Source organism: Gasterosteus aculeatus, chromosome 4 (genome assembly GCF_964276395.1).
Source record: "Gasterosteus aculeatus chromosome 4, fGasAcu3.hap1.1, whole genome shotgun sequence".
In the NCBI taxonomy this organism is placed as follows: domain Eukaryota; kingdom Metazoa; phylum Chordata; class Actinopteri; order Perciformes; family Gasterosteidae; genus Gasterosteus; species Gasterosteus aculeatus.
In genome coordinates this window covers 22,422,187-22,658,351 of record NC_135691.1, presented here as the reverse complement: position 1 = coordinate 22,658,351, position 236,165 = coordinate 22,422,187, and the positions used below count along the sequence as shown (strand labels likewise).

Below are 236,165 nucleotides of genomic sequence, written 5' to 3'. Positions count from 1 at the left end.
ACTGTTTACTGAAACTGATTGGCTGGCCCTAAAAAAATCCACCAGCCTCCACTGATCCTATGTCTACCGACCCTGGCGTTCTGAACAAAAGAGTCCTTTTTCAATTTTGTTTATACGTTGTATTGTTAACAATATAGTTAAGAGGTGGAGCTGAAACGATTTCATTTCAAACAGTTAAATGTACACTAACAGCATTAAATGTATTGTACTGACTTGAGTTAATTTAAAAGGCACTTGTTTTCTGACATATACATGGATGTTAGAGGAAATTCAAAGCTTCATTCTTCTGAGGTCACATGCAGCTGGTGTGTTCCTACGTATGTGACATAACCCTGTGCAAATCAAAAAGAAGGAAAAAAGCAGCGGGAGGCTGTGGGAGTTTCAGAGTAATTTTATTGTGAAAACATCAGACAGGATGAACCACAGGTCGTGCTGTTGTAGAATTGACCCCACACACTGTACTGTACACGCTCAATTTTTCATGATCTCACTGAGAGAAAACAGTAAAACAGGAGTGAAACGCAAATTCTGGGAGAGAACAAGAGATGTAAAGAGTTTAGGTATGTTTCTATGGTGATTGTGAGGAAGGAGTACGGGTTGTCTGAGAATAAATAAATAAATTAGTTTCTCCTATTTGAACAACAATCTTGGCCTTCCTCTGCAACGTCCCCTGTAAGGCAGAGTGAGTACAGCCACGCGCACACACTAACACACACACCATCATCTGGCAGCTCCACTAGTTACAGCACATGAGGCAATCTGATACGCAAAATGCTTAAAAATGCTGATGACATGGTATGAAATTCATAAACAGGCGCACGCACACACACACACACACACTACTTTCGAGGCCACAGCACAACATCTACACCATCTGGCGGAACATGAACCCGCTGGGAAACACTCGGGAGATCAGAGGGTGCATGATCTCAGCTCACCGAAGGAGAACGTAAGATGTCAGGGCGGTGCATGGGCGGCAGGGGACACGCTGTTGTGTACAAATTTAACCAAACGTGTGAAAGCAATTAAAGAATTGAACAGCTAGTTGGGATTGACCCCAGCTCCCCTGTATGAACGATAAGCGGCTTTGAAGATGGATGGATGGATGGAAGAACTTTGAGACAATGACTTTAATGTGTTCCAGTGAGCACGTTCTTCACACGCCGGGTATACAAGAAAGAAAGAAAGGTAGGAGGCCCTTGTTTTGAGGTCAGCAGCTAGCTCGCTTTGTGGAAAGATGAGCTGTGCGTTATCGCAGTACGTACGCATAATGGCATGTTTGCGTGACTTGTCATAAGGGAAGAGAAATTTAAGGAGAGTAAACGGAGGTACCTATAAAAAGCTAAACAAAAACACCTCATTTGTATGTGCTGCAGTTCTTCAAATTGAATTTCATGTTGCAAATTTGGTGATAATGCTATCTGGTCCTCCAAAAAGAGGATAATTCCCCTAATAACATTCTGACATGCGAAATAGTTCATTGTAGCTAAATAAAGTTTTGCTCTTGTAAAAAACTTGAAGCTTTTTGGGCAGGGAAGTCATTGGGCAATGACAAAACTAGAACCCAAATCTAAATGCAGTGAAAATATGCGTATAGGCAGAAAGTCTTTGTCCAAATGGTTTTCTAATTATTCTTGAAAACGTATTACAGCAAAGGGAGGGAAATAGCACGCTGAGAAGCCAAACCATCCGTCCTGCTGCCACAGGCTGGAAAAACAATGAATATTCACTGTGTTGCTGTGAATGAAAGGCAGAGAAACAATAGTGCCTCGAAAAACCCAATGTGTGTGTCTGTGTGCAAGGCCACCAGAGCGCTAATTAATCCAGACATGACAGCTTAAAAGCAACAGCAGAATGACTGGCATCATGTCTCCACCATACAAAAACATCCTGCATTGTAAATGTAGGTACATTATGTCGGATGTGGAAATAAGTAGCAGTTCCTGGCTTCATCCCTCTGTGCGGATAATATGAGATACAATTTTACGGTTTTTGGTTGATTTTTTTATTCATATTTTTGGTGCCAAAAATAACCAAGGTAAACACCCCAAACTATACAACATGTTTCTTCTTGTGACACTCATAAGAGAAGTTTGATATTTTGCTCGAAAGACCCCCTCCGCTAGAAAGCCAAGATGGGTATGAGTGTAGCTTCTGGGTTACCTGTCACTGTGAACTCACTAATCCAGTCATAATAACAACTGTGAAGTGCAGACACGGTGTGCAGACTGACTCATTCTTGTTAGCTTTGGACCCCATGTTTACACTGTTCCCGCTAAGCCAAACAGCTGCTGACTATACCTCCATGAATGACAAACACTCCAATCATCTCACTAAGGAAGTAGCTGTCCCAAATTGTCCAGCTAACTCTCCAGTTATATATTCCTGCTATGACACGCTTAACCCTGTGAAAAGGTAATACTATAATAATATAAGCAAAAGAACTCTTCCTGTGTTCCTATCTGCAAATGTGTAGTTCAGTCTGATAATAGACATCGTTCAAAATCAACATAAATATACTCATCGGCTTGACTGTAACAAACAGGCTGAGGGGCAAGAAGCAGGATGAACGCACTGGGAACGTGGCTGAAAGTCCTAGAGGGCCCCTGGGGGCTATTTTAGAGTGTGCTTCTACCACGTGGATGGTAGGGATCACCAACACTGACTTCCGTTTTATATATACAGGCCATGATTGGAGTGAGGCGGGGGAGGAGGGAGGGGAGGCCTCTAACGGCTCGCTTGCAGCCTAACAGGTCCTTTGTGAATCATTCATCTTACAATCTAGAGGCTAAATGAGCCGTCTAAGCTCCATAAGAGAGGAGGGCTCTGCTCACAGCTGCTAAGTAAGATGCTGCGTTGCAATCAACATAAGCAGGAGAGATAGTGCGTAAGCTGATTTGTGTGTGTTATTCTTTGCCCTTCTGAGGGTGGACAGCGCTCGGAGAATACAGCCATTGTCTGCGCAGGAGAACAAGGCCAGGCCTGCAACTTTTCTCCTGTATTAGAGCCAGATGTTTGTGTGGGGGTGAAAAAACAAGGCAGGTCTCTCACCATTGTCCTCTCCCACAGGCCTGTACAGTGATATTACTACAATACCATATCAGTACAGGTTTACAGCTACAATGTGTCTGTATCAAATTATTATCCAAGATTTAGTTATCACTATTAGTTATGCGAACACTTCGCTTGCCAGAGACCTAAAGTCATCACCAAACAAAACTTTAAATTAAACTGAACCTGAAATGTAGGCTACATTTGACTTAAATATCAATTTGTAAGTAAAAACTCAAACTCAACAACATTTTTCAAACTTTTAAACCCTAACCTCCTGCACTGCAGGAGTGTCTACATGACTTTACACTATTTACAACCTACATTGTTAACTTAATTCCATTAAGATTGTATTTTAGTTGTTTATATTGTAATTGTACTACTGCTGCTTCTTTCTAGTGTGTACACACAGCACATACTGTATGTTTGTCCATCCTGGTTGGTTTTTATTGTCTGAATAAAGGGCTCTACAGCGTCGTAGTGCATGTTATGCTCATTTCAAAGCATTCTGAGATATCGGGCCTGTTCTTTATTTGTACATATGTCTGTATTCCCATACAGTGACCCTTGGACTATGCTGGACCCTAAAGGATCTAGCAGACATGGCAATTACCAGCGTTTGTTTGCCAGTTAAGTGCAAAAATGCAGGTTTTAAGACTACATTCTGACAGGAACCCACTAGACAGGGCCTCCAGGTCAGGTAATGAAGGACCCGCTTAAAGGCCCGAATTATGGGAGTTGAAATTGTGCTTTTGTCCGTGTCATACTGACACATATCGGCTTCACCATTAATACAGCCATGTCTATCAGTATCACAGCATAAGTAACCTCTCCACACTGAATCTGGCAAGTGAAATGTTATTAATACCAGCAGGAATATAGGGGAAAACTTTATTAAACTCAGTCTAGCAGACTACATAAGAAAAGATTATTCCTGGTTCAGTCAATCGTAATAAAGACCTTTCCATAAAAAAACCCTCCATCTCTTTGACTTTGAAGCTGGAGTGGTTTAGAATTTACAAAGAGGTAAAAAACTAAATGACTCCGCCCCTCTCTCTCCTTCTCCCCCCTGTATAATACTTACAGCCTGTAATCCAATTCACAGCGTGATGGAGAGCAGTTATTAACCTTGACTTTACTCTGCATGTGACTGTGATGCGGGCAGCAGATTTGTTGATATGTACACTAAGAGCAGCGTCTAGTGCCCGTGTTCGGGTTGGAGAGGTGGGGGTCTCACCTTTACCTTAACAGCAAACCAAGAGCGGAGCTCCGAGGCTCCATTTTGGCACCAAATATTTGAGGACCGGAAATGGAGAAGAGGAACTCGTAAATCTCTGGTGATGTCAGACACAGAAGGACAAAGCCGCGGTCAGAAAACGCACCATGCACCATCAGAAAAGAAACTGTGTATCAGAGGCAAGTTGTGAAGAAAGAGAGCAACATGAAAAACACTGACAACAGTTGAACTTTAAATCATATCCTAAAATGTTCATCAACACAAAAATATTTCTCTTTTTAACCAACAAAGCAAATTAAATAATATTTTGTTATTACTGCTCGCAGCAATGATTTATAAAACAATACAAACCAAAAATAAGCATAGAAACAAAGGATTCTTAATTTACTGAAAGACATGTTTGGTCGTCTGAGCAGGGGCTTTTGTGGGTGTGTCCACTGAGGTCCTGGGTGTGTCCACTGAGGTCCTGGGGGGGGCACAGCAGGGTGGGGCAATGAGATCCCGTGCCTTTAAACCTTCCACAACGACACAGGCTGTTTCTTATCTTTCAGCTCAGACCTTCTGTGACTTGTCACTCCCAGCTTGTGCGGCCAATCGCTGTGAGAACATCTAGTACCTTTCTTAAGACTTCCTGCAGCTCAAAGTGTTAAGGATGCTCGGTGTCAGAGGCAATGATTTATTAAGCACTTCCACACTTCACCGTCGCAGCAAGAGACTCCGTTTTCCTCGGGGGATTCAAGGCGTAACACAAGTGGGCTTGTGCCAACATTACAATTATAGAGACCAGTAACCCTTTGTTTCATTAAACCCGTTGGCTAAATGCCGTACAGTTACGATTACGAACAGTTGAGGTCTCGAGAGTAAAGTCAGAAAACATCCTTTACAGGTTGATGAGCAGGCCTCTAACACACCGCGCTGACAGAGTGACGAGGAAATGAACAGTGTTTTACAATTTGACAGAGTTTCTCTACTGATCAGGAGGGGAGGTGGAGATAAGCTTAGCTCCCACGATGCGTTGGGGTCAGGGCGCGTGCGAGGCCGCTGTTCGCTTTGTAGAATCTGAAGCGGTCTAATTTGTCAGCAGTTTGTTGAAACAAGAAGGGGGATCATCAGGAGAATCGCTCTTTAGCGTCGTTCTCTGGGGATAAGTTCCTGTGTTTTAAAACACCTTGAAGACCTGCTTCGCCCACACTTTTTTTTTTTTTGCATGCATGCATTTGGTTAATTTTGCCCACATCCAACAAGCGCTCTGTGTTGCACGCAGAGTTGATTGGACATCCCCCCTCCCTTTTGCCCAGACAAGCACGCATTACCTTTCTCTCTTTCAGCACCTATTCATATGTCTAATTCAGACCCCGCAGTTACGACGACGGTTTAAAAAAAATCAAGTTTGCCTCCGTAAAAATCCCTCCAGTTCTAGCTGTGTCCTCCATCAGTCCACCCGGAGGTAGCTGGGTGTGGAGTAGTTGAACATCAGGAAGTCCAACTTGTAAAGCTGGTAGAGCTGGATCTGCTGCTGGGTGGTGATATTGCTGAAGAACTGGGCGGTCATGGCATCCGTGGTGCGGGTGGACTTGGCATAGCTCGGGAAGCGCAAGGAGTCGCCAACTCCTACCAGCCGCAACACGTAGTTAGCATCTTCTTCCAGCGTCTCGTACTTGCCCACCAGATCGTAGTGGATGTGACAAGGGTGACAGAGCTGGTAGACGGTCTGCCAGTGCTCATTGAGCGGGCCGTCGCGCTGTGTTGCCGGGTCCACCAGGTACTCTGTGAATTCCTTAAATTTGACATCAGCTCCGTGGAACAAGGCGTCCTGCGTGGCATTCTTGCGGTAGCGGCGGATGATGCGGGTGCCGAAGCGCTTGTGGAAGGACGAGTTGTACTTGAGGGTGAATTTGTTGCGGTATGCGGAGACCAGCCTCTCAAAGGGCTCGCGAACAAAGAGGAACTTGAGGTAGTTCTTGAGGCGGTGGTTGATCTCAGCAATACTGTACTGGTTCAGTGTCTTCAGGTTGGAAGGGATGTGGGCTTCATTGGAAGGGATATCCATTGGGTCGCTGTGAACGACAGTTATAAGAAGATTCAGCAAAAAACAACTTAATTCTATGATATCAACTTCCACTGTAATGTTAGCGGGCTGCAGGGGTGTAACCAATTCCCAGAACAAATGTCCTGTGCATTTTTCATCCTAACTGTCCATCTCAGAGTGGTCCTTTTGGGAGGGGAGTGACTGGTCCCTTGTACTGACCTGTATTTGCCCCGGCCTGTGAGCACCATCATGACGCGTTTCCAGTTGGTACAGGCCACCTTGGGAACGTAGCAGTAGATGAGCTCGTGGTCTTCGTCCACCACGAGGTGTTTGAGGTCTCCGGGTGTCAGGACTCTGCGCTTACGGCTGGACGCACTGTAGACTCGACATGCATCCCCCACCTGATCCCGCCGGGCCTGGTGGAACATGGCTGCTCCGGACAGCTCCGGCTGTTCAGGCATAGACAGAGAAAAAGGGAATGGGAGAGATAAATAATATCTGTCTCTAACATGGAAATGACTGTCAGGTCTTGGCGTAACAAATTTGCCCATTTCAACATAGTGATATAAACATGGATAGTTTCCTAAATATATATAAAACATTTTATAGTATTATATTATAATATAATGGACTTCAAACGTATCTTATGTTACATCAAAGAATATGCTAGAACAATTAACAGGGCGATGAGGTGGTGTGCTGGTTAGCACTGTAGCACAACAGCAAGAAGGTCCTGGGTTTGAAACTACCGAGCGGCTTTTCTGTGTGGAGTCTGCATGTTCTCTACCTGTCTGTGTGGGTTCTCCCCAGCTTCCTGCCACAGTCCAAAGTTATGCTCTGTGGGTTAGATTAATTAACTCTAAATGGTACGTAGGTATTGTGAATATGATTGTATGTCTGTCCACTGATCGACGTGCAACCAATCCCGTTCTAGGGTGTACTTGATGTTAGCTGAAGAAAACAACTACAGACCGGTCTCTCTTCTTCCCTTTTTGTCCAAAACCCTTGAACGTGCTATCTTTAATCAACTCTCCTCTTATCTCCACTGTAACAACCTCCTTGACCCCCACCAGTCAGGTTTCAAGGCAGGCCACTCCACAGAGACTGCTCTCCTTGCTGTCTCAGAGCAACTCCACACTGCTAGAGCCGCCTCTCTCTCCTCTGTCCTCATCCTTCTGGACCACTCTGCTGCATTTGACACGGTCAACCACCAGATCCTTATTTCCTCCCTTCAGGAACATGGTGTCACAGGCTCTGCTCTCTCTCTTCTCTCGTCATACCTCGACGGCCGCACCTACCGGGTAACCTGGCGAGGATCTGTGTCGGAACCTTGTCCTCTTACTACTGGAGTTCCTCAGGGTTCCGTGCTGGGTCCCCTCCTGTTCTCGCTTTACACCAACTCTCTTGGCGCTGTCATTCGCTCGCATGGCTTCTCTTACCACAGCTATGCCGATGACACCCAACTAATTCTCTCCTTCCCTCACTCGGACACCCAGGTGGCGGCTCGGATCTCTGCCTGTCTAACTGACATCTCTCAGTGGATGTCCGCCCACCATCTGAAAATCAACCCCGACAAGACTGAACTACTTCTCTTTCCCGGAAAATATTTGCTTACCCAGGACCTGACAGTCAACTTTGGAAACTCCGGGCTAACGCCCACTTTGACCGCTAAGAACCTCGGCGTCACACTCGACAGCCAACTCTCCCTGACTCCCAACATCACCGCGACAACGCGATCCTGTAGATACACGCTCTACAACATCAGGAGAATACGTCCCCTTCTCACTCAGAAGGCAGCACAGGTACTGATTCAGGCTCTTGTCATCTCCCGCCTGGACTACTGCAACTCCCTCCTGGCTGGTCTCCCTGCCACCGCCATTCGACCTCTGCAGCTCATTCAGAATGCAGCAGCTCGACTGGTCTTCAACCTTCCGAAATTCTCCCACACTACTCCACTCCTCCGCCGCAAACTAAAGACACACCTCTTCAGACTCTACCTCGACTAAAGACTAACAAATTGTAGCACTTAAATTGTACTTGTAACGTCACTCATCTATAGCAAATTGTAAACTGGCTTATTTGAGGAAATTGCACTTTCTTGTTTCTTGTTCTCCTGAGTTTGTACCCTATGGTTGAATGCACTTATTGTACGTCGCTTTGGATAAAAGCGTCCGCTAAATGACATGTAATGTAATGTAATGGATTACCTCCAGCCCCCCTGCAAACCTCTGACAGGATAAGTGGCATAGAACCGACTAACTGGTGAATAGTTAACACATTGTTGCTTAAAAATGGTCAAACTTGTCGGTGGCCATATGCTTTACACATTGGCACTCTGGGTACGCTACTAGTGTAAAGATGTGATTGTTAGAAGGCCCGAACGGCCATGGGGCAAACGTATAAGAGGAGGCTTTGACGAGGTTTCCACACCAAAAACTGCATTTATTTATTTATTAACACGATCACAGCATTGGAAATACGTGTTTGAGAAACAGAAATATTTGCCACAATGTTAAACTATAAAACATGATGATGATGATAGTTTTCAGAGATTGGAGAGTTACTTGCCGTCTCTAATGTCTTTTGTTGTCTCTACACATTTTGTCCACATTTTATAACTTCCTAAACAGTGAATTGAAAATCTCATCGTGCCAAAAAAGCACTCTAAAAATGAATTTATCAGAACTGCAGCAGAAAGAGTGATGAAGAGACAGAGCAAGTATTATTAATACCAACTTTTATTATTATACTCATCTCTTTATTGACTATCTCGCCTACCCGAGTAGCTCTGCAGACTGTGACAGATTTGTTCACGGGTGTGGAGGAAGATAATGATATTGGAGGATATTACAGATATTGAGTGTTCAATATGCGCATTCCAGGCAGTAACCATTCATCTCAGGCATATTTCATATTCACCAAGATGCTTTTGATGAAGTGAACCATGGCAGGAAGAAAAGGAGGAGGCTGAGAAGGAGGAGTCAGGTGCAGGGAGCAGCACATGGGCTTTGCATCTGTGCACCAATGGTTTCTGAACCCTGTTGACTATTTTTTTTTGTCTAAATTGCCCTCTTGGAGAGTTCCCCGGGTTCCTTGTCTGATCTAAATTGATTGTAGTGCTTCTTTACCGCTCCATCCCACTCACAACAAGTGCGGCCTTTCAGTGCTATCCTGGCCAGGGCCCAGCGTTAAACATGAGGACAGCTTCATCATCCACCAATTTTACCCCTTTTCGATCTGAGATATGTCACCCAAATCTATCAATAAATATTTCATTTCATAGACTGCCACTTTGTCAATTAGCTGTTAGAGAGTCGTATGGGGACACAGGTTATAGATTGCTACTCTGTCTTCATTCCCTTGGAAAATCAAAAAGGGGGAATTGGTATAAAGTCAGTTGTCACATTTTGACAATCAAGGCAGATTGATAACTAAAATATATATATATATATATACCCTATATATATATATATATATATATAAGCATTTATATATATAAAAGCATATATATATATATATATATATATATATATATATATAAATGCTTTCAGTTCAAAACACAGTTCAGTCGTGAAACCTTTGCTTTCACTTAATATTACTTTTGTCAACTTTTGACTCAGTCTCAGTTTTTGATTCATTCTGAAGTTTCATCTTCAATTGATGCAACTAATTTCTGATCATTGTGCAAACAAATAAAATATACTTGCACAACAAAATTAATTTAATACCAACAGAAACCTTGTGCAGAAATCTTTCTTGTTTACACAAGATAATGATCTATTTCCACAACTCATCCCTTTATGGGACTAACCTGCATGCACATTATCATCATTTGTGAACACATATTGATCTTTCCCCCAACAGAGGATTGATTTCTCTGAACACCACATCTTCCGAGTCCGAGTTAAATTGCACCCACAACATAACACCTGGTTCCAACAGGTTCTCATATTCTCAAAAATTAGATCGTGGTCACGAAAAACCAATGTTATTTATACACTTGGTAACCTAGGCTGAGTATCGGACCATAGCAACCTAGCAAGCACTATCATCACTATCATCCTTTTGGTTCCCAGATGTACTGTATTTGTATGGTTTTGCTTGCAGCCAATCCCTGCACGTCTTCTTTTATTGTGCACTACCGCAGCAGCTACAACACCACACAAACGGCTTGACCGCCCACACACGGGAAGTGCCGGGTAACAACCAGCTAACCGCGCTCACAGCGCAAACAAAGGTAACGGTGCTGGGGGGAGTGTTGAGCCTGTACGACAAAGTGGGCCCGCCTCTTGGGTCAGGGTGGGGGGCCGTAAACAGCTGTATTAGTGCTGTGCAGTGGGGCAACAATTAACTAGCAAGTAAAACACACCCAAAGTTTATATTCACAGGATTATTGTATCGAGTAGCGAATTAAGTACTCTATTGGTATCGGTATCCCTTTAAGGGGTACCGATTGTAGTATTGCCATTTTTCAAAAACAATACCTAGCCCGATGATAATTTGTGTGAACAAATAAAAAAAGCTACATCTTCCCTCATTGTTATTGGAAAAAAATGTCTACTTTATAACTCATTAGTTCTTAATTAACATATATATATTCTTTTACGTCTAGTTTAACATGTTATACATTTTCAAATTGTTTTCTTTTCTGTTTTTCAAACAGCTGTTTGAAATATTTTGAAAGAAGTGTGAATTGACAAGGCCTGATGGCTCATGAATGTCTTTGCTCCTCCCCCGCTTCTCCTCTCTTTATGTGCTCTCCACTTTTTTCCTATTCAACACACATCAAAGCGCACTAAGGCGTATCTGTGCACGGAGAATAACACCTCTTTATTGATGAAAATCTCTCCTTCTTCCCGCCGCCCAAACATCAAGCTGTGTGATTCACACAAGTGTAGCAGCGAGCATGCGTCCCTCCGTCCCAGAAGAGGACAAATGCTGCAATTACCAAGGGAAAAGGAGACACGGGAGGGAATCTTGTCATCTCCCACTATGTCTCAGTCTTCATATCCTTATCTCCTTTCTTTGTAAGGGATTACTTTCTGGCATTTAATCGCCGCTCCTCCAGCTCATTTGGACGAAAGTGGGAGGATGAGAGGGGAAGATGAGAGAGGAGATAAATCTATACAATCTTAGAAGGAGCCAGGATGGAGATCGCTGACCTCTGGCCATGTCAAGCCGTTCCCACGGGAGAGCAGATACCATTTACGTGCATCATTTCTAGCACAGTAGCTCTTTATATCCTGTGGCTCAGTCTCGGACAAAGACTGAACAGCTTTGATGATATGGTCAATTCAGGCCAGACATTTTCATGTGCAGCTACGCTATATGAAATTAATTTGTAAGACTTACAGCATTATGTAATTTATTGATTTAGACGATGCATCAAAACTGGGTGAATAATCTCACTATAAACGTATTTATTAGTGCTGTGTATGCAAAAAGAAAAGTCTCTGTATTCTTATCTTTTTATTACGGTGGGGAGCCCATCGCGCATTTAGTGCTGCGGAACTGTGTAGATTGTGATTCCTTAATTCAAGTCTTCATTTCCTCGCCATGGATGCGCGATTCTTAGAGGAAGTTGTTTGAAAGTATGATCTGAGCATCAGCACAGACGCGCAGTGGCGGTAACGAACAGCTTCTTACTGATCCTCTGAAGGCTACAAAGAGACAGAGCAGGAGAAATCTAAGAGGAGAAGGAGGGAGTGAAGTGACTACCGTGCTACAGTGGGCAACTCACCCAGCACCCCGCCACCCGAAAGGCCTCGGAAAGTCAGTTTAAAATAATTATTGCCCATTCTAATTTATTACAAATGTATTACAAGATCAACTAACGTCCCTTATGAACTACTGTAATATTTTGTCAAGCAAGTGCAGTCTTTGTTCTTGGCTGGCACGTTTAACATTAGCCAACCACACATGCGCCCAGTTTCCATAAACCAATCACATTGCTGCTGTCAAACTTAAATACTGTTCTCCTCCCTGCTGCTGTCAGTTATAATTTCAGCGTGCATCAGATGCGACCCTCCTCCCCCCAGACACGTCCAACGGACTGAACTCCAAGGGGGGGGGGGTGCCCTATCCAAACGCAGCATCCCGGCCCCTAGATCATGCCACGGCAGACTTAGCACTATTCATGTGTAATAAGAAGAAGGCTTTCCTGATTGAACTTACTGGGAATTTATATTAATAGACAATTTAGTGATGCCACATAAAAGTACCCTGTACATTTTTGAACTCCCCCCCCTCCTCCTTCCTCCTCCTGCCCCCATCCCCACACGCATATAAAACCAGCAAAGGAACAACATGTCTTGCAGCTCTGTGTGGAGGAATGGCTTGGTGTTTTTTACAATGCTGTTTTGTATCTCTATCTAAGTAAAACACGTAAAGACGTGAGTATGTCTTACTCACGTCTACAGCATATAGCACATGAGTGCCTTTTTTTATGAAAAGCTCTGCAAAGGTGTGCAGGCGTGGATAAGGGGGCTACTTTCTAGCAGGTTTACTTGGCCATGGTTGAAATCACATTATGACGCATTATAGACTAGAATCCGGGCTCTTAGTGACCACAATTCATACTGTGATACATCCTGAGAATGTACTTTGAATTACCATACATATGAAAACAACTTTCTGTTGATAATTTATTCCTCAGACCAACTTGGGCAAATATGTTATGAATACCGTCGTGTAAATGAGATGCTAATGTGACGTGATTTGTAGCCGAGGGACCGAGTCTAACTTTGGTTAGAGAATATGCCCGAAACGTTTTTTCATCTCAGAAATAATAATAAGAAAGAAAGAAAAACGCTTCCTATTGCAATCTAAACACCCCATTAGTCAGTACAGCTGTATAGATATTTTCTCAGCTTTATTGAGCAGCCCTGTGTATTTTCTGTGGGGCTATTCTGCAGTTGCTTCTTAAGTATTTACTCTCTGGTGGATTTATGCATCCTGACATCCAAAGCCAATCAGGGGAAAGTAAAGTGCTGATTTTGGTGATGTTAGGGAGGCCCTCCATTAAATCTCCTCAAACCTGATCCATCTTGTCTTTCTGTGCATTAGATTCTCTCTCTGTGTCGCTGTTATATCCTCAAAACAAGGATCACTAGTTTCTCTCTCTCTCTCTCACACTGAGCACTAAAGGAAGTCTGTCTTACTGACCCTATCTACTTACATACTGGCATTCATGGACTGTGGAGGAATAAAGCTGCCTGTGTGCCACAACTGTATTAAACACACACACACACACACACTACACAAAGACACACACAGCATTTTTGTCACCTGAGTCTTCGTATAAGGAACTGACCGTTAATGAGGCGGCCTTTTCTATCGAGGGTCGTAAACTCCCCATATTGTCATTAATGAGGAGTTGGACAGCAGAATGTGGACTTGCAGGGACCACTTGTAGCCTCTGCAGAGCAGAAGAAGCGTTTCTTTCTGCTGTATTTGTCCAAGGAGGCTGCCAAGGACACCTGCTCCATATTCATGTAGCTCCACACATTCATACCTGGAAAATGTAGTGCAACCACAGAACCACCAAGCAGCCCAAGAAGCAGATGTAAAGACTATGTATTCACCAAAGGCACTTCAATGGCACGCAGAAAAAACAGTGAGGAAGCATAAATTAATAGGATTTTTGTATAATAAGACGTCAAATTCAAACAACTTAAAAATGACTCAAAACAATATCAACGTTTCTAATCACAACAGTTTTTTCCTTTCCTTTTCAAATACATTTGTATTTGATCTTCCCATCTGTCACTTGTAGTGTTGTGCAGGGAAGACAAAAGTCATAGACATAGAGCCAATATAGAATATGTTAGAGAGATAATTAAATCAGACCATTTGTCCGTCTGCTAGTCTGCTAGATATCTCCATTTTCCTTATAAAAGATGAGCTATGAATTTACATTTAGCTGGTGCATCAGACTGCTTGAAACCTGAAATTAAGGGCTGCAATCCAGCTCTTTTACCTTTTGACGTCCACAAAAAACGTTTTCAAAAAGCAGCAAAAAGGACCAACATAAATCTATTGTGGGTAACTTCTATCGCTGGAATGAAAACAGTGTGTGTGTTCAGCAGTGTTGGGAAAGTTACTGAAAATGAGTATTTAGTTACAGTTACTAGTTACTTTTACTAGTTACTAGTCTTTTTAAATGTAATGAATATAAATAGTACTGAACAGTCAAACACAATAAACATATTATTTAGACCTATTTATTGTAATCAACAGGGCAACAGGCCTTCAAATCAAGCAATAGTACAAAAGTCCTTTTTAATACTTGACTTAATACAAAATAACTGTTTCAGGCATTTGCCTGAAGGCAACTGACTCGACAGTTGACAGGATGCATCTCATCTTCAACATACCGAGCAATCAATCTATTCAGCTCTGCCCGGTTTATCGGCTGCACTGCAGTCCGTGTAAAGTGGAGCCTTGGCTGTTTGCGTGGAGCGGCGCCTGCACCTCCCGCCGGGCTGCGCTCTTTCGTCATGAGCGACGCGATGCTGTTTACATGCATGTACGGCGACGATTCTGTGACACACAACGTTTGGTGGCCACAACTATTTTGTGCTGACAGGCAGCTATTTACTTACTATTTGCCGGCCCTCCGCTTTGGGTCACAAAAGAGAGTAACGCGGGTAACGAACTCATTTCAATTTCAGTAATTGTAACTGCGTTAAATTATTTAAAAAAAAACTTAAACTCAAAGTAGTGGAATTACTCCCAACACTGATGTTAACAGCTAAAAACACAACATAAATACAAACACCCACAATGATCTGGTTTCAATCTCAGCCCCAATTAATGCTAATGCTAATAATATAATCATTTAGCACATGCCTTGTCACATGTTGGTGTTTCAGTGAAAGTCTAAAATATGGGACCACAGCCAAGATGGGAGTGTGACTATTATTGTACTCTGGGCACTTCACAGCCGCTGTGAAGGCCGGACGCCTCTCCTCACCTTAAGGAGCCCTTAGTGTTAACAGACCATTTCACTGGCAGACGTTAATGGAGCATCTACTGCCCTGTGATGGTCTCTCTGAAAACAGGCATATACTTTGGCAGGAAGCACTGAATCTTCTTTTTTTTAACCCTCCATCCATTTTTCTCCGCTTATCCGGGGTCGGGTCACGGGGGCAGCAGGCCCAGGAGGCTGACCATATTTCCTCATTCTCTGGGATCCTGAGGCGTTCCTCGGACCAATCAAGTGCGAACGCCGGTCGAGGTGATTATTATTCATGTAATATTATTAGTGATGATTATTAATTATGAGTTATTTCCTGTGAATACGGAAGTTTATTTCAGAAAATATGCATGTAACTGGCGGACATTAAGTATTAGTATAATAGGCTTTTGGGGATAATGCATAAAATACAGGAGTTACTTTTTTCAAATATCAAACAAACTGTTGATTTAAGACATGTTGCCTCGGGTCATGGCAATAAATGTGCACTTCAACACCCGCAAAAGAATACATTCAACTGCTATCTTCTGCGCCTGAGTGAGAGGAAATCTCCATACCAGCAGGTGGTGGTAGTCTGTATTCATCTTTTAAAATGGGCAACCACTCTCTCTCACAACACTTAGTTTTATCCCAGATGTACGGGACATTAGTATTGGAATGATCTGATGAGATGAGGATGTGTGTTCCCCCTGGACTTTAGATGTTCACTCACTTTCCTCACTTCCATTTCTCTCTTCTTGTCCACATGTTTGCTTCAGCTGGATAGCCATTTGCAGCCATATCTCTCGTAGGTGCCTCTGTTACTGATTCAATGTGCGAAATTTATCAACCGTTAATCCAAACCATGGCAGCAGTACGTAATGTGCCTTTCTATAGCTACATGCTTGAATATACCATCCGCCTGTAAAGGACATTTGAAAGCGCTTCTATCTCTGCTCACAACTGCACAGCAACAAGAGGCAAATTCATTAAAATGAAGGCAGAAATTGAATTCAGCTGATGCCAAACTGAACTAAATAAATTGCGACCAACACACACAAACACTGCAGTCGACACTTCTGGGTAGATCTACAGGATATATGATACCTGGGTTAGCCTGACTCCAACCCGTCACGCAGTCACATTAAACCTGGACTCCGGGCACGCCGCCATGCACACTTACACTGCTTTTACTTTCATTGTCAAACTCAAAAAGCGGTATCATATCACATTTGTACTTAATACGTGTGTTCTTCATAGCATTGGCGACAAGATAATAAGAAACTGGAAAGTTTCAAAAGCCTCAAAAGGCAGCAAAGGAAAGAATTTGGTAGAATGTTGATGTTGTTTGTTAACCAGAAATAATGTACTGAAGCTTTCTTTCAGTGTTGGTAGCATACAGTGGAGGAATTGCTACCAAAACTATAATTAATTAGTAATATGTAGATCTTATAAATGTTTTGGTTTTATGTGCTGGTCTATTTCCGGAATTAGATATTAATTGTTAGTTATTGGTTGAAAGCTTTCCCAAAGTATTCATATAACTCACTTTGAAGTCTTTGGAGTAGAAGAAAAAGTTGAGAAGCCTTGATCTCGGGTCAAGTTCTTGTCTCAAATTCCAAGTTGGATCAGTTAATTCCCAGGTCCTTCAATGTTGACAATTTGCGACGACCATTGGCCTCCGGCAGCAGCATACAAGTAATACTTTAGACACATTGTGAACTCCCTGCGTCACTAAGACAATTTAAGCAGCTCACTCGTCCCATGTTGGGAGGAGTTTGTGGTGGATGGACGGGTCAAAGAAACACAAACTCTTCTTCTGTGTGTTACCAAAAGTCAACATTGACCGATCGATGATGACCGGTTAACTGACATGAAATAATCAACTCATGTAACTAAAATACATTTTAACACAAACACCAATAGTTTACTTAAATAACCACGTAACTTTGAATTTACAACTGCTACCACAAAAACTGTGTTTTTTAACTGGTAGAGCTACCCAGGCATTAAAAAGGAATGTCAATGGCTCCTGAACAAGCGTCTGTGACATAATGTTTTGCACAGTTCTTCACGTAATACAATTAGTAATGCAAGTTTAACTCCAAACCACAAGTTTAACATTCCAATACCTGGGATACGTGTCTTACTTGGATACTCGTGCTAAAGGACATCTAAGGCAAGCAAATTTTTGTCTTTTTTCGTCTCTTCCGTTACCAGAAGCATTTTCTCATCTGTCGATGTCCAAAGATGTGTGATCGTTTTAAAATGTTGGGGCAACACGTTCTCTCAAAACGGAAAAACACAACCGCACCAATGTGGATAAGAACGATACGAGGGAAATCAGGTTAAACCAACAGCCTTCTTTCTCCGCAAAGGAACTGGGAAAACCCTGAGGGCTCCAGCTGAACTTTCTCCTGCGTTTATGTACTGTTTTTCCCACAATGGAATCATGTGATCACCTAAAGAAAAGAACCGGTTCGATATTGTGACACAATCGCGAGGATCCTAGACATTTTTATTCATCCAGTGTGTATGGGGAGTTCTGTACTACGCGTCTCTTCTCTCAAAAACAGAACATCTCTTAATCCCTTTGTCTCCCTCCTTGCACCTCCTTTTCTTCAGGCATGCTCATCTGCAGCCTCCAGAGAAAATATGAGTGCAGTCACCTCTTCTAAATCCCTTTGTCTTCGAAAACCAGTGATGTATCCAGCTTCCCACCCCCATAGACACGCACATATCTTAAAGCCGTGCCCACAGCCTGTGGATGGACTCTCTGATTGTTTTTTACAGCAGGGCCCTCAATCCGCTGCTGTGGCTTGTTTGCTTTGGGTAAAAGGTGGGACATTTCTTTTAAATTCGTGCCAGCGTCTGCTGTTGTTCCTGCATTATCCGGGCCAGGGTGGGCGGGAGGGTAGGCACAATTTATATATATATATATATATATATATATTATTTATATATTTTTTACATTTCATTGTGACACAGGGGAGGCAGGATCACTGCAGATGGTGAAAGACTGCAGACAGGTATAATCTAGTGGCACAATGACCCACGCAGACACTGGGGGGAGGGGAGGACACAAATTGTCACCAATCCGCTAAAAGTCAGTCAACTAATATACTGGTTTGTCCAACCAACAGTTGGTTGTTCTGCTTTAAAGGCAGCCCAAAGCCATTCACCAAAGCCAATCGGGTGAGGAAATTCTGATTGAAGATCTTGTCATGGTCTGGGCTGTGCTCCTCCCACTAATTGACTGGCACAGCTGTAAGGCATTCACTAACCCAAAGTCCCGGCTTTATATTCTCCAGCCTTCCACTCATTCCTTGCCAGATCGTCAGTTCACAAACCCGGAACTTACTCAAACACGCAGCAATCCTTTCCACGTTGTTAATGTCTTTTTGTCTGCCTTGGCCTCTGGTTCTCTTCCCCTCTGGATTCTCCGCAACCCGCATAGTGGATCAAGCCTGTTCCAGCCTGCCGACCATTCCTCCAGCCAGCTCACAGCACCTTCCGGTTCTTTACAATGTTGAACCTTTTCCGGTGTGTGTTCCGCTCTTGGGTCCAGCACCACGACCAACATGACAGATCCAGTCCTCAAACAAATGTGACAAAAATTACTAAACGAGAATTGGATGTTGTCACTTTAGCTATAGGTTTGTGGGCTGCAGTTTGGCATTTCTACCGTCGCTGGCCCTTTTTTCTGGAACCGGAAATAATGCATTTTCTCGCGGCCATTTATTGAAGCCATCAATCAAGACATTAGATTTTGGATCAGCTGGTCTCTTCTATTCCATAAGCACAATAGAACTATTAAATCTGAAGAATTTATCATAACTTATCATTTATTGATAATAAACAATTATCTTTCTTCATCCAACTTGTGTCTCCTGATTTAAATGAATATCATCCTGTATTGAAGTTGGCTTGAAACTAGAGATTTAGACTATGAATTTACAATGCTTAATGAAGCTAAAGTGGAAATTCAGGAAGACTATCTTTACAGTCCTCTTCATTCATAATCCCTCATTCGCTCTCCCTCCCTTGTCATTTCTTTATCAGCTGATTTTGGGTGTTCACTTTTAATTAACCAAATAGATTCTTAACTGTATCCTTGAGGCAATCCCATTGTTGCTGTCAAACTTCAAACATTTTCTCCCCTGCTGTCAGATGTCATTTCACCACCGTCTTTGGATTGCAAAAACTCCCTTTATCATCCCCACCACCAGTTTCTGGGGGATTAGGCCTTATCTGACCTCAGCATCACTATCCCTCTAATCCTACCTCAGGATGCAGTCCACGACCAAAGACTGTGTCATACAATTTATGATTGTGTAATAAATGATTGTTATATTCTAATGAAGTATCTCCCGATTGAACTGTGGTAATAAATCAAATAAAAAGCACACTTCTCATAGACTTCTATAATAACAAAATGCATGTCTGCATTGACATTGACAAAACTGTGCAGTGTGGCCTTGTAGTGGACACTTGTAGTGCGTGATGACACATGAATTTCAAGAACGTGCTAATTGATTTATTAACCACGTGTAAAGAGAGAAAGGGCAAACAAATTACATCTGACCTCAAAGTGTTTCCTGTGTCAGTGTAACTAATCTTCCATAATTTAAATCCAACCCTTTCTGAAAATGTAAAGCCAAACACTAAATATTATCAACAAAGGCTTTTACTCTTTTTCGGCTCTCTATCTTTGTGGAATCATTAGAAAAAACTTCATTCTTCTCTTACAGTGGCAATCCATCAGTGCTGATGTTAGCTCTGCATCAGCATTTAACTGAGCGCTGGGTTTTGGCTCAGTAATTATAGTGTCTACATACTTCTGGAAGAAAAGAAAAAATTCCATGAGGAGAAAAGATAATTGGTGTGTAAGGAAATGAGTTTCCTTCCCCACCTTTAGATTGTATCCGGCTATGTGTGTGGCCACATCAAATCATTCCTTCTGGAGGTTTTATTGCATTTGGCAAAACATACCTCACTTTGATTTAAATTCTGATTATAGAAACCAGTGGGGGCCCCGACGAAGCAAGGTTCAGTTCAGTTACTGTGATATAGTGCAAACACTCCGTGGAGTAAAATCTGCAAGAAGAGGACCATTATGTATATCCATATGTTATGGGGGTAAGCTTTTCTTTTTTCAACCCTTATGAAGTCTGTTGATCAACAGTGATACAAATAAATATTGAAAAAAAGGAAAATGCTGTGGCAAAAATAGTGAAAGAATGTCCCCACTAGATAGTCTTCAATTTAAATGAATCTATCAAAGCCAGAAAAAACACTCTCTCTCTCTCACACACACGCACACAAACACACACACAGATATGCACACAGCTGTTTTGACAGCTGTGTGCATGTCAGAACCCTGCTAAAGTTTGCTCCAGTTGCAGTAACGAGCCCCTTGTGCACACAGAAACATATCAATGGGACCTTCACATGGGTGAGAACGTGTGGAAAAAGGCTCCACGGAAACGGGGCCTTAGGTGAGTCCACCATCGCAGGGTCCAAGCCTCTCTCTCCGAGGAAGCACTTCAGCCTTTTTACTTCAGCCGTATACCTGTGCAAGGTGCAAGCCGTGGTGATGAATGGCAAATAGAAGAAGAAAAAAGAGACAGAAATGGAGCGGATGTGGATGTGATAAAAGGAAAGAAAAGTGAGCTGGAGATAGCACAAGACGAAGGAGACGGAGCTCAGGGAGTAAAAGGCCAGTCGGAGGTGTGAGGGATGAGACACACCAGGGTTAGTTGCAGACCAAAGACGCGGGCGGGAGGTAAGTGATAGACAGCGAGGAGGACAGTGATGAGAGAACAGAAGAGGAGTAGAAGCTATCCAATCCATCACTATGATGGGATCATATCCAGCAACGTCCTCATGGCTCCCTCTTCTATTCAGCTGCTGCACCACTACTGAAAGAAAGTATTCCACTTCAGCCTCTGCAAGCCTTCAGCCTCTGGAGCTCATTTTCTATGAACAGTCTAAAGGTCTATGAAGCAAGGTTAAATTATCAAGGTAGCTAGCTAACTAGCCAGCCTGTGAATGAGTAAAATGCAACAATGTAATGATTCGCTCATGTCACAGCTTAAAAAGCATGTTGGTAATGCCCCATAAGTGACTTCTTTGTTCAGCTCATTTTCTCTGCATGAAAGCAACCAAACCGTCAGCTATGGTAGATTGCTAAATCTCAACAAGGGACGGGGGTAAAAAGAGGCGGACAGAGATACATACAGAGAGAGCAGTTGTGGGACCGTGTCAGCCTCCTACCTGTGTTGGGTTGTAGAGCTCCTGCAGAGCGTTGCGGGACCCTTTCCTGCAGCAGCCATCCACCACAAAGGGGTTCCTCCGCATGACTGCAGAAGAGAGAGAGTAAACATAACTATTAACTGAGGATCAATCACACCAACCGGCCCTCAAACGGAAAGAAGTTTCTCGACACAGTTGCTAAAAGTAATCAGAAACATTGACTCTCATGCTCATGAATGCTGACTGTAAATATGTAGTCTTCTTGTACAGAAATACAGCCTTGTTACCGCATTGGTGAAACACCTATCTTAACTTAGACTTAATTTGCCACCCACCCCAAGTGGTAACTGCGATCTGGCAATGTTAATGAGATTTGTGAGAGTTTGTGTATCTGATTTGGATCCTTCCGTCTGACACGCTTCCAACTTTCTTTCAGGGTTCTTTGAAAGAGTGAAGCCTAGTAAGTACCCTTTGTTCTAGACATGGACCTCCTGCACCCATCCCGAAGGACGCCACTTTTGAAACTATCACTTTAAACGACACACTGCAGGAAGGAGGTGGCACAAAGCTACAAGGATAAATAATGACAGCATGTGCCAAGGACGACGCTACAGTCCAGCGTTTGTTTGGCTGGATCTCAGCTCACACAACTCGATGCATCAGCTTAGTGGGAGCAGCCAGCACTGCACTGCGCCCGCGCTAACACATTCTCTCCAATTACTATGGATGGAAAAAGCTGTGAAGGATGGCGCAGGATCGACAAGAGACGAAACTGCACCGCTAACGAGAAAGCCAGGGTTTTACTGGCAGTTTATTCCACACGTCATCTGCCTCATGTTAATGGATGAACATGTGTTAGTGCCATCAGGAGAGCTGGTGATGAGGACAACGCACGTTCACATCGGATACATGTGTGTACAGGGCATCGTCTTCATCAGTAGACCTTAACAGTTAGCTTCATATGACGATGTCCAGAATAGGTTATGCTTTGTTTATCTGCGCAAAATCTGTTTTTCTGTCCCTTGCTGTCATACGCACGTCCCGTCTTCATGTTTTAGCTGTGCTAGGGAAGGCGAATATAAGAGGGGTGGGTATAAGAAGTAGATGAGACGACCGACATAAATAGAATATATATAATATCATACTGATTATTACTCGATATAAATATATATATTATACTGAATTTCCTGTCAGGGGGACAAAAATAAGATTATCAGTATTATTAACAGTGTTTTTTATGTTGGAAAAAATCTTAAATATTTAACTGCAAAGTAATTGTTTTGCAAAAAATCAACCTGGGATGTTTGCTGAAATTGATTTAATTACCCTACCTAGAACATTTCCACCAGCCGCCACTGCCATAATTACAGTAATGTCATAATTCCAGTTTCAGTATTTAGTAATTTTGCTCAATGGCCACGTGAAAATGCATGGCATCGGTTAGCTTTAAGCCCTTCAGTAAAACAGTAATGGCCTTTTTTACAGCCCTTCATTTTGTAATATTTTGACAGGCGACAAGTGTGTCGTCTATTAGCTTCTGCAACGGAATGCAATATCTTCTTGAGCCTAAAATTAAAATGTAGACTAAAGCTCTGGTGGCAGCACCACTTTTAAATAATAAATACATTGTTGTACATTAGTCACATTCAAATAATATAAATGACAAATACAATTTTCTAGATATTTCCACATGTGTAGGTATTACTCAGCGCTTATGTTTGCTATAGACACATAGACACAGATACCTATGTTATTTGAAAGAAGGGGTGGATTACTGAAGGTGTCTCCAGGGTTCAGGATCACTGTTGGGCATAGTTATCTACATGTTTCCCGCTTTTTACTGTGTGAAGTGGGAGCAGTACAGTGTTGAAGTTTACATATCCGCTGCGTAAAGCCGATAATATCAGAGCCCAGATTTGGTCATCTGCACACCTGCTCATGGACGGAACTGTACATTTACAAATCTTTTGACTACAAACATGTAATTCCTTCCTGCCAGTACACACTCAATATCCACATAATTAGGATGTTATTTGTGACTGTCAGTATTTTCCTCTACTATATCACAATTATATTCTTTTGCTGCGGCAGTGACCAAATTTCTTTTCAAATATCAAAAGAAGTCTGTCTGCTCTACTCTCATCTCACGTCGGCGGAATATCAAAGCAACGAATGCGTTTCACATTCCTCAGAGGGCTTTTGGATTAGATATTGAAGGATGGAGCGTTCTGATGCTCGCCCTGACCACAGATATACCCAGTATTGTGACCTGTAATCCCTCTATTTGCCCAAACCACGTCCCCCGACGGACCCCTGGGGAGTGAGATGAGCGCTTGTTAGTGTAACGAGCCCCAACAGACAGCCATGACCTTCAAACACCGAGGGAAGGATAGAGAGGGGCGAGGGATGCCTTAACAGACACACACGCAGGCCTCTCTACATGTACAAATAATCATGCGCACACACACACACACGCATATACACAGCGCATGATTGATAACTTTGTGGCTTAAGCTAGTATTTATTAATGGGCTTCACCACTGCGTCCCACTGTGGATGATGAAAACAGGCAATCCCTGCTTTTTCTATGGAGACAGGAGCTGTGAGTGCAATCATGGCCTATCTGCTTTTTATGTTGTTCACACTGAAAAGCACCAACATTTTGCACACCCGTCCACTCCCCTTGAGCTGATTCAGCAGAACAACAGTGATTGCTGATAGTTGTGGACGAGGTAATGAGGGTTTAGTCCTGTGTGTGTGTGTGTCTGTGCCACGTGGCACTGACGGGTCGCAGCGCTGTGGGGATATTTATCTGCTTGCAACATTGAGCATGTTGCTAATGACGGCGGGTGCCAAAATGAATCAGGTTGAACCTCTACGCATCCGATACTTCCAGGCGCCCGTCCTTTGCCATAAGGGACACTGTTCAGTGCAGTGAGAAGAGACGCTACACTATGGACCAAAGCTGGTAGTAAATGACCACTCATTTGTAAAGGTCCTAAAAAAAAGGCATAAAAACTTAACTTTTACTTAACCTTTGGAAACAAGAGGACCCCATATGGGGCCCAAAGAAGCCAGAACCAGTACCATAATATTTATATATTTTTTCAACAGTAACATATAAACTGTTACACATTATAGCACTTACCCCTTTACCCCGACAAACATAAATTGTACAAATAGACAAAGTAGTTCAGAGTTATTATACTTTTTATCATGGTGTGCCATTTTCGAGGCTGAGGCCGAAAAAGTCCAAAAGGTTTTAAGTTATTAGTCCCTATCAACTGTTTAGAAAAAGTGACATAAAGATCATGCATATTCCAATTCTAACTTAAGCATGGAAAAACATGCAGTTTCTCTGATTTGAAATAATGAAGTGCAGTTATTCGACTTTGTCACCAACACTGTAACAACAATAAATTCCGTCATGTTGTTTACAAGTTTACAATTGAACTGCATATGAAACTTGTGATGAAAATACTTAATTGAAAATAATTGTGCTGTGAATTAAATGTCAGCTTACTTTGATTTTCATGTGTTTACTGAAGCAACATGTTTGTGAGCGTCACACGGCTGTGTAGCCAGTTTTCAAGGGACCGAGAAGCTTATTGTGAACCAGTGCCAGCCCTTTATTCTAGATCGCTGCTCAATAAGATTTTCCTCAATAAGAGGATTGGTTTGAAACATTGACCTTTACATATCATACTACATTGTATATTATATATTGTTGTATTTAATTTAACAGTACAATTGTATTGTTTTCCTTGGGGTACTGGGGTGGTGTATTAAAACTAATGCTATGGTATCATTTTCACACCCCGCATCCTTCTCCATGCTGGGTCCGACAGAGGATGAGGGCCAACTGGAGTTCTGCATCTACACCCTCCTCTAAACCTTTGGTTTGCAATCCTCGTCCTTTTGGTTGTTTAGTCCAAACAAATTCTAAGTAGAAAAAATGTTCTGTGTTGGTTTATGTGACCACCCTTGGTGAAAACAGAAAAGCTCATCTTGCTTAATCCTTTTGGCCTCACAAACCCCCCCCCTGCTTGTCCAAAGAGGCCTTATCCCTGTGGTCCGGTCTGCTATGCGTCCAGGTATGGACACAAACACACACATCATACAACAGACAGCCAGCAGAGACGTGGTGAACTGCTTAATCTGTGAGTAATCCTGTCTGCGGCCTGTCTGATGCCGCTGACTAACTGTCTATCAGACACTCCCACAGACACACACACACATACGCACACACACAAGCTGAAGTCACTGGGATCTGGATGAGGAAAAAGAAAACCAGCTCACAGAGCTTGCTGTGTAACCAGTGTACGCTGCCCCCCACCCCCCACACACACACTGTCAACAGGGACATAAAGTTATCCATAGTCCCACACCAACACCTGGCTTATTGGTTAGTGGAAACTGAGCCGTAACCATGGAAACTGCTACCTCCACACAATCGTCTCACCTGCACTGGCAATCAGTTTAGGTCATGGGAAAGCAAAGCCTTTTCATTTCCTGGGTGCTGACAGGTATTGACTGTGGGCCCCTGTGGCACACAAACACACTCATGATGATGTGCTAATGAGGCTGGTGTTGTGGACTCACACAGAATTTTGAAAGCTACCTTCATACTCTTTCTTGAAAGTGGACATTATTGGTGCCACTGCCGACAGAGCACATTCAATAATACAAGACCATGTTCCTTTGGAGAGAAAATGTGATTTAACAGTGATTCCCTTTTACTTCCAGAGAAAGTTACCGAAGCCACTGTAGAAATGAACTGACGACCCGGTTCATAAAATTAATAAAATGCATATAGTGTACACCAGAATACAGCCATGATTCTGAAACTGTGTAATGACAATATTGTAAAACCACTGTAATTCTGCAACTGTAATAGAATAATACCAATGTACAGCTATGATTGTATTTGATGTGGGGCCTGTTGGTCGCAAAGACCAGCGGCTCCTTAGCTGAGATGTTCTTTTTACCACAACACCATCTCTTTTGTTAGATACATTTGATTTTAACATTTCGATCTGCGATGCCCTCTGTCCGTTCGGCGTTTCTTCATTTTTGAACACAACACCACAAATCATCCAAAACATATATATTAAGTGCAAAATAATTTAATGTCTGGTGCCAACAAAGTGGCCATTAAAAGAACTGTACTTTCAGACAGTGGTCCCCAACCACCGGGCCGCAGACCGGTACCGGTCCGTACCACAGAAAGCTTATACATATATTTGTTCTGAAAAATGTTTTATTTCGAAAATTGACCGGATTTTCTCCTAATTATGTGCGCTCGTCCCTCTGACATATTCCCCACGCGGCACCAGGCGTTTTTCTTTTTACCGCGCACGGCCAGCGAACACAGATCGCTACTACTACTACTTACGTTTTTATCTCACCCCGTCCTGTTTCATCTAAAAAATGTTCTCAGTGCCATTTAAAGGCATGACCAGCTCAAAGTACGTTTGGGCAACTCTTCAACCTCCACAATGTAGGTGCGGTATTCCCTTTGTCACTTGTATTGTAAACAGAGCATTAGTCTTCAAACGGCAGTCCAACTGCTTTCCTCTTCGAAAGGAGCTAGCGGCTTTGGTCTGTGATTACACTCAACAGTTCAACTGTTGCATCACTTTCACCTCAACATAATCCTTCAGCTCATTGCAGCAATTCATCTTCGGCTGACGTATCAACCGCTTTCAGTTAAACTGCCCCTTCCAACCCGTTCACTTCAAGTGACATTTCAACTCCTGAAGTGCTTCAGCTTCAACTTTCAGCAAGTGACCAGCAAAGGATGGAACTTTTGAAAACCTTTAGACTTGTTTAGATTGTTTAAAAAGCACAACATATAGGGAGTTTCAATGGTTTGCAGTACAGATGTTCGGTTGGGAACACATAAACGGTTTTCAGAATTTTTTTTCTGTTTTTAAAAATGTCAAAAGAAATTGCTGAAAGCTTTTGATTGACATCTGAGTAATTGAGACATTTAGAGAGCTCTATTTGCCTCTGGACCCTCCTCCTCCTCCCCATCCTCCCCCTTTTCCTTCTACTCTGGCCCAGTAAGTTTCAAGAGAAAATGCTCTGTTTTCTGCTCAAACATCCACACACACTTTTCAGCTTTCACGCTCTTTGCCTTGACGGGTGTACTTGTGCCCTTCGTCTCCTCCTCCTCCTCCTCCTCTCTGTCACCATCATCCCGCTGCAGAAAATGCTCTGAAATGATTTGATCTTGTTGTCTTGTTCCACTTAAAAGTAGGTGTACACATATCATATTTTTGTATTCCATTTATATTGTTTTTTTATCATTAAATTTAGGGCAAAATATGTCTGAGATGTAATCTAATGAGGTTTAAAAGGGCATTTCCCTATTCATCTCAACATTAATGCAAGTTTACCTTTGAGTATGAGTAAAAATGAAGATGTGTTAAGATTTATATTTTAATTAAATCCAACATGTCCCTTTGATAAACGCAGGCTATAACCTAATTCTACACATATTACTCAAAGTGAGACAACACCACTGTAAAAAGTAAATAAAGCAGCCTACGCTGCAGTAAATAGCAATTTAGTAAACCCAGTAATGTCTGTTTTCAGTTAACTCTGTCAGTTGTTGATTCGACTCAGTGGTCGAGCCTTCACCTAATGCATCACCAGCACTGCACTCAGTAAATGAGGCGCTACATTATGTCGTCTTGACGCTTGATTGCACACGAGGCGCCCAATAAACAGCAGGGGCCGCTCCTGCACATGCTCAGAGCGGATTCGCAATCACGCCCAACATCTGCCGCCATCTCGCAGCAAGAGATTATGGACGGCCGCTGGTTGAGGATTAAATTGTCGCTAATCTTACCTTCGCAGCGGGAGAGGGCTGGGATCTACTTCACACTGGGCCCGCCAGGCAACAAACACACACACACACATACACACACACACACACAGACACACACACACACACACACACACACACACACACACACACACACACACACACACACACACACACACTGTTGATTGGGTCTCTACAATGAAACTAACCATTTTCTTTATGGCAGAATGTGTGCATGGTTGTTACTGCCCGACAAAACTGAAGTGCTGTAGCCTAATTGGGATTTAAATGCAAGCGCAGCAGAGAAGTGGAGATACAGGTGATTAGTAATGTTGGCACCACTAACAAAGCGTGTGTGTGTGTGTTTTAAACCAATCACGTCTCCAGTGGTGATCTTCCTGGTTAGGAGCGCTCTTTCTAATCCCCTTAACGGTGATTACTGACATGGCGATTGTACACAAGCAATTACGGGGTCCCTAGTCTTCACCTTAGGCCCAGATTAAAAAATCAGATATTATTCTTACTACGCCTCCTCACTGCTCATCAGTCCGTATCTTTATGATCCAACAGGCTTTGACCAACATCTGTTCGCAACGGGAGGCTAAAAATGTTTAACAAGTAGTCAATGATACACTCTTCTCTTGTCTTGATGTCATCGGCCCCAAAAATCTAAACTTGTCTCCTACACCCATTCTTCCCCTGGTACACTGACCAACTTTGCCACCTCGAAAGACAGAGCAGTCAACTGAAACTTCTTGCCAACAAAACCGGACTCACTGTTCACCTCCATGCCTTCAAACGCCACCAACAATAATACAATGATGTCCTCAACACCACTTGTTCCTCTTACTCCTCCTCATACACACACTACCACCCCCTCTGGCCCTCAAAATGACTCTCCCCTACTTCCAAGTCATTCCCTCTCATGCTTCAGCCCAATCACTGAAATGGATCTCTCCTACGTAGTCTCCAGGGCAAGGATCTCCACCTGTGCCCTTGATCCCCGCAGTCACCCACTCAACCCAACTCAAGAATGGACCTCAAAATATTACTCATCACCTACAAAGCCGTAAACAAATTTGGCCGCCCCTACCTCTCAGACCTCCTCCTCCTATGATTATTTAAATAATTTTTTTTAGTGTCGCTTATCTGCACGTTTTTGTCTGGTTTTGTTCTTGTCTGTCATTGTAAAGCGTCTTTGGCTACAGAGATAAGTATTATTATCATTATTATAGAAGATAAGGACGATGTTCGAAGAGGAACCACCAGCAGAATTCTAAAGCAAATGGAGAGACAAAGCTAATGCTTGGCAGCTTTTAAGATGTCTACATCGCAAAATTGGAAATGAAGAACCCAACTTTTCAAGGAGTAGTTAAACACATCGGGGCTACGCTGGACCATAGAGGGTGGTGGTGGGACATTCACAGTGGGTCAAAAGGAGGCAGAGTGAGGAAGAAGAGACTTGTGGTGCTCAAACATAACGCGTTTCATACATTTACCATGAGGGATCCCGTTACTGGCCATTTCTGTGCAGACACACCACATTAAATAGACACTAAACCACCACAGCCTTGATTCTAAAAAGACGATAATTCAATGCGCCTGTTTGGGGGCTGGGTTGGTTTTAAACACATTTACAGCTTCAACGCGTTTTCCTTTAGATAGCTCAATAATTAATGCCGGTTGAAAAATAATATTCACTTGGTAGTTGACAATATTATTTTACTGCGAGGTAATTGGAAAAACTGCAATAACGTTCCACCTTATTACGACAGAAAGTCTGCGCTCTTCCACATAGAGGCACATGATGTTCTGGGTCAACTGATAATCAAGATGTTTGTGCGTTGATCTTTAGAATCTTGTGGCGCAAAAGACGATTGTCTACATTCGAGATCGACTACCGGCACTTGGGTTTTTCCCAACTAGGCTTGGATTGTGAGGAATGCTTCCTCACAATCCAAGCCTAGTTGGGACAGAAGGAGAGGAAAGCCGAGGACTCCTCCTTTTTTTTTCATTCACTACGTGTGTTGGTTCAGTTACTATGTATAGTTCCTATAGTTGCATATTGATTCATATCAGCCAAGCAAATACCATATTACAGTTCAATTTGGCCTCATAGTTTCCATAACAACGGCAGTCGAAATGTCAGAAATGAAAATTAGAATATAAAAATGTATATTCTTCATATTCATATATTCTTAACTTCCAGCCTCTTTAATCTGGATTCAGCCACTGGGCAGTCAGAGGACACTGTTTAGAAAATATCTTTATTAAGTGCATCAACGTAAAATGCAACAGGGACTACGCTTTTCCAAAATTAAGTCAGCTTAATGTCAAGTAATCAATTACTTTCACATCTGGTTTTCTGCTTTGGTCGTCTTTCCTACTTCACTGGCAATTAAGATTAAGCCATGCATGGTATATTTACGGTTACCTTATCTCCGTGGTTAACATTGAAAGGTAAAACAAAACAAATACGTAGATTCTCCAATATATAAGAATATTGTGTTTCAGGAAAACAGCATCCAGGGGTTTATTTGTAAAACATATTCTGCCTCTGATGTTACCTATTATTATACCAATTAAATTATTCATGCTTTGTGTTTTGGACTTTACAGATGATTAAGTTGGCAGTTTTTGAACTGAACTGAAGAACATTTCTTTATATATACTGTATATATTTATATTTATGGTCGATGGCCATGTTGGTCGATTGAAAAGTAGCTTGCGAGCTGAAAAGGTGTGTGGCTAGATACCACAAGAGATACATGACCTTACATGTATTTGTAATGTGGGTGATCTGACACCTTCTTCACTGCACTCCTGTCCATGACATCACCTCTCAGCTTCCACATCTGTTTAATACCAGTGTCGCAGGATCTCTGAGTCATAGTTGCCCTCTCACCGCCTGACTCAACATTCCCATTAACTAAAAAGGAAAGGAATTCGTAGTCGGAAGCCTCAAGATGGGAACCATTACCACAGACGCTCACTTGACTCTTTGTGGCTCAATCGGGACCCCGTAAACAAGCAGCATGCATGTCTGCCAGGAAACTCTTAGAAAAGACTGACTCAGACTGAAAAATGATGGCTTTCAAATGGAAGATTCTCACACCAGACATAAAATGTTGATCTTATTTTATTAAGATTGGAGATATGTCATTGGTAGATACATCATTCAAAGAGAATGGAGAGAGCCCGAGCTTGCATGGACTTAACAGAGTTCAAGATTTTGGATGGATGGCAGGAAATCCAGAAGCGATGACTGTTTATAATCTAGCCCTCTCCTGGGGGCGCACACACATATAAAATATGACCAGCAGTGAAATGCGGTCAGCCAAGGGCAAATTCAGTCTGAAGGTGGTCAAGCGTAGAAGAGACCCCAGTCACATGAGAGAAGCTGGGTCAACGAGGCAGACGCTGCAAAAAAACACATAACCACGGGAAGCATACACAGCAGAGGTCGGGGGGGGCAGTCATGAGAAAGGGGAGAGACGTCTGCCTGGATACAGATGGCTAGAGCGGACAGATCAGGGTGAACTCACTGGACCTCTCATCTCACAGACACACATGCACACACCATAAAATGTTATATTTTGCATCCTCCCCCTCCCAACGTTCCACCCTGCAGTTAAAAGTGTGAATGAAAGCCCCTCGCAGCTTGATGGCAAGCTGTTAACCGAGGGCCTGTCCCAGGCCAGCTGGAGGACCACTCCCGGCATCATCAAAGTCACGTCAAACACAACAAATTGGTGATCTTATCCCTGGTTCTCTGCCTGCACACCAGGGTCCCATGCATAAAAGATCTAAAATTGAAATGCGCCGCGTGGATGAGAGCTTGTGAGTAATTCATGGGTTTTCTCTATGCCGTGAGCTTCCTTTGATGAAGGGAGAGCAGTAAAGATGACGACATATCAGTGCTGACTGTGCTCACATGACGTCCCCACGATTCCATAAGATACAAAAATTCCAACGGCATCTCTTGGATCCAAATACCGCTTTCCTCACCAGAGAAGCAACCAAGTACAGCAAGGCCAACTCGCCCCAACTGAATCAAAACAAAATCCCTTTCCACATATCGCACAAGAAAGATAAACCTTTTGATTTACTTACCAAGTCGCACCATTTGTGGCCCCCCAACTAATAAGATTACCTAACAATGTAACTCAAAAATGTTACTCAACATGGAAAAGCAATCAGGTAACCAAGTAATGCAACAAAGCGACAACGCGATCACAATGTGACAAGTTAAGGATAAAATCTCTGAAATAAATCTTTACACTGGGGCGTTGTTGTTATCTTTATTATGTTAATACTTCATTTAAATATCTGCTTGCTTGCACATTTTAAAGATTCAATTGTGGGATGAGACTCTAGATTTTTACATATTTAACAGAAAGTCACCTTCAGTCTTCAGCCGTTCCTCACTTATAATATTAATGAATAAATTCTGTACAAACATTCCCGGGACTTTATTTTTTTACCCACCAGCGTCAAGAAAACGTTTGCTGCAAAGCCAGAGGGAATCTGAGATATGCTGCTCATGCATTTACATCATGTTTCCACCTTTGTTTCTCCATAGAGAAGCCTTCCATTTTGAGGACCATCAATCTATAGAGAACAGGCTAAGGATCTGAACCCCAGGGCTCTGGTAATACATGAAAGAAAGAAGGATATTACACAGTCCTTTGGTTTGTTTGTGGGACGATGCCAAGCGAAGACGGATGACTCAGACACAGCCGAGAGAAAGTGTGGACGTGAAGTGATTCTTAATGAGACAACTTATCAATTTCAGATTGAAAATAGGGAGCGAGTGCAGCTCTGCCAGTGGCAATAAGCCCAGAAGAAGACAAAGGATGAAGCTGAGGTGGAGTAAAGCCACGGCCAAGGTTCATAGAGCCAAACTATGCCAAGAAGTGAGGTTGCAGCCCCCGAAGAGGTCTGACACAGCTGACCCTCGCACTGATTCTGATAATCAATGTGTGCTGGCCGTCACAGAGTGAGATTTCTTTCATGATAAACTTCTATGCAATCTTCTTATCACTAGTTTCCCTTTTCTTAAAGGGAACAGAAAAAAGGGAAAAGAATTACTTTTTTTGAGTGCCAGCAAAAAAGGCCAAACCTGTTTCATCCAGATGAGAAGATCGATTCCATCATTTCCGCGTATCATTTGGAAAATGATGTAGACATCCAATGAGTGTTCACAGCAAATGTAATTGATGGAAGTAATAAACTCCTCCGCGTGTCCCATTTTGAGACAGAAAGCTGCGTTTACAGGTGAAAAAGAGGGTTTTTGTTTTCTTTTGCTATGAACTAGGTTTTTTCCTACAGCTGTATGAACCCACAGATGTCAGTGGAAATGCACACCGTGTTGCGAGAGATACGTAAACATTGACAGAATTTATGAGCATATTGTGCAAAACTTTGGAGGGGAGAACAGGAGAGGACATTTTTGAGGATGTGGACAGACACCCTGGCCTGAGACAGAACCTTTGGAGCAGCTACTGCCCTTTGCCTTCACTTGTTTATGTAAGGCGTCCATCACTGCAATGACTACGATCAGAACACAGCAAACAGACTGTGCCTGGAGAAGAGCTTGATCACAGCCTCCCTCAGACCGACCCTCAGTGAAACACAAGCTTCTTACTAAAATATATAAAGAAATAAGAAATAAGGTCTAGAACAACTGATTCAAGGATAATTTTTTCCTCCACTTTTTCTACCATCAACACCCTGACTGGTATGATTTAAATCAAGCCTCTGCTGCAGTGGGGAGCGCATGCAGCACGGTCTACTGGAGACATGCAAACCCAGCTGGTCTGGTGGAGGGTTGTTTCCTTCTGGAGCAGACAGACGCATGAATTAGCATGACGTCATGAATAAAAGAACGCTACTGTGTCAGGTGTGACTAATCACCAGGACCACGTTTCTTCATACGCGGTTGTCTGAGACAACCGAGTGGAATGTAGATGGTGGATGTTTCTGTTAAACTGATCTTGATTGATATATTTACACTATATGCATGTAAGAGCGGAAACTGTAAGTTTCCTGTGAGCAATGGAAGTTTACTTTGAGTAAACACAATGTATGTAACAAGCAGAAAACACGCCATCCTTGACCGGCCCTAAACTTAAACTAATGGAGTTCCTAAAGCGTCACTATTGGGCCAATGACCATCTGTCTTTGACAAGCTAAGTGAGAAAGTAGCAGAAGTGATGCTGGATGCTGACCAGTTAAAACTCTCTTAAAGTGTGATTGCATCAATGTCAGATCAATAAGCTTCTTTTTGAGCTACTCAGCCTCTCAATGTGCGACAAGAATTGATATCCTGATCGGCTGCAGGACAGGCACGTCCTACCTGGAGAAGGGAGACAAAATGAAGAAGATGCGTGACGCTTAAAACCCTCTACTCTTACACGCTTCCTCTGCATTGATTTTGTTATTTCCACTGGGGCCCCGTGCTAAAAATGATTAACTCTCTGTTGCTGCAACGCTTTGGATGAAAGCGCTCCCAGCAGAGGCAGCTCAAGTACACAGACACGATTTATCGTTGAGACACACTGCTGACCGGAATCAGGGCTGCGTTCACAACACAGTGGGGGGGTTGGGGGGGGGGGCGAGTCAGATGCCATCACTGAAGGAGGCGCTGATGATACTGAATCGGTTCACTGGGTCAGATGACAGCACGGGAGGAGCGAGGTCACCGCTTGAACACACATAAACGGATACAGCTGGTACAACAAAACATAGAATGGAGAGAGAAATGACGAGCATTTGGAGTGTTGCGTCTGTTATAAGCAGTCAACACGCAACTAAGAATTATCTTAAGCGATTAGACACACACACACACACACACACACACACACACACACACTGGGTGAACCACTCTCAGTCCTTGATCTAACAGCAGCGAGCTCATCAGCATAAAGACCACAACACTCGCTGCATGAAGCCTTTTAGAACCTCACAAAGCACACTGGTCTGCAACGGCTTAGCACAGGAAAGCGAATCAACACACACACACACACACACACACATTAGAGGTTTACCTTCCTAGTAAGAGCATAATTGATCTCTCTATGGAACAAATCCCCCCTCAAACATACGACAGCACCCAATCCATTCTCCACATTATCTCAATAACATCCTGAGTGTGTGTGTGTGTGTGTGTTTGGGACAGCCAAACATTGATGCCTTGACAGTGTGATTTCTACAGTGTATTACTAAATATTTCTATGTTGTTCTTGTGATATCCCGCTTTAAGATTGGGACCGATATACTACCCTTAAGCATAAAGCCTCCAACCACACACACACATTTAGCAAAGAGACACGCTATTCTGCTACTCCCTGACTTGTTGCTGGTACTTGTTGCCTTCTTTGCAGAATTTGATTGGTGAAGAGCAGATAGGGTTATTGATATCCCCACGGACACAGCTTCTAACACCATTGATGTTCCCATTTCTATTGCGGTAAACATTAATGTGCATCATTTCTAGGCCCTGTTTCTGCCTCCTACCGTGGCCCTGCTGACAACTGCTGCTGCTACTATCATCATCATCATCATCATTATTATTATTCTAAATATTAATCACGTTACTATTACTGTCACCATAAAGCAGCATTACCCTCTCCTAAAGTCTTTGTGCTCTCCCTCCCCACAGGCTTCTGTGGCTGGTGGTTCTATCTGATGGTGGTTGTCCCTGCAATGGTGCTGCCGTGCGCCTGGCTCACTACTTTCATTGGAATAATTTCTGTGAATCATCTTTTACATTGTTCATTCTGTACACATGGCATCCATTGCAGTCTGTCCATCCCGGGAGAGGGATCCTCCTCTGACGGCCTCCCTGAGGCTTCTTCACTTTTTTTTCCCATGGAAGGGTTTTCATTTTTTGTGGAGTTTTTCCTGTGCCAACGTGGGGGTTTCGGGACAGAGGATGTTGCAAACTTGCGATTTTGGGCTAAACAAAATGAAATGAATTGAATTGCAAAGATTTTGATGCTTCTAATTGTTATTTGCGATGCACGTTGTCCATATGGATGGAATACACTCACGGATCCGTTGGACATTTCAATAATGTCATAATGCAATTTTGTATCCACCTTAAAGGTCACATGGCACTTTGAATTCATTTCAACAATGCTGAGAGACACCGATAGACATACATGCACTTTGAAGCAAAACGCCTAATGTACCTATCAGGTAGCAAACAAGAAACAAAGACAGCCTGTTTCATTGGAGATTGGTTACCGCGCAGATTAGCATACTTTGTGTGGAAGTTCAATCGCCCACAGAGGATGGATTCTAATGTCCTATTCATTTTCTGTTGTTTACAATTGATCTACTGAGCAGAAAATGTATTCGGTACATTTCTTCTCCAGAGGGGAAATGAATAACAGTGTAGTATATGGCAGTCCGTCTGTCCCAGTATTGAAGCATGATATCACAGGACCACCTGGAGGGCATTTATTTTTTTCAGTTTTGCAAAAACATCCATCTGGACAACATAATGAACAGATTGGATATTTTCAGTCAAAGGTTGTTGTGACCTCACAAAACAAATCTTGAGTGCTTTTCTGAGGATTAACGTTTTCATTGTAATGGACATTGTAACCTTGCGGGGGTTTTAACTTCTTTTTGGGTGGTGTGGGGGGGTCCTCTCTATACAGCTTTTTATATGTTCACATGTTATATTTAACAGCACTGGACTGAAGCTGTCTGGCCAAATCTGAAAGCTTTTTGATGCAGTAATGTACACCCCACCGTTTTCTGTGCAATGAGATGCAGTCCAGTCTTTCTGTGTCTGTCGGTGTTTTGATGTAAGACCCTGCTGAACATCCCGGAGAGATTACTAAAAAAATCAATAGTTCTGTCACACGTTCAAGGCAAGTGCACACACAGAAACACACACACATGCTCGTTCTACATGTGCAGCAGGCAGACACATTCAAGTTCCAGCAATTTGGCTTTTTTTTGCAGCATGTGTGGTGCCAAAATTCACTCTTTTTAATTTGGACCGTTTTCTTGGCATCACATGATTCGAAGGCCGACATAAGAGCCCCCCCCCCCACACACACACAAATGTCCTCATGTGGGAAAAAAAATCTACTGAAATAGCATGTAAAGATTTTAGGGATACCGTAGTCCCTTCATGACGGCTGAAATCCTCTCCGGTGGAGGTAATTGAAGTGATGCCACAGCGAAAGCGAGGATGTTGGATTTGTTGAGTGGAAGTCTGCTGTTGGGATTGAACTCAACAACTCTTTGAGCTCGCTTAATGTGATACTGCTCGGTCTCGTGCCGTTGATTCAGGTGCACCACAATGTTCTCTTGAACTACATTCATCAGTCACTGCCAGCTTGCTCAGGTTTGATCTGGGGAGCTTATATTTCTACAGCTCACAATGGATTTGAGGATATGCTGCTCTTTGAGTTTTATGATATTCTTGACAGGTATACTATCATGTTCAATTTATTAAGCATTAAGCATATCCAACTTTTAAAGATAGTGTGGCTCACCACCTCATACTCTAACCAGAACTCAACCATCAAACACAATTGTCCCTAAGTCAATCTTGGAGCCCCAATGACCAATATTTCACGGGTGATATAGTCCGGGTATATAGTCCGATCAACTTGACACGCAAGAATAGGACTAATCAATTTACCCATCACAAGCCTTCATTACAGCATTTGGAGTGAACATAAAACCAAATAGAATTACAGTCCTTGTTTTTCAGTCTAAAGCCACAGTGTAAAGTAGAACATGGGCATAACAGACGCACAGACGCCTAAGGATGAATGATTGAAGCTCTCTCGTAGTTGAGATACAGCTCGAACACAGGAGCTAAAATCTCACGGGTGTGCAGACAGAGAGGGGGGGGGTCGGGGAATGGGTCGGTGTAGCAGACGCTGAAGCGTGCTTCTTTTCCACCATTGGCTCAATTAATTGCCTTTCTCTGCTCTCGTGGCAGACAACAGCGTCCTACTGCAAGGAAAAGAGGCTCCCCCCTCAAAAAGAAACTCAATCTTTTCTTTATTGTTTAAATGTAATAGTTTATTATTTTTTGGTTAATGCATTTTTTCAAACTCAAAAGACATTTTTGTTTTATTTGGAAATGTATTAAAATTAGTCGGCAAAGTGAGCATTGTGTCATCAAAACTTTTTATTCTGTTTTAATTTAGTTTTACAAAAGGTTGTTAAATGGACTCTACTTTCTGTATTTCCCTATGGTTTACAGCTTGAGGGGAGGGGGGGTAGTAGTCAGGCAACCGTTCGGGTTGACGGAGGGTACGTATCCACGCAAACTTCGGTGCACAACTGCTGTGCGTGGGAGAACATTTAAAAAGCAAAATACCCATAAATAAGTAGGAGAAACACTTGCGTGTTTACATGGATTCGAATAACTGGCTTAGTCGGACTGAAATCGAATTATCCGTTTCATGTAAACACCTTTGTCCGACTATGTGCGGTCCGACTACGATGCAACTAACACCCCTGGATAACTCGATCCGATCCAGTTGATAGTTCGACTATTGCGGCATGTAACGGTGAATCGGATAAGGAACTGAACTTTGCGTCTTTGCGCATGCTTGAGATCCCGACGGCGTCTTCTCTCCGTTATCAAATCAGCCAATAGCGCCATTCGCATTCGCTGTACTCCTATTAGCATCATGCACACACAGTAGAGGGATGTAGCTCCACCTTGCTCTCCGTTCGCAATCTTTCTCGTAATGTTGTTGTTGTTAGGGTTAGTAGTGAAGAGGAAATTACTGTATCACAACTAGTTGTAATGAAAACAGCGCCACCTATCGTATCGAATATGACATGCTTTCGGCCAATGATTTGATTTATTCACTGCCATGTATATTGGGATAATAGCACCTCCCCCCGGTGTGGCATAGTCCGACTAAGCAAAGATTCCAATTATACCATCATGTAAACACACTGACTGAGTTTCATAGCGCTTCGCTAGTCTTGTGACCACTCAAAGGGCTTTAACACATGTGATCATTCACCCATTGACACCCATTCATACACTAATAACAGGAGCTACCATGCACAATGCCACCAGCCCATCAGTAGCATTCACACAGTCGTCCCAGCTACAGGGGCAACGTCTTGCCCACAGCAACATCGACATGCAGGTTAGAAGGACCTGGGATTGAAACACCCATATCCTCTGAATGGAGGACAACCTTGCTCTCCACTCACTCAGTGTCGCCCACAACTGTCCAACACAAGAAGCAATCCATCTGGATCCCCAGCAGCGCCTAATCAATTGTTCCTTGGCAAATAGCCAAACTATTGCTTGACAATTATTTCAGCAGTTTTGCAAACATACTGCTGACGGATTAACTAATAAAAAACAATTGTGCATGACTTAAGCCTAGTTTATGCTTCTGCTCTTTCAGAGTGACGCAGACACAAGACCCCCTTACGTGTCCCTTGCGTGCCTTTTCACACGTCCTTGCGTGCGTCAACCCAATAAAGTTTATGATAAATAAATAAACAAATAAATAAATAGACTTGACTCTCTAGGTCGTCTTCAACAAAAACTTGTTCTGGAGGTGAATTGCTCTGCAACACACACAAGACTTTTAGAACCATGAATTGAAACGAATGCGTCGACGCAGAAGCATGCGCCAGCCTTTAAGTAATGAAAGATTAATGTGATTAATTAATTAACACTACTGCCGGATTTCAATAATTCCATTCAAGGCGGCACCAGTTGTGTGCTTGTCATAAAGTGTAACACAGTCATTCTAAAAAGTAATGCTACTATCTTAAGTGCTGAAATCAAAGCTGAGTGACTGTATTTTACTGTCCTTTCCTCTTGATGGTGTGCACTAACGTGTAGTTGAGCTGTGACCTTTGGCCTCATAGTCTGTCTTAATGTGGCTCAGTAGACGCATTGATTATGGGATGATAAAAAATGCATGCTGGTTTATACCAAGACAGACTCAGACTTCCACACAACTGCTTCATTCAATCAGAGATAAGCACTTAAAAGCATGCATGCACGCACACACATGCACGCACAAAGCTCTCTATAGCCCAATTGATTCTCAATAGCTAAATGGTTCAGACACCCGATCCCAACACTGTGGTCAGGAGGAACTTTTCAACAAGTCCCAGAGGGTTAGTTAACAGTTTAAGCAGAAATAATCTTTTTCTCTTGCATATGCAGCACTGTCAGATTATTACCTCCGAGGTTGTCAAAATTCTTAGCTTGTTTGCACAGCCGGCACACACTGAGCAGCATTAGCATTTATTTGCCGTCGAGTCGGGTGCCATGAACATGAACAAGTCCAATCCCGGCTCTTCTTTTAGCAATGTCACCCATTGGAGGACTAGAGTTCTGTAGCATTAAGCTTTTTGGGCAGTGGCCACCTTGGTTTTGTGCAAACAGAACTGTGAACACTTTAGTTTGCCAGTCTGAGTTTATTACTGCATCACTGTTGCCTCACAGCAAGAAGGTCCTGGGTTCGATTCCGCCCAGTGGCCTTTCTGTGTGGAGTCTGCATGTTCTCCCCGTGTCTGCGTGGGTTCTCTCCGGGTTCTCCGGCTTCCTCCCACAGTCCAAAGACATGCTCTGGGGATCAGGTTGATTGGGGACTTTAAATTGCCCGTAGATGTGTGAATGTGAGTGTGAACGGTTGTATGTCTCTGTGTAGCCCTGCGATTGGCTGGCGACCAATCCAGGGTGTACCCTGTCTATCGCCCGAAGTTGGCTGGGATGGACTCCAGCCCCCCCGCGACCCTGTGTGCAGGATAAGCGGTTTGACAATGGATGGATGGATGGATGGAAACATCTGATTATTTACCCCGACAAACACGCTTGCAGGCCCCTCAGGTTGGACCTCAGAGCTGCTGTTTATGACCTGCACCCTGTGTGTAAGTGCGTTGTCTCATACAGACCTCCCATGTTGCTCTGAAGTCTGGAGCAAGTCAGAGCAGTCTTCCTTCCGTGTGGGAGGTCTGCGACAATCTCACTGCAGCAGCGCTATGTGTGTCTGAATGTCACTAAATGTCAGTGTCACTGACTCAATTCCTGAGCTTGTACTTGCAAAACCTTTAATTGTGTATAAAAATGTATTGGTTCTCTATAACCTCCACAACCATCTGAACCATGCATCAAACGCCCGTATGATAATAGCTGCCAAAATGCTCAGCCGGGACCATCTAATTAACCATCATATTATGAGTGATGGCTTGAAAAAGCCATTAACTGCAATTATATTTAATGGTTAGTCTTACAAGTGCCAGCCATTATTTTTCAAGATGTGGATTTCTCCTTGTGCCCCAGACACTGTGCAGTTCAGGATCAGGCGGAGGCAGTCTGGCCTTCAAGCAGTGTGTCTGAACTTCGTGACTGATCTCGGCGCGGAGTCACGGCTTTTAAAATGACACTGACTGTACTTATGCAGGGTGACCGCTATTAAACATTGAAAGGACAAACAGTGTCACACCGTTGATCTAACCTCAACAGATTACCGTAAAGCCTAGTTTATGCTTCTGCGTTTTCAGAGCAACGCAAGGACACACAGACGCAAGACCCCCTGGCGTGTCCCTTGCGTGCCTTTTCACACCTCCTTACGTGTGTCGACCCATTTTTCTAGACTAGCGCCAAAAGCGACGCAAGCTTCGCGCAGCCTGCAAGGCTGCGATTGGTCTGATAACTACATCCGTTACGGAGTCTCACATTTCCGTTATCATAGCACAATACCGCCATTATTAAAACGAAGAATGTTTACTAGAGAACGGATCAGATTGAAGAACTTTTGTCGGAAGAAATGCGTAAATATGACCGCTTATACAAGCCGTCATTGGCGGACTATAAGGACGCGCGGATGGCCTCTGATTCATGGAGGGAGATCTCCGTAAACGTCGGTTTGCCGGTCAAGAGGAACAAAGTTGAAGAGGAAAATACGCAGACGCAGAAGCATGCGCAAAGACGCAGACGCAGAAGCACGCGGCAGTGTTAACGTATTGACCAGTGTGAGTTCAATAAATATTAGACCAGCCTAAATGATGGTGCTGTTGGCCAATCGTTAACTAACGAACTGTTGCAGACTATACTCAAATCATGTCATCTTAAAGTAGCTACACGTAAAGAGCAGCTTTTTGAGAAGTATGGCCCATCCTGTGAAAACACTTCTGTGGCTCTGATGTGAGCTTTGTCAAGTTAGAAAGAAATACCATTGATGAGCTTAAGCAAGTAAACATTTGCATGTTTTGCAAGTCATTTATCAATTCAGCCCTCTCCCCGGCCAACAGGAAGGATGGATCCGTCAGTTACAGTGAATGAAACTAATGAGCCTCATATCTAAAGGGAATGTGACGTATGCAGTTGCACTCAAAATGAATCCCCAATTGCAAATTAGGTTTATTGGCAACATTTACAAACTTTCAACTGTATTCAATAAACAACCTGAACAAGGACAATTTAAAAAACTCAACAGACCAGACACTGTCGTACAATGGCGCAATGATGCGCAGTGTCAAAATTGTAAAACTCCCCTGTGGGAGCACAGGTGTTGTCTCAAGCACATGGAAGTAATCAAAGGCCTCATTAGTTGGGACAAGATAGAACACATCAAATACCAGGACTAGCAGGGACGTTTGATTGCATATCAGAAATACGGGTAAGTCAAGAGACTTTTCCATTGAGATCATTGCATTGCGCAAACAAGGGTAATAACACAAATAGATAGCAAAGGTACTGAAAGTTCCTAGAGATACCATTGGAAGCGTAGTAGGCACATTCAAAGTTGAAGGAACACTAGTGTGTCTGGAGGAAAAAGAATGAAGCACACACATGCGAAGCATGGCGGGTTCGGTGATGCTCTGAGGCTGCTCTGTTTCTTCTGCCACTGGAAAGCTGCAGCTTGTGGAGGACAAGATGGATTTAATCAAGAATCAGGAAATCCTAGGACATTACAGTCCACCAAGGCAATCCTTGAAGATTCTATAGTGGCCGTCACAGTCGCCTGAATCTCTGGGACCTGAAGAGGGCGGTTGCAGCACACAAACTGAAGAATATTGAAGAGCTGGGGGCCATTTCCCATGAGGAATGGGCCGAGCTTCCTCAGGAACGCTGTCAGAATCCGGTGGCTATGCATTAGGTCATAATAGCATATGGGTGCTCTAAATGTGCTTGTCATGAAGGGGTTGAATAATTGTTAGACTCCAGTAGTAATTAAAAGTGGCCTTTTGTGTTGAATTAGGAGAAAACACGCGTATTATTAGTTGTGTTGAGCTTCTGAAATTGTTCTTATTTTAGTTCATTGAAAACAGAGGAAAGTTTGTTGAATGTATTTATGTGTAGCTGTATATATAGAACCTGAACCGCCTCTTTTTGTTTTGGTAATTCCATGAACTACAGCAAATGTGCTCCCTGCTCACCAAGCGCTCTTTGTGGAAAGCCTTTCACCTCTGCGTTAGCATGCTGTTGACACAACGCCTGGATCTGCGTCACCAAGTGTGCTACAGTGAGTCTTTCAACGAGAGAGAGAGAGAGAGAGAGAGAAGGCTGAGTCAGCAGAAAAAGTGGGGTGTAAAATAACTGAGGTTTTTCTGAGAGTTTGTGTGTGGGGGGGAGGGGGGGGGGGTCTAAGCCGTACCAGGCTGTGCATCCAACAGTGTTTCTCCCTTTCAGGAGCCGATGTTGCTCCAATGTTACCCGTTGAGGTGAAGGGATGGCTGACAGGCGCTGATGTATATCAGTGTGCTCGTGCTGCCGCTCTCCTTTCTCCGTACGTCATCTGAGGGCCGCTTTAAAGAGTCTCTCCCCGTCACAACTCTTTCATTCATCTTTCTATCTCATTCCTGTGTTTGTGTGGAAGAAGCAACCTGTCTGATGTGCTCCAGACAGAGCTGAGCACCAGGAAGGTAAACCGTTTAAAAATTGAATAGACATGATGAAGGGTAATTTATTTGCAAGTTCCTCAAACAATGAGTTGCATAGCGGCCATTTGTCACATTACTCACAACTGTTCTCAGTGTCAGCCAGGTGTTACAATGTCCATCACACATGGAACTTCAGTGTCAAGACACTGTGGTTCTCTCCTTTAAAGGAAGCTGGTGTAATATGGGACCTTGCTGAACAACTGGGGTTCATCAATCCGCCTGTAAGGACAATCAGATCTTCCTTTTGCTTTTGAACAGGTCGTGCCTGATAAGAAGCGCTATACTCGTCTTAATTTCAAAGTCTTTTGCTGGTGGGTTTTTTTGGGTACCCAAATTCCCTTGAAAGGTTTGTGCCTCACTTAGTGGTTTTCTACACTTCCATAGTTTAATCGCACCACGGGGCAAAGACTCGAGGCCAGATGGAGGGCTGTCGCAAGAGAAAAATTCCACACCGCAAATGGAACAAGCCTTAAAGAGGAGAAACGCTCAAAGGAGTCTGTTTACTGCAGTACAAGAACTGACTAGAACAACATTTCAGGGGCATTTCAATTCAGATGTTGTCCCTCTACGGAGTTTTATGTAATAACATTTACAGATGCGTATTCGGACAGAAAGAATCATGTTAGTTTCCAAACAAGGTTTAATACGAGTGTGTCGGCATTCACATATTTTTTCACACACAACACACTTCTCGAGCAAAAATAATTGGATGCCTTCAGCTGTGGGGGAGGATTAGATGGTGTGGGGAGATGCAGTGATGGTATTGCAACAACTAAGAAAAATGAATGTTTTCCAGTTAAAAGCGGAGAAATGGTGTTTTTTTTCCAAAATACATTTTGTAGCTGCAAAGAGTGGGTCCACTTTTGTTCGGCGGTGGGTGTAGAAATAGATCTCTACCTTGGCTATAACGGATGATGATTGTGGACTGTTGGCAGTTGGTGCTCTAGATAGAGGACAACAGTCTGTCATTGTTGAAAGTTGTCCATTCTATAGTTGACTACACTTGGTCAGCTTGTATTAGAAATTAGAATCATAATCCAGGTAGTTTTATATTTCAGTTTCTTTCCCAATAAAACATTTTCAGCTCTGTGATCCTTTGACATTTCATCGCTCTCCATCATCACCTTTAAAAAAAACACAGCCACCAATAAGTTTGTTTATTTCGTAGTTAATTATGTTAAGTTAGGTTTAGATAACCCAAATACTTGTTTTGTAAAAGAAGAAGAATACAGTATCCTTTATGAATCCCGGGGGGGGGGGAATTCTTTTCTGCATTCAACCCATCCCACACAGTGGGAGCAGTGTGCTGCCGTAAAGGCGCCCGGGGAGCAGTTAGAGGTTAGGTGCCTTGCTCAGGAAAACTTTGACATGGAATATGGAGCATCATCACTGCAGTTGCCAGCACATCCTCTCTATCCATGCGCCACGGTCGCCACAAAAACAGATCAGGGTTGGGTTAAATAATATTGTATTTTGTAGTTATGTACTGTATGTGAATAACGTGGAGTACATAACGTACAGTATGTTTGAGATGTTCAAGAACCTTTTTAAGATACGTAAATGTATCTTGAAATAAGGCAAATAAGCAGGCACCTGGATGGAAGTTTTTTTTTTTTTTTATACTATGCGAATGAATGCATTCAATTTTAAATAAACATATGCATGCTGTTTGATATCAGTCAGAGTAGTGCCGTAATAAACTCAGGCTATGATGAGTAATTACGAGCAAAAAGAAAACCACTTAGTTTGGATGAAGCCTTTGCAATCCCTCAAGTATTTGTTTTTTCCTCATGCCAGGGGTCGTCGTGGCGCAGGGGGTAGAGCAGGTGCACTGGAAACCGCAAAGTTGGTGGTTAAAGTCCCGACTGCCGCCATGTCTCAGGTCAAAGTGTCCCTGAGCAAGACACCTAACCCCTAATTGCTCCCTGGCAAAATGTGAAAAAGCCATGGGTTTAAAGTGTAATGTAAGTCGCTTTGGATAAAGGCGTCTGCTAAATGACCTGTAATGTAATGCTAAACTTTTTCTCACCTGCCAGGTTTATTGGTTTGCAGTGTTTTCCTTGTTTGATTCAGAGGCTGAAAATGAGATGTTCTGCAACAAAGCTAATAAGCAGCTTTTATGAGCTCATTTTTCTCTTGTCTTTCCCACTCTTTATCCCCACTCCCCTTCACCCACTTGTTCTTTCAAAGCCACTTTTGAGGTTGTCCACATTCTAGCCCTTTCTGCGCCACATTCAATCTTTTCTTTCTCATCTCATTCATCAAGCTCCTCTCTCGGGTGTGGCCCGACGATTAAGGGTTTCTGTGGGAGAGCTGAGTCTCAGGGCCAGGTCGGCCCCCTCAGGAGCCTAAGGCTGGGCTCGGGGACTAACTAGAGAGAGTACTTTGGTCCTAGCAATAGAGAGGGAAAACCAAAGCAACAGGGGATACTAAGACAAGACGGAAGGAAGGTTGATTTATATAAAATACCAAAAGGTTTGTACACAGCGTTCAAGCTGAAGAAGACGTTTAATAAAGACGGCGAGGAGAGCACAGCAGAGCGTGTCTTACCTCACCCTCCACAGTGGATCGAGGAGATTTAATGTCTGTGCCTGTCCCATAAGTCAGGACTCTCTGACCAGAGGCTGAAAAAGACCAGTAGATCACACCTACAGCACTGTGTCCAGTCTCCTCTGCACACACACACACATCCAAACCTTTAGCAACACAGCCTCTGTGGTACCAGGAGCACTTTAAGGGGTCCTACATGAGCTCTTTTGAGAAGTACACTACTTGTTTGGCTTGATACATTTATTTTATAAAATGTACCTTATATACACCGTCCAACCTTTATAAATACCACCCGACTGTAGCATTACACATATTTCATATTAGACGAACACTCGGAAAGATTTAGCGACATCAAGCTGCAACCAACAGAGAACAAAGGTGGCCACTCTCGAGCCGGTGTTTGCTTTGACTACTGCAATTCCCTTTTCTCATCACTTAGTGTAGCTGCTCGCTTTCTGGTCATTCAAAACGCTGAAGCCAGATTACTCACCAGGACTAATCGACGGTCGGACATCGCCCGCATACTCTGATCTCTCCACTGGCTCACTGTAGCTTTTAGGATGCACTTTGAAGTTCTCAGCCTCAGCTGCAGAGCACTCCACGGTCAGGCTCCCGCGTATGTAACCGCTCTGCTTCACCCCTGCTCACCTGCTCGCACTGTCAGGTCTGATGCCCTGCGTCTTCTGTCTGTTCCTCACACACACCTTAAGATGATCGTGCCCCTAAACTGTGGAATGCTCTCCCTTCGACTCTAAGCCTGGCAATTTCTGTAAACGTCCTCACTCAGCAGCTCAAAACGCACCTCTTTAGACTGGCTTTTGAGTAAAGCACATGTTCTAGACCGGCATTGTGTATTCTCTTTGTCTGTAATTTATTGACCCTATGATCACACTGTGTTTTTCTTTTTATGTGTTTTTCATGTTGAATTCCTGCCTCGTAAAGCACTGTGTGATCTTGGTCTGTTAAAAACGCTCTAGAAATACATTTTTCTTACTTACCAAACAGTGAAAGTTACCTTTCAGACAGACTTGTGTGTCAAAAATCTAGAGAAAGGGTAGGCTTGGTAAATGGAAATATTAAAATGGGAAAAAGTTTTCATTATCTGCAAGACAAAGAGGGCAATAAAAAAAGCTCTTAATTTGGCAATGAAACCAGCGAGGGTTTTTGAAGTGTCTCGCTGCCGTTGCATCATAAAGAGAGTGCTGCTTTTCTGAAGACAATCACTTATAGATGAAAGGCCGGTGCATTGCGTCCAGTATGAAAAAAAACATGGATGATAACAACAAAGAAAGGTTTATCATTTATGACCTCCATGAACATTAACCTCAAACCCTACGAGCGGTTCCATAAGGTTTACTTTGAATACATTTGAGGTGTTCACATGACTGTGTGTGTAGAATTCCTTGATCGAAGACTGTTTGTAGATCAGGGAGGATTTGGACCATGAATGAATGTTGGATGAAGACAAAGAAAAGAAGTAAAGAGGTGATGACAGATTGGTGGAGAGAAATGATAGAGCCTCTCCTCTCCTCAAATCAGCAGGGAGCAGAGATGAAGTGTGTATGGTGTGTGTGTCTTAGTAACAGACTTACAAAAATAAATGTGCATGCATGTGGTTCAGGGGATTGGTTTCAAATTAGTGCATGTCGGGTGATGCATGAGTGTGTGCAGTTGAAAATAGATTTAAAGTGTAGGTTGGATGTTTTCCATGCGTGGTGAAAATAGACACAAAATGACTATGGATAATGTGTGGGTGTGTCTATTTTGGTGTGTGTATGTGGACCTAAAAGGCTTTGGGCAGCTGAAAATAGTAGAAAAATGTGAAGATGATGTGTGTGTGAGTGTGTGTCTAGGCCATAGTGTTTGTGTGAGTTTGTGGTTCAAAGTAGCCTTAAAGTGTGTGTGCACGCTCCACTAGTGATGGATGGAGTTATTAGTGTGTATTGTATTAATAATGAGTGTGGTATATTAATTATAAAGATAACAAAGGGAGTCAGATTGTTTACTTCCACACTCAGCCAACAGGTAAAAAAAAAGGGTGCTCAATCAGTTGTGTGTGTGTGTAGTAAGGACTCTTCGGGAGCTCTATTCTTTATAATGGGTTTGTCTATCGCAGAGTGCTTCCCTGCGTGTTTTCTGCTTCTCGAGGCCTCTGCTTCCTCGTTAACGAGCCGCCACTTTGCTTTCATCTCCACTGACATTTAGAGGAAATCAATTCCTCCTCACGCAAGCAAATTAAATGAATCTATTAACTTTTGGGCTTTTCTTCCTCATTCCCACTTCCTCTCCGCTCGCACACACAGACACACATACTCAAGACAGATGAGGTGGTGGGTGTGGCCTTTATTAAGTCTGTATTGTACAGTAAGTTGTTTTCAGCAGAGATCTGATAATTATGTTATGAATGACCATTGACCCATCTTACTCCATAATCATCTCCAATTACGATTTAAATTGTTTTGGAAATGAAACACTCTTGATTCACGTAGGTGCTGAAGTTAAGTCCAACTTTGAAATCACCATAATTTGTATTTGGAATGATAATGAATGTATGGAAGCCCAAAAAACAGAAGGGTTAGAAAGTCGAAATTATGACTTAAGAATGTTGAAATTGAGAGATAAAAATGATGACTTAAGATATGCGCATGCGCAGGCTCTTTTGTTGTTCGGTAAACTATCCAAACCCTCTTGGCGACTTTTTGTCAAAAGCGACCAGAGACTTTTATGGTGTCTGACGTGAAAGCACGTATTGTTTTGCGGTTACTGTCCCACAGAAACCTGGCAGCTTGCAGCAGTCCAGCTGCAGTCAGAGCACAGAGGAGACACACGTCTGGACGCGCAAAGGCACCGCTGATTTTGCAGCATCTTTCCTCGTTGAGGAGTTGGCAACACTGGTTCAACCAAGAGAACTCTCTTTTAAAACGTTACTAATCACTAGATATATTTTATATATTATAACGTATTTTATTCCCCAATAACTTTGATTCATCTGGGACTCGGAAATACCGAAGATAATTTAGCCTTAGAATTTATACGCTAAACGCGGACCACTGTACGCCAGACGTCCCTGTCCTCCCTTCAGTCATAATAACAAATGGGCTTCCATATGAAAGACATCATTAAATAAAAAAATAATTCATGTCATCCTTCTCTCCCTGGTGTTGCTAACCTGTTTAATGTATTCTCCCTGAGTAGGTGCACCTCGATAACCTCTAAATCCTCGCTTGGTCTCACACTCCTGGCAAATATGCTAATTTAATGCATGCAATGGAAGTGATGCATGCTGGATGTAAAAGAGAGGCAGAAAGAAAACTGGCCTTCATATCCGCCTCTCAAATAAATGGCCCGAATGGTTAGTTTCAATGTGTTTGAGTGTTTTTATTTGTAACAAATGAGCTTTGCTACCTACGAGGGCCGAATACATAATCACCATTCAGAGGTGAGAAAACCACACCACTAAGCTAAAAAATAGCGAATGCTCATCAGTCTCTATTGACTGCATGTAAATGAAAATAATGTCATCCCACATTTCACTGGAATGCAGCAGCCCTGATTCCTCAGCATCAGCCAAAGCAGATGAGCAACTTTAACACAGCCGTCGCCCAACAATATTTCCCCGTCACTTCCTTGACGCCACACTTTCTGGAGGAAGTCTCGCCGCCACGTCCGTCTGTCTTTCTGTCCCTGTCTCTCTCTCAGAGCACTCTGATACCGCAGATGCTGCCTGCTCTTGTAACTTTGTACTGCTTAATTATAGTGTGTGTGTGTGTGTGTGTTTATTTTTTTCAAGGACTGGAAGGAGTCCTCCTAAAATAGACTGGAGCGGTGAATTATGGCCCTGGTTTCCGAAGCCTTAGTGACTGAGCATAATTCAGTGAGCTGCTGGACGGGGAGAGATGCAGATACAAGGCAGAGTCTCTGTTATCTGTCAGCCAGATCTACAGCTGACCACGGTCGTGACTTGGCAGGAGGATGTGTGTGTGTGTGGGAGATGTTATAATGGGAGAGATAAGGGCCAAGAGAGTATACACCATTCATTCTCAAATGCTGATATGTATACATATATTTTAATGGCATGGGATTTTTCTTGTGATCTAACAAAACTAAGATGATTTACTAAGATCAACAGTGCGTTTGGCCGTGTGTTGTACTGCACTGTGCCACCTTCGATTCCAGCTTGGTTCACAAGATCGTGTACTTTTGTCATGTAAATTAAGTGTGGTTTTCAATCAGCTTAAGAACGATCGAAGGAATCACAAGTGACATGCTGGTGATTTTAGCATGGCCACTGGTAAAATAAGCGCTGGTTAAATGCACATTAGGCTGTATTGACGCTGTACAATAGGAAAATGTGGAGGAAGTGATGAGTTGGCATCAACCCTTGTATGGTGTTCGGGTCTCTGGGACCCGTTTTCATTTTTCATCAAAACAAAAATAATATGATTCATTATTTTTTGAAAGCCAGACTTATTGGCCTTGGCTCATTTTTTGCAAAAACTTTCATCGACTGCACACCGTAACCCCCCCCCTACACATTTATATTACATACAGGGTGTACTGGTCCACTGGACCCGAGCTAATAAAAGTGTGGAAATTGTACCTTCAGTCTGTCCTCAAGGGATGAGAGTTGTCCTGGACATGGCTCGGCGACTCATGTGGACATTATGTACTACAATGCCACATAAGGAGGGGTGGACAACATGGACAAGCTGGTGTCTGCCTATAGCTGCAAGAGGAGGACCCTACGCTGGCCACTGGTGATTTTCTTTGGACATCTCGGCGTACAACGCCTTTTGTCATCTGCATGGCATTGAACCCAGAGTGGAACAGAGGGAAGCTCCAGAGGACACGCCTCTTTCTCGAGGAACTTGGAAAGACACTGGTGAAACCACAAATCCCGAGAAGACAGCATGTTCCGAGAACCTCAGCCTCTGCAGCCACCGTGAGGAGGATTCAGGAGGACAATACTGGTGCCCCATCCACCCAACCTACAGAACCATGAACAACTTTGTTTCATTTGTAAATTTGTTGAATTTTGTCCACTCATATCTTGATTTATAAATGATTTTCTTGATTTTATCCCCCCAAAAAACGAGTACTTACTTTAATTTGTAAATGTTAACCATATTTGCTGTCTATAGTGCTTCTAATTGTGATGAAGAAAACATCTATATAGTATTTTAACATAAAATTGTCCGCCAGTCTGAATCTGAATATCTTGCTAACTTTACCGAACTATGGAGGAGCCTGCGCATATATTGTATATCACATATCACATTCACTACAACCTCATTATTATTTTTGTTTCAAAAAGTCGATCCGTATTGAAAGTTGGCAAGATATTCACAGATCTCAGACTTTTTTATCCCGGTATTTTACAAATACGGACCAGTCTGAGAGCTGGACGCATTGCTCTTAATGTGCCGGTAATGATGATAAATGATGGTTGTAGCTGGTTGTCATCTACGGTCCACTACGGTTACCGAAGGGGGGCGTTTGTTTTTTGACAACGTTTTATCTCATAATTTCGACTTTTTATTCCCTTACATTAGTGTGGAAATGGGCTTCTATAGTTGTGTGAATGCATCACTCCAGCCAATCCAAAGACGGGGTTTATAACCAATCAGATGTAGATACCATGGTGACTGGCTCAGCCCCCTTACTGTCAAAAAGAGAGAGCAGAGACTAACCTCGCGAGCGAAGAAGTTCACGTCTCGAGACGGAGATTTGTTCGCGGATGTTTGATTTACGCGCGCGCATCAACCTAATTTGCGCTCTCGAATTTTGATAGTGATTTGCCGCCATAATAGAGAGGTTTTGCGCAAATATCACTATAACATAATCATAAAACCAGGCAGACTGAATGTCGCGGCAACACTTCCAAATACACACAAATCTTCATGACCCATATTTGTGTGTGTGTGTTTTCAGTTGATTATATTGCCAACATCAAGTGGAAACCTCAGGATTCCAAATTCATATTCTCTGTATTTAAACTCTAATTAAAGGGCCACCGTTTTCTCTATGGGCGGAGAAAATGATACGCGCTCTCGTTAATGAAACCCTTTCAAACTCCATTGGATGAACTCAAAAATGCATCATGGTCGGGAAGTAAACAGGACTGCTGTAGTCACTGAAAAGCTGGTTCTCCCCTGACAGCGATGGTAAATACAGAGGTTACTATAGCCATAGATTATTCTTCATCTCATTGAATTTTCAACTTGTTAAAAACCCTTTGCATTGAAATTGAGGGGGAAAAATAGACACAACAAAGCTCTCCCAGACACCTCTTCTTTGGTGGATCCCAGCCAACCAGGAGGTTGCTCTGCTCCCATTGCAGCCCTCCCTCCCTCCCTATTGCCATAGCAACCCCCTCCAGCCGGCAAAGCCAGCTGGGTGTGGGAGGAAGGTGTAAAAGCTCTGGGCGTTTCGCTTCGTTTCCCTCCCTTCATCTTTCTTTGTTTCTCTTTTTACCTCCCCTTCCTCCATCCTTTCCCTGCCTCTGTCAGCGGCTAACGGACGCCTAGCTGGTCCTCGTAGATATCGCCTCATCAGAGGTGATTCATGAAGCACACAAACGGATTCTTCCAAGCATGCAGAAGCAGAGAACAGATGGGCCTTCTCGGGCAGAGAGTGACGGATTACTTTGAGGTTCTACTGAGCCGTCTGTTGAAAGCACCGTGGGCTACAGGGGCCGCTGGGGTTGAGGAAAACGACTCAAATGAGGAGAGGAATCAAGAGAGGAGAGGAGTTCAGAAAGGAGAGGAAAAAACTCAAGACAGGGGAGGAATTAGGAGAAACAAGTTAAGACAGCAACAGAAGAATCAAGAGAGGAAACAAGGAGAGAGGAAGCAAGAGAGAAGAGGCAAGGAGATAAGGGGAGAGGAATCAATGGAGACAATGGGAAAATAGGAAGGAAAGATATTTGCATCAAAGTTGAGCAGAGAATTCCATTCCACACGAGTTGAACCCAAACTCATATCAGTTTTGAACAATTGGCATCAATGAGTCATCACTCAGACCTTTCACTAGGAAAGGAATGTTCCACTGACATCTTTCGTATCACATCCCTGTCTTTGCCCCCAAGGTAGCTCTAATAAGGTTTACGTTGCTTGTTCATAGGATGGCAACTGTATTCAGACTGGATTTTCTGTTGAAACGGATTTGTGGGAAAAGGGAAGCATTAAAAACAACATGTTGAACTGTGTGAATGCTGGGATATAACAGGATTTATTTTCCTTATTTGGCCCCCATGTGGGGAGTTTTAAAAATGAGATTCACACACAAGGGGAGATGGGACGAGAGTAGTTAGAGAATTACTTCAGGGAAGTAATTTCACTTCTTTCCAAAATGAGGAATTAAGTTAGTGAGACCAGAGTTCCTTAACCAAGAACGCACGGACTCTTATAGGTTAATTCTTCACACGGGCAGTTCAATACCAGTATGTCTCATACACCCTAAAACCGTAAATTAACGGGATTTTACTGGCAGCTAGGACGCCAGGAATTTACCGTTATTATACGGTATAATACCGTAAATGTTTTTTACACTATGTTACCGTAAAATGGATTACTGTATGTTACCGTAAACTTGAACGAATTTTACTGTGAATTAACGGTAGTGTACTGGCAGTCGACGCTACTAACTTACTGTTTTATTTACAGTGCCCTACCGTAATTTACGGTATGTTGTCATATATTGGATTACAGTTTCGTACCATACAATTACTGTTTTTGTGTTATAAATACCAGAATGTTACCGTTTACTTATAACCGTATATTTTTGCAATTAATTCCCCACAAATTAAAGAAAGACAACCAAACTCATTTCGGTCATAGCGGTTGGAGTTTATTAAATGCCTTTAAGACAAAAATGTTCGGCATTTCAGAAAAAAAAAATGAGTAAAATATCATTCATTAGTAAAATATTAAAATTACAAAGTTGAGGATGACAACAAGATGTAAGGAAGGAGAATGTTAACCATGCTATGCAAATAACACTTACCAACGTTACTTGGGGAGACAAGGCAATGAGAAACTTCTCCGATGTTGAACTGCACAGGTGTTCTGGATGAACTGAGATTACGCGTCTGATGTCACGTTCAGGAGCAGTCGGTCACGATTAACACTCAAATGACTTTTAGGCAATGAACACTTTGAATAATACAAATATTTATAATCTTTACATTCCAGCTACTGAAATGACAGTGAAGGCGGCGCATGGGATAGGGAGGGTGTGCTGTGCAGCACAAGGTTGGCGGTTTGAATCCTGGCTGCTACCTGTGCCAAGTTGATGTGTCCCTAAGCAAGACACCTAACCCCCAAATACTCCAAATAAAATTATGTCAAACCATGGGCGTTTTGGATAAAAGTGACAGCCGCATGTATAGTAATGTCCTGTAAGTCAAAGTCATCATCATATCTCATGAGATACTATCTCATTATGATGACCTGTTTTTCAGTGGCTGACATGGGCTTTCATACATTAACCTACAAAAGATGTAGATGGATTGTGATTCACTGCACTTGTATGTTTAGTTCCACAACTTCATAAAATATATGTAACATGCAGAATTGCGGTAGTCTGCTATTATAAATTGACAGCTTTAACTATTTATTCATGACATTGGCCGTTCATTTACAAGCAAGGGATGGAAATTTAACTGTATATTACAGTTATTATGACATACTGTAACATACCGTTAGAAATGCAGCGTAAATTTACAGCAATTTGTTACAGTGTTTGTTCAGAGATCTGAAATGAAAAGATACATAATGATCATCATCAGAACCATAGCACAACCGGAAGCAACAGGGTTCAAGGAAAGTGTGGTTCAGATTCTCAGAACGTCCAGCACTAATTCCAGCTCAACGCTGGTCAATTCAAGCGCAGTTTACGTAAATGAACTTCCTCTGAATTTTGCATCCCAGATGCCATCACATGATTCCCATTCCCTCCCCTGTTGTCATACCTTTCCTTCCCCCTTGTCCTCTGTTTTTATCCTTGTATTCATGTTCCTCTAATGTCATGTTCAGACATGGTTTAGCCTGGAGTGACCCAGCATGGAAACTGAACCACAGACAGTTCTGGGTGGTTTGGAGCATGGGTGGAACCAGATGTTGTGAGGGGGTCAATGGCCACGCTTCCCTTTCAACAAAGGCAAACTAACTATTTTTACATTGACAACAGAGTGCTGCAGGAGGAAACATTTGTTTATGGGCAATAGTTTGCATGGGACTTTGCATGGGACTGGTTCCATTGAAAAAAAGCGTATGGGGTCATTCCTTTAGATTTTCGATTACTGCAAATAATAAACTACATACATACATACAATCATTTAGGCTGCTTTCACTGAAAATCAAGGATATCCACCAAAAATCAAATGTACTTGATGCTCGAAGGGGGATCCAGGGATGTCTGCAAAATAATTTTCTGTTAATTATAATATAGCTTTGTACCGTTGAGAAGTACTAACTATAGATTTTCAACAAAACCAAAAATGAATCCCCCCCAACGGTTGGGTCAATATAAATACGTATATGGTTGCAACACATATTTCATGAATGGTTTTGTTCACTCACTCTACTGGAAATATTGCTATCAAGGTTTTGTGAAGTAATAAGGCATAATTATGTTACATTACATTACATGTCATTTAGCTGACGCTTTTATCCAAAGCGACTTACAATAAGTGCATTCAACCATAAGGGTACAAACAAGAAAGTGCAATTTCCTCAAATAAGCCAATTTACAATTTGCTATAGATAAGAGCCGTTATAAGTACAATTTAAGTGCTACAATTTCTTAGTCTTTTGTCGAGGTGGAGTCGGAAGAGGTGTGTCTTTAGTTTGCGGTTACGGTGATATGTAAGTTAAAAAAATGTTTCCCAATTAGATGATTTGGCAATAGGTTCATAAATTGGACGTAGAAGCTCCTACTGAGAGTCTGCTGTAGACTTTATTTCAAATGTATGGATTTATTATCCTTGCTGTTGTTCAGTTTTGCTTGAAAAGAATACCATCAATAAATAATGACCATGTGTACATTAGTGGTATTACAATAATACAGACTAATTGTTGTCTGTCACAAGATGTTAGGATGACAAGCTTGGGAATACAATGGTTCGAATGGTTTTTAAGAGTACAAACGGTAGTAAGCATTATGCTCATTCGTAGTTGTGATAAAGAGACTTTTTATAAAAAAGTCTCTTTAATAAAAAAATTATATAAATTGGTAAATTAATATTGGAGAGAAAGAAGCACAACCAAAGTTATCCGGGTCCCCAAACTTATAGCACTTAGCACTATTGGCTGCTAAAAGCTAACAACCATCTAAGACACCACACTAATAATGGAGCTTGTTCAGAATCCGACTCATGGTTGGCGATGGGTCAGTGGCACAAATCAGTTTTTTACTTTATGAGTAAGTTATTTTTCAGGATTTTTAAGGTTTCTCCTAATTTCTCTGTAAGAAACTGATAGATGCCTTTGGACAGATATTTTAAGTATTTGGTGTAGGCAGAAATCATGTCGAACAGCAAACGTTTCCACCTTTGTCTTGAACTGTAGACTCTTCTTTTGACATTTGATAGTGATCAGTTGATCACTGACTTCCTGTCTGACAAGCAGCACGTGAAACTGGCCGATCATGTCTCAGCATCTCGGCCCATCGGCATCGGTTCCCCCCAAGGCTGCATTCTTTCCCCTCTGCTCTTCTCCCTGTACACCACACCTCTATTCACTAGTCCGTCAAGGTCCTGAATTTGCAGATAACGCAGAATTCATCTCTGGTAGTTTTTCACCATAGAAACACATACATACATACTTATCTGTTTATATTATTTCATTTGTCTTGTATATTTGTATCTTATTTTTACTTCATCTTATTTTATTCTATTTCATGCTTATATTGAACGAATCGTCAAGAAGAAGTTCTCTATGTACAACCTATGTGGCAATAAATTGCTTTTGATTCTGATATCAGACAGGATTGAAGATTGGGCAGATCGCCAAAAATCTAATTAAATCCTGAGGGAATAAGCTAACTTCACGAGAGAATAGGCTCATTTGTGAAGCGAGCTTGCCCTGTAAAACCGCTCCACAGCTCTGGCTTCAAGGTTTACTAAGGCCATTGTGTGCGTGTGTGCATGTGTAAGCACACTTCTTGCTGAGTCAGTAATGAGGAAAGGTTTGCTTGCTCTGCTCTGCCAACATGTCCGCCCTGACCCCTTTTTTGGAGGGACATGAGAGGAGTCTTTGAGTCTCCAGACCAGCTGAGCGGGCTCGGCACTGCCACGGCGCACCGCACCATTAGGATGCAGTGAGGTCGATGGCAGCATATGGCAGCTCAGCGGGCCAAACCAGCCACGCTGGCAGAATAACCCAAGGCTGGAAAGAAAACTCCCTGGACACCACCAAGCCCAGATGGACGGATTATGGCAGAGAGAGATAAGTGAAGGGGATGGAGAAGGAGGCAATATGGGAAACGCTGGGGGGCTATGAGTGATTGGGGCAAATGGGGTTTGCATAAGAAATCAGGTAAAACTGCACATAATGGTTTAATCTTCACATATTTAAATTGTCATGTCAGTCATTTTAAAGAAAAGTAATTTTACTTTCTACAACAGAAGATGCAGGGTAAACTTGAAACTGCCATCATCAATTACGAGCGGCAAAAAAAAACATGCAGCTTGTTTCATGCATACCTTATATTGAAAAAGTAACATTCAGCAAAAAAATAATGAATTAATCAATTATTATATAATGAATAAGTCAAGAACACAAATCGGTAGAAGCCGAGGCAACCTGCCTTTTTTGGCCAACTCCAAAAAAAACTTTAAGTGTAAAATTGGAGGTGTTCCCATTGAGAGGGAAGCCAGGACTAAACTCTGATGGATTACTCTTAATGCCAGAAATGGAGAAAACCCATGCTCTCTTACTGAAGTGGAGCATGATGGGACACATTTAAAGATAAGCAGGTAACTTAACTGCAGCACTTAGTCACAAAATCCCTCCTTGAAAAGCCAGAATGCCAATGAGCAATGACATTTGGCAGTGTTTAAAAAGGAACCAACGGTTGGATTATTCTTTTCGTTAGTAAAAGGATTGGATTGATATGCAGGGAGATGGTGGAGGAAGAGAGGGGAGGCGGAGGAGGATTGGAAAGTACTTCCCAGTTGTTCAAGTGTCTCAGTTGCTGGTTTGGAGCAGACAAGTTTAAATGTTCCACCAGTGGTTTAATGAGACACATGGCTCAGCCATCCCTCCTCCACCTAATTAAAGGCATGATTCACTTCTCTTACGCATGCAGTCTACAGTGCATTTGGCCCACACACACACACACAGACACACACACACACACACACACACACACACACACACAAACATACTACACACTGTTTTGAGGTGACTTGCCTTTCACTTTCCCTAAAGTCCTTGAACAATGCATGGACATAAGATAAGAATTCCAGTCACAAACACACAACGTCACTGCCTTATCCTCGTCACATTTAGGATGTCGTATGTGTACAGACTGTAAAGCCCTCTAAGGCAAATTTGTAATTTGTGATTTTGAGCTATACAAAATAAAATTCATTTCAATTCATTTAATTTTGGCCAAACTGTATGCCTACGTAGACATCTTAAACAAACACACACTCACAAACACCTCTCCTGGCTCCTTGAACTCCAGAGGTAAACACTGGCTGTGAGATCTGGTCTGAAAGCCGCTCTGTCACTGCCTAAAAATGCCGTGCTCCGCTGCTGTTCATGCCCACATGCGGCCAACGCACCCGCGGCAGACTGCCCGGAGGCTAAAACCTAACGACCAAATCAATATTTATCTACAGCGGCAGTGCGATTACATCTCCGCTCTGGGCCTGCCGACGTTGTGACAGTGACCACAGTTACCATTCCAGTCCCATTATACACCTATCAGCATCTATCAGCATACCAGTACTCAAAGCACACAGATGGGTATCAGAGAAGGGGCTGCAAGTTCCAAAGTTAGCCAGATATAAAATGTATAACAACTCTTCCTCTGATTTACTTAAAGTAAGTAAGTAAACCCAATTTATTTATAGAGTGCTTTTCACGAACCAAGATCACAAAGTGCATTACCGGCAGGAATCCTACATAAAGAGGAATACAAATATGACCGTAGGGCCAATAAATAACAAACACCAGAGATGATGCATAATGTAAAACAGTGTACAATTAAGTTTAAAAGCATGAATAGGACATGGCTTTTACAAAAACACCAGTCTGAAAGGGTCAGTTTTGAGCTGATGCGTGAATACAATCTGCAAGGCGTAGGGGTGCGGGCAGAGCATTCCACAGATTGGGAGCCACTGCGTCAAAAGCTCCATCATCTCCGGTCTTCAGGTGTATATGAGGAACAGACAGAAGACGCAGGGCATTAGACCTGACAGTGCGAGCGGGTGAGCAGGGGTGAAGCGGTGATCAGTTACATCCGCAGGAGCCTGACCGTGGAGTGCTCTGCAGCTGAGGCTGAGAACTTCGAAGTGTATCCTAAAAGCCGCAGGGAGCCAGTGGAGAGATCAGAGTAGGGCGATGTCAGACCTTGAATTAGTCCTGGTAAGCAGCAAACGGTTAACAGGTTTTTAATGAGCAGCTACACTAAGTGATGAAAAAAGCAAATTACAGTGGTCAATCCGTGACAAGATGAATGCATGATCATCTCAAGTTCATCAGTTGATACCACAGATCTCAGTTTACTGATATTTCTAATATGTAGGACTGATTTAGACATGATTTAGGCAGCTGCTTAATATGGGAGTCAAATGACATGGATTGAAGAAAGTTACGTAGGTTGCAGTGGACCAATGCTCTGCTTAATCGTATGGACAAACTCTTCAGGTGCAATGACTCGGACCTCTGTCTCAGTGTTGTGCAGTTGTAAGCCGTTTTCTGCTGTCCAGTCATTGATTGCATTAACACAGTCCAAGAGCCTAGTTACCGTGGAAACCTCACTTTGGCTGAGAAGAGGGGTATATCATCAGCATACAAATGACCTAGCCCTGTGGCACACCACAAAACAATAGAGAAGTATTAGACACAAACTCGCCCACAGCAAGGTGACTTCTGTCAGCAAGGGACAAGGTAAGCCACTCTAATGCTATGCCTGATATGCCCATCCAATCCCGTAGCCTCCTGATCACGATGGTGTGGTCTACAGCGTAAAAGTCACCTACATCAGAAGACATGACAATGTCATTCGAGACCCTCAGGAGAGCGGTTTCACTAAAATGTTTTTTTTCAAAACCCACACTGGAACTTTTCATATATATTTACCCCAGAGAGTGAAAAAATGTACGTTTAATTTCGGCTTTTATTTAAGGCGCCTCAGACGGCCGACGTTGCTGGTTTCCTCTTTGTACATAAATTAATTAATAGATTTTATTATGCTTTTACTGTGATTTATTGGTGAGTTGGTTGGTTAGTGAGTTGTATCCCAAGGATTGCCTAATCCTTAATGCATATGGTTCTGTTGGATAAAGGAAATGGCAAGATGGGGGAAATGGGAATGTGGCACGTGGGTGGACGGCTAAATTGGATATTTTTTTACCCTTTTTATTAAATTGTACACATTCAAACAATGACAGTTTATTTGTCCGGTTTTCACACAGAATGAATGAAGATATCTAAATAAGATTTCAGCCTTTTCTCCAAACCATTATCCGCTTCTCATCACAACATATCTGCTTCTTCTATTTGGACATTGCATGTTGTCATCTGCAAGAATGTCATTTTTGCATGAACTGCAACAAGTCAATATTAATCAGTGGAACATTCCAGAACTTCCCACCATCCATTGAAAAGAACACCAAACAGTAAATCTCAAGACGTTTGAGGGTCACGACTCTTTATTACGAGACTGCTGGTTGGAGAAATCCATAAAAAGAACATTTGTGACGCTGTCTCTCAAACTGACGGCTTTAAAGGAAAAAAACGGAAAGCCCTGCATCCACTTTAGGACACTATTTCTGACAGAAATAGACCAGACCAGATGTCAGTGTGGAACATGGGAGTCTGACAGTTGGTTGCCATGTCTCAGTTTATTGTTGTACATGGTTTCACCTGCCAGCACACACACATATACACTTGCAGCTTTAAACCCACATAATCATAGTAACAACTGACAGTGGACATATAATATGTGTGATGTATATGAACCAGATAACGACTTCTAGGTAGCACCTACTCTTTGAGAATCATTCAGACACCCGTCTGAGCATGAATGGCTGAAAACAGCTCGATTAAGCCTGAGACACATTTTACGACTGCTTAGCGGGCAGATGTTGAGGTGAAGACGAGCAAATTTAGCATCAATAACGTGCCCGTCTCTGATTCATGGCAAAGTAAAACAGTCCTTGGGGATTCAGCAGCTACAAGCCATAAAACATCTGGGATACCGTCATCTGTTAAATACAGACGTCTACACCACACCGCACCTTCTCAGCTATTTGTGACTCGACGCGAGTACACAAACTGCACAAGCGCGGTTTTAAGCAACAGTTTGAAGTTGTTTCATCGCCAGCATCAGACTTATATATAGTATAACCTCAGATGATGAGGACATCAGGAGTGTCACACACCTGTTTTCTAGATAGGAGTGTCAACAAAGTTTTCCCATGTGCAACTCATGTGTCTGCAGTCAGAGATTGGAGAAGTGTGTGTGTGTGTGTGTTTCATGTGTGTAGAATCCCCTTTGGGCAGGGAGACCTCGCTGACGGACAAATAAAGTTATCAGGGATACAAAAGCTACACACGCAAACACACACATACACTTGCTCTCTCTGAAGGCCAGACAGGGTCTACTTCCTGTTTCCTCTCTGGAAAAGCCTACTCGTTGTTTTGAGCTATCTCTACACACAAGCACAAAAGTGTCCTCACCAGACGACAAAGAGGCGGAAGTCTTCTGTTCTTACTACTTTCACAAAGTCTCAATGGAAATCCCTCAACAACAAAAATATGAAAAAAAATGAGTGTGTATGTGTCCTTTGTAGCAGCCCTTTCATCGGCTCTCTAATGAGGTCCAGACGCTGAAGCAGATGGTCATCGACTCAGTCTAGTAAACGAGGAGTCCTCAGCGTCGGCTTCTGGCTGCTGCCTGACCCAAACCAATATTAAACCCAAAACTCCATTCGGTGAAAGGAGTTCAGATCCTCAAGGACATTGCTGCTGAACAGACCAAAAAAATGACTTAGTTAAAAAGATGTGACATCTTGTGGTATATACTGTAGATGAATCAGTTTCCTATAAAAGTGTCCAATAACGCCTTGTAGGTTCTCATTTTAAGGATTGAAGCCCATTTCCAACTTTCCGATTACGAGGCCACATGTTTGAGGTCCCCGACCCCGTTGACTCAGCAGTCTCTCTCGACAGTACAGCATCAGTTACAGCCACAGACCAGCGAAGGTGAGGAATTTAGAGTTTCCCTTTGAAAATTTCAGGCAAGAATTTGAAAATATTTCCTAAGACTTTGCCATTGCTTGCTTAAAAAAGGGTAGATTTGTTACATATCTCCCTTTTCCCACACACAACGATACACAGAAGAGTAAAGAAAATAAGAATAGAGTTTTAGGATCTCTCCTGCTTCTCAGGTCCGTTTGCATGTCAGAGGCAGAAGGCCTTGTGACTTTGAGGTGCGAAAGCAGGCAAAAGAATCACACTGTGTTAGAGCGGGTGAACAGAAGCTGCAAACTCAGCATCCACACACACACTCAAAAATATCCTAGACAAGACAAGAGGAAAAGTAACAAATGAAGATTTTTGCTGCGCTGATCACGGAGACTCGAACTGATGAGGCAGACCTGATCTGTAGGGCAACAGGAGCTGAATTCAGAGAGGGCACCGGCTCACGGCTCTCAGAGTGCCGGCTAAACTAAACGAGTCGACCCGTTTGGCTCAATTTTAACAAGGGGGCCTGACCTCCATTTGGCAGAGGTGACTGACATTTCACTTACGTTTGGATTTGTGTCCCCTGCTATGTGTACCGCACGGCAGGGTTTTGTCTTTACAATCTTGATGTGAAAAAGCTCAGGCAGGCAGACAGACAGTACTGCCGTCAAGGAGCTGCTTCTATGACCTGAGGGATATTATATAGTGAGTTTATGACGCCACCAGTGGTTTTGTCAGATTAGTTTGCCCCTTTTTTCCAACACTGGATCTTTCCTTTCAATTTAGAACAGAACAGAACTTCTCTGCTCCGAAAATGTCATACCATGAAAAAAGTGTAATGACTACTTTGTCTATCTGGACCTTTTTTTGTCAGGATAAAGTGAGTGTGAGTGTTCCGATGTGTAAAAATCAGTTTATATGTTTTTAGTGAAATCAATAAAATCAACCCACAAAATTAAACATATTTTGTGAATCGCTTGAAATTAAACAGCCCTGAGTCCTTTAAAACATGGAGACACCATGCCAAACACACATGTACGTGAAAGCCCAGTGCACATTGATGCTACTACTACTACTACTACTACTACTCCTCTAGAGGAGCCTTTTGTCCAGGCCTCACCGCTACATGAGTCAGAATCTGGATTTTTGTCTGCCTCTGGTTGGTCGATTCACTGCCACTTTTTTGATTCCTCTGATCTTATTGGATCCAACTAGCAGCTGAGGGACATTTATCATAAATATGCTGGATGCTTTGTGGGTTTTTTTGCTGTGGTTTAGGAAGGTTTGTCTGAGAGAAATAATACTTCAGCGTTCGAAATAAAATTAATAATAATAATACTTCGGCGCTTCGTTTTTTTCTTCGTTAGTTTCTATCTTTGCTGAGGAAATGTACATGCGCACATTTTCTGGACTAATTTGCACATCATATTTTATAAATTGTTGGAGCTGTGTTTGGAGTATTTTCAAACGCTAGTTTCAAAGTGGATGTTGTAGCCAAGTCTCTAATGTTCATTTGTTCGTGATGAGTAGATAATATTCCTGTTGGAACTTGGTTCTGACTCGGTCTGGCACCAACGACGGGGATATCAGGCACAACACATTGAACTGACCAATCCGTTGTATGTGGTTTGGCCCCAAATCAACAGTCTCTGGTCGATAGCTCTGTGCTGATGCATTAAAGTACAGCATTTTCCCTTAACTGTATCCATGGAGATAGCTTTGGTTTCATAAAGACGTATTACCTCCACCCCAATACAAATAGTGTCTAGACTCTAGAGAAAACAATAATATCAGTCAACAACAGTTCTGTTTTTTGAAAGTCACGTGGTATAATAATGCTTCTAACACAAGCAACAGGGTCCATCGTGGGTGGGGCGCGAGTGTCAAAATAACTCTGGACATCCCGAGCGGCCACCAGAGTGATGGCACTATTCACCAGTATTCCTTTACCCCACAGCGACAAATAGCTTAACTGGACTCTGAGCATGAGATTTACTGTTTTCATTGCTGCTGTGCTTTCTGTCTGCGTTCCCTGTGGTTGGCATTACACTCCAAATTAAATTGAATTTGGCTATCTCTCAAACTGCTGTTGAACACAGCGCTGCAGGCTACCGTCCCTCCCGCTCGGTTCCTTCAGCTTCCACAACAGATGGAGCTGCAAGTCGGTCGCAGTAGATGCAGAGAAGGCATTTTTTCTATTTGGAACATACTGCCAAGTCTCTGAGCCAAACTTGCTGTGTGTGTGTTAGTTTAGGCCACAGTGTGATAGGACTGTGCCCCCCACCCCCTCCCCTGTCTCTTTTACAAGAGGTCATGACCTTGCTGCTGCTGGGAGAAAGGTGAAAGTTTACACTCGGAGGCAAGACGGGTTTCCCAGGCCTGCTAAACATGCCTGAAGCTGGGAGACGCTGCCTGGGACGTCATCAGATGGACAACAAAGGTGCTGCCATGTGTGTGCGTGTGTGTGTGTGGGGGGGGGGGGGGGGTGGAGTGTGGGGGTGAAATGGTGAACAAAATGAGCGATAAAGGGGTCCATATCAGAAATCATTTTTAGGATTAGATGTACAGGAAGTCGACAACACGTACACGCCGCTCACTAGTATCCGTCTCACCTGTGTAATCACACAGAACTACACACTGTGGCATTAAAACTTATATCCCAGCTCCTGCACAAACACCCAGTTTTACTCTTCTCCTCTTCAATCAGAGCGTCCTGGATGCAGCACCCTGTCATCACCACAGCCGAATAAAACATCCACTTTGTGACCCGTCTGTGTGTGTGTGTGTGTGTGTGTGTGTGTGTGTGTGTGTGTGTGTGTGTGTGTGTGTGTGTGAGACAGAAGCTGATGCAATGCCTGTGGAGATTGGCACAACTCTGGGAGCAGGATCCAGAGGAGCTTGGGGTTTAAAGGAGTCTTGGTTTAGTTCCTTAACAATTAAATCCCTGCCTGGAAGCTCATTTAATGACATACAGCAGAGAGGTCTCACTGTGTGAATGCTTTTCAGATTATTTAACTGTCTGGGACTCTCAAAGATACTCAATAACACACACACACACACACACACACACACACACACACACACACACACACACACACACACACACACACACACACACACACACACACACACGGAGGAGTAGAACCACTCCATTTTTCTTTCCTCACAGTAAAATAAAATAGGGTTCTTATTAATCTTGTGTGTATGGTAACATCTTTGATATGGAAATGAATCAGCAGATGCTCCTGTTTAAAATGTAAAAAAAAGCTTTGAATGGGTGAATGATGACATGTAGTGAAATTGCGCTTTGAGTGGTTGGAACAAGATATAAGAGCAGTCCATTTAGCATTTACCATCGGTTAAGAGGAGTCAGCCGTCAAACAATGCCATCAACAGAGAACTAGGTTGGTCTAAAATGTTGAATCTTTAGTCACAAAGCATAGAAAACATCACGATGATGGATAAAGTAGTGTGTCAGATTAGTTGTGAACAGACAGCTAGACATACACATACGCGCGCGTGACCGAACACATGATCCACTCAGCCTTCGCCTGGGGGAGATAGTCATTTGGGGGAACTGGCCCTTTAACTCTTCTGTTCTGTTTTAAGAAACAATGAATATGTTCTCTTGCGTAGTTATTATGACCATATCTATCAAATGTTTTAGCTCTCCCTATTAGAAAATGTATTGTGACTTTTTTAATTTAACGTAAATTGCTTATGTTTTGGAACTGCAACAATGGATGTCTCTGTCTGTTGAACCAGGTCTTTTATTAGACATCTAAAAAGCCTGCATGGCAAAGTGACCAGCATGCTTGCTTCCCTATATTGGGGTTATAATGGTCAAATGTCATGCACAGATTTAACCAAAGGTCAAATGGTTGACCTGTCTATTTCTATTTTCATTACACACGGCAGTGGGGTCTGGAATTAAAGCCAATTATCAAGAAATCCAGACTGTGTCCAACTATTGATCTGTTTAGCTGCTGACGTGCAGAAGATCTCATTAGACGTGTAATCTAATGATATCCTCATATATAGTGGGCAGAGTGCAGGCTATTTCACTCTTAATATGTTCCCTGATGAGGTTGGTTTCCTTTGTGGGAATAAGACAAATTGTCACACTGGTGACTCACTCAGAAGAAACACTCCTGATCACAGATCTCTTTGAGGAGGACACGGCTCTCTGCTGTTTGCTATGCTTCATTGCTTGTACATGAAGACTTCCTTTTGTTTCCCATGCGCACCCACAGACCGAAACTAAGGAATACGATTTTCACATCTATATGGTGCAACCTGCAAGGATCAGCGTTGCAGACTAATAAAGCAGATAAAGCATGACACAGACTGCCTCTATTCAGCCGCTGGAATTATTCTATTTCTGCTGATGGAAAGCGAATAGCAGGAATGAGTAGTTTTCCTTCTGTGCAGCGTACAGTAAACCTGTTGTACTGTCAGCATCACCGAGTCGACACCGCGCACTCCACCCTGCCGCGTCAGAACGCAGGGCTCTCTGCTTTTGGCGCACCAGGCACGCTGCTGTATCCCACATCCAGACCCACTCCGATCAGTTCAGTTAATATAATGGGTAAGAAAACTCTCCCCGCGGAACCCCCACCGGCATGGAGAGGACTTCTTTGTGGCGTGATGAATCATTAAACACGTCTCCAGGCGCGCACCGATTAGAGAGGACATTGGTCCTTAAGTTCTCCCCAGAGACGGTTCGTTTCCAGATTATGGACACCCAATTGATTTTCCCTCCTCAAGATGGGGAACAATCTATAAAACGCCCCACGCAGATTTTACCCACGGACCGATTCCCATCGCCGAACCACGTTTCCGGAGACAAAACAAATCTCCATGAATGCCACGCTCGCCTCCGCCGCGGAGAGAGAACTGCCCAACAAAAGCGCAACAAGACGATCGGGTCGGGATCAATGGTGCCTCATCGGCGGCGTGTCGTGCTCGGGCCGGATGATGGACGCGCTCACACGTGCGTCGTGTATGCGTTCCCTCCGTTAGTGTACAGCGCGGACAGATCCATATGTCAACATGCCATCTCATACATCACACACACACGCACAGTGAGAGAGGCGAGAGGAGGGAGGTCCTACCTGGTTGGAACATACTTTGGAAATAAAAGATGACCAGAATAAAGGATCCCAAACAAGTGGCGAATAGCATCCGGCATATCCGGCTCATCCTCAGCAGTTCGCTCAGAGTCTGTTTCATGGCGGGGCGCTGCTCGCTTTGTGCGGGGGGCTGAAGGGCCGGGAGGGTCTGTCGGAGGCTCCGGGGCTCTCTGGCTGCTGGTACTGATGAGGATTGTCCGCCGGTCGATTGAACTGAACGCATACAACGCGGAGCGTACCACTGCGCCGCCGGGGGGGGTGGGGCACGAGGAAATGAGCGCGTCCAGATGTGCTCTTCAGCGTCAAATGAATTAAGCCTGTTGATGACCGTATACAGTAGCTCTTCTTTTTTTTTAGAACAAATAGAATAGAACGTTTTACACATATTATAGAATAGGTCGCACGTCACGGACCGCGGGTTTACCCAGTAGAGTAAAAGTAAAACAGGTGAAGTACCTCAAACATGTACTTCAGTACAGTAGCTACTTGTAGTAACTTTCCACCACCTCTTGAATATTTCATCTTATGCTGCTTTAAGCCTTCCACTTCACTACATTCCTAACGGAGTATTTTCATTCATTCAGACACATCCAGGACGATAGACAATGACGCGACAAGAGACACACGGCTTAAATACACTAGGGAGGTGCAGGTGATTGGACACAGGTGGAAACGATCAGACAATCACAGGGGATGACAGGACAAGGCAGGAAGTGAAGTTACCCAGGGACACGAGTGGCAGAAAACTACAAAATAAGACAGGGCGTGAACCACACTGTGCCATAGTGTTATTAGTTACTGTTTGCTGTGTAAAAGAATTTGAGTTTGACAACGTTATAAAATAGGATGCCTTACAGAATGACACCCCACTTTTTAAAATGCATCGCTCATAAAGAGATACAAACCAAGCGGGAAGAGATTAAAAATGACGATAAAGAGATCTGAACAACGTAAAAAGACTCAAGGAGACACCGAGCTGCTACAAAGAGACTCACTAATGGCCATGAAGAGACATAAAACCTCTACACAGAGAAACTTAACAACTATGAAGGGATTAAAAATGACAACAAAAATACCAAGACTTGAGGGTTACACAAAACCACTAAAATTAGACCTAAAGGAGCCCAGGAAATATATAAAGGGATGTGTGCAAACAAAGAAGGGGGCCCGGGGGGATCTCGTAATCCACCCATGGTAGGACAAGTACTATTTAGAGTAGTGTAGCAGTGCTGGAACTGGATCTGTTGGTGATAGCAAACAGTTGCAGTATTGCAATAAAAACAATGGTATCATTTAGCTGTAATGTAGTAGAAGTGTTGTTGGTGGTACTCACAGTACAAGATATAATAATATATACAATAATATCAGTGGTACCAATAGCAGCAGCAGTAACAGAGGAAATATTAGTTGCAGATGTGCAGTAAAACTACAGCAACCTGTTGGTTCAACACGCATATGCGAGCTCCTGATTTCTCCATCTTGCTGCATCATTGAGCCGGCCTGCGTACAGCTGCAGGGACATCTGGTGGCGGATGTTAGCCTAACGTGTGCCGGCTTGAAGTAAGTGCCTGTTGTGTAGCTGTGGTTTTGGAGTTTTACCAACTCTTGAGAAAAATGTCTGTCTCTTTACCAGAAAATGTTCTACCATTACTGTGGGGGAAGGCGTCCATCAGTTTGCTTCTGATGATTCGGGCAAACACATCAGAAATATGGTTGTCTTAAAAAGATGAACTAGAAGTTACTAGCTATCCCATTTTATTAACATAAACACATCTAAAAAGGAAAAATCATCCCAATCATTTTACTTTTTTTGTAAATTTCTCTGAAGCAATTAAAAAAATTACGTATACGATAAAAACTATGAATAGACAAAAGAAAAATTCAATGTTTTTTTTCCTATACAGACCTTAAATGATGATTGCTGGGTAAAATGTATAATAATGTTGTCAAATGTCAAGCCCGTTTTTTATCACGTAACAATAATAAGTTGTGGCGCAAAATCTATCAAGACTAGCAAAATGAGCGATCTGCAAGCCGAGAGGTCAGTCGCACCTTTCATACGCAATAGTTCTAGTAAGAAAAGAGACCTTATAAGAGATCTATATATATCTATATAGAGACCTTTATAATTAGTAACTAATGAGCAGGGGACCCGTCCTAATTACAATGCTTTTTTGAATAGCGCCTTTTGTTTGTTTGCAGCAAAATCAATCGGAACTCAATCGTCTACTCATCAGCTGGCTGATGGATCTGGGATTTACTTTTGAACACCATCTCCAAAGCCCTGACACTACCAGGATCGGTGACTTCTATCTAACACTCCACTAAGTGCCTTATAATCAAATTTAGAAAATGAAAAGTATGAACCTTTTAATGTGCTCTGAGGTCGGCCGTTACAGAGATGGACTGTGGAGTTTATTAAATATTGTCCATGAATTATTCAGACGGGCAGCATTTGGAGCAGGAACTCATTTGAATCTGCTGCTCTGGCATCGACCCCAGACAGCAGAGCTTTTCCCAAGGACTCAACATGGTAATACCTGAAAACCTTCTTTCAAAAAAAGAGTGACGTCAAGAAAGGCCTTTTGGCTCCATATCATTGCGGGGACAGAGGCGTGGCTCAAATAGCCATTGCAGCACCGCTGCAGTCAGAAATATTGATTCTGGGTAGTAAGGTCTACTTGGTTCAATAGGGTGGTGTTTAAACTCTGCCCCGAATCCTCAATGTATGTGTGAGTGCCACTTGAGTCCCTGGTACTCCGTTCTCAAATGAGAGCCCAAATCTGAGGGACCAAGGTCCCGTCTGTCTTAGTGTAGCGCTGACTACTAAGTCATGGCTCCATACAATCTCGTTAACTCTGAGCCTTGTTCCAGATGGGGCTTTGCTAGGGGGATTTTGGGCCCCAGGGTCATTCCCAACCATGTGTTCCAAGGGCCTACATGTGTGAGTCAGAATCATTGTTATGTCAGCTGGAAGTCCCAAATTCTAGTCGGTTCTAGGCCAAGTCTCCTGACTGACTGACTCAAACTGAATTCAAGAAATGCCCCAACACATTTAAACCCACAAAAACAAAAGAGCCCATACTGAAGGCTAGATTTGATGGCTGCAGTATGATCTGCACACAGGGACTGAAGTGAGAACAGTAGAAATTAGCACAGTTACTATGAGCTTGGCAGAGTTGCGATTTTAAATGCAGTCATCTCGAGGGGCACCGACTCACTTGTTGGAAGAGCTAAAGAATATAACAAAAGGATGGCTGGCGTAATGTGGTGTCAACTAATCTACAATTGAAGGTAGTATGATCAAATATCTCCAGAGGGAAGAGAAAATAATCTCATTTCTCTATAGCTAATGTTCTGTGTATCACATTTATCAAAGTGTGTGGGGGCCTTAATGAATTTGGACATAACTATAACTACACAGTTGCCTCATTATATGATAAGAATCGGATATGATTACATAAAGATACCTTATTTTATGCAGTACTAGCGTACATCTCGAAATTTCTCAGTTCTTCTCCTCTCTTTGAATGCAGAAATGTCAAACTGAATGAATCACTTTCTAAGGCATCAACGGCGTCACCCTTGCTGTGTCAGTGTGCAGTGTCCTTTTTCATTTAACACAAACGACACAACGTGTTGCAGGGGAGTGACTCGTTGGCGTTGGTGCATCGCTATCGGACACTTTCCCTGCAAGATGTTGAGAATAACTTGATAATAACTCTTTCCAATGGTCCTGTTTGGTTTTGTAGGTCAGAGGTGTCAAATTAATTTGAGGTAAGGGGGCACATACTGCCCACTGATCTCCTGTGGGTAAAACTAGTACAATCCTCGGTGGGGGTCAGGCCAACGGGAGGGGGCGACGAGGGAAGGGGGGTCTGACACCTATGATGTATGTCATTACAGAGGCCGAAGTAGTAAATTGAGACTTTTCACGGTGTGGGCCGAAAAAACAAAACCATACGCTGAGAGATGCTGGAAGAGCTGAAGGGAACTGTAGAGTAGGCGAAAATGATCACCACAATATTTCACTTTACACATAGTTATTTGATTCAATGTTAATATTCAAATATTGAAAATTGCAGAATTAATAAATATTAAAAAAGGTCGGGAATGTGACAGATGACTTTCGTATAGCAAGATTTTTATTCCTGCAAGGAAGTTCCCACTGCGGTGCCCACTAGTAGCTGTGATTCGTTTTCATGTTGGATCCTCTTTGTTCCAGTATGTCAACGTGAGACCGACCACATGTCAACACAACAGCAGACACACTGCTGTAATCGCATTGTGAACAAAAAGCAATATCAGCTCTGATCAATTCCCTCGTTTTGCTCTCATCTACTGGTTGTGTCCAACATATGACAATAAAACAATAAAAAATATCGTCCCCATACACTTAAATGTGTAAAGTCTACTTAGAGGACCTCAGGCCTCTCTTACATAGAGACACGGGGCTGAATCTGATTGGATAAAAGCTCTGTTTAAAACAAGCTGCACTGGAAGCAGAGCAACAGAGGAAGACAGGAGCTGTGCAATGAGAAAATAAGATAATGAAAAAAACAGTTGTAATACACGTAGCAGTATATTAAAAAAGTGATTGATAAAATATGTATAACTTTGTGATTCTGGGGGAGCTGAGAAGGCTTAGATAAAGTAAACCCCAGTGTGTGTGTGTGTGTGTGTGTGTGTGTGTGTGTGTGTGTGTGTGTGTGTGTGTGTGTGTGTGTGTGTGTGTGTGTGTGTGTGTGTGTGTGCATGCTAATGAAGGCTACATCTGTCAGGCTTTGATACACACACTGTTCTTTCATGGGATTTGTTCACAGTAAGAAAAATGTAGAATATTGTATGTTATGTTATCCTCAAGTAGCTTTATTCTATTGCACAACATCACATATATAGTGTAACATTTTATTTGATTGGTATTCATAGAAGTTACACTAAATATGAGTTACTAACTCAGTAGTTCAGGTTGAAAGACTGGATGGATTTTTGTGTTTTAGGTGAGATTTTATCTTAGTTGTGTTGCTGCTTTTCGTTGCCACTGTTTTTTAAACAAAGTTAATATACCGGCTCCTTTGCGTTATTGGCTTCCTCTGTTGAGAAAGTGTTGAGGTTGTCTTTGCGACCAGTAGATCCTGTGGATCCTGGACGAGAGGCACGGATCGGATCACATTGAATCGGCACAAAAGAAAAAAGAGAGGAAATACTGCTTTTTTTTTGCTGCTGGGAGTAATTCCTGATCTTTGCTGATTATACTGGCAGATTTAGGTCCCTTTGTTTGATTAAAGCAGCTGCTCTACAAGGATCCAAAATATTGTTTGCCAACCACCCCCAAAATAAGTTAAACTGCTCTATTTTCCTCTCTCTATTTTCTATCAGAAAAACACAGTGTGTATATCACATAAACACATTGTGATAATTTTCAGAAGTATTACCACAAAATGTACCGTGTAAAAATAAACATTGTACAGAAAAAGGACTTCTGTGACTTGTTTTGTTAAACATTGACTTATTGGATTTATACACACAATTGTTTGGTATGTATGTTATATTTTTAGCATTAACATTATAATAGTCGAGTAAAGTACCATCAAAATTGTACTTTAGTACAGTATTGGAGTTTATTTCTGTCCCGGTGTGTGGGGGGATTAGGGGATGTAGGGCCATAATCCCTACAACAGTTGCCACTCATGAAACAACGTCCTGCTTGCAGGCCGCAGCACGCTCCACCTAACACAGACACAAGAAGCACTGCATAACAAAGGGACATGTCCGGCTTTTTAGTGTGACTGATCTCTGTCTCTACCTTGCTTAGTGATAGAGGAAGTCCACTCCACTAACGATCACATGGTTTTCTATCCTCCGTGCCCTCTTCTGTTGGTACCTGGGCAGCAGGTCACAGGGCAGGCTGCAAAAGGTCACAGGTCAGGCCGGCAGGACGACATCACGCAGTCAGGGGCCGTGGGTGAGTGTGAGGTTGGGAGAGGAGATCCGGGAGAGAGGGATGGTGATTTTAGCGATTGTGATTGCGGTCTGCTTATACTCTCACACGCGGGCTTTAACGTGGACTGTAATGTGCTGGCTGACCTGGTAAGGCATTGTTCTCTATCTCCGGTTACGCCCAGGTAATGAGGCCTGTCTCCTGACACGATGACAGTGTCTCTGCAGTCAGACGCCTCTTCCTCTCCTTCAGGTGCGAGGACGAGCACCACAACAAATCTGCTCTCTAAAAATACAAAACCAATCAAGAAATGTATGTTTTGCAATCGCCTAGCAGAGGCAGAGGGAGAGAAACGAGTGAATGAGAGCGTCGGAGGAGAAAGAGGCTAATGAAGTATTGAAACGGGTTAAGTTTTGTTCTTGTCAACAGTCCGGCTCCTGCTCCTTCATAGAACCCCCCCCATGGATTATCTGCATCACCATCAAGCCCATTAATATGGTAATCATGTGAGCTTCATTGTCCAGATTAGCGGTAATTATGAGGTGGAGTTGGTGGGGGTCCTCTTCCACTGAGGGAGGCTGGATGGATGCGGAGGAACTCATCACCAGAGAAGCTGTGAGCCGGACGGCCCAACAAAGACGCAGCTCATCTGTGTGACAACAACAAGGGACCCGTTCACATGTCCTCACGCTGACACGGTCATAGAGAAATACAAATTACCAAGTGGTCGTTAACTTTAACATGTGCAAAGGCACATTTTTAAATAAAATTATGATTAATGAGAAGAGAGGCTTTTTGGAACTATACTAAACTATTGATACATTTGTGTAAAGTATTTCTAAAAAAGGTAATATATATAGAGATAGTTTTCTCTTTTTCTATTAAACTTCTTTGTTTATTATTATTTTGTTATCATTTTACTTTATTTGTTTTTTGGACTGTTCATAATCATATTGTTAGCTTCGCTCATTATTGCTGTCGTTCTCTGAACACTAGGGCTGCAATAACCGTTTACTTTATATTATGTACTCTTTTTGGGAGAAATCCATACATTGTTTTGTCAGAAAAATGTCAGAAAATTGAGAAAACGGGCAAACATTGTTTCCTTAAGATCAAAGACACGTTCAAATGTCTTGTTTTGTCTGACATGGGGCCTTAACCCAAGCGTTTCATTCACCTTCCTATAAAACAACTATTAGCACCTATTACTTGAAAAGCTGGAATAGTGATTGATAGTTAATATTATAGTTGATTGATATACGGATGGAGGCTGCAGTCAATCACTTGTAAGTGTGTTCTCCTCTGCGGACTGCTGTTGTTTTGAGCCGTGTGTGCGATGCATGTCTGTCCGTGTTGCATTGTGGCTGATCAGCGTAAGTATGCTTATTGAAGATGAGCACCGGGCACCATCTTCATCCACAGATTCCAATGCGTTACTTACACAGCTCCCTCTGGTTAAACAGGTTTCTGAAGAATAAGAGGGTGAATGTTAGAACGTGTATGATCCGTTTTCTCAAAAAAACTGACGTCATTGAGTAAATTACTCATAAATAGACTTTCAGCGGATATTTTATTGTTCCATGAGGCACTTCAGAAGGTATAAGAGGTGCATTCCTGTACAGCCAAGAATGTAGGAATTATGTGAAATCAATAGATGGACCTAAAAACTAGGATCTGTTCGTAAATAATTAGCACTTTCTAAATGTACACATCCTTTTGTTTTGAAGTGTACTGACTATGTATTTGGCTTTCCATTTCCTTGACTGCAAAACTATTTTCCCAGTCACAAATAAACTTGTTTCTGCTGCTGAATTCACTTTAAACCTCTTAGGTAGGAGTTTGCAAGGTGTCCTTGAACGCAGCACGGCTCCCTAGCGGCGAGCAGCGGTAGTGCGGCCGTGGTTACGCGCTGGGACTGGTCCTTTCGCAGCCATTTTCTGTCCAACCAAACAGCCGTCTCAGGAAGGTAACCAACCAGGGCTTCATTGCAGGTTTGTGCCTGGCTCCGGCCAATGATTGCTAACCGATTTCTCGTTAGCTCGAATGGAAATGTCCGTCTCCGTCGGATTTTTTATTTGTTGTCTGAGTGAATGAGAGCTGCTCATCAGGAAGTATCCAGCGGGGAACCTTAATAAACGACTATTTGATTTTTGGGCCCGGCCACGTCCCGCTCAGATCTGTACGACAAAGAACAGGCCAACAGGCGCGAGTTGCAGTGAACGTACATTGCAAACGTATTCAAGGGGCGCTATGTACCCGACTAGGTTAACTACACCAGGTAGAGAGCCTTCTTCATTGTGCTCACCTCAAACCAGTTAGCGTTACCAGTCTTAAGAGGAGGGAACTGGCTAGCTAGCTAGTTTAATTCGCCTGGTATTAGCAAACGTTAGCTAAATATGTCAACGCGCGGCAGACACCGGCTAGTTAGCACACGAAAGCTAAACACAGACCTGGATACGTTAGCGTGTTGCTTACGTAAACGAACCCTTGCGTGCTACATCTGTGCCCTCGCACGGTTTCCCCCTGTAAGCGATGGAAACGACGGTGACGTGAGCTGACCCGAGGACCCGGTGTCGTGCAAATTGTATTTTCCAATTCACTCACGCGAGCCGGCAAACGCATTTCATCATGTTACGATTGCGCGTAACGCGAAGGAGGAGAGGCGGAGCTCCAGCAACCTTCGGTCAACATCTAAGAATACATCTGGCCTTAAAAAGAAGCGGTTACACGTCAAACGGTATCCGGAGCCTTTAAAACGGAAAGGTACGACGTTAACGTGAATGTAACATCTGGCGTTGTTCCAGACAAGAGTTTCTCAATGTGCGATCATGTGCGATGGTTCACTCCGAGACAAAGCAAAGCGCGCCATGGGGGGATTTTCATTCATGCCTTTCACGATTCGTTCGATATATAAGAATCATTGTCTGTTTCATATCAATCAATTAACTTTGAGCAAACGTACAGATAAAAGCAGGGCAAGTCTCGTGCTCTTTCTGTGCCTGAATTAACCACAGACCTAAAAACCAATGAAAGATTGAGATACATACAAAGTGATTGTTGGAATATGACAAAGAAAATACTCACATTTGAGATGCTGAACACAAATAGACACTAAGCTACAGAGAAAACCTTTAATAAAACAGCATGGAATTTTATTCCAAAGGAGGCCATCTGCTCCTTGGTGACTTTGCGTCGGAAACAACGTAAATCACACTTTTGAGTTTGTTGGTGTGAAGTTAATGATGTGGTCATAGCTCCAGATGTGACCTTTGTGTTTGTGCCACAGATGGACGGAGACAGCTCGACCACCGACGCCTCCCAGCTGGGCATCAGCGGAGAGTTTGTGGCATCCGGTCAATACGTCTTCCAGTCCCAAGACGGTGAGGAGCCGGCCCAGAGTGTGGCCCGCCGGAGAGCTGGGGTCACGGGCCGCTCATTCTAACCCCCGTGTCGTGTTTGTTCGCCCCAGATGACGGAGAGGAGAATCTGAATGACCACGACGATGGCGGCATCAAGGAGAACTTCAGGGAGCAGGACATCTATCTCCCCATTGCCAACGTGGCTCGCATCATGAAGAACGCTGTTCCTCAAACTGGAAAGGTGTGTGTGTGTGTGTGTGTGTGTGTGTGTGTGTGTGTGTGGGGCAGGGACAATCACAGATTCTTGTAAAAGAATGAGTTATAAGTGCATCACAGCCCAGTTGATGAGCCTTTTTAAAAGACCATGCTAGACAATAATTGGCTTCCAAACGCATTGTGATGCCCTGACTAACAGCTGGTGATAATGGCTGTAAAAATGCTTGATCTAAAATAACAACATTGTTAGACCTTTAATTTTTGCCTACAAGAAAAACTACCCGCGGGGTCTTTAAGGTGAACGCTAACTATCCTTCTCTAGCTGATAAATATGAAAACATCACTATCTCAAATGAGCAGCAACGGCAGTGTAAAAGAACCTAGAATGAAGACAGGGCGGTATGGCCGAGATCGCTTGTTAGCGTGTTAGTTGTTGTGGCTGCTAGTGTTGCCACCAGAGGCAATACCAGCGGCTCGACAAACTTTGCCATAAATTGTTTCTACTTTACGTTGGAATTTTCCAACCCTAACATCTCAAGTTGTGTTGTTGTTGTGCTGCATCTCTGTTCTCTCGTTGTTCCTCCTGCATCGCTCTTTACTGCTTTAATGTAAAGCTGTTGTGTTGTGGTGTTTTACCCCGCTAGTTTTGGAGTGTTAGATGTTGTTATAAAGTCATAACCACGACTCGTAGACGTAGGACGAGTAGCTCCTGGTGATGAGCGGTGAACATTTTGCTGCCTGCCGAAGAGCAACAAGTCTGTTTTCTGTAGAAATGAGGCAAACAGCTAATGTTAGCACTTCTCTGAACACAGCTTGCCTCCTTGAGCTCAATATGCATTTAACAGTCCTGATCAGGCTCAACGTGGTCCGTCCGTGTAGCTCTTCAGGCGCCTGAAGTGGTTCTGTTTCCACTGAGACTCAGACCTAAGTCAGGTGTCTGTGATTAAAGACCACAACTGGGCAACTTGAAAACGTATTCCATCTCCCATTCAAGCGGGAGATTTACTTTCAAAGGTTTAGTTTGTTTCGGCGACAGGGAAGCACTCTGTTCAAGCCCCAGACGCTGCAGGGGAACTGACCGTATTACTAACAAATGGCCTGATGCTGCTTCCTGAGTGACAGAAGTTGGTCCTCAGTTTTTTTTTTAACTCTGTTCCCGTTTCCCACAGATTGCCAAAGATGCCAAGGAGTGCGTGCAGGAGTGCGTGAGCGAGTTTATCAGCTTCATCACGTCGGAGGCGAGCGAGCGCTGCCACCAGGAGAAGAGGAAGACCATCAACGGGGAGGACATCCTGTTCGCCATGTCCACGCTGGGCTTCGACATGTACGTGGAGCCCCTGAAACTCTACCTGCAAAAGTTCAGAGAGGTAAGACACAAAGAGAAGAAGCAGGCCCGGGTGCACTGCGATGGGCCCACCAGTGACCTTATGTTGTCATCTGGTCAAGAGTGAACATTTTCAGTTCAGAATCACGGTAGTGATCCCAGCTAGTGACCGGAGAGCAGGATCGGCAATACAAGCAGCAGAAGTGAGCCTCTCAGTTGAGCGGCTCAGCTCTTGCTCAGCAATAGGGGAGAGGACTTCACACAGAAGTGTTCCAGTCACATCCAACTGGTAAGCGGCCCTGGGGGTCGACCCAGGACAGGCTGGAGGAACTATATATGTGGTCTTGGACCGTCTCCGGGTCTCCAGGTTGCTAAAGAGAGGGACGTCTCTATTTTAGCCCGCTGCCAGGCAAGCATTGGATGAAGCTGTTATTCTCTTTCCCTATTGAGCCGTTAGCTCTGATGCTCTCTCGTTTGTGTTGTGGTTCATGGCTCAGGTTATCTACTCCCCATTGTGACCGAATCACTACCATCAATCACATTGTTCCATAGTAGGATTAAACATGCTCATAGTGTAGTATAGTTTTGCAATGCTCAGAATGCCACCCGGTGTTGTTTTGAAACCAAATCCCATGAGAAAATGATTACATAATGAGAATTTTTTCACCAAATAAATAACTAATAATGCAAATCTAAACAAGCGCAACTGTTCCATCTACACCAATGGTTCTCATCTGGTCTGGCTCCGGGACATCACCCCTTTAATGACGAGCCGCGACCCAAATCGAGGAACATTCTCAACTTCTCAAATTATTTAATGAAAATATGGTGCAGTTTGAACCTGAGGTAGTATGGAGACAGAATGCGTATGCCAACACAAAAACATGTTTAATGAAAAAACAAAACAGCCAGCTGCTAATTCTAATTTGTATTTTCCCAGGCAAAGGCCCGCGACCCATTAAAAACGGGTTCGCGACCCACCAGTTGAGAATCACTGATCTACACATTTTTTCCCTTCCCATTGTAACTAAAAGCAGCCCAGCTGCTACAGACAAAGCGGCAAGCAGATGGGTTGCCAGATGTGTTAGACGCGTCAACAAGAACATGGGTGATGTCACTCCTTGTGTTGAACTGTTGAATCAGTTTGATTATCACACACCGTTTGTAATTTCCTCTACTGAAGATGTATTTTTTCATTAGCGCCGCAGCCTGACAATGGAATCGGCTCATTTATTAGTCAACCCAACGCTCTCGTTTGGTTCCAGATGGCGCTGTGCTCACATCTGTAATGTCTTCTGCTTCTCCTGTGGTTGTTCCAGGCCATGAAGGGGGAGAAGGGGATTCCAGGAGTGCCGGGGGGAGACGGCCTGGGAGACGAGCTCACGGAAGATAACTTCAGTAAGTTTATACAGCTTGTCCTCACGTTGGACTTTGTTTAATCTCCTGACATGAATTTATTTCCTCACGTTATTACATTGTGGTAAATGATAATAGCATTGTAAGCGGCGATGGAGGTGTCGGGCTCCACTCATAGCCCCCATGTTGTTATATACTAGGCATTAAGTAAGAGCTTGTTGGTTTGTTAGTATTTGGCGTGATCTCACATTCATTCAATACAGTCAGTCAATAATAAATAAACAAAAATGAAACGGAATATATTTAAATCAATTTTAAATTAGCTTTTTTTTGTCTTCAAAGTGTATTCAATTTAAATTGAATATATAATTAGTGTTTTTAATACTTCTTCAACGACCAATCCCATTTCACAATGCCACTCTGTATTCAGATTAAGAATCACGCTGGTACCTGCATCAAAGGGCAAAACAGATAAACTATATAGAGACCTTATCAATAATCCGAGTGCGTTCTGTTCTCCGTGTCCTGAAGTCCCGTCTCTTTAACGTACACCTTTCTGCCCCCATCAGCCAACCCACTGCCAGCTGGGATCATCACAGCGGATGGTCAGCAGCAGAACGTCATGGTGTACACCACCTCATATCAACAGGTACAGCCACACACAACCAGACCAGATGGTACATTTTTGGGGGGTAATCTGCTCCAGTGCCCACCTAAACGTTTGCGTCTGTGTTGCAGATCCCCACCGTGCAGCAGATCCAGTTTTCATGACAAGGCCTTACCCCTAAACACATGGCCCGATGACCTCTGATCCCGCCACGGGGCAATGGTCATCAGAGGGACAGGGCGGGAAGGAGGGGGGGTTGCAGAAACCCCCATGTACAGAGAAATCACTTCCTGTTTAGTAGAAAGTGTAGTTCCTAGTTGTGAGGTACCAAATGTTTTGGAGTGCATCCAAACCATCTTGGAAGAATCAAGGCTTTATTTTAAAGGCTAGTCTTATTAGTGGTCGAATAGGTTGTTATTTTTCTGTGCGTGTGTTGATGTGTTTGCTTTTATGCATTTCTTTCTTTTGGGGTGGGGGGGTAGTAATGGGAAGTGTTGTACTGGATGTTTATTTTGGAACACAATCTGTTTTGGACGGAGAGCAGGCCCGTTACTGTCTCTTTTGTAAGTTAACACAATGTACCATGTGCTTTAATGCTATGTAAATCCTTTGAATAAAAATTCAACAGTGATGTTTTAAATGTCCCATTTACACTCCCTGGCCACTTTATTAGATCCACCATATAATTTCTCATTCTCACTTCTACAAGAGCAGAGGAGTTGTCCCCTACTGGTCAGGACAGTGAATTGTAGGTAAGTAAATTTGAACTTGTCTTCACTCCCAGAACAGGAAGTGTGACTAACTGGCTGACAAATACAGCAAAACCACTCTAAATCAACACTGCAGATCTTTATATGGGCGTGACGTTAGAAATCCTAACGGGCTGCAGCTCACTTCTTTATTGGCTGGTGAGTGATTGGATTCTGCTCTGGGACATCAGCTTATCTGATTTATGGGAAAATAGTTTTGCATTGTTCTTATTGTAGTCAGTCAGTCTTGATGAGCTAAATACCTTGATGTACACGTAATTCAAATGTAAAATGCCAAAATTTCCTGTGGGTGCCCCCACCTTGGAGGCCCCCGAGCTAGAAATAGTTTCCGTCGGGCCCACGCCCATGCTGCTCATTTCCTCCTATAGAAGCCCTCAGGCTTTTTCTTCGGGAAGCTTCCTTTCCTCCTCCTGGCTGTTTCCTGAGACGCGACACCCCCCTGACTCTACGAATAAACAGCACACTCCAGTGTCCCACGTCCATCGGCGGGGACAGGCGCTCAGACACACACTCTCCCATCAGACTGGAAGCACATCGATCTTCCGTCTGAGGAGGTGCTCCCAAACAAAGGCGAGCACGCATCGCAGCCTCCTCCCTTTCCCTTTCCTCCCTGTCTACGGTTCTACCCATTTGTCTGTTCATTGTCCCCCCCCCTCCATCCAGCCCTCCCTTTGTTGGCTTTAAGACACTATAAATAACAGCACATCTCGTAAGACTGAAACCTAACGTCACACTGTGAAAGCGTTTACGTTCGACGCCAAAAACACGGACAGGCCGTGGTGGGGTCCTTTCAATCACAAGGTCGCCCCGACCAGGCGTGTGCTGCCTGGTCGGCCACTTCATCAACGCCTCAGCTGCTTGGGCCAAGTGGTGCAACGCCAGGCCACCTGCTCAACGGGGACAATGTGCGTCTATAAAATGCAAGGAGAACTCGACGCACGTGAAGACCAAAGCAAGGCGGGGGTTTTGCAGAGTTTTTCGCTGGGCTTTTTGTCTACTGCTCTAGAGCAAGTAAGTAAGTAAGAAGATCTGGAATCATTTTTCAGATATACCGTATGGTGAGAGGGCCGGTGTCTGTATTTGAGCCTTATGCTTCACGTGAAAGCGGATTAACTGTTTTATTTAGCAAGAGCAACGGAGAGAGATATGACCCTGATCGGACATGTTGAAGGGAGCAGGTTCCTCTCACAAAAGGATCCAAAGCTTTGACATCAATTCACCTGTTCAAAAGAAAGCGTCACTGACGTTTGCCAGAGAAAAGGGTACGTTGGAGATGACCTCGGAGAGATTTCTTCTCCCAAAAACAGAGGCGTATTTGTCGGGTGAGCATCTGCGGTGGATCTCTCCGACAGTTCGCGGTGTCAGTCAGAGATGTAGCCACATAGCAGCACCTCCAGATAAGTCAGTGCTCGCCGGGTCCTTTCCCTGGCAGATAATGGTGTCTGTCTGTCTGCCCGACCCCCTGCTGTCGCCGACTGCTCCGACGTTCCAATATCTTCCTCTCTTTGCGTCTGGAGAATGTTCCTCCAGGTCACACACACACACACACACACACACACACACACCCACACACACACCATCCACCCACCCACTCCTTTCCCTCCCGTCACCTCCTTCTTCCCTTTTAACCTTTGACCCTCGTCTTCACCGTACATCGCGGCGCATGTGGGCCGAAGGAAGGAGGGAGGCAACAACAAAGCTTTGACAGTCAAAGCAGAGGAAAGAGCAGCAAGCTTTCCCCAAATGTCTTTCAGAAACACACACTCACACATGCGCACACATACTGTACTCCAGATGCAGTTCCACTTGGTACCAGGCTTCTGATAACAAGGTGTGGAGTGTTCTGCGTCCTATCGTTACTCTCATGTAGGGCCTCTCCTCCCACACCCACGTGCTGTGGAGATCAGTACACCCTTCTTCCGATGACGGATTTGAAATTCTCACTTCAGCCGTTGGCCTGTTAGACATCGCACAGAGCGGCAGGGAGAGAAACGGGGGCAAAGCGCTCTTGTGTTCACACAACAAGGTAGACAGACTATGTTTACACGGCCATGGTGGATTGGAACCTGTCTGCATGTCCAGGCCCAAAAGAGGCAGGTCTAAGAGAGCAGTTGAGCCAATTACTGATTTTTTTTAAAAACGACAAAAAAGAGTGACAGTTAATTTCAGCTTTTCTGAAATAGACTCAGCCTGGCCCCAGGCTGGGCTCGTCTGGCGAGGCGCCGTTTGAACAAAATGGCAATGGCACTAGCAGTAAGCTTCCACGAAGACCCAACCAGAACTCTGTAAAATCTCTCCTCCAAGGCCCGTTTGAGAGAATAACTAGCTGGATGCTTACGCCTTATTTTGCTTTCCACGCTCGCTTTTCAAATCAACCGGGACGGAATCCAGCATGAACAGATACGTGAGTAAGAGACGTGAAGCACTTGTCGTTCCACTTCAGCCAACTCTGGTTTGGTGGAAATAAACCCTTAAATTGGCGCCTTAGGTGTATAAATATTAGGAGGAGTGAGATGTGGGTCAGGCTCAGAGAAGCAGTGAAAGGAACTCTCAACCCAGAATATTTTGGCACTTAATGGATAAAAGGTTTGTTTTGACCAAACTGGATCTGGTGAGTGAGTAACCATGACGGGTTTGTTTAAGGGGCTTATCTGTTTGTACCGTGTAACTCACTTTATTCAGTAATCAATTGATTGATTTGGTCAATGTAGTTCTGTGTATTTAGTCCTTTACAATGCAGTATATCCCTCTTCAATCATCATGTAAGTCACATAATAGTCCGTGGCTTTCGGTGGCAATAATACACATGTGATCTGTAGAAATGCTCACTGGGATCCGTCAAGTCTTAACAAGGAGACGAGAAAACGTTCACTCATGTTCCAGACCGTCAACCACAGTAACTCTGCTCAGAGCTGATAAAAAGAAAAGCACTAAATAATCAGGGGGGATTAGAATCTTATCTCTGTGTGATTGGTACCACGTCTCAAGGGAATTTCAGAGAGCTGAGATGCTCTGGGAGAGAAGCTGCAAGGAGCCCCGAGGTGGGAGGTTTGAGCCGGGAGGGGAACCACATGGGGGAGAGATGTGTGAGGGGAATGCCATGTGGAGGAGTGTGTGTGTGTGTGTGTGTGTGTGTGTCGGGGTTCTTGCAGCGCAAAGAGGTGCTGAGGAGGTTACTGGTGAGGAGTTGGGGGGGTACAAGAAAGAATGCACTCCACATTCTTGTAACAAGAATGTGGAGACAAGAATTTGTCTACAACAAAATTCTAATCTAGATACATAAAAAAAATAAAAATAAATGTTCAGTTACATTTTTGAACTCAACTCATTTCGCCAGTTAAAAGAGAGAGATTAAAAGGTTAAAAGAGATTGTTTTTTCTTTTCACAGTGACTACTCTATACGGGGGTCAGGCTGATACCTAATCAATTAGACAATCATCTTTTAGTCGTTTGACTGATTTATTAACTGCATTAAAAACGTTTTCACTTGGAAACTATTTTTCAGTTTGTATTTTGCAGTCTATTTTTTTTCCCAGCAGGTATACTGTAGGTTCTGGTGTCGGTGGCGCATGGAGTAGAGAGGGTGCACCGGGAGCGGCAAGGTTGGCGGTTCTCCATGCCTCATGTCAAAGTGACACCCGACCCCTAACTGCTCCCCGGGTTATAAAACCATAGGTTACTTTGGATGAAAGAATCAGCTAAATGACATGTGATCTAGGCGTTAGCCTTCAGAAGTCAAACGCCAGACACAAAGTTGATGTGATCAGCAGTTCGTGAGGGGCATGAAGTCCACATCAAAGTAGAAAAAGAGCATACTCCCTAAGAACAATGACAAAGAAACAAATACCCACATCCAGGAAGCTCTGGGACACATCCACCCCCCCCCCCCCCTCCACCTCCTCCTCCTCCACACACACAACACTCCCTGTCTGTCATTATCGCACTGATCTTGGACTTAACTGGCCTGATGAGGTGAGTCGTCCAGGCCACACAGAAGGAATGGAGGGTGAAATCTAGAGCCACTATGACGTCCCTCCTACGGGCCGCAGGCATGTTGATCAGTGTAAATGCAAACCAGGCGACTTCAGTTCTGCGTTCATAAAATGATGAACAGAAATAAAGGCGTGTGGTAAGTGAGGGCACTAATACCGTTACCTCTACATGTATTCAGCATTTTGCTTAATGTAATGCCCTCCTAATTGTCATCACGCGGGGGCTCGCTAACATGTAGTGGATTCAAACACTAGTCTGGGTTAGGCTGAGGGCAGGATCACGGTTTTGCAGTCAATATGTTTGCTTATTATGAATTATTATATCCAAGTTAGTCAGCGTTAAGAAGTTGACATTTGGTTTCAATCGGTACACAAACATCAATCTCCTGTGTGAAGGTCCTGTGTTTGTTCACGCTGTTCTTACACACTGCTTTTAGCAGAAGAAAGTAATAAACTAATATACTTATAGCTTATAGTGGATCAAAATAAGCGCTAGCAGTCCCCCGGCTCACATGTCCGCGTATTTAACTGCCAGTTTATTCCTATTTATTTACCATTTAAAGTTATACCGTGTCGGTCATAGACATTAATATTATACTGTGACTATGCAACAGAACCAACATACTTAAACATTATGAGGTCAAGTACGTGTGTTTGTACCTGTATATTAGCTTATATTACTATATTAACAAACTTAACAAACGTTAGTAAAATAATAATCATATTATTTGCGAATATTACAGCCTGTGTCAAAACACTTCATTCTTTTGGATATCTTTGCTCATATAAAACATTTAAATGTTTCTTTGATTATATATATTTTTTAAAAGAAGGGATATCATTTTAGAAAAAGGACGTGAACATCAATAATAATAATAAATTAGAGCAACTAGTTCTCATCCCCTGTGCCATGCGTTAGCTCTTCCACGTGCTCTCCACATTGTTTCTGTGTTTGTGCTTTATACAGCTGTAATTCTTACATAACCCACGTAAGCCCTTTGGATGTAATCCCCACCATTGCTTGAGCCCGGAGAGGCAGCTAACGGGGCTAACGGGGCTAACAGCGCTAACAGCGTTAACGGCGCTGTGTATTTTAACCTGCGGGAACCGGAGCCTGTGCTTCCATCAACAGGCCTGTGGTCTACCTGCTTATACTGTGAATGCTGTGTGGGAATTTTGGTCATTTACTTATTTATTAAGTAACTCGTGTATGCCACTTCCTTCCACACTAAACCAAACCACAATATTTTGTGGTTCTGTTTGTACGTTAATGCACGTAAAACATAGACTGAACTTTGCGTTACATCAATCTACAACTGGACAGATGGAGGGTACGTAGATCTGTTTGACGCATCCCATCCCCCCTGTCCTCCTCCCTACGCCGACCTTGTGGCTCCTTACAGTTTAAGTGACCTGACGTCCGTACAGCGTCATGATGAACACATAGCATTGAATTATAGGGATTTGACTAAAGGATGCATTCATTATCAGCGATAGATTTTGGGAGGATCACAGGAATGAGGTTGTGGTATCGAATGTAATGAGCAAACAAGTCTGTTGGTCAGAAATCTCCCACTCCGCCATGCAACACAAAAATACATCACACAATCCATGCACAACAATCCCAATCCACGTGTACACACACAGTTCACAGCGAGAACCTTTGGGGTATGTTTTTGGAGATCTACTAATGTCTCTAAAGCTAGTTATTAACGACTCCTAACATTTCCAGTGGCAGGAAACACCAAAGAAAACCTCCACACCCCTGATTGTATCTTTATTTATTTCCCAGACCTCCCATCAGCATTAACTGGAGCTTGCATGACGTCCCCAAGCTCTCACTGCCAGTCAGATGATTACAAAGTCTCCTCTAAAAAAATGTTTCAAATGTTTGTTGTTGTTGGTGCATTTAGCATTCAGAGTCCGTTTGAGATTCAGTCCACCTCTCAGTCAATGGAGATCTGGAGCGAAATGAAAGGAGGCAAGCAGAAGAGCCCTGAAAAGCCATTCCTGGGACATTTGTGAATATCCGTTGTCATGGCTACAAGCGACTGAGTCAACTCTGTGGTTCCTGCGGCGCAGCAATCTGAAGGAACGTCCGGACTTTAATCCAAAAGCCAAAAGTAACACACAGTGCCAGCTGGACCAATGTGCCCATTTCTGAAGTAAATTAAACTGTCATTGTGGGTTAATGGAGAAGGAATACATTGTTATTCAGCATTTCATCGATGCCAGCAATAGAAGAGGGACGACTTGGAATACTTCTGCTAACGTATCCGTTTCTCATGCAGTTGAATAAGGAACACTTCTTTGACGCCGACCTGTATTTTTGTTGTCCAATAAAAAATAATAATATATATATTTTTTAAAGAGAGAGGCCTCAAGCTGACATGTGAGAACAGTATTCACCCACACTAAAACAGCTGGACCACAGCTACATCTTTTCTTCCTCGTCCTTGTGATATTACTTTATGTCATGATAGTTCCACTTGATGAGCCTGTGACGGCCCACAGGAAGTAAACACCATCATTAGAGGGTGTCCTCCTCCTGGAAATGTGACCACTCAGACCCCCCGCACCCACCCCCCGCGGGAGGCTTTGAAGTTCATTTGGCGTAGTGGCCAAATGGAGGAAGCCAAACTTACAGATCCTTCATTTGATACTTTTGGGCCCAAAACTACTTTCCCCCTTAGAATTACTTGGGAATTACATTTAATGAATTTTCCCTTTCAAACTATTTAATCACCCTTATTTAAATCATCAGAACAAATGCACTTATTTCCTAATCCAGTGGGATGTGAGGTTAAAGGAAACGCTGGTGCGTCCTCTCTATGGGCCCATAGATGTGAAACAAAAGTTATTTTTACGTCGGAAAACAAACTTTTTGGGGCCTTCACGCGCCACTTTGAACAACTTTTAAAACAATTTCTATTTTCTTCTTGCATCCATGTTCTGCACTCATCTGCCCTCCTGCAATCTTGTGTTTGGAGCAACGCATCCTCCATGTCAGCATAAATAGGGCCGCTGTGTATGCACACTTTGTATGGCTGAGGCTTTATTTTGTGTTTTACATTGTGACAGAAGTCCAACCTCAGGCTTTTAGGGCAGAAGCTCAGGCAGCAGCCGCGTGTTGCCCTGTAACCTGTGGGGAAGGAGTTCAGGCGGAGACACGCTGACTCTGTGAATCTCAACAGGCCTTACCGAGATCAAACAACATTCGTGCCGATGGTGACTTGCTTCACCCCCCTGTCCTTGAGTCATGGACCGTTTTAGAAAATGAATCAAAACCAAGGGGGGGGGAAGCATTGTCTCGCGGCTTCCTTTGTTATTCAAAAATGTCCCGGCAGCGGCGAGTCCTGGGCTCTGGGATTGGACCGGACTGGCTCTGCCCCTGGTTCCTCATGATAAGGGTAGGCAGGGGCCGGGCTCCGGGGCCGCTGCCTCCTGCTAACAGCAGAACACTTTGGCTGAGCACAGCACAGCATCAAGGCACGGTGGGAGACAAGGCAGAGACAGAGAGAGAGAGGGAAAGAGGGACACTGAGCTACAACACTACAGCCAAGGAGACCGCGGAAACACTCCCCCCCCCCCAAATCCTCAAAGTGCACAGCGAGGAAAGAAAGAAAGAAGCAGTGGAGACAAACAAAAGCATTCTTGGCTTTCAGTTTAAGAGAAGAAGAAGAAGCAGAGAGGGGAAAAAAAGTGAATAATAAGTTGGGCGAGCTTGTTAACGTGACAGAGAGTGAAGGAGAAAGGCGTGACAGGACAGACTCAAGCTCATCATCCCTGTTCGCCTCCAGATACGAAGGAACCGGTGGTTTTGCGCTGCATGAAGGATAAGAAGCAGGACGAAACAGGATGAGAGCGACTCAGAGGATCACATCGTTGCTGCTGTCAGTCAGTGAGTACCATCGGACTTAAATCTACAGCTGGGATTGATGGTTCTGTGACTGCTACAATGCTGGAACGTGATTTTTCTCTGTGATAGTAAAGTGCGTTACGAGTGAAAGCAGTTGAAGTGGCAGCATGATTTAAAAACTGCAAAAAGATGCGGAGGGTTTAAAACAAGTCAACAGGGAGCACTGAATGAATGAATGAGAAAAAGTATAATAAATTACTGCGGAATCACTCCTCTGTGTGTAAAAGGTATCCTCATCTAATCAAGGAACTAATAAAAATACCTCATACTATCTTTGAATGATATTTGCCGACTATTTGAGCTAAAAAAAAATTCTAGACGTCTTTCATACACAATGAGTGTAAAAGGCACCTCTCTGATGTAGTAGAAGTATTAAGATATTAAGCAGAACATGGAAATAGTATAAGTATAAAATTAAGGATTATAGCATCTTTAAAGTGTTTTACGACACAACTACCCAAATCATTTTGATTTGTCTTTATTAACTCCACAGCCGGATTGAATTGCCTAAGATCCTTTATTGTAGTATACAGGGCTATATTTTACTACCCTATAAACAACATTATTATTTTTTTATTATTTTTTTTTACATGTAGCCTTTTTCATACCATAGATGAAATTGTGTATGAAAATTTAGACGTCGACATGAAGCATATACCACATAAAAGATACACGTTAGTACATGTTACTTCATATCAAATGAGGGGAACACGACGAGCGGCGTCACACGCTGGACAGCCTCGACCCCTCGGTTTGTGGACACGTTCTGTCTCAGAAGCAAAGAACACATAATCCTATTGGTGTAACACTGAAACACTGCCAAACTTGCTGCTAACCAGGGTTGTTGCCAATAACACGCCTTTCTGCACAAATTGAGTGAATTGAGTGAAATCGTCTGAACAGCAAACCCCTTACTTCCCCCCTCCGCTGCGCTGCTGTCGCTCTGTTCGGGAAGCAGACTATTGCTGGACCGTATGGAATCTGAAGAAAAGTAGTAATTAGGAGTCTAAAACATCTGCCCCTCCATCTCCCACCATTCCACCGCTAAGGGCTCCCATCGAAGCCCCCTCCCTCCTTCCACCACACACACAATCAAAAGAAGTCCTCAAATAGCTGTGGACACAAGGAGCCTGAATAATGAAGCGCACCCCTGACCTCCCTCCCTGGCTGGGAGGCCTGGAAAGTGTTTTTCTTTAATTATGGACCTGCTTCTCCCGCCAATACAGTAGGTGGGTTCACATGGGAGGCCATTGTTTTATTTATATATTTTCTTATGTGTGAAGGCTCAAAAACACAATCTATCAGCACTTTTTTCAACAAAAAAAAAAAAGGCCTGCCATGTTTTTTCTTTACATGTTAACGTGCATCTGGATCTGTGTGTTTAACGGCCTGTTATCACAAGAAGTGCTTCAAATACTAGACACACAAAGTTGTTCACAATGTTTTAGGAGAAGAGCAGCTTTGTAATTGACCTTTGGCTGAGTTGTGTTCCCCGTCAGAGCTTCCTTACCATGGAGCTCTCACTGTACCGAACAAATTCGTTCAATAAGTAGCGGACAAACCTTTCTGTGTTCGAGGAAAATGTCCAGACTGACAACAGTTAAAAAATATAAAGATAGAAGCTAAAGCTACAGATTGCAGTTTTAAAGTGAACCATCACGTCACCTGTTGACTAAAGCAGAAGGCAACGAGATTAAATAATACCGTTTTCTTTAAATGATCCTCTTTCAGTTACAATGACGTTACAAACAAGAGCCGTATGTGATTACATTCAGAATACCTACACTAGCTAACTTTATGTATTAAATAAGTACATGAAGAATGTTCATCTTCATGTAATGTTCAAGAACTGCATGTGTGATAGATCATAGGTCATTTAACAAATACTGTGACTCCATAACGTGGTAGCGTTAATGTACCGTACAGAGTAGTGTCATCCTCGTCAGTTTACCATCCCTGAGCGGGAGTCAATTAATTAATAACCTAAAAATGGTACTCATATAAAAAACTAAAGCTGATGAAGAGCTGATGAGGCAGCAAGTAGAGTACAATTAAGAAATGAACAAATGAAACCAAACGCCCTAAACAAAATCCCGAAACCAGGATCATTCCGTGATGTTTTTTCCCCAAGCACACAATCACTAGTAAAAGGGCGGACTCACAAATAAATGCATCCTTTAGAACGCCACAAAGCCGCTGAGGTGACTCCAGAAGCCCCCATCTTTGAATGTCCTAATTAGGGCCCTCAATGTGCTCGACTCCTTCTTGGCTGCGTGCAGTCACTTCCTGAAGTTTGTCGCGTTGACTACAAGACTTCAGGAAGTTTCTGACCCTGCCAAGACAAAGTCCTGCACATATTTGGCTTGTGTTTTCCTGAACAGATATGAGATTGCTATCAATCTTCTCATAACTCCGACGATGTTTCAAAACTTGTTTGTTACCCTAAAGTTCTGGGGACAAAGTTGTTCAAAATGGGTCATCGCAATGACAATTATTGAACTAACGCTTCTCACACATAGAATGGGCATGTATTTCCACTTCTGTCTCCTCATAAACACCAGCTTTTATGTGAAAATGACATTTCGCTTTCCCAATTGAAGCCTCTGAAGCTCCAAGAATGTTCTTGCTAACTGCAGCCACTTGAATCTGAAAGTAAAAAATACATGGCGGGTGTCCGATGAAGTATCTAGATCCTGGACTAGACTAGACTAGGAAGAAGGCAGCATTGTGAACTATCAGTCCTCTGCAGGACTTCCTAACCCCTCTGCAGAGCGTCTTTCTCATGCGTTGGTGGGTTCATGACTTCTTCATTTCCTACAAGATGACGAACGGGCAGCCGTCTGCACACCAGTGGCCCGGAGAGACGCTGCCCGCTACTCGTCCGGTGTCTGCGCTGGCTGGCGCACATGGAAGAGAGAGAACAGTAGATGGCAATAAACATTCTCAACGTCGCAGTTTCCAATGAGGTCGCGGTGTACGGTGACGTCCTTGAGCCAGACTGTCCCACTCAGCCACCGGGACCCACTCTTCAGGACCCCAGGCTTCATTTAATAACATTAAACACTATGTGCAGATACATTATTTGGTATAAATAAGGATGAGGAGTTATTATTAGTGGTGCAAAGGATTCAAAAAGTTAGGGTCGAATGGTAATATTGGTCAGAGTCACAGACTGGATCACAGATCGGATCAGCACAAAGAACAACATGTTTTTATTACTTTTGCCACTTCTTTTTGCCGATAATTGATGATTGATGTTGTCGTTATAGCAGCTGGTTTATAAGGTTCCAGAACATTACATTTTTTTGCCAACATCCCAAATACCATTTCAACTGCTCTGAAGTCATCCCATTTATTCATTTATGGACTTCATTCATTTATTCAAACAAATTTTGTTATCACTATATCTGTTAATATATCGGTCTGCTTACTATTTGACCAAATGTGAAGTACCACTCATATTTACTTTCGTCGCACAGTTTTTAACCAGTGCCCTGCTAAATTTGACCATGCCAATTTTTTTCTGCAGCTAATGATCTAATATTAGATGTCAACTTGTTCCTGAATGCCCCATTAAATCCGTTCCTGCTCGCAAAAAATATATATCTCGAACAAATGTACTGTATTTTGTAACGGATAAGCTATCTTGAGGAAAATGTTTACTCTCTGCTAATAAATCTTCGCAGCGTACTGCGATTTGTTTTTAAAAATGGATGGCAATACTAAGGATTTGTAGTTTGCACCGCTCTTCATCATTTAAAGTAGAAATGTTGTCATAACGATGGACAGCTTTGCAAAGACTAACACCTGCAAAGTTATTTTCATTAGGCAGTCATTGTTTTGACTTGACACTAAAGGACACTCACAGTCCTGGCCTCCCCAGAGGACTCCCAAAGGTCCTCAGCAGCCTTTTTTTAGGAACCGTGTGGGTACGGATCAGGATCCAGATGCACTGGGTCCTACTTTAGAGGCCAGGCGTGAATGGCATGTGGAAGTTTCCTTCTTGGAGGAATCTCTGCTCTCTGTAAAGCTGAGCATTTCATCACTGTCAGAGGCCACAGATAAAGAGCCGCTCGCCTTCACCTCTATTCCAACCTCGCACTCCCTCCCTCTACCCAGCATGCCGCGCTGCACACCCAGGTGTCCATTAATCAGGCTCGCGGCTGGTACCGTGGCGGACCTTCGCTCACCCTCCTCCTCTCCGTCAAGAAGCCTCCTCATTCCTCTCCTCCCTTCATCTGTTCCTCTGTACTTTCTCAGCACTCTTTTTCATCCGCCTCATCCCTTTGCGTCAACTCCCCTCACTTCTCAGGTTTTAGGAAAACACAAAACGGCTGCTGCATTGGCAAAGTGTGTTTGTGTGTGTGTGTGTGTGTGTGTGTTTGAAAGGAAACATGCCTTCACGCTGAGCATCTCATATTGGATTGTTCATCAAAAAGCAAATTCCATTTTAATTTATCTTTCATGTTATCCAGCCTTGCAGTTCAGGACCTTTTTCCACTGCTCTTATCTCAAAGGCATGTTGTAATTTTCCAACACTAACCGTGTATGTGAAAGTGTCAACAAGTAAATTAATACATAAATACGTAAAAGTCAAATGTCGATGACCCCTCGATGTAAAACTTAAAATCAAAATAACAAAATTAATAAAATCTATTTAGTCTATTTAGCTCATTGTTTTTTTATGTTTTAAATTCAATTTAAATTTCAAAAAAGTGTTACAGTCAACAGACATGAATTAGACACTGTGAAAGCCACACGTCGTCATGTCTCTATTTCATGTGTAAAAAAACATGCGATGAACGCATGGATTAGATGGAATTATTCATCAATTACTGTTCATCGTTTACATCATTTATCTGTATGGATTCAATTCAATTCATTTTATTTTGTATAGCCCAAAATCAGAAAATTACAAATTAGCCTCAGAGGGCTTTAGAGTCTGTACACATGTGACATCCTCCGTCCCGAAACCCACCATCGGCACAGGAAAAACTCCCCCAAAAATATGGCACTTATTCATATATAACTGTATGTGTTGTTAGAGCCTACCGTCCTGAGGGGTGTGTGTCCATGTGCGTGTCATTGGGGGGGTTCACAAAGTGCTAACATTGAACTTTTACCACAGGCTCACCCCACAGTTCGTATAAACACACACACCAGTCTGGTCTCCGAGGACAGGGAGTGTGTTGTTTATGGATACTGTGTGCAGGGGTGCCAGTGTGTGTGTGTGTGTGTGTGTGGTCAGTCATTTCCATTTACTGCGTCTTGAAACCCCCCTCTTCACGTTCTCCCCCTCCCCTCCCTTTGGCTCGTCTCTCCTTTATTCCCACTGAGTGTTTTTACATTCACACTCCTCACCTCGCTTCACGGGGCGCACAATGTAAAGCGAGGACCCCTCCCTTCCCCCATCCCAGCCTCACACAGAGCTCAATGGGACGATGAAAAAAAGCTTGAAAATGTCCCGGCTGCAGCGGGTGGGGGTGGGAGAAGTCCGTTCTTGCATGGCCGCACGTGGGGCCAGTAGGGGCCTTTGTGTGCGCCGTCACCAAGCTAACGGGGCAGCTTTGTCCCGCCGCAGCTTTAGAGCGACAGCTACATTTATTTATATACTCTCGTCCATTTGTTCATGTTCACGTGCACATAAATCCAAGAGTGGCTACACACAAGATTATGCAATCCTATGATAATTATCTGTCCATCCCATGTGTTTTTAAGATGTGGCATCTCAATATTTTTGGTTTATACTAAATTGACATTTGCATTTAGGGTGTCACTTTGCTAGTGTTAAAAAATAAATATTGACATAATGTTAATACATATTTAATTGCTGTAATCAACTGTCAAAGAAAAATGATTGAAAGATGGGTTGGACCGTATCATTGCCTTTAAACTCTTTTCTCTACTCAATTTCATTTACAGATTTAATAAAATGGCAAATTATTTTAAGCCACAAAAATTGTGTAGTGACAAATCTGATCTGGTGTCAGCTCCATTGTGCGTACAACACACAATAGTATACGTAGCACATACAGTATACGTAGCACATACAGTATGTCTCAATATATATCCTGTGTAATACATGTTTTTATTCCTTTTAAATATCATTGCAAATATTATTACTTCTTATACCCCTCACATTTCTACTGCTGTTTTTTCTCATTTAATTAACTTTTTAATTTATCTCTCTTCATTCAACTCTTTTTGCAATTCAATTTCTTAGTGGTGTCAGTGTTCCTTTTTATTCATATAGTCTGTATTATTCAATTGTTTTGTGTTATATTAGTATTAGTAATACTGGATCAATCTCTGGCACAAGCATAGCACTTAATCTAGATTGGCCTCCACCCCATCCAGCACCACCCAGAACACGCAGCACATCCCCTCCACTGGTGTTGACCTCACTGACCACGGATAGGAATATTATTTGCTTAGACACAGAGCTATAAAACAGTCTCTTCAGTCACTCTGTGTCTTCAGTCTTTTCACCTCCATGTTGCGGCATTTGTGGGACCTTGTTCCAGCATGGGGGGCATTTATTTACAACATGGCAGACAGGGGAAGGGAGGACAATATCGGCAGTCTCCAGCGTATGGCCACACTGTCAGCCCGGTCTCACCCACAGTGGGACCCCTATAAGGGCAGGGAGACGGAGAACCCCCTCTGACCTCCTCTGGACTTCCACTTAGTCTCAGGGAATCCAGGATCAACACTGGAAAGCTCTGCGGCTTCTCTACTTGTCTGACTTTAAAGCTTATTGCTTATTACGGAGTTGATTATCTACTATTAACTTGATTTAGTTTGTAATGATCATTTCTAAGGTTGAATGCTGCAGAACAACTTCCCTTAGGCACCAACGCTGTTGTGTATCCAAACAAAAGTGAGAACAATAGAAACAACTGGCACAAGACCAGAGACGGTCCCTCAAGCCGACACTTGTTACAGATGATCAAAATAAGTGCTTCCTCTCACTGAAGTGAGCCAAGAAGTATGAGGAAGAGCCAGGGAAAGCACGACGGGTCCATTCCCACACGATCACACAGGTCACACCGTGCCACAAACTACAGGTGTAGCGAAGCAGGAATGAGTTACACACACTGTGACAGTTGGGGTCATAGGGGTCACGCAGGTCACAGGCACCAGGGCCAGAAGACGACGTTCACAAAGCATGGATAGAAAGCAGACCACTTCTTTTTCGACTCTGGGGGAATGGGAAGAGTAATGCTTGCTTTCAAAGTAAGTAATGACTACTTAAGTATCTTCTACTAGATCAGTGGTCCTCAAACTGTGGGGTGCAACCCTCTGGTGGGGCGTGGAGGTATTACAGGTGGGGCGCGAGGGGCTGGGGGAAAAGATTTTTTTTAATTAAAAAAAAATTATTTTATTTTATTTTTATTATTATTTTATTTATAATCCCTTATTAATCCCACATGGGGAGTCTTTAGTGCCAAATATTTTTCACAAGTTGAACTTTTGCTATTATCCTGAAAAGATATTCAGTACAAAACATGCTAATTACACATTACAATAAGCTATTTTTGACAAATATTAGTCATGTTTTTGCACAACTTTACTTACATTGCTCCAACAAAGTGATTGCACATTATTTATTTATTTTTTGTCTGATGGAGCAATCTGGTTTACATGAAAGTGACTTAAATTTTATTTTGTTTATTATTAATAATAGCACACATGTCTTTATTTCAATAAAAATTCATCATGGACTATTTTATAAAAAAATTTGGGGGCGGTGGGACCCGAACACTTTTCTCCCTCCACGTTCTTCCAATATACATTACGCTGGATGTCACAGGGACCGGACGAAATACCGCAAATAAGTGTTCGGTAGAGAACAGATTGGGCGAGGGATTTATGTTTTCTTTTCCTTTGTTTTTTAGAGGGGACTATGACGTCAATGAGTTATGCCCATCCCACTTGCTGCCGATTGGCTTTTGTGTAGAGAATTAACAAACGTGCATTAATCCAATCATGCTCTCAGAAAAATATGTTGCCTTTACTTTAACCTCATAAATCTTATACCACATCAAACCATACACGTACATTCAGAGGCTTTATGTGGCCTCATATCCCGTGATGTCAATGCCGATGTGAGGGTTTCGGGGCAGGGGATGTCGTATGTGTACAGACTGTAAAGCCCTCTGAGGCAAATTTGTAATTTGCGATTTTGGGCTATACAAAATAAAATGAATTGAATTGAATTGATGTGATTTGATTAGACGGCGGTGTCTTTCATTTTGTTGATTACTGTCTAAAAGCAACATATGAGTAAGAAAAGCATAAAAAAGAGGACAACCTTTCAGCTTCAGTTCATTGGGTTTGCTCATGAGTTGGCCTTTTGAAAGAAAAGCCAAATAACTATTATAGTATTATTTTTATATTTGTTCGTAATACTTAAAGCAGTATGGTCATTTGTTGCTCTTGGAAGTGAAATATGTTGGGTCCCTTGTTCCATTTAAGTTATCCTATTGCTATATATAATTAAATGCCTCCATAAATACTTTACAAATGTAAACAAAAATACATACAACATAACGGAATGCTCATTTAATTTTTGAGTCAAAGGTGTTTCCGGTCGCAGTTTCTATCAAGTTTGTGAACTAAAAAAAAAGGAAACAAAAATGAAAAACATAATGTTTAAATCTTTTTATTGCTGCGTACTGCCACTGCGTCATTTCACAGATTGGTCATTTAAAAAGACTGTCTAGGGCAGTTTTTTTCTGCTTTTTAAACTTTTAACATTTTAACATAACACACACTAATAAAAAAAAGAAAAGAGTGATGTTATCCTCATTGTGAGTCATTAAAGTAAACCTTCTTAGACGAAACAAGAAGGGAGTGTGTGTGTGCGTTTCCACAGGCTGCGTGTTGAGGAATGAGTGGGCGATGTAAAAACAGCCTTTGGCACTGGTAGCAGCGGCTGTCGCCCGCTAAGAAATGGCTGTATCACCGATAGCTCAGGGTCAGCGGGGGTCGCTCTAAAACAAGACGCCACACCTGGGGGAGGGAGAGCTCGAGATGAGAAACAGCAGGCTGGAATGACACCATGAACAACTGAATGCTGCAACATCTCACCAGATTAAGTACAGTTAGTATACTTGGCAAATCAATGTTTCTGATTCTGAAAAATATTTAAAGCCTCTTGAAAATGTTTTTCCCCATACGGGAAAAATGAAAGGCGCTCATCGCTATCCTACTTTACTCCATGACACCTTGAAGGGTATCCACTAGCAGCTGCCTGCACTTCAGAGTCAGCGGTCGGCCTTTTCTATGGAGACAGAAGTTTGGCCAATCCAGTTCGCTGCGTCACCAATGGAACTGGAGATTTTTCAACATGACAAATCAATGATTTGTTGATAACAAATCAACCATGTACCACTCATCTGTTGTATATCTGTAGCAGACGTATGTTTTGCAGTGTAGAACATTTTCTTCCCAATGATTACACTCAAAAATCCAGCAAGCAGGTGCAGGTACACGTTGATTTTTATTATCAGTGGCGGCCTTCATGTCAACATTTATGTCCTTTATAAAGTGACTGTTAATTAGGTCAAATATATGTGATTTGCAATAAATAAGAGAGTTTCTACATGATGTCCATGTCCCTCAGGATGTCTACGTGTGACCTCCTGTGTCACCGCACATATCCAGTGAGTGTGTGTGTATTACTTACTCTGTGTGCAGGTCAGAAAGTGCGGGGGGGGGTGGGGCGCGGGGCCATTGTTTTCTGGCCCTGGAGCCAGGCGAGGATTGATCTCGGGGCCCCCCGGGCGGGGCCGTGGTTGAGGGTGTGTTACTTCCAAGTGTATTGTGTGCCGCATCCTGTCCTGCTTGCTATAAATAGAGCGACAGAAGAAGAAGGAGCGCTGTGGCCGAAGCTTACAGTTGTTCAGAAACAGGCCTCAAAGGGCTCCGCCAGAAAACAAAACAAAAGCTGCTCCAATCTGTGTTCTTTACAAATCCTAATTGGTATTTTACAGACCAAGTCAGTGGAGAACCAAACAGAGAAAAAAACATCATACTGGTTTTCCCCATGTGGACAGAAACATTTGACTGTTCTCAGGTCTGCTGGATGTGTCAATAGTCAACATGTTCATAACTGCTTTATGAGGCACGTTATTTAGCTTAATGCGCCGTCCCTGAGTCACCACAATATCGGTCTACAGGTTTAGGCAAACCTTCTTTCATTTGGCAGCTGGCTGTACATAATAACCATGTTTCTGTCACTCCTCAGGCTTCCTATTATTCAGCGTCAGCCTTTCCAATGTGGACAAACAGACGACTGAGACGGCATCTATAAAGCCAAGTAATGAGACCACAACGTCCACTCTGAACACTACAGAACAGAACGCCTCCACTGGACATAAAACGGCCAATGTAATAAACAACATGACCTCCCCTCTTACTGCGAGGGAAAATATCACATCGACTGCCCCATCGACCACCAACCCAGCTACAACAGCTACAACAACCATATCAGCACCAATAACCACATCAGCACCAACAACCAAAACAGCACCAACAACCAAAACAGCACCAACAACCGCAACAGCTAAAACAGACACAACCACAACAGCTAAAACAGACACAACCACAACAGCTACAACAGACACAACCACAACAGCTACAACAGCACCAACAACCACACCAGCTGCCAACAGCGCTGTGTCAACTGGAAGCCCCAACGTCGTCGAAACACCGGCAACCTCCGTACCCGTAACAACATCCGGGACACAAGCGAACAGCTCCCACGTGGGGACAACCGAGAACAGGTCCTCGACGGAGGCCCCTATGGCGGTGCAACAATCAGTGACCCACACCACCATCCCCACCCAGACGAGCCAGGAGGGCAACGCAGGTTAGTGCCTCTGATGCCCACCAGAAAACGGCCCACCTCCTCAGCCGAAGCTCTTGACTTAAGTCTAATCTTGTAAATAAATGAAAAAATGAAATAGACAGATTGACTTCAATCAATCCATCAATTTATTTGATCTCGTGGTCGAGACAAAAGATCATTTGAGATTATTTTTTCAGTTCTTCCTCGAGATGACACTAAGGTGACAAAAAGCCATTAAGCTGCTGAAAAGTGAATCATTCCTTTGATAACTATAAACTTAACAAAATAAAAATAAAACCAGGACCGTTACGCCAATGAGTCTGTTGACTTAAAAATGCTTGAAAGTTTGTAACCCACATATTTAATTGATTTGAATCAATTATTCTCCTGAATCAAGTAAGGTTAGTGCTATTCCTCCAGCAAGTCCACACTTAGTTTCCTTTGTGCACTTTGTCTATATTTGTCCACTTTGTTATTAGGCTTCTTTAAAATATAACTCCATTCACTAAAACTCTCATCGATGACGTATGATGGATGAGATGTGAATGGAAAACTTGAAAGTTGTTGGTCCTTCCTTGTGCCAGATAAATAACAATCATTTGATCCCACCTCAGGGCCTCGCCATCAGGGAACAGGGTTTTTATAGTGTCTCATTGTGTGGTTGAAGGTGCCGTGAAAACAACTGTGACAAGGGCCACAGGGGCCACTGGGACTAGGGCCACAGGGGAGACAGGGGCCACAGAGGCCACTGGGACGAGGGCTACAGGGGAGACAGGGGCCCCAGAGGCCACTGGGACGAGGGCCACAGGGGAGACAGGGGCCACAGGGGCCACAGGGACGACAGCTGACAACACAGTGACCACCCGCAACCCCTCCACCCTGACCAAGGTGGTGTCTCATACCCCAGAGCCTTCTGTTGCCAAAGCTGGAACCACCTCCCCACAGCCCCCCACCGCTGTAACCAAAATAACCAGCAGCCGCTCCGCAGGGGCAATGACGTTTACGGTAAGACACACATTACGGACGCTGTATCAACATATTTCAGAAAGCTTTCTCCTCATGCACTGTGTTCTTATTCTTCTCTTTTGCAGTATTCTCTAAACAACGGGCACGAGGTAAGATAGGCTTTATTTTAAATCCATTGACTCAAACAATGCATGTGAGAACAAACCTCGGGTCCCTGCATATGGTCCTGTCCATGGGAAGCACGGCACCACCCTCAGCAGCCCTTTCTCCGTCATGCAACATCCTGCAGGAAGAACAAGAACACAAACCATGTTTATTTACACTCTACACTGGGTCTGTTAGCGCTTTAACCCACTATAACCAGTCCACTCAGTGTCTCTGTCCCACTATAACCAGTCCACTCAGTGTCTCTGTCCCACTATAACCAGTCCACTCAGTGTCTCTGTCCCACTATAACCAGTCCACTCAGTGTCTCTGTCCCACTATAACCAGTCCACTCAGTGTCTCTGTCCCACTATAACCAGTCCACTCAGTGTCTCTGTCCCACTATAACCAGTCCACTCAGTGTCTCGGTCCCACTATAACCGGCCCACTCGGTGCCTCTGTCCCACTGTAACCGGTCCAAACAATTTAATAAACCTGACGGATCTGAAAATATTGACCTTTTTTTTTGCCTCCAAAACATGATTTAATGTCATAATGTACATGAAACATGCAGATGTTTGCTCCGAGCACAATAAATAACAGATGAAGTGAGTTCTATTGTTTTTATCCACTTTTAACTTTAATATTTGGTCGGTCCACCTATTGCAGCAATTACAGCAGCACATCTCTCTGGCATAGTGTCAATATATTTCCTGAGAACTTCCACACTAATGTTATCCCATGCCTTCTGCCAAAGGCTTTCCTTTGAATGTACAATAGATCTGTCCAGTTTATTTTCCAACTCGCCCCAAATGTGCTCGATGGGGTCCGGACTTTGAGGGGGCCAGTCCATCTTTTTCAATGTTCCAGCAGATTCATTCTGTCGCAGGTCATTCAGGCAATAGTTTGTGAATGTTTCATTTTCCTCTTGGAAAATAAATCCAGACCCAATAAGACAACTTCCAGACATACTTTCTTATCCATGATGTCACCAATTTTCCCTAAGTCACCTGTACCTGAAATATATATACATATACAGCCCGTAAACCCACTCACGCTCTCTTCTTGACCTCCAGCAGAGGAATGACAGAGTAGCAACTTCTTCCGACTCATCCCCTTTCTTCTGTTGCACTCTTAAAAATAGTGCAAACTAAAGGTAAAATGTTTTCTCCCAGTACATTTAACAAAACTGTTAGTAGGTCCACATCAAATATTACATCAAATAATTAAAATGATAAAGAAAATATTTCCTAAAAATAATGATAATAATAATAATATTTCCAGTGGAGTAATCAGTAATGTAAAAGCATTATGAGGTGGAAGAGCAGCGTCTTTAAACATTGCAGATGGTAATAGAAACCCTTGAGGGCGCGGCTCTGGGTGGATCCATCAACAGGAAACAGTGAAGCTCACTATAAAAAAAAGGATTCCAATCACTGGGTGGAAAAAGTGTCTTCAGTGGGAACCCTTCCTGCCTTTCACTAGTTTCCTTTGTTCCCACACCTCTTACCCAGGCTCACCCTCGCTATGCGACGGCCTAAGCAGCTTGGCCGTTCCACATCACACCAGAAATACCCCTCACATCACAGCATGGGAAGATATGACATCAGCTGTAACCTTTGACCTTCCACTGCAAACTGACTGCACGTTAGAGCTCGATGTCGGCTCTGCTCACTCATCCATAGGAAAATAAAGCCATGGGATGGATTTCGCTTGCGAGAAGATGCTAACAGAAATGTGTTTTTTTACCTTCAGAAAGAGGAGGAGAAAGAGGTAGAGAAACATCTGGCGGAGGTGTGCAGGCAGCTGATGGTCAATCTACAAGATGGCAACTGCACCCTGACAGGGCTGAACCACAACGGCAAAATACAGTTTGACGGTGTGGAGATCAACGGCAAAGGTGAAGCTCCAACCCCCCCCCTTTTGGAAAAGTCACATTTATCAGGTTAAGTTTAAGGTAAATGTTCCAATTGCTAACAAAACACCTGAATGCAACTCACAGTAAAAACCAGCCTCGCATCCCAGTACTATGAAGAAATCACCAAGGTAAGAGCTCCCATGAAGACGGCATATCATCATACGCCACGACTTACACAACCACAGAGGCCGTCCTCTCATTGAGTTCTCTGCTTAAAGAAACCAACAGATAGCAAAACCCTGATCGCCATCCTGGCCTCCAGCGGAGCGCTGCTGATCATGATCGTCATCCTCGCCGTTTGTGCCTCCCACCACCGCAGGCCGTACAATGAGAACCAGGTAGGTGCAGCGCCTCCATTCATACAAAGCATCCTGCAAGGGCACACGTTGGTGTGGACGGGTGGTGTTCCCTCTGCACCAGCCGTCCACATGAAGGCTTTTTTCTCTATGCTAGTGTAACATCATGAGTAGAGACAAAACAGCAGTACTCAAAAGTACACACATGCCTGGACAAACTTCCCCCTTGATTTAGCAGATTTATAAATAAAAATATGTTCCTGTTAATCTGTACCATGTGTATGTATGGACTTGGATTTAAAGGGATTTATTAAACTTATTTTCTAACTTGGACCCTTTTTTCAATGCGTTTGTGTCTTCCTTATGGAGTCCACTATAAAAGCTGCAATGTTATTCCTAAAGGTCAATGTACGTCTGTAAAGTGTCCGGGCAACTTTACAAAAAGGACCTTGCAGTGACAGTAAACCTTTCTCTCAAGGAGAGGTCTCGCTCTGAAACGTTACAGCGCATCCACACGGTAGAAACCAAATAAAAATACTCTGCCATGAGGTTGAGAAAACAAACTCTAGGAACCAGCACTCTGGTTTTCAAAGTCACACACCCATTTCCATCGGCATCTTCCTGCAACAACATTCATGATGTTATCAGACTGTTGTAACAATCTCAGCCTGTCAGTGGGGAAAACAAGCACTGCCTTTCTTGTGCTGGAGCATTTTTACTAAATCCTGGACCAATCAAAAAAGTGGTGACCCTCATTTGTTGTCATTTTTCAGACACGAAGGACATGTGAAAGTAGTGAAAATAGGAAATGAGTTACCCTCAACATAAAGTAAGCAGTATCAAACACACAGCTTAGAAACGTTGTCCCTTTAACCCCTGCAGCAGCACCTAACGGAGGAGCTGCACACAGTAGAGAATGGTTACCACGACAACCCCACGCTGGAGGTGATGGAGGTGCAGCCAGAGATGCAGGAGAAGAAGATGACGCTGAATGGAGAGTTCAACGACAGCTGGATCGTCCCCATAGACAACCTGCTGAAGGAGGACGTGGCGGGCGAGGAGGACACACACCTGTAGAGACGAGTGGGGGAAGGAGAGGAGGTGACAAGGAGTTGATTTGTACACTAGCACCTGTAAATAAGTATAAGTAAGTTGTTTTCTGCAAGCGAGGAAGAGCCAGTTGACGTTGTGGACTGTTCAGTAACAAAGACAATGTCCACAAAGACGCATCTTTAGGTTGATAGAAACGAAGTGAAAGCTTTTTAAATCACAATGTATGGAGGTGTACGGAATGCCTGAGTGGACAAATCAGAAGTAGGTTTGCTTTTGTGCTTCGTCTCGATGCAACAGTTTGTCACAGAATACAAACGATGGAAAAGGCGTCCAGCTTTCTTTCTAAAAATAGGACTTGTGCGCTCATCTGATGTAACCATGACAAGTTATCTTAAAAATACACATCACGCCTAGTTATACTTCAAACACATTCAAAATAAAATTGAATTATTATTCATCTTGTTTTTAAGGGGCTTCCACGGAAACTGACAAGTTTATTTTGTTATTAAACCAGGGCACATCGCTGAGATTCGGCTCAGTTTGAATAACTGCCTTCCTTTAAAAAGGTTAATATATTTGTGTACCTATATACAAGTGAATCATCACCGTGGGCACTCCAATCATCTGATTGTTTTTTTGTTTTCGTCTAGTTTCACTTTTATTATAGCTGTGATGTCACCAAAGTATGTTACTAGTATTTGTTATGTATTTATGTACTGTTTGCTGCAGAAGGCAAACAACAGGGGTCTGACACACTGGAAGCTGCGTTCATGTTCTTCTACCTGCTCACATTTGAAAATAAAATGTTTTTTTCCACTTTGGTCCCTCGGTTGTGTTTTCTGTACTGATCCAATACTCGTGTCCACTAGGGGGCAGAAACAGCACGGACACGGGAATTAGGAAAACCTGAACAAAATACAATCTTTATTCCTTATATACATTACATACAATACTACAGGACTTTCTACACATTCTCTGCATCCACAATACCGCTCACTGATCTGAGAGTACCGGCCTTAAAACTTCCCACGCACGAGTCAACAGAAGGGCAAGATGGTAACAAAACAAGAAAAGAAATCATCAAAATAACAATCCATCGATCACACATCAGTAAAATAGCAAAAAACAAAAGTAGTATTTGGCGTTGTGTTTTTACTTTTTTTTTAACAAAAGGTGCTTTCAATTAGTCTTTTTAAACACTTTCCTTCTGGCACAAAATGAGAAACAAAGACTTCGGCAAGCATGGTGATTTTTCGAAAAAAAAATCAAATAATATTTCATCAAAAACAGGGATTGTTGTTTAGACTTTCCTTCTCTTCCGTGACGTAAAGTGATACTCAAGCAGCTCCTCTACCTCGGTTCTACTTTCCTCCACTGATGACTTTAATGTCAGAAAATAACTTCTCAAGTCCGGTGGGAAAACACTCCGGCGGGATCGAGAAATGCCGAGAGTGCATCTGCAGAGCAACCAAAAGCCACAGGAAACCGACGCACGGTGTAAATAAACGCCTCCTGTATTCAAAAGCAGGACACATCAAGCGTGCAGATGAGGCCTCTTGGATTCACTCATGAAGTGCATCCAACACAAGATCATCAACACATTCCATTCCAAGCTCGTGGAACACACACACAGGTTCTCTTTTTGCTAACAGTAATTATAAAGTAGTAGTTCGGGTAGTGTTGAAAAATGTGCTTTCTTGCTGAGGACCAGGCTGGAAGATCAACACCAAACAGAGCTAGCTTAGCTTAGCATCGAGAGCGGAAATAGCTAGCCTGGGTTGGTCCAGATGTAACAATATCCACATCCAGAGCTCCCCAATGAACACGTTGGTGTAGCACAGCTAGCGGTGGCCTCACATTCAGTGTGCAGACGTGAGTGGTGTCAATCCCCTCAGATAAATCTCAGCTATCTTTGGAAAATGGTCAGCAGTCATTTTGGCGCTAAAGCCTCGACAGCTTCCTCTGCCTTCCATGGTTTTAGTCCACTTTTCTACTTTTAAGTCATTTTTAAAAATAAAAAAAAGACTTGGAATTGGCTAATTAGAGGCTGGCAGCACCAAAATAAACTGAAAGCAAAAGCAGCGAACAGCAAAGAACCACAGTTAAAGAGACAGTTGAGCCCCAAATCTAAATATTTTATCTTACCTGTAGTGCTCAATGGATTTGTAAATTTTCTTTTAACAAAACACACCCCACCTCCAGCAGTAACAGACTTCAGCTTGGAAACTCAAAACATCCCCCCTCTTTCCACCCGCTCTTCCATAAATAATAAAAGCTGTTACAAACGGGAAAGCACACCTTTTTTCTTTTTCGTTTGGACTTTTTCTTTGTCAGTGATGCTACAACCGACATCTGACACAATGTGTGAACAATGATCGCGTTGGAATGGCTCTGCTTAAAGGGACAGTGCAGGTGTTTAAAAGGGGGTTTGTATAAGGTGCTTCTCCATAGTGGATTACTGAAGCGGTTCCCTCAACCGTGTTCAAAGACTCCTTTGACGATAATGAAAACGTGTCTGTCAATGGCTTGAAAAGAGTATTGATATAACGGATGTTTGTTTCGCCAAATCAATCTACTGTAGGAATCGTACTATAAGCACACTTCAAAACATCAAAACTATCCCTGTAACGCGGCTGGAAGATCTGAGGCCCACTCACCTCTTGAAGAAGGAAAACCTCACTAATCATCATTATTTCATCACACTGAAGGAACATCGTGTCAAGACACTAACACACAAGCAGCCCCCTCTCTAACCGTCATGTGGAATACTGGTACCAGCACTCCATTCACTCTCTCTTATAAATATAATGAGCAATTAAAGCCAGAAGGTTGGACTCTTAAATTAAGAGCAAAAAAGGAAGAACATGACCCACCACGGAATTGGTTCAACCCCCCCGCGAAAACAAAAACTTCAATAACAAAAACAATCCCTGTATGTATATTTACATATTCTGTACACCATTTAGAATTAAGTTGATTAACTATTGGGGGGGAAAAAGCCACTTTTACAACCCAAACCAATATATAAAGGTATATTTAGATATATATTAAGCTTCATCTCATAGAATAGTTCCTCTATTGTTACTACAACACTATTCAATTGTTTTGGCCTCCACCATCATGAATACAGCTGAACAAGTTGCAAAGAAGCAATCCAACCAAAATGAAAGTGTACATTAGGATTTAGCAGGCGATAATTAAATATTAACAAAAGAACAGCACCATTTTTAAACTGAACTTTCGCAACAATTTGCCAGAACAATGTCACATGTTTTACACGTGGAGGGAGGGAGGCCTGTGGGAGGGTGTGGGGGGGCATTGCATGGATACAAACACAAATCTAAAGCCGAAAAAAAGGAGGTCGGAAACAAATGTGTGCATGTCATTTTTCCACAGAAAAATAAATCCAAGTGAAGATGAAAAAAACACAAGTCATGTTTAAAGAGGTTTCCAGAAACTTCCATCAGCAAGAAAACAAATAGATTCCTTGGGAAAAGGGAAAAGAGTTCCCCCTCACATCCCAATACCACCATGCTGTGAACGCGTCTGTGTGTGTGTGATTAGTTGTGTCCGACGCAGCAGCAGAAAGTCTGTTGATGGAGTTCCAGATGTCAGCGTAATCAGATGAGTTGAGGAGTAGAAAAATAACTCTCTAACTGTCTGCTCCATCCCTACCGGGCGCCAATGGATGGGTGGGGGGGTCAGACAAAGGTGAGGGGCTAAAGCGTGATGAGGTCAACCAGGTTTCCTTTGGGTGGAGTCATGCTGTCTGGGAAGAAGTTGACAAGTGTGTCGAAGAGCTGCGTCCGCTGAGCGTACGTCTGGTCCACGTCGGAGAACCCTGAAGAAAAAACATCTGGTTTCAGAGGGAGCAGGATGCTGCAGGAGGCCACGGAACAGATGGAGGGCTTTCATCGGGTTCGTGGCGGGGGGGCTAGGGTCACGCTGTGTTCATGCATACACCAATCGCATCTTCCCCACCGATTTAAACACAATGCAGTAAACAGTAAATGGACTCACCGATGCATTAGCAGGGCCGACCTTTAGCTTTTAACAGGCACGACAAGAACACGGCTGGATGGTTAAATGCACGGCTCTGCTTTTTTGTTGCAGTTTATAGTTTGAATGTGAATCAAGGCATTTAGTTTGTTCTTTTCGTTCATGTTTTTATTTCACTCTGTTTATACGACCCATGTGTTTCTGATTAAACAGTGTGGACTAATACAACTAATATAGTGAATAAATGCAGTGAAGCTGTAGTGCGCAACCCGCCCTCCTTACCCAGAGGGATGAAGTCAGAGCTGGACTTGAAGAGAGCCGAGGGCAGCAGCTGGAACTGAAGCAGGACAGTAAACATGAGGCGGTGTAGTGGAAAAACAACCCCCCCGCCCCCATCAGATGGCACTGCTGCTTCTTCAACAGGTCTCTAAGCACACTGAGCACACGGATGAGAGCTCTACATTTACGTTTCCTTCAGGTTCATTTTCTCTCACATTTGAGCTTCTGGCCCCCACTCCATGAACAAAACAAACCCTACGCTAAAGACCACTAACTCTAACCCAGTACCTCTTTGGTCTCTTCGGGGTCAGCGTGGTCCACCGTCAGTGACAGGTCGTTCTGCAGGTATTTGAGTGCGCTCAGTGGCTCTGACTGGGCCTTCTCTTCGAACCTGGTCAATGAAAACACACAGACAGTGAACACCACATGACCTCAGTAGGGCTGCAGCTACCACCCGGAAACACTAGATGGCAGGAGAGAAGAGATCTGTATTAAAGGAGCATGTGAAAGGTGTGATGCTTCTACTGGGATCATCCTAATGGTGTCTTTAATATCACGAAACATTCACTACTCTCTAGTAGTCTTCACTGAAAACAAGCAGATGATGCTGGAACTAGAAGTCATTCGAACTCTTTGAAATGTATATTTTCCACTGGTTATTCTGCCTTATTGTGAAGCATTTAGCGTCTTCAAAAATGTTATTTCTCTCCACTCTGCAGAGCATTAACTAATAGGACAAAGGTTCATAAAAGTAGAGGGCTAGCGCACAGTGAATAGGCCTATTTTAGGCCATTACAGTTCTAATTCATATTACGTCAAACAACTCAACTACAAAACAGACAGTCCATCATTAGTTTAAGAAGGTCAGTCATCCAGAAAATAATAATAATAATAATAATAAATAATTTCAAGAACTTTGAATCGATCCTCGTGCAGTTTTTAAAACCATCAAACGCTGATAAACTGGCTCTCGTGAGGACCCCCCAGGACATGAAGACCACGAGTTACCTCTGCTGCAGAGAACAAATTCCAGCTTCAGAAAGCTCAGATTAGCATTTTTTTGTTTACAACATAGTTCCATTTGTCTTCCTACATAGTTTTGATTACTTCAATATCAATCTACAATGTAGAAAAAATACAAATAAAGAAAAACAATGAGTATGAAACATTTGACTGGTACTAACACACACACACACATTCCGGTTTTACAGCCCCAACGGGAGGTCTCCGTAGAAAGGCTTGAATGACAGAGGGATGGTGACTCATCATTTGATGGCAACTGGCCAGAGCTGGAAACGCCCCATGTGTTAACATAACATCAGTATTGACTCTCGTGAAACAGAATATCAAACCATCAAAGACAGCCCATGTGATGAGGTAGTTGTGGCTGCTAAAATACAAAGAAGGGCTGGACCTGACCTGTATTTCCTGATGAGGTATTTGCAGTGGCGCAGCAGGTACTCCTTGGAGGGCCGACACAGTTTAAGGGACCAGAAGTCGTCCAGGCGCATCTTGGGAGAACATGACTTCCCCGGGTTTCCCCCAAACAAGTAATGCACCTGAACACACACAGGAAATACACACCAGTTATAAAGCACAACGGGTGCTACGCGATGTGTATGATGCTACCAATCAGGCTTTAGACTAATCGCACGTTACGCAATGTTTTTCACTGATGAAACTATTACAAAGTCTGTTTTGTTTTGTTGCTAAAATGTGGTGGTGTCAAACAATTTTTAAGTCCGCTGGAAAGCAGTTTGGATGTTTGAAGAACTTACTCAAAACCAGATTTTATGTGCAGTGGTTCTGAATTTAAAGGCAGTGATGGGTCATATTTGAAAGTCTAGTTTTTTTGTTTTAGTTTTTAAAGTTAAAATTATTTTTTGAAAAAAAAAAATATATATATATATATATTTTATTATTATTATTATTATAATCCACACATCTGGATATAGCTGCCAGCTTGCAGTAAACAAGTTCAAATTCACAAATTTATTTTTGGGGTGAACTGTCCCTTTATGATTCCCAATGTGAAAACAAGCCTTGTTGTGTGAGAAGATTAAACGTGACTCCACCTCCTCGCATTGTTCTGTCAGTGCAACAAAAGGGTCCTTTTCACCCTCTGACCGGTTCGGGGGGGGTATTTTTTAGCTCCTGTAACATTTGTCTCTCCAGCAGCTCACGATGATACGTCTTAATCTGATGCTTTGTGATCCAAAAGCTTTGAGACTGACTCCTGAGATTGAGTGTGACAGCGTCCCCAATGAGAGCGCTGTGTGCGTTTGCTACCTTGTGCATCTCATCGTAAACCAGCTGGTGTGCAAAGCGAGGACACGGCTCCTCCTCCTGCAGAGCCTTGCTTGGGTTTTCTTTCACTGTTTGGTCGTTCTTGTACACGCACGACCTGAGCAGACACAAACACGTGCGCACATACACAAATAAAGCAAGTTTACATAGTGACGTAAAGACTGAACACTTCCTGAAGCATTCGAGGAAAAGCTGCTCAACAAATAGTTTGTTACGCACGCACACAGATGCACGCACACAGCCGTTGTAGAGAGAAACAAGCGCACGACATTTACTTTTTTCACCAGACATTGAGCACAAGAACAGCTACTTAAATCAATGTAATGTAACAACCTGTTCTTTTCGTGCACACGCACGCTGAAGATCTCAGCTACAAAGAGATGCGTGTGAGTAAGTGTGTGTGTCTTTCATTGACTCTCCTACCAGTTGTTGCGGGCGATGTCGTAGATCCAGAAGGAGTTTCGGACGTTCTCCTCGCGCTTGTCCTTGTCTTTGCTGAGGCCCGACAGCACGTGGATCTCGTTGAGCTCGGGGTCGATGGTGGCTCTCTGAGTGAAGCCCGTCATCGGCACTGTGGCGACAACAACGGCAACCATGAATGGACACGGAGTTCAGCTCGGAGGAACAAAGAAACGTACTTGTCGGGGGGTATAGTAGTGGGACGAGTTTGATGAGCACCATTAATAATACAACTTTGTTCTCCCCTTAACAAGTCAAGCTCAAGGAAGGAAAGAAGGCTACTCTGTAACACAGCAACACGATGCCATGGCAACGGGCTGCGGCAGAGAGGCTGATCGGCATGCAAATTCAACCCAATGGGTGCAGGGATTCATTTCCTGTGTGGGTCAACGCCTGAGAGCATTCTAGGAACTGAGAGCCGAAATCTATGTGTTAGGCGAAAATTAAATTTGTTCTGTTATTGTCCGTCATCTTATTGCGATGATTCATATATAGTCAGTGTTTCCCCGCCCATTATATCGAGGGGGGGTGGGGCGCACGTATACACATGTATACACACGCATGTATAAATATATATTATACACACACCAATTAATTTCTCCAAAATGGGTGAATTGGTGTGTTTATAAACCACACATAATCTAACCGGAGTCAGTCAACAATCTACATCTGTACAAACCAAACACTGGAGCTAGTCCAGTCTCATCTTATGTCCATTAAATATGTCACAAAGCTGGGTTCAACACATTCAAATTTAAAGGCTGTGTGCAAATACAGACCAAGCGGTTTGGTGGCAGATATCCAACCAGTTTTATACTCTTTGTAGAGCAGGAGAAGAAGACGACACAGAACTGAGCCAAGTCAGGCCTGTTGTTTCCGTACAGGCAACAGAATAGAGTTCAAATGTCATTGCGGGGAAACACGGCACAAATTGAACTCAAGAAGGGGAGATGATCTAAATGAGCTTAATCTGAGCACAGCTCCCAGCTCAGGCTGCGGGTCGGCATGTCCAGAGAGACGTGGCAAGTTGCTGTCGCCAAGCCACTGCACACGTCAACATCAGAGAATCATTATGACCCCGAAAGGGGAAGCGAGAACAGTTTGTGCTTCCTTCCTGCCAAGACACATTCTGTTCTTTCTTGCTCCGTTTCACCCTTGTACACATTGGTATTGGTCAATATCTCTCTTCCCCCCCCCCCCCTCTGGCTGCTCCAGGACAAGGAGGTGAGCGTCGGCAAACAGAGGATCTGAGGTGGCGCCCACATCTCAGTCCGTTGTTCTGTCGGGGGAAGTGTCTGACACACACACAGGAATGTAAACGCAAGATGGTATTTATAAAACCTTGAATAGGACCGAATAATACTTGAGCAACAATGAGCATGTCGGGAGTTCCTGAGAATCGATTTGGACGGGACCAAACATGCAGGACTGTCGATACCAAAGTTCTGCACCTCTGAGAAGTTCATTTGGATTTGGTGTTTCTGCAGCACTTCAGCACTGCGTTAACGTGCCCAGCCGTAGTATATACATACATGTACATACAGACAGTGCCCTCCAGAATTATTGGCACCCTTCAGTAAAAATTATCAATTCAAAATATTCACAAAAATCAAACCTTTAACTGTGACGGCCATGTCAGAAGCTTTGTTTTGTGGTCCGTGAACCACAGATTGTGTGGATTTCAAGGTGTGCTATGGAGCGTTATCCTCCTCGTCCAACAACAGCCCATTTTAAGCCTCCTGGAGGGGCTTTAAGGTTTTCATTAATTATCGGCTGATATTTGATTATTAACAAGATGTCCAGGGCCTTTGGCAGAAAAACAGCCCGACAACATCAAAGATCCACCACCATACTTCACATTGGGTATCAGGTGCTTCTCTGTATGACTATCTTTCTTTCTACGCCAAACCCAAGTTTGATGTTTTTTGCCCAAAAGATATTCACAGATTCAGACTTCATTTCACCAATATCGTTCTGCGGATCTTTTACATAAGATTGTATTTATAAAGTCTCACTAAATACAAACAGTGTGTTACCCATGCCCGAGTCCTTCTTGGTGCCATCAGATATGATCTCTACGTGGTCTCCGTCCACATCGTAGCTGAAAAAATCATTGAGGTATGTCTTTGACCTCTGACCTCCAAACACATACAAGCAGCGGTTTCTCTGTGGGAAGCAGAAGGGACACAACAGAGAATTACCATGCATGCTAATTGTGTCTTAGTTTAGTTGAGCAGTAATGGAAATGAGCCTCACGGTGTGGAAGAGCATGCAGTGGCCAATCCGGGACTGGACGTCCTCTGGCCCGGCGTTGCACGAGTCTTCCCGTAGGAGGCTCCACGTTCCAGCGTGACAGTGGTAGGCGTACAGGCCGCTGAACTGAGGCTCTGATGTCCGACTGTCCTCCACGCTGCCATTACACGTCAGGATGCGACCCCCAAACGTGTAGATCATGTGCTTCTCCGAGTCCATGCACATCTGTGGGGGACAGGAGCCGGAGGGCACAGGATGTGTGAGTTAAGCAATCGACTTACAAGCTCATCACGGAATACATTTTACAAAGTCTGTCTTGAAGAAAAACATTATATGTTTATATCACTGAGTTGAGTTCCTTTCAAACATGTTCTTTCCAGACTTTGTTAGCGCATCACAATGAGATCTTAGCGTAGTAAAGTTCAAAGTCTATTTTACGCTGTTTAATACGGAAGTGACCTGCATTCAACACAGAGCGTCCAATGAGTGCGTCTTGCTGCTCTACATTACAGGTCATTTAGCTGACACTTTTATCCAAAGCGACTTACATTGCATTTTTAACCCATGGCTTTTTACATTTTTGCGCGGAGAGCAATTAGGAGTTAGGTGTCTTGCTGAGGGACACTTCGACATGGAGCAGCCGGGGCTCGAACCGCCAACCTTGCAGTTCCCAGCGCATCCTCTCTACCCCTGCGCCGTGTCGACCCTGATAAACCACTGAAGGACCATTGGATTGGATGAGTACATTAAATATAAGAGCCTGGGCAGGTACAAGCAGCTACCTGGTGGTCAAACACCAGCTTTGGTCCCCCGTCAGCGGAGGTGTCCTCGCTGAGTAGCGTCCAGGTGTTGGCGTCGATGTCGTAGCGGTAGAAGTCGCTCTTCAGGGACTTGCTGTTCCTGACGCTGGAGTCCAGGTACCGGCCCAGAGTGTAGATCTGACGCCGCTGAGAGTCAATGCACATCTTGTGGCAGGAGCGGGCACTGGGACCGCTCTGATTGGGCACAAACAAAGCTCAATAACCACAGTGTTTCCCACAGATATAGACTAATTTGTGGCGTTGCGCCACAGATTCAACACTAGGGTTGTCAACGAATATTCTATATTCGAATATATATTTGGTAGTAGTTGTTAAAAACAACTATTCGAATGTGAAAATTAATATTCGAATGAAACTGCGGTGCGACTGTCTGCTTTGCGCGGGGGCGCCTGACTACTGACTATATTGCATGAATAAAATAGACCACATAGGCTACAACAACAGCTTCATGCACTGGTTTGGTTATTTGCCGTTTCATGCCAAGGATCAGTTCCCTGTTTACAGCGCAGCTCGCTCGGAGCGTTCAATGTCGGTACTTTAAAACTTTCAGTTTCAATCACTAAATTAAGAGACCTTACATTGCTTGGACAAAACTCTTGATCAGCACTCAGCATTTGTTTATTGTTGCAGAGAGCGTGGCGGTGCGTGCGAGAGAGCGAGAGATCTGCGGACTTGGCCATTAGTTAATTTACTTATTTTTGTGCAGGTAATATGTTAAATATGTTTAAACTTAAATAAATTACCTATACAAGTAGTTATGTCCCGTTGTATTCATTTGTCCAGTTATTGACGTGCCTAATGCGCAACCAGATATTCAAATATGTGTTTTTTTAAAGCGAATATTCGAACGTCATTGTTGAGCAGTTTTTCAGCCCTATTCAACACCGGCCACCACACATTGCGTTTGGTGTATTTGTTTAACACTATTTAAATCATGCAGCGTATTCGTTCAGCTGCATTTCCTTTCCCTGCTCTCCCTTCGTCTCGGTCACTCACGCGTCTCACATACACAAACACACACGCCCCGCAAAATCCGTTGCTCTGACAGAAGTTGCAGACTTTGCGCATGTAGGCTGTAACAACAAGTAGTACAGGGTGTGAAATGTGTATTGTGCATACTGTGAATTGTGTATAGTTCTATCTAGCGATGTGTGTTTTAGTGCGACGTCTGTCGCACTCCACCCCTGCCCCCACCAACCCCCGGTTAGCAGCCTCCACACATTGACGTTGGATCTGTGTGAAACACTGAACCCACTCACCTCTTTCTCTGTGTCTCTGGAGATGCAGGACCACTGGTTCTCCTGAACACTGTAAGCCCAGAAGTCAGCCAGGTCCTGCGTGCCGTCCCAGCCCCCAAACAGGTAAACGGTTTCTGTGGGAATAAAGTGAGCGGACAGACATTAGAACTCTTCTGGATTTGCTTTGGAAAGCTGCGCCTGCAGCCAGCTGAACTCCAGCAGACTTTTGGTTTGGTTGAGAAAAGATTTGTTAAATTATTCTTACATACAGAATTCAGAGAATCATAATCCTGACTCTTTGGTTCAACTTTAAAAATCTTTTTTATTTAACACTTTTAGTCAGTCTATTAGTAGTATATTTTAAAAGTATCATATGTTTGCTTTGATGCTTAAATGAATTCACGGAGGTGCAAACGTTCATTGCTGAAAAGGGAAGGGGTGAACTAGATTTATAACTAAACACAAACCAAGAGCATCATTGCAAACCGGAACACATCACAATGTTCATTTTATGACAAATATCTTGTTTCAATAACAATCCAGTCTATCGGCTCGGGTCATTCATTTTTTTTGTTGGTGACCTCTGGTTCCAAATCTAACTTCCCTACATATTAACATTGTTAAATGTTCTACTTTTATTAAATTCCTGTATTTGGGTACCACTCTGAGTAAAGGCAGAAGAGGATGTAGTGTAGAAGCAACCATCAACATACTTTGATGTATTAGGGGTTTACAACTCATGTCTGCTGCTTTAATAAGCGAGCAGGTCTGTGCAGTGAAAACAGTGTTTGGGTCAAACAAAGGACGCTGGTGCTCAGGCTCTCGGGAGTCTGTGTGCGTGAAGTTTGTGATCGTATCACAAACCTGTTTAGGAGGAAATGAACATGGGCCAGAAAATAAGTCACTGACTATCAATAATAGAGCGAATTGAGACAGCATTCTACATTAGATCATAATCTATCATTATCAACTCAATACAGGGGGATTATTACTAACGCTTGAGATCAGGATCAGGACTAAAAGTGACGGGACCATAAAAGTTATGTTCTGTCTTACAGCCACATCTAACTAGCTCAACGAGTCAAATGGAAGACATTTACTCCGAGTCAAAGCTCTGGATGTAATAATATTTTGTTATTGGAAGCACTCTGGATTCCCTCTGTGATTGAAATCTTTGAGATTGCTCAGGATCCATATGAGGTCCAGAGCAGATGTGAAAGGATTGGGACGAGACTGGTGATAGAGATATCCATCAAAATGTACAAGAAAAGGATTCCTGCCAGTTGAGAAAAAAGGGATGAGGAGAAAAAAATGTGGTGACAAAGAAAACCATTTAGGATCCTCTGCATCAACTTCTACTATCAACTAATGCTCCCAAAGCACAGAGGCCAGTGTGTGCAGACGCGCGCGCGCGCACACACACACACACACACACACACACACACACACACACACACACACACACACACACACACACACACACACACACACACACACACACACACACACACACACACACACACACACACACACACACACACACACACACACACACACACACAAAGCAGGCTTTTGTTTTTCAGATGGCCTGCGGGGAAGTTTGCCACTGAAAACGTCAATACAGAAAGAAAAAGAACAATGTGGCTGTGTGTGTGCCTGCCAAAACAAGTTGTGATTTATATTCTCTTTGAAGAGAAATGCCCTCAGGCCCGTCTTTTTTGGAGGAGACGGATCTCAAGGTGGATGGGGCAGGGAGGGAGGGAGGGTGGGATAATTTCATTAGGCTTCAATGGAGTCTGAGTAGAAGGATATGAGTCATAGCCTCGGCTAAACACTGGCTCCATGGGTCTCACCGGTCTGGACGTCAATCACCATTTGATGACCTCCCCTCATTCCAGGCCTGTTGTCGTCCCCGTCACCTGAGAAGCAGAGAGGGGGGAGGAGACAAAGAGTGGTGGGTGAGTGTGGAAGACGTAACGGTGACGTGGTGGAAAGTGAGAGAGGTGGTTTGTGGGGAATGGGGCGATGGGAGGAGCAGAGGGAAGCATGGCTTTAGCATCATGGCAACAAAGCTTTTACAGTCCATTGAATGTTTCATCGACAAATGGGTAATATTTCCCACTTCTCACTGTTTATGTCGTCTCGGTTGACTTCTTGGGCGCTTGTGCCTTTGTTGCATTTTGGGATGATCTGACTCCACCGGGGCTTATACTCCTGCTGGCTGATATACTGGTTAAATAAACCGTCTAGTGAGGAGAGAAGAGCCAACATGGCAAAATATCACTATTCCCATATGCAGAAATAAAAAAAGGATTAAAATGGTACCATTGCAAATTCTAAATAGAGATTAAGTCATTTTTCTAGCGGGGCGAGCACCATACCTCTCACAGCTTTGTCTATGAGCTCCTCGCATACGTCGAAGTCTCCTTGCAGCACCAGCCGGTCGTGCAGGTGGGTGAGCATCGGGTGCTCCAGCGCTATCCGGGTCTTCTTTTGCAACGACTCAAAGGCCTCTGTGTAGTTATGTTGTCGGAAGTGCTTGAGGCAAAGGCGGATGGCTTCCTGTTCTCTGTACTGTGAGGGAACAATGGAGGAAAAAGATGAAGGCAGATTAATGGAACAGCTACACAGAGAGGCTGAAATCTCTGCACTATCGACAGATGTTAGCCACGACGTGTCTGGAGCTGTTCATTTAAACTTATTAACACAAAAATGCCTGGTTCTAAAAGCTTATTTAGTTGATTTAGTTTGATTTCAGTACAGCCTAAAGTACAGCCTCTCGTACTTTATTGCTTAAATAATAAACGTCTCGTTTGGCGGTTCCGGGGTGTGCCAACGTCTTCAGACAAAGTGAGAAACTCTTACATCGCCTTGACCCTCCCTCGACCACATAAAAAGTTACACACGATTCCCTACATCGTGTCCCAGGCTTAGAAGGCACAAGAACAAATAACAGTGGTACCAACACCCAGCCCCACTAAAGTTCTGAGATATGAAGCTGTTCATTAGGTGTGGCCCTGTTATGCATGAAAAAGCATGACATTTAATGGCCATACGAACATAAGATTGGCTGACTTTAAAAAGGGAATGAAATTCAGATTGTAGGACGACAAGTTGTAAACTCTTAATGTGTTAGTGAGTCTGTGGCTTTTGATCAAATTCCCTAGTTTGGTCGTAACTAAGCTAAAAAGTTAGCAATTTTAATGTTTTCCCACTGGTTTGTTGAAAGAAACAAGAACATCTGTGTTAAAGCGAAGGACACTACAGGTTTTCCTGCCAGCTGATTAATCCATCATGCTACAGAATCAGGCCAGCTGGATCTGTTGTAGTCCTTTTACTCCGGCCACTTGCCTTGCTGTACCAGTTGAGGCAGGGCTGCACCACATCGGGATCTTCGATACCGTGCAGCTCAATATACCAGATGCTGAAATTAAAACTAGGACCCCAAGACATCAGAGGCACTGCAACACAGAGAAAAAGATGGAGAGAGATGAATAAAGTGTAAGGAGACAGACACGTTTGCTACGTATCGTTTTATAACAGTGCATCTTGTAGAAGGAAGATATAGTACTTTTTTACCCAAAATTTCACCACTTTCACTTCCACGTTGTGCTACATCCCAGCTAATGTCCACGTCTTTGCATCAAAACAAAACTTATATGGTTCTTATTTACCTGAAGCAAAATATATATATTACATCTATTACAACTTTTTTTTTCTCCCACTGGTGGTTGGCTGACTGCTGACAGCACTCGTTTTGATATTTAGCAGAGCGCGCATTTGAAACGTCAATATTGCTGACGATCATGCTCATTTAATTATGGCAGCCAACATTGATTAAAATGTTATTAATTGCCCTCTCATAGCATTTCCCTTTTAAAACGGCTCCAGATCATTTGTAAGGAACATACATTTTTGGGATGAGCAGCAGAGCTGAGTATGTGGCTTGCACCCATGAAAGATTTGCCAAACCTTCTCTGCCATTGATTCTTGTTTAGTGTTGTTTGGCGGATTGGATAATTGAAGACTGAAGGAACAAAGCATATTGGCAATTTATAAATTGAACAATATATTGATTCAATAAGCAGCGGCCTCAGTGGAGTATGAAAGAACCATACACAGCTGTAAACAGCCCGACTCCTCCTCATGTTGTTCACACACTGCAGAGGGATGGCATCCCATTCTGCAAAAAGCATTTGTGGTAGTGGTGGTCACTCTGGGATTGCCAGTAGTTGCATAATCTCATTTTGATATCTCTTTATTGAGATTATATTGCTGACAGTCCATCTTCTCCACACTTTGACCCTATGACCCATCTGCTGTAGGCAGAATCTGGACCGGTGGCTGAACACAACGTTCATCCACATGTTCAGGTTCCAGGGCACGTGTTGCCGACAGCAAACGGGCCTGACGGTGAAGGGCCGCATCATGGCAGCCTGATAGCAGAGACAATTTGGCACATTTGTCATGGCTGCAACCCACTTACTAAGCACGGCTGCTCATCCCAGAAATGCATGTTCCTTACAAATGTGGCACCATCTAAAAGGGAAATAAACTGGCTTTCCAATTGTATAAGATTTATTGACACAAAGCATTGTTACAAGGAAATTATTAACCAAACACAAGTTTCCTTCCTTAGTTTTATGCTCATATTTTGGAAATTATATTAGATATTTGCACCACAAGCGCCATGAACAATATGGGGCCACAGTTGTGTATACAACGTATAGTTCCACAACGACACTTAAAATCTACTTGTGTCTACATGACTTAATTGTGACCCCAATGGAAAGTGGTTCAATCTCACTACACTGTTAAACCTGACTATGACAATGCTTAGGAGTCAGTTTGAGACAAGTAGACATTAGTGCAAAATCAAGTCACTACAACCATGATGGTTGCATGACCAGCACCATGGACAGCACCACACATTGATCAACATGACCCAGACATTAGCTGATGCATTATCAGCACCATGGACAGCTCCTTCTGCTCCTGAAAGCCAAAAACTAGGACAACAGCAACATGCAGCTCAATTTCATTCTGCGCTTTCGTAACTACAATCCCATGCGGGCCAAAATGGCTTTATGATTTGACTACCTGAAGCTGGAAGACAATTCAAACACCGTGACATATAAGAAAAAAATAATTGAATCTGTGGCGCACCGCCACAAATTAGTCTATGTGTGGGAAACACTGCAAGGCGTATTTACCTTCAAAACGTCCAGAGCCCCCCGTGCAGAGTAATATTGAGTCTCATGTACAAACCACTGACACATGACAAACGACACAGCTCTCACCTATTTTGACAAATCTGCAGGGAAACATCTGCTCATCAATCTTGTGCTTTAAGGTAAACGTTTCCTTGTTGTAGTCATTCTTAAGGCCACTGGAATAGAGAGAAAGAAAAAGGTTAAAAAAGCAGAGATGAGGCAGCTGTTTAACAAATTGCATTATAGTACAGGTAGATGAAATCCAGCGTTCTGATTGGTGTGTGAGTGACTCACGGGGTGTGCAGTATTCAGCGAATGTACATTACCTGTTCACATTGACCCGAGCATTCCGTATCACTGCGCACTCAAAATAACAGTTTGATTTTGCGCGACCGTTAGGGCTGTCACGATATCAAATTTTTGTTGTGCGATTATTGCACCAACATTTATTGCGATATGCGATATCATTGCAATTTTCAGACCATTTTATGCCACGGACAACATATAGATAATAATAGGTTTAGTTGAGATTTTAGCTTAGTTAGCTTCGTTGGGTTCACTGCTTCTCTTCACCTGTCTGGGTCCGCTCTGTGTCTGTGTGCACTGCTAAGCCCCGCCCCCCACAAAGAAAAGGGACAGAGGGAGCGCGATCAACTTAAATGTTGGTGCCGTTCATTTAGATGTAAAATGGATATCGCAGCGCCAAAAATGATTGCACGCGATTTCAGAGAGTGTGCGATGTCATTTTATCGCATATTGCGACAGGCCTAGCGACCGTTGTCATTTCAGTTTTTAGCTCAGTGCCGATCGCCGAATTAAGACCGGAAGCAGTGCAAATGATCGGTTCTGGGCAATGCGAGCATTCGCCACCGGACAATTAAAGTGGATGTCATGAGCGATGTGAATGTATGAGATGGTGCGAGATCTTGTAAGGAGATCCAATGCTGCTTACATGCACGTACGGGAACTATTTTTTTCTACGCTACTCAAATGCGATACACAACGTTTAGGCAAATACTAGTTTGTGTTGAAGGGCAGCAATTTACTTACTATTTATAATGTCGCTGGTAGCGGTATTATAAATGCAATAAAGGTGCTTGAGGCAGTACTTTATCTTTAATAATGTAACTGTTGCATTATTAGACGATAAAGCCTCTCGTAACTTATTGCTTAAATATTGGTTGAGATGCCGACTGCATCCATATGCCGGTACAGTTGGGATAGTTGTCTAAATATGGCTGGTAAATGTGCGCTTGTTCTTTCTCTGAAATATGGGGCTTTCAAGTGAATTTCAACAAAAGTGAAACAGAGCAGTCTAACACTGCCCACAAGCTTCAAACGATTCTCTCAAAAGAGAAGAAAAGACTACAAATGGCATACTAATGTGACACTGAAACAATCACAAACAAAAAAACCTTGGACTGGCTTAATCTCTCACCTGGACAAAAGCTCTGTCATGTTTTCTTCACTCATCCCACCAAACACTTTAAACTTCTTGAGGTTGCATACGTGAGTCTTCTCATACTTTCCAAAGGTGATGCTCTGAACAATTGCCGGCCTTTCCAATTTCAAGATTAGAAACTGAAAAGAGAAGCAGACAGGAATCAGGAAATAGAAGGCAAAGAGCAGAGTTATAAATCCATTAGTGTTCCTAATTCCTTCCGGCAGGCCGGATGCTGTGAACAGATTTGCTCATTAACTTATCATAATAATGACTGCAGCAGGGTCGATTTAGTCCGTCAGGTTATTGGAGTTACACACATTCTATGAGCTGCATCCACAAGTCACTGGTGCTGTAACAAGACAGAACACCTACTGACACGTCACTAGCGGCCATTAGGCCTGAGCCAGTGGCGAGCGAACAGGTCGGAACATGGATAAAAAATCCCACTTGAAAGCAGGCGTTAGACCCCCCCCCCTCCACCCTCATGAACTACACTGACAGCCTGTGAAACCAAGAGACAGATGTTTGAATTCTACTGTGAGGCATTGAGTCAACAAGCATTAGTACATCCTGATCCTACCGATATGACTTGTATGTTCAACTCATAACAGTTCGGCACATAGATATTCAATGTGAACATATAATAAAGAGGAAAACAAATGAACAGTAATCTACAAATTCCAAAATGAATACATAGGAATATTTATGTTTAAAAAAGTGGTGTTAAGTTAACACTTGTACGTTCCTATCCCTTTCTGTTACTTAAATCAAATTATGTAGTATTTATTGCATATCAACATCAATACCTTTTACTGCGGTTGATGGAGGAACCAAAGTGAGCAAACATTGGGTGTTTCCCCTCTGAACAATTAAATATATGAGTCTTATTTTTTTATCTTGCCTGGAATGTACTGTGAATGAACCGTTTGGTAGGAGATACATTTAAACTTGTTAGTTCCTGCCTCAGCATTGTGCCAAAAAAGTAGTGTAATAAGTGCATCCATTAATCATGATGGTAGAGATAGTTTGAAAGAAGTGGTATTGTGACAAAAAAATAAAATGGCAAAATATATCTCAGCATATAAAAATGTCTCAATGAATATTGATTTGTTGAAGCTTTATTCAACTAAGCAGTTCAGTTTTCATACCAATATTTATTTTTGGTTCCGCATTTGTTTTTTGAGAGTGTCTTGGACATAGTTAACCTTTGTTTTGTGTTGATTTATATCTTCTAGGTCAGCGGTTTCCAAACTCAAGAATGCCGCGGCCCACTTTGAAATCTGAAAATCTTTCAATGCACCAACCAAACCTTTGGGTGGGCCGCAAAAAAACGATAATGTATGTTTTGAATACCATTATCTACTGAGCTCATGTGCCGTGTTTTCCGCACAATAAGGCGCATAAGATACTGCAGTCTATCAGCGCAAATCACTGTCAAAATTCGAGAGCGCAAATCAGGTTGATGCGCGCGTAAATCAAACATCCGCCAGCAAAAGTCCGTCCCGTCTCTTGCGAAACGTGAATCTCTGTTCGCGATCGAAGGAGTTTTCTACGCGCTCAGTGTTTTTCTTTGACAGTAAGGGGGCGGAGCCAGTCACCATGGTATCTACATCTGATTGGTTACAAACCCCGTCTTTGGATTGGCTGGAGTGATGCATTCACACAACTATAGAAGCCCACTTCGGCACTAAAGAAAGGGGATAGAAAGTCGAAATTATGAGATAAAACGTTGTCAAAACACAAACGACACCTTTATGTAACCGTAGTGGACCGTAGATGACAACCAGCTACAACCATCATTTACCATCATTACCGGCACATTAAGAGCAATGCGTCCAGCTCTCAGACCGGCTGGTGATTTGCCGCCGTAGCAGTCAAACGTTTGGCGTCGGGGCGGGTGGATGGGGGGGTGGAAACGGTACTTCCAGGGTCCGATCGCTGCGAGGTGCGCCCACTCCCGCCGCCCCCTTCGCCATCCACGCCTTAAATCTTCGGCTCCTTTTAGAATAACTTATTTTACCCGTTAAGATGGTTCAGCTACTGTAGAGAAAAGGGCGCCGTCTCTCGCTCTTTAATCTCATGAAGTGCTCCGCAAGAACGACAGCTTTGTTTCTCCGACGCGCCCTGAAACAAGCTCCATATCTCACGCGCTTCAGCGCTGCTCAGCATTTTGCCGTCGTAGACGAGCTTTGGCATGTTTGGCAGAGCGCCTTGAGCGCTGTGTACAACCAGTATGGATCAACCAATTAACCAATCTGTTCGTTTAAATTGTTTGTGCTTCATCAATTAATGTTTCACATAACTAACGTGCCGCATCATACATATTTTTATATTAATTTCAAACTTTTCAAAATTGAAAATTAAAAACTTTCTATTTATTGTAAATGACCTCTCGCGGCCCATCTGCAGTACCTTCGTGGCCCACACTTGGGAATCGCTGCTCTAGGTATAACAGACTAATTTTTAATCAATGATAATCAAGATACACGATGACAAAAAACTTGCTGCATGTCTCCTCAGATTTTATATTCTCAGTCAGACTATATTTTCCGATAACCCCTTTCTCCTGAGCCCCGTTTCGTCACCATTTACGGTCTCAGACTTCATGTTAAGTCAGACGTCATGTTCCCCCAGGCCCTTATGTTCTCTGAGCTATATGTTCCCTTAGGCTTTATGTCCCGACAGCCCCCATGTTCCGAGTCTTTATGCTCTCAAACTGTATGTTCCCACAGCACCTACGCTCCCTGAGCCTAGGTGTTCACTCAGACTTTATGTTCCCTCAGCCCCTAAGATGCATCGGAATTTGTTGACTTTATTTTTTTTAAGACATGTCTCATCGTTGTTGTTGCAAGTTTAACTGGCATCCTAACAATTCAGTAAAATTCCACCCATGTCTAAGGTCGACTAGCGGGCACTTTTTTTCTGTCAATCAAATGAAAGACTTATTATCAGAGAGGCTAAATGTGCTGGTAAAGAAACCGGAGAGGTGTGGGAACAAACTGAATTGATGATCATATTTCATACACGTACGGTATGAACAAAAAAAACACAACAAGCCTCCCAGAAATCCAGTTAAGGTACAGGCAGACTGACAACTCCACTGTGAGGTCCACAGTGAGGTCAAGGGAAGGGACAGTTTGCTGAGGCAGCATTGGGCCTACCTGTGGAGGGTAGTTGCTTTCAGAAGACCACCTGGAAGACTGATCATTGGGTTTGTCCACCAAGATATTCCTAAAAAAAAACACCCGCAAAGAAACCATAGAGTTAATTTGGAGCATAACGGCAGCACTAAACTGGAGACAGTGGACCGTGTTTATCCTAAGCCAGGATCCAGTAATCAGAATTCACTATGGGAGCAGAATTGACGTGTGTATGTGTATATGGGCATGAAAGATTGTGTCTGTACACTAGTAGCTCGAACAGCAAATGAACCATGTAGCCATACCAACTTTGCTTATTCAGGCCAGCTAGATTGTGCTAGCAGATCAACGAAGTCCATTCAATTGATGTACGTCGGTGTTAGTTGGTACAGTAGGGTTAATTTAAGCTAGCAGCCAGTTGTTAGTAGGTATCAGCTACAGCTAACTCAACGTGTGCCTGTACGAGTGCTGAACTAGCCGAATGCTCTGAAACTATGCGTGACTTCACTCACGTGACTTCAACTTAGAAGCGGTGCTGTTCACGCCATTCCAACCATCTGTTTTCCAACACATATTCCAAGTAGCCGGTGGATAAGGCCGTTAGCTATTGCTGCTAAAAGCGGACCCCTTTGGTTAACGAACAGCAGCTAAGTTAGTTACTTTGGCTCCGGAATAAAAATGTAGTTAGCTGACGGGGACGCTCGTTTCTTACAAATGTGGGTGCCGGACAGACATGCTGAATCAAACTCTGATAATGCGGTTGTCATTTGACGGGTTATTATCTCGGGATTGTAACAAATTGAACAACTGGCAGTTCAAAGCAATGGACTTTGATGATGAAACACAGGCTTTTCTCAAGAGAAGAAAATTATATCTCGCGCACTGTTATTTAACAGAGCAGTGCGCAAGATACGGATTGCTTTCTGTTGAATAATCTAAACGACTTGCAAGTGACTACACGTACCCGAAGAGAGATCTTATTGTCGTCCCCTCAAACACACAATCATTCAGAAAGTACCACTGATGCTTTGAAAAATAAGCACCACCATCACCATAGGGCGACAACGTATCAACACCCAACGCCCCTACCGCCACTAACAAGGCTAACGCTAGTTAGCTGGCGCGGGTCGCAGAGGAGCTAGCTAGGCCAGTCGGGCCGGTTGGGACAAACGTTGGTGCATTGAAGCGATAAAACATCCCTTGTGTCTACAAAATCTAATGCATAGGGCGGACCACCTAATTTGTGCATTACTCACTCGGGTAAATATGTAGAGGAGTAAGAGCTCCATTTAAAAATGCTGAAAGTGAGGACTCCGCTATCAGGAACGACAGCCATCTTGTTGCACAAAATAACAAGTAGCGGGAGGCCAGCGGGGAAGGAGCGGTAACGGCCCTTAAAGAGACAGTACAACGTGTTCGCTTCTGTCTGACCGAGGAAGAGGACAGTAACGCCATATTCCCCATATTCGTGATGATAACACATCAGCTATCATATATATTTTTGACTTTATATATTATAGTTTAAGAAGTCGGTTCCCAAATAATTCAATAATAATAAAACAAACTACTCAGCCTCATCCAATTTCTTTCATATTTGAAAAACAAAACAGTAATCACCAGATTTCTAGAATCATCAATAGAAATCACTGTATCGTTGTGGCCAGATCGTTGTATGAAAAAAAATGCTTTGAGAAAGTAAACGCTGGATGCTTGACACACAATCTTCAAGACACAGCCTCAAATTCATGTAAAGAAGCAGTGCAGCTTTAAAGCTTGTGTCATGTCAGCTTATAGCCTATCAACTGGATAGGAAACCAAATTGCCAAACAGTGACTCTGGGTTTTTAAGGGCCCTGTTGAACTACCTTTATGCACAGCCTGGTTGGTAATACGGTTCACTTATAACTGGAAAGAATTTATTGATAAAATATCCACAGCAATATTTTTTTAAGTAATCTGAAGAAGAGACGACTTACTGTAATACGACTTCCCAACATATATGTTAATTAATAAATGTTTTGTACTAGCCATCATTGGCCTATAGATCTGTTTAACTTTGCAGTTGTTCCTTTCTGAAACAATGACAGCACAACTGTCTTTTAAAAGCTGCTCTCTGGGTGATCTCAATGTTTCACCACATCATCAGTCACTGAAGCTCCCAGTGTGGATGAGTCATCTGATGAATAATGTGAATGCCACTTTTTCCCAGTCAACTGGAACATTTTATTAGCAGCATTTCCTCTTCCTTGTCCTCCACTCAGAGAGACGATAAACACACAGTATTTTTTAATTCCTTGCATTAAATTTCATCACACATTATTTCATATTAGGTGTCCAATACGGACGGCACGTCGTATTGTTTGGCTATTCTAATTGTGAGCTAAACTAATAAACGACCCAGCTTTCTAGGTCAATATTCCGTTTTTTGTAACCACTCCACCTCTTTAGAATGTAATTTGCATATTTATTACAACTTTTAAATGAACTCCTTGTTTATTGATACAATATGAAAGAAGAGTCAACATGCACAATAGACTAATGACAAAGACAATGATTAACAATGTTAATATCAGTACAATGTAAAAATGTACAATGTACACAGACACCTGACCAGGCCGTAAGTCATATGCTGCTTCCTGTTGGTTAGCAGTATGGAGCAGCCGCCTGCAGCTTGAATTTGTTTCATATCAGCCTTCCAGAGGCGCACAATGCCCCCTGGTTAACATCGTAAAATTACTTGTTGGGCTTAGGCAACAAAAGACCTTAGTTGAGGTTGTATGTGTCAGCCCTACCATTGACATGGCAACCTATCCAAGGTGTGCCCCGTCTCCTGCCCGATGTTGGCTGGGATTGATTCCAGCCCCCCCGCGGCCTTGTAAGAGGATAAGCGGTATAAAAGATGACTAATGACTGACCACATAACAACTGTGGTATGTAACATACCATAACGACCAATCCCATCGTTTCAGAGACGTCCAGTTAGCGATCAGGGCTCAAACGCAGACTTGTTACTCTTTACACAAAAAATGCTTAATTTAAAGAAAGAAAACGAAACAGATTGCTTGGGAGCAACAAGGACAAGAACCAGGGGGAAAACCTCTGTGCACCCTGGTGAGGGTCACAGGGAAAAATACAAGAGATCACAGCAGAAAGATGTAGCTGGTAACACGGCCTCCGTAGCCAGATTCACCAACATTCATTAACAAACCCATAAGAAGACCAGGGACACACATGGTTTAAATACAGTGGGAAGGTGCAGGTTATTGGCCACAGGAGGAAACAATCAGAGGCACGACAGACAATCACACTCACAGGGGAAAAACAAATGCTACGCTCTATTTCTAGAGCATGTGGCCATATTACACATTGCAGGACTTTAACCCTACATGCCATCATTCATCCATTCACACCGATTTACACACTGATAACAGGAGCTGTCATACACAGAGCCACCTGCCCATCAGGACCTAACATTCACACACCATCACATCTAAGGGAGCAATTTGGGGTTTAGGTGTCTTGCCAAGGACTCATCGACATGCCGACGAGCAAACTAACTGGGTTCTAACTACCGACCCTCTGATTGAAGGACAACCTGGTTCTCCCCTGAGGCACAATTGCCCCCGCTATTAATATTGTTTTCTAGTGTGTGCAAAGTTTACAAATGCTCAAAGGGCCCCTATCGTAATTTGCTTTAGTCCTACCCGATACCTCTGGTATGTTTTATTAAGTATCACTCATGGCTGTTTTCCAAAGAAGTAGTACATTTTTTTTAAATCAATGGGCACTGTTCATATAAGGCTGAATGTAATCTGCATGTATTTTAGTCCTTCTGGAGGAGAAGGTTTCCCATCAAGAGCAAATGGTCGACAAGAAAGAATTTGAATGATTAAAAATATTGAAATATGCTGATCACAAATGAGTGACTTTATACTTTACTGCCTGATGCGTCTGTCTGACCGTCTCTGTCATGAGATCATCTGTTTCCCCACAAGGTTAGTCACCCTATGATGAGGTCACACGGCATGAGCTCACTATGAAAGAAAGAAATCAGCCTCAGCGTCCACCAACACCATTTTCATGGTTGATCAACATGATTACATTCACCGACAGCTATCAATATTGATTACATTACATTTCATTTAGCTGACGCGTTTATCCAAAGCGACTTACAATAAGTGCATTTCAACCATAAGAACAAAAAAACACAAAAGAACAAGAAACAAGACAATTTCGTCAAATAAGCCAATCTACAACATGCTATAGAGCCATTATAAGTAATGTATAAGTGCTACAACTTGTTAGTCTTTTTAGTCAAGGTAGAGTCTGAAGATGTGTGTCTTTAGTTTGCGGCGGAAGATGTTATATCATCATCATCATCATCATCATCAACACATAAAATGCCGGTTATCCTCATCCTCTTCCTCATCCCCAAACCACCACTAGCATCAAAACAAGTATGTTCATCACAGCATTATTATATTATAGTCCATAATAACCGTCCTCATCTCATTAAGAACACTTTCCATATGAACCCACTAAAACCAGTCTGCAAGGTCCACGGCCCGTTGCTTTACTTTTATGAGCGGCGTGGCGTCTTATTTCCGCGGGACGCGCATAGATCGTCGTGAGCGCGCAAAGCGCTGTCACGTGGGAGGTCCCTTTAAGTTTCCACTGACAGAGGCCTGAGCGTGTCACATCAACACGATACAATGAAACGGCAGGACCGCACAGGCAGACCTCTGATGGAGACGCGGCCCAAATGTGCGCAGCCTTGTGCCGACAGCCAGGAGCCCGACGCGGCGCGGAACACTTGGGCCGAGCCGAACGGAACCGATCCAGGCCGGGCCGGACCGAGCCGGACTCGCCGCGCCTCATCGGAGGGGACCTGACCAGCGGTTGCACGAGCCGGCTATGACACGCACTTTAAAAGGGGAGGAAAATGTCCCCTGTCAGTGCGCCGGTGTCGCCCGGGTCCCGGAGCAGATGAGGAGCAGTCTTTCAGCGTGAGTGAAGTTATTTCCAATAGCTCGTGCTGATGTTCTGATTGGCTTCGCGTTGCTTCTGCAGGTGCGTTTGGGTTGCGCGTGCGATGGTTTGATGAATTACGGTATTAGGACCTCTCCCGCAGCGTTTGCAAAATAAGTGTGTTTAGAGAGAGGAACGCGCACCATTGCCGCAGGGGAGATTCCTCACGATCTTGCGCCATGTGCGTACTCTCTCGGACCGTGTGTGCGCCAGTGTCCGCATTCCAGGTGGTGTTGCGCACATAGAAATTGAAGTTGAAGTAAACAGTAAGGCCTCGCTCCGGTGTTTTGAGGTCCGGCAGGAAACATCAATCCCCTAAACAGATGACACGTGACGTTGTTTATGACTTGGTATGACATTGGCAGAAAGTTTACAATGAATAAATGTATCATGAGTCCTTATGTAAATGAATGGCAAGTGATGGCGCAAAGTGGGACGAAACGTTTGAATACTACATAAGAACACGATTCACGAGTGGGACGCTGTCAAACAGCCAATGATCCTGCGGGAAATTTGGAAACGTCGTGAGGTGCCAACGGAGCTTCAATATTTTATAATTGCAGGACTAGCGAAGAAACCCCCTTGCGTGCTTCTTGGCCTAATTTGTGCAAGCAAATGTGGCAAGCGTGAGGTCGGGGAAGACTGCCCCGATCGTTGTATTTTAAATAAGGGAAAAAAGAAAACCAGCAACGCCACCCCGGGAGGTAACCCAGGGAAAAAAAAGAACAAAAATCTATGAATAAAGTAAATTTCTAAATTTAAGCAAAAGGACAACACACGTGTTTCCAAAAGAAATATACAAAGTTTATTTCAACCACAATAAAAACAATTAAAATCTGTCAAAAAGGTTAACGTGTTTTTCCCAGGGCTGGGGCCTTCGTGGGGGTGAAGGTATAAACTTAAAATGGGAGCAGACAATCCACTCTTTAACACTCCAAAACACACACAAGGGTAAAGCAAAAAGGGAGTGAATAAGACACTACACACGAGGGGACACCTTCACCAAAAAGGGTTCACTAGTGAGGAATCACAAAGAGGGAAACAGTCAAATGAGACCAACAATATATTAAAAAACAAGAATTTACAGGTTCAAAAGACAAATCCAAAAAGAATATCAAATGATACAGGATAAACTCAAGAAAACTAATCAATTCAATGATCACAATAATAACAAAAATAATCCAGGAAAGTCTCCCTTGACATCAATCCACATAGATCAACAAAGGGCAGCAAAAGAGTTCGTTTTAACCCTTTTTTAAAAGTAGGTTTGTTCTATCCCCGTAAAAAGGAGCAGCAGTCCAAAAGCAGTACGGTTCGGGGTAGCCGGATGCCGAGCCCTCAGCGTGACATCGCTCCGGCACCGAAAGGGAAACTACCCGACGCGCGCCGTCCAACCCGCCAGCGCCTGCACATAAACTCACATTATTAATGGTACACGGATGGGCACATTGGCGTGCAATTAATGGTTACATACCTGCGCTATGGAACACAATTTTGCGCCACACCAAAGAGTGCAGAGCGTCTGCAAAAACCTGCAGCCAGGCAACCTGGAAGCAGAAAGTTCGCACCCGCCGCCAGAGAGAGAGAGAGAGAGAGAGAGAGAGAGAGAGAGAGAGAGAGAGAGAGAGAGAGAGAGAGAGAGAGAGAGAGGGAGAGCGCAGATCTACCGATCCCTTCTTATAGGGCAGATAATTAAAGGGACAAGACCGCGAATGCAGCAAGAGCCGTCGTCCTGCTACACAAACATGCGCGCGTGCACCCACCGGCACACTGGTCAACATTTCTGCTGATTCATAGGGCGGTCACATCTTTGCGCATATGGCACAGAAAGTTCAGACAGCCTCTGAATTTGGCCGCAGTTTTGGCACAAGCAGGGACAGGGGAATAACCATCTTCTCGAGATGCTTCCCCTACATTTTCATGCTTCCTATTGGTCTGAGACTCGGTGTAAAAGCCTGGCAGGTCAAAATGTGGATGAGCAGCAGGCACCAGTTGGACAGGAAATGCATTAGAGAGTTTCGTCACAACGTCGTTCAACTGGGTATTTGTATACAGCATGACACGGATGCAGTGGTAACATTGTTTTTTACCAATGGACCATATGAAACGATTTAGCATTCCATAGAGAGGCACTGAAGCCGAGACAAGTGGAGTTGGCCAATTAATTGGTTGTCTAGAGGTTAGGCTTTTAAAATGCCTGAAATTGTTGTTGTCCAGTGAGTCTACCTTCACCCAGTAGACCACTCTTCCTGTTCTGTTCTAAATACAAACTTATTTTAATCGTATGTCAGGTACGACACGTAACAAACATACTTATTCTATGTTATTCTATAACTTTTATAACCAATTAAAAAAAAATTAGGATTGTATTTTTGCATTCGACAAGCAGACACTTAAATCTGTCTTGTGAACACAGAATTTTATTTGGAGAAGATTCAATATGAAATAGGCATGACGTCCCCAACACCTCCAAAACATGACATCAGAGAGATTCCTAGAGCGCCCTCATATGAAGCGAGAGAGCACGGACCAGTTGTAGGTTAAACGCTGAATTGGGAGTTAAAATGTGCTATAGAAAGAAGATTAATTATTATTACTTCAAATTGCTGAACTGCTGAGTTGGCTTATAAAGCTGTCCTCCAGCACTCGCATGATAAGGACATTCTCAATAATCCTGCAGCCTTAGCCGATAACAAGCATTAATCCTGCTTTATTTGGCCTTATTACCAGAGCAACAAATCCATCGGCCTTTTGAAGTCAACCTTTCGGACCTTTAAGTGGTTATCATGACCTGTTTCTTACTTGTTCCTGGAGGTCTTTGTGGGTGCATGCATGTGCTTTCTGAAGACAGACTTCCCCCATCTGCTGTGTGTGACGTCTGTTGGACGGTTGTGCCATTTCCCCAACAAATTGATCTGTTAAACTCAAATACAAATTAGCATGTGCCTTTTTTCCCTTGCCTGCTTTGCGTAAATAGGCAGCGTCTTTTTTTCCTCAATTTATGCAGCTCCTTCCACGCTGTCTGTCTCCCCTCTTGCAAGCTAATCTAAAAAAAATCATCCATTTTATTTAATTTCATTATTATTTTCTTTGGAGTGCATTTGCTGAAAGAAGTATAACATTTTTTTTGTTGTCTCTTAATCATTTCCCTCGACGTGATCTTAGCTCATAAATCCAGCTGTGAAAGTTGTTTACCGCTGGGTGTGTGTGGTCGTAATTAGCAGCTCCCATGTGACTGTATGGTGTATTTGTGCGGTTGCGCTGAAGCTCGTATATGCGAGAACATGCCTGTGAGCTGGGGTGTGCTTGTGTTGACATGACAGCCGACCAAGGAGAGGAAGTGACGTGGAACGCAGAGGAGGGGCGAGAGCTGCAGACGTCGCACAGTGCTGCAGAGAGGGGGGCACAGGAAAACCACAGACGGATAAAAAAGCGTCAGACAGGAACAAAGAAACCTAATGGCTGATCGCTTTCCGCCGCCGACTGCAGGATCGTCACCCTGCCTCCGCCCTGCCGGATCTTCCGAAAAACAAACAGGCAGTAAAAATGAGTCAGTGTCCGCGTAGGCTGGGCGAGTGCGCATTTGATTATGAAACGTGTTTACCCTCCGCTCACTATAAAACTAGTGACACAGGCTTTTGTTTGTGCAGAGCTCTGCCTGTTCATTCTCTGGGCCAGCCTCCCCAGTTGCTACAGTCATCATCTCGCTGGCTGGCTGCCCTCTCAGACCGGAGCAGACTCAAGCTTTCCCGTTAATAAGTCTGTCGTAACAGCTCGGGTAATGGACACTGCTCAAATATTTCCTCAGCTAACACGGGGCTTCCTTGGGGAATGGGAAGGGCCCTGGGTGGATGGTTCTCAAAGCAGCTCTCGAAAGGCCCAATGAGCCATCCGACAGAATGTATTATTCAGCATGAATGTGCTGCCTAAATGCATCTGCCCGTTGAGGGTGTGGGACAAATTGCCTTCCAAAAACGTCTGACCTTGGCCTGTCGCGCTACAGTGAAGAGTAACATTAGGAGTCAGAAATGAAAAGTTCAGGGGAGCAAATTTGTCCAAAAAGTGTCTCTCTTTAGATATCCTGTGTCGAGGGTTGCCAAAAAACACAATTCATTTTGTGTTGTAAGATTGTATGCACTGTGTACTGACCATAGACTCCGCCCCTACAGCGTCCTGGGTGCGTCTGGGATGGAGGGGAAACATCAGCGGGGTTCACGTACTGGAGAAAAAAACGTTTAGGTGGTTGGGTGTTGGTGGGGCACAGCTGCTCTGCTGTAGGAACATCATGTCTGGCTTTAACAACGATTTTCTGGCAACAGCCCACCGTCCATATGCCTGCTGGTTATGGTGATTAAACTACAAGATATGGAAGAAAAAGTACTATAAACACGGAAATACAGAGTCTGAGAAGAAAAAAGCTTAACCGGAGGGGGGGGGGGGGGGGGGGACTGCAAGCACTTGTTTGTTTTCACTTCACACACACCAACTCCTTCCTTGTTTGCTTTGCTCGGCTTTCGGAACGAGATGTTCACATTGCAGGGCATGACCGGCAGCTCTGCCACGAGGAGGTGTTCACAGTAGGAGAACTTAGAGAGCTGAAAAGGACTGATTGGGGGGGGGACTCAATGGGCTTTGCAGAAGTAACATTTCTAAATTATTTAGATTGAGGCAAAAGTCGGGGAAATATATTAATAGGTTTGAGAATAGTTTGAAATCATAACCTACTTATTATGTAGGATATTCCAGAGAAACAGTTGAAGTTGAGTTTCAGTGTTGTTTTTCACTCAATATTACTAAGAAATCGAGAGCGCTGAATTGTGGTTTACGTCGAGTTTCACTGTGTATTTAGCGGCTGCTTTTCTGAGGCAGCACCGTATTAAGCTGTCAGCGATGGGCGATGAGCTGCCCTCCACACGCACTCTGCCAGCGAAGGACAGCTCACAGGGGCAAAGAGTTTGCAACATGCTGTCACGGTGTGGTTCACGTCCTGTATTATTTTGTAGTTTTCTGCCACTCGTGTCCCCGGGTAACTTCACTTCCTTCCATGTCCTGTCATCCCCTGTGATTGTCTGATTGTTTCCACCTGTGTCCAATCACCTGCAGCTCCCTAGTGTATTTAAGCCGTGTGTCTCTTGTGTCACTTGTCGCGTCATTGTCTATCGTCCTGGATGGTCCTCGTTCCTGCCTGCCTTTTTGCCCCTGGTACCTGTATGTGTTTTTGCCCGTTGGCCTTTTGCTTTGTTGCCTTTTCGACTATTAAAGTCTTTTTTCTTTAAGCTCTGCATTCGAGTCCTGCCTCCCACGCATCCCATGACACATGCTTATGTTTATTACAAAATAGCTTCTTAAACCAACTCCGCTTTTGAAAAACTGTAATGAGCACATTTAAAACAAATGATGTATTTATACTCTTAAAGTTACTATGAGGAGATTTTAACCGGACATGAAACCGACTGAATTTATTACAGATGCCTCTGTTCGAAGTACATAATCAAACCAGACCGTCAGTGGATTGCTTCCTGATTCCACATCTGCCCCAGAACATCTAATTGGTTCCATGCCCGACAGGATGAGCTACGCTGTGCCCAGGTGCTCCAAAGGTCCCTGTTAGATCCTAAAACAAATGAGTGGTCAGGCAATGGATCTTTCATGTGGTACGTGATGCAGCAACATTTCTTTGAGGTTTCTCATGGCAGTGACCGAACAATCACAAAACAATGCAGGGGTTGCTCATCGAAACACTACCGCTTTTGTCTCAAGGGGCTGCTAAAACTCAAATGGCGGAAGTGTTACGTGGAGTTAAAATGGACCCAAGAGCTGACACTGAGTCAGCCGGGTAGAGGAAGGAATGGGTTTTTAATTGGAAAGGATCAGTAGGAGAAAGTGAGTCAGGCGGTGGCTGGATGGGGAAGGGGCTGGTAAGACGGCGTGAGTGGCGGCGGCTGGGCTGCGACGTAGACAAAAAAAATACAGAGCACAAGAAAATACTCAATGAGAGACATAGATCGGCCGACTACCGATGAGCTAACGAAACAATCTGATGAGTGGGAAGAAGGCTGGTGTATTTGAAGTGTTTGAGGTTGATGGTCTGCTGCTGTTAAACTTGTTTAACTCTTACCAGGTAAGCAGCATGGTTACTTTTTTTTGCGCTACTATGGTGATCAAATGTTCCAGATCGGAAATCAGCTGTGACCCCATATGCGCGTCTTTACACGTAGCTGTAACATGGTATAAACCTTTCATTTATTTCTTTTTTTAGTTCGTCAAACTTGAAATAGACACTGCCGTTTCACCTGAGTCAGTGCTGACTTTATGCCTCTAAAAGCATATCACTGATAAACTAGATGGACCCAAGGATGGACACTCGATAGCTAAAGAGACTTTTGGGTGACAGCTTAGTGGATATTAAGACCTAAGAGGAAAGATGGAGAGGAAACCAGAACTTTTGACAGCTGACTATCTTGGGTGAGGAAATGTATTTTTAAGTAAAGGTGCAGAGTGCTACAGTTCAGCTAAATAGGCCAAAAACCCAGCAGAGTGTAAAATGAACCAACGCTGCTTTGCAAGCCATTCTCTAGTATCCTGTTCAGTCGCAGATGGGAAGAGAGACATGCAGAGAGAGAGCTTAGTGTGTGTCATTTATCCCATTCTGTTCGATGTCCGTGCATGACACCCAAAACCACTCGTGGAAAAAAGTGCTCGTTTTCATCTGTACAGCGGTCACGTCAACCTTGTTCGCCTTCTCCTTTAACACTGTTACCGGTGCTGTAGGTCAGCAAAAGTCTTAGAATTCCTTGATGCTGAGCGCCGCCGTCCGGCTATTATCTGAAGTCACCGGGGCAACAGGAAGTTTATCCCGGTTCTCAGGGTCACGGATCCCTCATGGCAACCAAAACTCTGACCAGCCTCTTGTTGTCTGTTTACCGCTTGCCGTGCTCTTATTCTATTCTTCCTCTCTCCCACCCATCACCCTGCAACCACACCATAGTGAATTACATGTACGTCCGTTTCTTTGGTCTGTCTTTGTCCAGAACAGGAAAGGGGCTGGAGTGAGGAAGACTTTCTCCACGGCACCAATGTGGAGGAGTGATGTAGACATGCGTATCCTTAGCAAAAGCCACTGTCAATCACAGTAAGCCAAGGCCTAAAGCAGACCCTGCTTTACCTTCTATTTGACTCTAAAGGGGCCATCATTTACTGAATGGGAATCAGACAGTATTAAAGGTCAGTCGAGTGAATGCCAGTTATAAGACACTCACTGGCTTTACCTGGTAGAACCGGAGTTTGCCGATTGGTTCGCAGTTCACTGGGCAGGAGGAAGGAGCAAGCGTAGGCAGGGATAATAAGGATCTCACTGGGTTTCCTGTGACATCGCAAGAACAACCCACGGAAGGCTTTCATTTCTCCAGCCTGTGGTTATAAGCCTGGTTCCTGGAGTTATTTACATTTTACCATCATCTACACATAAACACTGAGGTGTGTTCGCCCCCCCCCCGTCCACGGCGTCCAGCTTCACGCGTCGATGCTGCGGCTCTCGTGTTCTTCACTGGCTACTGCATCAGAGGGACTGGCCTAGATTGTTGAGAGTGGCCCTGGAACACTTACCGTTTATAGCCTCCCCGCGTGCCTCTCCCTGATGTAACAGCCGAGCACGACTTTCCTACAAGTACAAAGTACCGCTGCCCTTTGCCAGGTGCAGAAAAATAGAAATGAGACAGGGCTGCTGCTCTTACAGGTCAGACCAGGTTTTTTTACATCGTTATGGATATTATTAGAGTGTTGCTGTTTTCAACTTGTGTGAGTGTGTGTGTCATCATGAAGAATTGTGGTCCATGTACTGTGACACTTCCGCATTTTACGTCCCCTGTTTATATGCACGCAGTCTTTTTAAAATCAATTTCCGTCTTCATTAATAATTGGACAATAGGCATGTCCTGTAGCGGATAAATGTGGATCAGTGTATATGTGTACACTGTGAAGCCCTCTGAGGCAAATTTGTCATTTCTGATTTTGGGCTATACAAAATAAAAGGAATTGAATTGCAATAGAATGTGTCAATTATTAGGAAAAAACATAGAATAATTGAATTACATACTGTGTTTTTCAGTTGTCCTGCTCATGTCGAATCAAACGGGTTTAACACCTCGCTGCAGTAGCTCCAGTATCTGTTTTGAGAGAGCTAAAAAGGAACAAAAAGATTTTCCAGAGAGGAGCATATTTTAATGAAGAAATAAATTATGAAATAATTTTAGTAAAAGTGTGGCTTTCACTGGTTCAAAGAACACTGCTGGTAGTTCGCACCATCAGTCTATTTGACGTTTAAGCTGTATTTGTACTTGTTGGGAGGCGTTTCTCTGTTCCGCCGAAGATTGTTTCTATACTCTGCAACATCACTGAACAACTGCTACGTCTTCCATCTAGCAGACCATGTGACTTAAATATGAAATGATCTGTTTAATATCATCCGCTGTATAGTTTTAAACAATGACTTTCATATTTACATCAGGGTTTAACTTTACTGTACAGTCATGCATGATTAGCAAGCTTTTCCTAAACTACTGTTGGTTCTGTGGTATCATCTCTTCAAATCCGATGCCCGCAATGCACCAGAGGGGCATCAACTGACGCGCGGCAAATAAGACGTGTTGGTTATCACTGTTGAGGATGAACCCATACATTAAAGCTGCTCGCAGGGGAAAAAACGGACGACGAGGGAGAAAATGCTCGGTAGGTAGTGGTGATTGTTATCTGTGGGTTTAGCATGACGAGCGACGTCAATACACGCTAAATACATTGTTAACGTAAAAGTGGCGCTTTAAAGGATCCTTCTGAAAAGAAATGTTTGTTTGCTCCACCTGAGGGCAGGTCTGCTTTTATGTATGTACGTAGCAGACAGATTTAGCCGAGAATGATCTCCTCAAACCAGTGATAAGCATGCATCATGCAGCCTGTGGGTTTTTAGAAGGTGCTCACTTTGCAAACCACACAAAACATATCCTATCATTGATTTAGTGCTTCTTCGTTTCACCTCTCTCTCTCTCTCTCTCTCTCCCTCTCTGGCCCTGCCCCCCCGTTCCCACAGCAACGCATGGATATTGGTTACATAACAGCGGTGCTCGTGGCGTGTGTGTGTCACTGTGCCCTTGGGCTTGGGAAATCAAACACAGAAAAAAAGCATGCCACACAGGTCTTGTCGTCCTTCCGGCTCATGCGAGTGCAGTATTGATAGTGTCAACACTGATTGCACCCGCAGCATTATTACACCTCGCTGCGTGTGTGTGTCCGTGTGTTAATTTAGTTACTTTTTCGTTTGATTTCCACTAGATGGGAACGGTGTGCAAGTAACAGAAACAAAACAAAACAAAACACACAAAACAGTTGTGTGTTCGTCACAGGTCATGAGATCAAATGAGACCTTTAGAGGACTGATGCATGATGGGAAGAGTACGGGCCCTATTTAACTCTTTCCTCTCCTACACTGCACACGTGCGTGTGTTTCATTCAGTACGTGACCTGGCTGTCTTTGCAGGTGTGAATGTTGATTAGCGCGTGTTTAAATAAGTGAGGAGGATGGGTCAGATGAACCACACGGACACACGCACACGCACACGGAGTCAGAGTGAGATCACCTCTAATGGCATTAGGCAGGCCCTCGGCAGGCGAGGCCAAGCTGCTGTTGATTTCAATTAGAGCTGAGTCAAGGAGCGAGCCAACGCAGCTCGCTTGCCCTGGCGACCTCATTACATATGCATGAGGGACAGAACAACAAACACTCACTTAAGAAGGTTAAGATGCGTCATTCCATACCAGATGTTCAGTCTGTGTTTGTGTTTGTGTCTTTAACACCTGGAAAGGATAAGAAGAAGACTTCTTCTTTTTTGCTTTGGCTGGTGAAGTGCTTACTTGTGAAATCCGGATCATGAAATACACAGAAAAATTCTAAGAGTTAATTTTCCGGTGTTAGGCAAAAGTGTTGAAGTGCAGAGTTGAAATCGCACTGCAATGGTACGAAAGAGCTGGAGTACCCAGTGTCAAGATCAGATTCATTTGCGACACAAATGAACTCTTTGATAGGTTTGAAATGTAACTGCACAGTGTCACACTTCTTGGTATTTGGCTCAACTCTATGTACTGTGGCGCATGGAGTAGAGATGGTGAGCTGGGAACCACAAGGTTGGAGTTTCAAACCCTGGCTGCTACATGTCCCGCGTCAAAGTGTCCCTAGGCAAGACACCTCACCCCTCATTGCTCCCCAGGCTAAGATGTAGAAACCATGGGTTAAAAATGCAATGTAAGTCGCTTTGGATAAACGTGTCAGCTATGACATGACGTGTAATGTATTTAACACTGGGCAGATTGATTTTTGACACTTATTCAGAGTTAACTTGTTAACACTTCGTTAAGAGGTTGATTTAACACTGACAAGATTGGACAATATAAATACCAGCTTAGAGTTAAAATTGAATCTCACAAGTCAATTTAACTCTCTGAAATTTGCTGTGTATATATTAAGTAGGTGACAAAAGGAAATTGTCATATAGCAATTCAGTGGATGTTGTTGCCAAAAGACATGCACTTAGGTATGGACCTGAATTTCTTTCTTTCTGAAATTTTTTTTTTAGGCGGATAACCGGTTTATTAGGCAATTGTTACGCCTGCATATTAAAGCCATTATAAATAACAGAATAGTCATAATAAAGAAATTCACAACATTACACTTTTTTTGGGAGCAGGAAGCTTGATGTCTCAGATTCTGGCTCAGAATAACTTTCAAATAATAACTTGCAAAAGTAGTTAATGAATCGATGCAGTTGTTTTTGGCGTGACACCTTTTTGTCCAAGGTGAGTCTGAGAGCTATTTGTACTTGTTTCACTTCCTTATTGTAGAGGGTTAGATGTGGACATGACTTGTGAGCTGTATCAAGCTGAGTCATGGGCAGACAGCACAAATTGTGATGCTTCAATCCCCATCCTCCAGATTTGCCCCTACGATTGGCTCTCTGGATCCGCCTTCAGTCCTCCTGGCAGCCTCTGATTGGCCTGGATTTACAGGTTTCTCTTAACAACTCAGTCTAAGAGAGGCAAAAGCACTGCCTCTTAAGGTATGTTTCCACAGCAACTGCACAGGGCGGTGGGGGGGAGGTGTCAGGCGCCGCTGGAACGCATAGGAGCCGTTTCCTAATAAACTGGGTTTTATTGTCTCTGTCCGCTTTCTCCAGTGTGAAATGCAAACATGCCTAGAGAGAGGAAGCATGTTTGAGGGGACGAAGGGTTTATAACCACTCTCCCTTTGTCCACACGTGTTGCATACGCTCTCCTGGAGCTTTATGAGAGCTGCTCTGTCCTTGGCCCCTCCATCCTCAGACATTGTATGCATGCTAAGTGACAGTAAATGTGCTAAGTGCACATTTTTGTACAAGTTGACTATGAGAACAAAGTGTCAATCAAAGGTGGGTTTATGTTTTTTAAATTGCTGAGTTGTTGAGTTGTTGGCCCCTAGGGGAGGAAATAAGTTTTGAACACAACACTGACTCATAATCAGCTCTTCTATTTTGAGGTGGAAAACATATTTCAGCAGTTACGAAGCAACATTAGCATTCATATGGAGTTGTTTTGGTCCATCTCAGGAATGTAAGTCCAATATGTTCTCTCTAACTCCTGAGGGAAACATCTGGCTCTTAAAGTGCTAAATGCTTCAGTGTGACCAGTAGCTAGTCATTAGTGTCATTTTGTTTTGTGGACAGGGGGTTACCAATAAGTTAAAGCATTTATACAAACAATAACATTGCAAACACACCTGCAAACGTTTATTCAGTAAAAGCTTGAATAGATTATTCAACAGATTATTCAATAGATTATTCAAGATAATGATTAGGATATTATTGTCTCAGAATGGTGTCTGGAAGTCTGTTGAACATTAATTGTTGTATAGCCTAAGCTCATGTTAGCTATTTGAGATTAATTTTTGTGAATTTGAGTTCCCTCTCGTTACACAGTGTAAATGTCCAGAGCTTTTATTGTGAAAGGTAAGAACAATAGGGTGATAAGCAGAGCTTGACATTAACATTATTGGCTACCAGCCACTGTTGCCATTTGATTAAAGTTAACTACAGTTTGCTACAATTTAGAACTAGATTTACATTCCTCTCCAATTGAAATTACCACTGTAAACACCCATATCAAGACAACATAAAATGTAATAATGTACAATCACCAAACCTTCACCTCAAGTGTGTAAAACATATGCAATTGATTAAGACAAAAAGAGTAGCTCATTGCATATAATTGGTGCAGGGGAGAAAGCTCCTCTCATTCACGACTTCACCGAGGACATTACTGAAGCACTTTGTCTTTCTCTATTTAGCTGCAATGCGTTTGACATGGCCAACGAAATTTTCTTTTTTTTAATGTTTCCACTGTGAAACTGCTTTTTATAACTACTAAAGAGACCCCCTTAACCTTTTCACTCCCTACGATATGTGCAATACATTATTGTCTTGGCTGGATCATAAACCATCCATTCTCGACTGGACCTCCACTTTTTGTTCAACAGTCTTTTATTTTTCTTAGACCCCTCTTCATTTTTGGTTTCATGACCAGTTTTTCTCGTGTCTGCCCCTCTAGTTTTTCTAGTCCTGCTATGTGCCGCCGTGTTCTTCCTCAAGTTGTATCAAAAGCCTCCATCTGTGTGTTTGCGCGTCTATGCTTAGTAACGAACGTACGGTGGCCGAGAGGGGAAAACGATACGGGCACGATACATTGTTAGCAGGACAACTTGGTTGCCGTTGCCTTCTCAAGGTGGGTCGTGTGAACTGGTTGAAATGTGCGTCTCACGGTCAATACGTGAGGCTGAAGAACCCTGCAATGAGTTTACTATTTTAAATGTGCTTTGAGAAGACTCCTGAAACGGACTGTCTCATCCAGTCGAGGAAACTCACTAAGGAAGTGCACACTCACAGTCGCCGAAGTGTAAAAAAAGTTGTTGTGGTCCGTAGTCGGTACCCAAGAACACCGCTGCCACCAACGTATTCAACGTTTGTGGATGATGCACTGCTAAAGTTGCTAGTAGGAGCGACCGCTCAACCCAGCCAAATTCTACCTGCATTTGGCAGGTGGGTGGGTGCTAATGTCAAGCCCTGGTTGTAAGTAATCAAAGTTTGAAAAGAAGTAATACATTGACCAAAAAACACAATAAAAAAAATAAATTACGCAAGTTACAGAGAGTACACAGGGTCAAGAAGGTACAGAGGTTACACAGGGTACAGGGGGGGTTACAGAGGGTAGAGAGAGGGTTACAGGGGGGGTTACAGAGGGGGTCACAGAGGGTACAGAGGGTATAGAGGGTACAAAAGGTATACAGGGTAGACAGGGTTACAGAGTTACAGAGGTTACGGAGGCTACAGAAGGTGGGCGGGTGGGTACACAGGGTACAGATGGTGGGCGGGCTGTCACGGTTTGGGTTTATTCCCTGTTTTATTTTGTAGTTTTCTGCCTCTTGTGTCCCTTGGTTAGCTTCACTTGCTACCTTTTCCTGGCATCCCCTGTGATTGTCTGCCGTGTCCCTGGTTGTTTCCACCCGTTTCCAATCACCTGCACGTTCCCAGTGTATTTAAGCCATGTGTGTCTCTTGTCGCATCATTGAATGTTCTTCTTGAATGGCTTTCCTGAAGAGTCTGTCTGCGAGTTCCGGCCTATCTGCGCTTTGCCCCTTGGTGTTTTTATTTTTGATTACTGTATTAAAGTAGTTTTGGTTAAACAAGTGCAAGTGAGTCCTGCTTCCGGCAACCCCACCTCATCCGGTGACAGCCTTGTGATACGGGTGGGTACAGAGGTTACAGAGGTTACAGAGGGGACAGAAGATACAGAGTCCACAGGGTTAAAAGAGGGTACAGCGGGTGAGAGCTGGGGATAATTCTCTATGGGTACTTTTGTTTTTAGCCCAAATAGTATGAATATTGAAAACCATCTATTATACCCTCTAAAACTTAAGGCTGACGTAAGACTTAAATTTCTTGTGGGTGTCAGGTGATTGACGGGAAATGGAGCGGAACGCAATGCATCACTGATATGAAGACACTGGAGAACAGAAAGTTGCCCGAGGGACCATCGTGTGTGTGTGTGTGTGTGTGTGTGTATTTTGGAAATTCTTTTTGCCCACGCGATCCAGTAAGCCTCTCATTTAAGTTATTTCCTCATTTTGCTCTATAGTCACTCGGCCAGTAATCCCCTGGAGGGTTTTACACATCGGGTGGGAAACCCCCCCACGAAAATGCCAAATACTCACCTGAGACTATAATATGTCCAGAGATTTTATTGTAAAGGGGTTAGAACGGAAGCAGTCTGGTCAGCCCTTCCTTTGACAAGGTTAAAACGACATTCAGTGCCTCACGCTGCTTTTTAAATATAGGCGAAACTAAGCCCATCCCGCACAACGTGACCGGTTAATACCTTTAAAAGTACAATACATTTTCAGCAAGTAATATCTGGTGCAAACGTATTCATGATAAAAAAAATGGCTTGAATAAATTACACTGACAAAAGAATTGCGTGGGTAGTTATTGTTTGTTAATGTTTTAAATGTTTTACATGGTCAGAATGTGTACATCTCAAGAAGGTAAAAGGGAGGAAGACAATATAATGGAACAGCAATAAGGAAATGAATGAAGGAATGAGAACGCATCAATCATGCAGGGTATAGTTTATATATTTATATTATTTATGAGACAAGCTGTCTATGAGAGGCGGCTGGGGAAACATATGACCAAGGCAACATTGGACCTTGGGAGAGCACACATGTAGAGCTAACCTTCATCATGTTAGAACGCTAATACAGTACCTGGGGTGCTGAAAATAGCACCCCAGGCATATTCCTCTAATGTGAATACATTGTGCGTGTGTGTTTGCATTTGATTGTATATAACTTCACTACATTCAAATAGGTTCAGGAGCTGGACCTTAATTTCTTTTTTACATATTTAAGACAAACTATAAATTGCTTTTTCATTTCTTTGCCAAACTTTGTGATTTATGTCCTGCCAGGCTACATTAATGTATTGCAGTCTGCTTGAAACCTCATTAGGGTATGCACCTGCTGGCAGCTGGGTTTTGTGGTACTGAGTGATTGAGGACCAAATATCATTGTGGAATAAGATATGGCATCCTCCTGTCATTCATCATTATTGAACTATTAAAAAGGCACTAGATTCAAGATTCTGAGCATATCTTAAGCCTGCACCCGGCTCTTAAACATGGCAACAGCTGAGCCGGTGGCTTGCAGCTAACATTGCGGGAAAAGTGTAGACAAAGCAAGCCGGTGTGGCACGGTCACATGCATTAAAAGGCAGAACGTGATCAAAATTGGAAGCCCGGCTGGGGAATCTCTGGAGGAATTCAGCCGAACAACTCGTTCTGGTAGATTTATTTGGTAGATCACAGGTATCAGCGCTGCGTTTGCAAAGGCAGGAGCAGTTCTGGCAGCACGCTGGCCGGAAGAACAACTAAACTAACATCAGGAAGAACATTACGTTTTGTACTTGTTGTTAGATATAGAAGAAAATATCTCTGTTGGCCCTAAACTGGCGTTGAGGAGGAGCAGGTCCTCTCGCCGTAATACAAGATCCAATCACACGCAATGTGGTCTCCTAACATAAATGTGAACATAACAAACAAAGCGTGAGTGTCGTATGATAATTGGTGTGTCTCTAACTCTCATCCTTATCAGACCTGTGATTGCCTGGCTGCACTCCTCAAGACAGTGACTCCCTAAATGAGCACTACGAAAGAGCTTTTGATTATCAGTACGTGGCATGTTCGCCCATGGGACACACACACTGAGGGAGTAGCCACTATCCATCAGGGCTAAGGAAGCATTCAAACCTGTTTACAAACCCGCTCTGAGCCACAGGATGGACCCATACTCAAGATGTCACATGCAAAAGATGAGAGGAAACAACAGCACGTATGACCAAAGCCGTTGGCACAGAAAGGATGCCAAGTGAGGCCGGCTGCCTGTTTTCCCGCTTCAGTGTAATTTGTTGAGTCCTGCAGTCCTCATTGGCTCACACAGTTGGCACAAGTTAATGTTTCTTTTAAGAATAGATGGGTTTCACCACTGAAGCGCTCAGTGACCTGCCTGTTTTGCTGTAGTGACAGCAGATTGCACCATCAGGAGCAACAAGTTGGTCAACGTAATGGATCCGCCCCAGCCTCTGCCTATTGGTTCTCCTCCGGCCCCCTAAAGGCAGTGTGAGCAAGATCAGATCTGCTCGTCTTTTTTTCTTGCAGTGTGGTTTTGGAGGCTGCTCTCAGTTGTTGCTCATAGAAGAAAAAGCTATAACTGCGTTTGGCGACTTGTCCTTCACCTCAAGTTGCGATAGTGCTGTGAGTTCACTCGTCTTCTTTTTAATCACAGACTTGTTTGACACTTTGTGAGGTTGGAATGACGTCAATCAGCCGGAGCTGCGCAGGTAATTGTATTTCCCCTCTTCTCTGGTCTCTCCATCTACCTGTTCATTTCTAAATACACATATCAACGAGCGGGGGTCAAACCCTGACCTCCGATCCATTCTCTTCTATTGCCTCGTTGCTGTGACTCATCCAGCCAGCCAGATGAACGCCGCGCATCAAAGGAACACACAGTCGCACACACACACACACACACACATGGACGTCAGCAACGTTGGCTTATTTGGAAGTCTTTGTCCGCGTGTTTTGTGAGTGGGATTGCCACCTGTGAGTCATGTTCCTCTTTTGATATATTACCACACAAGCACAGTGTGTGATGTCAAAAAGCAGCACGGAGAAGAGATTCAAAAGAACAAACGACTCAAAGTGCACACGTGTATTTGGAGCAAGCATCCTCCCAGATGGCTTTCCTGAAGAGTCACTGCTGTGCGTGTATACTGTACATGTGTCCTTTAATGATCTCAAGAACTAAACTGATTAGTCCAAGGTGCAATATTCTGTTTTAATTTGTAATTTACCTAAAAGAAATGAATTTGACTTACTAGCAAAACTTTCCTACCGAGTAGCTGAATTTACCAAGGATTGTCAAATTTATGAGAAGCATTTCAGCTGTAGAGGTTAAAAGAACACATTGAAGGTGTTGCGGTTGCCATAACTATGTTGCTTTCCTATGCTCTTTTAGCTAGTAAGGGCATTCTTTCAGTAATGAGAGTAGAAGAGCATGATGTTATAAACTTTGCATGGCTTTTGTGCCCGTTTCTATATTCTATAGGTACAAGTGTTTCTAAGTCTTGAGCTGACATGAGCCCTCTAAGTCGTGCTACATTTTTGAGGTGGTAGTAGGCCGATTTTGTTACTGATTTGATGTGACTCTCCAAGTGTAAATCTAAATCCATAATAACCCCCAGATTTCTGGCTTTATTTGATGTTTTCAGGGACAGAGAGTGAAGGTGTTGGGTTACTTTAAACCTTTCTTTTTTAGCACCAAATACAATGATCTCAGTTTTGTCTTCGACAGCGCTACATAGATTTGGGTGTCATCAGCGTAGCAATGGTGGTCAATTTTATTTTTTTGCATGATTTGTCCTAGTGGGAGCATGTAGATGTTGAATAAAGTCGGCCCTGAGATCCAACCTTGGGGGACTCCACACGTTACGTCGGTTGTTTCTGATACGAAGTCACCAATGGAAACAAAATAGTTCCTGTCTTGTAGATATGACCTGAACCAGCTTAAGACTGTGCCTGAGAGCCCCACCCAGTTTTCCAACCTGTCCAAAAGTATTGAGTGGTCGACAGTATCAAATGCAGCACTGAGGTCTAATAGCATTATTATTTTGTTTTTGAGTCTGTGTTAAGACGGATGTCATTTACAACTTTAATAAGGGCCGTCTCTGTGCTATGAAGAGGTCGAAATCCTGACTGGAAATTGTCGTGACAGCCAGTTGAAGCCAGGGAGTGATTAAGTTGTTGTAGGACAACTTTCTCAATTATTTTACTTATGAAAGGTAGATTTGAAATTGGTCTGTAGTTGTTGATAATAGAGGCATCTAGGCTCCGCTTTTTTAGGAGAGGTTTAATAACTGCAGTTTTGAAAGCTTTTGGGAAATGGCCTGTCTGAATAGAGTTATTAACTATTTGCAATACGTCTGTTGCCAGACGGGGTTGGGGTTGGTTCTGCAGGATCAAGAGAGTTTGGAGTAGTTTAGCGCCTCACCTTGTGAGTTACATTCACAAGCAATCCGCCGTGAGAGAACTACTCTAATGTTGGGGTTTATCTATTGTGTTATGACTTCAACTTTCGATGTGCTGTTAAATCAACAGCCCACACAGGGGTTTTCACCAGGGACTTGTAAAGTCATACAGTACACCAACATGTATTCATTCAGTTGCCACAGAATACACATGAAAATACCCAGAGACTCACCCCATGAAAGCATCGGAACTTGTTGAGATAAAACAGAGAGCGACCGTTTATAAGAACCAGAGAGATAGCCAGAGTTTAGTCAAATTTATTTTATTTTAATGGAGATATTACTGCATTTTTGGCCAAGCAAAATGAATTAAAGCTGGTTTGGCTTTGTCTTAGTTGAAGGGGGCGGGAGGGTTGTGTATCAATCAGACAACCAGCAGTTTGAGCCCAAGCTTGGGTAGTCGATTTACACGTGAGACACGGGTGTGAATGGGTTAATTGCTCCTGATTGGCAGGTATCACCCAGCACGCCTAGTGTGTGTGTGTGTGTGTGTGTGTGTGAGAGAGTGAGTGATTGTGTGTGTGTAGGGCAGTCAGAGGTGCGGGACGATGCCAGGAAACACATTCTTTGGCAGAAAACAAGCACTCAGGAACAAAATGTACGGTACTCTGGATGCGGCAAAACCAGCGCCCTGATACTAAGCAGCACACACACACACACACACAAGCATGTGAGGTAGTTAGCAGAGAACAAGCTTTGTCATCGTGTTGCGGTTACGTCATGAAGGAAACCATGGTTCCTTATTTGGCATTGGTGGTGACTGACAGCTCATCCAACTAATAAGATGGTGACTTTGCCCTCCTTGCTTCGGCCTTGTTATCCCTGCCGTTGCTACACTGCACTTATGCGCTGGAGTCACAAGAGCCAATGAGATGCTCTCTCTCTCTCTCTCTCTCTGTCCGCTGTGGACCTCGTCTGTCAAACCCGGCAGATAAATGCCCCTTGAGTCCAAGGGCAACTGGAACAACGCGAGCACTGTGTCTCTCTGGGTGCAGGGCCCTGTGTTCTCCCTGCTGGCCTGGCAGTCCCGTCACTGTCTGTCAATCAAACTCTGCAGGGCCGGTCCCCCGAGTGTGGGCACATGGCATGGACACATGGTCAATACGCAACTGAGTGGTTTACACGGGTTAGATACTCAGACTCAAAGCTCTTTTGACTCTTCACAGTCACATGGGACTCCAAATTACATACGTCCCCCATAGTACTACTATGTAACAATGTTGATTTTGGTATTTAGTGTTATTGATAAATTGGCTGAAATAACTGCCTTCTATCCAGTATAATAGAACTTTATGGCAAAGAAAACATTGAAAGCAATGTCCCTTTCCAGAAATTGAATGACAGAACAATATTTCTTTTTTTCCAATAAAGTACACCCACTAACATTTTTACCTTGTTTGTTTGTTTTTATATTTGGGTCAAAGATGCTCAGCGACAGAAGAATGTTGCCTGCGGATAAGTTAGGTCCCCAGCTTGTTACGGTTGTACTGCTCTGACTGGTGTGGGAATGTTCCCATTATACAGGAGCTCAACCAGCAGTACCTGTGATTCCCCTTCCCCTGCTGCTTAGAGTGCACTGCTTGGGGGAAACGCCTACAAAACACTCCTAGCGCCTTGGAGATCTTCCCACAAAGAACTCCCCAAACCAGCAGTTTTGTGGCCATAAAAAAGGCTGATTTGCCTGTCAAAGGCCTCTAGTGACCGTTAGAAAGAACTGCACTTTGTATGTAGGGAAAATGGAAGATTATTCACAGAATATTCTTACTTTTAGTGCAGTACAATTACCAGAGGTGGTAGTCTGTTAGTATACTGGTTTAGTGTTGCTAATATGAAGTGCTTTTAATAGAAAGAGAACACAGTATAATCCTTCTGTTTGGTCCACAAGGGGGCAACATGGCAGCTAAAGAGAATTGAATCGATTGCCATGTTTGCTGCGTGTGCAGGGCATTAACCAGGTGTGCTTTGTTTACTATCTATCGACCTTAAACTAAAACTCACTTCCTGATTTAAGCCAGCTTGTGCTCTTAGTACATCAGTGTCCCCGCCAGGTGGACACAGCCAGCAACGGGCCTGATGCCATTCCATTATCCTGATTCACATCATCTAATGAAACTTGCTTCTATAGCTTAGAGCCCTTCAGTCATACAAATATTGGTCAAGATTCATACCATTAATATTTTTGGAGAGATTTATTTCCGTTGAAATAATGTTTTAAAGTAAATCTCCCAGTGAACAGTCAACATTGAGAAAACATAGAGAGTGTATTTTAAAAATGTTGTATCTTAGTGTTTCTATATTAAATGTCCCATATCAGGTAAAGAACAGTAAAGTTAGTCAGTTGCATTAATATCAGGTGTTTCTTTTAACTTAGTTCTGTTTATTTAGATTTATTACAGAACCTTTTTGAAACCATTTGCCAAGGGGTGGCAATGGAAAAAGTTTCACTTACAATTTATTTGTATTCCTTAGCCTCCTACTTTTCAAAAAAGACCAGAAATATGTTTCTGAATCATTATGGTTAAGACACTTCATGCGTTTATTTTCCTCAGGGATAAGGCTATTACGCTTTGAAAGAATGCTGATATGTGAGCTTGGTGCATCCTTTGCAGCTGAAGTTCAGCATTAACAGCATCGTCCCGGTCTGGGGAAGGCTTTACCTAATCTCATTCCCGTCTCTAGGAAAACAACTACAGCACCAGGTCCTTTGCTCTCTCTCTCTCTCTCACACACACACACACACTCAGTCTTCATGTAAATGCCTGAGGCTTCACATTTACAAGCCGGATTGGTATGAATCACTGCTAGTAAAAGGTACAAGTATTTACGTGGGTGTGTAATTGTGTGTGCGTGTGCATTCAATATTTCTTTGTGCTTCCCCTCTGTGGATTAATCTGTTTACCTTGCTTTGGTACGAAAAGAATGTGTGTGTGGGCGAACAGCGTGATGCTACCTGTTGTGAAAGGCTTTGTGTGTGTGAGGTTGTGTGTGTGCGTGCATGTGGATTCGTACCTCCGGCCCTTCCTCAACGTGTCGCTCCACTTTGCCGTGAACTTTAGCCCCAAACCACATTGTGCTCCATCTGGGTGTGTGGATGTGTGAGGGAGGTAATTGAATTGCATCCAACAATATAGCAATTTAGAGTTATACATTAAAACTTTTGCGCCGCCTAAATTATCAATGTTTTATTTATTTTTATCAGCAAAAGCATAACTACTAAGTAAATAAGTAAAACAGGGAGTCAACACATTCGTTCATTCATTGATGCCGAAAACCTGAACAGCTGTTCACCGCATCTTTACACCCAGAGAGCTGACAGTTGTGGGCCGCTGCAGTGTTGATCCTGCTCTATTTTGTTGTAGTGAATGTGCGTAGGTGTGTGTGTGTGTGTAAACAGGCGCCTTATTCTGTCAGAAGGGATCTCTGCAGGCGGGCGGGCCTCGCTCTCTTTCTCTCTCTCTTTCTCTCTCTCACACACACACACACACACACACACACACACACACACACACACACACAGTCTTAAAGGCTTCTTCCTGGCTGCATGTGTGTCGTTCTCTCGACTATATGGAACATGCGGCCTCTAATTGGAGACCCAGCTCCTGTTTTCTCCTGCGTCCCTTCCTGAGCAGCTGTATTTATGTTTGCTGCCGTGACCCAGATACCTCCAGCACACCCCCCAGATGGATTGCTGTGGCTGGTTGAGAGGACAATTTGTCCCCCATAAGAACGGATAGCTTGTCACCTGCTGGCCCTAGCTATAGTATCATTTGAATAAAATCTAAATAAAAGCAGCTCAGGTTTCTCATTTCTCTTTTTTCTCTGTCTTGGTTACCAAAAGAGGCAGAAGACTGTCAGAGAAAACAACCAGAGTTCAGCCGTCGGCAATGTAAACAGACATGACCTGTGAGCGCCGGGAGGGGGTCAAAGTCACGAGAGCCAATCTCTCTTCAGTATGGTGACACCCAGCAGTCTGACCGCGAGCCCTCACGCTGAGGCCATGTCAAGTGCGACCGCTTTCCCACACTGCCTCGTGTGTGCAGAGTGGAGGTGGTGTGCGTCGGGGCGAGGGGCACTCGGACAGAAACGCTCTTTGCCACTGGCGTCGCCATGGAGACGAGAGGGATCCTCTTATTGACCCCCCCACCTCACTGGCTGCTTGCATTTCCCTGCTGTTTGCCATTGAGGCTGTCGCAGGGGGAACTGCTTATTTGATGGATAGGTGTGTGGTCCAGGCCTGGGTTGTTGGTTTGATTCCTGGACACTGTCAAATTGTGTGAAAAAAACAAACAAAAAAAACTCTCGCTTCCTGTTTTCCTTCCAACGTTGCTGTGGCTTTCTGGGAAAACTTAAAATACACAGTTTGGTGCAAAGTGTGTGAGTGCATTAACGCACAAGTGGGTCGTGGAGATGCAGAGACACACACACACACACACACACACACACACACACACACACACACAGCAGAGCAGATCCAGAGTCCGCTCCCACGGGGGTGTGCACTTCGCCCTCGTTCGCACTCATTTTCAGACTTGTTTCACCGAGACACACCCACTTTGTTTTGTAGGACACACACACACACAGAGAAGAAAAAGAGAGAGAGCAGCGTGGAACTCTGTCCCTGACAGGACACACAGCGAGAGTCAGGAAACACAACTTTCTCAGTTGGACGATGGCATAAGACAGGACAAAGTAAAATGGAAAACACTTGCTGAGGCCAAATTCTGGAGAATTAGTGAGGACTTGACTCGCAAATCTTCATGAGGGAAAAGCTGGGAGGAGTGGAACAGAAAATGTAAGTAAAGTGTATTCTTTTTGTATGGGTTTCTATACCGCAGATCACACTCAGTTGGGCTTTTGGCTTGTTCATAGGCAGGTGGTACGAGTGCCTCATGTCTGCAGCACGCAGCCCTCGCCTGGGTTTGTTTACCTCGCCGCGTGCTTTTCCCACAGGAATAGTCTCAATAGCGTTCTGGCGGACCAGGTAGACAGCACAGGAAGAGGCTGCCAGGCAGACGAAGGTTGAGAGGAAAGTGTGACAGGAATGAAACGGATACACTGGTGTATCTGTAGAAAATGTTTTCAGAATACTGGGGTGTCTACTTTCTCTCAAACCTCTTGTTTTTTCTCCAGGCTTAATATTCTAAATCCCCCATGTGCGGTACTATGGTTATGTGCACACTTCCAACTTAAGTTCAGCATCGATTTACACAATTGAATATTAGAGCTGTACTAATCAATACATACATATATATATATATATTTTTTTTTTTAACTTTCTACAGTTTGTCAAATGACTGTAGTGTGAAAGTGGTCACTCTGAGTTATGTTTCCCCCCAAAAAGTATTGCTGCATTAATATAAACATGGCCATATTGCTCTTTTTTCCTAATTAACAAAATGACAAAAGCCTGTATTTAATTGATGAAATAAAAAGTTATTGGCTGTAACAAAAGGAGTCCTTCCCAATAACACTCAGGACCGGGACATTTTTGGGCATTTACCTTTGGGCATTGGGTGTGTAGCCCACACACGCCTGTGTCATTAAACCTAGTGAAGGAGGGGCCGACTGCTTTTGGAGGCGACAGATCGATGTTTATTTTGTTAGAACTTGTTCAACTGGGTGGAAGCATATAGTCTATTTTATAAGTAGATGTAGTTAGCAATGCCAATGTCAATGTCAACCATTGGTTTTTGAACTGCCGATTAAAAGCTTTCAGTTTCCCGTTAATCTTAAAAGTTATCATGAATCCAGCTTACACCCAGTTTCATAAAACAAACCCTGCTTTATGGACTGTTTTGCTCTAAATAGACAATAATTTACTAAATGAACATAATGCTCTATTGAAAAAGACATGAAACTAGATATTGAGACCATAAACTCGTGTTTACAATGTTTACTGAGGGAATACATCAAAAGAGAAGTGTCTCATAGACTTTGCTACTGTGTCACTGGGAAAGTCCAGGACCGGGGACAGAAGGACTCAAACGCACATTCCAACGAAACTACTTCATTAATACAGAAATAAAAAATGCCACCAGATGAGTTGACTTCTGCATTGACTTCACATTTCACACCCGGAGCTGTCACACCAAAAGCAAAGCAAATGGTTGCAAACAACGCCTATTTTCAAAGGCCGCCACAAATGACTCTGAGATGGAACGCCTGTAGTCGGTGTCTAACCGAGAGACATCCTGTCAGTGATACGAGCCAACAGGTCATCGATGGCTGCTGGTTAGCCTGAAGTAGGCAGTCATCCAGACACACTACCTGGAGAAGTTGGTGAAATTGGTGAAAACGACAGCATTTGCAGAAATGGTGCTTCTTTGCACTATGGATAGAGGAAATGAGCCAAAAAGATAAGCCACTGCCCCTTTCAGGTAGGAATTCATTAAGAGTGAAAAGTTTGCGACTTATCTTTATAATACAATCTAAACAGTAAAGTGTGGTTCTCTTTTTTTAAAGAAGTAGCACGGAGAACCTTTTGGGAGGTTTTGCATTCACAAAACGAAGTGCAAAGACACAAGATTGGAACAAACAGGTTGGCAGAAACCTTCCGGAATTTTTTTAATTTCCGGAATGTTTGAATGTTTAAAATCAAGTTCAGTGCAGTTTTATCCTTCCATGCATTGCATATGTATGTACACTTGATTGTGTCTTATTTGCCGGACAGTCAACAAGTGAATTTCCACTCTACATTGATCACTGATGCATTCATCTAATTGCCAAACCCTAACTCCTCTCCACTTACCTGCTTAGCCTGTCCAAGGCAAGCTCAGAACATGTTTTCACCAAACTCGCCTAACATTTGATGCCGGACCAGTAATTGGCATCAAAAGAAGCGCCCTCAGGCTGAATCCAGAGTCGGGAATGAAGCCTCACTGGCGTCATTTCCTGCCAAGGCGTGCGCTGGCAGCATCCTGTGTACAGCACTTTGTTGGTGTTGGAAGCAGCGACGGAGAGGCTGTGTCACGCTGAGGGTGTAACTATGGGCCGTGGTTGCCGTTGACATGCCGCAAGAGGGCTTTCCGACTGTGTCGCTAACAGGGGAAGCACAACAGCCTACGAGGAGCAGAAGCTGTGTCCTCGTGCTACTGTCTGTGTGTGTGGTCATAGTAGGGGGTTTGGGTCAAGACGTTACTGGTGAGGTTGTAGAAGAAACATCATTGGGAAACAAACGGTTTGGACAACATCAACAAAATCAATCAATAGTAGATGTGCTTATCCTTGCTTAGGTTTTCTGAAGGTCCACTTGTTCTTGTTTACAGGCTGTTAAAGAGAGGGCTGTATGAACAGGGTATTTTCTGTTTACTCCCGCCATGCAGGACAAAGAAAAGACGGAGAGGTTTGGTTACCCGATGCGGTACACTCCTCAAGTTGAAAAATCAAGTCATGCTGTTTTTATACACTATTTATTTATGTATTTATTTCACTGCTGCACTTCAACTGTGATCCTCGTGGAGAAAGCGATAGAGAGAAAATGGGACCAATGGTTAAGGGTTTGGCTTGCCGCTGCCGTGATCAGTACTGGAAGCTGGTTTCACTGGAGGTGGCTTGTGGCCGACAATTTTGGGAAATTTCACATAAAAACAGAAAACCGGCGATAAATTATATGTAATCGTTTTTTCAAGCGGACGGAATGTGTTTTTCACTTCTGAACGTGTCCCAACATTTCTTCAATTGTTGGAATACTGCTCCTATTTGCCTCATGTTAACTTGTGCTCTAAATTAATTTCCTGGACTGTCTCTGACTGTCTGTGGTTTTGGTTTGTCTCGGCTCTATATTCCTGACAGCAGAGCAATATTCCCCTCATTCATATTTGAAAGCAGATATCTCAGGTGATTCCAAAAGTTCAGTGGCTGTTTGGGGAAGTTAATTATTACTGAATGTGTATGGAATGTACACCCACGCGCCCAATGCACAGGTGTCTTTCCTATGATGTGGAGGCCTTGGAGAAAGAAGTCTCTCTTCTGTCTGATTGGTATCCTTTCCAACCAGGGCTGTCATATTACCAGGTGGCATGATGGGAAGGACAGATTGTGACATGCACGACCATATTGAATTTTGTCAGAAGGCAATGGCTGAGGAATGCTCTCTGCTGCTTGGACATCGATTGTTAGAAGACAGATTGAGTATTGGTGCTTGTGGAGTGTTGTTGGGAAAACGCTGCTAAACTTGGATGGGAACTTCTGAGGATAAACTAAAGAAGATTGACCGTATATATGTTTCCCTCAGGATGCTATGCTGCACTGGGTGTATTTCATTTGAGCAAGTTTCTGATGAATCCCCCAACAGGTTGAAAGAAAGCCTAAGGCTGCCTCCAACTACGGCCATTTTAGTAGTCAAATACTCTGTTGATTATAGAAAAGAGTAATTCGGAGAGTGACAGCACATCATTTGGGCTGTGTTTACCATGAGGATGTGGGACTGATGATGTTCCTGGATCACATTCCTACAGTTTTGGCCAACTCCAGTCGCTAAGATATGATGGTTGCGGGGACATTGCTAAAGAGAAGTCGGAACACATGCAGAAAATAAAGCTAAACAGTGGACCCCTAAATCCGCCTCAACTATGACCTACTGAATTTACCCTAGTTACTTACTTGCATACTTCTTATTAGTTAGCAGTGCAATGAGGAACCATACCAAAGTGTTCTATTTACAAGAAAATTTGAATACAACATGAAGCTTTCCACAGAACTAGCTTCTTGGTCCTTGGTGAATGCAAATGACAACACACGCACAGATCAGAGTCTACTCGTATATCACCATGTAGTGACGCTGAACTGCTGCCAACTGTTTTACTTATTTAACTAGTCTGGTCACTTTGATTTCAATCTTTCACTCGTAAATCCATTTGCATCCACTTTCTAACAAACCCCTCACATGCCCGGGGGGGATATCTGGCTTCAGATGAAACTATTTTTGCGGAGTCATAGCAGCGATGTGTCAGCAGACAGCCGTTTCCAGGAACGCAGCGGCTTTTACTGTAACGGCCCTTCAATGTGGGAAGCTGTCATGGCACAGAGCCAAGAGGGAAGTAGAGTGGAAGTTGAAGATTTAGCTTGCGGTTCCTGCTTTTGCTGACTAACTCTGACTGTGTGTGTGTGTGTGTTTGAGTGTGTGAGTGTGTTCGACCTAAATGCATTCATCGCTGGGCTGCTGAGTTTCCCCGGCAGCAAGGCCAGAGTGTTTGAGTTGAGCGACGAGGTTCTGTGGTGGGTGACGGAGGCGAGAGAAGGGGACGGGCTGATCGAGTAGGCCAAGTGAGTAGGTGCTGTTACTGTCAAGAAAATGACTAAGTCGGTTGCTTTATTGTAAGTGGGGTTTAATCATGACCCTTTTCTCTTTCTCTTGCATGAACTCGGACACACACACACACACACACACACACACACACACACACACACACACACACTCTTAATCAGTTTTTCTTTTTTAACCAAAAGGCTGAAAGCAGAATCCTCGATGTTCTGATATCAGCCTGTTTACCGGCTTGAGGGCCTCAAACTGTTGTCATGGCAACATACACATCCACCTTGCCCCACTTTTATTGTCACCAAACACCACACCAACCATTAAACCATCCATACATCGTCAATTCATCTTTTCATCCATCCATTCATTGATCATCAATCTATCATCCACTTTTCAATCCATTCATCCAACTATCACCGATCCATCGATTCACTTATCATCGTTCCATCTTTCTATTTATCATTAATCTATCCATCCGTCCATCATCCATCATCTACCCGCCTACCATTAATTCATTCATGCAGCTTTTCAATCTTTCATAAATCTCTCTCTGCCCCGCCCCCCGCCCCCTCCACATCCCATCCCCACCCTCCCCCCCTGTTCCACCCCTCAATGCCTGTTTTCCAGTTAACTTTAGTTCCACGAGTGACATGTTGCTATTTTTAGCCCCGCCTCAAATTGGCGTATTAAGATAGTTTATCCGTGTCCAGGGAGGCTGGCCGGCCGCCGCGGAGCTGGGAGTGGGCCGGGCAGCGGCTGTGATCTGTTCCCGGAACTGAGCCCAAACAAAGCCAGATGTCTGAAATTCTCCAGAAGGAAAGATTTTTGTTTTGTCCTCCCTCCTTTCCAGGACGGAAAAAAGGGTGAGGAGAAATACGTCAGCCTTGTTTGCGCTTTGTACAAGGCTTCAGGAAGCCTTGAAGCTCATCCCGTGATGTGGCCGTTCTTTCCAAAGGAATTTTGATGGCATGTGGGCACTGTGGTGTTCAAACTGTAGGATAGACTTCTACTTGGACTGGACTGATGAAATGATACGAGTTCTTCAATATAGCATACTCTAAGATGATCCAGTCTTAGTAAATATTTGATTTAAATATTAATTCAGAAAACATTTAATCTTTGGGTTTGTCAATACAGGCACCTCCTTTATATTACAACTCAATACAAATACATCTATAGTTCTGTCATTTGCAGCTTTTAGAGGAAAGTCTAATGGTTTGTAGAAATGAATACTTCATGCATGAAGGATCATAATGAGTCTAACTGCGTCTTAAGCAGCGAAATGCAATACATTCAGAGCATTTTTTTTATTCAGTCAAACACTTTTGTACTCGTGGGCGTGATGAACCTTTTATCCAATCAAGTCGATCTCTGTCTCACTCCAAACTTGTTAAATACTGACGTTTGGACAGTAATCCTTTTCTTGACATAATGTGGATATCTAACAAATACGTGTAGATAACTATATAACCATTCTACTTACATTACGTAATAAGCATACAAATTTTACGAAACCAACAGCTACTCATTTTAAGCCAAACCATAATGTGTTCATAAACCTTAAACCTAACCAAGTAAAGTAAGAAACTGTAAGCATGCATAAAGTAACTGCAGGTTTCTTGTGAACGTGGAAGTTTATTTTGAAAAGAAACATGTAACCGATCCGTCGATAACGTGTTGATGGCAGAAGATCATTGCCAGGAAGCGAGAAGGAATGTGAAATAAGATGAGATGCTATAATCCTTTATTAGTGAGGACAATAACATTCACCGTGTCACAGAATCAGAGTCACGGATCGAGCCACAATCAGATCAACATAATACTAAATGTTCCATTTTTTGGGAACCCATCATTTATTTAGCCACTGATCCTGCTAATGCTGATCCATATGGCCAGATACAGATCCCTTTGTATTTGGGTTATAGCAGCTGGTCTATTATAATATTTCATCGAGCAGAAATCCTTTTCTCTGAACAGAGCCTGAATGCATCATGTTTTAACTAAACTGAATCTTTGCTACAGTGTCAAGGAGAAAGTCCAGGACCGAGGACAGAAGGACATTCCAACGAAACTACTACATTAATACAGAAATCAAAAATGCCATTAAAGAGACTTCCGCATTGGCTTCACCTTTCACACCCGGAGCTGTCACACCAAAAGCAAAGCGAATGGTTGCAAATAACGCACATTTTCAAAGGCCGCCACAAATGACGCTAATGAACCAAATGAGAAGGAATCAAGCGCAGATTCCAACGACACGTTACTAGCTCTCCTCCAGTCAAGACACTGATTGGTTGTTCCCAATGTAACATTATTATAGCATAAAAGATGTCCTGATCACATTGTACTGAATATTGTTAGATATCAATCGTCAGTGAAACGTTTACACTGTTAAAGGTTTATGTTAAACTGTGTAATGAATCCACGATTCACATATACTGTATGTGCATGTGAGGGGTCTGGTGGTTGAGACCCTTGCTGGCATTTTGTTTGTGTTTGATTCAGATTTCTTTGTGCCTGCGTTAAACGTGTTCCTTCATCGTGCCGTGTGACTCCACTCACAGAATCAGTTTCTGTCACACTTATATCATCTGCGCGGCCTTTTGTTTTCCATGACCGCAGCTTATTGTAAGCGGCTGCGGATTTGAAACCACGCCATAAAACACAGCGTGAGCTGCAGAGTCGACAAAGAACACGGTAAACTGTCCATTCCACAGTTGTTCTGCTTAAGTGTGTCGCTGCCTGTGCAGTATATTTGTCAGCTGTGTGTCAGCTGCATTAAGTGTATGTATGTGTGTGGCCCTGTGAAGCATAGCAGCCTTGCTGACTTAAAAGGTCTTTTTATGCTACTCTATACTATAGTTGAGATTGATACTCTCCCCTGCTGCTGTCAGCATTTTGTATTAGCATACCTCTGCACAGCCAGGCTCATGCCGCCTCCCTCGGGGCTTTTTGCCTGACCGCCGCGTGAACCAGCTCCGCTGACACGCAGCTACGTACGCAGGAAGCCAGGGCTGTACACACCACTACGGCATGAGCCTCTTTTTGGTAATGTCACTAATGACTGAAACAGGTGGTAGGTCTCAGAACCTGACATTTATTTTTAGATCCAGATGAATAACAGAAATAAAATAGGGCCCTTTAGCCAAATGCAATGTGGGATGACAAACAGCGTCCATCATAAATGGTGCCCAGTGACGAGCCGTTACGTTAGCAGGACGACTTTGGACTGTTATGTTTTGGTTTAGTCAGCATTAGGCACTTTGCTTACCGGTCTGAATGCCAAAATGCAGACTAGGAGAAGAGAGGGCCATGATAATAAGGGGTCAAAGCTTTAAACCCAAACCTCATGCATGAGATTCATCTTCAGTCTACCAGAGATGATGCATCGCATCTAGGATGATACTGATCCAATTGGAATGAATTCCGTGCTATTTAAAAGGATGATATGAAGATATGAGATTGGCGGGCATTTCTATTTTCTCTCATCCATATCGTTTGTAACATACCAGAAAGATGTTGAGGGGGATAGACAATAGTTTAAAGCCCTGGTGTGTCACATTTTTTCTGATGTTTTTGTTTTTTATTATTCTGATGGCAGCATGTATTATTGGAAGAGGTAATTACAACAAGTGCACATCATCAACATATGAAGTTGTAATCAGAAATTAATTAGCAGAATCATGCTTTTTTGAACATCCCATAGCTTGTCTTTTGTCTCGCTTTTAGTCTCCACCAACTCCACAGGAAAATATCTATCTTTAACTGCCAAATGCTACACTCACCAGTACAGTAGCTGGTTGTGTGTACCTCCTGTGTGAAATTATCTGCAAACTGTACTGAAAAAACATCAAAATTAATTGATGTTAAATAAACTGGTAGTTAGGGTGTAAGACACTTATGAATACTAATGTATTCAATTAGGCAAGTGCAGCTTTAAGTTTTTAGGGTGTAAAAATGAGACAATCCCAGTAAAAATCTGTGTTTGCTAAAGAAAGCATTGTCAATTTCTGAACCCACCGGCTATTGTCTGATGATAAAAACTGATTTCACACGCCTCTCAAACTCCAACTCCATTGCTACGTCTCACGTTGCTGATTACACACTCTGCGGTTCTTTGGCTCACCGGAACCCCAGAAAAAGACATCGTTAGATGTCAGTTCATTAAGAGATGGTTAGGACTCCAATGGCAAAGCAGTTGCCTGAGAAAAGTGATATAACTGTTTTGTTGTAATTATGCTTTTACTGGTCTGAACCAAGTCATTGGTCATCAAGCAGGACTGCTGGATATTGTATTAATTGGCCCATATGAGGCTTGCATTGCTTCGCTGGGAGTTTATCATATTATAAAAGAGCTGATTGATTCAAAAAGCACAACAGATATTAGCAGGGTTGGATAACAATTTGAGTTTGCAATTTACACACACATACACTGACCTCCCCACATTGCAGACCCCTGTATACCGTGCCTGGTTTCCCAATGATAAGTGGTTGGGTTTGAGCCAACTTTCACTCTCGGATCCATATCATCTTACACCACAGAATGTGGTTGTTCTTTAGACGATATCTGCAGGATGATGTTATTGGGTTAATCGATTTTGGCAGCTAAGTGGCGGCGGTTCTGTGATTCACACATCAAGCATCTACACATGGTGTTGAATTCCACTTCATTTCCTGGAACAGCTACGTATGAACAAGATGGCTCAAGAGGTGGGGGGAAGTTGGGGGATCTCGACGGAAAGGGAGCATCAGTATCAGGTCTGTGGGCCCGAGGTGCCGGATCATGCATGAATCACTTCCTAGCTTACATCATCGTTTCCTTGGATTCAAACTGATTTTATGAAGGCTTATCATACCACTCTTTGCTCTGTTGATTGAACCAGGGGTGTTGTATAAATGTGCTGGAGTCCAGTAGATGGGTGGGGCCCTAAATGGAGCGGGCCCTCCAGAAGTGTGTTGGACAATAAAGGGAACCTGTGCTCAAACCTTCACCAGAATGCAATGATTTCAATTTCCAAAAACTTCCATTTGGAAAAAGCAAAACCATCTCCATCATGTTTTTTTAAACAAATATTATTAAATTAAATGAATGATTTTTTGTGTTATGTCATAATACACAGCGATGCAATAATGATTTCTGTGTAACACGTATGCTGAGGTTTGATAATACTGGGCACCGTGCACACTAGTGTGCATTAGGGGCTTTCTGTAACTTCCATGCACCACTGGATCGATCTGCATACTGTTCTTGTGAAAAGGCTGTTACGCAACCCGGCATGACGCTCCCTTCATTACACAACAAACTAATGTCCATGTTGGATATATTTACACGTGGACAACACGTATCTCTTCATAATCTCCAAACGCTTCAAACACCAAAGTGAACAAGCAGTTGTGTTGTTTTCCAGTGACAGCGTGACTAATGCTTGCTGCCAAATTGCGTGAAGATCCTGAGCATGTCTTGGATTTATGCTGCGGCTCCGTCTCCCACACTCACCCCCCCATCCACCGTCCTGGCCAACTGCCGTGCGCCTCAAGCCGTGATTTACTTTATTCAGAACAAAAATCATACTCGTTAAGAAAGGAGCCGACAATCAGCGCAGCGGACTATTGCACCATGACTCTGCAAAACCGGGACCAAAGGTCCAAAAAGGGAGATCTTGCATAAACTTCATCATCTTCATCTTACGCCATTTTTACCTCTCTCCTTCCAGACACGGCGGCAGCGTGGACGGATGGAGAGGCGCAAAGGATGACATCACTGTCACCCGTGGGAGCCAGGCGGCTACCATTCAGGCCAGGAGTGTGTGTCACTTCCTGGGAGAGAATAGAACAGGAAGCCAGAGTGAGAGCCGACAACAAGCGCTCGCCTCACCTCGACAAGGGAGCCTTTCTCCCATCAGAGCAAAAAGGAGTTTCTGTATGTGTGTGTGTGTGTGTGTGTGTTTGTGTGTACATTTGTACAGCTATCTTTATGGGAACAACTTGCGTTGTTAGACCCTGAGACTCTTTCCATATTTGGAAAGTGGGAACCTGTGGGACCAACCGTTAAAGAAGTATTTCCCCCCACAAAGCAAGAATGTATGTATGTGTTTGTGCGTGTGCCTGTGTGCACTTAATAAGAGCGAGAAAGAGGGAAAATGATGAGAAAAAGAGACTAAAGTGTGAATGTGGGCAATCGAGCAATAGTCAGCCTGTGTATGGAGAGAGGGAGAGAGGTGAAACTTAACCTCATCATAATTCACTGTAATTCTCTGGTTCAACATTGCACGTAACCACAAGGCAACCTTTCTAATATCATTTTGGGGGGGTAGGGAAATAAAAATAACAGGAATATGAGAGTGTCACATATGACATTGAGACTTTTACACTGTATGGTGTTGCTGTGTTGGATTGCAAGTAGCGATTACGGGTGATCTCGACCTCTGACCTCCCTAAACTAAGGGCTGACAAGAGGAAAGTCCCCAACAGCCCCATCCAGTTAGCCACATCACCATAGTAACCATTTTCAAGCGGTTAGCTTGGGCTTCCAGATGTAATGTGGCCCTCTGGTGGCAGTTAGCAGAATAGCACGATTCAGGCAGTATGTGACAGCATGGCCAAACGTTGTGAGGTGGATTTAAGAAAATGTCAGTGTGGGCGGGCACGAGTGTCTCATCTTCCCCCTGTCAACTGCCTCCACCCTGCTACCCCCACCCTCGAGCTCATCAGCTGTTATGGCTCATCTTACACCCTTCAAACACCTGTAGAAGCCACAGGGACAAAGTGGCGTTTACATGTGTAGTCTTGTTGTCATGACGGCGGCCGGTTACATAAGTACTGTGCGCTGGTTCCCACAGAACAAATAGTGCAGGGAGGTCTTTGTGCTGTAACACGAGACACAGAACACACACACACACACACGCACACACACACACCCTGACACCGTTTGCACATTTCTCCAGCTGGATGTGCTCGTATGTCACGGAGGACTCGGAGCAGTGTGATCAGCCACGTGAGCCGTTGACGTCTGGCCCAGCCATCCGGGTTCTACAGTGACCGAGTAAGCCTTACGCCTCCGTGGTTGCATGTAGGTACTTGTGTAATTGCTTGAACTAGTAAAAGAAACACGGATGTGAATGAATTTCAAATTGAGGCCCACACATTTTGTTTAGTATTTTCAGTAGGTGCTGTCACTACCGTGACTGAGAGTCACCAGGTAACACAGCTGTTACTTAAACCAAAACCATCCTCTGCCTTTGGATGCAAACTGCTAGCATCTTGAGTGCTTGTGTTTGTAGCTCCAACACATGTCATGGTGGTCGGTATGACCACAAAGAATCCATTAACACCTTGTATACTTGTGGCATTTTTTAGCTGGCTAGAATTGAGAAGCCTGAAGTTGGATGGAACTAGATTTCACACAGAGGTATACACTTCTGTGTAAAAATCTTGCTGTGAGGCGACAGTGCTAACCACCACGCCACCGTGCCGCCCTGAAATCGTTCTAGTTCTAATTGTTTTAGATAAATAGAATAAATCCTATTTCACGTATACATTTACTCACAATGGTTGTTACATAATTCTTCTGTCGTCTTCCCTGCAGGATCAGTGGCCGGGAGAATGACAACAAAGTCAGCTCCCATCATTATGCTCACCCATCATTATATATTTGCATATGTTTGCGTTGTCTAAGTGAGACCGAGCATCAGTGTGGAGCTGACAGCACCAGCGCTCGACTGTCGTGTCAGCCTTGGTTTGCTGTGATGTTCTGATTGAATTTCTCTCTGTTGCTTGGGGCAAAGTTTCAACCACCAGCTGTCCTTGTTGCCGTGCTGCCATGACAACCGCATTCATGTTTGAGACATATTTCCTGCGCTGTCCCGTCTGACTGCACGGCTCATGTGTTGACAGAGGATGGACTGCAGGGAGGATATGGGGCTGTGGGGCTTTATGAAGAATGGCTTTTCATGGGGTCCCTGTTGTTGTGGTTGCACTTTTTTCGGTATGTGGTTGTGTTTTTTATTTTACTTAATACACACGTTATCTGGCATCATTGTTCATATTATTAATATTATCTAGCAAGATGTGTTCGGTAGAGGGCAGCTCTTTGAACAAAGCTAACTCTTCGTCTAGACACCAAAAGTCTTTGAGAAACACACTCCATTCTAACTGAAAAACAAGCGTTGATGTATGCAGGCAATCAGACAGAAGTCATTATAGAAGATACCATCTGGCCAAGTACCCATCCTCCTTTGTTGTGACGAGCTGCAGCATTGTGTGTGCTGGTAGTTCAGTGAGCTGTTAGTGAGTAGCAGAAAATGATGTATATTTTATTAAAGTGTGGATTCCTTCATGACATCTGTAGTAAAGTTATGGACCCTTAGTAGGCTTTTTTTTCCTTAAGGAGCTACGATGCATTTAAAATACCTTTTTGAAAACAGATGGAGCTGTTAACTCGGACTCATTTCACCGTTGCAGCTGTGACATCAAAAAAACATCTTCCCCTAGAAGCTGGTTTCATATGGTGGTTTAGATGTGTGTTCCCATTGTCTAGCACCATTTGAAATCAGTGTTCTTGAGGACAGGAGGACAGCTCCGGCAGTGAGTGAGCCTCTGGAGGACATGTACGACACTGTCCTCTCCCCTCCTCCTCTTTCTCCTCTAAAAGATAACTGATTTCTATTGGTGCATAGAGCCCGCTGCAGCCTTCTAGCACCATTTGAAATCGGTTATGAAACTGTGGATCAATGCATCTGTGAGTCTTCGGAAAAGTGCAGGACGAGCAGAAGAAAGTAACCGCGGCTTTTTGTCTCTGGATTCAAACAGGAAGAGATCCATCAGGAGTTTGAAGGACACTCACGGATGTTGTCTGTAACATCTGCCATTTATGGATAACAACTTGATCTTAGCTCTAGTAAATCTTGCTTGTGTCTTTTATAAATATATATTACATAATGTGAGTTACTGGTGTCATTTTCACTGCCAGAAACAAGTCAATGTTCCTGCAGTTCACACTAACCACGACTAGAGGCTGATAGCAGTTATAGAAGATGCCTTTGTGGTTATTGAGTTGGTACAATGTAAGAAAATTCACAATAAAGCACATTTCACCTAACAATAATTCAAGATGTTTTTAAATTCCTGTAACTAATTAAATGTTTTACATCAAAAAAGATGACTGAATCACGAGCGATAGCAGACCGAGAGGAGGAGAGTGAACAAGACCACAAAGGCCTTTTATTAGAATAAGCGCCCAGGGAAGAGACTGCAGGGGAGGAATTATCTGAACATGAATCTTTGTATGTTGTCGATCTATGAATCGCTATGGGCGTTGTTTACCGTGACGTCCAAAAAGATACAGTCATAAGCAGTGCCGAAGTCCCAAAGTCACATGTGATCAGTGTGATCAAGATGCAGCCTGGGAGACGCTGATTAAGTTATTGTGTTGTGGTGTGCATGGACAACCTAATTAATGCTGTTTCTTTTAAATTGCATTCTAATTACTCCAAACGGAGACGCTTGTGTCGTTTGCCCTGTAGCTGAACTGCCCTGGCCCCGCCCACTTAGGGTCATCGTCTAGCACGAGCGACTCTGTTCTTCTCTCATTGGTCAATTTGCGGATTTCCGCCATATTCAAAAATAGTGTCGAGCCCCTGCTATTAGTAGTCGTAGAATAGATTTGTTGTTATTATCCTGGCTGCCTATTTCTCCCTGGTCTCTGACATTTGAAATGGCCTCAGAGGAAACAAAAAGACAACCGAGCACCGGCAACCCGGAGAGGAAGAGTTCCGCAGATGAAGAAGGGTCTTCGCTCCGGGACAGCGGGACTCTGAGACGGTGAGTCCGTCTCTTCCCTTCGGACTATAAAGCCCGATAGAAGCGCTCGCTAATTGGAGACATTCATACCTCAGGTTAACATTAAGGTCACTTTGCAAACTTGTGTCTTGGAGCGAAATCTGCCAAATAAATAACGTCAACGTCACATGGCGATTCAGCAGGTTTTTAACGGCATCATATCGCCGCCGGGTGGCAGCATCGGGCCTTGCTGCTGCTTATTGAGCCCAGCTCTCTGTCACACATATAGGAATTTGACTTGGTGCAATATAAGAATAAAATAATTAAGATAAAGTAAGATAAGATAAAAATATACAATTAATAATATAAAAATAACTATGTTAAAACACATATGTATGTCCATAGTGTCTTTTTTGCAGGTTTGGATCCTTATCATAATATTTTAAATATTTATTCAGATGTGGTAATTTTTACTCCAGCTGATATGATCATTTTTAAAGTCTATTCAAAGTTGTATTTGCAAAACGTGGTTCTACTCTAAAAAAACACATAGAGAATAATTTATTCAGAAAAATGCTTTATTAGAGGGTATTTTTTGAAAATGGTAATCAACAACACTCATGTGACCTCCTTATGTGCATATATAGTTAGTGTATATGAGTCTATATTTTTAGACCGATGTCTTTACGAAGACCCCATTGGGTAGTTTTGCTAAAATATTGATTGGATCACAGCGATCAATAAGTCTTTGAACGATCACATCGCCATGTCAGTATTGGTTTAAGACGGACTTTGAACCTATTCTACCCGTCCCCAAAAACAAACTAACCGCAACAAAGGTTCCTTATGAGCGTAAACCTTCCACAAGCAGTCCCCAAAACAGTGAGCCGTCGTGCCTCCTGTGTGCCGCGTCTCTCTGTGGTTAGAGGAGGTCTCATTCTGCAACCACACTGCACACTTCTCATTGTTCTCCGGTGTTCTCCTTGTTTACTTTGTGGGCATGAATGTGACTGGCTCTTGAATAGCGCCCCAGATCTCATTTGTTTCAATGCAGTTTATCTGATGCGATTTCAGACTTGTGCCTGACATCCAATAAGGTTTTTTGGATTGCGAACCCCTGCAAGAGTTCCCACTGGAGTCTTTTCAAAGGCTTTCCATGTTGTGTGCCAAAATGACCAAGCCCTGCTGCCAACCGGCTCTGTAGACCAACATGGAAAACCGTCACCCGCTATTTGACCTCCATAACAAGGTTTATGGAGGGAAAACATTATGAATGTTGCCTGAGAGAAAATATGGGTTTGATTTTGACAAGTGAGACTGGCATTAAATACTAGACGGATGGTGGAATTCAGCCGTCAGAAAAAAAGTTTCAAAACTCGTGAACTCAGCATTGTACGTTCACTGTCTATTTAAAGCACGTCTGAAACAGCACATTGGGTGGGAGGACAGAGGGCGATGGGATCGTTCTCTTGGGGGCTGTGGCTCAAAAATGCTGCATTCGAGTTGTCAACAAAAAAAAACCTCCGAACAACTATTCCTTGAGCTCTGTGGAAAACGTCACAGCGTCAAGGAAAGATGGTCAGGAGAATTCATGAGAATTTAGGAAAAGACACCCGCTGTGTTCAGGGAGTCCGACCCCACTCTCACTAAGCTACGTACTTACAATGCAAGAGGAGACGCATGTTAGTGAATAGGGGTGGATTTTTCAATTTCTCTCGATTCTCTAGATTTGGTCTTGATTCAGAAAAGTTAATAATCGGAATATTTTTTTTTTTTTAAAAGCCCGTCTCGCGCGAGCAAAAGTCTCTCTTGCGAGATATTTGCTCGCTTTTCTACCTGCTCGCTGTTTTCTTTTTGACAGTAAGGGGGCGGAGCCAGTCACCATGGTCTCTTCACCTGATTGGTTACAAACCGCGTCTTTGGATTGGCTGGAGTGATGCATTCACACAACTATAGAAGCCCATTTACGCATTAATGTAAGGGGATCGAAATTATGAGATAAACGTTGTCAAAAAACAAACGCCCCCCTTCGGTAATCGTAGTGGACCGTAGATGACAACCAGCTACAACCATCATTTACCATCATTACCGGCACATTAAGAGCAATGCGTCCAGCTCTCAGACCGGTCCGTCAGTCTGAATCTAATATCTTGCCAACTTTACCGAACTATGGAGGAGCCTGCGCATATCTTACATCATTATTTCGATTTTCCAAAAAGTCGATCTGTATTGAAAGTTGGCAAGATATTCACAGATTTGGACTTTTTTCCGGTATTTTACAAATATGGACCGGTCTGAGACTAAGAGCAGCTTTTTCTTCATTTAAAAGAAAAATGATTGTTGATAGAAAATCATATTTGTGACAAAGATTTTTTTTTCTCTTATAAAAAATTAGAGAAGGTAATTCATCTGTTGATTTTCTTTTAATTATCAAATAAAGTAGGAAGTGATTCGCAACCTCTCAGTAGCAAACTCAGATTTGAGAAAATTTAGAAAATCGAGATTCATCAATAATCGTTTTATCAGTTTAGAATCAATAATCGGTTTAGAATCGATAATCGGTTTAGAATCGAATCGTTGACCTCTGAATCGGAATCGAATCGTGAGGTGCCAAGAGATTCCCACCCCTATTAGTGACGTCAGTCTGCAGCGGCAAAACAATTTATCGAAAGATGGACTGCAAAGAAGCATCTTAGATGCCTTAGTCCATGTGTTGTTACAGTGGTGAGTCATGCAGACAACATAAACCAACCAGGTTCAAGGTCTAACTTTATTAACAAGGTTGCACTATGAAGGAGTTATGCTAACAGTTACTGTACGTGATCTGATCATCTCATGATCGATAGTTCTCGTGAACGGCCGTGATACGTCACTATTTAAATATTGCCGCCTTTCCTGTCGTGAAGGATGATCCAGTGATTCCTACGCATTGAAGCTCCTTTCCTTTAGAGTAGAGTATTGGAACAGCGCTCATCACAGCGGCCTCTTCTACTACTTACGAGTCAATTCACTCAGTTAGGAACCTTCCTAATGAAATTCGACAATTCAAATCCAGCGTAAAGTTCAATAAAGGCCTCTTCATGTAACAATGAATGCTAGAGGTAGAATGCCTGCTGCAATGTGGACCTTTGGCCACGGGAAGGCCGTGTGTGAGCATTCCTCTGCCTGCCTTCTATAGTATCGGTAGAGGAAAGGCAGCAGCGTGGACAGGGGTCAGCGCTGGGGTGCCTCAGTTTCAGAATAAGCTTTGACAAACAAGGGCAGGGCTTAGTGGGACGCTAATCCACTGACTCATGGGCCTCACTTCCCTCGACACGTAGGAGCAGGTACACGGAGGCAGAAAAGACCGTTGTCCCCTGACTGGTTACTGTGAGGTTACTGCTTTCAGAATAGCTCGTCTTATGAGAAAAGTAGTCTTTTTTTTTTCTCATCTACTTCTCTGAAATCTGATCTTTTTTTGCATTCTCTCTACTGCTGTCCAGTAATTAATAAACCTTGGACAGCCCAGCACGTCTCACGTATTGTTTACCGTCAGTGAAAATAGTGATAAAACTGGACTTCTGGCATTGTTCATCTTATCAGCTTGATAACATTTTGGGACTGCACAATGTAGCACTACATTGTAGAGATTGCAATTTTGCATACGGTTTTCAACTCACAATAACCAGATGCTACATTTTTCTTTGGTGCACAACTATAAACCTTTTAATGTTCCTTAAAAGAAAATGATAATAATGCAGCGCATTGACCCTACTCGACTACTCGACTCATGGACATACCCTACCCTACTAATTTAAAAGTGACGTGTTGAGTGTCCAAAGCTGGCGGTCGAGGATGCTTCCTGTGCAGTTATTTCAGACCGTTCTGAACAACACCTGCAGTGACCTCTGACCCCTGACAAGCCACCCGGACACCCAGGGAGCTTCTCATTCCCCTTCTCTCGTAGTTCTGCAGGAACACGCTGCTTATCTTGAACACCTTACTGTAGCATGGGTGGTCCCAGCAGGAGACCCAGCTGAGTCCATTAGTGCACGTTGACCACTGAGCTCCACAGGACGCGTTTCCCCCCGATTTCTGACTGCGGATCCTTGACTCAAACTAGGACAAACAATTGTTTTCATTGTCTGTTAACCCGACGGTGTAAATGTAAAACCAAAGAAATCCAATTCCCCAGTGCGATGACCTCCATTGTCTTGTTTTATACACCATGTAGAGCAAAAGAGATCCAGTTTATGAAGATGGATGACGAGGGGGGAGGTGGGCTGCAGCTGCCCGTAGTGCTGACTATAGATGGAGAGTCAGCGGGGTCGACGGACCAATGCCAACTGGAGCCGCAGGATCTGGGTTACTGGAATGACTCAAGTGCTGCCTTACGAGCAGCACTTGCCAGACCCCCCCACAAACACACACACACACACACACACACGCACAAAGACCGAACAAGTGTTTCTGAGCAGCTCTGCATTCTCCGGATTGTTGGGTCTTCGTGTGTCCCGCCATCAACGACCCCTCCGAGACATCTGCAACGTCCTCACTGCTCGGACACCATTTATGATCACAACAGAGAGACGATATTTCACCAGAACAAAGCCGCGTGTGAGGTTTTGATTCACCGTTGCGTTATGTCTGCGGAGTGTGACGTGGTTGCGTGATGGTTACCTAACACACACTCCACCATGTCTTAACATTTCATCTTCAGTTTGTTTGTATAAGTCATTTGTGGTGGCTAGCTTTTTTCAACTTAAATAAACCCAGCTATCTGAAATATAGGAAATTCTGCCTACCAGTACACAAACGTTTTATTAACATAAACCACTGCGCCAAAAGACAAACCGTAGTTTCTAACATATAAAATGAAAAAAGATATTCATAAAGTAAACAAAGAGGCAGCTGCTTTTTTCCCCCCATTTTTTTATTTTGTCAGGTTTGTCGGTTTAGTTCAACTCTTCCATTGGTTCCATTAGCTCAATCTGTAACTACATTAAAAACAACAACCGCTGAAAAAAAAAAAATCCCAACGAGATAAATTTCTAGTACGCACAAATATAAATGAATATGAAAAGTACATGCACTTGTAAGTATTGAAAATAAATATAATACATTTTAAGACCCACCATGACTATAAATGCTCTCTAACAGATTAAGTCACCTCTCATTCTCGGTCGATGGTTACCGACTTTCAGAAGCTGCACACTTCCTCTTAGCCTTGTACGGCAGTCTTGAGGCCCACTCAGGTTTCATCAGTGTGAAATGGGGCATCAATAAAAAATGATCTTTGGAACAAGACGGATTCTCAGCACTGTTTTGATGTGGCCGAGCGAGACGCTCGCTTGTGTGATTGTCCTCAGGGGCCCTTGATATGCTCTTGGACATCAGAAGGGATTTACAGTAGGCATAGCAGGTTAGGGTCTTTTTTATGTGGGGGGTTGATTCTGACAATCTCACTGTGGACGTTCCCCAAAAAGGCAAGGCTGGATACTTCGCCAACAAAAAGATCACTTTATCCTGCGTACAAATCTTGAAGATGTGGGGATAAAGACGGTCTCGTCCCTCAAACACAGCTTGACGAGGCCTTTTCTGTAGTAAGCGGCTCGGGGGGGGTCGTGGTGTTCCCCTTCCCAGCCGGAATTTGAAAGATCCTAATCGGAGGACAAGCGGCGAAGCGACGCCATGTTGAGGCTGTGGTAGGTAACGGGGACGGGGGGGGTTGGTGTTTTTTTCTTTTTTTCGGAACATCGCTGCTCCATCGGTCTTATCGCCTGATGAGCACAGCTTCTACTCACTCTTCGTCTGGGACTTTGGGTCAGGGTGGACCCCACTGGGGGCTTTAGGTCTGAGTCACGGTTCTTCACACTAGGGGGTTGTTCTTTTGATGGATTACCTAACACTAACACTCCAGTGATGCACCATGTAGATTGAGCCTTTTTTCTCCACCCCCCCTCACCCTTCTTCATCTGATGGTTCTTCAGGTCACTACGAAGAGGACGCTCCTTTACCTTCCTCACCCCGGGTCCAGAATGGGACTTCAGTCTGGTGAGCACGCCCCGTGTTTCTTTTTTTTGCAAAGCACATCAAACCACCTGCAAGACATTGAGTTTGGCGAGTTTATTACTCAACTATTAACAGATGAGCGACCAGCCAGCTCTACCTCACAGGAAGGAGAGGAAAAAGATGTGCCAGGTGGCCTGAAGCCAAGACCCCAAGATCCAAGCAGCAAGACAAATACCTCCAGGCTTTATTTACTTGATGTTCAATATACAGTACTTGCATGATTAATGCACTCTCACACACATTTACCGTCTGCACATTCCTTCAAACTGCCTTTGGGCTGACTTCTGTCCTTTCGTGTGAACGGCGAGAGAACTGGGGCCTCGCTTCCCATCACAACCACGTGTTTTGGCTTTATGTCTGGCATGTGAGTTTTTCAACGGGGTCTCGGAAACGCCGGCGCTGTTCATTGTCCCGGCGATTAGACGACAGCTCCCCGTCGGCCCACTGCAAGCCAGACTGGAGGATAAACGTCTCATTCCCTTGAACTTCCTCACACTGAGCATTGTGTTCCATGCATACTGTGGAATTCCCCTTGAATGCCAAATGACTAGGGAATACAGGACTTAACTTAGTCTTACCCATTTAGTCACAAGCATGTACTGCAAGGATTTTCTTCTGGTCCTGATCCCAATCGTAGTCCCTGAATGTTGGCTATCTGCCAATAACTCTAAATGTGGTTATACATATACCTAAAATATAAAATAACGGCTTTCTAAAATCTACCGTCATCTTTCACAAGCGACTGGATCCAAATACACAAGGTCCTGATTCAAATTATTTTTCCAGTCAAACACTCAGTTTAATGCTAACAAGCAGCACCATTTGTTTTTGAGAGCACAAACCATCCACAATGTCTACGACATGTTTGGCTCTTCAGTCCGTGTGCTGAAGCTCTCTGTGTTTGTTGGGCAGATCACAAGCTATGGACACTGTGCTTTATCAGCTAGAATTAAATTCGGGAAACTCACGGAAATTTACACATGTAGTAGTAATCTGAATTGGTGAAATATAAACACGTGAAAATTAAAACTTTAAAACACTTTTTCACCACAAAAGCTTATTTTCTGCATTGATCCAAAAGCCAATGGAAGCATCCCGTCGGCTTTTTATCGAGGGTGTGATGACAACTTCCAAAAACACGCTGGCCCTGCAGCTCTCTATGTGCCGGAGGAAAACTCAAAGATGGTCATCAGAACCATTTATGTTAAAAATACAAGGGATTTGTCATGGCGGGTGGAACATGTACCGGAAAATAAGACAAGACAAATTTACACAGTGCATTAAATAGGGCTGAAATATAGATATGAACATATTACATTTACAATGTAATTTACAGAAGAATAGACCATAATATAAAATAAGGAGTGATGGGTCCACTATTTGAAATTCATAGACTTGGCACATGGTCTGTTTATGGTCTATCCATAACCCCATTGAATACTGTGGGTGAGTGGGGAGCACGGTCGTCCTCCAATCAGAGGGTTGTCGGTTCGATCCCAGGCCCAGCTAACCCTCATGTTAGTTACTGATGGGCAGGTGTCACTGTGTATGGTTCTCCTGTTATCAGTGTATGAATGGGTGTGAATGGGTGAATGATGTTATGTAGTGTTAAAGCGCTTTGAATGGCCGGAGGACTAGAAAAGCGCTGTACAAGTACAGTCCATTTACCATTTGGATCAAGGGCAGCTGTAGTTGGAAACACTATCCATCCTTAATCCTTGTTTCACTAAAGGCGGCTTGTAATGGCCTTTATCCTCAATCTTCTCAGCAATCGCCAGCCTGGATTCTTTGATTTTCAAATCCGTGAATGTATAAACTTGGCTCCCGATTTCAGGACAAATTTCTCTTGGGCAGCTCCCTGAGTATATTTCCATCAAATTCCTCGGAAGGGGCCGTGACGTCTGTTCTCATGAGGCTCTCTCGTGGCTGAACTACGCCTTCTCACGTTAGCCAGGGACCCAAGTCTAAGGAAAGGAAAGGAAAGGAAATCCAGCCCCGTGCCATGGAAACAACATCATGACCTTTGAGCCGCTGCCTCTGATGGGCGAGCCTGCGTGCAGTTTTACCGTCAACCCTAAATGAGACGCGCTGATTAGAAGCAGAGAAAGAGCGTGCAGACCATACAGCAAGCAGCGTGACCGAGTGGCAAGGCCTTCCAGTTTTCTTTTTACAGCTGCCTTAAACACAATCCACGGAGAGGAGAAATGGAAGCGGCGTCTGGAGAGCCATGAGGCAGACGGCTCTTTATCTCGTGCCAGCCGGCTGCTTTTGATTCACAAACATGGCGCGCTTAAAGAACCATGTGGACCTCGTTAGCTCACCCTTTCAATTCACCCGCCGTTCCATCTGTCAAGTGTGTGTACATCAAACGGCTTGCAATAAAATAATCCTGGAAGTGTCTTTAGTCCCATTGCCCTTATCTCAACCACCGCCGCATTATGCTGGAAGCTAATGCCAAGCCTTGGAATAAAGTGTAGCCAACTGGTTGGGCTTTGAAGCAGAGGGCTAGGTGTGGGAGGGGGTGCATACAGGCCAACCTTGGAAGCAGGCGAGGCCAGCATTCCCCTGTTGCGTTCGCTCAGACTACATCAGGTGAGGCCTCGAGGGGATTTTCTGTCATGGGCGAGAATGTGAGTCAAGTTTTCAACCCGATGCCAAGGTGGAGCAGATCAGACCAGACTGATGGAATGCAAAGGTAATTAACTGACAGCAAGAGTACGATTCCGTGCTTTTTTTTCACCTTCTTCTCAAGCAACAAGTTCAGGCGGCCGGTGGTGTAAGCCCGGAAAGAGTTGTCCGTCTGATGAAGAGCATTCCAGCCCTTATTCGCTCGGTGTGAGTTTAATGTGGCTGTCGAGTTCGGCTTCTCACCGACATTATCAACAGTGATAATTATTGTGGAAAGGCCTTGCCCATATCCGCGTCAATTCATGTCCAACCAAGGCCAACTTTTTTACCCCTGACTGTCTGCAAAATCCTCAGCATTCTGCAGGGAGGAAGACTTATATCACTGAACCCTTGATAACACATAAGTCTCCCCCAGAGACACCTCATTCATTTCAATGAGATCATTATCGGCAGCACTTTGATGTTTGCACTGCAGCTGCTCCGCGTCCGGGACTCATGCCTCTTAATATCTGATAACGCGTCTATTAGTAACAGGATTTTCCTTTTCTTGCCAGTTTCTTTTTTTATTAGGTCTCCATGATGTGATCCAGGCTTTTGACAAGCATGGCTCAACAATAGTTCAGGGCCGGTCAAACGCCACGTCAGGCTAGTACGCCAACCTTACGTTGTAATGCACCAGTTGGTGACCTTATGCGGGATGGTGGGTACACTTGTTTGAAGATCGGCGGTTCAATACCTGATTCCACGCCAAAATATCCTCAGGCCAGATACTGAACCCCAGAGGGTTGCGCCATCAGTGTGATCAATAAAAGATTGATCGCCACCTACCTATCAAGATCTAATCAAACAATTAATCAATGGGTAAATGTTCAGCGCTTTAAGTGGTCCAAGGCACAAGACCATTTAGCATGTGGTTGGTTTGGTCTCTTTTAAATGGACTCGTCCTTCAACCGTCGTTTACACGTCCCCGAGATAGCGCTGAACAACCTAACTCAGTGTGCCTCCGTCTTTAACAGTCTTGTGGCTCAATTAAATACACTTGTGTTAGCAGAACTGTCACAAAGCCTTTAAATGTTGGACTTACATTTTCCAACTCAAAACAGTCTTTGTTTCCTTTTTTATCTCCCTCCACCTCTTCCTGTCTGCACAGCAAATATTGATCCTGCCTTCCACAAAACTTTGTGAGGTTAAACATTTCTCGGCTACCTCGGCTTCTTATCTAATCCAGGCTTTGGTTCGGAATGAGCCGCTTGTTAGGTCAAAGGATGGATGTGTCTTTGAAGTGTCACGGTAATCTGTGATTTGGTTCGAGGCTCCTTCCTCTGCCTGCTGAACTCTTCCAGCCGGCCGGGATCCGTCTGAAAAGCGCAGAGACGTCTGTGGTACCGGCTCATTACGGCGGCCCTGTTTATGTTGTCCCTGTACATCATCGAGCTGTAATGTAGCACACAAATGTATCTGTCTCCCCAGATGAGTAACACAGCAACAGGGCCGTGGTCGCAACAGCGTCTAAAACCTTTGTGTGTGTGTGTGTGTGTGTGTGTGTGTGTGTGTGTGTGTGTGTGTGTGTGTGTATTGAGGCGATACGGGGGGTGTTTGTTGAGTCACCGTGTTTCCCTTGAACCCGGCCCAGCTTTAGAACACGTCTCTGCTTGCAGCGTGTTATTCCATCCGTGTGCTGCTGGTGAAGGGATTATCCAAAGGTGGCAGAAACAGGACGGCTGATTTTCGTCGTCTTTTCCCCGCCGCGTCTGTTTTTCACTCAGAGATTACGCTTGTGTTTTTAATCTTCATTGTGTAGGACCCGAGCCTAAGGCAATATTTAACTTGGAGTGGAGCGGCCACACTTAGCACGCACACTTCAAGGACAGCTGGCTGCAGACGGTGGATGACCTGCCGATTCGGGGCGCCACCATTCGGGCTTTTCTTAGGCTCAGTGGCTGGTTACATGACCTAGTGCGAGAGGGATTCTTGTCCTACCTACACACAGAAAGACAATAACTAACTAACAATATCTGGGAGATGTATGCTGTACAAAACAACAAGTTCACTTTAGAGTGTGGCACTTCACTCGAATGTCACTGTGTGGCATCCCTAAAGACTGATTTAGAGTTTTACCATGGCTGTGCTGTCCACTGGCAGCTAACGTTAATATCTCTCTTCCTGATTTTAATGAGAAGATATTTTGACATCTTGTCACGGTGCTAAAGTGTGGCTTATTGTGGCATCCCTAATTTTCTTAAATAGTGCATATAGTAGTTGCTTATCAGAGGATAGATTATAATTTTATACAATGTGATCCATTACACCCACATTTGATATCACACTGTCTAGTATTTATCTTGACTGTCTGACGAAACCATGTACGGTGGACATAAAAAGTCAACAACCCCCCCGAAAAAAGATTTTCCTGACATGTTCTGAGCTGCATCTGACAGCAAAAGCCACGGTCTGCAGAGAGCTTCCAAAGCATCAGAGAGATCTCATTGTGGAAAAGTAACAGTCAGAAGGTTAGAAAAGAATTTCCAAGAAGACATTAGATATTCCCTTGAGCCCAGCGAAGGCAGTCATCATCAAGTGGAGAAGATATGGCGCTACAGTGACTTACCAAGAACTGGACCCTCTAAATTGATAAAAAAATAAAACTGTTCAAGGAAGCATCCAAGAGGCCTACAGCAACATTAATGGAGCTGCAGGGATTTCTTTTATGTACTGGCTGTGCACTACATGTGACAACCATCTCCTGCATCCGTCATGGGTTTGGGCATGAGTTGGCAAGACGGAAACCTTTTCTTACCAAGAAAAACAAGGCCTGCTAAATTTGACAAAAACATACTTGATGTCTCCCAAAAGCATGTGGGAAAATGAGTTATGGTAAAACGAAGGTGGAACTTTCTGACCATAATTCCAAAAGGTGTGCTTGGTGTAAAAACCACACTGCCAATAAACACTTTACCCACGGTAACCCAAGTACGGGGGGGCGGGTTCACACCCACAGGCCAATTATTGACCGTGGCAGAATTTCTAGTATAATCTCGGCCCTTGTTGTTAGAATACGGACCTGTTTTGTAGTCTTTGTAGCCATCACAATGAGTGTGAAAAGGGTATGAGTCTCCATGTCCTCAATCCCATAACATCCTTATATATATATATATATATATATATATATATATATATATATATATACGAACACTTCTTTATGTATAGAGATTTAAGCATTATCTGACTGAAAATGTGTTATCCCTGTTGTTATCACATTATTCTCGTCTCAGTTTGAGGCATTATAACAGAACACCAAACAGTGGCAATAAATGTATCGGCCCCTTCCATTTCACATCTTGCTGTTTTAATTCCATTTATATAATGTCACCTCATTCACTCAGGTAGTTGTGAAACTTCTCTGCTGTGATGCTGGATCGCTCAGCTCACCTCTCTGCTGTTAAGGCTAACACAGGTGTGGAGCATGCAGTTCTAAAATGCGTTACACCACCACAAACAAACACGTCATTCATCGTCTGCCCGCCCCGGACCATCACGTGTCCATTTAGTCCCTCCTCGCCTCGCTGGTCAATCAGGTGTTGCGTGTCCATCCAGAAGCACTCTGGCCCTCTGTGCCTAATGGACGAGCAGTAACGGAGCCGCAGGGGTCCCCGAGGCCACCGGCCCATTCTGCTGTTGTCGCCTGCTGAATGAGTGTCCCTGACTGAAAGTCCACATGCAGGTGTTAAAGCATCCTGCAGTTTAATTAACCCCTTCCTGTCCCCAGGGGGACCTCCAGCCGTGTCTATTGTGGCTTTACAATAGTAGCTACTGGGGCAATGAGCATAATTGGCCTGAAGTACAAGCGGGGAACTGGTGGCTGTAAAGTACTTCACTTGCAAAGAAAATTTGTGTATTACTACTTGGAACTCCAAGAATGTTAGTGGCCATAATACCAATCTGATCCTTAGTGCAACTGTAGAAGAGGGGCCTCATTACAGAAAATGATTTTAGTTGTATCTTAACTTTAGTCACAGAGATCTTTCTGTACAGAAATAAGTCAAAGTTGTGTCCTATACAGTCTGAGTTTATCTTCTCATCCTGTGTATTTAGTTGATACATTCGGGTCCCTGTACCAAATGTACCAGTGGGCTTCTGGAGACCAGCCATGATATAAATGGCTCTCGCTTGACACCGGCTAGCAACCATGCCAGAAAAAGACAGATGTTCTAAGTAGCTACGAGGAGTATGATGACCCACCTTAAAGTCAAGAAGACCGCAATTTTGATTGTGATTTGTCATTTATTTAATGTATTGTCATTAAAAGCACCAATGAAACGGTGTGATAAGCCTTTCATGTTTATTGAAACATGTTTTGGTCCTTCTAAAAATCAAGAATGTACTCAAACTGAAATAGATCTTCTTTCTTTTACCCCCTATTTCTAAGTGTTTGCTCCTTGTGTAAGCGTCTCCGGTCATCGGGAATCCTCACCCTGTGGATCATAAGAATGTTTAATACACACAAGAACTTCCAGTGATTCATCTCCACTATTCCCGCTAACATCCAGCCTGTTCATCTCTTCACAGAAGCGGAAACGCCGGGAAAAGGATGACGGTGACGCGGCCAGTCTCTGCAACTTTGACTTTAAGGTAAAAATAACTGCCACATACTTGACTTCATTTCAGGTCCGCTTCTAGAACACAGCAGGGCTTTTCACGCTCTTCACCTGGAGGTTAGATTTGCTTTCAGGAAGACCCGTTTTGTTAGTTTTTTATCTGTATTGTAAGTCATAAGAAAATCTCATTGTGGACGTGATGTGATTATTTTCTCATTTCTCTGGTCTTAGTGTTGTCTGTGAAGCCTACTTTTACACTCACTGAATGAGCTTCTATTTCTTTGTCATTTAGTACAAGTGATTCTTAGTGCTCCTGAAATGCCATCCATGATCAATTAAAATAACCAGTAATAAACGTTTGCAAGGGAGACCGTTATCAAGCAGACTGGGCTTCTTGAAAAGCTATGGGAGTAAAAGGGTTGTATATGTGTGCATCACAATAACATTTAGATTTCTTCGTTTTTTCTTTAACAAAGTTCTCCCACACACTTGTGCTTCTCTTACAATCCGCTCAGCATGGATCCAATCCCCGCTATTGTGGGAAGCACTGAGTAGGACAACCCTCGACTTGAATGACTTTTGGCACGAGATGCGTTTCACTGTCTCCTGCAGAAACCGATGCTCATCAGCAAGCAAACAAACTCAAGTCTACACGTATATTGTACGGCGTAGCGAGTGGCGTCGGGTAGTGTGGTGGGCTCCGGCCTAGTGTGCGCTTAGTTTCGTGGACTACCATTTATTAAATAATCTTGGGCGAATGAAAAAAATAAATTGTTGTTGGGCTGTTTTTAAATGGTGGTGTTGTGCAACAGGCTCTGTGTCATACTAATTATACTAATTATTAATAATTCTCCACAGACAGAACTCGAGCAAAAAGTATCTGCACATGTTGTGCGTCTGTTTAGTGACCTGTACTAATTGACATTCTTTCATCGTTACCAATAGAATACAAACAAAGCAATAGATGGTATCACATTTTACCAGAGCTGGTGTTTGCCGCACCTAAAACAACCCACAATGTAGCATGAATGAGCCACGATGAAATCACGTCTTGGTAAATGATCTGTTTGGCTTCATTGAGCCAAGGTGTGAGAGAGCGCGGAGACCAGAGGGGAGTTTTAAAGGTGTCAAAAACAAAGACTCCAGAGTTGTTGTATTTCAAGGTGAGCTTTTGAACGTTCCAGTCCAGACCAGGGCACGTCAACAACAGTTTGCAGCACCATTTGTGCCAGAGGTCTGCACCAGATTCACTGCAACAGGCTCCAACTACAAGCCAAAGGTTTTTGTTATTCTTTTTAATTCTTCTATTCTTTTTTCATAAACCCAACAAGCGATATTCAGTACTCAGAGCGCTAATATAGCAGCACACTACTTTTGTTATGTAAAGCGAAAGAAATATTAATGTCTCCCTGAGCAAAGAATGTTGTTGTGAGATTGTAATCTAAATGTCTCTTCACTTTGTGTACGGGTTGTTAGGGCCTGTCAGTGCGTGTGAGGGTGCCCCACTTGTTACAACTAAGCCGAGCTGCTAACTAACGCTGTTCCTCCAGGTTTTTTCAAGGGGCGGGCGGGACTGACGGAAACCGACACATTTTCGGAGTGTGCTGTCTGGTTAGACTGTGCTCACCTGTGTGTGTGTGTGTGTGTGTGCGGACGTGTCTGTCGTCAATCATTTATGGCACGTCCATCTTTTTCTGTATTACACAACATTTTCTGACTGAAAGAAGAGGAGTTGCTTCAAAATCTTCCAATGTAGCAGTGTCTCATGTGACTCCGGTTTATTGTGATGGTAACACAAACGACATCTTTGAAAAACCTGTCAGCCATATCTGATCCCTGTAGTACCTGAAGCCTGTCGTCAAAATGACTAATCTTTATCACCAAAAGACTTAGACACCCAGGTTTGTTTTATGCGGAGCATGACGAAGTCTGCTGCCACATCTGGAACCGGCTCTATCGTAACTGAAAGACCAGACCGGATGGGTTAGAAAACACACCTCGTTTGGTGTGTGGGTGTGAAAAATGAGCACCGCGATCACTAGACCAACTGAGGATCATCTTGTCACAGCTAGACAACTTGTAAACACCTTTTCAGCTTCAGGCGCATTTCCCTATTCTACCAGCCGTGCTGGTTATCAGCGCGCTCAAAAGAGCATCCGCTTCACACACAACTGAATTCTCTCTCCTTTGACCTATCTGGGTTTACTGCTCCTATCCTGCCAACGGGCACCAAATCCCCGTGTTTTTATGCAGGCTGTTGTCCTTCGCCCACATAGAAGGGATTTGCAAAGACGTACAGCACGGACCTCTGGAACCAGTTAGATCGGTTTCTCTGACTTAACTAAACAAAGCTCTGAAAGTGTTGTGGAGACTGTTGGGGGGCCACTCCTTGATTCCTATCAGCGTTCTACTCCCACTCTCTTGTATTTTCCAATTACGTGGCTTGCAGCACAGTGAAATCCCTCCAGCCCGTAGCAGACATCCTCCGTTAACCATCTGTTTGCTGGGGTACTGGTGCTCCTTGTCTCCAAACATAGTTTTTAAGTAAACCTGGGTCCTAGAAAGCGACATCTCAGTTTTTTTGTATAGCATCGATTCGCCATGATCAGAGCTGCAAGAACCAATCATTTCCATTGTTGAGCAGTCTGCCGATTAAAAAATAATAAGTGGCGCCAGAAATGGGCTTTTTAGGGGATGTTTTTAGTGGGAAAAAAGATCATCTGACGACTGGGACCATAGTAGTTGAGTGTTTATGCCGGTCGGCCGAGGCTCTGCCGGTGTCACAAGGCGTTGGTGTCTTCACTGCGAGTCTTGGATACCAACGGGTGTTTGGTAGCAACCAGCGCTGCCCTGGGTGTGTGACGGCTGACATAAAGACCCAGTGTGTTGAGTAACCGTAGCATGTCAGTCTGGTTGTCATTGTCACTACAGGCGTTTGTGTCAATAGATCACTGTCTACATCTTCTGTAGCCACGGTGGAGCGCAGGTATTTATAGTTCTGCGCCCTCAGAACAAAAACTCAATGGATTATGAGGAGTTAGGATTTTACAATCCCACCCAACTGGGGGTCTGGTTTAGAAACGAGCATACTCCTAAACCCTGCAGGTTCTCAACTTTGAAAGCTCAGGTTCATCGTTATAGATTCCTTCTTTATAATCTTTGGTGCCTTCATTAAAGCTGACATCGAAAACAATAGAGAAACAGCGCGCTAGATTTTTAATGTCCAACCTGTAAACCCAGCGCTGCCAACTCCTTCCTTCCCAATGGAAGGAAATAGCAGCACTGACTCCCAAAGTTGACAATATGACAGCCCGGCTTTTCAGACCTGAATGATTATCAACGTAAACAATCCGAGCGGCTATTGTTTGTGCTCATGGCCGTGGCTTGCAGTATGCGGTCAGATAGACGGGTGGTTACGCCGTCCAATCCTCACCGTGGAGCCAAATTATGCGGTTGGTCCTGCGACAGCTGTCACAGCATTTGATTTATTGAGTGCCGTCAGCATGAAATGGGATTTTCAACCGATAAACCGGGGGGGGGGGGTCTCAAAAATATATTAAATTTAGCTTGCATGCTTCAAAATACGACCTAAAATCTGCTACTGTTGGAACCTGTGAGGGACTAGTAAACACTGCTCCTCAATAACCCCATGTCAGGAAAACACCTAGAGATGATGATGATGTTGCGCAATCATTTATTTTCACTTTCTTTAACAGTCGTGTCCGTGTTAACTAACACGTAACATTTATTCTCACTCTGCAGTAGCGGAGGGTGCCTGATCAGAGAGGTCAGCTGTTATGTTTTAATGTTTATGTGATAATGTTTTTCTGTTGCTGACCTGCATCAGCAGAGGGCAGCAGCATCTCCGGCATCCTTGCGTCGGTTTAGGTCAGTCAGCACAGTGTTTCTCTGCCTGCTGTGTTTTTCGGCAACTCAGGCCTCGGGGCTCAGTGTGTCCCTGGCACGGCACGGCATATGTTAGACGGCGGTAAAACCGCGTTACTCAGACGAACGCGCACGTGTGTCATTGAGCGTAAATCTAAGGCTGCACGGCAGCTCGGTGTGACGAGGAGAGGGGCCGAGGCTACGAGGGCCGGGCGCGTCGAGCCACGTCGCGTTCAGTTTTTATAGCGCCGAGACCAGACGCACAGCTGCTTCAGCCAGAGGTCTCCCCATGAGTAACAGCAGGGCCTCACACGCCGTCTGTCTACTGAAGGCACGCACAGACTACACACAGACTACACACATTCGCTTTTCAACACCAGGTCCTCTCTGACTCCTCAGTCTGCATAGTTTCCCACTCTGCTGTCTTATCTCGCACCTCAGCCATTCCTTTTTTTTTGTCCTGATCCTAAAGTCACTAGACTTGTGATCTCACTCCGCTTTGTTTTGGTGACGTGACTCCGACTCGCCGTCCTGCTGGCCGCTCAATAACAAAAAGTCCAGACACCTCGATTGGCATTTGTGTTGTTACGCACACACTCACACACACACAGAGCAATGGTATGAAGCCCCTGTCCTGGTTCACACCTGCGTGTTGACCCAAGAGGACACACACACACACACACCAGCCACGCCTTGCAGCACGTCCACATTAGCCACTGTGTCGGAATTAACACCTCCACTCTTTTCTGTGCATTTGTGCAGCAGCTGTATCGGTGTGGAGGGGGACGTGTAGAGTAATGGGCTACAGGTGTGGTCGTCCTTCAGGCATGTGTGCATTTGCCTGTCCGGGTGAATGACCCCCGTGTGCACAAACACACGCACACCAAATGCTTCAAAAGTTTCATTTTGGCCTTAAGAGTTCTTCCCTGTTGTTACTGAAACTGATCGACATGCTGCCCTTTCCCCCACTGCTGCACCACTTAACATATGGGGGAAAACCCCCCTCCTTCCCAATGGTAATCAATAAACAGGTTTCAGTTTAACATTAGTGTCACCCCCGACGAGCCTGCTAACAGCTCCGTCTATCGAGCAGAAACTGCTTTGATACAAGTAATGAGCACTTTGTAGTTCGTTAATTATTGTGTTAAATAGAATTCCGTATTTAGCTTCAAAGCTCTTAGTACCTAATATAAAACCTGGTGGTAGTCGAGACAGTATAGCGACTCTTTGGGTTTTTGGTATTTTCAATTGAATGGCAATGTTTGTTTTTAGTCATATAGCTTATTGTGACCTGCTGCATTTTAACCCAATTCATACAATTATTACCAACAATCTTTCTGCCCTACGTTAATGTCTAGATCAAATAAAGAAGTTCTCGCAGCTTTTTTTTTCCTCTCACAGAAGTACATTTGCACACAAGTAAATATAAATCCTATATGATTGACCTTTTCTACTTGCTTCACTGCAGAGCTGCAGCCCTCTGAGACAAACCAGTATTATTAGATAATCCTCAGTTTCTCTTCCCCTGCCCACGTCGCAGTTGTTTGCGACAACTCTTCTTTGCAGTAAGCTCCACCAAACTTCTCGCTACAGTTTTCTCTTGTGAGTGTCAACAGAGCCTGCGTGCAGCTTCTCCCCACTTCCAAGTAAACCTGGTGCCGCCTTATCTGCAGCCATGAGTGCAGGCTCGCTCCTCCCCTGTGTGTCCCGATCTGTATAAAGCCCTCCCTCACTCAGTGTGCTTCAGACCAAAGTTTAGAAAGAGTGTGTGAGGTGAGCCTTCAGAGCTCATGAGGGGAGAAGAAGGTGCACGTATTTATTCCACTTTTTTTCTTTTCTTTTTACCCACAAAACTCTCGCTTTTGAACAACCTTTCTCTGATTTGGATTACTTGAAGCTGAATCGTGAGGATTAAAAGAGAAAGCGGGGAAAAAGGATATCGTTTTTCTCCGTTGAAAGCTATGGTGGCTTACGATGAACTGGGTAGCTTGGTGCCTATCAAACGGACTCTGCAGGTGATAGACTACCAGAACCAAGCCAACAAAGAGTCAGAGGTGAGATGCAGAAATTGTGGTGGCAAATGTCTCTTTACTTACTTAAGCCCTTCCTGAGGCACCAGGAGCGGGAGTCTTTCCTTTTGTGTCACGTTGTGAATGAATCAGCACCTAACCCTGTTTTTATCACACTGGGTGCACCGTGTTTGTAGAGGCTTTTAATCACACTGTGCCTCGGAGATGAGACTTTGGACTTTTGAAAGTTTGAGATACTGCCTCAACAGGAAATGTTAATCATTGGATCCCACTGCACCTAGGAAGTGTTTGATACCGGACAGACCCCCCGCGGTGTTGTGTATTCGCTCGTCTGTTCTTTAATATGCATCCCAGCACAGCAGGCAGCTTAGCCTGAGATCAGGACAGTGGAGCGGTGTGGGGGTGCTGGGTAAACCTCAGTCAGAAACCCAGTCTAGTCACTCTGCTTTTCAACTGTGACCAGGTTATTTTTTATGCAAATGCAGCCACTGAGCGTTCTTTGAGCTGCAGCAGATACAATTGAAGCGTGTTGAAAGGTGTGCTCTCTCTACTTTGTGAATGTGTGTCGTCCCCCCCGTCCTTCCTCTGAGGCTTGCTGGTTTTCATTCGGAAGAGATTTGAGGGAACATGTGGTTCACCTGACCGTAAACCAACCGCTGAAGCAGAAGTGCCGCCGGGCGATTTGTTCCGTTCCGGCAGAGCTGCAAACCTGAGACGGCCCTTTTTTTTAGCTGAAACACACCGCGCTGACTTGTTGATGACCTCGAGGCCTTTCATTCTGCCTGCTCAACTCAAGCTGTGCTGTAAAAGCCAGGGACACATCTGGGATATGAGCTCAGAGCACACACGAGGTTACATCAAAGGGAGAGCACAGGAAGCACTTTGGGAACCCTGGAAACAAAAAGCTGCTGAAGTTATAGGGTCGGGTCAGGAGTTTGAGGAGCACATGTAGGATACATGTGTATCCAAAGCCGCAGCACAAACCGTCCGTCGGCTTTTCCGAAAAGAGTCCCCGGCTCAAACTGCCAGAAAAAGCAACTTTCCCTGTCCGTCTGCACTTTTTCATTTCACAGCTGATGAACAAAGAGATGGACTAGTGGCCCTTTATGAGGGCTGGTTTCCAAAAGACAGGCAGTGCAAAATGGCCAACACGAATTTCCAATATTGACACAGGAGACCCCTGCTTCTTATCTACTTTTTAAAGTTGTCTGCTGTTATTAAAAGGTGACATTCTAGTTTCGTGAAGTTTGGTCCCTTTGCACATAGAGTGCAATTGAAGCTACAAACAGCTGTTTCCTGGCCCCTGCCACTGGAACTAGACGTTCTTGTGTGTGTTTAGATTCTCTGGTCCAATGCGGAGACCGGGAGCAGACTGCGAGCAGACAGCAGCAGATGGAGTGGATCTGTTCCACAGCTGTGTCCGCAGGGCGGCCAGCCGCAGTGCCTGCTCTGTTTTCCCAGATCTGCTGAGCCAATGCAAAATCCCTTTTAGCCTGAGTCAGGAGAAAAAACACACACACACACACACACACACACACACACACACAGAGCTTTGCTCGATTTCTGAAGTTTAGTCTGAAGTTCGTGCAAACGTTCAGAGATGCTAATTATGAGTCTCAATCTTCTAAAGAGGCTCTGTGGGCTGAAATCATTACCTCACAACCACGTCTTTGATTCTTGAGGCCTGTTGTCCTTGGCGCGGGGCCAAGCAGCTCTCATTTCTCCCAGCCTTGGGGCCGGGTAGGGGGGAGGGTCACCTGGCCCAGGTGTAGCGCTGCTCTCACGCGAGGCCTTCTGGAGAGCCTGTCTCGACTCGCAGCAACTGGCAACCATTGCAATGGCGCACTGTGCAGACAGAGGGAACACCCCCCCACCCTCCCCACACTTGGAAAGGTGTCCCCGAGGAAGGCTGTGAGGAGCTGCTGCAGGAGGCACGTTTGATGGACCACATCATCTGCCAAGTGGGGCTGTTGCGGGTGTCAGGACAGATAGCAGCCGAGGGGGGGTGTACAGGGAGGGATGTTGAACAGCTGAGAGCGGGGTCTCGTGCATTCCTGGCATTCCTCCAAACCCCCTTCCCCTTCCAGATCAGTGCTCAGAAAGGGTCTTTGTGCTCAGCAGGCTGAGCGACTCTTCACATGATGGAGCCAACAGCTGCTGGAGCTTCTTCCTCCTCCGAATCGGTCCGCTGCTCCGCCAGTCTGTCTGTCTGTGGCTCGACCTCGGCTCCGGCTACTCCCATTTCACTCAGTAATGAGGATTTATGACTGAAATTGATGCGGTTTATCACGAGTCACATGGGAGCGTCAGCCGTTAGCTGCTGAGGTCTGTGGAAATCTCACAGTTGCCATTGCCAATCGATTTGCTCTGCGCTGCTGCAAGCACAATGAGAAGTTCTGACTTTTCTTCATCATGGTAAAACTGCCTGACTAATCACTCCTTCCCGTTTTTTTTCCCTTCAGGAACCCAGCACAAAGCGTGTCCGTCCTCTCGGCAGGGTGACGTCGCTAGCCAACCTCATCTCTCCGGTGAAGAATGGGGCCGTCCGGCGCTTCGGCCAAACCATCCAGGTGAGCTCCCGGGACTCACAGAGGGAACTCAGAGCCCACCTCCTTGCTCTTCTTCTTTTTGCACCAAACGACTGAGTTTCCACTTGTCTGATTGCCGGTTCTTCCTCTGTCCTCATCTCCAGGCCTCCTTCCGGGGCGATGGCAAGGCGCCGGGTGTGCCCCAGAAGCCTTGCAGCAAGCCGACGGCCCCCACGCCGCCTAAAAGGAGGAACAGCATGCTGTGGTCGGAGACGCTAGACGTCCACCAGAAGGGCACTTTCTCCACCAAAGAGATCAAGCGGCAGGAGGTGAGAATCCGCATGGAGTCATGAACATCCTTTAGGAACAGAAGTGCATTGGTCGGGACACAGAGGGTCAAAGTGTAGTTGTGGACTCATGAGCGAGCCGAGTTCGAAATCCAGACAGTGGTTGATTTGACCTGTCTACTAGACAGGGTTCACACACCTCTGCAGTATTTGTGTCAGATGGTCGAAATTGGTCTAAAAGCTAATTTCCCCGTCTGCATGAGCTGACATAGACCTGACAAGCCAACAAACCAGCGCTCTCCTGCCATACATACAGACTTGTGGTGCATATGGCAGACATCTTGGCGAACTGCCAGAAGCCATACACTTTTTTTAAAACACTGAGAGCCAGGGGAGAGCGAGAGAGAGACAAAAAGAGCAGCCAGATAGATTTGACACCACTGCAGTTTTATAATTAAGTTGAATTGCCATTGCTTGAAAAAATGTTTTTTCTTTTTTTAAGTATCCGTCTGTGCTTCCCCCTTCCTCAGGCCATATTTGAGCTGTCTCGTGGTGAACAGGACCTGATCGAGGACCTCCAGCTCGCACGCAAGGTTTGTACTTTTCTATCTTAGCGGTCTCTGGAGTACGTATTAAGCAAACAGATTAAATCAAAGTCTGGCAGGCCTTTCACGCAGCCAAGCCAGGAACTATAAAAAGACACTCCTCTTTCTCTTGCACCCTCACAGCCCTCACCCCATCCACTCCCCTCCTCCCCTTCACCTGACGGGATGTTGACGTTTGATGTTTCTCCTCCCCTCTCGTACACAGGCGTACCATGATCCAATGTTGAAGCTCTCCATTATGTCAGAAGAGGAGCTCACTCACATCTTCGGCAACTTGGATGCCTACATCCCTCTGCACGAGGACCTCCTGGCGCAGCTCGCCAAAGCCACGGGGCCAGTTGGGACTGTGGGCCAGATCGGACAGATTGTAATGAACTGGGTAAGTGTCCCGTCCCCGTCCCTCGACTTCTTTGGATTCTGGTAATAGCCGTCTGGGTTTCCAGTGAAAAAAAAAAAAAGCAGCTTAACTAACTCTCGTCTCCCCTGCAGCTTCCTCGGCTCAACGCCTACAAGGACTACTGCAGCAACCAGCTGGCAGCCAAGGCGCTGCTGGACCAGAAGAAGCAGGACCGGCGGGTGCAGGACTTCCTGCAGCGCTGCCTCGAGTCGCCCTTTAGCAGGAAGCTGGACCTGTGGAGCTTCCTGGACATCCCGCGCTCTCGCCTGGTCAAGTATCCACTGCTGCTTAAGGAGATACTGAGACACACTCCACCAGAGCATCCGGATGCGGCCAGCCTGGAGAAAGCGGTGAGTCGAAGGCACATTTTTCTTTAAATGCAGGATGAGGATCTCCGAACGTGGCTGAGCTAAATTTTGTATTCCTTGTGTTCTTCAGATCACCATCATTCAGGGTGTGCTGTCTGACATCGACACGAAGAAGGGCGAGTCCGAGTGCCAGTACTACATCGACAAGCTGGAGTATCTGGACGACAGGCAGAGAGACCCTCTCATCGAGCGTTGCAAGAGCCTGCTGTGTCACGGGGAGCTCCGTAACAAGAGCGGCACGGTGAGCACAACTCACTCAGCTCATTATATCAAGTCTCTCATACCATATAAGGCAGTTACGCTCCTAACCACATGCTTCGCCATCTCCAATCCAACCAGTGATGTAAACATACATTGACGCTCTTTGATAACTTTGGCTGTTTTTGTTGTTTCCCTCCAGAAGCTGCACGTGTTCCTGTTCACCGAGCTGCTGGTCCTGACCCGACCAGTCACCAGGAATGAGCGCCAGTGTTTCCAGGTCTACCGCCAGCCGATCCCAGTGCAGGACCTCGTGTTGGAGGACCTGCAGGACGGAGACGTCAGAATGGGCGGCTCCTTCAGGGGCGCTTTCAGCAACGCAGACAAAGGTGAGGCTTGCGTCTCACTCAAAGACGTTTAGAACTGTTAATGTAAGCATATATATGTTGTCTGCTCTTAAGTGTAGCAGTTTGCTAATTCTGCTTTTCTCTACTTGCCTCCACAGCCAAGAACATTTTCCGCGTGCGCTCTCAAGACCCCAGTCAGGCGCAGTCCCACACACTGCAGGTCAATGACGTCTTCCACAAGCAGCAGTGGGTCAACTGCCTCCGAAGCGCCATTTCCGTCCACCGGCCCGTCAGCGAGCCCTCCACGCCGCCCCCGCCGGCCCAGAATGCCCACGCCAAGCGTCGGCCCTCCTCCGTTTCCGCCATCGTCCACATGGAGGAGGCGGATGAGAACCACCCACAGCCGCCGGCCTCTCAGTCTGCCCCCAGCTCGCCGTGCAACAGCGCGACCCCCAGCCCCACTACAACTTCCCCTTCCTCCCGCTCCTCCTCCTCAACTTTATCGACGACGTCATCCTCGACGTCATCGCCGCTCTCCTCGCCCACATCGCACAAAACCAAAAAGGACAAGAAGTCTCTGTACTCTTTGGGGAAGAGAAAGGAGACTATGGTGTGAGCTGAGGTGGAACGAGAAAAACGGACTCCAGTGTGGACACATTTATTTTTGTACATAAATGTTAAAAACCGTGGGACTTTTATTTATGTGCGTCTGTGCGCTACAGTGTTCTGTGTTACTGTCCTCTTCGGCAGCTATTTACCTCACCCCTCCATCCAAGTGCACCGCACAGAGACAGTATTCTGGAGGGACGTGCACGGCTTCCACAGCTCTGAAAGGGGAAGCGTAATGAGAAGCAAACACACATTTCTCACACCGACCTGTGTGTTTTGAATGTGTTGATTTTCTGAAGATAGAGGTGGTGCATTCAATCCTGTTTACTATTAATTTGATATTTAAGCATTATTTTAGACCTTTTTGGGGGACTAATGTCTTACATTTTTTTATTCAAAAATGTATTGTAGTATTTTTTTAGGTTTCATACAGCAGCACTGTTTTAGCTTTTAGGGGAAGTTATTTAAAAGTATATTTAGCAGGAAAGAAAGGAGGAGAATCCCTCCAAAGGGTGAGGTGTACTACACAGAGCTACAAAGTTCTCTGTAAAAGTCTGTTTTTTGATTAATCAGAATTCAAGTCTTATTTTTATACATTCCTTTAATGACAGACTTTATTTTAATCCACTGCAGGCATTAATTTAAATCCAGGGACAAATGAGACTTCAGTCTCTAAGCATCATTATGGGGTGTATCATCTGATGTCAAAATCAGAGACGGGATGTTTTCTTTTGTTTGGAAACAAAATTTTGAACTGAGCCATGTTGGTTTTTTAAAAGCTGACTTTTTAGAATGAAACGGATCCCTTTTCAGTGTAGCATCTTGCATGGAGCTTTAGCTGTGACACTGCGTGCACCAGTAGAGGCAGCAGGACATATTTACCTGTCTTCGGGGACAGGACAATTAAACATGAAAGACTGGTTGATGGGAATAAGAGAAGTTTGTTGAAGGCTGAAGTGGAAAAGAGAACAGATGGAAAAGATTGAAATAGATTGTCACCGCAATGTGTTTGACTCAATCAACTTCCTGAGGAAGTTAATTGAGTTTTCTTGCAAATAGGTGAAAGGTGGTAAACATCAAGTGAGTATAATTGACAGGAAAAGGTACGTAGGGGAAGGAAGATTAAAAAAAGGTTTATTGTATGTGGGAACATGATGAGAAAAAGAAAGGAGAAGGGAAGAATTGTATGTAATTAAAGAGCAATAAAGATCTGTGTAAGATTTGCAACTGAAATTTGGTTTTCATGTCTTTATGTTGTTTGTTATAACGTGTTTATTCACAAAGTCATACAGTTGGATATCTGAATGCTGAATATGGAGCCATCATACTTTAGATGGTTAGCTTGTCTTAGCATAGAGAAGGGAAGCAGAGAGAAATGACTCGCATTGCTCTTTGCAAAGGTCAAAAGATTCCAGCTGCTCAAAGATCACTGAGCAGCTGGAAAGCTAAATAATGTGCAGTTATTAGCTGGTTTTCCTTCTAGTTGTTCCCCCCTTTTTACAGTCATGTTAAACTAAGCCAACCGCCTGCCAGCTTATTTTTATAGAATGAAGCAGCAAGGGGATATTATATAATCTATCATCAAAATAACTATTCTTTTAGTAGATTTAAAACCGACACAATAGCTGGCACCTCCTTAATAAGGCTACGACGACATTGATTGGAGAAAAAAAGGAGATAGAACCAAGGGACATTTATTTATGATAGTGCTTTACGCTTAACTAAATAGTTGGTTCTATGATCGTTTTGTGAATAACGTTTGCGGTGGAAGAAGTCCAGATTTGTCCAGACTTTCAACTGCGACATCGCTGCCTGGTGCCTGTTCCAACTACGAGAGAAAGTTATTCAGACGCTCCGCGTTTGTTTTTGAACACTTTGTGTTTCAAGAAATCAAAAGTGGAGGACCTGCTTAGTCTATGAGCTTTCGCCACAACGGTGGGCGAAAAGCTCATAAACTAAGCAGCTCAGGTGACGATCACTTGAAAGAAAATGAAGAGAGGCCGCTTCATTTCAGCTTTCACAGAACTTTTAACTGTGAAATATTTCATCTTTGCTGGAGCGAGGACGATTTTCTTTTCCCCTTTTAATTTGTCTGCTTGGCAGCACCGAATAATGGCCTCATGTCTGTCTCCAAACGTTCCCTCATGCTCTCCACACAGTTGCCAATTTACTTTTGATGGAAGGTGTACCAGCATTACAGTTTGGCAAGATGGATGCTGCTGTAGTCTGTGACAAAAGTAGAAAATAAAACAATGTTTTGTTGAAAAGACAACGCTTATTATTGTTGAGACCAGCCAAGGACGTCTATTTGAGAGGGAAACATTCCGTTGGAATTGAACTTTTTACCCCTTTATCCATCAAAAATCATTTTACTCGGCTGGAAATGAGTGCAGGATCAAACCCAGCAGGACGCTCTCGTCTGTGCTACTGAAAGCTGCGGGCTATTGGTCAATGACACACACAGACGTCTGAGCCTCCTGTCAGCGATCTGTCAGCGCCACATCCATCGAGGCTTATCTCCCTCCACCAAAGAACTCCACAAACACAACCCTGACACTCTACAAACTGCCTTCAGCTCCAGCATCTGAGCCGACTGCCCACCATGAGGTGCAACGCAAACAGAACGGACATTGAGCAGTCATTTAGGGTACAAAAGGATTAGGGTGCATCAGTGTTTTCAAAAAGGTTCCAGTTGATGTATGGCTTAGTTTGACAGTTTGAGACACACGGGGACTTGCTTTTTGGCAAAGAATTAGATGAGAATGTGAATACCACAGATTAAACATTTGAGACAAAGCATGTACACGTAGGCCGTCTTTCTGCTTTTGACAGTTTTATGACTGTTCCCAGTGCGCCTTGACTGCTAATTGACTGCTAATAGCTTTTGAGAGCGGAATCGATATTTTCATCTAACTCCCAACAAGTAAGCAACTACTTCTCCAAAAATTATGGAAATATGCACATAGGTTTTCTGCATTGACATGGAAATGTTGGTGTTTACTGATTTACTGTGGACAAAGGCCAGTCTAGCCAGTGAGGGACATTAATGACGAAGTTCTGCATGACCTTCTAGAAAATCCCTGGTATGAAACATTCAGTTTAAAAAAATCCACACCAAAGGCTGATAACACAGTCAGCTCAAGACCAACATCTAACCAGCAAGGCAGCGCTCGGGGGCACTCGGAGACAACAGAAGGTCAAATGGGTTCACAGCACCCCCTCCGTGTTTATGTCAAAATACACTCTGTCCTGCTCATTCCTGACAGACGGGGAACTTGTTCAGTCATCGCTCACACGCTGCCGAAAGGAGCTGTCAGCTCGGTGCGCTTCTCTCAGACAAATCGCTTCACTTTGTCTCGTGGATTTCCTTTCGCCTCAGGAGATGACATGTGACGGTGGGAAAGAAAGAAAAGAAAACCTCAACAACAATTAATGGCTCACTAAAACATTCATGTGTTGAAAAACAAAAACGCAAGAGGGAAAGGATTCCCATCAGGGATGTTTTTCACAAAACACAATTAGGGTGGCGTTATGTTCTGTCTGTTACTACCGAGTTTTAAACCACAGACTGCTAACGCATTTATTCCCTGAGACCACAGATTGCTTGATACAGACACACAAACCAAATCATATCTCATGTTTAACCGGTTCAGAGACATCGATAGAAGCGGCAGATTGTAAAAAGTCTCATGATGAAAAGGCAGGTCTCCCCAGGGAACCATGAGGCCGGCCGGATACTGGCCATGTTGCGCCAGCAGGACCTCACCCCTCCGAAAGCAGTGGATCGAATTCAAAAATGATGGAGTCTTTTGAATTGGAACAATTGTACAAGCCTACGAGAACACGTGCAGACTAGGACACATCGCGAGAAAGGCCCCGAGACTCCTGCTGTTGCTAGTTAATGTGACACGTGGAACCAGGAAGGTTAGGTTTGCCATAAAGCTCAACAACAAACATGAGCTAAACTTGCTAGCTAGTTTAGCTAGCCTTTGTGCGCCGCGGAAACCTGCTTGTGTCCCAGTTAAAGACATGAAACAAATGGGCTTGTGATGTTCAGTAAAATGGTATTCATCCTTCAAGATATAGAGTCCCATGTTCTAGTGAGACTCGGGCTTTTGACCATGTCCTCGTGGAGAGGCTTTGAAGATTTGAAACGGCCTCCGCTCACTATGTCCTCATGGCAGTTTTTCTTGGACGTCTAAACTGCCAAACCTTTCCTGTGTTTTTTATGTTTCGGTTTGTTGGGAGTGAGTAATCGGTTTATATGCTGACATTGGCTACGGTAAAGCGCAGTGGTAAAGCAGCAGTGCTTTGAGGGCGTACGACCTGCCAAGACTGATATAAGACCTATGAAACACGATGGCTATCAGGCACCTTGAGGTGCATTTCTACATATTACTTTGAGTGGGAGCCACATGCCAGTTTCATTTCGGGAGGAATGCCTCCCCTTTGAAGTAGCTTTTCTCGCAGTCACCAAAGCTATCAAACAGGAATCCGCTTCACATATCACGGATCATCGAGTCCAGAATAGCAGACCTGGCATCCTCCTGCTTGCCTCACCAGACTGACTCGTTCCGTCAGGTATGAATGCTCCTTGGCGTTGTTTTAAAATCTGTCACAGGATTATTTGCTCCGCTCCCTTCACCAAGCCTCCAAATGTTTCAAGAATAGATTAGCTCAAGACCACGAGAAACCCGAGAATCGCAGATTATCTCTGGTTGCAACCCAAAAATGGTTTCGCAGTTTTCCATTCCTACATCAGGAGCCGCACATCATTTTCCATGTGGATGCTCCGGAAATTTCCTGGCTCGGGACTTGTGTCAGAACAATTTACATTAGTATTATTTTCATGGCTCCAGTGGGAATTAAAGCAGCGACATTCCCAGGTAATAATTAGGGTTACAAAAGTCAGGCCAATGCCAGCAAGCCAATGTTATTTAGTGAAAGCATGAGAGCTTCATCAGGAAAATGTACCAACAGTGTTGGAAGTTGAAGCTCTCAATGTAGAAACTTGTCCCCTCTATATCAATAGATCATAACTCATTAATGCATTAATATTAGCAGGATACTGCATGTAGTTAGACATGGAGATCATTTAACTTTCTGTGATTATGAATCCGTTTGCAATAGATTGGCTTGTTGGTTGTGGAGTGTACTGAGGTGACCACTGAATGCTCCTTACAGGCCGTCTGAATGCTTTGCTGCTTGGGTTTCTCATCATCTCAAATCCATTTGAGTGATGTCGCCATGTTTCCAGATCTCCGCAATCACTTTAGTAAATACTTTATTAGCGTATTATACAAATGATGCCCAGGACTACAAAAACAGGAGCCAAGTCGTAATAAACTGGATTTATCCTCGGTAATGGTCGGCAGTACAGGAACTGAATAACTTGGATTGACTGGACCTGCCCTTCAAAGGGGAGTTTGGAGTGTTTGAAGTGTTGTTTTCTGAGGTAATTTTCCAAAGTTATTGAATTACATACACTAGATGGAGTTTCTATAATAAAAACAATCTTAAGTTAAGGTGTTATACCTGATATTATTTTCACCCTTTTACCTTGCTGTCAGACCGTTTTCTCTGCTTTGACTCTTAAGCCCCGCTGCGTTGATAAAATCACATATATTACCTCTCATAACACAGAAGTTGCTGGTTTACAGCTGAAGCTGTTTCATTTATATTCTGGCGTAGACAGATGAAACAGCTGACAAACTGGGACGCGAGTGGAGAGGGTGTGCCGGTAATTGCAAGGTTGGCGGTTCGAAACCCTGGCTGCTCCATGTCCCTTGTGGAAGTGTCCCTGAGCAAGACACCTATCGCCTGATTGTTTCCCGAGCATCATGTGTGTGATGGGGTACGCGCAGAGAGGAGTTTCCCCATGGTTATTAATAAAGGATACCATCTTCTTCTACTGCTTGTTTTTGTCCAGCATAAAGGGTTAATCAATACAAACATTTGTTTTCACAGAACACAGCTCATATAGAGTTAGGCAACAAAACTGTTAAGTTAGGTTTAGGTAAAGAACGTAATACCTTGTTTTATAGTTTTATACAACAAAACCACTTAGTTAGGTTTAGGAAAAGATTATGAAATACTTTTTATAGTAAGTTGTTCAGCCAACAAATCTACCGACTTAGTCTTTATGAATAGATTGTTCACCAGGTAAATTAACTATGGAAGTGTCGTTACTGAAGTAATTCATAGTTGACTCATCGTTTCACATGAGAAACTTACAGCTATTTGTTGGCGCGCCCTGTGGTCGTTATACTTCCTGGTGGCCCTGTGGTCGTTATACTTTGATTAGTATTCGTCTTTGTGGGATACTTACAATTAAGGCGTGTTCTTTAGGATTCGCCAAGAAAGTTAAAAAGGAAAATACCATAACTTATCTGTGTATACATGTATGACATATGACCTATTCTTTTGACATGATATATATATATATATATATATGATGTTATTATTAATACACTTTGTGTCAAATGTAAATGTACGGGTTGCATCATCTTGTCAGGAGCTGCCTCTTGAATCACAAAGGCATATTTACACTGTTCAAATCAGCATGAGGACATTATGTAAGGCCTCCGAGAACATGTATGCTTGTTCATATCAGAGCGAGCTTTGTACGTATAAGATAAGGACTGGGAGGACACAGCCTCATAAAGCAGGGATTTGGACAGTGACGGCTCCACCTGTATGCACACACGGCATTTCAGCGCTCAACACTGTTTTGGCAGTTGTTATCTGATTTAACTCTGTGGTGGAAAATCTTTTTATTGAGTCTTTATGAACTTAAATGAAGAATACTGTCAAACAGAACTGTCACAGTGTTTTATTTTGCTGGGTTAAGTTCACTTCCTGCCCTGGTGCTATTTCTGTGTGGCTGGATTCGAATTGTCACATTTGCTTAGGAAGGTTCCTAACTGAGTGAAATGACCCAATAGTGTAAGTGGACGCCGTGATAAGATCTGTTTGAATTCTCTAAGGAAAGGAGCTTCAATGCTTCCCTACTACCCCTTCTGCATAGGAACCACTGGACCATCTTTTCCGAAAGGAAAACAGATAAATCCGTCCCACGGCAATATTTAAATAGTGACGTATCATTCGGCCGTTCACGTAGTAACTGTCAGCATAACTTATTCACAGTGCAACCTTGTTAATAACGTTATACTTTGAACCTGGTGGTTTTATGTAGTCTGCATGACTCAGAATTGTAACAACACATCTAAGATGCGCTTCTTTGCAGTCCATCTTTTAAGAAATTGCACTTTGGCCGCCGCAGACTGACTCACATGCGTCTTCTGTGGCATCATAACTTTCCTAAATACTGCGGTTTTCCTTTCCTAAACCGTAATGAATTCTGCGTTTGGGTCCTACTTCGACCACTCCGCCGTGACACAGAACGTGTCTCTTAAAATGATGAATTGTATTCTTGCACAGAAAAGGCACAGTTGTACAGAGTCACAAGAAGTTTGTGTGCACTCCAGATTAAAATACGTCATGTTCAAGGGTGGGGGCCTGTTTACTGAAACATCCTGAAGGCATAGAACATGTGAACATAAACATACAATAGGTACTTGTTGTCCAACAGTGGAGAAGAAGAGGACCTGTGTATTAGCAGTCAGCTGCATGGATTACAATGCAAGCATATGATAGTCACAAGACACAAAAAGTTACGAAAGTCCCATATTATCAGAATATCAAATACATATTCTACTAAACAAACAGTCAAATACATAGAAGTATGTACGCTCACTCAAAGGGTGAGAGAGTTCAGAGCAAACAAGGACTTTAGTAGAAAGTAGTGCTGGGCAAAGATGAAAAAATGTAACTAATGGCAACTAATTAATGGCATTTCTTTTCTCACCGTGATTAAACCCATTATGTGCAACATTCAATTATGAATTAAAAACTAGTGTATTAGACGCTTTTATTTTAAAGTAATTTCATCAGGACAAGAGTCACTTTCGGAGCAACAGCAGGTTAGCATAGAGTGAAAAAGACTCCTAAATCCAACCAGAGGCTTGACTTGACTTGTTTGAGTCAGTTAACCAATTAAGAAAATAAAGTCCTCTGTCAGAGTGATATCCTCATTCACTGTGTATGCATTACCAGCACAGATCATTGTCATCATCCACTGATTGTCATGACCCCCCCCCCCACTGCACCGTCCCCCTCCTCAGCACATAACAGTGTTCCTGTTGTGGACAAAACAGTGGGGGGAACATTGTTGCTCTGTAATCCCATGTGGCTCTGCTCCCCTCCCACAGTTTGTCTGCCCACATCAGGCTTTTATCTCCTCAGTGGCTGAGGATTAGGATTGTGAAGGCCCGGCACAGAAATGCTGAACGAATAATAACTGTTTGTGTGCAGAACTAAATAGGGCTTTAAAAAAACGAAAGCGGTAAAAGGAAAATCCAATACTATAAAACATACCAAATATGAATTACAGTAAGAAAGCAAGGACATTTTTGAAAAGAGCCTGAGGTTCAGTAGATAAAAGAATCATGTGAAAAAGTTGAATTAAAACAGCTGCGAGTAAGATGAAACCAGTGTTTAATCAAACAGCCGGTCTTCACTGTCCCCCTCCCTCCCTCCTCTACCTCCCATCCGGAGTTAAATGAGGTGACTGGGAGTTACGTAAACCCTGCGATCCATTTCCAGACATCAAAGCATGCTGGTGTCTTTACAGTGGAGCTCTGCGAGGACCCCACAGCAGGCAGAACTGATCCTCCCTGTGTCCTCTCCTCCTCCCGGTTCAGCTTCATCATGTCAGACTTTCAGCCAAGACAGTGTTGCCTTAACGGGGAACTAGTCAGGGCCCAGGGATGTTTTCAGATAGGTCAGAGGGGTCCTTTGTGGGCCGTGCACCAATGATCCGAGTCAATACACAATGTGTTTGCAAGTTCCAGTGAGGAGGGAGGAGATGCAGACCACAGTGTTTAATTGACAGTTTAATTGATTGTACTGACCTGCCTTGAGCAAAACAGAGGTGTGTTCATCAAAAGTTCAGCTTTAACAGAAGTTTGGGATGAGAAAATGCCAAACAATGTTAAAAGTCCTTGTGGGAAATGTGTTTGGATCGTTACCATTATGCTTTCATTTCAAGTTGATAAATGCTGGCTTTTTTTTTATTGTTCCTTCAGGATGTGAAACCAAACTTGGCGAGCACAAGTTCATCTGTAAATAGACTAAGTGCAGTTTGGAACCAACCCAAACATGGCGCTTAAGGCCTATAGGCAACATTTGAATCTTCATTTGACCCCTATAAAATCTCTAAAACGCTTTGCATTTCTTTCTCGAACACACACCCTGAAGGAGCGTGGGAACGCTGCTGCGAGCCGCCAAATACCTGAAAAAGTGCTGAAATACCACCTGTCATCCAACGACTGCTGACGCCTCACTTCACAAACTTGCTGCCACATTTAAAGTCAGTCGGGATCTCTCCTGTCAGCCGAGCATCTGGTAAATCACATCCGCCGGTAGTGATTCACTGGTTGAGGCGTGGATCAACCACGTTGCCACTCTGGTCCTTTTTTCACAAGAAAATGGACAGCATGATTACAACCGAACCTGAACAAAAATATTTGGTTGAACCACATAAAGGTGGATGTTGGAGCATAGACGGCTTAGTCATTGAGTTCTCATGCAAGAATGTTAGATAAGTGCCTCCATCAGTAATCACGCTCTTCTCAGCTTCCCACTGGCCTCAGGAACACACATCTGCTTCTTCTGATGCCATTTGTCTGTGTGTGTGTGGGGGGGGGGACACAACAAAGAAATCAGTCATGTTGGTCAGCAGTTTGCCGCGTTCTTGTGTTATAGATTTGTTTTATTTCTATAGGATGAAGTCGGTGTGATTTCGATCTCAATGCACATATCACATTGTTTAGGTCATGTTGGTTTCTCTCTCTTGACTTGGTCTCAAGCCCATTTGGATTTAAGCCAGCACTTGTTCTGTAAACCGGTTAAACTGCTAAAAGTTAAGTAATTTTAGTACTACTTCTGCGTAGTTCGGTCAGAAGTCAAAGCTACAAGCTGTGAAGGCTCTAAGCTGCCAGTGAACCACGAAGGAGAAGATGTGACGGTTCTCAACCGGGAACAAAACAATTCACCGTGTGAGAGACGGAATCTGTTTCTCTCTGTTATTGGTTTGGGTTAAAACCTTTTTTTGTGTAATTGTGGGAGTATAAGCAGATTTTGTAGTTTCTTTACAGCTTTTCACATATAGAATGCACAGCTATAGAATACGTATTACACCCTTTTTGCAACCCCTCTGTCAGAATGAACCTTTTGGTGACAGATCTACCTCCAGTTTATCTGGGAATGGCGGATCGACATGAACCTCTCGTCAGATAGTAAGTCTTAACACATTGCTGGGGAGCAGCCACATTGGACGTCAGCAAGGTCTCGGCCGACTCCCCGGTGGAGCACCCCCGCGTTATTAGAGCAGTTACACATTGCGCGGTTCCGGATTAGTCACACCATCACACCCTCGCTTATATTTTACACTAGAAATTGTTTGCCTAGACGCAGCAGAAGCAGCGCGCTGCCAACTGAACACGCCTCACGCCAGCGGCGAAGAGCAGAAAGAGATAGATTTACTCATCTCTCTGGTGACGGAGGCCGCACAGAATGAACAAATATTCCCCGGAAAGACGGTGATGTAACTTCTAAAATGATAAGCTACGCCACATCAGAAAAGCCGCAAGCCAACATCTTGGATTTCTAAAAGGCTTTCACGCTTGACTTTTATGTTATGAAACAAGGTATTCTGAAGCCCAGGCAGGTCTGACCACATTAAACCTAAATACATTCGTTGTTTCTTGAAACTTTCTCTACCTACTGTCCCAAGTTCAGCGTTCGGGTGTTATACTCTGGTTATGCAAATATTATCATGGCCAAAATGACTCCATGAATTCAATCCACTTCATTCCAATATTCATTACAATAATCTTTAGACTCAAAATGTCTGAAAAAAGTGCTGTTTTTGACTTTTTGGTTATTTAACTCTTCTGTTTAAATCGCTTCCTCTCTGTGCAAACTCATACAGTTGTACGTCCGCCTAAGCAGGTTTTTTATTAGCTGAAACCATTTGGGCGTCACAATGTTGTTTTGGGCTGAGAGCTTTATTTACCTCAGGTTGCTATGCTACAGAATATTGTTGCACGTAAGATAAGATAAAAGTTTTCTTTATTTGTCTTGCAGAATTCACAAGATTACAGCAACACGTGCAAAGTGCAAACAACCAGATAAAATAAATGAAACAAGAATCCACAGTGACTGTAATGTAATGTAATGTGATACACAGACAGAGTGTTTGTCTTGCACAGGTTTTAGGTGTTTTGTTGTAGGTGCTTTGTGGTCTTACGTGAGTAAGTAGGAATGATTGCACAGTAATTGCGCTGCATGATCAGGAGGATGAAGTACGTTTTGGAAGCAGGGACGTGGGCTCATCTTGTTTTTGTATTTGTCTGGCGGTTCAAGGTTTATTTGGTGGGGATTATCCCGCCCCCCAGGCTCCATGTACGAGTTTAAAGGGCCAGCACAGATACATTCAAGAATTCTAAGAAAAAACAAAGTGAACATTTGACGGTGGCTCTAGATGAAAATGAATTGTTAATCCCCTGAAATCAATCTCCTGAAAGCCATTCTCTTCATCCAACAATTGCTGAATTTAGATTTCACTCCTTATCAAATATATAGATTCATAGTGAGTCCTGTCCTTCATGCAGTAGCAATGTTTGACATACATGTAAATGTGAAATCTTACTTACATTGCTTGTATGTTAATAAATGCCATGTATCTATGTGATATGTCTTTTGTTCATTACTTTGTTTCACCAAATACTGGGTGACAATCCCATCAGCTCAGCGACATTTTATAATGAATGCTAATTATTGCATGTGCATGCTATCACTGTAGACAGTACAAGAAGTAGTCACACATGGTTGGTAGATTGCGGTTTTACTGTACATGCATTGCCATTGTGAGCATGTCAGCATGAAATTCACTGTGCAATTTAGGTAAATAAAACTTTTCCAAAGATCCATTCTGAGCTATGCTGACCTCACAACGAAGTTCAAAGCATGGGCGAGGTGATCTCACCGCCCTCCACACCTGAGACTAGTCTCTCTTGGTGTCAGCCTGCGAGCCTCTTTTTGTGTCCCTGGATATCTCTGGGCAGGCTCGAACAATGTCTCCTTTGTCTCCTGGCAGGCTCACCTATTCCTCCTGCCTCTGTGAAGTGACGGAGCAGGTTACAACGTAAGGAGCAGGCGGAAGCCAAAGCCAATGCCAAAAAGAGATTCGCTTGAAGGAAGTGATGTCCATCATGGTTGATGGATAGAATGGTTGAAAGGCAGGACAAAATAATTGACTTAAAATATGAGCAATCAATGATTAATCTATGGATTCCTGCACACATCCACTCACACTGTGGTGAGTGGTATCATGTTGAGAATCTTTGTGAGCCATTGTGCTTTTCTAATCAGTACAATCACCAAAGCAGCTGTCTGGTTTCACAAAGGTGTTCATTTATCTCCATGGTTACATTAAAAGCTGTAACTTAACCTTTATTGTACTGCTACTACTCTACCAACAGTGATAGCTGAGGTTACAGAAATGATTTACAGCCGATAGAGTCCGAGATAATGTTAAGTAATCAGAGAGATTGTACCAAAGTCTTTAAAATTGATTATGTTGTTTTTTAGTCCAGACTTTGAAACCACTGTTGTTCTCTGTCTCACCTCTGTCAGGTGGTCCGTGTGGGGAAACTGAACCTGTTCTAAATGAGTTTGAGGTCCGTTCTCGCTTGAAAAACACTTCTGAAAGTAGAGAATGAGAACAATGCAACCCCTTAGAACTTGAGAGTGTAAGGAAACGTTTCATCTTCTTAATCATCAAAAGCGTCCGCATGTGACATATGTTCTTTTCTTCATGTGAATCCTTTTAAACTCAAGTCTCAGTCCGACCCAAAGTAAACGCAGACATTATACCCCAGGGGCCCCCATTACGGTTAACTGCACCGGGATCCACGCCACGTTGAACACTGGAATTTTCCCCTTCCTTTCATTTTTGCCCCCAAGTCTTAGCCCTTGTAACCTCCATTGTTCACACGGGAGTTTTAACTTACGCAATTAAACAATGTAAAAATGCTTCATTATACTGCTGTTATAATACTTGTGGTCCATCTCTCATGGGATATTAACACGTGATTACAAAACATTAATGATGACATGACAATAAGAAACAGCGTCTAGCTTTGCTGGTCACAGGTTTTTCTTTCTGAACGTCTCATACAATCCTTAATACCTTTCCAGCTGAAGGTCTAATTTTTCATTGTATATACACATGCACACATACAATACCAGTCAAAGGTCACACCTTCTCCTTGAATTGAATGAGAAAAAGTTTCCAAACTTTCGACTGTTACTGTGCATACAAACACACATGTGGTGGTTTCCACATGGGGAAAAAAATACAATAATTTGCATTACATGTATTTTGGCATCCCCAAAAATAAAATTGGCATAAAATTCTAACAACAGCGATTATCTGAGTTACACAGTGCAGGAAGTCTGGACGTCTCATGTAACTTGGCAAATATCTAACGGAAACATTGAAGAAGAAAAAAAACAAAATGCAGCAAGTTCCTCATTAGTTTAAATGACAACAACCTCTCAAGCACCCAAAACAACCAGCAAGCATCCAGCAGAGGGAGGCTGGGGAGGGGGGGGTTCATAGGAGCCTGGGGGATACTCATAGAACTGTAAAAGGTAATCTGTGATAAAATGATCCTTTTTGTGCATGCATACACAGTGTTGTTTGTCATCGCATGGTCGTTAGATGAAGTCATGGCGGATGGATGTTATTATCTTTAATTATTTAAAAGGTAGTCATTGTTCATTTCCTTCTGCATCTCCAACAGCAAGAGGGGGAAATGGCCAAAATTGCCCTAATTTGAGTATTGTGGCGAGGACTGTGGAAAATGTGTGTTTATTTTGGGAAGGCCACCCTAACCACCTTATATATATATATATATGTATATGTCTTACATATTTCAGTACGTGTACATAGTCCGGCATGTCTTAGTTTTTATGGCTGCTTTCTACACCTCTACAAATATCGAAGGTTAACGATCAGCTATTTGCCAAAATGAATGAAGAAGGATTGTCATATATTTTTTTTGCACTTCATATATCTATATCTATAGACATGATGGTGCTGGGTTGATGGGAACCGTCACCTTATCGTGGTGGAGAGGTTTGTGTGTCCCTATGAACCTGAGGGCTGTGTTGTCGGGAGCCTTGTGCTCCTGGTAGGGTTACCCTTGGCAAAGTGGTCTCAGGCGAGGGGCCAGACTAAGAATGGTTCAAGACCCCCATGAAAAAACGGAAGAGGGAAGGAGTTACCCGGCCCGGAGGAAGCCCGGGGCCCCCATTTGGAGCCAGGCCCAGATGGAGGGCCCGACAGCGAGCGTCTGGTGGCCGGGTTTATCGCGGAGCCCGGCCGGGCACAGCCCGAAGGAGTGACGCGGCAGCCCAACACTCTACTCCCCATGGGCTCACCACCTGTGGAGGAAACCGACAAGGGTGGCAGTGACAGTGGGGGGTCTAGACGGAACAGACCTGGGCGGCAGATGCTGGCTCTGGGGACGTGGAACGTAACCTCTCTGGGGGGGAAGGAGCCGGAGCTTGTGCGGGAGGTGGAGCGTTATCAGTTGGATCTGGTGGGGCTTACCTCTACGCACAGCCTCGGCTCTGGAACCAAACTCCTGGATAGGGGGTGGACTCTATTCTACTCCGGAGTGGCCCATGGTGTGAGGCGCCAGGCGGGTGTGGGGATACTCATAAGTCCCCGGCTGAGTGCTGCTACATTGGAGTTTACCCCAGTGGACAAAAGGGTCGCCTCCCTACGCCTTCGGGTGGTGGGGGGGAAAACTCTGACTGTTGTCTGTGCATATGCACCAAACAGCAGCTCAGAGTATTCGGCCTTTTTGGAGACCCTGAATGGAGTCCTGCATGGGGCTCCTGTAGGGGACTCCATAGTCCTACTGGGAGACTTCAATGCGCACGTGGGCGACGATGGAGATAACTGGAGAGGCGTGATTGGGAGGAATGGCCTCCCTGATCTGAACCCGAGCGGGTGTTTGTTACTGGACTTCTGTGCTAGTCACGGATTGTCCATAACAAACACCATGTTCGAACATAAGGATGTTCATAAGTGTACGTGGTACCAGAGCACCCTAGGCCAAAGATCAATGATCGATTTTGTAATCGTATCGTCTGATCTGAGGCCGCATGTTCTGGACACTCGGGTAAAGAGAGGGGCAGAGCTGTCAACTGATCACCATCTGGTTGTGAGCTGGGTCAGAGGATGGGGGAAGACTCGGGACAGACCCGGTAAACCCAAGCGTGTAGTGAGGGTGAACTGGGAACGTCTGGAGGAGGCCCCGGTCCAAAAGATTTTCAACTCACACCTCCGGCGGAGCTTCTCTCACATTCCTGTGGAGGTAGGGGACATTGAACCAGAGTGGTCTATGTTCAAAACCTCCATTGCTGAAGCCGCGGCGGTGAGTTGTGGCCTCAAGGTCTTAGGTGCATCAAGGGGCGGTAACCCTCGAACTCCGTGGTGGACACCGGTGGTCAGGGAAGCCGTCCGACTGAAGAAGGAGGCCTTCCGGGTTATGATATCCGGTGGGACTCCAGAGGCAGTTGCAGTGTACCGACAGGCTCGAAGGGCAGCAGCCTCTGCCGTGATGGAGGCAAAGCAGCGAGTATGGGAGGAGTTCGGGGTAACTATGGAGAAGGACTTTCGGTCGGCACCAAAGTGTTTTTGGAAGACCCTCCGGCACCTCAGGAGGGGGAAACGGGGAACCATCCAAGCTGTGTACAGTAAGGATGGGACCCTGTTGACCGCGACTGAGGAGGTTATCGGGCGGTGGAAGGAACACTTTGAGGAACTCCTGAACCCAACTACTACGCCCTCTTTGGTGGAGGCGGAGCTGGAGGCGGAGGAGGGATCATCGTCAATTAGCCTGGTGGAAGTCACTGAGGTAGTCAAACAACTCTGCAGTGGCAAAGCCCCGGGGATTGATGAGATCCGTCCAGAGATGCTAAAAGCAATGGGTGTTGGGGGGTTGTCTTGGATGACACGCCTCTTCAACATTGCGTGGAAGTCTGGGACAGTGCCAAAAGAGTGGCAGATCGGGGTGGTGGTACCCCTCTTCAAAAAGGGGGACCAGAGAGTGTGTGCCAATTACAGGGGTATCACACTACTCAGCCTCCCGGGTAAAGTCTACTCTAAGGTGCTGGAAAGGAGGGTTCGGCCGATAGTCGAACCAAGGATTGAAGAGGAACAATGCGGTTTTCGTCCTGGTCGTGGAACAACGGACCAGCTCTTCACTCTTTCCAGGATCATAGAGGGGGCTTGGGAGTATGCTCAACCAGTCTACATGTGTTTTGTGGACTTGGAGAAGGCGTATGACCGGGTCCCCCGAGAGATACTGTGGGAGGTGCTGCGGGAGTACGGGGTAAGGGGGTCCTTGCTTGGGGCCATCCAATCCTTGTACGCCCAAAGCGAGAGCTGTGTTCGGGTGCTCGGCAGTAAGTCGAAGGCGTTTCCGGTGGGGGTTGGCCTTTGCCAGGGCTGCGCCTTGTCACCAATCTTGTTTGTGGTCTTCATGGACAGGATATCGAGGCGTAGTCGGGGGGAGGAGGGTCTACAGTTTGGGGGCTGCGGATCTCATCGCTGCTTTTTGCAGATGATGTGGTCCTGATGGCATCTTCCGTCTGTGACCTCCAACTCTCACTGGAGCGTTTCGCAGTGTGAAGCGGTCGGGATGAGGATTAGCACCTCTAAATCTGAGGCCATGGTTCTCAGCAGGAAACCGATGGATTGCCTACTCCAGGTAGGGAATGTGTCCTTACCCCAAGTGAAGGAGTTCAAGTACCTCGGGGTCTTGTTCACGAGTGAGGGGAAGATGGAGTGTGAGTTTGGCCGGAGAATCGGAGCAGCGGGGGCGGTATTGCACTCGCTTTACCGCACCGTTGTGACGAAAAGAGAGCTGAGCCGAAAGGCAAAGCTCTCGATCTACCGGTCAATCTTCGTTCCTACCCTCACCTATGGTCATGAAGGATGGGTCATGACCGAAAGAACTAGGTCACGGGTACAAGCGGCGGAAATGGGTTTCCTCAGGAGAGTGGCTGGCGTCTCCCTTAGGGATAGGGTGAGAAGCTCAGCCATTCGCGAGGAGCTCGGAGTAGAGCCGCTGCTCCTTTGCGTCGAAAGGAGCCAGTTGAGGTGGTTTGGGCATCTGGTGAGGATGCCCCCTGGGCGCCTCCCTAGGGAGGTGTTTCAGGCACGGCCAGCTGGGAAGAGGCCCCAGGGAAGACCCAGGACTAGGTGGAGAGATTATATCTCTGCACTGGCCTGGGAACGCCTTGGGATCCCCCAGTCAGAGCTGGTAGATGTGGCCCGGGAAAGGGAAGTTTGGGGTCCCCTGCTGGAGCTGTTGCCCCCGCGACCCGACCCCGGATAAGCGGTTGAAGATGGATGGATGGATGGATGGAATGAAGAAGGAGCCGACGTCGGGGAAGCATGAGTGAAACAACGCGTTTTGCTCCCGCTGAAAGATTTTTTCAACTATATTTGTGCTTTAGCTAACTAGTTGTCCTACTTTCCCTCACTTTCAAAGTACCAGAGAACTTGCATGTGACACAGTAGCGCAGGGATGACACATTTTTGTTGGCCAACCAGTAAGTTTGAATAGCACTACCTCCCATTTTCCATTAGATTTCGGATTATTACAGAAAAAAAACTTGCAAACAAACCTGACGTTTTGCTGAACGAGATACTGTTCAAAGATGTTTATATCATTTGGAAGCATAAAGTGCAATAAATTAAAAAAGCTGACGTTAAATAATTAATTTCCATTTTCATAAGGGAATTAATAAAGGACACTTTCTTTCTTCTTCTTCTTCTTCTTCTTAATATCCCTTGAATTAGTGTTACAATTGTCCAAGTTGACATATTTCCAGCTATAAAATGTTCTGACGGTTGAGCTCTTCAGATCACAGTTTGGGTGTCAGATTGTTTTACTGTCACATTCTCTCGCTCTTCCCCTGAAGTACAGATTGCTGCTTTATTCTGTTCCCAGGACCTCAGTTCTCCATTCATGAGCGTTCACTGTGCTCCCCCCCATTCTGAATCAACTGCCATCAATTGATTGATGATTGATTGGTGCACCTGATCTGAACGGTGCTACGTGCCTGTAAACTAATCCTCCGTGGTGTGGATGTGACCGACGTGAGAAAAGCGAAGGGAAAACTCCCTTTGCCCTCCAGCTTTATCCACAGTGACGGGAATCCCCGGTGGTTGGTTCAAAGGTGCAGCAGCTGCCGTCGTACCTGTCAGGAGACATTAGGCCAATAGTTGAGCTGACTCACTGCTGATACGTTGGTGGCAAGTTGAGGATTGTGTCACTCCTGGTGAGCTTGTATCTGAGCCAGCTGGCACAGATCCAATCAGTCCTACAGAGACACAGTGTCCTTATCAGCGCTCCGGATTGTGTCCCACTATCTTCTTTTACACCAGGGGCCCCAAACTCATTTCAGGTGCGGGCCAGATGCAGCCCACTTCGACCGAACGCAGGCGGGGTGGCTGACGGTCCAACTCGCTTTCGCTTGTTGTCCGCAATAAAACGGTAAAAGCAGGTGCTTAGTCGACCATTTCTTTGTATTTGATTATGCGTAACGGCTACATTTGTCGTAAGGTCGGGGCAATTGGAATAACATACATATTGCATATATAATTGTAAGAATAAACAATAAAAATACATATAAAAGTTTATTAAATAAAATGACATTACAATAAACAATATGCAGTGCCTACCTTACACATACATACATTGTTCATTCTGTACACATGGCGTCCATTGTAGTCTGTCCATCCCAGGAGTGGGATCCCTCCTCTGACGTTCTCCCTAAGGTTTCTTCCCTTTTTTCCCTCTTGGAAGGGTTTTTTCATTTTTTGGGGAGTTTTTCCTGTGCCGATGGTGGGTTTCGGGACAGAGGATGTCGTATGTGTACAGACTGTAAAGCCCTCTGAGGCAAATTTGTAATTTGCGATTTCGGGCTATACAAAATAAAATGAATTGAATTGAATTGAATTACCTTGCCTACCCTGACTGCACGTCACTGCCTATGAACAAATGCCTCTTATGCAAGTCTGAATTGGCAACAGTTGGGATTCCACTTAAGGGCATTGTCAAAGGAGTAGTTTCATTTTCGAAAAAGGTTACAGGCAGAGAATCCCGTAAGCAAGAAAAAACAGCCCACCTCCCCTCCCCTCTTTAACTTCCCTGCACCATTACGAGAGATACAAGATATAACATGTTACTTGCACGCTTTTAAGGTACTGTTTTATGAACCAAGCCAGGCAGGAATTCTCCCATTTCCAGTCTTCATGCTAAGCTTCACAACTCAATCATTATCAGCAGAGAAGGGCTAATGAAAGGTCCGAAAAGGTAGAACTAATCTTTTAATTTCTTTCACAAAAAGAGGGCTTTATAATCTGTACATATGCACCATACTCAGTCAGACTCCTACATTGGCACCTTAGGGAGAACGACAGAGGAGGATCCTCTATCACAAGCCATGGGTACTGAATGATCAACGTGATTTACAATACGTTTAATGCACATGACAGAAATTATTCAAATATTGATAGTAGTAAAACTCAACTACTTATAACATCAGTGGTGTGTATAGTATATAACAGTAACAAAACCACAAATATCCTATCATAAAAGTAAAAATGTTGTATTTAAGGACCTCCATTTTGATGCAATCCAACTGAAAATGATAGATAGATAGATGGACAATGCCTTTTCAACTAACTTCGCTGAGACCCGTCGTTTGAGCAGCATCGGTTACTTCCCTCCTGCTCCGGGTTTCTCCAGCTCACACGACACCAGCACAGCTGGGAGAAGCAAGATGTGGGTCAACAGAAGTGTGTCGGAATCAGTCCGTTAACCAGATAAACATTCTTTGGTGTGAAAGATTCTCTCATCTTCCATATGGCAATAAAACTATTGTGTTCTTCTTCAGATGGCCCTGGTGTGAATGCTGCATCAGAAGCAGACGGCGCCCAGACGATACCTGCACGCTCAGTGATGTGGCAACAGAGTCCTGCTTGGCTGATATTTTTACTGTGTTGTTTTCTGGGTACTGTGAGCAGATGATGCTGTGATAACTTTTTCTCAGAATCCAGGAGGTCATCAGCTGCTTGGACATAAACATTGAAATCCCACTAACTCCTCACCCTCCCATCACAATAGAACGTTTTCACCTATGAATTGAAGCTGTAGTTTTCAAGAGATGAGGCAGCACACGGTTCGGAGGGAGACACCTTTATGGTTGTTTTAGTTCTGACAATTCATCAGATGTATAGTCCTTTTTATAATAATATACATTTGAGTTTTAAGATATGATCCTAAAAACATAAATCGGGACAACCAGGACTTATTTAAGCAGATTGTATATATGTTAAATTATCATTTAACAAGTAGGAATATCCTTTTAACCAATATAGTGGTGTGAGCCAGCTTATGTTTTCATGTGAGTTTCAAACACAATATGGAACAAATGACTGAAGTCGCTGTACCATTGTCCTCCGGGTGCCAAACTAACACAAATAGCATTATACCTTCAAAATAAGAGTTCCAACTTTCATAATGTGGAACACGTGATGGCTCAGCCTGAAGCACGTACTAGGAATAAACTTGATAACAACAAATTCCTAATAATGCTCGATCCAAGGGAACTCACACCTTGAGTGCCATTCTTGACACAAGCAGTATGAGCTTAAATGGCCACAGAAGAAGGACGAGTTGTGGTGTTTGGGTTCGACTCACGCAGATGTGAAAGACATGAAGCCATAACAAGACTGACACTCAGAGAAGGAGGGCGAGACATTAGGAGGCCACAACGTTCACATCTCTAGATAAGATAAACCTCGCAGCATGTTTCATAGTGCTCAGAAAAGTAACAGGTCTGTGTTGTATCTGAGCTTCAAGGCAATCACTCCAACATTTGTTGGGATATTTCACAAACAAAGTGAAATCTCAATCTCATGTTTGACTTAAAGGTCAAGCTTTGCTCTAAAGTGTGATAAGAATTAAAAAAAAGGTATTACGTTTATCGGTACATGAGAAATTTAAAACATCAATGTTTTAAAGGTGATAAATAGGGTTGATGAGTGTCTTTAATCAGCAGTTCAAGAAACTTTTCATAACCGTATTGCTTGACATCTACACTTTTAGGACTTTTAGGTCACAAAAGAAAACACAATCGTAAATATCTGATAGAAAAGATGGCACTGCAGTATAGAGATAAAGTGATTTTTTAATTTTCAAACTACACAAAAAACACAATTTTTCTATGACATATTATATCATATAAAAACTTATTTTTATATATATTTAGACCATCAAGTATGGGCATGTTTATGGGATTACTGGTAATCCCTCCTCAGAGGTTAGTTTCTTCTGGTCACACCTACACCTCTGTGCGCCAAATATAAGAGTAACAGTCGTCATCATTTGTGATTTCTCACAGTACATTTATTTGTACGAGTGTTTCAAAGAATAATGCAGAGTTCAGCGCTACTGCTCTTGATCTGAGGAGGCTCCCGCTACACGCCAGTTTTAACGCTTTAGCAGTTTAACACCGCAGCTCCGCAGTCACAAAATCCGCAATACTGACGTCTAAAACGTGCTTCACGGGCCGGCTTAAAAAAAAGTACACTGAACAAAGTGAGATTGGAGTTGAATCGACATTTTATTACCTTAACATTACCTCTGCTGCCGGCCAAACTGAATAATACGGCCCCATAATTAATGCCCCATGTTTTACACACATAACCGTACATAACAATTACATTACCGCCTTAATTAGGCTGTACAACGTTATATCGTTATACTGGGACCAGTGTTCAAGAGTTAGACGGTTTTTGACACCACACGGGTAAAGACTGGCCTGTGTTAAACAAATTCAATTGAACGTTAAGTAACGTTACAGAGCTGCCGTGTCGAGAGCGCCGGCATATTGCAGCAAATGCACGTCGCCGTACTAGCGGGGTTATTCAACTTAGCATTGACAGTTCAAGAATCTCCCCACGTTGAATTTGCATTGACAAGATGTCCGACCATCACACTCGCTTTCAGAGCCGACTCCAGGCTCAGAAATGCGCGCCGTCGTTAAAAAGTTTTCATTCAAAAAAGTGAGGCTCAGCTCATAAATGCTGGTCACCCTGTTATGAAAATACTTATTAGGGCAACGACCGGGAGGAGCTTGCTGGCCTGACACGTTTTTGTTAGTTGTTCATGACAAAGCTCTGTTTTTGATGTGTAGGAATGGTATAACGTTATATCCTTGTACTGGGACCAGTGTTCAGCACAGTTGTGAAAAGACCAAACATGGATCAATCCGAGCAGAGCTGTTTCGGGAATAAAAAACAACAACTTTGTGACGCATGGATTCCGGAAGACAATGTAATGTCGTTTTTTTTAAATCATAAACACGTTCATACTTTAGAGTAGAAACCTGAGATGCAAATATGAACCTTAAATTAGTACTATAAAAAGGCACTTTATATGTCTCCCTTTAAAATGTCCGCTAGAACTTAAACATGTCAGAATCCGACATGACTATATATATATATATATATATATATATATATATCTATATATATATATAGATATATATATGTCATAAAGGGAATCTCACAGCAGTTTCCACTTTGCTCTCCGCATACACACAGTACACAGGTAGTAAAGTACAACAGTTTAAACCTTTAAGATATATATATATATAGATATATATATATATATATCTTATATATGAGATAGTATATATATAGTGGAGGTGCAGTACATGTGATTAAGTGTTCATCAGATAGACGTTCTGTCCGAGACTGAAAGAGTACAGTCATATATTCTAACTTGAAGAATGCTTTTTTTTAGCTCTTCTAGGTGTCCCATTTGCAGCCACAAGTCTACATGAAAGGGGACCAGGACACGGGAGCTAATCCTTGTTTGAATATTTATGTTGATTAGATAATCAATGATTACACATGTCTAAATTCTAGAATAAGATAATGATATCTTGGTTTAAACATGAGGGCTGACCATAAGTCCTTGAGTAAATCTTCTATAACAAATATAAAGTACTTGGTGAATAGTTTTGACATGCAGCTGTTTAGGCTGGTTTGAGTTATTCATTTGATATTAGCTGTTTGTGTAAAACTGGGCTGTGCATTGTGAAAAGATCGGGCTCTGTGTCTGGAGCTCCAGTGCCTTCTAATGGAGAAGCATGTGGTGATTATGTCAAAGCTTTCAAAGCTTTCTGAACCAGCAACGTTCCGGTTTCATTACTTTTATGTCTGTGAGCTGTAAAAGCATTGGCTCTCTGCTTACCTCGACTCTGAGTGTCATGTGTCAGAAAAGCAGTTCACAGGCCTGCAGGTGAGCTCATGTCTCACTCAACTACAGTATGTGTTCATTGTCCGGCTCGTCTCGCCACGGGTTTAGATGATTATTACTGATAATGTGCTTATAGTCAGCTGTAGCAAGAGGTTGAAGACAAAACGAACAATCCACAAGGACCCAGTGAGCAGACATGATAGTCAAAACAAGGGAGCTAGAATCCCACATGCAGGGTCACGAGGGATGTGGGTCGACCCTAAAAACACGTTGCACCACGTGTTGTAAGGAAGTCAGTTGACCTAGTCCTGTGTAGTGAACAGTCAGAGCAGGTCTTCAAAGCGTGCATGGAGGGATTTTTATTGATGGGGGAGAAAAACATGTGAACAAAGAACATTCTATTTCATATTGTCATTTGTTTCTAAAGCTATGCTCTTTACATTTTTTTCTACTTTTATAATAGTCAAAAAAAATGAAGATGTTGTATGATATCTAATTTCTATTTGATCATGTGCAGAGTTCATATGATGATAAGAATTATTTATACAATTTGGGAAAGTGATAGAAAGCTATGGACAGTTTTTTATTCATGGACTTCTTCGCTGTCGGGAAAGCTCGCTTCCATTTCGGAAAAATCTTGAGGTAGTGATTGAAACCGCCAAGACCCTGGGCCTCCCGCAACAGCTGCTGGACGCATTACCCTCCCTCCCTCAGACGAAACAAGGCAGCACAGGAAACCTTGATTACAGCTCTTCCTGTTCGACTGGCCCGGAGGATCAAGGCCCTCGGAGGCGACTCAGGTGTTATTACCTCTGCTTCTCTGAGTAGAGGTCACTTCACCCCCCGCCCCCATTGAAGTGTGCTGCTGAGGTCATACTTACCATATATACGTATATATATATATATATATATATATATATATATATATATATATATATATATATATATATATATATATATATATATATATATATATATATATATATATATGTATATGGCCTTTAAAAAAAAGAAGTGATCTTTTGGAATGAAAACGTTTTGCAGCCATTACATTCCTGGCTTTAGGTAACATTTTCTAACCTGTGTGCACAGACATTTTAAAGTTTACAACTAACCCAGACATGTTTTCTAATAGTCATTATTAAGAGTTGCGTTTAAGTTTAAAATGTGAGTTTCTACATGCTGCCCCTTGTGGCCTGTAAAGTCAACCTTATGTAACTGTTGTGTAACAGCTTTGATTAAATTTGGAGGAGCGTGGTGGGTGGGAAGAGTGTCACACGTCTGGCTTTGTCTCCCTTCACACTGAGTCAGCAGGCCCCTGAGTCTACTGCTCCCCCGGCAGTCCACAGAGGCAGTGGGGCCCCTCTGGGCCGGTTCACTCTTATAGCTGGCGGACCACCAGCCTGGCCAGGTGACAGATGCTCTTGTCTGATTCTTTGTCAGTTTCACGAGGTAATGAAAATGCTTTCCTGTCCGCTATATTGGTGAATTTAGAGGAATACCAACGACAAAAATGAAAGACTGATCACGTACTTATTACTGTGTGCAAGTCAGCTTATATGCAGGGTTGAGCCTGTGTAGCAACACATTATATCATGCGCTCTGGCTGGCTCCTACAGCTTAAAACAGTACGTTTCCGGGCTAATGATTAAACTTTGAATCTTTAGGGCATCATTGTATTCCAAGACAAGCACATTTTGCATCGTCATCTGAACATCTGAACCCTTGAAGTCTTTCCTTTCCTGGCAGCAGGTGATGCTGCAGCAAATGTAATTTTAATAATTTGTTGTTTACATTTCATGATGACACTGGGGAGTCATTCTATGCAAGGTCAAACCACGGAGGAGTGGAAGGTGGAGGGACAGGAGGGAGGGGGCCAGGGTGGAAAAGGGGGCTGTTAATAATGAAAGTATGTTTTCGACATTTCATTCAGACATATGAACTTGTGGTAAAGGGCATAATATGTCACCTGTAATACATATTGGTGGAATAAATCAAGATTAAATGTATATTCTGATGAAGTTTATGCCAGCCTTGCTGGCCCTGATGGCCCTCCACTGATGGACGCACACAGAGGAGATTGAGAAGGAGAGGTTGAATTCCATGGTCCTTGAGTCTTAGATGGTTGGACACTACGTTTCACCACTGATGACAGACAAACAGTTTTTGAACCTTCTCCCTCCAGACAAAAACAGTTCTTCTATCCGGCAGGAGGCTGAGGTCCATTAGGACCAAGACCTCAACAAATGGTTTCTTCCCGTTGGCAGTCGGGCTCACGCGGGTCCCCCACTCACTGACTCTGTCGTCCCATTTTCCTACCCGTCACTGCCCTGCACAACCCTTCATACTCCATATGTAAAAGCACTTTCTGATACACTCACGCTACATGTGTAGAGTATGGTTATCTGTTAGCCTCTGCACTTCATTTATATTTTACATTCTTCTAGATTTTATTGTATATTTATTTGGAAAATAAATATGTTCATATTTTCTGCTCTGTGCTAATCTGTCTTGTTGCTATGCACCACCTGCCACATCAAATTCCTTGTCCAATACACTTTAAGCAATATGTGTTTCTGATTCTGATTCTAAACACCATTACGTGCATATGTTTGAGAGGTCACAAGGTCAAGCAGGAGATCCCCTGCAGCAGTGGGTCTTTTCTCCTTCCTCACCTTCATTTGTCAGCTAGTTTTTGTAACACCGGGAGACTTAAGTGCAACGTCAAATATTAGTTTTACTCGAGATTGAGACCAAACATCCACGGAGAATAGGAAAAGCCTGTGGCTTCGATATCGTCATGCTGTTATTTACCAGTGGCACTGCCCCGCGCGGTGGCTGCGGTTTGGTGACTAACTCTGGCACAGAGAGGAGAGCATACCGTTCTTTGGCCACACGGACTTCAGTGTGCCCGCTAGAGCAGGACATGGGTTCTGTCAGTGAGCTGCAGAATGGAAACACACACGTCCAGGGACATCGTTACTTTCACCAAAGTCTGACTTTTGTTTTGGCTTTCTTCAAAAGAACCTCACATTAGCACATCTTCTCTGTTGTTTGTTTTTTATTTTTATTTGTATTGTATTTTTATTCACCATGTTTGCTGCTACTTTTCATCTAAAAAGCTGATAAAGCTGATAATAAATGTTGCAAACTCTGCATAAAAAGCAGCTGATTGGTAACATGTTAGAGCACAGCAGTTAGGGCACTAAGCTATTCATTCTCCATACAAAACACATAAGGCAGAGATATGAATATTTCAGATGACCTGCATTAATGCAGCTTTCATGTAGTTTTATTTTCTGTAAAAAATAAGGCCAAAATAATCCACCAGAAGCAATAATTCAACTTATTTCTAATGCAAATCAAATTTTTTTCCAATATTGTGTTAATGTTTTTAGATTATAGTGTACAAAAGTTTACTTTATTTTAAGACGGTTTGGTTTAATTGGGATCTCATTCATTAGTCTTTTATGGTACTTTTCTACTTCTTATTTGGCAAAACATTGATAATTATAATTATATGTTTGTCATGGGGGGACAACTGCCAAGGGAGGCCCACATCAATTTCTGACAATTTACAGCAGTTTTCGGCGTTGCCCGCAAATTGCCGCAAACCTGAAATTCCACGACAATTTACAGTGCCACATACTGCCAAAAATCCCACTTTTCATGCAGTGTTGTCGGAAATTAGGGAGATTTCCGGGCATTTACAGGGACGAAAATCTCACTTTTCATGCAGTGTTACGGAAAAAAGAATAGAATTAAAAAATGTAGTGCAACAGTGTTCTCATTGTCCTTCTACTCATAATACAATGACGTCATGTGAAGATATTTTCTAATATGATATTGAGATCATTTTCTCACAATTATTTTGTGTGACTGACTTCATAAGATGGAAATGTTCAGTAGAAGTAGATTGCTGACATAAAATGTGTTTGCAGCTATTTCTCTTGTTTCTCCCTCATAATCACCCCATAAAATATGCGCTGCTGCATTATTTTGGAGGCAGAAATACACCTCTGAATAGAGCGCACGGACGTCATCTGCTGATTATAGCAAAGCGACGTGCCAGCAATGTGTTTAAAAGCAATGTGTTTAAAAAGCAGGTTACATCACCCTCAAAACCCATTAGGAACAATGCAGTCCAAAGGCCAGGGTGCACACACGCCCGTCCACCATCAGTTGACTATGACTTCATTGTTTATAAAGGGACATGTTGTCCTGGGCGTCGCACTGTCACCAGGCAGGATGAGTCGTCCCCCCCCCCCCCCCCCCCCCCCCTTCGCCTGGTATCTGTCTCCTGTCCACCCTCCCATCGTTCCGCTGTCTGCCACTTCACAAACAACCCGCTGCTGTTTTTGTCTTTTCAAAGGTCTGGCTGCTGTTGCTGCAGGTACCCGGCTGGCCTCCGACCTGCACAGGTATGCTGCAATGGGTGCAGGTTTCTAGGAGGCCAGGGTGAAACAAAAGAACAGACTTTGTTGCCTTTGATCAACTGTCGAGACGAAAATAGGAGTGATCTGGTCCGACCGAAGTGTCTGAACCTGAAACTGAGATAACATGACGTTTGCAATCATCCCAACAAAAAGATGATGCCCCATCATCAAGTCTGTTGTTCTTTCATGTGAACTAACAGCCTACATGACTTGAATAAGAAAACAGTTGTATAATCTCATCAGCGGCTCTGATCATAGTGATGCCATCATGGTCTTGGAAACAAAAATAAACATCAGGCCTTTGTTATAGCAGGGGGGGTTGAGTTTAAAAGATGTCTAACAGTTAATAAATCAGAGGCATATTAAGTTGCATTATTGGTTTATATGTAGTATGACATTATCCAATCTCATACCGTTGGATACGCATGAGTGTCTGAGAGTATTCTGCGGTGGTGTGGCCTTTTCTACAATATCTGTACATATTAAAAATGTAACATTGTCATATTTTTCATGTGTAAATCAAATATCTATGTGTATTTCTGTTTGCACATTGTCTTTCCTCAGATTGCCCTATGAAGGACAAATTAAATAAATAATTAAATGACTGTTGACATCAAAACAGCAAATCCGGGAAGAGAACAATCCATCTCATGCGCCCCATAACGTGCTATTATGTGCACTTACAGCTGAATAAGTAACATGTTATCAGGAATACGTCCTGCAGTATGACAACATGTGACTTACCTGAACAAAAAGGGGGCTGTCGTCGCCCCTGAGGGAACCGAATGTGCCGTGCACACGGCTGCCAACCAAATATTTCAGGTCAGGAAGCCGTCAGCAAAATCCGTCCAGCAGGCCCCGGGTCGGAGGTGAGCCGCTTCCCTCCCATTAATCTGTTGCTTTTGAAAGTCTCAACCTTCAATCACAGCTTGTTTTCCCTCTAACTTTGCTTCGACTTCTCTTTTTTGGTTGTTATTTAGTCACTTCAGCAGTTTGTCGTATTACGTGACTTGTGTTGAGTCCTGTTGAAGACTTTTAAAGTGTCCAGTGTGCGTTATGTGCGTGTTCAGCATTTAGAACACCTAAAAACAAGGAGCGAAATGGGGGGAAATCGGTTGTGGACTTGTGGATGTGGGCCTCTAATGTTTCCATGACTTCCTTGTTCACTTGTGTCTGCTTTTAAACAACGATTGAAAACGTTTTTGAACTGGTTTAATGTATACAGCTGGGTTGGAGAGCAAGGCAAGCAGAGGTCACGCTGAAGGATCTTATACAGTGGATTAGTGGAGTGGAGTGTGTGTGTGTTTGATGTGGGATCCGTGTCACTCCTGCTGCCGGGTTACAAGCTGCAGGGAGTCTAAGAAGAGAGCAGCAGCTGCTGCTGTCATCATCGGGAGCTCCTCTGTGTACATACTCTGCATGTGTACATGCTCATGTTTTCATAGTAACCTGATTCACGAGGGCAACATTCCGATCATTAGCTTGTGCTGTAAACACCAGGCTTGTCGCCTACAAAGCAGATTGCTGTGACAAGAAAAAAAAAAGTTCAAAACATGCAATTCAAAAACCTCCAGGTACACAAAGTTAATTTTTCTTCTAATTACCTAATAAATAGGAAAATTACCGAAACATTGTGCTTTAAAGAAAATGAAGCTTTGCTGTGTTCTAAAACCGTGCCTCATTGAGGCATTCAAATGTCAGAATACATCCAGTCACACTGCAGTGAGTGGATTTAAAAAACAAATTCTTCTCTAAAATACCAAAATACCCACCACCCTTTAAGCAAACAGCATAAATATCCTTGTTGTGACTAATTTATTGTTACCGACTGTCCAACAGTTGTATGAAGATTGAATTTGTTGTGTGTTTAGTGACTTTTTCATAGGAAGTACGAGTGCACACACATACCTAGGAGACTTCTACACACACAAAGTTCACCCAGAATAGCAAACATTTGCAATGATGTGCAAAGCCTTGTTGCTCCAGATGACCTCATCCGGACACTGACAGTTTGTGGATTATTGTTGTTGGGGTGGGTCTGCACGACAACATGTGAATAGGTGAAGTCACATGTATCACAGTGTCGCATGTACAGGAAGGGTTTAACTGAGTAAACACTGACAGCAGCAGCCTCAGTGTGTGATTAGTGCCGTGTCATTTGGATCATCCACAGTTGTGTTTGAACAAATGTGCTCTTCCTACAGTGATTGATTTTTGAGCCCTTTTTTCCCAGCGGAGATCAATCCCAATCAGCAGACTCTGTGATCAACACACAGTTGTGATGAAATGTGTCTTGACGGTAGCTCATTAATGGATGAGATACGACTTTGAAAAGTCCAATCTGTCATTGTTTGTCCAGCACCACATCACATGCATTCACTCCTCCAGATTTGACCTGAATAGATATGATAAGAAGCAGAGTGCTTACCAGTTAAAGTGGCACTTGTGTGTCTTTGCTTGTTTCTCGTGGGAAAAATGATTGTAAATGATGTACACACGCATGCACAAAACATCAACACATACATGTCTAATCCTGACTCTTTGTGGTCCCACAGTGGGACAGATGATGTCATTCACCTGCGGTGCCGTGGGGCGACAAAGGCTCTTTTGTGCCTGTGCAAACACGCGCACACACACACACAATAACTTTTCTTCCTGTGTGGCTCACGTGAGCAGAGCAGACTGAATTGTATGCACATGTCTCTCTGAGTTGGGGGGCGAGGGGGTCTTCATTTGTTTGCACTCTCGTCCATCAATCCTGGAGAATACTAAAAGCTGCTGTGTTGTCACAAAGTCACCTCTCACTTTGTAAGTCGAGTTAACGAGACGAATCGGGCCGGGGTCGGGAGGAGGTCGGACAGGTTTGTAAATGAGACATCCGTCTGCCTTTAATCGGCAGAAGCCATTCGGAGGGACTGTAACCTCCAGACAGACGTGGAGTAAGATCACAGTACAGAGAGCTGAGTAAATGTATGTTTCCCTTCCACCTCTTAAGTGCAGTGATGATGAGAAAGTACATTATATGTTTTAAGGCCATGCCGTCTGGCTAAACCGGCTGTCAATTGATCAGCACCAATAAGAACAAAGAACAAAGCTAGTGAACAAAATGGAGCATTTTAGCGACTTAACAGTCAAACAGTTCCTGCAGGAGTTAAAGATGCAAAGTGAAAATATCTTACTTACTGTTAACACTAGGGCAAAAATGAGACAAATCGACCAGACTGGGAACTCGGGGCCAACAGGGTAGATAACTGGAGGCCGTTCCACGCAGAAGCTACTCTCGATCTACTGAACTCTGAACCTCCAACCGAGTCTTATCCAGAAGCCAGTTTGTTGTGTTTAATGCAGTTTGTGTTTCATTTCTGGCTGAATGTATCTGAGATGTTTATGTCGAAACCTTTCTCTGTCTCAATAAACCTAATTTCAATTTGGTCTCTTTCAATCGTATTACTACTACTTAAAAAAAAACTACTTGATAGCATCAGAATTATGCCAATAAATTGATTCTGTTTCATATTTTTCTGTTTCATGTTCCTATATTTCTTCTCTCCTTCTCCGGTTGCTTTCACTTAGGCTCCCTGAACAAACATGTTCCTCATGGAGGACAGGGATTGTAAACTGCCTGTGAACCTAATTCAAGTCTAGAATACAGCATGCGCCTCTTTCTCTCAAGCACATCCAACAAGAAGTAAGAAGAGTAGCAACGGTTGAACTGAGAGATTGCAGTTGTATTCACCCTCTGCAATTTGAACATTCGGTTCACCTGGTGATAAAAAGAGATTAGCAAATATTATAACGCTGGTTGTGTTTTTCCTTGGTCATGTGATTAGTAACCCCGCCCCCGTTGGACCTGCGCCCGCCTTGGAGATGGGTGACCTCATACATCCACCAGTAGTAGAGCCTGCTTTTCTTTTCAGCTGTCAGCAAAACGGGATGCCAACTAAAAAGTTTCACCAAATCTCGATGTGTTGGAAATGGAAAAACAGGAATCCTGAACATGTCCTTTTGTCCATTTTGTATAGCCCAAAATAAAAAACGTCCCCGTCAGCCTTTTTAATCTGTACACGTGCGTCACCCTGAGTCCCGAAACCCTCACATGATCGGTAGTTTGTCTTCCATTATGCTCCAGTCCCTCGAAACTGCATTTCTCCAGAGCGTTTTCGGTGGTGACGTACTAGTTTGTCTGCACTGTGTTTAAGCAAGTGAGCGGCCTGCATATCAGATGTTTAGGTATGTTGGACGAGATAACAGCCTCTCACAGTTCCACCATTTGTGTTTCACCTTGAGAGAAGGAGGAGGTTTCAGTGTTAGAGGGGAAACTGACCTGTTTTCTTATCTCACTGGGCCAAAGGTTAACAGGTTTTAAAGCAGCAGAGCCAACACAGAGCTGAGCTGCCCACAAAGAGTTACACTGCAAAGTGTAATGTGTCCAAGAAAAACAGGTGTGACTTGTGTACTTATTTGGTCCAGAACATGTAAATGTGTGACTTATTGTAGTGCAGCGAAAGCACCTCCTATATCAGGGTCCCCCAGTGTAGTGACTCTGCTTATAGTCAAAAGGCTGGTAGGATAAAGACAAAGAAAGGACACGCTTTCATCGCCCTATTGGGTTCTTTTCTGTTGTCAGACAGTAACAATAACAATCTGAGCTGCTCAATAGGCACTTTTAGTGGTGAGGAGTTACTCTCAATACCCAACCAATTTCAAAAGCTTTTGTCGCTATTGGATATAAAGATAATGTGAAAACAGGATCCAGTTTGGAAAATACCAACGTGTGAGAAGTTAGGATTTAAATTATGATTTTAAATGTTCGTATAATCAGGCCTAAACTGTGTTGAGAACAGCAACAGCACCGTACACGTTTAACGGCTTATACATCTCATTGTTCCCAGGAAGAGACAATGCGGGACACTTTGGCCAGTTGTTGCATCCAAATGCAGCAATTACTCATCTTGAATAATTTCCACAACTGCACTGCATCACAATATTGCTGCAGTTGCTACACGGCAACAACCCGGACACTGAGGCTACCAAACCAGCGCACGCTTTGACTCACCCTGTGAAAGTACATGTTCCACCAGATCTCAGGGTTTTCTCCCTATAAAGTCTGTTCTACCGCATGTTGGGTTCCTTTAGGTACACATTGTCTGGCTATAATTTACTTTGGTCCCAGAAGGTGTTTTGTTTCTGACTGATGTGGAACACCTGCAGTGACATCACTCACTGGGGGTGTGGCCATACAGAAGCCCACACCCAGTATGACACATCCGAAACTTGTGACACCCAGTGTGTTTACATGATGGTATAATTTGAATCTTTGCTTAGTCGGACTATGCTCTCTTTCGGGGGGAGGTGCTATTATCCCAATATACATGGCAGTGAATAAAGCAAATCATTGGCCGAAAGCATGTCATATCCGATACGATAGGTGGCGCTGTTTTCATTACAACTAGTTGTGATACAGCCATTTCCGCTTGACCACTACCCCGCTTCACCACTACCAACAACAACAACAACAACATCAACATTACGCGAAAGATGGCGAACGGAGAGCAAGGTGAAGCTACATCCCTCTACTATTTGTGCATGATGTTAACAGGAGTACAGCGAATGCGAATGGCGCTATTGGCTGATTTCATAACGGAGAGAAGACGCCGTCGGGATCTCAAGCATGCGCAAAGACGCAAAGTCCAAAGTCGAACTATCAACTGGATCGGATCGAGTTATCCAGGTGTGTTAGTCGCATCGTAGTCGGACCGCACATAGTCGGACAAAGGTGTTTACATGAAACGGATAATCCGATTTCAGTCCGACTAAGCCAGTTATTCGAATCCATGTAACCACGCTGACTGGTGATCTTTGTCACAATAATAGTGATCTTGTTTTAAGTTTTTTAAATGTATTGTTTATTTTAATCAAAACGGATAAAGGAGACAAATGTGTGGAGGTGTTAGAAAGAGCGTAGAATGAGACAGACCTGTAGACCAAAGACGGAGTTTGCCTTCCAGAAATCTCCTTTGACCCACGCATACATTCTTCCATATATTTTTGTGAGAGTGAATAAACTCTGTGTTTGTAGCCTGAGGTGTTTAAAGAGCGAGTTTTCAGCAGGGGGTTGTACATACAGTAGCGGACCATTGCTGTGATAAGCCCCTGTCTAAGCATCCAGTTTGTTTTAAGGCACAGGGTTCGCAGCGGGCTGCTATTGATAGAAGCTGAGCGCTCTGGAAATGAAAAGTACACTTGAAGCCTTATGAAGCTGCATTCCAGACTAATCTGCACTTCAAGGCCCTCCAATCTCTCCCCAGGCATGGTGGCAAGAACCAGACATGGAGGGCTGCAGGGTGGGGAAAGACCTCGAGTTAGAGAGTTATTCATTGTCATTCATTGTGGTAATACACAGTACATATTGTTGCTTATATACAGGAATTCATCAGGAGGAAGAATAGCACTTAGCTTGCTTAAAAATGGATTTAATCAGGGAAAGTAGAAATGTTTTCCATTTAATTTGATTAATAAGCAGAGATTCTGTGAAACAAATACCTTCGTATCGTGATCTTAATCCCTTAAATTTATGCCAACTGTCATCTGATTTAAATAGAAACTAAGTATTTACTTTATTGTGTGGAATTAAGTGCACATAAAAAACTGCAACCATTATGAAATCTCTCAGGCTGAACCTAGCTCATTGAATACAACTGAATTTCCCGTTGACACTAATAAACTGTTTCCTTGAAGTTGAAAGTCACTCTTACAAATTGTTCAGTTATTATTTTTACTTTTCGTAAGGCGGAGAGTTCAGGGACCTGTGATTCAGACTTCAGTGCATAGAGCCGCCCTAAAGGCTCTGACACAGGATCTCTGCTTTTATCTCTTTTACTTCATTCTTTCCATCTCAGGTCGGCCTACCAGCGATACTCCCGCTGCTTGTGATGTTGACACGGCGAAGCCGGCCTTTGATTTTCTGTTGAAGTGGGTCAAAAGACAACACACATGCAGAGGGCGGAGAGCAGAGGTGGGGGGGCTGGGTCTGGAGGCGGGCCGAGGAAGGAAGAGACAAGAGGAAAACTGAGGTGTAACAAACCTGTTATCGCTGAAACTTGATCCGCTAACCCCCCTTCTGCCCCTCAACCACTATGGGGCGCTGTTTGTAAAATGTCGCACCTTCTAAAATCCTGCGCAGTTTTGCCACATTTAGCATTATCATATGAACTAAAAAGCACGACGACTTTCACATGTCACTTTTTCAAACATTTAGAGAGAAATTCATGTACATTCATGCAATAACTTTTCCAAGGATAATGTTTGGCAGTAACAAAGTTGTTAAATAATATGAATGTTAAATGTAAATCTCAATGTAAATCTAAATGTTAAATCTAAATGTTAAATGTTAACCGCGAGCATCCGCGCCTGTGCCCCCCCCGCCTTCACCGTTGCGGCCAAATCGTCGGCGATGGTCCGGTCAAGGGGGGGTTGCGCGTTCCGCGCCCGTGAACCCCCTCTCCACTGCGGTCACGCGGACCGCATTTCAAAATGAAATGTGCCTCTATTTAAGGTGTTATGGTAAAAGGGCTTACAGCCTTAAAGGCACTAATCGCCTATTTGTAAAGTGTCATATCCCAATCTTTGAACTGTTTTTCAACCAGATGCCAAAACGATAACACTCTGCTTTCATATTGACCTCCTCTATGCTCATGTACATTTCCATTAAATATTAATGTATAGATTTTGAGAAAAGTAAAAATGTAATCAGTTACCATACCATAACACCTATCCTTGGAAAAGTTATTGATGAATGTACATGCATTTTCTCTCTAAATGTTTGAAAAAGTGACATGTGAATATTGTCGTGTTTTTTTGTTCATATGATAATGCTAAATGTGGCAAAACTGCGCAGGATTTTAGAATGTGCGACATTTTACAAACGGCGCCCCATAAACCACAAAGCTGGGGCCTCTGTTTTCACGGGGGCGCAAACGGACACGTACGAACACGGAACCACCCAAGCTGCAGCAGTGAACCTTGGGGTTCAGTGTGATCCATCGGTAAAGAGATGGCGCTCCTGTAAACACAGCCGGGTCGGTGGAGGGGTGGGGTCTCTCAAATCCTTCAAAGCACTGCAAATGTAAAGAACGGGACTTTAGGTGAAGTCTTGTTCTACAGTCCCAGTGACACAGCAACACAGACCTACACAGAACTAAATTCTGACTTTAGTTTGCCTCCGCGACCCCTGTCACCGACCCCTCTCACCCCGGACACAAGCTCTTCGAGCCCCTTCCCTCTGGCCGGAGGCTGAGGTCCATCAGGACCAAGACCTCTCACCACAGAAACAGTTTTTTCCCGACAGCAGTTGGTCTCATGAACCGAGTCCGAGTCCCCAAATGACCCAAATACTCCATCCACGACACTTTTTGCACAGTGATTTCTCTCACCGTGGAAACATATTGACTTATATACGTGTTTTAACGTACTTATCTGTTTATATTGTTAATTCTTGCTTGTAGTACAGTAGTACAGGTCATATAGCAGACGCTTTTAACCAAAGCGACTAACATTACACTTTACACTTTGTACATTTTTATCTTTTTTTACTTTATCTTATTTTATTCTTACATAGCACCAATTTAACCAGGTCAAATTCCTCTATGTGTGACTTATGTGACAATAAATGCCTTCTGATTCTGATTCTGAACCTTTGCTCGGTGTAATAGTTCACACAGATACAAAAGTTGGTCTGACTGTAAACTTACTACTCAAAATCATCCCGTACTTATCAGCCCCTTAATCTGGTCCGAATGTTTTCAGCCACAAGTCCCTTTCAGTGTCTGACTGGGGCCCTGCATGTGCGCAGAATGCTGACGCCAGAGAAGAGAGACAAATTTGAAAGTATAAGCGCAGAGCTTTAGCGAAAAGCTCTCTCAGCGTTTTGTTTACTAAGCCTCACTAAAAACCTCCCTGACTCCTGCACCTACAGAGCTGTTGTAAAACCTTTACACTCTCCGGGGCCGACACACACACTCTGTTAAAGCGAGTGCTGAGGAAGCTTTTGAGGGGAGAAGGTGGAGGATTTGAGAACAAGGGAAAGGCTATTCTTCAAAGTCACCCGCCACAGGACTCAATTAGCACTTTATCTGAGGTGGGGGCCGATAGGTGCTCCCTCCCTTCCCATGATTCCCGGGTAAAAGCTGCAGTGGGTTGACTGTGCGCAGCACTGGCCTGGGGCTTTCCTTTTCACCCGCTTCTTTTAAACAGATCCCACAACTTAGCCCGTTCTTCTGGAGGCAGCAGACAGCCCCTCTGGTCCGACTGGTGCGTCTCCTCCATCCTCACTCTCTCTTACGTTCTTGATGTCCTGCTACAATCTCCCGGAAGTAAGTCACATTTTGGCTCGCTGATGTAGTGACCCTTTGTCTCTGAAAAGCAGCTCTCTGTAATGTCTCGTTTGATAGATTTAGGTGTGAATTAGCTGTCCAAAGAAGATTTATTCCAGACATGTTTGGCACAGAAACTTGTAACCATAGTTCAATCAGGAGAGACTCGTTCGGAATCAACAATACTATTTTCTGTACAACATCGAAATAGTGCAAAATCTTTGATGATTGGACTTTATCCTCAACCAGGTCGAACCCTACAGTAACAGAATTCCCGCTGGAGTCCAGATGCTGGTGGTGGTGAAGAAGGGAAGTTGCTGCAAACCGATGCTGCCTGTGGAGGAGGACTGAGGGGGGTGGAGGTGCTTGGGGTGGAGGAGGGTTGCAGTACCAGGGGAGAGAACCCCTTAAAAGTTGTGAAAACAAGGATAGGATCCGTTTAGAGACACAGTGTCGCATCTGGTTGGTTGCTTAAACGTAGACGCCCTGGACAATAGACAGCCATAGGAAAGACCTTCACAAGCATTCACCTAATCAGACAGTTTAAGATGGAAGCTGCAACTGGTTTCTATCTCACAGTCTCACCTTGACCTCCTGTGTTTTAGTTTGGCCCACGATAGCATCATCAATCACAAACAAAATACAGAGACACACAGGCCTACAAAAGCACGGAAGCTCATGATAACTAAAGTTGAACTGGAGAGTCTCAGTGTGAGGGGTTCAAAGGCACTATAGGTGACTAATTACCAGAAGATAAGGTTCCATCCAGCACTCGGTGGATTAATTTGTGTTGGTATCAAACAATCCAGAAGCCCGTGCCATGTTTACACATTCGGACCGGGCTCCTTGAGCAGTGTGTTGCTCTCCTGTCTGTGCTGAGCCTCTCCAGATCCTGATCCTCTTTGGTGTTTTGCCCTCACCGTGTCTCTCCTCTGCCTGTCGTGTGTTTGGCATCTCTAATCTGGACTAAGAATCAGCGCCGTACATTGTGCGTTGGTCGTGTTCGTGTCTCTAATGTGTCCTCCTCGCGGCAGAAGTCGTTATTTTATTGGTGACCTCGGCACCCCCTAAACTCCGACCCTGCCAACTGCACACATGGACTCATGAACATGAAACACACGTGGCCTTTGTTCATTCGTCAGGGATTACAAGCTCCCATTTGTCTGTGTGTGTGTGTGTGTGTGTGTGTGTGTGTGGGGTGCGGGTTTTCTAGGCACCGGTGCCTCCATTTAGCCTGCAGGGTTGCATTACAGGTTGTTGTCCCACATCTAACCTTCCCACCTACTGCCTTGACATCACCTCACAGTGGCTGCCATGATTCACAGGGGTGTAATGGTGGGTAATTACCTCTGATTGAGCCTCAACACGAAACAGTCACACCTGCCAAGCAAGACCGGTAGAAAAAAGCAGGAAGCGCTACCATTAAAGTAAAAGTCCATGGAGCCTATGCACTTCAGTTTAATTGGTAGGGCAGCTCCGGTGTACGCACTTTAATACTTTCTCAATCAGCGGCATGTTTTTTGTGTTTTAAAAGTTGGTCCTTGGTCTGTTTGTAGATGGTGCAGTTTTTACAAGTGCCATGAACTTGAACTCTCAAACCCATTTCCCTTTTGTCTTTTTGAATTACTGCATATATTTGCCTGGAGAGTGTTTAGGAATTAGTCCTAAAACACAGAAATTAGTTCGCATTTTAACACATGCTAACAGTTGATAGCCAACCCTTTGTGGGTTTGTTGAAACAGACAAAGATATTGAAGAATGTGCACAATATTCCTTTACCCCAAAACAGGAGAGAAAGCAGACTTCAAATGTGATGTTTGACATTGTGATCATCGTATTCAAAAATCCCCCATCTTTTCACCTGTATGTAATCCTTAGGAAGCAGCCTGATCAGTGTGTGTGTGTGTGTGTGTGTTCGTTTTTTCTGGATCTCTCCGTGCCAGTTGTGTAATGAGCTGGCAGACAGAAAGCACAGCTCTATCTGATAAGCTGCATTACTCCATACCTTCTCCTAGTCTCCCCCTCGCGTGCTACTTGCAACTACTCGCACAAAATCCTGCCTTTGTGAGCAGAGTAAGCAGGTGAGCCAGAGGTACAGTTTGTCTGTCGTTAGCTGATTGTGACCTGCCAAAATACCTGGGCCCTGGGCAACAATGGCGTCCTTCATAGGGCCTGCAGAGCGGAGGGGCAGCTGCACCACATGAAGCTGGGAAGCTATAAACTACAGCATTATTAGACCTTTCAGGGGCTGAATTCAGCAGACAGTTTCTCAGAGGTTTGACTTATGTTGCTGTTATGTATGAATTGTCTGATATTCGTAATCGCTTATAAATATTTCACCCAAAAATGATATATTCCATGCTCAAATAAAACTTGAAAACTATCTGCATTCAAGGTCACCTTAATTGTTTCTACCGTTCCTTTTGACAAAAACGCACAGACTAAATCAGCAGGTGAATCTGCTCGGCGGTAACGTGTTACGTGAAAAGCGCATGAGAGGACGGGGAATGGAGATTGATTTGTGGCGGCCAATTAATACACTTACAATTTGTTTTTTTTACAGCGTGGGTCCTTGAGTCAGTTGAGATTTTCTAAGCACATCGGTTCCTTTTAACCACATACAACCAAAAACCCCTTTGCGTGTGTGAAGGCAGCACACGTACGTCCTTAAAGAAGAAGAATACTAGCCTTTAGCAACATTTTGTTTTGACTTTTATCCCCACATGTCACTCTCTTATTTCTATCCGGCTTCTCTTTGTTCTTAACTTCAAAACCCCAAACATTACATGTCAAACTTGTGGTGAGTTTGGGTCTATGACTCAAATGAATAACTTTTTGGCCACTCCAAAGAACCCCCGAATACATTTATGAGAAACTGAAGGAATGAACAGCATCCAGTGTGTTAGATACATTCCTTCTTCAGCCTGACCGGAGATCCAACCTTCATCAACCCAGTCTGGTCTCCTGTGTTCACTTTAAACACTCGTGGCTCGGAGAAATTAATGTCTAAAAAACCCTTTCCAAACCCAAGTCAGTTGGCTCCAACAATCACTCTACTCCTCGTCCTCTCCACCGTCCCCCCTCAGGTCCTCAGTTAGTGCGGCCTGGCACTTTGACGAGATGGGGCTCGTGCAACACTGAACAATGGCTGGCGTCCGACGCACTCTGGCAGAATGCGGAGCTCTAATCACGGGATGGAGTAATCCCGACAGGCTTTTTTTTTTTTTACCTTAAAAACCTGATTGTAAAAGCCACTGAATCTACTCGTGTGCCAGCATGTGGATGTGTGTTTGACGTAGTCCCACAGGGGTTCTCTAAAGGTGCGGTTAGTAGTCGGCATGGCTCGGTGGTCCAATGCAACCGCGTTTTCTCCGAGCCGGGAGTGGAGGGCAGAATGCCAACGTTCAGCCTGCGCAAACAACGTGCTCCTTTAAACGCATTACCAGGCACCGTCTGTCGTCTCCACACATACTCTCATTTACACTGAGCCAACTATTCCAGTTGTAAAATCCATGCATTGGGATTGGGGGGGTCCAGCAAACTAGAACCTAAACGGGGTCTCGTCTGGGTGCATCACATCCTCCGGGGTCGCCAAACAGCAAGGACAACAAGGACTTTTAAAATACTTTGTTTTCTCAAAGGAGCTTGGGCTAGATGGCAGAATGTGTTTTGATTTAGAAGTGAGTAGAATAGGATTTAGAAAACCTTTCACCTTGCGTTTTCTGTTCATTGACGTCTTTTTTAGTGTTTTTTAATGTGCTCACCCTTTGGTTACACTTCTGGTTGGCACAAAACACAACATGGCAACGTCTAAATTGTCAAATTCAAGGCACTTTAAAATAAAACAAACCTGCCTTCTATTTTCATTCAAACACACCTACAAGGTACGAGAGAATTAGACTCAATGGTTTCCTCCTTTATGGACGATGCATTAAATAAAAATGATGTTCCCATACAACAAAACTGCATCCTCAATTACTTTACAAAGGAGACGGTTCAGTTTGGAAACAAAACAAATTGGTTTGTTATAGTAAAATATCACAGTTTTGGTTCAAGGGAAATACATCTGTAAAGTTAATAATTATTACGCCTTAAGACAAGTGGTCTTCTGGGTGGAAGTCAAGCATTTTTTGGACAGTATGTCCTGCTTGAAAATTTAAAAATAAAGATAGAAATCTTAGTCATGATACAAATCTATACAAAAAGATCTGGTTGTTCTCCCTTTAGCATAAAGAGACACTGTTATTTTTAATCAAGTTGTACACCCTCCGCGTGTTTGTCCGTGTGTGAATTTCTGTGTGTGCATATGTTGCTGATCTAAGCTCCTTTTAACACTCCTCTTTGTTTTTCTTTCCCTCCAACACTCCCAGAGAAAACATTTTGCACTAATAAGCCTGACGCAGCCCCGTTTAATTGGGCTTTCATTTCCTAAGCAAGTGAACCGCGTACACACACACACAGACACACACACACAGCACTGGTTCAGGGGTTATTTGTATGACCTCTTTTCTAATGCATGCAGCAGACCAGTTTAAATGTCCTGGCAGCACCACATGGTAAAGTGTCTTATAGCAGCCATGAAAAGATTTGGTTTCTTGCTCCCCTGAGAGCAGCTAAAATACCCACATATCTGGCACATCAAACACACATGTGTGTATGCAGTCCTTTCGTCTTGTACGGTGGTTATGTGCCACACCGCAACCACCACTGAGAACTTTCTCCTCCTCATACCAAGCGTCTCTTTTTCCAGCCTTCGTTTCCAGTTGATTGAAACAATAAAAAAAACCTTCCTGGTGAAATCAGCTACTCTTGAGCTACTCTTGAGCTACTCTTGACCCAAAGCCATCGGATGTACGTGCCTCTGTCCAACAGTGCGAGTCAGTCTACCTGAATCCAAACACGAAGCCAGTGTTCCCATGTCTCTGACCAACATCCTGAGGCGGTTTTGTCTTTCTCCAGTTTGTGATTTAAACTGCTCGGGAACTTCTCCGGGTGACTGCAGCTCAGAAGGGAGCGAGAAAGAGCTGCTGAAAGCTCCATGAGGGGGTCAGTGAGTGTTTGTCTCATTCCATTCAGGGGTAGTGATTGATGAGGAAAAGTAAGCTACTTGCATATGTATTCATCTAAGGTGCTCTTATGAAGTCCTCCTGTTCTTCAAACATGCAATATTATAAAAACAGCACTAGGGATAATTGCATTTTAATGTACTTGCCCGGACACGGATTGAAAATCCTTTGGTGTTAAATCTTTAGTGTTTACATTCTGTTCTGTGTTGTTTCGGTTTTCTGTTGTATGTTATCTTGGCTAAATAACAGTCAGACACAACACATTGAATTGGACAACACAAAATACTTACAAAGAACAAATGATCAATATTTTCAATTCGGATGTATTTTCCATTTAACAAGAGTAAATTCAGCAGTGGACACCGAAGCTCATAAGATTTATTTAGCTAAATGTGCCAACTGTGCCTTTGCTGACTGATGCTGATCAGGGAGCCCACAGCGGGTTTATCACAGCGTTTTCACTAAGAAGAATAGCCGATGAATTTGAGTCGTGGGTTGTGAAACCAAAACTCTGAAGTGAAATGCTTCTTAAAGCTGAGGGGAACAGCAGACTTAATAATTCTCTTTGAATGAATCCACTATGACTGACTTCTTTCACATACATATACACGTTGTTAATGTCTTGAGTATGGCAGCTTTACCAAGTTAAAATATTTCTTTCAGAGTGAAACAAAATAGTCTTTGTTTAAAATTCACTAATCAAACTCGAAGCTTGCAAGAATACAATCCAACGCATGCTGCTGTCCTGTGAATACTCCC

At 43.6% G+C, this 236,165-nt stretch overlaps 5 protein-coding genes and 2 long non-coding RNA genes across 14 annotated transcripts; 4 read left to right on the top strand and 3 right to left on the bottom strand.

The window, feature by feature from the left end:
- Positions 1–375: 375 nt before the first annotated feature.
- chst11 (carbohydrate (chondroitin 4) sulfotransferase 11) lies at positions 376–68,602 on the bottom strand. Of its 2 annotated transcripts, none has more exons than XM_040174337.2 (4): positions 68,373–68,602; positions 21,550–21,635; positions 6,537–6,766; positions 376–6,345 (listed from the first exon to the last, which is right to left on the bottom strand). In XM_040174337.2, exons 1-4 carry the CDS (start codon positions 68,596–68,598, stop codon positions 5,721–5,723), a joined length of 1,167 nt encoding a protein of 388 aa, XP_040030271.2. In that variant the 5' UTR covers positions 68,599–68,602; the 3' UTR covers positions 376–5,720. The 2 variants fall into 2 exon arrangements, with proteins under 2 accessions (XP_040030271.2, XP_040030270.2); XM_040174336.2 differs by having other exon boundaries at positions 68,358–68,601.
- Positions 68,603–76,174: 7,572 nt separating this feature from the next.
- On the top strand, positions 76,175–81,809 carry nfyba (nuclear transcription factor Y, beta a). Of its 3 annotated transcripts, none has more exons than XM_040174886.2 (7): positions 76,175–76,307; positions 77,603–77,696; positions 77,786–77,916; positions 79,061–79,258; positions 80,535–80,613; positions 81,141–81,220; positions 81,310–81,809. In XM_040174886.2, exons 2-7 carry the CDS (start codon positions 77,603–77,605, stop codon positions 81,340–81,342), a joined length of 615 nt encoding a protein of 204 aa, XP_040030820.1. In that variant the 5' UTR covers positions 76,175–76,307; the 3' UTR covers positions 81,343–81,809. The 3 variants fall into 3 exon arrangements, with proteins under 3 accessions (XP_040030820.1, XP_040030821.1, XP_077957243.1); XM_040174887.2 differs by having other exon boundaries at positions 76,300–77,079; XM_078101117.1 differs by having other exon boundaries at positions 76,301–76,594.
- A 7,547-nt stretch (positions 81,810–89,356) lies between these two features.
- On the top strand, positions 89,357–105,907 carry podxl (podocalyxin-like). Its single transcript, XM_040173315.2, has 8 exons — positions 89,357–89,841; positions 100,112–100,735; positions 101,382–101,719; positions 101,806–101,829; positions 103,580–103,724; positions 103,827–103,870; positions 103,961–104,080; positions 104,921–105,907. Exons 1-8 carry the CDS (start codon positions 89,799–89,801, stop codon positions 105,113–105,115), a joined length of 1,533 nt encoding a protein of 510 aa, XP_040029249.2. The 5' UTR covers positions 89,357–89,798; the 3' UTR covers positions 105,116–105,907.
- Positions 105,908–105,987: 80 nt separating this feature from the next.
- mkln1 (muskelin 1, intracellular mediator containing kelch motifs) lies at positions 105,988–127,622 on the bottom strand. Of its 2 annotated transcripts, none has more exons than XM_040173314.2 (18): positions 127,501–127,622; positions 126,266–126,335; positions 123,099–123,241; positions 121,748–121,836; positions 119,799–119,908; positions 118,829–119,021; positions 118,577–118,693; positions 118,301–118,366; positions 116,469–116,581; positions 115,171–115,383; positions 114,392–114,613; positions 114,172–114,301; positions 112,100–112,247; positions 111,659–111,773; positions 110,789–110,928; positions 109,658–109,760; positions 109,373–109,427; positions 105,988–108,932 (listed from the first exon to the last, which is right to left on the bottom strand). In XM_040173314.2, exons 1-18 carry the CDS (start codon positions 127,578–127,580, stop codon positions 108,811–108,813), a joined length of 2,229 nt encoding a protein of 742 aa, XP_040029248.2. In that variant the 5' UTR covers positions 127,581–127,622; the 3' UTR covers positions 105,988–108,810. The 2 variants fall into 2 exon arrangements, with proteins under 2 accessions (XP_040029248.2, XP_077957242.1); XM_078101116.1 differs by having other exon boundaries at positions 127,209–127,595.
- A 3,317-nt stretch (positions 127,623–130,939) lies between these two features.
- On the top strand, positions 130,940–167,684 carry LOC120818524 (uncharacterized). 2 transcript variants are annotated; one of them, XR_013467387.1, is made up of 4 exons: positions 130,940–131,249; positions 164,457–164,587; positions 165,687–165,784; positions 166,328–167,684. It is a non-coding gene; the product is annotated as an uncharacterized LOC120818524 (long non-coding RNA). The 2 variants fall into 2 exon arrangements; XR_013467386.1 differs by lacking the exon at positions 130,940–131,249 and adding an exon at positions 154,060–154,278 and having other exon boundaries at positions 166,328–167,079.
- On the bottom strand, positions 132,054–134,525 carry LOC144406186 (uncharacterized). Its single transcript, XR_013467385.1, has 2 exons — positions 132,746–134,525; positions 132,054–132,676 (listed from the first exon to the last, which is right to left on the bottom strand). It is a non-coding gene; the product is annotated as an uncharacterized LOC144406186 (long non-coding RNA).
- A 585-nt stretch (positions 167,685–168,269) lies between the features above and the next one.
- On the top strand, positions 168,270–194,280 carry net1 (neuroepithelial cell transforming 1). Of its 3 annotated transcripts, none has more exons than XM_040174798.2 (11): positions 168,270–168,561; positions 174,489–174,552; positions 181,765–181,827; positions 190,171–190,278; positions 190,401–190,565; positions 191,054–191,116; positions 191,334–191,507; positions 191,618–191,875; positions 191,964–192,134; positions 192,294–192,480; positions 192,597–194,280. In XM_040174798.2, exons 1-11 carry the CDS (start codon positions 168,455–168,457, stop codon positions 193,052–193,054), a joined length of 1,818 nt encoding a protein of 605 aa, XP_040030732.2. In that variant the 5' UTR covers positions 168,270–168,454; the 3' UTR covers positions 193,055–194,280. The 3 variants fall into 3 exon arrangements, with proteins under 3 accessions (XP_040030732.2, XP_040030733.2, XP_040030734.2); XM_040174799.2 differs by lacking the exon at positions 168,270–168,561 and adding an exon at positions 173,989–174,203; XM_040174800.2 differs by lacking the exons at positions 168,270–168,561; positions 174,489–174,552; positions 181,765–181,827 and adding an exon at positions 187,408–187,732.
- Positions 194,281–236,165: the final 41,885 nt, after the last annotated feature.

Coding starts and splice junctions, on each gene's coding strand:
- chst11 (XM_040174336.2), bottom strand. CDS start 68,598: ATGCGTTCAGTTCAATCGACCGGCGGACAATCCTCATCAGTACCAGCA. Junction 6,767..21,549: donor AGCTCTACAACCCAACACAG/GTAGGAGGCTGA, acceptor ATGCCTGAACAG/CCGGAGCTGTCCGGAGCAGC. Junction 6,346..6,536: donor ACAGGCCGGGGCAAATACAG/GTCAGTACAAGG, acceptor TGTCGTTCACAG/CGACCCAATGGATATCCCTT.
- nfyba (XM_040174886.2), top strand. CDS start 77,603: ATGGACGGAGACAGCTCGACCACCGACGCCTCCCAGCTGGGCATCAGC. Junction 77,697..77,785: donor CGTCTTCCAGTCCCAAGACG/GTGAGGAGCCGG, acceptor TGTTCGCCCCAG/ATGACGGAGAGGAGAATCTG. Junction 81,221..81,309: donor ACACCACCTCATATCAACAG/GTACAGCCACAC, acceptor TCTGTGTTGCAG/ATCCCCACCGTGCAGCAGAT.
- podxl (XM_040173315.2), top strand. CDS start 89,799: ATGAGAGCGACTCAGAGGATCACATCGTTGCTGCTGTCAGTCA. Junction 89,842..100,111: donor ATCGTTGCTGCTGTCAGTCA/GTGAGTACCATC, acceptor GTCACTCCTCAG/GCTTCCTATTATTCAGCGTC. Junction 100,736..101,381: donor GAGCCAGGAGGGCAACGCAG/GTTAGTGCCTCT, acceptor GTGTGGTTGAAG/GTGCCGTGAAAACAACTGTG.
- mkln1 (XM_040173314.2), bottom strand. CDS start 127,580: ATGGCTGTCGTTCCTGATAGCGGAGTCCTCACTTTCAGCATTTTTAAA. Junction 123,242..126,265: donor AAAGCAACTACCCTCCACAG/GTAGGCCCAATG, acceptor TTCTCTTTTCAG/TTTCTAATCTTGAAATTGGA. Junction 110,929..111,658: donor TTTACGATGAGATGCACAAG/GTAGCAAACGCA, acceptor GTGTGTGTTCAG/GTGCATTACTTGTTTGGGGG.
- net1 (XM_040174798.2), top strand. CDS start 168,455: ATGGCCTCAGAGGAAACAAAAAGACAACCGAGCACCGGCAACCCGGAG. Junction 191,117..191,333: donor ACCTCCAGCTCGCACGCAAG/GTTTGTACTTTT, acceptor TCTCGTACACAG/GCGTACCATGATCCAATGTT. Junction 192,481..192,596: donor TTTCAGCAACGCAGACAAAG/GTGAGGCTTGCG, acceptor TTGCCTCCACAG/CCAAGAACATTTTCCGCGTG.